The sequence below is a fragment of the Parasteatoda tepidariorum genome, chromosome 7 (assembly GCF_982258835.1).
Source record: "Parasteatoda tepidariorum strain Cologne lab strain chromosome 7, Ptep-v5.0, whole genome shotgun sequence".
Lineage (NCBI taxonomy): Eukaryota > Metazoa > Arthropoda > Arachnida > Araneae > Theridiidae > Parasteatoda > Parasteatoda tepidariorum.
Genome location: NC_141761.1, coordinates 88,737,595 through 89,025,952, shown reverse-complemented (window position 1 = coordinate 89,025,952; position 288,358 = coordinate 88,737,595). Strand labels below are relative to the sequence as shown.

Here is a 288,358-nt window from a genome sequence, read left to right as displayed (position 1 = left end):
ATCAATTTTTGGACATAAAATCTACATTCCAAATTCATATTGAAAATATGTAATTTCATTATTTTTAATCTTGCGAAAAACAAAGCATATAGGATTTTAAACATTGTAGAAATATAATTAATATTGGAAATTAAATTTCCTATTAGGAATCAACATCAGAAATATTCGGCCTGTATTAAAAATTTCAAAAATTCAAAAAAATGGTCGAAAAACGATTTTAAACATTGTGGAGACGTAATAAATACTGGGAAAAATTTAATATAAAAAATGAACATTAAAAATATTCGGCACGTTTAAAAAGATTACGATTTTAAACATTGGTGAACAAAAAACGATTTTAAACATTGGTGAAATATATTAAATACTGGAAGTCAAATTTTGTATAAGGAATAAGCACCAGAAATATAATACGGCAATTTTAAAAATTTTAAAAAATTTCAAAAATTGTCTGAAAATAATTTTAAACATTGTTGAAAAATAATAAACAGTGGAATTAAATTTTTGATAAGGAATAAAACATCAGAAATATTCGGAATGCCTCAAAAATTGCTAGAATGGTCAAAATAGGATTTTAAACATCGTTGAAATAAAATAAATATTCGGAATTAAATTTCCTATTATGAATAAATAACAAAAATATTTAGAATGTTTAAAAAAAAAATTTTTTTTTAAATGGTAGCTGATAAAAAATATTATAATTTCTTTAGGCATAAAACGTACCTTTAAAATTCATACTAAAATAACTAATGTAATATCATTAATATTCCTAGGTAACAAAATCATATACTGTTTTAAACAGAGCTGTCAAGTCGTTAGTCAAAATGTTTAGAAACGATTGGACACCAGACTTTTCTGTGAGCTCGATTCTGGGAGCTTTGACCGATGTTCAATTTTCCACAATTTCCCAATGCTTGTTGTTGTTGTCGTCAGCCATTAAGGCGGAGGAGGTGCGATTATTCTTGTTTTCCAGTGGCGCCATCTATGGCCAAGATTTCAACTTTTGACACACCCATGCATCACACCCGTTTATAATGTGAGCCCATTTAATATTCAAAATTTCATCTTGTATTATAACATATCCGTTGACGAAACCTAAAATTTAAAGAGAAAATGTATTTGTATAAAATATTGAAATTGAGAAAAATTGTGGTAAGAAAAGAGCATATGCCACACACGCATACTCACACACATATAAAAAATACAAAAAATATTGTTGGATGATATTAATGGACAAGGAAACTATTACAAATGATACAGTAAACACACTCGAACGTTTTCTAATTTAGTAAATTTAGCTAAATAGATTTGATTTTAAAATTTATAAATTAAACGATAACTTATTTTGGAATTTTATGTATTAATCTCGATCTTTCGACAGTTTCAATCAATTTGTGTGCGGTTTTTCAATAGTTCGTATAAACATATATAAGTCTTCGTATAATCATATGTAAGGCTCTCTGTGAGCGCCAGGTTGGTAGGACGTTGGACTTGTGTTCGTGAGAACGGGTTTTCGAATCTCGCCGACCGAAGAAAACCCGTGTATTAAATGGTGACTGATGCACGTGAAATCTGTCGAGGTCACAAAATCCTCTAAATTCCCATAAAAAATCAATACCTCTGTGGGTATTGAATTGGAGATTGATCGTTCTCTAGTTTAGGTCAAAATTGTGATCTGTGGATGAGTGAATGGATATATGGATGGGTCTGCCCTGTAAAATGGGCTCGTGTAACGTGTGTGTGGCTGAAATCGTATTCTTGCCCATAGATGGAGCCACTGAGAAACAAGAAACGCTCTCCCTTAAATTCGCTTGGATTTCTAAGCAGGCTTGCGTGCATTTTTAAGTAACAATAGAAACAACAACAACTTTCAATTATTAGTAATTAAGTTTGTGATAAAGAATAATTTAAATAATAGTCATAATATCTATCTGAGTAATATTTTTCATTACATAATTATAAATATTTGTCTAAATAATTAGTTCCAGTTTCCGAATCTGTTCTGACACAGTTCCAGTTTCCGATTCTGTTCTGACACAGTTTCAGTTTTCGAATCTGTTCTGACACAGTTCCAGTTTCTTAGTCTCTCCTGAGACATTTCGAGTTTCTTAGACTCGTCTGAGATGTTACTACTTTTCGAGTCTCTTCTTAGACATTTCCAGTTTCCGAATCTCTAAAACATTTCCAGTTTCTGAGTTTTTCCTGAAACAATACCAGTTTATGAGTCTCTTGTGTGACACTTCCAGTTTCTGAGTCTCTTCGGTGACATTTCCAGTTTCTAAATCTCTGAGCCATTTCCAGTTTCGCAGTTTCTTCTGAGACAATACCAGTTTATAATGCATTTCCAGTTTCTGAGACATTTCCAGTTTCTGAACCACTACTGAGAGACGTTTCCAGTTTCCGAGACTCTATTGAGACATTTCCAGTTTCTGAGTCTCTTCTGGTACATTTCCAGTTGAAATTACATTTAAGATAATGATAATAATAATTTTTTTAAAAAATCTTTGCAAATCTGCTGCCATAACACAAACTATAGACTTCTTATATTTTTTATTTTTATTTGTTAAGAAACTGATCCGGTTATTCATTGATTTACTGATTCACCAATACTTTGATTCACTCATTCACCAATACTTTGATTTACTGATTAAATTAGCGTTAAATTAAATTCCAATTCTCATTAAATACAAATTCTCATAAATTAAATACTAATTCTCATATTCAACGGTAACCGATTAAATGGTTTGCCCAATTATTATTTTGTTTGTTCGATTATTAACTTATTTTCCTTTCTTCATTTTATTCACTCGCTATATCAAGAATTATTCAAGGAAATAACTCATTTCGGCAGAAACGTGTTGATAATAATAATAATACGTACTTATAAAATAAAATAAAAACTGAATAACAATTGCTCAAGATCATATTCTTTTCCCCTAGACTAATATAAGTTTATAAACATTTAATAATAATAAACATAGTCGTTTTTTTTTTCCTTCATAAAAAATCCAGACTAGTTTCTGCATTAACAGGGTCAGTCGATGTCTCCTACCTCCTACTATAATAACGTAATTTATAGACGCTCCAAAATTGAATTTTCCTATGAAACGGAAAATTCAAGAGTTAAATTTTTAAACTATTTTCTTGGCGATTGCTTAAAAAGATAAAATATCATTATTTAAAACAAACTGTTTGATACATTTGCAATGGCACCTTTGTTGCGTCATTTTGTAACAAGAAATCCCTCTTTGTTTTTGTTTTTTTCATTGTTACGCTAAACATATTAAATCATTTTGACAGGAAAACACTTAACATCAGTATTTCGATTGCAAGAACCGGATTGTCTGTTATTCCTGAATGATTTCAAAATGGCTACCGTGTCACACTTCATTGTGCTGTCTGAATTATATTTCACTTAGCGTTCATTTGTGACTTTAAAGAGTGGTTGCTTAGCAGAATTTTATCAACAAAAAAAAACATATAAAAGCAATATACTATAAAAAAATTTATCTAATACAGAATTTTAGAATGAAAATGAAATGTTTAAAATATAAGATCCCTGCTATAAATAGAAATAGATTTAACAAGAAAACACTAAAAAATATGTCAACTTCAGAACAGAAAGCTTTACTTGAATCTTTTTTTAATCTTCCAAAAAACATTTAGGTTCAATTTTTGAAATTTAGATTAGTTAATTTTCTTGCTGTTGTGGTAATTTATTTACATCGCACTAGAGCTGCTCAATGGGCAATTGACGATGGTCTGGAAACTATCCCTTTGGATGATCCGAAGACATGCCATCACAATTTTGATCCTCTGTAAAAGGGATGGCATCCTTAGTTTAACGAGGACCAATACTGCTCACCCTGTCTCATCGTAGGCTGATCGAAGTGGTCATCACACACCCACGCACTTACCGCAACCGGTGATGCTTGACTTCGGTGATCTGTGGTTAACCGTATCTTAACGATCAGTCCACTGAGGGACGATTTTTCTTGTTAATTCAGTGAACTTTAGTATTTTAACTTAGAATTAATTTTAGTCTTTAGTTAACTTAAGAGGACCAATTTACTGACGTAAAGTGCTAATCTAACAAAGATGTGTAACTAAACATTGTATATACGTCATAAAGTGGCAAAAGTCACAAAATGAATTCGATCAACTAATCACGAAATTGGTAAATTTCCTTATAACGCTCCTGTCCTTCTTACAAATGCCACAATTTCTTAAAACGCGCATGTCCACACATGTCTGAGACCCAAGTTTTAAATAATGAGAAAAAAAATGCAATTTTTACTTAGAAAAATGTGACTTAAAGATTTAGATAATTAAACATAAATAACTTTTTCAGTTATAATTAATCATGACGCAAAAATGAGATAATTATTTTTTTTTTCACCGTTGAGGTAATGTTACTTTGAAATATATTCTCGCAATACATCTTAATAACCACCTCTTGCGATAAACATCGACTATGTGAAAAATTTTGACAACGATATTATCACGATTAATATCGACAACTATAATTATCGAAAACAGTAATATTATGAATATTACCGATAACAATAGTGATCAAATACGATATTATCGCGACTGCTTATAAATATTTTTCATTTCATTCGGATATTGAAAATGTAGATCTAAGTTAAAAACAATGTGAATTAGTTAAAATAGAAAATATCGCGATGCATCGTGAAATACTTAAATTTTCAGAAAATGTGTCATAATATTAAAAATTCGATATTCCAGCTACAACAAAAAAACTGAATTTTGAAATTAATTTCGCCAAAGAATTTTTGATATTCAACTGAGGAATGTAAAGGTAAAACGAGCAAATATCCACTTTCCTGAATCATAATTTTTCCTTTTCCCTTTCTCTAAGGAATGGAATGTAGATTTCTTAGTGTATTATGTTATTTTTCTTTCCACTCAATTGTTCCATAGGTTATTTATTTCTGTTATCGATGATAAAATGCAAGAGAGTCTAATAATACCGAACTTTCAGTTCCTTCAAGTTGATAACAAAAAAGAAAGCTAAAATAGTGGCTAAAGCAAATTTTAGATTAGATACAATTTCTAGTTATGAGTACGTTTTCGTACTTGTTTAATTGTTCGATTCAAAACGAAGGGGGAAAAAAGAGATACATGTTTATTTTATCTCTCTCTTTCTTTTACCACTTTTCTTAAGTGTTTGATTTGAAATTGGAGAATAAAAATAATTAGTCCAAAAAAAAAAAAAAAAAAAACTGTTGAAACACATATAGGCCTATTTATTTTTCTTATGTGGCACCATAAACTCAGGTATTCCTCCATCTATTGGCAACACCTAAACGTTTTATTAAGTGGTCTTAAGTAATAATTTAAATAGCGTTGAGTACTTAGTTATACGTTAATTATTTATTAAAAATAATTTTTTGTATTTTTGTAGAAATGAAAAACTTAGTAATCATTATGATTTATTTCTTATCCTTTCTAAAATGGCTGTAGAAATTTTAAGCATAGACGATGTTATGGTACCGCATACTGTCATACCTATTATTGGTGACGGTGCTTTTTCGAGCAAACTAGAATGCATATATATATATATATATATATATATATATATATATATATATATTTGCAATATTTAGTTTACCATATATAAAGATGCCAAATTTTTTGCCGCTTACGTTGATTTTTCAATTGCACGGCTATATAGGCATACATTATATCGATATATCCTCTGAAATCAGAGGTACTCTTTTTAGATTGTACTTTAACTTCGTGCAAAAGGAAAATGTGCCAATATTTTTTGGTAAATTTTGAATTTTGTAATTAACAATTACTATTATACTATATTGTATGTGCAAGCCCCAGGATAACCCGGATTTTAGGACGTTGGGCTCGCGTTCGTGAGATCATGAGTTCGAATCTCACCGCCGAAGACTCTCCAAGTAGTATATGGTGACTGATGCACGTTAAAACCTGTCGGATCACAAAGTCCTCCAAGTTCCCATAACAAATTAATATCTCTGGGGGCCTCGGCCATAGATGGCACCGCTGAAAAACAAGAAACGCACCTTCTGCCTTAAAAATTCACTTGGTTTCCCATAGCAGGCTAACTGAAAGTACTGTAAAGCATTCTCGCGATAGCCCTTTTCGGATGAGGAAATCAAGGCTTTGTAATTTCCATGGAGCTAGGAGTAAGTGGAGAAGACACTACCATTAGCCCACTCCTTTCAAGGTGAAGCAACCGCGAGAGTTTTCCGCCATCTTAGTTACTGCGTCGTTGTGCGCTCATACATCTTTCTATTTCTAGTTAATCCATGCTTTTTAACGAAGCTTGGAGGGCGGTTTTGAAGGGTTCTTAATTTGATTTAAAGTGTCGAGTTTAGTTTTTTAAGTTAAATAAGAGATCCATCCATCCAAGCTTTCTCCACTTTTTATTTAGCCGTTAGAATTTTCGTATTTCTAACTTTTAGAAAAAACATTTCAACTTGACAGAATTTTTGAAACAAATGGAATTCTTGGTAAAGTTAATATTAGGTCAAGTTCATTTAACAATCACTATGCACTTTTCAAAACAATTTCAAGAAGATAAAAAAGTTTATTATCTAGAAATTTAAAATTTATATTACTCTGATAGTTTTAATTCATAGGTCCATAAAGTCAGGTAACTAATTATTTTAAGAAAAGACAGGAAAAAAAAATATTAGGTAGTCATGAATGTGTTGCATCCATGGAGCTAACTCCAAGCTGAATATAGAAATAAATTGAATACCACAATATTTTTTTATTTTATTTAAACGACTTAAAACTCCTCATGCACAACAAAGTATAGCATGAGGCTTACAGTTGTAAGTAGAAAACACCACAATACCACAATATTGAAAGATGTTTATTGTTAAAGAATGATTTCAGAAAGTGAAATACATAAATTTATACAAATTTCTCTTGTTAAAAATAAATCCATACATTTGAAGATTTATACTTAGATAGTTTTATGAATACTTAAATAGGACATTTTTAATTGCATACAAAGTAAATCAATTTAAAGAAAAATATGTCAAAATGTTTATTAAAAAAAAGGAAAAATATGTTACAGATTAATAAAATATTATCACAGTATTCTAGTGATTATTTAAAAAAAAATTTCTTAAACCAGAGCAAAGGCACATTGAAAAATCTAGAAACAGATCCTTAAATATATACATATATTTTGTTTATAAATTGAATATAGCTGTTTTCAAAATTATTAAATTTGAAAGAAAAAAAAATAGCTTAGGGATTAGAAAATTCTATGCATTAAAAAAAACAATAATAATATATATATTACATCATATTATAATATATACATTGAGAGAGAAACATGTTCAATGCTTTCAATGAAGCTATGTACATTTAATGTATACAACAAAAAGCAACTAACAATTTTCTTAGAGGGGTGCATTGAACTTTATAAATCCAGAAAAAGTTTCTTAAATGTAGAGAAAAACACATTTAATGTTTTCAATGAAGGTATACAACAAAAACATTTAGAAAAAAAAATACTTTAACTTGGAGAGTTTTTAAAACAAAAGTAGATCTATTTCATTTTACAATCGCTATGTATTTATCAATACAACTTAAAAAATATAATTAAATTTATTAAGAATTGTAAAATTTCAACCACCCTGAGAGTTTTATAAGTTCAAACTTACTAATTATTATACTAGTAAAGGTAGATAAACTTATTACGTTAAGAAAAATTAGAATTTAAAGAACAAGCTCTGAGCGGTTTTTTTTATCTATTTCATATTTGGAATGCAATGGGATACTTTCTGGTTTTAAAAAATATCAATTTTCAGATGAATAACTTCGACAGAAATAAATAAAACTACAGCTGAAATTTTTATAAAGTAACATAAAACTTTAAGATGCAAGAAGTCGTAATTAAAATAATAAGAAGTCCAAGAAAAAATAATAAGACAAAGTAAGACTACTCGAATAACGAATAAAATAAAAATGATAATAACTGTCCGAACATACGACAATTCAAGCATAAACGAGCTACAACTGCCAATGTTTTGAAGTAAGTAAGATGGCCGACGGTTAATTTCGCGGTTAACATTGCCGAGTTTTCGGCTTCACGAATTTCTGCTAGTGTCTCCTCCATCTACTCCTAGCTCCATGGTAATTTCATAAGCAGCGTGATGGTAGCAACAAAGTTTGCGTTACGTGTCGATCAACGTCCCGCAGTGGACTGATCGTTAAGACACGGTTCCCAGAAGATCACCGAAGTCAAGCATCACTGGCTGCGGTCAGTGTGCGGGTGGGTGACCACTTGGATTAGTCTGCGAAGGGACCGAGGGTGTGCGGTATTGGTCCTCGTTAAACTGTTCTACCGTAAAGTGCTCGACTTCGCGTGCAGGTCGTCGGGCTACCGAAGCAGGGGTGTCATCCCCTCTGCAGAGGATCAAAATTGTGATGGCATGTCTTCGGATCATCCTCAGGGCTGTTTCCCAGACCGTCGCCAATAGCCCATTGTGCAGCTCTAGTGTGAAGTAAATGAACTACAACAACAGCGTCGATCAACATTTCTTACCAGACAAGCTGGTATCAAATCATTCTGAAGCTGGGTGAGCTTCAAACCATCACGGGGGATCGAACCCAGTACTCAATGCTTTAGTATGATAGCTCAGTGCTCTACCTACTGAACATTCTTGGCTCTGGATAATTGAAGTAGTAAAATCCTAAATGTCACTTTTCATCCCTTTTCCTTTTTTTCCTTTTTTTAAATTTCTTATTAATTCCTATTGAGCCGTGGTGGCTCAGGGAATAGAGCGTTCGGTTTCCAATAAGGTGAATTGGGTTCGAATCCCAGCTGTGGCAGTTCAATACGAATCCAGCACCCAGCTCGCACCAACCACAGTGCTTACGTAAAAATATCTTCAGTGGTAGACGGATCATGGGTTAGAGTTCCCTTGCCGTCAGACTTACCATGGGAGATTTTCGTGGTTTTCCTATACATGTAACGCAAATGTGGGTTAGTTCCATCAAAAATTCCTCCACGAAGGCAACATTTCTCCCAAATACTTGATCCAGGAGTTCTCTTGTCTTCTGAATTCGGTTCAAAATTACAAGGCTTCGGAGTTGAGCATCAGTAATCGCAAACCCAAAATTGGGTCGGCTGTTCAACGCCAGCTATAAAATAAAATAAAATCATTCCTATTGAGTCGTGGTGGCTCAGGAGATAGAACGATCACCTCCTTATCTAATCCTATTGATGGCTAGTCAATACGTATTTTGCTCTCGGCTCGCACCGACCACAGTGCTGACGTAAAATACCTTCTGTGGTAGGATGTATCATGGGTTATAGTCCCCTTGCTGTCAGGCTAACCGTGGGTGGTTTTCCTCTCCATGCAACACAAATGCGGGGACAGTTCCATCAAAAAGTCCTTCAAGAAGGCACATTTCTCCCGATACTTGATCCAGGAGTTCTCTTGTCTTCTGGATTGGGTTTAAATTACAAGGCTATGGAGTTGAACATCGGTAGTCGTAAACTCAAAATTGGGTCGGTTGTTCCACGGCGGTTATAAAATAAAATAAAATTTATTAATATATTTTTTATTAATTATTTTACTCTTGAACCGAAAAATGAAGGATCATATCAAGATTAAATCTGTAAACTCATGTGTTTTTATAACATTCCTCACTTTTAATTTTAATAATTAAATTTTCCGGTATTTCACCTTGCCTCGCTCGAGTAACTATTATAAATATGTGGTGTGTATTTTGAGATTTCGCCCACAAATTCTCTAAACATCTACGCTATTTCAGTTCCATGACCTTTGAACATAGGCTGCCAAAAACAAAATGGTGCCTATAAATCTCGAGAAGTTTCATTGAAAGTTTAAAGAAATCACTTCAAGCTTAAAAAAGCTTTATTTTTCGAAGGTCGACTATTTGTTCGAAAGAAAACGACATCAGTCTCTGGGAAAAACGAGACAGCGATCCACGCAAAGAAGTAATTCAATTGAGAACATAATTTTTTGGCGTGTCCGTCTGTTCTTGATCTTTCTCACGTAATGGCTTTTAGGAAAGTTTGTCGATCTTTCAGAGGTTATCACATATCAGTCAAATCGAAAAAGGTAGAAACAAAAAAAAATTATTAATCAGAAAAATCAAGTTAAAACATATTTTATATTAAACTTATAGACTTAAATAAACCTGAAACAGTTCATGAAAAAAGAAATTTTTATATTTACCGCATTTAAAAAAAAAACATTCGAAACAAGTTTCATTCTTCAAAATCAAAAGAAAGTCATGTACTGTTTTAAAAACGATTCACATTTTATGTTTTTGATGTTGGTGTTGCGGGGATTGTATTTTATTTTCATTATTTATCGGGATTTTACTTGTTTAATCTAATTCTTAAAAGTTCTGACGAAGTTTCTTGACAGTAAAAAGTAACTTTGTCAGCAAAGGTAACTAAAGTCGTTGAAAAGTTAACAATCGCTATTATAATGAAGCTTTTTAAAATTTAAGCACATACCACTTTGATTTCTGTTTTACGTATTTAACAACGCAATTTACTTTTTACAACTTCCTTGTTTCAAACAAGTAATTCGATTCAAAATAACGTCAATAGTTGCCAGTTATTTCTTCCTCTCTCTTTTTTATCTTTTAATGTTGTCTGTAGCTATTTTCATTCGTGGTTGATTTTTATTTATATCAATCGTATTGACTTTAGTGTCAAAATGCGGATTCGATTTAGTTATGTTTGATTGATTTAATTTTAAAAAAATACTATAATATATTTTTGGTTGTAATTAGGGCGTCAGAAAAAAGAATATATATAAGGGGTTTTTGTGTCCCATTTACGTCAAAGGGTTAAGCAGTTCCGTTCTTAATTGAGTTTTTATTTATTTATTTTTATTTTTTTGCATAAAAAATGTTTACATTTTTGTGTTAACTTTACGTGTATGTTTAGGTTGGAATAGAAAGATAAAAAAATATTTATATCAAATTACACGTTTGAAAAAAAAACACGAAAAAGGTATAACATATTTGAGAAAAAAGCTATCTAAATTTGATCTATGAGCAGGCTTGACATGAACAGGGACCGATCAAGATAAATTCAGGCCCAAGGCCCACCAAATTTTCCAGCCCCCTTACGAAATATTTTGAAATTAAGTTACTGAAGAGTAGTCCAATAAAAAAGAATCTATTGAACTGCATAGTTCAAGTAAAACATTCTAAGAATTTTTTAAAGCAGACAATTGAAGATAATTTTTCTAAAATATACGTGTCTATAAATTAAAGCAAAACAATGTTATGTCAAAATAAAAAATAGTTTGGGGACCAAAAACATTTGAAATCAGTGATTTTTGCTAAAAGTCATTGATTAGCTGAATTGTTTTTTATTGTAAGCTGTAATTTTTTTTATTTAGAACGTGAACCAACACAAAGCTAGTACGGGTCGCATTCATTTCATCGACAATCACTTCATCGACACACCATTTCATCGACACCACTTCATCGACAGGCCGTTTCATCGACTAGGTCATTTCGTCGACAGGCCGTTTCCTCGACAGGGTTGTTTCGTCGACAGGCCATTTCGTCGACAGGGTCATTTCGTCGACAGGGTCATTTCGTCGACAGGGCCATTTCGTCGACAGGGTCATTTCGTCGACAGGGTCATTTCGTCGACAAGTCATTTCGTCGACAGGGTCATTTCGACGACAGGGTCATTTCGTCGACAAGTCGTTTCGTCGACAAGGTCATTTCGTCGACAGGGTCACTTCGTCGACAAGTCATTTCGTCGACAAGTGATTTCGTCGACAGGGTCATCTCATCGACAAGTGATTTCGTCGACAGGGTCATTTCGTCGACAAGTCAATTCATCGACAAGGTCATTTCATCTACAGGGTGATTTCGTCGACAAGTCGTTTCGTCGACAGGGTCATTTTGTCGACAGGGTCATTTCATCGATATGATCGTTTCATCGACAGGGTCATTTCATCGTCATATCATTTCGTCTACAGTGTCTTTTCATTGACAGGGTCATTTCGTCGACAGGGTCATTTCGTCGACAAGTCATTTCGTCGACAGGTAAATTTCATCGACAGGGTCATTTCGTCGACAGAGTCATTTCATCGACAGGGTCGTATCTTCACCTAGGTTATTATATCGACAGGGTAGTTTTGTCAGCAGGGTCATTTCGTCGACTGGGTCATTTTGTCGACAAGGTCATTTCATCAACATGATCGTTTCATCGACAGGGTCATTTCATCGACTAATCATTTCGTCGACAGGCCGTTTCGTCAACAGGTCATTTCGTCGTCAAGTCATTTCGTCGACAAGTCATTTCGTCGACATGATCGTTTCCTCGACAGGGTCATTTCATCGACAAATCATTTCGTCGACAGGGTTATTTTGTCGACAGGGCCATTTCGTTGACAAGTCATTTCGTCGACAGGGTAGTTTTGTCGACAGGGTCATTTTGTCGACAGGTTCATTTTGTCGACAGGGTCATTTTGTCAACAGGGGTCATTTCGTCGACAATATTAAGAGAAGATTATTTTGAAGGCAAAGTCATGCGTAATTTTGAAACTAGTCTTATGATTCTTTTACAATAGACGTTATGCCCCTTGCACTTTTTTGTATATTTCTGATGAAATTTTTAAGCCTAGCCTGATGCAAAATCTTAATAGTATGTTGAAGTTGCCGGAAAAAAGCATTTCATTTGAAAATTGCCTACTCCTCTATTCATATCACGTTGCAAAAACGAAACATTAATTGTGTTTTACACATTTAAGTTATATATTACACAATTTTTTTCTAATCATATTTAACACATTTGTTTCTAAGATTAATTTTTAATGTACATTATTGTAGATTATCATCGCAAAAGCAATTGCAACAACTATTGTGAATGATTCTTGATGTAGGGAGTGAATAACGGGTGAAATTAGGAAGGAAAAAAAGACGGTATAAAATGAATCTGTGAGATAATGAAACCATGTGGTCGATAGATAATTTCAATGACAAGGTTTTTTCGTTAACAGGCCATTTCAGCTGCAAAAATTTTCTGTCGATAAAAAAGAAAATTATACTTATAAAGCGTTCCCCCGCAATGAGTAAAACGCATTAATGCAGTTTAAAATCTTGTCCAAAAAAGAAAGAGAAGGAAAAGGAACTAACTTTTGCAATGATAACAATGGTGATGTTTACAAAGAATTTAATCCGAAAAACACAAACCTTTTAGATAGTTAGCTAGTAAGATTACTTCTTGTTTTATCAAAAATTTATATATTCCCTGTGTTTAGATATTTATTTTTTTCAAGCTCAGTTGATTTTTTTTTATATGCAAGTAATCGTTAATTTTGTTACTATTGGCATATTAATAAAATTTTCTTACATGAAATTTCAATATTTATATATTTTCTCTTTAAAAGAAAGATCGATATAGGAAAAAAACAAACTAAGTTGTATGAGTGGCTATTACGAAGGTTGGCGAGCGAAGTGAGCAACGGGCTGAACTTCCTAGTATTATAAAAATCTTGGGAAAAAATGCATGAGGGGAAAAATAAAATGAAAATCCAACTTGGAAAACATATTGGGAAATAATGTTGATAAATTTTTTGTTCTAATCCTCTTCCTCATGTCTTTGTAAGCTATTCTGCTGAAGAGGGAAGTTTCTGACAATTCTTGTGAAATTTAAATGAAATATTATTTGAAACAAAAATATTGTTCTCGCATTTCCAGCTTATTTTATTTCTTATTTAATTAGATATTTATAACGTTGTGGCGTTTAATATGTATTTTATCCTATATGTTCCCTAAACATTTATAAGTTCTTTTACCTTATAAAATAAACTTCGTTAAAGTAAAAAAAAAAAAAAAAAAAAAACTCACAATGACTCCACATCCTCGGTATGCGATGCAATCGAAATGATATAAAAAATGGTTCTAAATCAGAGGAGGGGAGGAAACCTGTCTAATTGGTTTTTATGATCTAAAACATTTGGGGAAAAAACGCAATTTACTACGATATAACAAATAAATTGACTTTTGAGTTTATAATTGAGGAGAGTTATCTATATGCGTCTGATTTTATTCCCATTAATGTTTTATTAAAATAAGTTTAGCAAACTTGTTTTTTTACTCAAATATTAAAATGTTTTTCTTTTCGATTTGCAAGAGAATAAAAATTTATTTAAATTAATAAAATTTGCAGGGAGAGTATATATTTTAAAGGCGAGCAATAAGTCCTTTAAAAAGTGTAAATGGAAATGTTTTTAAATATCATGTTTAATATGTGTCCTGATAAAGAAATGTGAATTTTTGTTACCAAAACGAAAAAAGTGGAATTTTGAACGTTGATAGAATATTTTGTGAAATTTTGCCCTTGTGGTTTTTGCTATGCGTGAAAATTTTTATAAATTGTTTTTCTCATTTGTAGTCTATTGAAAAAACTTGATATTTTAAATACATATGCATTTTTTATTTTCATTTTTTCTACATTTTAGTTTTGAGTCTCCTGGCTTGTTCAGGCAGAAAATAATCAAAATTTTGATTGGCGATAAGTCGTGCTAATAGTGGTCAGTAAGTGTTTGAAAATTGTGTTTTCATCCTGTGTAGAAAATCAGTTAAAAATTTCAGCAATTATACTAGTAAAAAATTGGTCAAATTTTAATTGCAAGATTTTTTTTTCTTTTTTGTAGAGTATGAGTTATTTATTCTTACATTTAAATTACAAGCTTGACTTTTTGTTAGTTTTCTTTTAAGCAAAATGTGTCTAATTTAAATCCTGCAAATAAAAAATGAATTAATTCATCATTTACTTACTACTATTATTATTCTTATTAAATTATACTATCATTATTTAATTATAATAATAGTATAATTTGATAGTATTAGATTAGAATTGAATAATTAATACTATTATTAAATTCACTATTCATAGAAAAAACATATTTTGTGAAGACCAAACACTAACAGGCTTGCAACGTTACGCCTGTGTTTCTAAACAATTTTGGTAAGGTGAGTAGCACTTTAAATATTGTGGGAATCTACAACCGCCTCGGTAAATACCTAAACATCAAGTTTGTGTTCCTATTGTTCTTCGAAATCTCTAATAGTAGTAACGAAACTAAGACTCAGTTTGATCGTTCGAATAAGCATATTCCTGTCCTAATGTTAAAGATGCTGAGCAAAAAGTTTAAAATTGCAATTAAAGTGAACATTAAGAAATTACTTTTCCATCATAAAAAACCTAGAATTTTTTTTTCTACTTATGCAGATATAATAATTAGGTCTATGATTATTTTCATTTCTGTGAGAATTCGACTGATGTCAATGTTTTTGTTAAAATTTATGTAAAAATGTTGAACATTTTTACAGCAATAGATTTAGCTTTTCTCTCCTTGAAATAGTGTCTAAATTTTCATTGTAATATATTTTTATTACTTTTAATTCTAAAAATATATTTTATTAATTTGATTTGCTATTAAAAACAATTTGATTGTTAACGTCACACTATATTAACTGTAACCACGGTCCGGATATCATGCTTGGTAATGTTCTGAAGACAATCCTTACCTATCCTAAAAATAAGTGTCGAGCTATTACGATTTAGATATAGAAATGTAGATTTCGATACATCAACCGTTTAAACGCTTCTCAACTACCTATTAATTAATTTAAAAAGCGAACTTCTTTTAGTGCAATTGAACAATAAACCGCCATAAAGAATTTTACTTTAGTATAAAATTAAATAGGTGCATTTTTCTAATTAATAATAGAAATATTTAGAATAAATCTCAAAAATAGTTTCAGAATTACGCATGACACTATCAACGAAATGACCCTGTCGACGAAATGACCCTGTCGACGAAATGACTTGTCGACGAAATGACCCTGTCGACGAAATCACTTGTCGCCGAAATGACCCTGTCGACGAAATGACTTGTCGACGAAATGACTTGTCGACGAAATGACCCTGTAAATGAAAAGACTCTGTCGACGAAATGACCCTGTCGGCGAAATCACTTGTCGACGAAATGACCCTGTCGACGAAATGACCCTGTCGACAAAATGACTTGTCGACGAAATCACTTGGCGACGTAATGACCCTGTCGACGAAATGACCTGTCGACGAAATGACCCTGTCGACGAAATGACCCTGTCGACGAAATGACCCTGTTGACGAAATGACTTGTCGACGAAATAACTTGTCGACGAAATGACCCTGTCGACGAAATGACTTGTCGACGAAATGACCCTGTCGACGAAATGACTTGTCGACGAAATGACCTTGTCGACGAAATGGCCTGTCGAAGAAACAACCCTGTCGAGGAAACGGCCTGTCGACGAAATGACCTAGTCGATGAAATGGCCTGTCGATAAAGTGGTGTCGATGAAATGGCCTGTCGACGAAATGACCCTGTCGACGAAATGGCCTGTCGACGAAACAGCTCTGTCGAGGAAACGGCCTGTCGACGAAATGACCTAGTCGATGAAATGACCCTGTCGACGAAATGACCCTCTAAATGAAAAGACCCTGTCGACGAAATGACCCTGTAAATGAAAAGACCCTGTCAACGAAATGACTTGTCGAACGAAATGACCCTGTCGACGAAATGACCTTGTCGACGAAACGACCCTGTAAATGAAAAGACCCTGTCGACGAAATGACTTGTCGACGAAATGACGCTGTCGACGAAATGACTTGTCGACGAAATGACCCTGTCGACGAAATGACTTGTCGACGAAATGACCCTGTCGACGAAATGACCCTGTCGACGAAATGACCCTGTCGACGAAATGACTTGTCGACGAAATGACCCTGTCGACGAAATGACCCTGTCGACGAAATGACTTGTCGACGAAATGACCCTGTCGACGAAATGGCCTGTCGACGAAATGACCTAGTCGATGAAATGGCCTGTCGATGAAGTGGTGTCGATGAAATGGCCTGTCGATGAAGTGATTGTCGATGAAATGAACCAGACCCAGCTAGTACACCTTTCATTAGACTTTTTATTAATTTTTGAAGCCCCTCAGAAATTGTGGGTCCTAGGCCCATGCCTATTGGGCCTAGGCGATAATCAGTCCCTGGATACGAACATTTCTCGAAAAATTTTACTTTATCGACAAAAAAATTTCATCTCCTCCCTCTATGGACTAGGAACTAAACAGGGTTAAGTCGTTAGAAATTTTAAAAAATGGTGATAAAAACAGAAACAGACGTCGATATTTTAATGTATTTTTGCCAGCAACTGCATATTATTTTTTAAAGGAAATTCTTATAATTGTATTTTTGGCTGTATTATTAATAATGTATAATTAATAATGTATAATTAATAATGTATAATTAATAATGTATAATTAATAATGTATAATTAATAATGTATAATTAATAATGTGTGATTAATAATTGCATTCTTAGCTTTTACATTCCAAAATGCTTATGTGGTATCTTTCAAAAGAAAATTTCAACAAGAACTAACTAAAATTTACTTCCACTATTTTATTTTATAACCGTCGTTGAACAGATAACGACCGAATTTTGAGTTTACGATTACTAATGTTCAACTCCGTAGCTTTGTGATTTTGAACCCAATCCAGACGACAAGGAAACTCCTAGATCAAGTACTGGGAAAATTTTTCCTTCGTGGAGGACTCTTTGATGGAACTTACCTGTATTTGCTTAACATGAAGAGGAAGCCACGAAAACCTCCTAAGGTTAACCTGACAGCAAAGGGACTCCAACCCATGATCCGTCTACCATTATTTTACGTCAGCACTGTAGTCAGTGCGAGCCGGGTGTGGAATTCGAATCGACCAGCCGTCGTTGAGATTCGAACTTAGGTCACCTCATTGAAAGACGAACGCTCTATCTTCTTAGCCATTACGACCCTACTACCCTTATTTGTAAGACGGGTGAGAACCCCTATCCTGTTTAGTACACAAAGTGGTTACATTTCTTAAAAAAACTTGGGCCGAAGCCCCCTGTTTGCTGCCGCTAACCAACCCCGATGATTTTGCAATGATTGTTGTTTTTGAGTATAACTCAGTTTTTTCTGCGGAAGACTGAGAAACTAACTCGGAAACTAAGTTAACTCAGTTTCTGAGTATAACTCAGTTTCCTACGAAAGTTTAAATTATTAACTAAAAATATATGTACTACAATAAATTGTTATAATAAATTCGGAAAGTTCACAAGCGTAATTTAATATTTTCGTTTGTCAAACTGGCAGCTATATGAAATATAATATGTGCATGCATCACATTGTGCATGAAGCTGATTTAGTTAACTCTTTTGTGCTGATGGGACACCGGTGTATATATAATATATATATATATATATATATATATATTATATATAATATATAATATATATATATATATATATAAACTAAAAAACTGCTAGCACCCGCCATGGCATTGATTCCAAATAGGTAGTCTGAGGTATCTGGTACCAAGCGCTCACCAACTGGCTGCAATTCCCTCACATTGCGAGGGGGTAGCGTGGCAGCACGTATTTGACTTTCCAAGTAGGACCACAAATGCTCTATTGGATTAAGGTCAGGTGAATTTGGGGGCCAAGACATGACTTGAAAGTCACGGGAATGTTCCTCGAACCAATCCATGATGATTCGACCCTTATGACATGGTGCATTATCCTGTTGGTAAACACCATCCCCCGCAGGTAAAACTGTTGCCATGAATGGGTGAACCTGGTCTGCAACTATGTTCAAGTAGCTTACAGACGTCAAGGATTGTTCTATGAGGATTATGGGTCCTAATGTGCCCCCATGAAAACATTGTTCCTGGGCGAGAAACCATGAAAACCTGGGCGAGCCCATTGTTATAGATGGAGGATGATCATAATGCAATGGCGCTCTTCGGTGTAGTATATATATATATATATTATATATATATATATATTAGATTATCGGAATTACATTCGTTCTAAAACATAAAACCTTAAGCAAGTAGTTTGAAAAATATTTTTCCCAATATATTCCCAAATTTACTAATAATTGATTTTGTAAATTAAAAATATTTTAATGCTTCTTTGAGGTCTAAATAAGTGCAAATGTGAAAAAATTATTTGCTTGGGATATTGTACCTTTAGTTTTGAGCTGTATTTGGAGGATTGCACATTTAACGCAGACACCGGTGTCCCTTCCTATTTTTCATAACTGTAACATTTTAAACTAAACTGATACAAATTAATAATAAAACTATGAAAATATGGTTAGTGAAAATTCTCCGTCAAAGGGCTAGGTTCTAAATCATTTAACTAATCTCATTTAACAGTAATTTATAATAACAATATTAATATAGTTTCCTCCAAAAAAAAATAACTATAGCAAAACGGTTCGTAAGTGTTGACACCGATTCAAATAAGCTTGTCTTAAAATTAAAATATGGAAATTAATATGGTAAAACAGAGCCGTTCATGTGATCCTGACCCCCCCCCCCCCGAAAAAAAAAGCTTCGACCAAAACCGAGACACCATCATTAGGTTTCATATTTAGTTAAAAACTCTCAAAATTCTCTTAAAAACCTTTCTTTTTTTGTATTTAATAAGAAAGATATTTTATTATAGTCATTTCATGTGCATAAATTTAAATATATACATAAATTTATATCCATAAATTCAAATATATGCATAAATTTATGTGCTTAAATTTAAAGACCATTTGTATAAGTATAAACTGCATACGTTTTTAATGTTTTTTTTTCTACTTATTTATGTTTACCTCTTAATATGAAGGACTCGGGCCACTATAATAATGAGCTATATTTTCAAATTGTCCAGAAAATATTTTCTTAAAAAAATTGTGGTGAAAAAAAGCAATACGATTTCAAGGTAGGCAAGTATATGTTTCTTCATGTCATGCTGCTATTTTGTAGAAATACCAAAAATTTTAAAATTACCTTCCTGGGAAGAATATTAAGGTACGGTTTGACGTAAAAATGCTACCTTTAGAAAGAAATGTAGCCTACCACTATATATTGTCCCAAGTGCTTCATATACATTGGGTAATGTAATTACTGACCTAGACCAATTAGTAGTCCTGCTATTTCTACTGCATTTGTTTTCGTTTGCATTTAAATATTTTTAAATTAGAAAGAAAAAAAAAAGATATCAGAATTTAAACAACAAGATGACGATTGGAATAAAAGCGAAACCTGGGGAAAGGAACAAGGAAACCAAAGTATCTTTTTTAATAAGGAAATTGTACTTATTTCATTATTATTCATGAAAAACTCTCCCTAAATTTATTCTTTTGTCTTCTAAACTGACGATGTTTAAAAATGACCTTCGCTTTAAAGGGGAAAGTCTGGATTAGTTTTTCTAGCGAGATGTTGCAGCGTTAATTTTTTTTTTTTCCTTACATATTTTTTTTCCTTACGACTTATAAAACTGTAAAAGATATTGATGTAGGAAATAAGAACACGTTGTGGTGACTTCAGATTAAATTATGAATGGACATTGGACATCATCAGAATATTAATCGAGAACTATTTTAAGATTAACAAGGACTGGTTTCCTTTTCACTGTATTTTCCATTTTAAGTTCTTCAGCAATTATTTGATAATACGGGAATAAGTTAGAAAAGCATCATTAGGAAAACAATATTGTGGGATTCAAAATAATTTGCTTAGTAATGAAGATTTTTTTTAAATCATTAGTAGTGAAGTAATATTTTCATGTGAAAAGAAAGATAGAAGTTGCCCAAATAATGTTCCATGATGACTTAGGTACCAGAGGTACAGAGGAAAGATCCGCAGTTTTACGATATATCCCCAAGGGATTGGGTACAGAACTGTCAGGGACCCGCTGGTAGTTATTTCGAACAAAGTTTAACTATTGTTTAATTATAAAGTGTTTTTAAATTATTTTTAATATAAGTAAATTACGATATATTAATAAATTTGAGCTTATATTAATTGCAATTTTTGTTAACTCTTAATTCTAATAGAAAATTCTTAAGGAAAACACGAAAAGAAATTATTTGTAATATTTAGGGGGCCGTAAGCCTGCGCCTCTCGGGTCTTGTGATAAATCAGGCACTGATACCCCCCCTCCCTGGTCTTTCGAAAAAAAATCCATTTTTGCATTTGTTTACGATCTGTGAATTCTATTGCTTATGATAAAATTTATTTGTTTTTGAATTTTTTTTTCATTAATTATATATATTTTTTTATTATTAATTTTTTGTTTATTTCCGTAAAAACCCTTTTTTTCCCTTTTAAAGTTGGTTAAAAAGTATTAGTTCTGGTAACAGTAATATTTCCCTGTTTCTTTTCATTTCTTTTCTTTTATTTTACATTAAATTATGTAATGCATTTAAAACAAATGTGAAAAACCCATAATATTGCCACAGGCCGATCATCGTTTGATTATTTTATATCGGCTCTCTGAGGAGGGGAACGTTGATCGTAATATTTTAGATTGTTTTGGTTTAACAATTTTTAATTTAATTATATTTAAACATGACTTTCGAATAAAATGCAGTTGAATGCACGCTATTGGTGCGGCTTTATGTGACGTCATTCAGCTCCCGGTTAACCTCCCGCCTAAGGTAAACCGTACGGACTTGAGAAAATACATCACAATAAATAAAATGGAAGTAATTGAATGCTTCTCGGCGACCCAGTACATTTGATCTATGGACCGGAGGTTGGAAATCACTGTCTTAAAGTGATAGTTTAGAGAATTCGAGTAGTGGTGGCTCAGGGGATAGAGCGTTCGCCTTCAAATGAGGTGAACCATGTTCGAATCCCAGCGATGGCTGGTCGATATGAATTCCGTACCCGGCTAGCACAAGCCGCAGGGCTGGCGTAATATATTCTCGGTGGTAGACGGATCACGGATTAGTCCCCTTGCTGTCAGACTAACCATGGGAGCTTTTCCTGAAGGCTAATTTCTCCCAATAATTGATCCAGGAGTTCTCTGGTCTTCTGGATTGGGTTCAAAATTACAAGGCTCCGAAGTTGAACAGTAGTAATCGTAAACCCAAAATTGGGTCGGCAAAATTTAGAGAATTTTAAACCAAATGCAGTTAGAAATTATAAAAAAATTTCGACATTTCATTTTGAAAAAAAAAAATGATTTTCCAATCCAACACTGAAGATTATAAAGTGAAAATTGTAAAAGGGGATTTTCTGATTTGAAATTTTTATAAAATTAGTTAATCAATAATGACATGAGAATATTTGACGCCTATACTCCAAAAAGACTTTTCTTTTTATGTCTGTAATTTGTTTGACTCATAAAATTGAAAATTTCGAACAACGATAAAATCGAAATTAAATTTGCTTCTACTCTGCTCTCCTCTGGTATTATGGTATTTCTGTTATACCTCTGGTATTTTTGACCTTTTGATAATAAGAAAATCATTACACACGTTTTTTCTAGATTGGCACCTGACGCATAGTTTTAGTTTAAATTTTAACACTTAAGACAGTCGGAAAACAGTCGAAATTTTGAAATACGATAATGTATCCTTAAACTCTGCTTGTACGCGCATGAAACGTTTGAACCATGTAGTGTCATTAAATATGGAGTTGAGATTTTAGACTATTTGCCCGGGAATGGTCAGAGTTTATTGACAATAAAATTTTTTTGGTGATAAAATTAAAATAAATTTGACAATAAAATTTTGAAATAAACTTGTAGCAGTCAAAAAACAATTAATGTTTTCCGGTATGGAACTCCAGTAGAAATTTGAGCACCCTAGCTAATCGTAAAGTTGTCAACAGTTAGATTGTAGTATTCCACTCTCACAGACGAAAAAGCGAGTTAATAGAAATATTTTGTGGCGTTTCGTGAAATTTAATGTGGCGTTTTGTGACATTCGCAAAAAGTCTATTTAAATTTTGCATGAGTTAGAAATTATTATTATAAATTCAAACCGACGATCCGAGCGAATCTCCACGAGATGAGTCCTGTTCTCAAAGTGATAAGATTTCTAACCGAGCATTTTATGCAGAAATGTTTAGGTTTTTAATGTTAATTTTTTCCTAACGATTCTTTAAATAATATCATTTTAAGAAATTTTAATGCCTACCCTTTCAGATAGAAAAAGCCGAAGAAACATCTGGCTTAACAAAACATTTAAATTAACATTACTCCGCATTTATTATTAAAATATTTAATTTATTATTCTCATTACACATACATATGAAATCTTTTGTGCTCATTGCTTAGATGCTTAATAATGTCTTTATCAAGTTGAAGTGCAACACAAATAAGAGAGTGAAATTACAAAGATATATTCAGAGACACGGCAGGATACGAACCCGTTCCCTTCCCGTTACAAAGCATTTTGTGGAAGGGCCAGATTGTACAGTAGAGAATTCGTGTCCTCAAAATGACGATGTCACCAACTGTGCGAGGGAAAATTTCCGAATTTTAACTTCGGGCCGTGATGGCTCAGGGGATAGAGCGTTCGTCTTCCAATGATGCGAACAAGGTTCGAATCCCAGCGGTGGCTGTCGATGCGAATACCACATCCGTTAATCCGTTGCTGACGTTAAATATCCCCAATGATCGATGGATCATGTGTTAGAGTCCCCTTGCCGTCATTCTAATCGGGGGAGGTTTTCATGATTTTTCTTACCATGTAACGCAAATGCAGGTTAGTTCCAATAAAAAGTCAACCATGAAGACAAATTTCTCCCAATACCTGATCCAGGAGTTCCCTTGTCTTCTGGATTGGGTTCAAAACTATAAGGCTACAAAATTGAACATTAGTAGTCGTAGTACAAAATATCGGGTCGGCTGTTCGACGATCGTTGAACAGATCGACGGTTATAAAATAAAGTAACATTTTTAATTTTAATTAAATTGGTCTAGAATGTTTAACTTCACTTTATCTGAAAAATAATAATTTTCAGAAAAATCTGGCAAAGCAAAGCAATTTAAAAAAAATATAAATAAATTTTTTGTAAAAACGTTATGTTCTGAATTGATAAGATCTCTGACTGACCAATTATCAAAGATTATCTTACATATATTTAGTTTTTTAGGAATATAAAGGCGCAAAATAGATGAGAAAAAAATGTCTTTTTTCACAAAATAATAACGATGTTTGCTTAATGCCCACATCAACTATGGATAGTTTAAGTCTGGTGATGCAAATAAATTAAAGTAATCAACAGTTACATTTTTTTTGATAAAGCCCGGATAGCAAAATAAGGTTTATTTTCATTCAGCAAAAACCTTGTAATGTAAACCTAAAAAGGTTTGCTATGCGGTTTATGTGTAAACCTTCTAACCTTAAAACGAGATCTGTGACAATCTGCTCTATTCAACGCACATTACCCTAATCAAAAACCTTGGAAAACAGCCTTCTATATAAAACCCATAAATCGAGGTTGACTTCTGGATTTCAAGCGTGAAAATATCCTTTAATAAAGATAGTATCAAGGTTAAAATAATCTTAAATCTAGGTAATTATAAGATTTCCTTTCGCAAAGTCTTGAAAGCTCAGCTAAATTCCACCTTGTGGTGAAATTTTAATGAACAATGCAATTTGATCATATCGCTAGTGAGCCGTCAGATAAACCATAATGATGAACCTAAGTGACCATTTTACCTAAGTGGCAGAACTTTAAAAATAATTTTTAATCTTTTTAGGATGAAAGGTTTGAAACTGCAATATTTTTGCTTTATTGAAAAAAAGTTTTTAGTACAAAGGTTTTTTGACAATAAAAAAAAATTCCGATACAAGGTTATTAAAATATTATCACTTCATAAAACATAGTATTATGTATTTTGCAGGTCATAATTTATATTTAATTATTCTAAGTGAAATTTGAACAAGATAAAATTTTGAAAGTCACTTTTTAAAAGGAAGCTGTTATACTGTATTTTATATTTAAATAGCATTATAATAACTGATAGTAAAGACAGTTATAAGATAATAAAAATTAAATTAGCCGAAAACTAATTTTGCAATATAAATTTATTTCTATATCAATTTCGATTTCTATATCAATAAAACTTTAATCTTTATTAGGGAAATCAATAGAAATTATTTTTAAAACACATAAAAAAGGCTATTAAAAAGTCTACGATACTTTCTGACCGCAACAGAGTTAGAATTTTTTTTTATACGGGAAACCACATTGGGTCACAATTTGAATTGAAGAAGCTTACATTTTCAAAACGCCAACGTGTATAGCTCCGAGTTGCCAAGTAGCGTTTGCAGCGCACTCTATATTCCGGATTTTCATACGCAGAAGCGCAAATAGTTTCAGTAAAAATATAACCAAAGCAGTGACTCATCAATGAAGCAATGAAGATAAAGCCGACTGTTGACAACCGTCACAAATTCTACACCTCCCAGCCCAATCAATATTTACATTCTTGGATAATAGAAGTCTAAATTAAAATTTCAGAATAGTGATGGTGTTTCTTGACGGAAAACAAGCTGCCGATGCTAAATCGGCAGAAAGTTCTAACGAGGAAGAAGAAAATTTATGGATAGACATACTAAACCAAGTCCAAGAAAGCTCACCAAACAAATTGCCATCATGTAAATCGTTGCTTGTCTTGGGCGATAATGAATCAGGTAAAACGTCACTTATTGCAAAATTAGAAGGTAATGAAGATGCTCGGAAATCTGGCTCTGGACTTGAATACCATTACCTTTTTGTTCGCGATGAATATCGTGACGATCACACCAGGTTAGGCGTATGGGTATTGGACGGTGATCCCTGGCACAGAAATCTATTGAAATATGTTTTAAATCAAGATACCTTTCCCCATACCACTGTAATTATTACAGCTTCCATGTCTAAGCCATGGGATATTTTGGAATCCCTTCAAAACTGGGCACAAATAATCGAAGAGCATGTGCAGAGGTTGAGACTACCACAAGAGTTTCTGGCAGAGCAAAGGAAGCGTGTTTTGAAGCGATTTTGTGAATATACGGAACCCGGGAATGAGATCCTTGATGGCGTGTCAACACCTGTGCGTCCAGTTCAGCCTCAAGGCGAAGATATAATTTTTGATGAAGAAATTAAAACGAATCTTGGCCTTGAGATAATAGTAGTTATTACAAAGTCCGATTACATGTCGACTCTTCAAAAAGAGTTTGATTTCAGAGAAGAACATTTTGACTATATCCAGCTAGCTATTAGGAATTTTTGCAAGGAATATGGTGCTGCTCTTTTCTATGTTTCAGTAAAGGAAGATAAGAATATCGATTTATTCTTAAAGTACTTGGTCCATAGAATATATTCATTTCCTTTTAGAACCCCAGCTTTGGTTGTCGAAAAAGATGCCGTATTCATACCTTCCGGATGGGACAATGAAGGTAAAATTAACATACTGGTGGACAACCTTTCATCGATTAAAGCGGATGATCCTTACCACGAAGTAATTGTGAAACCGGTAAATAGGAAGCCTCTGCAAAAAGAAGTTGAGGTAGCGGCTGAAGAAGATGAAGCTTTTCTTTGCAGGCTGCAAAATCTTCTAAATCAGCAAGTTCCATCAAACATCGGAAGACCCGCTGTAGGAAATCAAGAAACGCCGATTAGAGCACCAGCTGGAATACAGAAAACAGCAGACCGTAGACTTTCTGGTTCCCCTGGCGTTCAAGCGTCTCCAAAAAAGATTGAGGGCAAGCCTGGAACTGTTGGAGGAGAGGGTGTTTTACAAAACTTTTTCAACAGTTTACTCAATAGAAGAACGGGTACGCCAATTGGCGGGCCCTTGGCATCTGTCCGGACTCCTGGTGATAAAGTTACTGTGAGACACGATGCCGCTGCTGAACTTGATCGTATGTCTGGTAAATCGAGAAAAGATTCTAGTTTGAGTCAAGGCTCTGAATCTTCTTTTGGAGAAGATAGCTTGAATGATTCATCAAACTCTCCTCAATCTTAGTTATTGTATGGAGTTGTAAAACTTGAATTAAATTTTGAATTGTTAGTTTATAATTCAGTTGCTGAGTAACCAACCTAGTGTGATTATCAAAATTATAAATTTATTTTACAAATATAATTAACTAATCAGATTCTTTAAAAAAGCTTATTTGTTCGCAAATCTATAATTGACAATACGTTTATCGATATTATTTATGCAGATGAATTGAAATTTATATCACCAAGCATTTTCTAATTGTCTCTATAGTTGACTGTGAACAAACTAGTATAATTATCTTTACTAATAATGATATTTCCTGTAAATATATTGCAATTTTTATGAAGAACGTTTATAAGTATTCTTATATTTTTGCATAATGCTTCTGGGAGCGAAGATTTTTACTAAAATGTTTTGACTTTCAATAAAAGCTTGCTTATTCAGAGCTTTGCTTAAGAGACAGTTAATACTCACATCAATTTTATTTATATTGGTTCATTGTGTTTACCTCTTTAATCCTTATTGTTTGTACATAAATTTTCGTAGTTTCTAAGATCGCTTAGAGGTTGGTGAAATTTAAATGTATTTAGCTAATGTTTTATGTGTGCAACAAAATGTCCATTTTATAAAATTGTTTAAAAATTTCCCATAAAATTATAAATTCATAAATTACATATTTATTTCATTTTAAATTCTAATATTCGGATCAGAGTTAAGATTATAACTTTTTTTTAAAAGATAAAAAAAATGTTTTGAGATTGCTGTAATGTTATTTTAACATATTGAGTTGAAATTTTATATATGTATAAAATAAATGTACAAATTAAAAATTATTACAAACCTGTTCATTTATATTTTTAAGTATATTTTATAAATTTATTTTTTTGGTACTATATTTGAAAACTTTATTCATATAAACTAAATTTTAGCAATAATAAAATCTATTCTTGTTTTAAAATTGTTTCTTTTTTTTTGGTTTGTAGTGTTTAAATAGAACAGATTTTTACTAAATGTCTCCAGTTTATTTTAGTCTTGCATCTTTTAGCTTTAATTAAAAAAATAGAATTTTTGAAAATAATTGAAAAAGATGCAGGTCATGGTCATACGATTTTGGTTTAAAGATAAGTCTAATATTAAAAATCGTGTGTTTCTCAATGTCAACGAATTTGCTTTAATTAACTAACACACAAAATGTTCCTTTACTCAAAAGAAAAAAAAGGAGTTTCTGCATTCTTTTAGAAAAATTGGCTGAAATAAGAAAATTCAATACTTTTTTTTTGAAAAACGAAATTAGTGTAATATGTTCAACTATGAAAAGGCTAAAGATAATTTTTTAAAAATTAAATCCTCTTTCATTTAAATTATATGTTAAAATACTGAAATTGAAATAAAATATTTAATCTGCTGAAAAAGGAAGTTACAAATCAGGGGTCTGTCCAGGCCGAATTTACTACCGCTTAGCGGTACCTTCACAAATTCACTTTTAGGAAGGACGGTAGTTTCACAAATTGAACTTTAGGAAAAACGGTAGTTTCACAAAATACTTTATCTTAAAATTTTACTTTTGTATCCTTAAGAAACGATAAATCTATGTTTTTACTATGTTTTTATGTTGATTTTTTAACATAATTTTTAATTTTTCACAAATTACTCCTAAATTTTCACAAAATAGGTACCTCTCAGAAAAACCAAGACAGACCCCTGCAAATGTATGAAACATTTATTTATGAAAATTATGTAATAAACTTTATTTATAACGTAACATTTTGTATTGAGTGTACTTATGAAAATACTCAACCGAGAGTGCTTTGCGTAAAGTTAAATCCTTAATTTATATCTTGTGTATGAATTTTTTCAAGACTGTAGGTATATTCAGAGAAATAATTGGTGTAATATTTTTTTAAGCATTTGTATTCAATTTCACAGTAGGCTGAATCTAATTAGACCTAAGTCTTCCTGCATTATTTATACACTTTTATTTTTATCGTACCACTGTTGGCAAAAGTTATAAAAATTTCAGAATACTTTTTATTTTTAACGGCCTACCCGGGAAAATAAAGATTCAAGACAAAGACCATTTTTAGGAAGTTTGTTGCTGAAATAAATACGTATTATGTAATGTGATTTTCCTTGATTAGATCTGATCTTGTAATTATATCTCTTAGGAAAATATGGTGAGATTATATCTATCTATCTTTATTTGTATAAATTAAACAAAAGGGTATTTTTTTGTATAACTTAAAACAATATTAAAATGTAAAACCTGTTATTTTTTTCAATACAATAAAAAAAAATTTTTACTTTTTCATTTAAAATGTAAAGAGTATAGTTTTTAAAAATATATTAATTGTTGAAAATTTTATTTCTTAATCCACTGGTAGTTTTGACATTTTCATTTTTACTGTTTCCAAATATTCACACTGTTTTTATACATGGGTGGTTCAGACTAATTTCGTCTCCCCCCCCTAGAATTAAAAAAAACAATGGTATGATGAATCATTTTTTTCCTATCTAATTTTAGGTGTGTGTTTCAGCACGAAAAAAAATAATCGAAGGCTTTTTTCTATGGGCAGGACAGTTAGTAAGTTGAAGTTAGAGTGAGATTTTTTTTTATCCTCCATTTGGGAGGCTAAAAAAAATAAATGGACTTTCTTTGACAGAACTGTCTTTCTACGTAAAGACTAAACTGTCCTTAGTATTAATTCTGAAAAATAAAATGAAATTTAAAAATTACTACCAGCAACCTTTTTTTTCTTCTTCAAAATATTAAAATTCCTAATAATAATTAAAACATTCGTGAAAATTATGATCAAAGTATCTCTAAATTTCTTCACACTTTCATCTAATTATCTAAGATTGACAGGAACAATTATTAATAATGTTAATTTTTGTTTTTGTAAGTTAGCTTTGTAACTTTTGTAAGTAAGCTTTTAACTATGTAAGTTAAAGCTAACTTTTGTAAGTTAGCTTTGAAATGAAGAAATAAATTTTGCTGCGTTTTGTCTCTACCATGTATTCTGTATATGTGCAGAAAAAATTTATAAATTTTCTTGTTTTTTTATACAATGAATCATAATTAAAAGTTTGTTTTATGCATTGTGGTATTTTCACATGTCTTACCATTATTTAAGCTAATTAACTATAATTAATGTTAATATTAAATGATATGGTATTTGATGAAGTTGATGCTGCTAAACTTAAAACCAAAATATAGCAAAAACGCTTTCACCTAATTCTTTTGTAAGTTTTAGGCTGACATTTTTCTTTTGTGTAAATCTAAAATTAAATTTATGTTTATGATATATTAATTAATCTTTTTTTGAACAGGATATTCATGATTTTAAACAGGGTTTTCTTCATTAAGCAGTAAAATTAAAGAACCCGTGAGTTGATATCAATTATGTTATAAAAGATCTTATATGTAAGTATATCCTAACTTTTATCTTTAAATTTGTCCAAAAGCAAATCAAAATTAAATCGTATCTAAACCTGTTGTTTAGTCCAAAACATTATTTTAAATTAAAATTAAATATTTTTTTGATTGTAACTCATTTCAAATTAGCCATGAATCTTGATTCTTTTCACGAAAATTACTAATCAAAATTCAGATACTTTTTTTTAGTTAATTATTATTATTTTTTATTTGTATAAATTTTCTAAATATTGATCAACTGGTTGGAGGATTTTGCAAGAGTTGTTTTAAACAAGTATTTTTCAAAACAAGTGGTTTTCTTTTAACTGAGTTGTATGTTTTTAAAGTCTGCAAATGTAATATTTGTAAATGGTAGAATTGCCTTTTAATATATTCTCTAATGCAGAAATGGTATTTTTTTCTGAATGCTCTTCAATTGTTTTATGAAATCGTAAGTTAAGAATGTATGAGAAACCGATTTGTGAAGCAAAATATCAGTATCTTAAAACTGTATTTGGTACCAAAAGTACTGTGAGTTAATGGGAATTTGATTAACCAAAGATTTACTGAATTATTAATTTTCTTTTTAATATGAGGACAGGCATAATGTCGTTAAAAGTAAATAATTATAAATATTTTTGTAGGGGCCGTTTTAATAATGTTTAAAAAGTAATGCTCCATCTTTTAATTTCATCATTAGTATTAAAAAAATTATAAATTGCAGTTTAAGTCTTTTGAAATAAGTTCGTAAACTTTTTTCTTTTCATTTTATATTTTGTAATTTTTTCTAAATCCATCTGAAAAACAAGAGGGAAGTATGAACTTATTTTTTCTATTCCTTGAGTGAAATCTGTATTTTGAATATATTGAAAAGTTATTTAAGTTTTAATTTTAAAGGAAATGAACGTATAACTAAGCTTTTGAGCAAAAACATTTCTCAGAAGTATTGAAAAATCGACTTATTAAATATAAATTATTGAAAAAATATATGTTGAAATTTTCTGGCTTGATGTAAAGTTATATAAAATTATCAAAGCAATGATTTATATGATACATTGGTAGCAAAAAATTTTAATCTTAATTCTCATTAGATATTTTTTTTTAATATTTACATTGTATTACTACCGGATGGTACCTCCTGCATAAGTCCTTTGTTTTCTGTTTGCACAGAAAATGTTGAGACTTGCTAACAATGGAATACTTATTAGAACTCTATGCTTTGCTATGCTATAGCATTGTCTTTTGAGTTCTATTACTTTTTGCTATCATTTTTTAATGTTTACTGCACATTTTCAGAAGAAAAAAGAAATGTTTCTTAATCAATTTTACTTCAATTTTACTTTACTTCAAGTTAGTTTTGATTTTGTGTATCAGTTATATTAATGACTTCATCAGTGTTTGCATCAAAACTTATTTATAAAGGATTCATAGCTGATATTAATGGAATTATACAATATTCCTTAAATAAATTTTTAAAAGATTTGCTACATATTTCTCAGTTAAATTTCTTTATTAGAAATACATTTTTATAACAACTTTAATTTTTATGTGCTAGATGTATTAAATTGTCCAGCAAGATGTATATTTAAAACTATATTAGGCATTTTGGTTATTTTTTAAAAAAGAACTTTTTATTGATGATTCGCTTAACAATTTTAAAAAATTGTATGAATAGTACCTTAAAAATTTATTTTTGCTTATTAAAAAATATTTTGGATTTTCTATGCTTTTCATTTAATTAATTGCTCGTGAATTAACATGCTAGCCATGTTTCATTCGACAATTGTGATTTTTTTTTTATTTTAAGGATATTTCAAAATTTTGTAATGCAGCTAAAGATGCTTTTTTTAAGCACGTTTTTGTATTATCTGTTTGAAATGTGTGAATAGATATGAAATTGATAATTTATGATTGAATATATTGAGTTTGAAATGTATTGATCATTCTGCTTTATTACTAAAATAAATTTTTCTTAAACATTTAAAAAATTATTAATGAAATAGTATTAGCTTGTTATATTTTTATATGGTTATATAAATAATAGTATATTTTAATAGAATTAAATTTTGTGTAAATTATTGCGGTAAATTCTTAACTTGTAAGATTAACTTAATCAAAATCTATTGCGTTTTTACTTCAATATTATTTGTTTGTGTGAATACCTAGTTTTGTTTAATTTATTATGTTTTAAATGTGGATACCCACAAACATGACATTTCTTGAAACTTTACCTGTGATTTTCTATATTTTTGGAATGTGACAAGTTATTGCAGGTATAATCAATTAATATATTTATACCTGTTTAAACTGTTATAAAAATGTAATTGTTATAAAAAAATACTTGTATATTGCTAATCGCAAAATGGATGATAATAATTTACTTTTAAACTTAGATGATTATTTATTCTTTCTGTGATATGCTACTGTAAAAAGCATATGAAATGTTTTTATGTTATACTCATGTATACGAGGTAATAAACATGATTGCACTACAGAGACTAATGTATAAAATATCCAGTGTTGATTACTGACTAACACTTTAACAGTGTATATCTGAAAATATTTGAATATGGTTTGGTTTAAAAGTTTTACTACTTTAACTGTTATCAGACCTTTTAATACAGTTCCTCAATTAATTTAAATTGTTATGCGATATTGAGTTTGTATTTGTATTTTGTTTGCTTGAATAAAATAATTTTAAAAATTAAGAATTGTTTTTCATTTTCAACAAAATTAGTTGAAAAATGTTAATCATTATATTTTGAGAAAATACAAATATGTCAGTGTTTTTTTTTTTTTTTTTTTTTTTTTTTTTTTTTGAGAAAAACATAAGGGACTGAAAAACATATGATGTATCCCCGATTTTTTTATTTTTTTTTTACTATGATTCTTGTTGAAATTATACCTGCATGTGGGTAGTATAAATCAGTTGAGTTAAAATTATGCTTGAATTAAAATTATGAAGAAAATGTTTCCACAAAATTTCCACATCCCATTTAAAAACATGCAAATTTCAATGAAAACTTTCGTTTTATCTTAGTCTGTTATATGGGTGGAGACAAGGTAGCTTCCACCAGACTCAATTGTTTAAATGCTATTAAATATTTTTGTTTTCTTCTTCGTTAACGTGTTGCACCACTAGTACTACAACTTCTTTTAAATCATCACATGGCTCTGTTAAAGTGTGATATTTTATTTCAACAAGTTGTATTTTGTTGTTTCTAATGCCGCTTGGTGAAACCAAACATATTTAAGGCAGAGGGTGTGTTCCTTATTTTTCAGTCGGGCTATCTATGGCCAAGAATAAGATTTCAGTTACACACACGTCACAACCCGTTTATTACGCGGACCCATTCATTCATCCTTGGATCATAATTTTGACCTGAATAAGGGAATGATCAATCTCCAATTCAGTACTTCCAGATGTATGATTTGTTATGGGAACATACAGGACTTTGTGACCCGACAAATTTAACACTCACCAGTCACCATTTACTACACTTAGTCTTCGGCTTGTGGAGATTGAACTCACTATTTTTTTAATATAGGCCCAACTCCATACCAATTAGGCTAGCTTGGCCAGTTGTATTTTAGCACTACTAAATAAATTTTTTTTAACATTCTTACTTTTTTTTTCTAAAATTTGTTTCTATAAGAATAGAGCAATAAATTGCAATTGTTTTTCAAAGTTGGATTTTTAATTTAATAATTATTTGCAGCTATTTAAATTTATATTATTGTGATCCTTCGTGAAACCCAGAACATAAGATATGTTGGTCCACTACCGGGATAGACAGCGCAATGCGGACATATATTTTTGGGAGGGGGAGAATTCCCATTTTGCTGAATTAAATTCCCAAGTTGACCGAAACATAAATAAAAGCGGGAAAGTATACTTACTTATGATAAACAGACAACTGGAGGGATTTAAAGTTATTTTTCTAGATGAAACTAAATAAATTAGTATTACTTCAATGAAAGAAAAGTATGATTTCTGTGATATCAAAAATTTTTTTGGATGAGTTATATTACACGCTTATAAATAACTACAAAACATATTTATTAATAACAAAATCAGCATAACAAGTGATAGAAGAAGAATAAAAGCAATAAAAACATCAAAATAAAAAACTTGAAGTACATTGTAAGCTGATTAAATTAAGTTAAAAATTAAACTAACTTCAACTTTTATCCATCTAGCTTTTTAAAGTGCCCAATTTTTTACTAATTCATGAGTGTCTACCTTTCCTGTACTATCTTTTTTACAAGAAATAAACATTAAACTGTTTAATCTATCATCACTTATTGTTAAACGGATAACGTTCTTTACAAATCTGAGTTTGCTAAAAGATCTTTCATCTTTAACAGTAGTTGCAGGAGCAGTTAATACCAAAGGCCACAGTTTATTTTCTGAAGAAAGTAATTTTTTTGTAGTTTTCATATTTTCTGAAGACATCACGCAAACACGTGTCCTTCTCTTTACATAAATCGTATAAAATTTCCAATTCGGCCTGCAAGGAGTGTGTGTCCATTTTTAATTCAGAAAAAAAGTCGTTTCACTATCTCAATAGTCTCTTAATTCATTTATTTTTTATTGAGGGGCAATTTAAAAAGATCGAATAGTGGCCTCACAACACTTATGCTCGATTTTAGATTTTCCTTCATAAAACTTATAATAGAGTAAAAGTGAGTGGAACTGATGTCTAAAAAGTTGTCAAATCTAACGTTGCTTGATAATCTCAATTTTCATCCAGGTACAATGGAATGGATTTTTCTTTGATGACTAGCTTGAAAATTTCCCACTGGACTCTCGCCAGGATTTAAAAATGAATAAATAAAAAAACTTTTTTTTTATTGAACATTTTTAAATATTTATTAATTTGACGGATAGTCGAATTCGAAAAAATTAGGTAGAAAACCGTGATCATTGAAGAATAAATTATACATGAGGGTGTATTTCATTAACTAAAGTTCTTTATTGATAATATTTTGACAGTGTTTCTTTTTTTATACCAACTTATTGCTGATTAAGTGATTTTGCGCTTAATTATTCTGGTCAATAAATAAAATAATTAATCAACCACCTGATAAGTAAATAATAATGAGGAATAAATAAATTCGTAAAGTCAATAATAATTTATCAATTATAATTAATTAATTATAATTAATTAATGTAATATAATTTATCACTTTTCTATCGACAGATTCCGTTTCCTATGATTTGATAATAGGAAATGTAGCGTAATATCGAATAGAAATAAAATATTTTGATATTAATGCTTCAGGAAAATTATAAGTTTCAATAAAGGAAATCAGAAAAAAAATTGGTTATATAATTAAAAATTTGAGGGATTTATTAACATTACAGTTATTTGCTAAATTCAGAAAACAGGATAATGAATCTTCACATTTGATTTTCTTCTTCTTCTCTTTTCTATATTTTAAATAAAATGACAGCATAAAATAAAAGAGCGGAATTTCAGATTTTTCTCTATTTCAAAAAAAAAAAAAAAAAAGCAGGTTGTTAAAAACTGCTGGATATATATATATATATATATATATATATATATATATATATATATATATATATATATATATATATATATATATATATATATATATATATATATATATATATATATATATATATATATATATATATTTATATATATATATATATATATTAAAAGTTGTCTCAATTTCGAAATCTGTATTTATTACAATATATTAAAGTAGTTATTAATATAGTAATTTATTAAGTAAAAGAGTATTAACCCATTTTACTATGGAAACAAAAGACACTCTTACTTTTTCTGACATTCCAGACAAAGCGATTTTAAAATTAGAAACTCTGAGGTGAAATTGTTTTTTTTTTTTTTTTTTTTTTTTTTCGTTTTTAAAAATGTTAACGTATTTTTAACAAATCACTAAATTTTTTTGTGGTCTTTTGAATTTTTTAAATTTTGTGCTTTAACAGTAAAAAATTTTTTTTACTAACAAGCTTCGACTTCGATAAAAATTATTATTGTACAATTTGCTTCGAAATAAATAGGATCAGCTAGAATATTCTGTAGCATCCATTTTAGGTAGAAAAGACTTGTAACATTTTTAATAATTTGAAACTGTGTTCACTACTCCTCAATTTATCAGTCTAATTTTCTTGAAACAGCAAGTAAATTCTTTGACTGAATTAACTGCGTATTTTTTATTTTTATCAAAGAAAAAAATCTGGATTTTTTTCTTTTTTTTGGAGAAATTTTAGATGATTAAACTTTTTTCGTATATTGGATATTTTATAGTTATCTTCTAGTATTTAAATCGCTTAAATAAATTTGAAATGTACTTACCTCAGTACTTGATTTATTTGTGATAGCACACCGATAAATTTCAGATTAATTCATTGCAGTCTGAAATCACAAAATTTTTAATATATTACATCTCACTTTTTCAAACAATTATATAAAATATGAAAATTTAATAATATTAATTGGTTACTTTGAAGTCATGATGTTATATTGAATTTGAATCGATCCAAACAACTTTTTTAATAGCAACATATCGGTTAATAGAAACCTTTAGTAAATTAGCAACATGAGTCGCAAAAAAAAAAAAAAAAAAAACTAAAAAGGGATAATAGAAAAAGAAAAAAAAAAAAAAAGGAATGAGACAAATATTTATTCTATCGGGAAAAGAAAAAATTTTTGTCTTTCAAATTGGGTGATGATCCAATAAGGTTAGTAAAATTGCTCTAGCATGATGTTTGTAATTCTTTTATTTGGTAGGGCGTTGAACTCGTGTTCGTGAGAGCGGGAGTTCGAGCCCAGCAGCCGAAGAATCCCCGTGTATTGAATCGTGATTGGTGCACGTTAAATCTGACGTGGTTACAAAGCTCCCCCCCCCCCCCCGATTTCCCATAACAAATCAAAACCTCTGGGGGTACTGATCCAGAAGTTCCCTTGTCTTCTGTATTGGGTTCAAGATTACAAGGCTACGAAGTTGAACATTGGTAGTCGTAAACTCAAATTTGGGTCGGCTGTTAATGACGGTTATTAAATAAAATACTTATTTTCGTAAAAGCAGTGATGGCTCAGGGGATAGAGCTTTGGTCTCCCAATGAGGTGTCCTAAGTTGGAATCCCAGCTGTGACTGGTTAATATGAATTCTGCTCCCGACTGTAACCGATAACCGTAGTAACGCAATGCAAATGCAGGTCTCCATGTAATGCAAAGGCAGGTTAGTCTCCCTAAAAAGTACTCCACGAAGGCTAGTTTGTCTGTCCCCATGTTGTATTTAATTAACTTCACGTTAATTAGAATTGTAAGTTTTTTTTGGCGAAACTTAGCCTGACTTAGACACGCTATCTTGATTATAAACATTCAGCTGGCGCTGATGTCATAGGTCACGTGCCTGTGTATCCATGATCGTTTTCTTCTCGAATAGCAACTACCCAAATGGCAGAAATAGGTCTGCTGGCGTTAAAGATGAAATTTTTCTTTAACAAATCTCTTTTTATTATACTGTATTGCAGTACTACTGAGTTATAAGTTAGAAAAAATGCTACGCGTCATACTATTCACTTTAATTTAAGATCAACATAGCAATTTTTTTTTTAAAAAATGTTTAATATTTTGTGTTTTATAACACGTAGACGAGTTAAATTTTTTAAATTGTGATCGTAGAATCTTAAACGTTGTGAAAGAAGTAAAAATGGAAATACGCACAAATATCAAGATCAGTAATAATATTTCAGAAGTGTCAAATATTGCGGAAAAACCCAATCATGTTGAGAAACATAAAAAATGCATGGAAGAAGTTAAGGTTTTAGAAAGAGAATGCAAACTTATTAAGCTATATGAAGAAGATGATAAAATATTTCCCGTTTCTTCAGACGAAAGCCTGTTTTGGGGAATGCATTTAAAGAGAAAAGCTGTAATCGAGGTAACGGTTCATTCTGAAATCTTTTTGAACTGAAATGATAGAAATAAAAAAAATTAATTATCAAGGTGAATCCAATAAGTTTTCATGTATGGTAATTTAATCGTAACTTGAGGTTTTATTACATTTCATTTATTTCAATTTGGAATTTTTTTTTATTATTTACTATATATTAATATTTTGTTTTGAATAACGTTTATTTTGAATAATGACTTATACTGGTGTCAGTGTTTTATTTTCGAAACTTATTTCTCGTTTAGGGTAAAAATATACTTGAGGGTGCTCCTTGGCGAAATTAGCGACTTATGTTTGGCGCCATTACTGTTTGAGCGGAACACCTTGGTAACAGGAATGTCTGCCGAAACATGATATTTCAATAAAACATTGGAAAATTTCTACAAGGGCGCTGGGCCCATATCCAAGAGGTCGTGGGTTTGATCCTCGCCGGCCGAAGACTCCCCGTGTAGTAAATGGTGACTGATGCACGTTAAATCTGTCGAGTCTCAAAGTCCTCCATGTTCCCACAACAAATCAATACCTCTGGGGGTACTGATCCAGGAGTTTCCTTGTCTTCTGGATTGGTTCAAAATTACAAGGCTACGGAGTTGAACATTAATAGTCGTAAACCCATGAAATTGGGTCGGCTGTTCAACGATGGTTATAAAACAAAATAAAAACATCGGCCAAAACTTTATAAAATTGAAATGAAACCAATATAAGCAAAATTAATAAACCCAATAAAATGCATTTTGAATCGAAACAAAAATTGATGGAGTAAGCTCAGAAAGAAAAGGAAAAAAAAAAAAAACAACTCACTTCTTCATTAAGCTTGAATATCCTCAGATTTAGGTGCACAGAATTCTCTAATGGCAATTAGATACTGTCTAAATTTATCATGAATAGAATCTAAGTACCACATAAATTCGGCGAAATACGAATCGAAAAAGGCGTCTGTGGTACTGGACTGGCGGTGACATTTTTTTCCAAAGTCCCTTGTTATGATTACCCGCATACCTTCGATCATATTGACCAGAAGCAAAAGTAACCTTACCAGCCGGTATCCAAAGTAGAACTAACGGACCTCTGATGTTACATATACCATTAAACATTTAAAGCTAACGCTAAAATCTAAACCAATCCGAATCACGATTGGGTTTCAACATCGCCCAGCTTGATGATCAATCACAACTTGGCGAGAATCAAGGGGCACCCTCAAATAAAGTCTACCCTCGTTTTGTTTGAAAGTGTATTTTAAATGAGTTTTAGAAAGAAGAAAAAAACTCGCCAAGCTATTTGCTTTTGTGAGGCATAATTAAAGAGCACCTCTTAGAAAAAAAAGAGAGCCTCAGCACGGGTTACCAGAAACAAGAAATTTGATCCCATCGTAGTCGAAACGTAGTGCATCTTTCGTATTTTACACCACTACGCAGCTTAGTAGCCCGAACGTAGTGACATCTATCTTATTTTCCTCCACTGCACAGTTTATATTCGTAACGTCGGACTACAAAATTGATTTGTGCTGAGACCTTCTCTCTGGATGTATTGAATTAAATCGCTTAATTTTAAGTGCAAGCGTTACCATAGCCGTACTGATAAGGCTATTTGATTTATAGTTGTGATTTTTTTTAGAAATGGTATTTGCAGAGCTGTGTAGTCTCAGGGGATAGAGCACTTGCCTCCGAAAGAAGTGACCCGGGTTTGAATCCCAACGATAGCCGGTCAGTACGAATCACGTCCCTGGCTCGCACCGATCACTGTGCTGACGCAAAACATCCTAAATGGTAGACGAATCATGGGTTAGATTCCCCTTGACGTCAGATTAACCATGGGATGTTTTTGTGGTTTTCCTCTCCGGAAAATGCGGGTTAGTTCCACCAAAGAGTCCTCCGCGAAGGCAAATTTCTCCCATTACTTGATTCAGAAGTTTCCTTGTCTTCTGGATTGGGTTCAAAATTACAAGGCTACGGAGTCGAAGGTTGGTAATCGTAAACTCAAAATTGGGTCGGCTGATCAACAACGGAGATAAATGGTACTTGCAACTCGAGAAGAAGTGAAGTGATTATGCCGAACTTTGTGATTTAAATCAGATTTAATTGGATACCTGTGATACCTGTACGCGACGTCACGTATGTGTGTCGAACCCGATTGGCTACAGAATTGGCAAGTGCAAGGATTTATCTACGATGGCGTCACTTGCAGGTGTCCAACTGAGACGTTCTGGTTTAGAAACCAGTTTAATTCATTAAATTTTTTTATTTTTGTCTAGTTTGTTTTGTTTAGTTTTTGTTTAGTATTTATTTATTCTTTTGTTTAGTGTTTTAACATTTTTGTAGCTACACATCGTATTTTTTAGGATCAAAATTATCTTGTTTCATTTTCAACATTTTATTAAATCCAGTTTTTTTAATTAATTCAAAAACAATTTTTTTTTCTTTCTAAACGAGTCTTTAAAAATTTTCAGCATTTTATACGCAAAACATGTTACCCTTCAAATGCATTTGGACAAATAAAGTCCATTTTATTTCAATACAATTATCGAAAACCACCTAATTGTATTGTGGCTCAATCGAAAACACAGGGTGATAAAAATTAAACTGACAGTACTCAGAAGCTCGTTGCTCCAGCTCTACTGAATGGGTCTGAATGAAACTTCAAATACATGTTACTTGAATCATTGAGTCATGGTTTCCGTCGAAAAAAAAATATTGTAGTTAGAAATCTTACCAACAGGGGCGCTGCACTGATAAAATCTTGTGCAAAAAATAAATAGCGCATATAAATTCTTTATAAAAGTGGTGCGTATTGTTTGAACAAATCAAATATCCTCATATTTTTGCAAAAAAGATAATGTTATTCTTTTATAATCAAACTGTTATATTTTTAGTTTCTTTGTTACAGTGCCATCTGTTGGCGACTCTTCGAACTATTTTTTTCTACGAAAACTTCGATTCAATGATCGACATAACATGTATTTGAAGTTTCCTCCAGATTCGTTCAACAGAACGGGATTTAAGGGCTTCAGTACAATTAGTTTAATATTAACCACTCTGTATTTTTCATTAAAATAATTTTTACATTTTTGTCAAAGCAAAACAATTTTAAAACAATATTGAACATAGATTTTTTTTTAAGAAATGCCACAAGCGTTTTATGAAAAGTTATTCACGCTCAACAACTTAGACAAATATCATTTTTCATTTCTCACGTAAAAATTCTTATAATTGCCGTTCGACCAATTTTTAATAAAGAATATGAAAAGTTTTTTTTTCCATAAAAAATTCCTAGCTACAAAAAGTTGAACATGAGTGGGTCCTAGTCGAGAATTTTCAGTGAGAATTGCCGCAAACAGCGGGGATAATTTCATATAATTTTTTTTTCTTCAACCAAAAATTATTGATGATTTCAAAAATCAATTAAAGATAAAAAAAAAAAGAAGAGTGAGTTGGAAATAGATCGATTTGTTGCATTCTGCTTATTAAAACACCTACTTCATTTTTGAATAAATTTAAGTTCAGTAACAAAATTCATCAACACACAACGTTGCTAAATGAGGAAACTATGAAACGATGAAAGTACATAAATGGACGTAGTATAGTTTGAATTCTATAAACTAGAACCTTCCTTAGTGTCTAGACACCAAATGATAGTGAATAATGATTTGGCGTTAAGACAATCGTGTGGTGTTTAGACACTGAGGAAGGTTCTTGTTTATAGAACAGAAACTATGTCCTTTTATTTGTGTTTTACTTTTTGTATTTTGCTTTAGTCTACATAGCAAAAAATATGCCCTACCCTTTGTTGGATATGAAACAGTGTTTGCAAAATAAACACCATCAGTAGACCAATGTGGTGCAATTCGAGGAATTAATTAATAGAGGCAATTATTTTAGCTGGAAGAGCCAGTCGCATATAGCTGAAGGTATTGTTTTACAGTTTCTTGTGTAAAAAACGCCATCTGTTGACAAACTATGTAACTAACTCTGAAATTTGGAAATCTGAAAATCTCATTTTTATCACTTACAATTTCTTTTTAACCACTTTTTTTTCTCCAAATAATTTGGTGTAAGATGTGTAGTAATCAAATGCTGGATATTTCTCAGAATATGAATGAAAACATGGAAAATCTCGTGAAAGAATGTATGTATTGGAAGCAGCAACTAAATGCATTGGAAGATAGTAACAGAATCCTTAAGAATGAAAAACAATCTTTGCTACGTGAATATGAGGAGCTGCTAGAGAAAACTAGATACGATGATAATATTGTTCTGAAATTAAAGGTAAAAATATTTTTCTTTCCCTTCATTTTATTTTATGAACATCTATGAACAGGAAAAATAAGGTTGCCGACTTCACCTTTGTATCATTGTAACTTTGAACTCCTCAGAAGACAGGGGATCGCCAATTTCAAATCAAAATCGTTTTTTCGTTTGGGATAAAGAAAATCACAAGTTTTGTTTACAGTTTGTCCGACGATTGTGAAATTTAAGTCGCTGTGATCTTTATCTGTTATGATACATCTACCGGAGCGTTTATTGCTATAAAAATGATTTTATTTTACCAAAAATGTCATCATATAGATACGACTTGTAGAAACAAATACAATGCCCACAAGTTTGACTGGTTAACTGGCTAATTATATATAATATGGTCAGTGATTACATGGTCAGCCTCAACAATTTAGCATTCCTATCAAATTGGCATAGTTTTTAAAGTTTGAAAGTTTTGGTCAAAAATAAAAAAAATAAAATAAGTTTTTATTAATCTTTTTAGATAAGTTTATTACTACATTCTTAATTCTAAATAGAGCTTTGAAGCAGAAATTAGGCGTTAAAATTTTTTTTAGATCATTCAGCTTCCAAGCATTTTTAAGTAATTCTCAAATTTTGTAAACTTTTAGGAGCCCAAAGAATACAGTAATAATGTAACTTCTCAAATATTAAAAAATTAAATAACTAACACTTTTTGTTTCATCAGAAATGCTCTGGGTTCGAATCCCGAGTGAAGCACGAATGTTCTTTCATTCTCTGTACTATCTAAACTTACAGTGGGAGCAACTGGCCCATCTAATATGGTGCACCTGAAAGAATGGTCAACAAATCTGCCCTTCAGATGCCTGTATGACGAAAGGTCATTCTCCAGGTGGGCATTGAAAAAAAAAACGCTTTCTGCTTATTTAAAAATCTAAGGGTTTTCTTCTAGCTGAAATTTGGCACCAACAAAAGAGCTTTCGGAAAATAGCCTTCTTAATTAAGTATAAATTTAATTGAGAAAAAGTTGTTTTATTTATCTTTTAAAAAACTTTCTCCTCTTTGTATTGATAGAAAATTTAAAATATATTCACTTTTTAGAACTCGGAAAAGGAATTACAGAAAGAGGAAGTGGAAGGTTTGCAACTTAACAGAAAAATTCGGACGGCGGATTCAGTTAAAAACCTTCTCTCGAATGACAAAAGCGCTTTGGAAGCGAAAAGAAACGTTCTCATAAGAACTCTGGAGACTCATAACAAAAAATTGGAACAAATCAATGTGAGGCTATTTTAAAATATAAAAATGCAGCGTTTTACAATACACAAGACCCGTGCTAAGAATTCGCCACCTCGCCAAATGCGATAAAATCGTAAATTCGGCGAATAAAATTATGTTTTGGCGAAAGTATTGGAGAATGATTTTTTTTCATTGGAAAGGAAAATATATATTTAACTCGATCCTCAAAATTATGCCAAAATGAATTTTTCTAAACAAATCAGTATTTTTTAGTCGATTACAGTAATTTTTCGGTAGATGCGTCGCATAATCATTTAGAATTTGGTCCAAATAATATAAGCCCTGAAACAAACTACCGTAAAATAGCTTTCTATGGGGAAAAAAAAATTATGATAAAAAATTGTTAAGATTTGCATTTGGCGAAGACTTTCGAAAATTGGCGAAGACTTTCGAAAATTGGCGAATACTTTTGATATTTGGCTAATTTACTGGCTAGTGATTTGAAATTCTTAGCGCGGGCCCTGAATACAGTGAGATTTTCAAATAGTTAAAAATAATTATTAGTTTTTCCGATAGTTGATCATGTTAAGATTATTTTACTGGAATGGTGAATTGATTTTCGCAAAAATGTAAAAGTTATAGCATAATGTGCCGAGCGTGGGATGCTCTGGGACATGTATGATCACATGAACTCGTGTACTCAGTTGAATAACGGATTTGCTCACACATATCAAAATGCAAGTATATACATCTATTTTATCGTTTTAGAAAAATACTATCATTTTAACTATCCAATTGAAAGAATTTACTTAAATTACGTAAGAAACAGAACTAATGGTACTTCCAACTTAAAGAGTTGAAATTGCAACTCATTTAGTTACAAATGAACGTTGCAAAGGGTTACTGACAGTATTGGAACAATTAGAAATAAATTTAGGCCCACAGCAGTCAAAGCAATATGCTCAAAATGAAGATCACTGCAGAATTTCCGCTGCTACTTTAAAAACATATGAGGCGTCACATAGGGGTAGATCGACAAGAAAAAGGGCTAGACTAGCACTTGAGACAACTGAAAATGATAAAGAAGACGTATTTTATGGACCTGGTATTGATGTAGTTTGTAACAAAATTTTATATATTCATTTGGATTATTGAAAACAAAACTTAAAAACATCATTTACTCGGAACTTAGTTTCTCTTTCTTATAATTAATTCGTAAATTCTTGTAATTCTTATAATTAATTCGTAAATTCTTATAATTCTTATAATTAATTCGTAAATTCTTATAATTCTTATAATTAATTCGTAAATTCTTATAATTCTTATAATTAATTCGTAAATTCTTATAATTCTTATAATTAATTCGTAAATTCTTATAATTCTTATAATTAATTCGTAAATTCTTATAATTAATTCTTATAATTAATTCTCGAATTATAATTAATTCGTAAGTTTAAGCTTAAATATTATCATTTTACTTTCTGATGACCTTTCTTAATTTGCAAATCCAATTTTTCTTCTTCCTTGTAGCATGACCATGAATTACTTCAAAAGAAAATTGAGAAACAATATGAAATAGCGGAAAATAATGGAAAAAATCGCGAAAAAAATTTACAACATGTGGAGCATGCAATAACAAGGCTTGAAAATTTTTTAAAGATCTTTAATGATAATTATTCTTATCGAGATGAAATCGTCGAAAGTATTCAAACAATTAAATCCAATGGTTTAAAGGTATAACCTTTTTTCGTTCTATTTTAATAATTAAGAATAAATTATTTTGTGAGTTTTAATTGGAAACTACAAATAAACTACAGGAATCATTATTAAATGCATAATATCGTTTACTCGAATGAATACCGTTTATATAAATGAATGGTAAAACCGAATATCGTATAAATTAACGAATACTAAATCTTAATACCATTAAAATGATGAATAAGAAATCTTTATACAGTTTAAATGAATGAACTAAATTTGGAATGAATGAATGCTAAATTATAATAAAAATGAATTATTCATATTAAAATTATAAAACGTATTAAAATTTTTCTCATAATTAGTATTATTATAATTTCTCAATTATTTACTCAGTCAGTAAAAATCGAAAGATATACACCGAAGAGCCATTACATTATGACCATCCTGCTAATAACATGTAGGACCACCTTTAGCCCTCAAAACTGCTAGCACCCGTCGTGGCATTGATTCCACAAGGTGCTGATAGGTAGTCTGAGGTATCTGGTACCAAGCGCTCATCAACAGGTCCTGCAATTCCCTCACATTGCGAGGTGGTAGCGTGGCAGCACGAATTTGGTTTTCCAAGTAGGACCACAAATGCTCTATTAGATTAAGGTCAGGTGAATTTGGGGGTCAAGACATGACTTGAAAGTCACTGGAATGTTCCTCGAACAAATCCATGACGATTCGACCCTTATGACATGGTGCATTATCCTGTTGGTAAACACCATCCCCCGCAGGAAAAACTGTTGCCATTAATGGGTGAACCTGGTCTGCAACTATGTTCAAGTAGCTTACAGACGTCAGGGATTGTTCTATGAGGATTATGAGTCCTAATGTGCCCCTTGAAAACATTGTTCCTGGGCGAGAAACCATGATAACCTGGGCGAGCCCATTGTTATAGATGGAGGGTGGTCATAATGTAATGGCTCTTCGGTGTATCTATATATATTTCTATTAATATTTTTTTTAGTCCACATTAATGGAGTCTTCAGATGTTTCAGAAAACTCGAAAATCTCAGTATCAGAATCAGAAACATACGTGTAAAGTATATTCTTAAATTTTATTATGTTTGTCAGAAGCATTTTAGGGCTATATACAGGGGAATTAATTTGAAAATATTTGGTATATAATAAGATTTTTGATTTTTTTTTCTCATTCTTTAAAATATTGAATGATATAAGTTGTTGAAATATAATTATGATAAAAAACATAGATTAGCTAGTTATTTAAAACTAGCGTCTAATTTCAGAAAATTTCGAGTGTAGCGATTAACTTAAAACAAAAATTATAAACGCATTTAAAAGCGTCCTATGTGCAACGAAAATTAAAGCGATAATGCACATGCTATAACATTTTTATCCTATTGCAGAGAAATCAGCTTTAACACATATTAGGCCGCTAGCCGAAAACTCATCATTTCATTGTCAATCACCAGTAGCCTAGAAAAGTCCAAAGAATATGTGTCATTTGTATATTTCAGTAGATAACACTAGGGAACAAATTTTTGATGCATTTTCACAAATACTTGGTCTTCAAATGATCTTGGGATTTAAAATCTGAAATAAGTTTTACTGCTAAATTTATAGGTTTTTCTTATGGCATTTTTAGACAATTTTTTGACAAAATGTACAAGTTCAAAAACGCTATGCGTAACAGGGGTCACATAAATGCTGCGACAAACTTCTAGGGAAGTTAGGACACATCATTAAAATTAAACTTTTAAAAGGAAACCAAACCCGGAAATGTCACCATATGTAGCTGGGAATTGGCTTCTCTATTATTACCTGTTCAAAAGCAAACGAAAAGATAGTTTATAATAGTGATGAAGGGACTTTTCTAGGCATAGGTCCCTGTGCAATTTGAATCCTGATGATGTGCCATAGCTCGTCTAGAAGTTTGTCGTAACATTCACTTATACGACACTCTGTTATACACTATCTGGCCATTAATGACCGGACACCCCCCATTTCGGATACATGAGGTGATAGTATCAAGTCAGTAGGGCGTAGGGCCGCCACGCGTCCGAATCACAGCTTTAACCATTCTAGGAAGGCTATCCACTAGGTGTTGGTATACTGCTGCAGGTATTGCCCGCCGTTCCTCCTGTAACATGGCGAAGAGTTGAGTGGTGGTTTTGGGGCATTATGGACTGGCCCTCAACCGGCGCACCAACTCATCCCAAAGATGCTCAATTGGATTGATGTCGGGACTTTGGGATGGCCAGTCAAGCTCTTGCACCCCCATTTCATCAAGCCAGTTCGTGATGGCATGTGCTTTATGAATGGCAGCGTTATCGTGTTGAAACACAAACGGGCCATTACCGAACTGTTGCCACAGGGTGGGAAGCGCCGAATTGTCCAGGATGTCTCTATACCCCTCTGCGTTCAGGGTTCCACGCACTAACACCAAGGCTCCAAGGCCAAACCATGAGAAACAGGACCACACCATAATTCCTCCACCGCCGAACTTCACAGTGGGGACAATGCACTCCGGTAGGTACCGTTTTCTGGGCATTCGCCAGGTCCACACTCATCCATCAGAGTGCCACAACATGTAGCGTGACTCATCACTCCACATAACGCTTTTCCATTGCTCTACTGTTCACTGGCGACGTGCTCTGCACCACTGAAATTGGTGGCGGGCGTTTGATGGAGAGATGTTTGGCTTATGTGCTGCTGCTCGTCCATGGAATCCTCGTGCAATCAGCTCCCGACGAATGGTACGTGCACTGGCAACACTGCCAGATGCAGCCCGGAAGTTGGTAGCGACAGTGTCCAACGACATTTGTCGGTTTGCCTTCACTACACGTCGAAGAGATCGTAGATCCCTGTCGGACATTATTTTAGGCTTGCCGGGTCGGGACTGCGGTTTTATCACTCCCTCTCGTTCCCATTTCAACACAACGTCACCAACTGTTGGCCGTGGTATCTGAAACTTGTCGGAGATAGCACGTATGGAATGACCAAATCGGTGGGCGCCCATGATCATACCCCTTTCCGCCTCATTCAGCTCTCGCCGTCCACTCATTTTCACTGTTAACACTCATATGGCCGTCGCCTGCTTGCGAATGGTCTTTCCCCCACCACAGGTTCCGTATTTATTCCGCCAGGACGAGTCCACTTGCCGTTCAAGGGGTGTCCGGTCATTAATGGCTAGATAGAGTATATAGTGTTTTTAAACTTGAACATTACGACAAAAGATTAGTCTAAAAATTTCCTTTAAGAATATCTGTAGTTTTTGAGAGAGAAACCGATTGCAGATTTGAAATCAGCGATATGAAAGAATTCGAAATCTGTTTTAAAAAAATCTCACGCTGCAGAAGAAAAAAAAAATGTCGGTACTTCGTCAATAACGATGCAAATATTATCCCATAATGTTAATATAAATACTTTAACTTTGAGTGATATTTTAGATTCTGTTTTAAATGTGAATTATTATGATTATATTTTATCTATATATATATATTTCTCTTACACGGCGACAAAAAAAAGCCTCATTACAACTCTCCGAATGGCAACGCTATAAAATCGACCAATGATTGCCGCTAAAAATGTCACATGCCAAATCTAGCTGAGATGGCTCAACATATTGCGCTTTTAAAAACGGAAACTGAAATAACCAGAGAGAGCATAAGCTAGGCAGAAGCGAGTAGTCTTTGTCGATAGATCTCTATTTTAGTATTTTGTCGAAAGCGCTTTTTTTCACGAATTTATATATTACGAATTTATTTGACGATTTTTGATTTATATCAAGAATTTATTTGTTTTGCTAGAATTTATTTGTTTATGCAGGTTTTTCCATTGCAATTCACTTATTTCAATTTTTAATAAACTTAATTATAGCTAAAATTTTAACCTTTTTAAAGAGATATCAGTTTTAGAAATTTTATCTTAAGATTTTATACTATAGCACATTTCTAATAGGTTTAACGAATTACATGTCATTTATTTGAATTCAAATTTATTTTAATGACTTGGTATTTACTAAAAAGAAGTAATTTTTTTTTGAGAAAAAGTTGTTATATGGATTTGAATGATTGTTTTGAATTCCTAGAATTTTGTGGATTTGCAATGTACCTATGTTAGAAGCGAGCTTGGTTTGCGAAGCAAATCATGTAAGATTGCGTAGCAATTTTCGGGGGTTGGCGAGCGTTAGCGAGCAGGGGGTGCAGCCCACTAGTTACTTAAATTATTTTAAAAAATTTCCACGTTAGAAACAGGCAGCTTTACATATTTTATTTAATTTAGATACTAAGTTATGTATGAAGATTTTGATCAACTTCATGTGTTTTTAATACTTTCTCATCAAAGTTTGAGTTATTAATACAACTGTTTTCTCTGTAGCACAGTCAGAAAAAAATTATTTAACTGCAATAAAAAATTTCTCTGATTTTAGCAAAAATCCTCTTTATTTGTACAAATGGAATTTTTATTGTAGCTCACAGTCAGAGAAATTATTTGATAAGATTATTTTCATTATATCTTGTTCAGAGTAATTATTTGATAAAATTATTTTCATTGTATCTCGTTCAGAGTAATTATTTGATAAAATTATTTTCGTTGTTTCTCGTTCAGAGTAATTATTTGATGAAACTATTTTCATTGTACCTCGTTTAGAGTAATTATTTGATAAAACTATTTTCATTGTATCTCGTTCAGAGTAATTATTTGATAAAATTATTTTCGCTGTTTCTCGTTCAGAGTAATTATTTGATAAAACTATTTTCATTGTATCTCATTTAGAGTAATTATTTAACAAAATTATTTTCATTGTATCTCGTTCAGAGTACGTAATATTCACTCCAAATTCAATCAAAGTGCTAAATGGTAATTATTTTCAAAACAGCTCAGTCAAAGAAACAAGTGAAGATCACTTTAGTTCAGCTGGTGAAGATTTTAGTGAAACAGATAATCCAACCACTTCTGTCATGTCTGATGCTTTGACGGACAAAAGAATTGAAGACATTGATCAATATCAGAAAGGGCAGAGTAATTCTGAAATAAACGAGCGTGCATTGCAAATTGCAAAAGAGGAAAATAGATTTCTATTAGAGACTTATTCGTGGCTAAATGGCAAGTAAGTTAACATTCACCACGAAATCTTGGTTTGCACGGATAAATAAATTTTTACCGTATGGATTTTTATTATTCACAATATATATATTTTAATACAAAACAAATAAACCTTGTAAATTTTCTTAAAAATTAATAATTTAACGTTCTAATTAGTTTTAGTAAATGAAAATGACGCTTATAAACTAATAAATATGTTATTTAACAATTTATTTGATTAAATTGAATATTAAGTTATATTAGTTAATGAGTGAGTTAATGAACACGACTAAATAGAACGAGGAAAGAAAGGGAGCAAACCAGTGTATCAATGAACGAGTGAATAAGCAATCAGACAAATCACTGAATCATTTAATATTTTGCGATTAGGTTAATTATGACCCCATAATAGTTAATGCGTGAATTATTTTATGAGCGTCAATTCAATATTTTTTGATTGAATTTTATATTAACTGTGCGTGTTATATTAGTTAATGAGTGAGCTAATAAACACGTTTAAATAGAACTAGGAAGAAAAGGAAGCGAATCAGAGAATCAATGAACGTGCGCACCAGCAAATAGACAAACAACTGAATCATTTAATATTTTTCGATTAGGTAAATTATTAAGCGATAAAAGTTAATAAGTTACTTTAAAAACGAGTATCAATAAATTTTTTTTTCGATTACATCAAACATTAAGCTATATTAGTTAATGAGCGAATTAATAGAACGAATAAATAGAGCAATGCAAGACATTAAGAGAATTGGTGAATCAATGAACGTAAGAATCAGAAACTAGACTAACCACTGAATAGATGAATTAGTATATATGAAAAAAAGAAAAAAAAATTATGAATTTCAATTTGCATCGTAGTTATCACATCATCGAATTTTGTATCAGTGAAGTTGTAAAATAACGTGTAATGAGCATAAATACAGAAGTCCGAGAGTCTTGTTTTTTTATTTGCTTATTATACATTGCTTTAATGATATTTCATAATTACGTTAATTTACTTCTACAATTACTTCTATAATAAGGCAGTTGTAAAATAAAAAAAATCCAACACTTAACAAGCAAGTTCGAGAAACTTGTTTATTTGTGTTTATGGCGGGTTGTTTCTGTACTATTTTACAATTATTTTGTTCCACTTCTACAAACACTGTAACAATGTAGTATTATACGTTGCATCTATTTATGTTATTTTACAACTACGTTGGTCTATTTATACAAATACAGCAATAAAGTTGCTGTGAGCAGCCTATAATACTCTCAAACAAGTTACCCGATACTTGTATACTGGTGCTAAAGTTGTTTTACAATATTTCATATCACTTTAAAGAGAAATTTTTTGAATGCTCTTCCTTAACTATTATGTAGACCAGTGGTTTCCAACTGGCAGCCCGGAGGGCGGCCAGCGAAGCCTGTTTTTGTGGCCCGCGAAATAAAATACATTAATTGTAATTTTTTTGCGGACAATTTTCGTAAAAAATCTATATGGGTTTAAAATATTTTTCTCGTTAATAAAAACCTAATTTCTTCGTTTCTGTGAAATTTATCATACCAACGGTGCAAAAAAAAATTATTTCTCAGGTTTTGCATCCAAGAAAATATTTATTCAAATACAAAAATAATCGTGTATGTTGCTCTTTTTTATTTCATTTTTTTTGTATTTTGTGAATATAATTTAGCATGTGTGTATCAGAAATTTTCTCGTGGAAATCCTCCGATTTAACTTTTTGAAACCACTCATTTTGGATGGAAATATTTACACATACATTTGTAAATTTTAAATGTAAATACGTATTTATTCTCTGGCGGTTGCAGCAGACAAATCCAATTTTGTCATTGAACATTTTGTGTGCTACTATGTAAGTTTTAATGCCAACATTTTTAACGTTTTATGTCTTAACAATCAGATATCTGCTGCACATTAATTGTTTAATACATGGATGCACATTAGAGTTATTGTAGCCCGAATTTTTTAATATGCAATAAAATATTTTTAAAAATCTACTTCTTATTTTAATTTGTAATTCAATACTTTTGTTTTGTACAACTTGGAAAAAATCTGACAGTAATATTTAACGTTCCTTCAAACATAAAAGAGTCCTACATAAAATATTGATAAAGTTGCGGCCCACCATTTGATTTGTGTTTTTAATTGTGGCCCCCGGCTTCATGTAAGTTGGAAACCCCTGATGTAGACGCTATATTTTTTTCTTGTCTAGGTTAGGAGAATGGAGTAACAAACAACTTCAGTTAAGAAATCAATGCAGTGCCGTGCAGAGCACTAATAAAAAATTGGTTACTAAATCTTTGGAATTGGAAAAGTTAGTTCACGCTACCAAGAGGAATTTCAAACTACCCCAACGAAATCCAGAGCTGGAATTGGGAACGAGGTAAAGTTCATCACGATCTTAAAAGTTCCGATTAGTTGATGAAATAATTAGAGGAAGTTAAAACCTCTGTATGTCAATTCTTTGTTTTGAATTAACTTTGCAGAATTCTAAATATTTCCTGACGGAGAATCAATAGAGAATAACAAATGCCAGCTCCACTTGCTAATTGGCACAGTCTCCATAGCAACCAAAATTATTGAATATTTTTTCTTTTTGTAACATACAAAGCTTAAACAAATATTTTTTATCTAAATTTTCTAAATCTAGGGTGTTAACTTCAGTTATTTATGTTGGGCATAAATTAAATTTTTTAGAACAGTTTACAGATTTCCCATAACCTGTGTTCGATTACTCGGACACCAGCCTCAAAGTTTAGACACTTATTATGTAAAAGCAGAATCAGTAATCATCGGTTTGAGAACAGATTTTGTTTTTGCTTTACTTAAGTCTTCTTTTTCAGCAAATTCCATACTTGTTCAATTTTTGTAAAGGTGTTAATGATCTTGAAGGCTGTTTAACATTTCAGTTTCTTGCTACTTTATGGTCAATTCTAAGGTTATGCATATGTTGATTTTGCTAGGTACTACTCATTAGTACAGAAATATATACTTTTGTTATTGTTACTATTAAATTACAGAAATATAAACCTGGCACAAGTAGATTTTGGAGGTCAGAGTCTAAGAAAATATCGTTATTTTTAAGATTTTTGAAATACTTTTGACCTTCGAGGCAAAGGTTCACTGAAAGTATAGTTCGTTCACCAGGAGTTGGCACTTGGCCCCACCTTCTCAGACGAAGAGTTCATTTCAGCGCGGGAGTAAGAAGATAAAAATCTTCGCACTTGAAATTGAGACAACTCTTATTGTGCGCCAAACACAAACAGTGACTTCTTTTTCAGTCACTTACTTCGCTTTATCATCTGCTATTGTACCTTTCATTTCTCTTAAATATATTTAAAATTGAAAAAAAAAAACTACTGGTTTCCCTGCGAAATGTCTCAACGAGGACAAACTATTCACTCAAAAGAGAGAAATATCATAAAAAATGGCGCAGAATATCATCAAAGTTATGAAATATTTAATGTTAAAAAAAGCAGATAAATTTGCGAAATAAATATTTTTGCCATACGATCGCCAAATAGCAACCTTGTTCAGATTGCTCACAGCCTTCTCCCAAAAATAGCGAAATAGTATCGTCGCATACCACGTGATGAAGGCGCCCCCAAGTACCAACTCCTGGTGAACGAACTATATTTGTCTTCATAGTTAGTGAAGTAGTAAAACATGAAATAATGATCAGTATTCTTTTCACGGAAAGTATTGCCTCATATAAATAGACGCGATTTTCTTAAAATTCCAGAGGATTCTTTAGCTTTGATCCCGAAAACTTTGAGGAAAAAAAATTTCTTTTCATAAAAATAAAACGTGTCTAATAGTTTAACATGAAGAACATAACCTGAAAATGTCAAGTATCAGACTCTGCCCTTAACTGACTATCTCTTTGTTTTCCTCTATTCGACTGAAACTCAACTTCAGTTAATTATTAAACATTTGGTTAACCTTTGAATCTTTTACAGGATTCAAGAAGAGAGAAATAAAAATGAAGCACTAAGTGATTTATTGACTGAATGTTTTTCATTCAAAGATGAGAATAATAAAATGAATGCTTTATTCAGAGAAAATATTTTGCAAATATATAAATCACATTTGAGTAAACCAAACACGACAACTGAACCTAAAAGAGCAGAAGAGACGAAAATAATACAGCCTGAATAAACTTTTTGTTTTCTGAATAAATCTGAGTAAACTAAAGTACGAATAAATTTGATCCCACGCTTTTAATTTCTAATATAAACTTTGTCTTTAATTTTATGTTTTGGATCACAATAAAGGGTATCTATTATATCAACATTATGAAAATAAAACTTATTCCATTGTATTAACGTTGAAAAAATTGTAAAAATAAACTACTCTCTTTAAAAGAAATTAGATATGAACTTTAAAATCATCAAGGCATACAATTAACATGTCTTTTTATTTCTATAAAATAGGTGTTTCATCGTTTTCGCGTTTAGATGCAACTTTTGTCCATTTTTTAGTAAATATTCTCTTACGGGCCAGAATTGAAAACAAATGCATAAATGCACATTTTAGTGAATTTGTGTAAGTTAGCCTTTTTATTCATTGCTCGTTTTGGGGCATCATAAAATACAGATTGTGCCTGGCATTCACTTTTTGTTCCCACGTTTTCAATTGCTGAAACCCATAAATCGCTAGTCGACCGGCACTTTATACAAAAGAGAAGCACTCTATCGTAGTCCTCCACTGACTGCTACAAAATGCACATGGAACTTTCTTCCACTCAAATACTGATAAACTGAGCCGTGATGGCTCAGGGGATAGAGCGTTCCCCTTCCAATGAGGTGAACCGGGGTTCGATCCTGTTCGATACGAATTCTGCATCCGGCTTGCACCGACCTCAGTGCTGACGTGAAATATCCTCAGCGGTAGACGGATCATGGGTTAGAGTCCCTTTGCCATCAGGCTAACCGTGGGAGGTTCTCAGGGTCTTCCTCTACATGTAACGCAAATGCAGTTTAGTTCCATCACAAAGTCCTCCACAAAGGCAAATTTCTCCCAATACTTGATCCCTGAGTTCCCTTGTCTTCTGGATTGAGTTCAACATTAGTAGTCGTAAACCCGAACATCGGGTCGGGTGTTCAACGACGGTTATAAAAAAACTACTCATAGACTGAGCAGTGGTGTTTCAGGGGACAGAGCGTTCGACTTCCAATGAGGTAAATCGGGTTCTAATCCCAGCGATTGCTGGTCGATGCGGATTCCACACTCGATTCGCATCGACCACAGCGCAGATGTAAAATATCCTCAGTGGTAGACCCAAACTAAGATTTTGCCCAGAAGTACCTCCATTCTTTATATCAAAAATATTTTTTTGGAATATTCCATGAAGTTCTTCCATTTAAAAACACTCTCAAAAATTTAAAATATTAAAAATTTCTTCACAAAAATTCCACGGTTTAGAAATTAGTTTTTGAATAGAATTATTATCTTTATTAAAAACAAAATTATACTTTAACCGAAGTTGAAATCATTAAATAACGCAACATTGTATTTGCTTAAATGTCTATGCCGAAGATGGTAAACCTAAAGGCACATGACTTGTATTTTGGTGTCACGCAACAAGTACATATTAAACAACTTTTCAATTACATCCACTCAAACATTGAAGAAAAAAATAATATCAGTCGAAGTACTGAATAAAAAAAAACTTCCTGGTAAGGACGCGAAAACGGGACTAGTGTCTCTTCTTTTACGGCAATTCATGTTGAAGAGTGGGCTGTTGTAGAGTTTTGGGTCCATGTTGTAGAGTTCCCCCCCCCCCTTTGAATCAAGTGAGTTTGATGAGTTGTAAAGAGTGAACCTAAACTAAAATACTACACAAATCATGGATTACAATCCACTTGACGCCAGGCAAGCCGTGGGTAATTTTCGTGTTTTTCCTCATGCTATAACGTAAATGCAGTTTAGTTCCATAATAAAGACCTCAACGAAGGTTAGTTTGTCTCAATGCTTAAACCAAGATTTCCATGTCTTCTGGGCTAGATTCACAATTACAAGGATATGGAGTTGAACCGGCTGTTCAACGCCAGTTATAAAGTAAAATATAAAATTATGAAAAAATTTGCATATTGTTCATCAAGGCATTCTATATAACCAAGGTAATTATTCTATGTAAGAAACTACCATGCTTCAGATTTAGTGCTAATTAACTAAACATCAAATATAGTTACCCAATGTAATTGTATGACTCGAAATCAAAACAATGGTTCACAATTGTATTTTGAAGTGAAATATAACAAGAGACAATAGTTATAAACCTGAAAGTAATAAGCCGTTTTGTACTGATCGAAAAAGGTACATCATCTAATCTAAAAATCTGTATAGACTAAAATCAATTTGTATGTAAAAATTTCAGGTTTCATTAGTATAAAAAATAAATTATAATTTCAGAAAAAGTTATTTTAGTATATAAAACACCAGTAATTTTTTTTAAAGATACAATATTTGGTAAATAATAAGCATGATAAGAAATTTACCTTTATTTATGATTGAGAAGTTTCCGTATGGCTTTTAATTTCAGAAAATATGTTCAACAACGAAAAATAAATTCTAGTTAAAAAGTAAAAAGGGGATTTTCAAAGGCTTCTCCTTCAGCTTTGGCGATACAGTTTTCTAATAACAAGATAAAAATTTCTATTGTGAAGCCAAGGTTGCCAAATTTTTTTTTTAAATCTTGAAATAATTAAAGTAAGAAATAAATAAAATTTATAATATAAATTATCTTTTACTTTTTTTCCCTTTACACTAGAATGTATTTATATTTACAGTTGGCAGACAATTTTATTAATTCAAGATTGGCAGACGAATTTTTATTTTCTGATTTGCAAACGATTTTTATACTTTTTTTAATCAAAAACTTCATTTTTATGGGATGGCGGATTACGTTCTTGGATTTAAAAAATAACAATCTTTTTAATCCGTAAGAAGGTTTTATAGATTTTGTAAGTGTTACGTCAATCTCTTAGAAATACTTAAAAACTGAAATATAGCAAAATATAAGGCCCAAAAGGGCCTATATTTAGCTAAATATAGCAAAGAAGGATATATGATATATATTTATATGCTCTTTTGTAAATATTTTACTAATAGTTCTTTTTGTCACAATTTCTGAAACTATTGAAGCAGAAATTTTACAAAATTATAAAACTAGTTTCCTCAAAAATAATTGCAAACAAAAGAGAATGTTTATATTACTTTTAGTATTAAATGCAACAATGATAAAGAATTTGAATAATAAGGTATTCACGTTTTTTTTATCATAAATTATGTAACGTTAAAGATAAAATATGAAGTTTTTAACGTAATCGGTCGGAAAGTTTTCAAGAAATGAAAATTCGTATTTAAGAAGATACAGAAAATATTGAAGCGATTTCATTCAATTATTAGATTAGTAATAGTAGTAGTTTATCTACGTCATACTAGAGCTTCATAATGGGCTATTGAAGACGGTCTAGGAAACAAGCTAGGTCTAGAAATCCCTAAAGATGATCCGAAGACATGCCATCACAATTTTGATACTCTGAGGAGAGGATTGCTCCCCCGCTTTGGTAGAACGACCTGCGTGTGAAGTCGAGCACTTAACAGTGAAACAGTTTCACGAGGCGATTCTGCACATCCTCGGTCCCTTTGCAGGCTGATCAAAGTGATGCCACCCACTAAATGCAGCAATGATGCTTGACTTCGAATTGATACTGAGAATCGTGTCTTAATCAACTGTCCACTGTTTAATAGGTTTTCTAATTTATTAAATAATACCTAATAATTGTATTCAATCGTATTTTAATTAAATAATAAACAAATATTCATAAAAAAAAATTTTTTACAAATTTTTTCCAGTTACAGAAATTTTATACTTACGAGCAAAAAGATTTCTTTATTAACTTAATGAGTTTTATAAATGCAAGGAAACAACCAAAAAGTAGAACAGATACAATGAAGATACAATGCTTCAGAGATTAGGGTAACCCTTACCACATTTTGATTGTTGAAAAACTGCATTTTTAGTAAGTGAAAATTAGATTTTTAAATCAAACTTTTTCAGGGTGTATTTTTTTTTTTGCAAAAGTATTTAAGCATTAACCTTTTGACGTAAAAGTTTTTTTAAGCATATTTTTCATAGTTTTTTTAATTATTATTTTGTATTAATTTAGGTTAAAATAAGTGAAAAATATAATCTTCATCCTTTTAATTATTTTTGGTAATGAAATACAGGGTGAAACACCGGTATCTTTTTCTGCGATAAAGGTAAAATCTTTCAAATTTTTTTTCCAAATTTGCAGCTATTTAGATTTAATAGAGAAACATGATTGAAATTTCTTTATTTTACAAAATCAATGAATTGAATGAACTTGTTTTCAAACTATTTTTTTTTATTTGGATTTTATATTTTTGTGCAAATGTAATTCCGATAGCCTACCAAATTTTTTAGGATCTATTAGACTTTTTTATAATTAAAAAATATTAAAATACATTTTTGCTTGCAATTAGAGAGTTAGAAGAAAATATATTTAAAAAAATTGACACCGGTGTCCATGCCACATTAAGAGGTTAATTCGTATCATTTTGAATAACTTTGCCGTGTTTCATTTATATTTTGTCGGTGGATTAAAATGTATAAAAAACATGTAACAATTTTCTCACATTCTTAAATTGCAGAAATATGTAAATAATTCTTCAAAATTAAAATGTTTGAAAATATGCAAATATTAGGGGGACCGGAAAGTAATGTAGTTTCGGTGCATTTGATAATTATTATTAAAATTTTATTTTTTATAAATAGTGTCTTCATTCTCGTTAGCAACAATCTTTCAATGTCAGATCAAAAATGAATAGAAATGGATAAAAAAAAATGAATTGGTTTTTAAGACTAACGAATATTTAATGCACTGAAACGACATTACTTTCCGGTCCCCTAATAGCATCAAACATTAAAATATTTGCAAGTATGTGATAAACAAAATTGAAAAACTACTGTAAAAATAAGAATACATACGCGCATAATAGTTAGCAGATTTTATTCAATTTTAAATGCTCCAAGTAAAGTCGCCAAACATCATGTGTTCAGAAAATTTCGCTAATAAAAATCACAGACTAGATACGACATGAGTCGTGACATCTTCAATTCGAAATTTTTTTTTAAGACATGGTTCTTTCACATGTCTCAATTCAACATCATTGAAATAATAATAAATGTACAAATGCGACAACTGAAAAAAAATAATAACATCTACATGCCAAAGATACTTCATAAATCACCTTTGACAGGACGGGAATTGAAACATGTGAATGACCATTTTATAAATTTACAATCCCACAACCTACAATGTCGTTATGTAGAAATATTAACAAAAGCATAACTGAAGTGATAATTAATTTAAACAAGATTAAACTAAATTATTTGCTAGTTTAAGTTGTTTTTTTTCTCATTCATGTGGTTAGATTGCACATTCTATTAAACTTAGTTATACAAAATTCCTCACAGAGGGAATAGAAACAACAATTTCAATGAGATATCTACAAATGATAAATGACATAATGAATTGTTTTAAATGGCAAAACATTTTTAAATAATAATTATTAAGTATTTTTTAGGGAACAAGCAATTAATTATGGAATAACTCAGCAATTAATATTTATTAAATATACCAGATACTTTTTTTTATTTGTTTAAAATAAAGATTATAAATAAATAATATTAAGCTTGGATTTAAAGTTATATGAAATAGCAAAAGTCATAAATGTCAGAATATTTATATGTTGAGCCCACAACGAATTCTTAACATGTATTTTTAGAATATTTATCAAAAATGCAGTAATAAAAATCATACAAATTAAGAATTACAAATTAATATCGAAGAAGAGGAAAATGCCATCGAAATTTTCCAAATTAATAGCGAGAAAGATGGCATGAAAAGCAAAGAAAATAGTTTGATATCCTGTTGAAACTTGGAGTTGATATCTTTCTAAAGAGGGTCTTTCGAAAATATACCATTTTCGAAAGACTCTCTTTTTGTTTGCAATCAAACAAGTCTGAATGTTTTCAGTCTTACTTTCCTCAGTAATGCTTTGTAAGATTTCGATAGCGTTTTTGTTTGTTCGAAGAGGAAGGTAAGGAATTCTTAAGAGGAAGGTAAGACTGAAAACATGAAACCTGTTTGATTGCCGTAAAAAAACGATTTGAAAGAACTTCAAGTTTCAACAAGCAATCAAACTGATTTTGATTTTTCATACCACCTTCCTCACTAGTGATTAGGCAAATTTTGATAGCATTTTCCTCTGCTTAGATATTAAATTGAATACCTTTTTAACCTCATTTTTGACCAACATTCTAAATACATGTTAAAGGCAGCATGCAAAATTAAATAATCACACTAAAAGTAATATATATATATATATATATATATATATATATATATATATATATATATATATATATATATATATATATATATATATATATATATATATATATATATATATATATATAAATATATAAATATATATATATATATATATATATATATATATATATAAATATATAAATATATATATATATATATATATATATATATATATATATATATATATATATATATATATATATATATATATATATATATATATATATATATATATATATATATATATATATATATATATATATATATATATATATATATATATATATATATATATATATATATATATATATATATATATATATATATATATATATATATATATAAGTAAGGTTTAATTGTTTTGCCATTTAAGAACAACACTAAGGCTTGGAATGAATAAATGAGAGAGTTGTTATTGCTGTCGTATCATGCCATTAATCATAATGTTGGCTAATGCATTTCGTCGTCTCTTCCAGGCTCCAAGGTCTTTCGCGTGGTACCTTAATTGTTTCAGCCACTCAATTGTGTCAGTCTTGCATTCAGCCTGTAATAAATAATCAGCATATAATCAGCATCAAACGCAATAACAATTTTTTTATAAACCTTTCAAATTTTTATGTTTGGTATATTAATATACTACTTTCGATATCTTTATATCAATTTAGTTGTTATATTATATAGTCACATAAGACATTTTTTTCATTAACAAAATTCAGAAGGAAAAAACTGTTATTTATAAATCTAAAGAGAAACATGTTTTTGATACAATGCAGGATGCGCACATGTATTATGTATATATGTAAACATTTATAAATAAATATTGTTTTTTCTCTTAAAATATATTTTTTTAGGAATGAAAATGAAACTAAACCTGAACGGATATACTAAGGAAATTAGATTTTGGGACTTATAATTGGATTATTTTCCAAAAATATTTAAAAATAAAATTCACTCTTTAAATATCAGCTTCAATTTTTTTCGTGCAAATACTTGAAATACAATACAATAAATTGCTTGTTAAGTTAATTTTAGTGATATTATCCAGCGCATTTGGGATATAAATATGTACAGTGCATAGAAAAAAAAGAACATCTTAGCAATTTTTGATCTAAAATGATCGGATTTTCACGTACTAGGACACAATCTTAATAATTCGAGGGCTTAACATTAAATAGGCCAAATAATTAATGCAGACTATATTTTAAGTTACAAAGTCATAGACAAGAATGCATTTTGCCTGAATAAACAGACATTCCTCCCCCCCCCCGACGGATTAAAAAAAGCAAAAAGCTAAATAAACATTAAAAGATCCAAACTTTCGATGACACTCTTGCCTAAATTATTAAGACCATATTTTCCAGTTTACGGCTACACCCAGAGTTTGAAGGTAAAGAATCTAATTCTGTCGAAAAAATTTATACTTATTCAGAGAAAGTACGTTTTTGTATTTGATTTCTTAAAACATCATTTGCAAATTGAATCCTAGCACGTGAAAATCCGATCATTAGATCTAAAGTTATTAAGGTATAATCTTTTATTTGAGAACTACATTTATGGAACACTCATTTCTACCGTAATTTGTCTTTTGATATTTAAAACAGCATCCACTTTTAACCAAATCAACTTAGAAATTTCAACACCGTTGCGTACAATGTAAATTATAATCCCATGTGAGAATCCTGATTCAAATTGCAACTTAAATTATAGAAATTGCATCGATTGCTTTCTTTTGCATACCTTTGCAGTGAAAAGTTTTAAGAGTGCTGAATAAAGCAATACGCTTCATTATATCAATAAATATATTGCTTAAGTAGTCTACATGGAACTGACACTATGATATCCTGACAGTTTAGTAATATATTAGTAAAAGTGAATAGTATTTTTTATAATTAAAACGCAAAAAACGTATAAAATTTAGCGTTATTCGTAGTTAAGTTTTAGTAATTATTAGTGGGCCGGAATTGGTTGGTAGGACGTTAGGCTCTTGTTTGTGAGAACAGGATTTTGAATCCAACCGGCTGAAGAATTCCCGTGTCACTGGTACGCGTTAAATTTGTCGGGGTTACAAAGTTTTCCAAGTTCCCATAACATCTATATTTCTAGGGGAGGTGAATTAGAGATTTATCGTTCTCTGATTCAGGTCAAAATTACGATCTGTGGATGAATTAGAGTATGATTGGGTTCTCCCTGTAAAACGGGCTGTGAAGTGCGTTTGGCTAAAGTCATTCTTGGTCATTTATGGCGTTTCTGAAAAAGCAAGAAACGCACCCTCTGCTTTAAAAATACGAGCAGGCTTACTGGTATTGGCAAGTGGCATAAGTAACAAGAGTGATTGTTAGTAATGAATGCGCAAAGATCAATTTACAATAAAGAATTCTAATTAAATCAATCCATTAAACAGTGCAGTTACGTTTCAACAAACTTAATAAGTACTTTCTCTTAATAATTTGTTGTACAAAAACTGTTTATTTTTATTCAAGAATCTTTTTAAAACATATTTTTTAAACGAGAATTGCTCAAATAGTATTTTAACTAATAAATATCAGAAGTGGAATTTGAACTAGATATAATGCAAAAGTTTAAAAGCATGAAAATTACTTGAAAAATAAATAAATTAATTAATAAAAGCCGAGTACGATATTTTAAAAGGGCAACTTTACAAAATTTCAAGATACATTTGATATCTTTTACATGCTTTAACTAAATTATAAGAAAACTATATATCTAATATTTCATCACTTTATATCAATAATTTCTGATGCTTTGTTAGTGGTTTTGTGTCAGAAAACTATGTATCCTAAACAATTATGGATAATTTGGATACATTGAAATTAAAAAAATGTATTAAGTATCTTATTTTAACGATTTATACATTATTTTACTGCAGTTGTACTCTAAAAAGTAACTGGACAATTTAGAAAGATTAAAATTAAAAGAATTTATTATTAATATTTAAAATGCATTATTTTACTACTCTGCGTTCTTAAACGTAGATGAATATTTTAGAAAGATTAAAAATAAATGAAAGTATAATTAAAGTTTAAAATGCATTGCTTTATTAATCTTTGCATTAGTTGACTATTTAGAAAATTATATCTTTCAAAAAGTAACACGATGGTTTAAAATTATTAAAGTTAAAAGTATATATCATAACAGTTTCAAATGCATTATTTTACTCACAAGTATTAATTCCTTAAAAATAAAACTGAATTGTAAATTAAAATAGCACTGGTTTAAAATCTTTAAACCTTGCAAAAATGTTCAGGAACTTTTCAACCAATTAGAAGAAAATACATGATTAGTTTCAAGTAAAGAAGGCATTTTTACTTTGAGGAAAATGGACTCTTTTGTTGTGTATTCTTGTATTTCAATGATATCTTCATCTTCAAGCTCAGCACTTATCACACAAACACCCAGATGAAGAGGATCCTGTTTAAAATTAAAAGAAAATTAATTTTATTTAATAAAGCGTATGCATGTCATATAAAAAATTTTATGTTACACATACAAAAACATTGTTAAAAAAGCCAATGAAATTTTTTTTCGCGTTGGCAACAAGGAATTGAAAACTGATATATCAAGTGAGTGAGCTGTCATAAACGTTAAAATCAGCTCCCTACAAATCTCTGACCGAAAAGCAATGCAAATTGAGCAATAAGTTAGGCAGAAATGAAAGGTTAAAAGAAAACAAAGCATCAACAAACAGTTCTATATATATACTTTTTAATTATGCTCATTAATTTACACAAATAACATAAAATCGAAAATATTTCGTAATATAAATTTAAATATGTAATGACAGATAAATTAATAACTAACGCAAGAGAGAGAGAGATGAGTTTTATCAACAATGATCAGTCTGATATGAAATTGGAGGACATAGATTGTAATCATGCAAATTTAACTCATGATTATGGTATCATGAGGAAGTGGAATGGGCTCATAAATTTTCTACCAACACCTGTTAAGGTATTTTGTAGAAATCTATATATTTGTTATCAAGATAAAGTCTCTCTCTTTTATAGCTGCACACTCGAAATGCAGAGTTTATATTTTTCAGGACTCCAAAAAATTGTATGTAACTAGTAACCTGATAAAGTTTTATTGGAATCTAAAAATAGGTGATCTTTAACAATTAATAGTAACTGCTTAATATATTAACGACAGAACTCGTTTCTGTTTCTACACCATTACGGGCAGGTGGCTAAACAGTGTTGTACTGTACGCAAGAAGAAAAAAAAGATCACATTGAGTAACTTTTTACCTAATGATCTGATCTTCAAGTTCTCGGATTCAATCCTAATGCTTCAAGAGGTGACCTCAAATATGCCAATTAATTAGTGCAGACAATATTTTAAGATACGAAATCAGTGGATTGAATAAACATTCTTATGCCTTTCAACGGATTCGGATTTTTGACCCCCAAAATATTTATAGCCGCAACCAGAGAAATATCGTCCTCATAGTTTGGTCTGAAGACTAATCCAAAGTTTGGACCCCTTAATTATTCATTTTACTTTTTACGTATTTAGCCATATCTCGAGAACTTTTAAAGCGAATAGAAAATTTCTGCACACAATTACAAATTCGTTTATCCAAAAATAATTTCAAGCAAAAAATAACTTTTAGTAAATATTTATTATTTTTCATTCTTTTATTTAATAATAGTCCAAAAATTATGCTGTTTAAGGTATTCAATTTTTCACAACATTTTAGAGGATGTAATTTTGCAAGCCGGAATATAAAACTTGAAGAATTAAATCTGTCGAATAGTTCTTGAGAAATTGAATTTTAATAAAGTCGTATATTTAAAACTCGATTCATCAGGAACTATGCACTCAAATTCTGTATTTTGCCATAAAAAATTACATTATTTAAAATGATATAAAACATTATATACCTTAGAATTAAGAATATTTTCAATTGTTATTAAAAAACAATAAATATTTACAAAAAGCTATTTTTTTCATGGAATTATCTTTGAGGAAACGTTTTATAATTGTGTGCAAAATTTTTCAATTCGCTTTAATATGTTCTCCAAATAAGGTGAAATTAAGGGATCCAAATTTTGGCCTGTCTTTTTACCACATTATGAGGATCATATTTTCCATATTCCGACTACCCTCCATATTTTGTGGGACAAAAATCCGAATCCATCAAGAAAAAGGTATATTTATTTAGAAAAGTACGTTTTTGTAGCTGATTTCGTAACTTAAAATATCGTCTGCACAAACTATTAGTCAATTGAAGGTTACCCCCTCGAATCATTAAGATTGAGTACTAGAACGTAAAGAGCCAATGATTAGATCAAAAGTTATTCAGGGTGATCGGTTTTTTTTTTACTGTACATTATGACGTGGCTATCAAGAAATGACAAATAATTTGAAAAATCAAATAAAAATGTGCTTTTAGCTTCACGGTAATTTTTTTTAATCACAAAGCATCGAAATTAGCTGTAAAGTTCGTCCGTAGATGACGCTTTTGGCTCAGAAAAACCATTAAATGAAGCTTTCAAACTAACCATAGTTAACAGCAACAAAGTAAGAATAAAATGAACAGAGGATGCAATAATATAGATGAAACTGACAGAAATATAGCAGAAAATATTGTGTATCATTTTACCAGGCCGAAAGCCATCTGTTGGCGAACTTTGTAGCTACTATTGAAATTTGGAATAAACGAAGTTTTGATTTCCTCAGCAAAATGGAGCAGTTCATACATTTCTATCTATTTACCGTACTTGTTTTGAAGAAACAAATACTTTTACATACGTTAGAGCAATTTTTAGCAATCATGGTGGTACAAACGAGGACATTAATAGGATAAAAAATGCACTGACCACTTTCGGAATACTTTTCAAGTCAGGGAAATCCAAATGTTTAAACATGAAATTAAAAATGCAAACATTTAAGGTATCTGTGAAATCGGTTCTACTACACTGCAGTGAAACTAGGAATCCATTGAAGCAGCAGGGAAGCAAAATAGATGCCTTTCAAACAAAGAAAAATAACAAAAATTTACTGACTGAACAAAATAAACAACGTGGAATTGTTCTGTAAACCCAGTATCAAGCCATTAACAATAGATATAACACTGGATTGGCCACATATTAAGAAAACACGCCAAAGAGACCGAGAGAATCGATTGTTCTGGTCACCAGATGAAAAAAGGAAGAGAGGTAAGCCGAAAACAGCATGACTAACTAGAGTGACATATGAGAGAAGCCAATTCAACTGGTTGAGTTGGAATTTTACTAGAGGGATCGCACTAGTCAGAACAGGACGATGGGCCTTTCAGGTTTAAAGTAGGTCCTTTAAATAAAGTACGTCGCACTAGAGCTGCACAATTGGCGATGGTCTGGGAAACATCCCTGTGGATGATCCAAAGACATGCCATCGCAATTTTGATCCTCTGCAGAGGGGATGGTTCCCCTACTTCAGTAGCCGAACGACCGAAGTCGAGGACTTTACGGTAAAACAATTTAACAATGACCGATACCTCGCTCTCTACACAGGCTGATCAAAGTGGTCACCCACCCGCTTACTGACAGCAGCCAGTGATGATTGACTTCGGTATTCTACTGGGAACCATGTCTTTACGATATCAGTACACTGCGGGACTACCTTTCAGGCCTTAAGAGCTTTAAGACAAGGTAGGAGATTGCTTTTAAATGATTTATCTAATTCCCGGTTACTTATGGGAAGCAACAATACTTCCGGTATTAGTAACTATAAAAGTAACTGTAAGATTGATACGAACCCTTGCGAGACTGTATTTGCCATTTTTCTCCTTCATGAGCAGTAGAGTTGCATCTTCAATGCCTGTATTGCGAGGAAACAGTATACCCGTCTCCTGTATTTGGTCTGGCCTGTAATTGCTGTTAGGTTTTCCTTTCGTGGCCAATAAAGCATGGCTTGGTGAAAATTTAATGGCTCTACCTCGACGTGATTTTGTGAAGTCTATTGTCCCACTGAAGGCAAGCTTGCCGGCCATCACGAACCGAATGTCCTCTTTGCTCCATTCGAGAACCTCCATGGCCATCTGAAAGGTATATATCTATTATAGTCTAACATGCATTTTTTGTACAGTTAAAAAAATTATGGTTCGTAATACAGAATGCAGAATAACTGCCATCATGGTACCGTTCTAAATTGAAAGTCATTCTCGTCAATTCTTTTTCACGATTAAAAAGTGTTTCCGAACAGCTAATTTGATTTAATAGCATAGAAATAAACTCATGAAATTAGAAAATAAGCTAAATTTTCACATGATTGAGCTAAGCAAGATTCTTAAACCTCAAATTACTCATTTCTAAAGACTCTAAGCCTAATAAAAACTTAAAAATTATTTAAAATTTGAAGAAAAAAAATTGAAAAATAATAACTATGACAAAAGAAAAGATATTTTAAACAGTCAGTTCTTATAAATAAAATTTTTAAAAAAAACTATACACTCGATTGTTTTAAATTAGGGATAAATCTAACGGAATTTTAAGAGATCATTTATCTTAAGGACCCGGAAAAAGAAAATAGAGAGATTTTGCACAAATTTTGTCGTACGTTAACCATAACAGTGACCTTTTCCAGCCTTTAACAACACTGCGATTTGTTGAAAATTTTGGCTCATGCGCTGTGAAGGACAAATTGGGTTAACGCTAGAGGTTGAGAAAACCGTAACACTATGAAAAATTTCTCTAATACTTAAAGGGCCTCACAAAATCTCGATTTTTAAAAAAATACAATAGGCGTCTAAAGGATACTCAATTTTCTCACTCACCACATTTTCCCCCTCTACGCTATCATTCACGCCAGAACATTTCAGTTGGAATATGCTGGTATGAGGAAAATGTAAGATTTGGCAACAGGGGAAAAGTGGGGAAATCGAGTAACCTTGAGTGAGGTGTTATTCAATTTGAATTTAGACATCTTAATTAAATGAATAAAACAAATTCTCGCAGAAAGATTATTAGCAAATGACACCATAATTTATAGTGAATGAATATTCATCCTGTTTACGAAGGCACTTTTGACAGGCCCTAATTTGTACAATTAAGTCACTGATAGATTCATGTTTTATATGATTTACATGCGAGATATGTATCAATATATTCGGCAGACATACGTTGATCAAATGTAGCTGAATCACTTTTTCGCAAAGCACTTCCCTTTCTCATAAAAAATGGAAAATTGAAAGGAAAAAAAAACATGATTGCGATTAAATGATAGATCTGAGTGGGTAGATAGCGATTAAATGATAGATCTTAATTTGCACAAAATTGTTTGTTTATTAATATGTATAGACGAGGATAATTTTAACGGCCATGAAGGTGTAAATATCATGAAAATGCAGAAAGATTTGTATTAATAGCAAATTAATTATAAAGATCATAGGAATTCTAAGAGATTCAAAGATAAGTAATAAAAAATTGTAAAGAAAAAAAACAGGAATTTGTGTAGAGGACCAAGAAATTTGTAAACGTGATAAAAATACAGGAAAAATGATCGCAGAAAAAAATAATAACTGAATAATTTCATACATTTGGATTTACTTCAAATGACAACAAAAATATAATTTTTGTAAAGGTAAAATTTGTTTAGTTCGATTTTAGTAAAACCGAATGTATATTTTTAATTCTTTTAACAAAACACTTTTTATAGTTCGCCATTTTTACAATGAAATGCTAAATATTGCATTCAATCTGTAAGTAGTTATTTTCAACGCTGTAATCAGTAATTTTTATTTTATGAAATGGATAATACAAAAGTTATTCAACAATTATTTATTAACGAGGAATAATAGAATAGAATGCTCAAATAAAACTTGCATTAAAAAATTTACATTAAAAAATTTACATTAATTTTTAAATACATTGCCAGCTCGGCGAAACAGGTGATGCAATTTGGAAACACCTTCTAACATTTTACTGAGAAGTTCGTTACAGAGTTCTAAAGCTGAGCAATATATAATCGATATTTTTTAAACATCGCGATAATGATATTTTCAAAATCATTTTCACGTTATTACACCTTTAGTGTTTTTCTCATCTTATGATAAATATGGAGTATAACCGACAATGATAAATAGAGCTGTCGTCAGAGCAAAGCAAAGGGCCTCGTATTCCTAGGACTCTATAGGACCCCGAATCCTATGATTCAAAGAGACCTCAAGTACTAATACTCTAGAAAATCCTGAATCCTAAGATTCTAAGCAATCTCAAGTATTAAGACTATAGGAGACTCTGAATCCTAAACTAAGAGATCCCAAATACTAAGACTCCGAGTCTTAGGAATGAATGAATAAATAAATAAATAAGTAAATAAACAAACAAACAGCATTTTTCTCATTTAAAATGGCGTATAAATTAAAATTCTGTAATTAAAACTTATGATTTATTTAAATATTTTTAGATGATTATTTCAGTGAGAGCCCTTGAACACATAATTCCCCTTTTTTCAGGCTACTAATGTAAATTTATATGTAAAATAAAATTAAAATTAAATAAAAAATTTGGAAAAAGAAAAGTTGTTCAATTTTAGGAATGAAATTTGAATAAGGAAAAAAAATCCTAATTCAGTAATGTGGTTAAAAATCTGGAGCTCTAAGTGATATATCCTTGGGGCAACCCGAAAAAATGAATATTCAAAGGGTCTCGCCAAATGTTTTGCCTAAGCCCAGCAAACCCTTGTGACGGTTTCGACAATAATTATCGAATGACGATAATTATCGAGACATAAATAATCTCGAGTACAATCAACACCTCCAAAGAGAGAGAAGGTCTCGGCACGGATCACTTTACAAGTCTGACGTAACGAACATAAAAAAAAGCTGTCAAAGCTGTAAAAAAAAGCTGTCACTTCGCTCTGGCTACGACACTGCGTAGTGAGGGATTAGATGAAAGATGTCATTGAGTTTGGACTACTAAAGGATCAAAATTCTTGTTTATACTAATCCGTGCTGAGGTCTTCTCTCTTTTATGAGGTATTGGTACAATCAGCAAGTATTTTTGATAACGATAATTATCGGATACGATTTTATCATGAGTGCAAATAAACCTGATTTGGGTTTCGAAAATATTTTTGAATATTTTGTAAAATGTTCATTAGTTAAGTGGGATGAATATGGTAAAATATTGGTATTTCCTGAGCGATATCAGAATTATATCACGGTATTATGATTCTGATATTGTCCGGCATAATAACTGAATACACAATGAAAGAAGTATACTGATTATATAATATTGCTTCCTTCATTCTTTCGTTTTGGAATTCATCGGTGAAACAAAAATTATATCTTAAAAACCTAGCGAAATTTCGTAAATTTCAGGTACAAAAAATAATTTTTAATACAATTTTTATTAAACCTCACCTTTCTCAGTTGTATACTTCCAATATCCGAGATATTAACTGACCTTCTGTGAGCTGCTGAAATATTCGATATTCTCCTCCAAATTTTTGTTCCAGTTATACCTTTAGTTTGCTATAATAAAAGAAAAACAGCTGAAGCCGCAAGTAAATACAAATAAATTCATACAGTTTTGATTTTTCTATTAAAGTTGCACTTTTTTGTTTTAAATTACAAATTGCTTCTCAAATTTGAAAGGTTAGAGTCACGGTGGCTCAGGGCATAGAGCGCTCGCCTCCCAATGAGGTGACTCGGTTTCGATTTCCAGCGAAGACTGGTCGAAATGAACTCCGCACTGACCGTAGTGCTGACGTAAAGTATCCTCAGTGGGACGGATCATGGGTTAGAATCCCTTTTCCGTCAGGCTAGCTGGGGAAGGTTTCCGTGGTTTTCCTCTCCGTGTATCGCAAATGTTCCATCAAAAAGTCCTCCACGAAGGCAAATTTTTCACAATGCTTAATCCATGAGTTCTTTTGTCTTCTGAATTGGGTTCAAAATAGCCAGACTACGGAGTTGAACATTAGTAGTCGTAAACCCAAAAATTGCGTCGGCTGTTCAACGACGGTTATAAAATAAAATAAGAAAGGTATTTGCTTATCTCATTTGCTTACTGAAATTACTTGAGACTAGAAAATAAAAACGGGAGGATATTTTAGATCTATTTCTCTTTGGTTTGGTATTATATTATCAAGTAAAAGAAAAATAGATCAATAGTTTTCAAAGCCAATAGTTCTTGTTTTTAAATTTTGAAAAATTTGTACTTAAATGGTTTAAAATTTAAAGTTTGGAAAGCCTGCACCTCATTTTCGTTAAATATGCTATAAATAACTATTCAGTTTTTAAAAATATTTAAAGGCATTTAATAGGAGCTGATAAATTATGGAATTAATTAATCTATTTAGGGGGCTAATCAATTAAAAGGGTTTATTAAACCATCAATCTATTTTGATAGAGATAGGAATTATTTATCATAAGCAAGTGATGATAAACTGAATCATGATGGCCTAGGGGATCGAGCGTTCAACTACCAATGTGGTATCCCAGGTTCGAATCCCAGAGTTGGCGTGTTGATACGAATTCTATTCCCAATTCGCACCAACCACAACGATGACGTAATAGGAGTTCTCTTGTTATCTGGGTTGAAGAATTACAAGGTTGAACTCTTGACAAGAAATTAAATTTCTCTACAACAACGGAAAAATACTCAATAAATAATTATAGCAAAAAAAATATACAGTTTAAAAAAATGTTTCTTTTTTTTTTTTTGAAAAAGTGCAGCCCACTGGAGTTCTTAATCAAAAACCCAGGTTTTATTGAGTTTTTGATGTAAAACCCGGACTTTCTCAGAAGTATTTAAAAATTTTATTCCTAAATCCTAAATGAGATTGTCGGATTTGCGTCTAAAATGAAAGATAAATATTTGGTAACTATTAAAAACTTGTTTCGTTTCAATACAACCATTATTTGGGAGGTTTTAGATTGCTATGCCATAATTTTTTGTTTTGTTTACGAATAACAGTTACATAAAAAATTAAAATTACTCAATTAAAAGGTTCCAATTTTTTTCCTATTGCATTAATGCAGGTTTAGTTCCAGAATCGATTGAAATTAAATTTAAACTTATTCATTTTTTTAACTCTGATATTGCAATTTGATGCACAGTTTTGTTTCTCAAATTCTTATAATGCTATAAAATTATTTAAATACTTTTCGATAGACTGTTTAGCAATATTGCACAAAGTCAATTCCTATTAACAGTTTTGTATTCGTTATTTGAATTGCTAATTTTCGCTGGAAACAGTTTTATTTAATATAAAACTGTTGTAAAGTTATTTTAAAAAAACTTATTTAATAATTGCAAAACGATTAAATTACATCTTTGCTTCCGATGTGTTTTTCATAAAAGTTTTCAGTATATTTTTCATAGATGTTACGTAATTTGGTAATATTTCAGGATTACTTTAGAATGAAAGAACAAAAGTTTTAGTTTTAAGCATTTACTTCAGAATAAAAATCGGATCATAGTAGCAGTAGAGAATAATATTAAGAAAGGAGCATAAGCAAATATTACAAGTAAATACAATTTAAAAATGAATAAATAAATAATTTATGGGTATTTGTGATTAGGGAACCATAGCAATTTTCTGGGCAGTAAGAATGCCTTGAAAACATTGAAGAATTATTTTAAACAATTTTAATTGTATGTTACTCTGAGAAGAAAAAAATCCATCTTAGATAGCACCAATAATAATTGCCTATATTATTCAGAAGACTTCGTTTAAATAACAGTAATATACAAAAATTTGTTTTTTAAGTAAAAATTTATTGATCTGATACGGTAAATTTAAAAAAAAACTACCTTAGCAAGACTTTTTTCAAGAGAACCACCTGAAAAAACTCAAATGAGTGGTAATTCAGTTTAATATATTCAGTTTTTTAATTTATTTTTATTTTTATCTTAATCTTTTTTTAGGCCAAGCATAGGAATTTTAATAAACGTGATATTATTTTCATTGAGATATTCTTAAATTACATCATTCATTAAGAAAAAAAAAGCTTCGTGTGCATGAAAAAGAATATTTTATTTAAGAAAAAAAATGGTGCGGATATTTCCGCATCGGACAAAGCACTTAGTTGAACACTAATTTTTTTTAATGACATTTGCTTTATTTTTATTTTATTTGCAGAACTTACAACTTAATTCATCATAAAAACATAAGATTAATCTCAAATGGCGTAATTATATATTTTCAAAAAGCCGAAGTTGCCAACAAAAATTTCAAGTTAAAAAACTAGAGCAGTTCAAAAGTTTCTCAAACAGAAAGTGTTTAGTCCAATCGAATTATTAATATTTTATAGATATCACCAGAACCCTTGACAGTAGCAAAAAAATTAAAACTAGAGAAAAAAATGTACGTCAGAGTGTTAATCAAAAAATATTTATTGAAATGCTGCGATTACGCACTTTTGGCTGCAATTTTGAATGGAACTTTTCTATTTCATTTTCCACTGGCATTTGATCTTCATTTCATAAAAATAATCGAATAAAAATAATGATTTATCGATCGCATGTTAATATGCGGGTTTCAAAATTTATTCCTGGCATTAAAAAAATCCTAACTATCGAAACCCCTTTTAGGCTTCGCTAATACTATTAGGCTTAGGTTATCATTATAAGGCTTCGAGTGTTAAATAAAATAGCGTTAATCTTTTTCCCAATAGGTCTTCTTTTCAAAAAGTGTTCCACGGAACCTAGGGTTCCGTGGAACACTTTTTGAACGTAACCCAGGGTTCCGTGGTACACCTTTCAACCACATGGTTTTTACCTTTTGGAAATCACTGCTATAGATTAAAAAAAAAAGTACTCGTCCACTAAGATCTTCAATTAACTAAGAATAGAAAAACAAATCGCGCTACAAAAACAATCGTAATTACACAAAATCTGCAAAAAACTAAGAGAAACTTACTTCTGGAAAACTAACAACTCCAATCATGAGTGAAATGTAAGTAAAGATCTTCCAAGATGATATTTTTTTAAAAGAATCCGCTCTTCTCAATTTGTTGGAGAAATAGCCCGTTTCATCCAGAGAGGAGAAGAAAAAAAAAAAAGTTCTAAAATACCTGAGGAGGTTTGTTCGCTTTAGTTCTCAGTGAATGGTGCGGGCGGAAGTATTAGCAGGAGTTTACTTTTTGCAAACGGAATCCTCTTCTTTTTGTTGTCCCTGATGTGGAAGATAGCGTCACACGGAAACGTCATCCCGGACACCGATTTCCGACGTAAGTTTTTTTGGAGCGACGCATTGGCTTATATACTCGCCTAACCTTGTCATTTTTTGGGGGGAAATTATTCATTCTACCACGAGTTATGTTACTCATTACTCAATATTTAAGTGAAGTGTAGGAAAAGGCAAACAATACGGGTGATGAACACGTTCTTTTTTCAGAGCAAGGTTGTTTGTCAAGTATTATTTTACTCTTGTAATCGATTAATTAGCGAAGAAGTTTGTGTTCAGCAAAAAGAAGAAAAAAAATGAGTAGACAAATATAATTCAAATAACGAGAGAATTACACCAGTTTGTATTGCAAATGACAAATCTAAGTAATTAATATTTTAGTAAAAATTGGTATGCATGTATAATATGTCAGTGTACTAAGTATACTCTCTCTCTCTCTCTATATATATATATATATATATATATAGTCTAAATTAGAGGCTCAGCCCGAGCCTGTTCGTTAACTGGAAAACGGCTTTGAGCTAGGGCGAGCTCGGATTTATAATAAAATGTTCATAATTTTTTTAATTCCTTTTAAATAAACATTTGGTTATCTTATTATGAATAAAACATGAAAATTTATGAAGTGTAAGAAATTACAGAGATCTGCTACTTACAGGTACTATAAAATTTTTTTTCTTTTGTCTAATTTCCTTGTTCAGACATCAAAGTAGATGAGCAACGAGTTTTTTTTTTAAAATTAGATTTCTCAGGAACTATTCAACCAATGAAGATAAAACAAGGGGAAAATTACAGAACAATGAAAAAAAGGGGAAAAAAGGAAAATAATAGTAAAAATAAGAAAAAACCGGGGGGGGGGGAAGTAAATCTGAATTTTTGCGGATATAATCGTGTGGACTGATGAAAAGATTATATCTCTTATTTTTAGGATTAAAAAAAAATTTTTTTTTAATTCCTTTTTTTCGGATTCCCCCCCTCCCCCGGGTTTCAGTTATTTTTATTTTCCTTTTTTTCCCTCGTTTTTCATTGTTCTGTAATTTTTCCCTTGTTTTATCTACATTTTGAACTTATGTTATGAGTTCTATTTACTTGTAGTTTATGCGCAATAAATAAAACTTATTGTTTTTCTTAATTTTCTTCGTGTTTTTTGTATTTATATTATATTATATATATATATATATATATATATATATATATATATATATATATATATACATATATATATGTATGTGTGTGTGAAACATCTTAACCCAGTTTTTTAGGCATTCCGCTATAAATTTAATACTTCTTCCTTTACATAAAATGTCCCGATACAGTTTTTTTTCTATTGTTATGACATTCCATGACGAATGCATAATTTTCATTAGCGCATGACGTAGAATGCCCTAATTCAGCTTTTTTTTACGTTATGGTCTTCTAATTACAGTTAACAATATTCACATAGAACTGTAATTAGTCGACATGTTTCATGCGCTCAAAGATAGGCGCCTATTTTTAAACAACAGAACAAGACAATTCTGTGGCTTCTGATTTTCTTCTGTGGCTCTGATATTCTGATTTTCGGCCATTGTGGTTTTTCATAATAAGTTTAATAAGCTTTACATTTTTTCTCTCTCTCTCTTGACTACTGTAGTTTTCCTACTTTTGTTTCTTACCTTTATTTTTTCATTTTTCATTGGTACGCTTTATATTTCAAATCACTTTTACTTCAGCTTATTTACGTTTGGCAAGTCCTGAAAATGGGCGCCTATATTTGAGCGCTTGAAACATGTCGACAATTATTTCCAATTTTTATATTTTTGAAGCGAATGAAATTTTTAATCAAGTTAACAATTAAGTTTAATGCATTATTGTTAGTGCTCACAAATGTATTTTGAGGCGGGGTCTAAAAAGTTGCACTCACAAATGTATTTTGAGGGGTGGTTCCAGAAAGTCGCACTCACAAATGTATTTTGAGGGGCAGTTCTAAAATGTCATACTCACAAATATATTTTGAGGGGCAGTTCTAAAAAGACATACTCACAAATGTATTTTGAGGGGCGGTTCTAAAATGTTCTCACAAATGTATTTTGAGGGGCTGTTCTAAAATGCCGTTAGCGCACCGAAATAATTTTATTCGATTGAATTCATTTGATTGTTTTACAACAAACGCAAAAATAACAGTTATGCAGGTTCAAAAATTAGTTTGTATTCGGCGATTACTTAATAGAATAGTGAAAGCTCTTTGTTTCTTAAAATCTCACATAACATTAGTTTTGAAAAATTATCATTGCAATTCAAGATTTGGCAATTAGTTCGAATTTTAATGAGAGAAAAAATTAGGTAAGATTCGTAACCAAGTTGGTTACACTACATTAAATGTCAATATATATATACAAATAGAACTCGAAAATAATAACTTGGCGATTAATGGGCTCATTCGTAGATAATTCAAATCTCAAAAGAGATATTTTTTTACTACGGTGTTTAGGAGAAGTTTTGTCAAATAATTCATTTCTCAAGTTTGTTTTGCAAACTGCGTTTTTAAAATTGTCTTCAAAGGAGAAAATAGTTTTATTTTTGCAACACCTAATTATTTGTTTTGCCACCAAAACGTGTTTCAAAATCAGTTTCTAAACACGTGAGAGGAATTTTCAAGGATATTAGAAGTTTATAACAAAAGTGATACGTGCTACGTCTTTCATTTTAGGTTTGACAGAAATGAAATAATTTTCTTCTTTAAAGAAACGTGGTTGGAAAAAAAAAAAAAAACAGTTTTCAATTTCATTTTAATGATTTCTTCATCTTACTACTCTGTCACTTCGTTTGTGTCAGAAATTGGTTGTAATTTCGATTGGAAATTAAATAACAATGAATATGTTGCTAGCATTATTTTTTTAAAATAAATTACAATTTGTATTAATATTATGTACAGAGCCCCAGAAGGGACTTTGAGTACATTAGGTAGTCGGAAAGTGGTCAGAAGTTTGTTTGATAATAAATTCCTTTTAGCGGTAATATGTCAATAAGTTCTGCTTAAGTCGTGGTGGCTCAGGGAATAGAACGTCAGCCTATTTATGAGGTGAACCTGATTCGAATCCCAGCGAGGGCTAGTCCATACGAATTCCGCACCTGGCTCACACTAACCACAGTGCTGACATAAAATATAATCATAGACGGATCATGGGTTAGAATCCCTTTGTCGTCAGTCTAGCCGTGAAAGGTTTTCGTGGTTTCCCTCTCCGTGAAACGAAAACGAGGGTTAGTTCCATCAAAAAATCCTCCACGAAGGCATATTTCTCCCAACACTTGATCCAGGAGTTCCCTTGTCCTCTGAATTGGGTTCAAAATTACAAAACTTAAACATCAGTAGTCGTAAACCCAAAATTGGGTCAGCTGTTCAACGGCGGTAATAAAATAAAATAAGTTCTACTTGAACCGCAGTGGCTTAAGGGCTAGACTTCTAATGATGTGACCCATGTTCACTGGCAAATCAATACGAATTCTACTCCCAGCTCGCCCTGACCACAGTGCTGATATAAAATATTCTCAGGAGTAGATGAATCATGGGCTAGAATCCCCCTGCCATTGGCTTAACCGTGGGGGATTTTCGTGGTTTTCCTCTCCATCTAACGCAAATGCAGGTTAGTTTCATAAAAAAAATCTCTACTAAGTCTAATTTTCTCAATGCTTGATCCAGGAGTTCCACTGTCTTCTGGGTTAGGTTCTAAGTTACAAGGTCATGGAGTTGAACAATGATAGTATTTAACTCAGAATATGGTCTTCTGTTTAACGCTGGTTGTAAAGTGAAATAAAAGAAAATAAATTCTATTTGTAGCGATCAGAAAATGACAAAAATTTGCATTGACATCATTCGTAGAGTTCGAGATAAAATGTGAGCACTCAAGTTAGTTGGAAAGTAACAGGAATCTCGAGTGGCGTTAATTTTTGTGAATTTTCAACTGTATCATTCCACTGTTATTCCACTGCTAGTTAAATAAAAATATAGTAAAAAAAAGAGAAATATGTGTTACAGAAAAAGAATTTCTAGTTATGGCAATGTTTAAATTACGTGGAACACAATTAACCACCTTTTCACCTTTGGCGGAAATATAACAATAAATACTGCTTCTAGTGATCAGGAAAGATTCAAGCTTGTATTGCCATCAGGCAACGAAAGTTCTAATAGAGATTTGAGTACGTTAGCTAGTAGGAAAGTTATAAAATTTTCAATTGCAAGATTACTTATTCACAGTCACGAAAGCGAATGCAAAATAAAAATGTTGTAATGAAAAAAAAATGCAGGTAACAGAAAACATTCTAGTCATCATAAGCTTTAAATAACACGTGACACTTTTTTTTCCTACCAATTCTAACAGTTTGAAATTTACTAGCTAAAGCTGGAGCCAGCTTTCTCAAAATGTCGCATACCTCTTACATTCCACCAAGAACACCGGGATGAAAATATATTATTTTTTCTACGAGACTTTTTTCATATTTTTGTGGTTTTTTGATTACAAAAACAAACTCTAAAATAAGTCTACTGTCGTTTGTTTTTTTGGCGCCGTTAATATACTGCTACTGTAGAACTTCCCAAAAATAGAATGCCAAAGAATGAAAAGGAGTAATATTCCGTGTTTTTCTTTTTGGAATTTTCGAATGCTTCTTACATCATATTTTTCAACACCATCCCAATATTTATCTTCTGACGTTGTTGAATGTTGGAACATTCCTTCGGGATTACAAATTATTTTTGTTGAACTATTTTGGAATGATATTAATTAGAGCTGGCAAACTTTTTGTCTAGAGATATCAGTGGGTGAAGCGAGAGAAAAAGTCACTGACTTCTTGAAATAAAATGGTTTTAACTTTGTGACATGCAGTGCTAGTAAAACCTATTTTCAGTGAACATTTACAGTTTGTTAGAAAGTATAAAATTGTTTTTTTTAGCTTGTAACATTTTTGTTTACGTCTTCAGTTTTGTACTTTTTTCGATGGAAAGAAAGTGCTTATTAAAAATAACAGATCGGGAAAGAAAATGGTGCTTAAAAAAGTGCTGCCAGGTAGCAAGATGATGCAAAACAACAAGCTTGTAGTCAATTCCAAGCTGTCTCCCTATAGGGAGTGGATTGTTACCATTTTTTTTTGCAGGTGCAGAAAGATAAGGTTGTATGCCCGTATTTTTTTTGAAACGGATACAGCAGAGAGGGGTTCTATTTTCGATTCCAAAATTCAGAAATCGGAAATGAAATATCAACTTTCTAGCAAAAAAAAATATTGAAAGCATTTTGACACTTTAAGTTTGCCACAATTCGTATTTGTTTTGATTTTATGTTATGATATCCATTCATTTGTCTTCAGTAATTAGGATAGCTTTTTTTATTTTTCTTGCCCAGAGGAGGCTACGAGTTGTACATAATTTAAATCAGACAAAATAGAAAATGGCCCTTTCACTTAAAAAAAAACTTCTGTTGTAGGACTACCAAGCAATGACATTTTATCTTAAAAAATCATCAATATAGGTCATACCAGACAAAGGAATACCGGACAAAAGTCTAACATCAGTGACAGAAATACCGGCCGGGAAATGGCACTTTATTTCAATAAATCATAAGTGTAGGTAATATCTGGCAACTGAATACCGAAATGGTCTTTACACAAAAAAAAAAAAAAAAAAAATTACATCAGTGTCAGAAATACCGAGTAATGGCACTTAATCTTAAAAAAATAATCAGTGTGAGTAATACCAGGTAATGGAATGCCGGACAATTGTCTTTATTCTAAAAAAGAACGTCAGGGTCAGAAATACCGGATAATGGCATTTTACCTTAAAAAATCACCAGTGTAGATAATAATGGGCAATTAAAGCTTCAATGTGAAGAATACCGGGCATGAATATATCGGGTATTGGCACATTTTACCTACTAAAAATATCAGTGGTGGGAATGTGATGTATTTTTTAAAGCTCTAAACTTGTAAAAAAAAAAGACAAAAATTTACTTCTTATAGGAAGGCACCTAGGAATATAAGGATTATAGCTGCATGCTTTTTGTTTTGTAATCTTGTTGCCGGGTGATACCATAGTTTTGTATTAAACATGAAGTGTGAATTTAGTGAATTTATTTCTCAGAAAATGTACTTCAAGCATGCATCAATGCTTAAAATATCCCACTACCAAATGTAAATGCATACAAATAATTGTAATCATATTCATGAAAATAACCAAGTAAAGTTATAATTTTTTATCGTCTATTTGATGTGAAATTGCCTTGCCATTTTTACTACAGTTAAGTTTCCAGTTTACCTATTATTAGCTCTCACTTCCTAATTAAAACCTCAAAACTTGAGATTTTAAGTTAATATTTATGCATTTGGAGTTATTAAAAAACTGAGGAATAAAAATATATTTCTTTCCCTCTTAGATTATTCCTCTTAAAACTGGTGTGTATTATCTCTGCATATAAGTACATTTTTAATGAATACATTTATTACATGATGCGTTGTATACCTATGAAATTGGGCCATTCAATTTGTTTGACCTTGCATATCTGCATAAAAACTGTGGTCTACTATATCTCTAAAGTCTAAACGTTAAAGTGGTATCTTGAAAATTGAAACTTCTGATAGTATTAACGTAAATTTACTACTACTGTAAGATTCGTGGAAACCCTCTTAATATTAACATATCCACAGTATACAGTGACATATGCAGTGATATCTTAAAAAGGGAAATTTCTGATAGTATAAGCGTAAATTAACTTTAATATTCGTGGAGACACTGTTAATATTGACATATTCGCAGTATACAGTGACATATACAGTGGTATCTTAAAAATGGAAATTTCTTGTAGTATTAACGTTAATTTACTACCATTGTAAGATTCGCAAAAATCCTGTTAATATTGACATATCCATAGTATACAGTGACATATACAGTGATATCTTAAAAAGGGAAAATTTCTAATAGAATTAACGTCAATTTACTACCACTCTAAGATTCGTGGAAACCCTGTTCTTATTGACGCAATATCCAATGATATACACAGGTATATGGTATCTTAAAAATGGAAATTTCTGGTAGTATTAGCGTTAATTTACTACCATTGTAAGATTCGTAAAAATCCTGTTGATATTGACATATCCATAGTATACAGTGACATATATAGTGGTATCTTAAAAATGGAAATTTATGATATTATAAACGTAAATTAACTTTAATATTCGTGGAGACACTGTTAATATTGACATATTCGCAGTATACAGTGACATATACCGTGGTATTTTAAAAATGGAAATTTCTTGTAGTAACAACGTTAATTTACTACCATTGTAAGATTCGCAAAAATCCTGTTAATATTGACATATCCATAGTATACAGTGACATATACAGTGGTATCTTAAAAGTGAAAATTTCTACTAGAATTAACGTTAATTTACTACCACTGTAAAATTCGTTAACCCTGTTAATATTAACATATCCATAGTATACAGTGACATATAGAGAGATAACTTAAAAATGAAAATTTACTACCACTTAAAGATTCGTGGAAACCCTGTTTATATTGATATATCCACAGTAGCTTCAAATTTATGAGTTCATCGAGTCATTTGTTCGATTAAGTGCATTATTGATTTATTAAAAGCATATCAAAAGAATTCTCTGTTATCTATTGTCAAAAATGATGAATAAAAGTAACCTAAATAGGCAATCGAAAACAGAGTAAGAATTTACTTTTCTAATATGAAATTCTTGTTTTGAAATTGAATAGATAACAATAAAGTGTGTTGTCATGCAACTGCATTGAGTGTAACACATTTTTAACAATCAGCCAAAATTTACAGAAAAATTTCGAGTAATAAATACTCTCTTTCACTTTTGAAGCCGAAATTACTTGAATAGAATGACTGAGAAAAAAATAGAAAGTATTATAATTGAATATAAAAACATTTTTACATGTTTTATTACTCTAAAGTTTTGAGAATCAACAGTTTAATTCAGTCTTTATTTTTCATAGGATATACGCTGTATTGTCAATCAAAAAATGTTTATTAAAAAAGAAAATGAAAGAAAACTATGAAACTTCAGTTTTAAACTTGCAACAGGTAATTAAGTTAGCTGATTAAAAACTTCAATCGCTTCAACAATATGTAAATAGGAAATAACAACCAACATGTTTCCAGCGCTCAAAAACAGTTGCCTATTTTCAAGACTTACGAGACGTTTTTGTGAAAGAAAAGGGATTTGAAATGTAAAACAAAAAGTTGCCAGTGAAAATGGAAAAATAAAGGTGAGAAAATTAACTAGAAAAACCATAGTAGCAGAGAAAGAAATAAAAGGTTGCAGGTACTTAATTTACGTTGCTCTAGAGCTGCACAATGGGCTATTGGCAAAGGGCTGGGAAACATCCCTGAGGATGATCCGAAGACATGCCATCGCAATTTTGATCCTCTGCAGAAGGGATGGTAAATAAGAAGATGAAAAACAGAACAAGAAAAACCACAGTGGTAGAGAGGGGCAAATCAGAGCAAAATGCATTTCCACGCGCCATGGAGAAGTGTAAATAATTAAGATTTAAGTAAGTAAATCGAAGCATCAAAATTCTTTCTGATTATTTTATATATTTCTCTAAATATCTAAAGCAAAACTACATATGCTGAAAAGGACAAAGGAAAAATATTATGCTTTCAAAAACCATATACTTATTATGATTTTTTGAAAAGACAAATCTATAACTATAGTTACAAATAATTCATATTTCACATCATTATATCTATTTCGCAGCACTATACATAAAAAAAACATAGTTTAAAAACGCTCTTTTTCAATGTTTAAAACCATTTTAGTAAACTTCCTGATATTATTTACAGGAACCGTTCTCTTGTTTTCAGTCAATTCATTCTTGTTTACGAACGATCCGTCAAACGGAGACGAAGAAACGGAAAAAGAGACGAATGATGTTTATCTTCTTCCGTACAGACCCAATTTACTCTTACTACTCGACTACGCTTCCAATGATTTTGAGGGAGAGAAGGATTAGAAGAAACGGACAAGGACGTAGACTGACATTTAAAAGTGTTAAATTAAAAGCAATATTTTCTCTGTTTATAGTCTGCAGCACTTAGCCTGTCTGTTTATTATTTTAAGTTTTGAGGAGCCTTTGCTTTGCTTTATTGATTATGCTGCTATTAAAAAAAGATATTGTTATAAAATTTTCTTTTATTATTTATTTAGAAAATAAGCTCAAAGATACATTGATTATTTGACAAAGATTATTTAACATTTATTATTTGACGTTGATTATTTGATAAAGCCTAAATAAATACAATTCATTGAGCAATTCACTTGACAAATCAATTAACCCTTTCTTTCTTGCAACCGGCTAAAATAACGGGATGAAATTTTGTATTTTATTTCTCGTGCCCGTGATATTTTCGGGATGGAGTGTTCAAAAGAAACTCGCAAAAAAGGTAAATACAATCTATTTCTTATGCCCGGAATTATGTTTTATTTCTCAATATATACACCAGATGGCACTATCAGACTGTTCGTAAAGTGATAGTTAGTTTATTTTAAACTAGTTGTCAGTATTCATCAAACATATATAATTGCGAGTAACTAAAAAAATAAAAATGAATTCAAACATTGCACTTAAGTTTATATAATTTTCTTGAAAAATCATTGATCATATCTTTGAATCATATGATCATTTTCTTCAAATTATATGACCATTAAGGGATTAACTTCATTTATTAAAATATCTTTAGTTAGAGTGTAAAGGTTCTTTGATTAGTCGTAGTATTTTATAAAATAAAAAAAATTACGTTATATCAATTACAATCAAACTAGTATATTAAAAGGATGAGCGTAAATAAAGTAATGAAATAAAATATTTTTTTTAACATTTGCTTATGTTTTCCTTTAGCCCTAACAATATTCACAAAAAAATTCCGAAACTTCTGCAAAATCTCTAAACCATATATATTCTAATTGCAATTAACATAATTTGTTGTTCGAGTTTCCGAGTTTCATATAAATTGTATAAATTTGTCTACTTATAATTAAATATTAAGTCCACGTCTTAAAATATGTACTGTAGCAAAATAAACAGGGGACAACAAAAACAATTATTTAGTTTTTTTTTCGAAGAGCTATTTCAAAGTTAGCCAAGAAGAAAAGATCATATAAAATATCCAACTTCCCGTTAAAATTGGAAAAATCTCAGAAAAAAATGTATATAATTTCGAACAGTTGGGTACATGCAACTCGAAAAGAAGAATACTGTTGAAATTACACGGTTGGGCATAATCACGTGATTTTATTTTATTTTATAACAGGCATTGAACAGCAGACCCAATTCTGAGTTTACAACTATCAATGTTCAACTCCGTTGCCTTTCAATTTTGAACCCAATCCAGAAGATAAGGGAAGTCCTGGATCAAGTATTAGGAGAAACTTGCCTTCGTGGAGGACTTTTTGATGAAACTAACCCGAATTTTCGTTATAAGGACAGGAAAACCACGAAAACCTCCCATTGTTAGCCTGATGACAAGGGGTCTCTAACTCATCCGTCTGCCACTGAGGATATTTTAAGTCAGCACAGTGGTTGGTGCTAGCGGAGTGCGAAATTCGTATCGACAGTCATCGCTGGGATTCGAACCTGGCGAGCCACATTGGGAGGCAAGTGTTCTATCCCCTGAGACACTAATCACGTGTACTTGGTGTATTGACTTGGCGTATTATGGCTCTGAATTAAATTTCCGATCGGATTTAATTGGATGCCTGCAAACGTTGTCACGTATGTATCGAATCTGATTGGCTGCTGAATAGTGGCCTAAGCAAATAACACGAATAATCCACGCGTGACGTTGTTTGCAACTATCCAATTATAAGAGTATAGCAACATTATTTCAAACCGGGTAGGAAAAGATGAATGTTATTTTGAGATGAAATACCTGATTAATCTGTTCTAGATGAAGTTCAATTTTCAGTTGAGCTTCTCTTAATGCTTCTCTATCTTTGTGGTGGTATGGGGTCACTTTGTAGAGTCTGCTTAATAGCAGAGGATACCTATAAAATATTCCAAAAATTACAACCATTACAAAAAGTAGGTAAGAAGAAAATTGCTTACAATTATAGTAATAAATGATTAAAATTATTGAAAACGCAAATCTGTTATCAAAAAGGTGTTTACAAAGCGTATAAATCCAAGAAAATAGAGAGACTTGAGATTTTGAAAATCACTTCTTCGGTTTCATATTAGTACCGTTAGGACGATGTTATTGATCAAGGAGCTGACCTCACATCAGAAAGGTCCAAGGATAGAATCCCGGACTAGGCATGAATGTTCCTTCATTCTCTGTTCTATCTTCTCTTTACTGTGGGAGCAATGTTAGCCCATCTTGTATAGTGTTAATGAAAAAGTGGCCAACAAATCTGCCCATCTGATATCCGAATGAGGAGTGTTAATCGGGTCGGCATTGGAAAAAAAGACTTCATATTTGAAACAGATGTATTGTCAGCATGTTTTGAATGCCCGAACACGATCTTGAAGTACTCCACATGGTAGATACATGATAGATATCTCCATCATTAAGAGATCGACAAATTATCTTAATGGCGCACTTTGTGGCACTTAATGGCGCACTAATTTCAGAAAAGTTAGAACATTGAAAATAAGGGCAGTATTTTGTTATTATAGTCTCGTTCTGAGATGCCCGGTGGCTGAATGGTAGCACTTCGCGCTCCCGTGCCACAGGTCCGAGCAAGGTTGACTCAGCCTTTCATCCCCTTGTGGGTCGATAAGTTGGCATGCTTGGGAACTAAACACTGGGTGTTCCGCGTTCGGCTGACTACCTGACCGGAACATCTGTTCGTGCACCCCAGAGCTCAAGGTCAAGAAAACTGAGATGGGAACAGTAGGACTTGATGAGTGTCGTGCCACTGAGTTTAGTTTAGTAGACTCGTTCTGAATTGCTGATAATCTACAACTGTTACTAACTTTTCCCTCAATTTTTACTATTTTCGAGACAGTAACATTAATTTTGCACCAGGTAGAGTTTTCAATGATCCCATTTCTGACAGCACTGTTAAACCGATTTTATAACTTTAATTGAAACTTTTCGAAAGTCGAGGGTTTAAACAGCATATGGGATGTACAATATTCCAGAAACAGACAGGTGCTACCTGTTTGAAAGGACCTTCATAAAAAGTGTCCTGGTAGCAGATTTTGTTGAAGTTTGTGTACTCGTAATATCTTGCATACTTGTGTACTCTAGTGCTCTTGATATCACCTTGCTGCGTATCTACGCTAGTACGACAATCCGTATTATACGCAGCAAGTCTGGTGGTGACAAAAACTTCTAAATGACATATATCTGTCATTTTATAATTTGTTGTTGTTGTCACTTGTGCACTTGCGAATCAAGCGAACTCTTAAGTCAGAGAATGCGTTTCTTGTTAAGTGGCGCCATTTATGACCAAGAATGTGACTGCAACCATACACACGTCACAACCCATTTTACACTGAGGACCCATTCATTCATCCACAGATCGTAATTTTGACCTGAACTAGAGAAAGATCAATCTCCAATTCAGTATTCCAGAGATATAGATTCTTTGTGGGAACTTGGAGGACTCTGTGATCTCGATCGATTTAATGTGCCCCAGTCACCATTTAATACACGGGGATTCTTCGGCTTTCGAACTCCCGAACACGAACCCAACGTCTTACCAACCAAGCTATCACGGCCCCATTTTGTATTTTAAATTATTGAATCAGCCATGGCATTAACTTCGACCGAATTTGGATGTCCAAGGTCAGGGGTGAACTACGTAGTCTGATTGAAATGATTCCTACCACGGCAGTGAAATGGTTCTATACATGGGGCTGAGACACTTTGCTATGGTCAGGTGTGTTGCAGTCGTTGCAATTCCATAGTCGTATACAATAAAAGGTGTACTTTTATTATTTGAATGAATCATACCAAATATAAGACAACATTCTCAACCATAGACTTACTTAGTGACCCTTTGCACCGGGACCATGAGAAAGGCGGAGAGGTTCATTCTCCTGAGGAGAGTGTTCTCCATCTGTGACACTTTCAAGAATATCCTCAGGAGTTCTTTCTCCTTCTCCAAGTTGGTTAGCAGGACGGACGCCGAACCCTAAAACAAAATAGAATCCGTTTTAAAACTAAAAGAATAGTTAACTAAGTATATTGTGATTATAACTAAAATCGTTCCAGCATTTATTGTAATGGAAAACGATGAAATTGGTGAAAGAAAGATCATACCAACACAATGAACCTAATTTTTAATTTTATTAAAATATTCATCATCAAAGACTTCATCGTAGCAATGCTGAAATATAATAATTGATGTCCGTGAAATATAATAATTATAACTGTTGAGTTTTAATGGCGGATGCAAAATAATATTGAGTGCCATATGACAATTCCATTTGAAACTGTTGCTGGAAAAAGTAAAAATTTAAACAAGGCATTTTTTTCTTCTAAGGAAGTTGAATTTAGTTTAATATGGTTCTCATAAGTTTGAAGTCAAATATTTCGTAGTGAGATTTTATAGCAACAATTTTTACCTTATCATCTGTTGTTTTATTATAACGTGAATATTTTAATTGATCTCTAAACGTATTGCATTGGACATTTGTTAAATCAGAAGAGCTCAATTTCGTTATATATAATAGAGAGTTTTTGCATAGCATTTGTCTCACGTTAACCGTAACGCTAGCTTTATTTTATACTCCTTAGAGACGTGATGATTTGTAGGGAATTTTTCGCTCATGCGCTGTAAAGGAATAAAAGGTTAGGAGAAACTACAACTCTATGCAAAATCTCTCTAACTAAAGTTTAGTTTTAACACGGAAACAATACAAAGTTATTTTTTATTTATTCATGTGTTTTTCTCAAATATTAAAGGCAATAATTCTGAGACTGAGAGAATGAAAGCTCGTGAGCACAAAATCTAAACTCTTTTAAGAAAATAACATGCAAGACACTTTTTTTTTGCTGCAAAAAATTTTTTCAAAAACTTTTTTTAATCCTCAAAAACTTTACTTATATTTAAGAAATATGAAGCAGAATTTAACAACATTATTTACTTTACGATTTTTACGGGCATCAAATTTGAAAATATAATTTTCCGACAGTCTATATTAATTCATTACTTTATTTTACTATAATTGAAAGTTGCACTTAAGTTGACAGATTTATTTGTTTCAATAATAAATTTTAACGGTATAAACTGCTGTACTTAATTTGGTTAAAATACTTAACTTGAAATAAAATTAGATGGAATTAGAGAATGGGTCCCACAAAAGAGAATTTACCTGTCTAATGCAATAAACCTCAAATGCTCTCAGCATTGTTGTCGTCTCTAAGAATATTTTTCCTATATTTACAGTGGTGTAATCCTGAAATGAGAGAAACATATAAATAATTAAAATAGTGTAAATAATAATAATAATACTCTGAGTAAAAATGTATGATGAAAACTTCGAGAATATGGTACGTTTTACTGTGCTTCTGGTTCTATGGGAACGTTAAAAAAATCAGTAATTTTTATCAAAGAACTTTGGTAAAAATATTGGTAAAATTAACAAAACATATGGTTTCATAATATGTGATAAAATGTTTAAAATGTGTTAAAATTCGGTAATTTTATCATGATACCTCTGAGCATGGCATAAAAATCCTTTATTCGGTAAAATTTACTTTCCGTTTTTGTATTCCTTACAAAATGTGTTGTAATAATAACTATAACTTTAAAAATCAGAATTTCCGATAAACCATTACGATATGAAAGGTAAAATTACCAAAGGAATGGTTTAATTAGCTTATTTTTGGATTTTATTAAGAAGAATTATGGTTTTTAATTTATTTACCAGAAATATCATTACTGTTCATTACTGTAATTTCACCAAAATTAGAACTACTCAAAGTTGTGATTTATAATTTTACTATTTGTGTATGTTGCCATATCTCTGATACCATTTGATGATATATTAAAAAAATATATTTGCATACAATTATAAAACCAAATTATTAAGATAAAAAAATAACACAAAATAATTTTTTTAAATTTTATTCAAATATAGTAATGATTGGAAATGAAATTTAATTCTGAAATTACCCCTTCACAAAAATTAACAAATTTATTGGGGTTGAAGCCTAGAAGATGGATGTGGCTTTATTATAGCAAACGTAAAAGGAGAACTTGTTTGATGTACTCGATGCAACTGAATTAAAAGATACTATAAACTATGTCTGACGTAAAAAGTGCAGAAAAAGATGGAGTTTTGGAAACAAAAAAAGTAGAATTTCTTAGGCAGAATTCTAATGAAGAAAAAAAAATTTCAAAACATACATAATTGCGAAATAGTCATTATTTGTATAATGAGGAAAGTCAAAAATTTTCATGAATCAAACATACACAGAAAGAGTCAAATGTAAAAATGGGTTAACATAGCATTACTTCGATAATTTAACTTTTTTTAAAATAGTACACTCTGTGGACACATTTCTTTAAAAAAGAAACGTCAATTCTAGATCATATTCCATAGGATTTAACTACAGCATCCCACACATATTAAAATCACTGCTTTAAATTGTAAACTTTAGAACATAATTTCCCGAAAAACACCTGTTTCACCCACTCCTGTCTTAAATATGACCTGAAGCCTATTGCGTGGGAGGGAATTATGATACCATCTGGACAGTTGATAGAATTCAGATACTCAGTCTGATCTTCCTTGTTATATGTTTTTTGATACTTAAATAATCGTGTAATCATCCTCTTTTGCGTCGTCATCCTTCTTGTTTTTATCTTGTTAATCATTCTATAAATAAAATATACCATTCTTTATCTGCCTAAAAATATTTATAGGTTAGAAGGTTTGAATTTCGTAGAAATCATTTCCTTTTCACTTTAATACAACTTTTGGATGTACAGTGCACGGAAAAAAAGAAGGAAAAAAAAAACAGAACATCCTGAATAACTTTTGAAATTTCTTAGACTAAATAACTTTTCGAATTTGAGAAATACTATTTTTTTTATAATTCAATTTCCCAGGATTTCGATCAAATTTTCCGATTTCGATCAAATTTTGTATAATGCCATTTAAAATTACATTCTTTAAAACGATGAAAAAATTGTATACCTAACAATTAAAAAATTGACTATTATTAAATAAAATAATAAAAAATAAGAAATGTTGAAAAAAGTTTTTTTCCCGTGGAATTATCTTCGGATAAGCGAATTTTATTATTGTGTGCAAAAATATTTCTGTTTGTTTAGAAAGTTCTTGAGATCTGGAGCAATACGCCAAAAGAAAATAACATTAAGGGGTCCAAATTTTAGACTGCTTTCCTGACAAAACTATTATGACTCTATTTCTCTGCCTGCGGCTACCCCCAATTACTTGGGGGTCAGAAATCCGAATCCCTCGACAATAAGGTGTGTTTATCCAGAGAAAGCATAATCAAATTACGGTATAAAAATTCGGCACTTTGGCTGCATCATCAGTAAAATACATTTTTACCGTAAAATATTATACCTCAATTTTTACTGTTATATTTATTAAATTAGAGTGATTCAGTAATTTTACGGTAATTATTACTGAAGATCAAATTCTTTGTTCCGCTAAAAATGGACTTTACAATAAAAAGTATCGCCATCCTGTGTGCCGGTACTTTTTACTGTAATTTGATCAGTAATTACTTACAGTGCACAAAAACATAAGCAGCAAATAAAAAAATTTTACGTTTTCAAAATTAAATGAATGAAAATGCATACATTGAAAGAATATGCTTTGTTTTTATGATGCTCTGATTTAACACACCGCCTTATCTAACAACTGAAATTTCAGCGGCATCTTGATCTAGAGTCTCTTTAAATTTGTTTACATTAACAACATGCATATGCAACCTAAACAAGAAGTTGTAGCACTTCCGCAATTATTTTGGGAAATTTGTACTTCTTAGGGTTTTCTTTCATTGTGAGTGAAAAACAAGCACATGAGTAATTTTATGTCACTCGGAAATCGATGGTACAGTTGAGGCGGCAGTCTTCTGAGTTGTCAACTAAAACATATAAATAGACGCACATTATGTGTATACTTTGTTACCCCTGCAACAAGTGATCAATCAAACGGATGATTTTTCTAGAAATAGTCTTTCAAATTAATAACATGTCTTTATGTATATATCACGTTTTCTAGAAAATTTTCTTTTTCTTTTACTAACTTATTTAGTATATTAGCAGCTCTTCTTACATATGTTTCTTCACCGAGAAAAATCGTATGGTCAAAAACTATCAGAATGTGGTAAAATTTACCGTGTTTCTGGGACTATAGGAACACCAGAAAGTTAGGAAATTTCTACCGAATCATTTTGGTAATGATTTTAGTAAAATTAACTACAAAATAGAGTTTTATAATATGTGATTGCGTTTAGCAAATGCGGTAAAATTAGGTAATTTTATCATGATACCGTAGAGCATTGCATAAAAACCATTTATTTGGTTAAATTCACTTTTCAGCTTCTAAATGTGTGGTAATAAGAACTATAATTTTAGAAACCAGAATTTCCGGTAAACCGTTACCATATGAACCAAAATATTTCCTAGGGAATGGTTTAGGAGCCAGATACTTTACAAACCAGAATTATGGTTCTTTTTTTATAATCAAAAATTTCATTACCTTACAGTACTGTAATTTTACCAGAATTTATTTTCTCCGAGTAATTTTATAATTGAAGAAATCAAATTTTTTCACGCTTAATAATTTAATGCTTTGTCAAGTCTGTTACTATTTCAAATGTAAATTATTTCACAACTTCACAATAAGTATTTTTATTCTTTACGAAATTTGTTGCCATTATTATTTTTAAATTATTTTAGTTTAATTAAGTTAATTACTTTAGTTTTTTTATTCTTTTAATTAAATTACTTTAATTTTATTCATTTTTCCTTGTTGAGTCCATAATTTTAAATTAAATTGAGTTATTGAATCACATTGAGTTATTATCTTTATTTCTTACCGAGTCTGTTATATTATTTTCAATAACAAATTACTTCAAGTTAAGTATTTTTATTCCTTGTCAAGTCCGTTACTATTATTTATTAAATATAGCAACTTCAAGCTCAATATTATTCTTTAGTTAAGTCGTTACTATTATCTTATTTCAAAATATTTCTCGCTAAGTCTTTTTATTCTTTGTGAAGTTTGTTATCATTATTTCAATATCAAATTACTTCATAAAATTTTTTTTCTTTGTGACGTTCAATATCATGTTTTTGATATTAAATTATTTTACGCTTGATATTTTTATTGTCAAATCCCTTACTATTATTTTTAATAATAATTCCTTTACATTGCATATTTTTATCATTTGCCAAATCCGCTACCATTGTTTTTAATATAAATTACGCTAAGTTTTTTATGGCGAAGTTTGTTATCATCATTTCAATATCAAATTACTCCATAATATTTTTATTCTTCGTCATGTCAGTTTAATTCTTCAGACTTTGCATTTTAATTCTTTGTCAAGTCCGATACCATTATTTTTAATATTACTTCACGTTAAATATTATTATTTTAATTCGTTATCATAATTTTAATATTAGAACACTTCGCGCTGAAGAAATTTTTTTCTTTGTCAAGTCCACAAAAATCGTTTTTAAGATTATAATGAATCTTTTGCACTTTTAAATAAAAGTTCTGTTTATTTTATAGTTTAAGAAGAGGTTAATAATATTATCTAATCTGAAAATAAAAGGATACTGATTTTTACGAGATTTGATTTGGTTGTCAAATCCGCTATCATGTTGACCGTAGGGCGATTCTATCGTAAGGTCGACCAGGTGACCAAATTTTTAAATTTAATATTTTTAAGCAAACCAGGTATTATTTTCAAGGTAAAAAACTGAAGATATAGAAATAATGACTTTTAACTTATAAATATCAGTTTTCAATAAGTTACAGACTGTTAAAAGATTCATTTGAAATTTCATACTACATTATTTGAAATCTCATACTACATTATTTGAAATTTCATGCTACATCGTTTGAAATTTCATACTATATCATTTGAAATTTCATACTACATCGTTTGAAATTTCATACTACATCATTTGAAATTTCATACCACATCATTTGAAATTTCATACTACATCGTTTAAAATTTCATACTACATTATTTGAAATTTCATACTACATCATTTGAAATTTCATACTACAGCATTTGAAATTTTAAACCACGATAAGTAAATCTCTAACAAGTACAGTTTTTTTAAAAAAAAAAAAAATAACACTAATAATAAATAGAAAATGGAATAAATAATAATTAAAATAAACTATAATTAAAATATACTATAACAAAACAGGCTATCCTGCATAAATGTGTAGAAACATTTCCCATTTTGATTTACTGAAGAAATTCTCAAGATGCACTTTTGATATTTTACGTCCGTCACCATGCAATCGATCCGTAGCCTAATGGTAAACCACAATATTAGTACTCTGAACATTAACATTGCACAGGGCAGCATCCATGATAAAGTTTTAAATTGCACCATATTTTCTTCAAGTTGAATAATATTAAACAATATTATTAAACAATATTTTGCTTGAACCCTTTTCAAAACTTCCGACAGAGTTGCTAAAAACTTGAAATTAATCTCGAATTTAAGTTTTTTTAATTTAACTTCTTCAACGCCAAGCATTACATTCAAGCGTATGCGGTGAAATTGGGCTGTAAATTACTAGTTTGAGTTCAGATAAATAAAAAAAGTGTCCATATTTCTTACTTCGTCTCCTTGCTCCATGGCTATGTCTGTGGCATCTTTCAGCTTTTCAGAAAAGTAAGCATTAACTAAGATAAGCTCATCTAAATTAAGGAAGATTCCATTCAGTTGCTCTTTCGTGAGTAAGCCGGCCACCTCCATTGGACTCTTGAACTCCTATAATTGGCAACAAAACAACAGTTTTTGAAATCAAGAAAATTAAAATTGTTTCATAAGTATGAAATCACAAATCTGAAACAATACTGATCTAAGTGGAAAACAATAATTTCATTTTTTTGTTGTTATTTAATGCACGTTTTGTTGAAAAGCCAATTTTGGTCTTTCTTTGTCGAAGTTTTAAGAAACTGCGGAAACTGTGAAATTTACAAGATAAATTAATAAATAAAATTATTATTTAAATTTTTAAATGGTTCATTAACATGCATAATTTAAGAACATTTTTCCAAGGGTATACAGGGACTCGTATAAAATATCAGACTTATTATCCAAGTTTTTTTTTTTCAATGCCCACCTGGAGAATGATCTAGGTCACACAGGCAGCCGAAGGACAGATTTGCTGACCACTCTTTCAGAGGCACCATATTAGGTGGGCCAACGTTGATCCCACAGTAAGGACAGATAGTACAGAGAAAGAAAGAACATCCATGCCTTGCCCGGGATTCGAACCCAGTACCTTTCTGATGCAAGGGCAGTTCCCTAACCCCTACACAGGCCGGTCGGCTTATTATCCAAGTAAAAGGAAAGAAAAGGAACACCAAACAATTATATTGACGCTAGGGATACTTAATTAATTGATTCTATAAATACCTAAATTATTTAAGTAGGTACGTATTATTGGTTCTTTGTTATTGGGTTTTATAAGGCCCCACAAAATGGAATAATACGACAGGTTTAGCAGGCTGCATATTTTTAGATATTTGTTTAAAAACAGTGCGACCATTCTTTGAAAGCTAGACTGACTTGCATCAGCATCTAATAAAAAGCGAGCAAAGTTATCTCTGGTTATAAAGTTTTCAGAGAGATAGTTCCGGGGGAGGGCGAATTTGCAATCCAGGAGCCTTTAATGACTGATTTTTTGAAGATTTTTCCTCTTTGCTGTAGTTGATCATAATTATAATGCAAGCTTTTATTATTTTTGAAATTTGTTCATTGAATCAATAAAAAGTCAAGAATTAAGTTTTAAGAGAACGTTATTTAAGAGAATGAAATTTAAGAGAATGAAATTTAATAGAATGAAATTTAAGAGAATGAAATTTAAGAGAATGTTAAACTGGAGAGCGGGTCGTTAAAGGCCACTGGATTGGAAAGTTGCTTCCGGGGGTTAGCAAACGCAATGAAGAGGGGTTGGAGTCTCTGGTCTCTTTTTATCTACAAACAACTGCTGTTCTAAAAAAATTCCTCCGCTCTCATGTATGTGTAATTTCTTTAGTTTGTTAACTATTCTTTCATCTCTTAGGTAACCAGTTTTAAACAAAGACGATTTCTCTGAGTTAGAATGCTTTTACGAATCTTTACAATGTCATAATATGTTTACATAATTGTGTTGCTATTGTATCATAGTAAATAGTTATATCGCTGTTTCCTTTACTATTGCTTGTGGACCTTTTTTTTAATCTATTCTCCCAGTATAATGAAAATGCTATATTTTATTATTCATTCTCACTTATTTATCATACTTTATTTCGATAAAAATTTAATCATTAAATAAATTTTATGATTGCACTGATATCGTATCATTATAGGTACTTTATATTATTATGAAAAAGAGGAAGAAAATAGTTAAACAAAATTAATGAAACAAATGACACTTATAATTTTTAAAAAATACATTTAATTATAAGAAGTAATAATTAATTCAATTTATTTATTTTCCATTAACTTAGCGATGTTATTTACACTTTAAACGCTGTCTCGCGCTACAATCGATGCAAATTATTGGTAATAACAATAAAATTGGAGTGCCTTCAAAGATTTTTTAACTTAATCTTTGAAATAAATGTATAAATACACAATATATATAAAGGCTGAAACTAACGAACCTCTTTAATTATCAACAGATCCTTGCCGTATTTAAATTCGGTTTCCACTATTTCCGTCACAATCTCTTTCCTTTCGGATCGCTTTTTATCACATTTTTCGCACACTAGAGGGCAGCAGTTCAAACTATCGGACTGCTCCGCTTCTAGCTGTTGATCACAGTCAGCACAAACTTCGTCGTTGCGACGATCAACACTTGGCTTCTTTCGTCTCGTGACAGCTGGTTTACTTGTTTCACTACCAACTCCACTGTCAGCCCTTTCAATTTCAACGCTACCAAAGTGACGAGTTTTCTGAAATGAAAAAATTACCTGAATTAAAATTAGAGCTCATAATAAAAAATAAAAAAAAGAAAAACATAGTATTTTCCCCTCTCCCGTAATTTACAGGGGGGGGGGGAGAAAAATAATATATTACATTATTTGAATCAAGTACACCCTAAATTTATAAGAAAGTTTTTGTCTTGATATCAGATTTTCATGTAAATTTTTTTTATTATTTGTTTATGTTAGAGCTTTTGTTTGACATCTAATTATTGACATCAAAACGTAATAAAAAAAATTTTCTACAACAAAAATGGCAGCAGTTTTTTAAAAATCTAAATCAGCAGTTGTTAAAAATCTAATTTTAAACGTGTAATTTTCCTTTCCTTTCTTTTCTTTATCTTTCTAATGAACAAATAAAAATACATATTTGGGTGGAAATAGATAGTAAAGAACAACTAAACATGCAATAAAATATTTGTATGCAAATAATATGTAGATTCTAGAACTCACATGATTCGAGTTTTAGTGAGTGAGGTGGTACGTATCCGAACCAGTTAACAAGAAAAATATTAAAAAATAATTATAATAATAATTAATATGAAAAAGTTACTAATTTAGAAATTTTAAATACAAATTTAGATTTACTAATTATAATTTAAATAATTTAATTAATTACTAAGTTACTAATTTAGAATATTAATTAATGGAATATTTATTCCTTACATTAGCTGATTATATAGAAGCAATAAAATCTATTTTTAAAATGTATAAAAGTCTAGTATTTCTACTAAGTCTACTTCTTAAATGTAAAATAGTAATTTAATTTATACTTAATTTTTGTAAATATTAGACCAAAAAATATTTGTATTTCATTTTATTGCGTGCCAATTTTTTTCTTTTAAATTTATCTCCTTATGTAAAAAGAAAAAATTTGAGACAGATTTTTCAAAAGAGAGGAGTCTATATTATCAAGACAAATTTTAACAACATTCATTTTTTTGTTTTTTGTAATTGAATTACATTGAGTAATATAATATTTCCATTCCATTGTATCATTCTCCTATTTTTACAAATCAATTGCATAAAAAAAGTAGAAAATTACAAACAAACAAAAAAATCAGATTTGCGTTTTGACGTCCAACCAGCCTCTAAATGAAAATTTCTCATGAAGTATTTTTCTCTTTTTAGCATGTCATCATGTAAATGATAACATGCTAAATGTGATTTAAAGGTGTTTAATGGTGATCTAAATGATATAAAGGTGATCTAAATGTGATTAAATCACTATGACAAATGTGATTTAAAGGTAGTATTGCACTGTTATTTTAAATAACTAAAAATAAAATATTCTTCCGAAACAGAATTAATTTTTCTTGGAGGGTTAATTATGATTGCACAGCAGAAAGTAGAATGTTCCATTCCAGCCCTTGTGAAAATGATCAACTTAAATGCATTAACTTACAACTTAAAATAAATAATCTATTTGAATTCAGTACAAAAAAATTCTAAAAAAAAAATTTCGTTTGAAATCTTTTATATTGCCCTTCTTACTTGATATCAAATTTTTCTGTTGCACTTTATTTTTTTTTCTTTTAATTTTTTTAAGTTTAAATGCCATATGCTATACTTTTTACTTTCATTACACCATTTGTTTGTTTGATTAGATATTTGTGCTACATTTCTTATCAGATTTTTCAAAAAAGATGTAATTGATTTCATATTGCATTTATTGCTTGATATCAAATTTTTGAGTTACCCTTTTTGTTTTATTTTTAAACAAAAATTGTAAGTGCTTTTATGTTGAACTTATTGTCTGATATCAACTTATTGTCTGACGCTTTTCATTTGATAGTAAAGATTTTTAAGAAACACTTTTTGTATAACATCTATTTTTGATGCAATATTTTTATTTGAATATTTGTGCCGTTTGTTTGCATGGACATCAAATTTTAATGCTACATTTTTTGTTTATTATTAAATTTTTATGTGGGACCATTTTCTTGTAATGTAAATGACCTAGAAAATTTTAACCTAATAAGTCCAAATAAATTAGTAAATTTCGAGGAGACTTATTTTATTGTAATCGTTCATCATTTGCCATGATTTATGTATATTTCATTTCTTGTTTCGAAAAAAAAGAAGAAAAAAACATAATCACCCTATTAGTTGATACATCGTCCTCTTGACTTGTACTACTACTGCTACTGGCTGTACTAGTGTCGCTTGAGCTGCTAATATTGCTTATACGAATAGGATTGTTTCGGACATTCTAAAGAAAAAAAATGGAAAAATTAAAATTTTAAAAATATATTTAAAAACATTATCAGAAGGAAAATTTGTTTATATTTAAATTTTATTTTCGTCTAATTGCAGTTGAAATCATAATGTAATCAAATAATTTATTTTTATTAATACAATTTTAAAAATATTTAAAGAAAACATAAAAAATAAATTGAAAATTATGTAAAAAATTCATTGAAAATCTTGTTATCCCTTTCATTACCTTGGTCCAGATATGTGGACCTTCGTTTCTTAGCTTCTATAACGCATTTTAAGAAAACTTATAGTTCTATCCTCATCGAAACATTCGTGGACATTTAAACTTTTTGAGGACTCCAATAGATGCAAAACATGTAAGTTATTTCGGTAGAATTCCACATAAACAAAAGTAATTTTCGAAAAATGACGCCAAATCCATGTGCTCGAAGAGGTAAACAATTTTAAATATTACATACTTTAGTTATTCTAAAAACAATTTTTTTTCACATGAAAAATAAATTTTAAAATTATTAATAAAATTCATTAAAAATCGTGTTATCCCTTTTCCGAAGGTCCACATATGTGGACCTTCGCATCTTAGCTTCTAAAACGCATTTTAAGAAAGTTTATTTTATAGTTCTACCCTCATCGAAACATTCGTGGACGTTTAAATTTTCTGAGGATTACAATAGATGCAAAACATGTAAGTTAATTGGGTAGAATTCCACACAAAAGTGATTTTTAAAAAATGACGCCAAATCCATGTGCTCGAAGAGATAAGTAATTTTAAATATTACATACTTTAGTTATTCTGAAAACAATTATTTTCTTTTGACTCAGTAGTTCTGCGTTCTGTATGAAGCTTTTAAATTTATTTTACTTAATATTTAAAAATAATACAGTTCAGAACATGCAGGTTCACATATGTGTCTTTCAGATGAATATCAAAATTTCTTACAGCGTAATTGTCAAGTGAAATCCCATTATATCATGTGTATTTAATTTTATAACTATTTAGTAATGATTTTACGTGTACTTTAATTAATATATATTTTAATTGATTAATAAATAAATTAATATATATTTTTAATTAATATATAACATATACTTAATAATTTTAATTTGTGTTTTTTCCCCTAATTTTGAAATTTTACCCTTGAGAATAAGATATTTTTTTATAATTAATGTTACATTCTATTCAATAATTATATATTTTGTGTGGTTTTCATAAAATAGTTTTTAAATTGCGATATAATGCAGTATTGCATATTGTAATTTGCTAAAACTTCATATTTTCTTTTAAATAATCATTAAATTTATTCAATATTGTATTTAAATAGACCATAATATTACAATATGCATGTTTATTTCTATTTTAGGTACAATTTAACATTTGAAGTATTTAGATTCTTTTACTTAGTTAAAACCGGAGGTACACATATGTGTACCTAAAATTATTCGCCTCCTGCCAATATAAATCATATTTTGTTTATCTTATTATGATTTATAGCAGTAAAATAGAAATTTGGAACAGTAAAATATTTTTTTGCAAAATGCTTTTTTACTTCAGTAGTTAAGACGCTATGGGTCTTGTGAATTACACGAAAATGATTTTTTTTTAATGTTGTCATTAATTTGATTAAATGCAAATGCAAATATATATGTATATAAAGAATCAATTTTTATAGTTGAATCTTTTAAAATTCTTCTAAAATTTATTAAAATGATTAATTTCTAAATCATTTTTCATATTGTTTTTTCTAATGATATTGTTTATATTAGGGGAATAAACTCTTTCTTTAATTATAAAATTGGTTAACAATAGAAGCTCATACGTTGCAGTATTTTTGAAAGTTAATTTTAATTTAAGGATAAGTCAGGGGGAAAAAAGTCTTAAGATTACCTTTGTCCGATGTAGTTCATCCTCATCCTCATCAATAGTGTCATCATCTAACTCATCGACTACTCTGTCTTTGGCTCTTTCTAAGAACTTAAGTATTTCTGCTTTTGATGCACCATTAAAGAAGGATCGTCTGTGTTGGCCGAATGGATTAGTGGAAACTGAAATACAGATACTCCTATTTTAGGCATTGTACGTTCTTGGTCAGAACAATATCCGGCTAGGTCAGAACCATTTATTTCATATTCTTACCATTTATTTTACCATATTTTAAACGTCATTTGTCTAAATTGTGTGTTTAGTCAGAGGGAGAAAGAATTAATACATTTTTGAATTCAACTTTGCAGCTTAATAATTTGTATTAATTAATCAGTATATATTAAAGTGGGTTCACGTTGAAGGTCGTGAGTCTCAGCTTATTGCGATCCCCTGCGCAAGCGTTTTGAACTAGATTTCTGAAAATATACGTTCTGCGCCTGCGCAGAGAATTCATTACACCAAGACACTGGCGTTAGAGCTCACTGTGAAGGCACCCTTAGTTTTCTTTTTCAACTATAAAAATTGTATTGCAAAGTCCATTTCAGTACTGAAGAAAAAAATTATTATCTATTCTTTTTCAATAATTTAAATATAAGAGGCAAAAACAAAAATTCTTAAATTTTTCAAACGTGTGAAATAAATATTTTTATAAGAAGCATAAATTAAGTTTTTAATTTAATAGATTAAGATTTTAACTCAGCATTAACTCTCAGTATGTTTTAACTAATGCAGCCAATACTTTATATATATGCAGAAAATTAATGTAAGAAAAATTTTTCTATAACAAAGATTTGATTTTCTATATTCCTATGCCAGAATACAATTATGCTTCATAGAGTTTATTCAGTGCGTTATGTAAATTGATATTTTGTTCAAATCTCATGCCGTACAAAAATTTCTGATTCGTAAAACTTTATATATTCTCTTAACATGTACGTAAACCCTTTCAAAATAATTCATGATTTCTAAATGCATTAGTTCCCAGCCAATGTCCTTCAAAACTTGAAATTAAAGAAAAAAATTAAATTATAATAATAAATTGGATACTAATGTTCTCAACATTTTTGAAAGTGCATTTTTTTTATATACACTACTCAGATAAAATAAAGAGTTTCATCTAAAAAATTTGGATTTCATTTAAAACCATACAACAGCAATAAAAAATTAGATTTTGATTTGAAAAAAAAAATCTTTTATTAAATACAATATTTTCTTTTGCCTTTAAAGCGATCACACTTAATACAAGAAACGTAGTATTACGTTTTACTTCGGAAAAAAAATTGGTTTATCATTTAAAAGGAAAGAATCAAATAATGAAATAATACAGATATGAAAATTACAATGTTTTGGACAAAGACGCTTCTGAAAAAATAATTTTCTTTTCAAACGAGAAACAAAATAAATGTTTATGTAAATAGTATTGTCACGATAAGCACTATTTTCATTGTCATTTCAAACAATAAAAACGCCCATCTTAAATATTCTAGCCTTGAAAATATTCTAAAATAAATAAACGTTATAAAAATGACAGTAATATCAAAAAGATTTCGGGAAAAAAAGTAATTTGAGTATTAGATAGTAATTTTAAATAGTTGTGGAAATAACTAGAGTTAACTCTAAGAGAGAGTGGAATTTTAATATTCCTATCTCCGATATTTATTAACGATGTATATGAGGCATCGATTTTTTCAGGATCGATATTTTCCTAAGTATTCGAAAATTATCACTCAGATTATTTTCGTATTCAATAATTATCATAATGGTTACAAAATTATTGTATTCGATTATAATTGTTATTGATAATTCTCGCGATATTACTGTATTCAAATTTAAAGTTTGCGAAGATAACCATGATATTATTGTTGTCAATAAATGTCATATAATCGATATTTATCGTTTAATAAATGGTTTCACATTTTGGAGAATTCTTTTTCAATATCGATATTTTGCGATACATTGCTCAGCTCAATTCTGAACGTACAGTGTAAAAAATTCCGGACCAAATTACGGTATAAAGTACCGGCACTTTAGAATGTATCATCCGTAAAATCCATTTTTACCGTTTTTGCAGTAATATTTATTTAATTAGAGTGATTCAGTGTTTTAAGGGTAATTATTACTGTAAAAAATAACCGTTTGGCAGATTTTCTGTTCTGTAACATGTTCCGGTAAAAATAAATTTCACGGTAAAAAGTACCGGCATCCTAAGCTCCGGTACATATTTTATACCGTAATTTGATCCGAAACTTTTTACAGTGTACCGTGACATGTTGGTCGCAAGTTCCCTTAGAAATTCACCTAACTTAGCACACATAACATAATAAATTAATATTTTCTTTTATAGATAGATATTTGTGGTAAAATTTATAATAAATAAGAATAATTTTAGTGGAGATTATTTTTTTCTGAGTATATTTTATGAGGCAAATTTCAATTTTATGTTAGAAAATATCGCTTTTATAATAGAAAGAATTAAGCAAAAATATTTTTCCTATTGGTTGCCATCCTTTTTTTTAAATATTAAAATATTTGTTAAGTTAAATAAGAACACTTTACTTTTGACTAATTTTTTCCTCTTTCTTCGAAAAGTTCATGAAGTAAAATATCTATTTCATTGAGAAAAGTAACGAAAACAAGAGATACTATTTTCCATATTTGTAGTCATTTTTATAGAATATTAAAGAAATTATTTATATGTTAAATAAGAAGAACTACAGTGGAATAATTCCTTTTCCGGATAGTATATGAATTAAAATACCCGTTTTACTAAGAAAAGTCAAGTAATACCATTTTCTTAACTGCTTTTTAAATTTTTTATTATTAAAACATTTATTTTTATATTGATTAAGAAAAAATGTAGTGGAATAATTCCTTTTTGATATAGTTTAAAGTAAAATATCGGTTTTACAGTTGAAAATAAAGTAATATTATTTTTCCTATTGATCACTTTTTTTTAAATATTAAAATGCATATTTTAATATTAATAAGAACAATTATAGTGGAATATTTCTTTTATCGTATAATTCATGATGTAAAATTTTCATTTACAGTTGAAAATAATGTTCATAGTTATCATATTTTTTTAGGATTGAAAATTTTCTTCTTGTTCTGATGAAATGATTATTAATGTAATAATTTTGTGTAACATAATTAATAGGATTAATGCTTGATAAAAACTCCATGTATCCTCAAATTCCCATTTTAAAAAGATCATCAGATTCAATTTGCATTCGTACATAAATTGCAAGCGCTTGTCAGATTTAAATGTCAAGAATTACATAATACGCATCCAGCTTAAAAGTTTAAAATTCACCTTACTGAGTCTAAACCGGTTTATTTTTACTGATTTACGAATTCAAAAGAATCTTTTTGCCTGTTTTTACAATTTTGTCATGAAATAAGCCCTTGTTCCACTTTAACTAACGCTATTTTATTTTTGAATGACGTTTTAATGCCTTACGTCATAACGAAGACTCTCGCAGTGCAATTATTATTAGCCTAAGTTACATGTAAGATTTGGGAAGACTAACTGAGCTAATTTTTGACAGGCGTATAATACAATTAATAATAAAATTGCGAATAGAAATTTGCTTTAATTTTTCGGACTACTTTTTCATCATTATTTAAATGCATAACTGTCATATAAAAGTTTAACAAAGCGAGGAGCAACATTTTAATGTATATATATTCTCCCAAACAGAACTCAAGTCAATAGTATTGTAATTTTTAATTAAAAACTACACCAAGTGATTAAGTCAACTGTCGACTCTTACGTTTATAAATAGGATCCTAACTGCAAGAAAAAATATGTACAATCGGTATAAATGTAGAATCTAGTCGAGCAGGAAAATTGGTGCTAATTCTGCAAAATTGGTACCAAATCTTTTAATATTGCAAACGGTTCATATTGTAAATATTTAATAGGAATTAAAACAAAAAAGTTAATTCTAAAATTTTTTTTTCAAAAAATTAATGTTTTAAAGTTATTTTTCGAAGGCACCATCGTAATATGAAATTATGCTTTCTTGCGAATAATATTTTATTTTAATAACTGCCTTGAGTTTGCAACTGTCACTTATGACTCTTAGACCAAGTTTAGCCTATCTGAGGCCAACGCTATCTAAGCTTATTTTGAAAATGCCGCAAAAGGTTGATATGGAAAAAAGTCATAGTTTTGAGAAAATGAAAAGTATTTGTGGTTTAATTTTTAAATATTTAAAAACTTACTCCAATGCTGCATTACCTAAAATCATAAAAATTTGCAAAAACTGAGAATACAGTAGTGATTTTGATAATTTTCATCTAGGTGGGAAAATGTCTCCAATTTTTAAAATTATTTAAAAACTTTTAAAATATTTGAGTTATTTGTCTGTTCTAAAGCCCAGACACGGCAAGATTATATATATAATCCAAAATCATCACATTGTTTCAAGTGTAAGGCACTTAAATTATAGATTTTTTATTTTCTTTGGCTACAGAGCTTTGAAAAACAGCGTTAAAACAAATGTTTAAAAAGTTTGGGGTGCCGTTTATTTAGAGGAAAAAAATCAACTAAACATAAAAGTACTTTTTAATTCATTATATTTTAACAAAAACAAGAAAAAAAGCTAATTAACTGTAAAAACCACGCATTTGGCATATAGTTTTCCATTATTGGCGAAAAATCGTGTTGTTTGGCACCATTATTTGTTTTTCCCGAAAATGGTTCATGGGATTTTACTGAAGTAACGTATAATCTTTAAAAAGTATTTTTAATCAAAAATTTCATTTTTACCGTATATTGTAGTTGACTCTTTGTCACCAGGTAGTTCCTCATAAATAGAATCCGAACCAACAGAAAAATATATATGTTCCGATACGGAATCACTGGCCCCACTGGATATGGTAACTACTGTGGCACCTGTATCTTTGTACTTCCGGCTCTCATAGATGGACTGGTCAGACATTTTTCGACTTTTCTGCATCGGCAGTGTGTCGTATAAGCCTTCTTCAGGGGGTGGAGGATATGAAGCTATACCCTGATTCCTGGACAAGCATGCATTCCTTTTTGGGGGCAGTGGCGGCAAGCTTCTGGGAAGAGGAGGTGGAGATGGTGACCTTCGTGATACGTACAGTAGTTTGCTGTATACTGGGCCTTCTATGTCTGATGTCAGGGGAGTACTTTTTCCAGACGATAATTCTTCCGAATTCTAAGGGAAAAAAAGGGTTGGTTTTTAGAATAATTTGTTTAAAAAGCTAATTAGTTGATCAAACGATTGATAATTTTCAGCGATAAATAGCGTTAGACTGATCTTACTTATACATTCGTAAAGCATTTGATGTAATCTTGATATTGTCTTTTAACTCAAATAGAAGTATTAAGTATTTAAAAAAAGCTATCCAATGGCAACAAATTCAGGTTATAGAACGAGGATTGAGTTAGGTGTCATTAGATTTTTTTAATTCTCATTTTGTGATTACACTGCCATCTGTGGGACAAAAGCAAAGTGTAAAGTCGTATTGGAGTACTTTTTTCTGGAAAATTAAAATATGCAATAAAGAATAAGGATTTCTATTTCTGATTTTAAAGTTGATCCCAACCACTCTCAAGGGGGGTGAGATTGGAAGACAGAATTAGGAATCATTGAATATGTGTTTTGAAAATATTTCGGTAAATAGTTTACAATCGAAGGTTTTTTTTTTATAATTGGCGAATTGCAAATAAACCACTATATATGAAAATGGACCAAGAACGAATCACATAACGGTAAACAAAAGTTGCGGTAACATGAAGGTGACGTCACTGAACGCAAAGCCAGAAAAGTATATTATGGTAGCCAAAAACGGGGTTTTAGCAAAACTGAACGGAAACTGTCACCAAACCAAGGGGCCCCCGATTCTACACATTAACCAATATTCCATATTAAGATCACTATTTTTAATCAACTTATAACAAATTGAAGTACATGACTCCAATGAAGTATTTAATGATAAATTCTTCACATCAACAAATTACACTTCATATATAATTTGAAAAACATACCTTTTCTTCGTAGTCCTGCAGTGTATTTACAGAATTATTCACGCCATTTTGAATCTTTAGTATACTGTAATTAGAATTTTCTTCTGATCCTATATTAACGATGGTACACGTAACAGGAGTTGCTTTTTCTTGAAAATTCTGTACAGAAGATTCAAAAGCAGTATCACTTCGGCATTTTTCGGTACTTTTTTTCAAATCTGTACTTGGTTGACTACTACAGTCTGCGTAATCGTGAGAGTTCGTACTGGGAACAGACATGTAGGAAGAATCTGAGGAACTATCGTCTGCAGTGGGTTCAATGTCCAGTTCATTTGGAATATGAGGTTGTTCAGAAGGGATGGAATGGTCACCATTGTCGTGAAAGGACTTCCCCCGCGGAGAGGTGGTGGCCTCGGGACTAGCGGCGGGGGAAGACACCCCGTTTTTTGGATGCGCATGCGTAGATGTGGAACTTAATGATGTAGAATCTAAAAAAAGGAAATAAAAATTAAAACTTATATACTTAATAATTATAAGAGAACAATCAAAAAATTTTAAAGGCTTTTTAAATGAACTTTGAAATTTTTAAACAGGTTTTTTTTTCTAAACCAGCCTGCAGCATAATTAATTAAAAAATAAAATGGTTCTCCATCCATTTATTCTTAAATTTTAGCATGTTTCTCTATGATTTTATCTACATGAAATTATTACTTTTTAAACATTTTATTCAACTGTTAGGGTTAATCATGCAATTGAATCAATTGTTAAGATGAATTGAAACTTTCTCTCATATACATAAGGCCAATAAATACTCAAATCAATTGTTATGAGTAATCAAACATTACAATTAATTCTCGAGATTAAAACAAATTGACAGTGCTTCAGAACTTAGTCTATAGCAACAATTCTATTAAGGTAACAATAAAACAATTAAACCAATTATTATGATTATTACTCAAATTTATTGTACGGATTATTCAAATCTTTTTATTTTCAAACAACAATGTCAAGATTTAATTCCGAAATTTGCCTATAACAACAATCAAACAATTTTATCAATTGCTATGACTAATCAAATATTATAATTAAGTGTTGAAATAACGACTATTTGAGTATGCTTGAGAATCTAGCCTACAACACAATAAAGCTAACAATAAAACATTTAAATCAATTGTTATGACTACTTACATTTAACAATCAATTGTAAGGATTATTCAAACTTTTTTATTTTCATACCACAATATCAAGTTTTAATTCCAAAATTTGCACATAACAATAATAAAACAATTTTATCAATCATTAAGATTAATAAAAACTTTCATTCGATTTATGTATGATTAATCAAACACTTAAATCAATTGTTATGACTTATCAAGTATTACAATCAAATATTACGATCAAATCAATCCTTGCAATATTAATCAAATATTGCAAGGATTATTTAATACCAAAATTAGTACACAAATTGACGTGTATACATATTTATAACATGTTTATATATGCATAGTATTATATCACGAGTAAATATTACATATGTATATATTATACACAAATCGGCGTGTATATTTAAAATAGCTGTTTTTTAAGGAATCAGTGAAGAAATTAGAAAGCAAAACCATAACTTTTTTGGTTGTACTAGAAAAAAAAAACTTTTTTATTCATTTCCTCCTTTAATTAAAAAAAAAAAAAAAAAAAAAATAGGAGACATACAAGTTTTAAGCCGCAATTGCAAATAAATTTATGTCATCCTGTTTCACATTTTTACAGTTTCCATTTGATATTTAAAAAACAAACAAATCAAAGATTTTCTCAAAAAATATCTTTAAATCAATAATTTCTCAGGTACATGGATTTTTAAAAAAAAAAATTTCTTTTCTTTTTAAAATTAGTATATGTTTAGGACTTTGTAAGTTAACTAACTTAGGATTTGTTTAGGATTTCGCAAGTTATACTAATTCAGAAAGATTTATTAATTTACATTTCTTTTACTACTTATCAATTACCGTTACAAATTGATTCCCAATAAAAAAAAGGGTCATTTATCATTCTTTGAATGTTTTCAAAGGGCAATTTTTCAAATAAACACTAAACCAGTTTCACACTTTCTTTGCAGGTAAAGAATAGCGTCCGTGACCTAATTAAAGAAATGCTTAATCTTCCCACAGGAATTTCTTTTTGTTGAAATTTCAACATTGCTTCGTTAAACGTTTTCTAAGAATTCTATTTAATCAAGTAGAATCGTATTCTAAATTTGAAACAAATTTTGAACTATCCTAATTAATAAAGTAGATTTTTGATCAAGATTATAGTAATTAAAAAATTCTTAAAGAATGTCAGGACCCGTAAAAGTACGCGTAAATACATGACATTTTAAAGTATTACAACTTCTAAGCAAAATCAAGTAGAATTAAATTGAATCAAGTGGAGTTTTTAGGTTAAGAAAATAAATATTACACGAATGAATTAGATGTCTCGTAAATTTTCACATGATAATTTCTAACTTTTCATTAAAATTTTTACAGTTTAAAAATTATGCATAAATATATGTTTTCAATTTAAAATTTTTACCTAAAGGATTTCTGAAAAACCATTTCATTTATTAGCATAAATACTTGTTTTTAAGTAATTTTTTATAAAAAATTTACCAAAACAAATTCATTTCTTATCAGTTTTATTCGACTTGAAAATTATTAATTTTTAAAAGAAAGTTATAAAATTATGAAAAATTTATAGTTGTGACATTTATGCATAATTTAAAACTGTATTATCCAAATTGTCTTGTCATTGACCGTAAGAATAAATCTAATGCCCGTAAGGCTACCATGGCCATAAAAATACATGTCTGTTCCTAAACTTCTCGTAAAATGTATGGCCATTGACTTTAAATTAACATTATGCTCGTAAAATTCATCTTTTGCTCAGACTTCGAGACTCAGGTGATTTGTTTGTCGAATTAAGGCGAACCGTGAAACGAGGTAAAATAAGGTAGTGCTGCCATCTGTCGAGAAGTGAGACAGCTGTATGTTTCCCAGTGCAACGAGAGCTTGAGAGGGATATTCTTTGGCGACGGCTGGGATCACACCCGCAACCTTTGTGTCCGTAGCCTGGTGTGCAGTACCCACCATGGTGCACATTCCCGAATTGAGTTAGAGAGTTTTATCTTATAACCGTATAAATTAACGCTCAGCTCTACTAATTTTGCTGAAGTTTGTTACAATTAAGGACACTAAGCTTTTTTCTTCTTAAAGAAGGGAAACGGCTTTATAAAATAACGGCCAACTCTTCTAATTTTGTTGAAATTCGTTACTATTACGAGTACTAAGCTTTTTTTTCTCAAAGAAGGGAACTGGTCGCATAAATTAACGGTTAACTCTACTAATTTTGTTGAAATTCGTTACTATTACGAGTACTAAGCTTTTTTTTTTCTCAAAGAAGGGAATTGGTCGCATAAATTAACGGTTAACTCTACTAATTTTGTTGAAATTCGTTACTATTACGAGTACTAAGCTTTCTTCTTCTTAAAGAAAGGGAAATGGCTGTATAAATTAACGGCCAACTCTACTAATTTTGTTGAAGCTCGTTACAATTACGAGTACTGGGCTTTTATTCTCAAAGAAAGGGACTGGTCACATAAATTACTAATTTTCAACGGTCAACTACTAATTTTACGTAATTTTCTTAGAGCTTAAGGCCAATTTAAAGCAAAAAATAAGTTTAAAACACATCTTTTGTTAAAAAAAAAATCAAATTTTAAAATAATTAAATGAACTCACCTGCTATTGTAGCATTCCCTCCGATAGGAACTCTAGATTTTCCACGACTTTGTTGAGCTAGAGGCGTCGTTCTCTGTCCTGGCCTGAGAGACTCTACTGTTTTGGACAATCCAGGTTTATTTTGGTCTTTTTGAGTCTTATTTGAAGTGGCAACTCTGAGATCACTGTGTGAATAGCTCTTAGGGGTGCTGCTCAGGGGTCTAGAAGGGGGTGGTGGCCCCTTCACATTTCCTTTTCTTATATTGGGTGGTGGTGGAGGTGGTTGAGATGGCCGTGGTATTGTTGATATTCTTGAATTTTGCTTTAAAAGTGAAAAAAAAAAAGAAATTATTAATTCCAGCAATTGCAAGAATATTAAAAACTTTTTCATTTTGCAATAAAAATAGCACTTGGAAACATTTTTTCTCTTTTTGTTCTCTGTTGCATGAGATTTTTTTCAACAGATCCGGGATACTTCGTATAGCTGATTTAAAATCTGCAAGCGGTTTCTCTTTCAAATCGACTGTTTTTTTTAATGACAATTTTTGTCTAATTTTTTTATTTTTTAAATGCGCAAATTTAAAAACGTTTTATATAAAAAGGGGATCACACAAATGTTGCGACTAACTTCTATGAGAATAAGGGCACGCCATCAGGATAAAAAATTGCACAGAAATGTTGTCGTACGCTGCTGGGGTCGCTTTATTATTAAGACGTGTTCAAAAGCACAAGAAGAAATAGTTCATAGCAGTTAAGCTATACTAGTGGCTTCTGACGACATTCCTAGACATAGATTTCTATGCGATTTTAATTCTCATGACGTGCCCTAACTCTCCAAGAATTTTGTCGTAACATTTAAGCGACCCCCTGTAATATATAACGATTATAAACTTATACATCTCGAAAAAAGAAGACTAAAATTGTCATTTAAAAAAACTGTAGCTTGGAGAGAAAAACCGATAACAGATTTAAAATCAGTGATACAAAAATATTTAATGTGTGCGGCAGAAATTTTTTTTCCTCGTGTTAATGTCATATCAAAAGTTTGTAACTATTTTAAGTATCATCACTAAAATTTAGAAATAGAATCAAGAATATAGGTATAAGGCAATTGCTTTTCAAACTTTTTTTTCTTCCTAAAGCCAGGCACTGAACTTTTACGTCCTTCGTCTAGGAAGATGCCGGAAGTATTACTCATTTAACGTTACCCAGTGGGCACCTGCGAACCTAAGTTACGGAGGCGAGCAATTTATTGTATATTTATTTATTACACCTTTTTTACTAAAATTAAATTTAAATTACAATTTTGATGAAAATTTTTGAAATACATGTTTGCAAAGCTTGTTACATATATGTTAGATTAAGATTAGATGAAGTTCTGCAATAATAATCTACGTTCGTCAGGTCGCAGACAAATTAGGATTTATAGAGATAATGTTTCAAATTTACTCTGTTAAGTAGGCTATCAGAGTCTAGATGCGAAAGCCATATCATACCATACTATGGATAGATGGCTTCAGACCCCCCCCTCCCCCTGTGTATCTATAGACACATCATTCCTTGATAGTAAGAATCAAATTAAAATATTTTGTGTTTGTTCTGACCACATTTATATAAAAATATGAAACAAATCAAATTTTTAAAAGTGTTATAATTTTAAAAGGAAAGAAATAAAACTCACTTTAGCTTCACTTTTGTCACCGTTGCTTCTTGGCTTAGCGCTTTGGTTTTCTTCTTCCTTGCGAGCTCTAAGATACTGTTCAACTGTTTGAAAGTCTTCGTCGTTCTTTTTTCGAAGGGTATCAGTGGTGGTAGAAGAGGAATCACTCGTAAAACTATCTCTGGCTTCCTCCCATTCTTCATCAGACGACGACAATGCCTCACTTTGTATTCGTTCCACAGCCAGTGATTCGTTGCTAAGAGATTTGAATTGCACACGTTTCTTTTTTCTAGTGTCCTGAGCATCCTGCAGATCGGAAGCATCTCTTGAACTCGACTCATCGCTGCTTCCGTTAACAGCAGAGGCGGTTAACTTCTCCCCAGTTTTCTTCAAGATTGACTTCACCTCGGCGTAAGGATTGTGGGAATTGACTTTCATCGGTTGCTTCGGTTTAATTTCGTTTTTCTTGAGGATGGGTTTGTTGCTCTTCAGCTTTTCGGCCAATTCCGAAGCGATCGAAGAGCTCATAGTGTTAATTGGTATCTTCTTGTCTCTTTTGGGTAAATTCTCTTCCTCTTTGTCTTTAATCGCATTAATTTGCGTCGGTGATTTCCACTGGGAAAAATTTGGAGGGGGTGGTGGAGGTGGGGGTGGAGGTGGTGCAGCAGAAGGAGCGGGAGAAGGAGTAACTGATGATGATGAAATGGTTGGTACTTCAGGAGCACGAGGTACTCTTCCTCTGCCTCTCAAAGTACCAGTATCTCCATATCCAGATGCCAGAGACATCATGGAGGTTGCTTTCCGGATAGTTGGAAATCTAGGAGACTCATAATGCCCATTCTTGATATCAGAATAGTGGGATGCTGGTTCGTTGTTTGTTAGACAGTTGCCACTGGAGTATTTTCTAAGATTTACTCCTCCCGGTGTTGGAGTGGAGTATATCCTGTCCTCAAATCTGAGAGTGGAGTCCGGATCTTTGTCATCATCATAGTCCGGTTCTGGTAAGGAGTAAATACCATCATCCGACAAAGAACTGTTACTCCAACTGCTCGTTCGCGAATCAACGGAATTCGTTTTAGATCCTTCGGAATAGAGGGAAGTTTGAGGGGAACTGTTACCATCCAGTTGAGGTAGAACTTTCATTCCGTGCCCACCTATTCGCAAGCTGGAGTTCTGCGAATAAATACCACTCTCGCTCTCCGAGCTGACGGGACTCGGAGACTTGTTGATCGTCATCTTGTAGTTTTTGTCGTCCTTTTTGAAGCTCTCGGACAAATCCTTGTTTGAGTTCTTTTCTTCTATTACATTATCACTTAAATCATCATCTAAATCGCTGTCACTACCATTTGAAGAGTCCTTCTTTAAGTACGTTTTCACTAAGTCATAAGCCGTGACATCGCATTCCAAAATTGACTTTCGAGAGGCTACAGAACTAAAAGGGTCTTTATTGCACTTTTCTAAAGATTTCATTAGTTTGGAATGATTCGAAGAAGCATTCGGATTGTAATTTACCGACTGAACAGCTGGAGGATTCGGTGCCTTGTATTTATTACTCCTCTTTAGAGTATCGTATAGATTTTCCTGGTTACGGCGGCCACAGGAATACTGGGAATCCGTATGCACCTGATCCTCATGTACTGCATAAAGATCTACTTTTTCAGGCAGAATGGATCTCCGTCTTGGAGGTGGAGGAGGTGCAAAACCTCTGGAAGATCTAACGCTGGAAAAACCACAGTTGCATTTTGAGGATTTTAATGAACCTAAATTTAATGTCCCAAAAGCGCCAGAATTTTTCCTTTGGCATTTGCACAAAGTTGAATTTAAAGGTGAAGAATTGTTAACTGAAATGGGTTTTGGATGGTCATCCCCTGTTGAGTGTAACTTTTTATTCTCTAACCTATTTAACTGATTATTTTTATAATTAATAGTTTCGTTATTGTTGTTAATTTTATTGTTGTAAGTTTCCCACGGATAGGCAACTGGTCCACGAGGCCTACCATTTATGCTTCTGACTGTGGCATGTTTCAAATCAGAAGACGAATAAGAAGGCGTTGTTGACAATGAGTCATTCCAGTCTCTATAAAGTGAACTAGTTGTTAAAGCGGAAACAGAACCAAATTTGAATTTATTGTGGCGCGATAAAGTACCGTTCGACACTGTAAAAGAATCGTCTGCTTTGTTTTTGTTTTTCTTCCACGGGAGGAAATTAAATTTCTTTGTTCTTCCACTAACAGGTGCGGATTCAAAGTCCAGTGCAGGCCGAACCTTGCCATTTGGGTTACCACGGACGGTACCGTACAAGTTCTGATACGCATACGTGTCAGGAGTTTGCTTGTAATACACTGGCCTTCCCTGGTGACGAAAACCATCCATCTTCTTGCGTTTTCCTGAAAAAGAATATTTTATTTAATTTCCAATGTAGCATAAAGCATAAGACAAAAAGTTTAGGTAAAGACTGACTGTAATATTTTTTACTTGGAGTTATTAGTATCGTTTTGAAACTAATATTATGTTGCTAAGTCTGTATACAAATCAGAATAATGATTAACAGAGTTATACATAGCAAATCAGTTGAAGGGTTTAAAAAAATAAAACGATAAGTTTTATAATTGCTCAGGGGAGCGTTTTTATCGGTATTTTTAAAAAGAAACGATTAAAAAGAAGTCTAGAGTACTATTATCTCAAGGTATTCCTGTAAACTTGTTAAGTATTTATTACGAAATAATAATAAAGAAAAGTTTGTTTCAAGTCCACTAATTTTAAAATCATTCCTACTTATATAGTATTTGACAAATCAAACCAGTAATTTGTTTCGATTAAAATCTAACAATGCAGTTTTTAAACGCAATTTTTTAAAATTATCTACTATTTAATTAATCAATTTAAAATTTAATAAAATTAGTAATCAATATAAAAAATATTAAAGGATTTGTACCGTATCAAATGTAATAAACCAATCAGTTTTTTATTTCGAAGAAAAGGTTTAGAAAATTAGAGTTACCTCAATATTTGTTCTAAAATTATTTTATCCTCCTGACACCCCAGCTACGGAAGTAATTGAGACTAAGAAATATGCAGGAAAGTGAATATGTAAATGCGAGGAAATATGTATATTTTTCCAAAAATTCAATTAATTAAATTTAATTAAATAATATTAGTTATTTTTAAGCATAACATTAAAGTGATGCAGTTTGATTTTTAACGTTTATTTGCATTTTGCATATGATATTTTTGCAGGGTATTTAACACGATTCTCTTAAATAGTAGTAAAATTATTCCTAAAATAATCAAACCTGATATTTGTATATAAACATTAGCTTATGGTATCCTCTTTGTTTGAAAAATTTCTTGCGCCGTATTTCGATGAAGGATAAAAATTTATTTCACGCTTTGAAATAAATTTTTTCGCTGAAATAAGGTTTGATATACAATTGAAATAGCATATTGTTTATAACTAAAAATATTTTTTTTCGTAAAATAAACGATATTTACTTTATCATAAAATTGAGATTTTGTGTGATAATCCTACTTAATCAAATTTATTAAAAAATGGTCTACATTGTTTAAATAAACACAATGAACTATAGGATTTTTATTAATCGTGAATTAAGTAGGTTTTAAAACAATCAAACTTAATATACGACAGTACGCATAGTTAGTTTCTTTTTCTTTTTCAAAAATATTTCTGACGTATTCTCACTAACGATCAAGGTATTATTTTACACTATAATTAAGATTTTGTTTACTGTGGGATACTAAAATTCTACTATTTGTATTTTCCAAACATATGAAAGAGCTACACTACTTCAAATAAGAGAAACAACAAAAAGATAACAACACTATCTAAAATGGTGGAAAATAATTTAGTTTTGAAAAACAATCAACACACAATATGTACGATGCGCAAAGCAAAAACGGACCACACTGAATAACTTTTGATCTAATAATCGGATCTTCAATTTCTAGGACTCAAACATAAAGGTTCAAGGCGAAGACCTCAAATATGCTAATTAATTAATACAGATGATATTTTAAGTCACGAAATCAGACCCAAAAATGTAATTTCTCTTGGCGGATCTTGAAAATCTTTTTTGTTTGTTTGACGGATTTAAATTTCTGACTCCCAAAATATAGGGGGTCAATAGTTTGATCAGAACAGTCCTCACCGAAGCCCAAGTCTAATCGAACACCCATAACTGTGCTGTGATCGTTTCTCTTTTTTATTTTTTAAGATTCTCAACTACCGAATCTACATCATCGACGGATCGGTTAATTGAGAATCGGTTAATTGAACCGAGATTGGTTCTATTTCCAATATGATCAGGACAGTGTTCCTTTACTTCTACTAATCTCTTGAGAGGAAGAAAATACTCCAGAAAGTGCATATTCCTGCTTAATTTTTGATGCCTTTAATTATATTTCTATAAATGCATTGTTTGATCAGATGGCGTAGTTTTAATGTATGCTTCAGGGGGGGGGGACTATCTCCTTCTTATACATATTGAAAACTCACACAATAACTCATTAATTAAGTAATTAAGTCATGCATAATTTCAGAAGGGGTTTTGTTCTCCACACCCTACCCCAAAACTACTTTCTTTTTTAGAGTTTAATTAATTCCAACGGGTTGATAATTACACCGAAGATTTATTCTCGCTTTCTTAAATTAAAGAAAACTACTCAAATAACCAGACATATGGGGTAAGTAACGACAAAAAAGGATATATTTTAACACGATGTATACAGAACAATTGTTGCACAACGACTACTTAAAAAGTGTCGATCTCTTGTTTCACAATATCTTTTTACAGTTACGGTTACAATTTAATTGACAATAAACGCTGCCATCTATCGGTGGTTCAACAAGTATTTCCACAACTACTGCACTGTATTTGATCAATAACTCCTAGAAGATAGAAGACCTTAGCACGGGTTACCATAAACAAGAAATTTGATTCTTTAGTAGTCCAAACGTAATGACAACTTTCATATTTTCTCCCCACTGCGCAGCTTGGTAGCCCGAACGTAGTGGCATCTTTCTTATTTTTTCTCCACTGCGTGGTTTATGTTTGTTACGTCGACGTCGGACTCATAAATTGATTTATGCTGAGGCCTTCTCTCTTCTAGAAATAGTTGGTTTGATATAAACAGTTTGTTTAAAAAAGTTTAAATCAGTTAATAATAATAATATTTTATTGTCAAATTGTCATTGTCTTAATTGTTATTGTCTTATGAGCCCACCCTGTTTCAGATCAATGGGTGTCAGCTTGTTTGGGAAGTAAAGGCGGCCTGTGCGCAATACTGACCACATTACCGCAATCATATCGTTGGTCACGAAAGTTTGGAGCTTTAACCTACATAATCCATCCAAAAACAAGCTGATGTGTGAATGCTTTAACTTTTTTAATCGGATCAAAGTTTTTCTCTTTTTTCTCTATAGATTAACATTCAAAACGTAACTGTATTAAGTTCCCTATTTTTAAAACAGGATCTTTAATTTAAAATTTTGAAGAAAAAAAATTTCAATTTTTGCACTCCTATGTGAATATTTAATGGTTTAAAATTATTACCATAATTCATCCTTAAACCGAAAATTTTAAAAACAACCTTCAGAGGAAGAAAAAAAAAATTCGTTCAATAAACCTAAACCGCATTTTCAACCTTTTCACTTTTACTGTTGCAGTTGGTGAGTGGTACTTTTAAAAAGTAATTGGTTCTACGGTGATCTCCTTTGTGAGTATTTTTTATGGCGTTTGCTTAGCGTATTGTGTTTGCTATTTTATAATCTTTTTTTAAGGAGTGTAAAAATTATTGCTAAACAGTTAACCGTTACTTATCAAAGGTCAGAAAAGCTCTGTTAGAGTTTTTTATTTATTTTTTATTCTAAAACAGGTTTTGTATCAACAGCATTTGAAAATGGCGAACGCTTAGAATGCTTTAACTTAAATAATTGTATGAAATAAAAGAAGGAAGGGAAAAAAGGAAACATTTAATGTTTGTTTGTTGTAGACTAGTTTCAATCAGCGCAACGGGAAGTTGTTTAAATTGAACTTTTTGGTGCGAGTATTAAAAAAATTCCAACCGGGATATTCCTTTATAAAAAATATTATTCGCGATAAGTAAATATAATTGCTTTTGGTACCAAAACTATCCCAAATGCGAAAGCTTATAAGAATGCATAAATTGCTTAAGAAATGGTTTAAGATGCATTGTAACGACATGCTCAAAGCTAGTTACACCAGCTAACACTAAGCTAGGAGCTAACTAAACGGAGTCGTGGCGGTGACCCAGGTTCAAATTACAAAGATGGTTGGTCGATACGAATTACGAACGTGGTTGCTATCAGAATAACCGCAGGAGCTTTTCGTTGTTTTCCACTTCGTGTAACGCAAATGCTGGTTAGTTAGCAAAAAATAGCAAAAAATCCTCTGAGAATAAGGCTAATTTTTAACCAATACTTGATCCAGGAGTTCCCTTGTCTTCTGGATTAGATTTAAAATTACAAGGCTACGGAGTTAAACATTGGTAGTCGTGAACCCAAAATTGGGTAGGCAAAATTTAGAGAATTTCAAACCAAATACAGTTAGAAATAAAAGAAAAGTTTTCGACGGTTATGAAATAAAATAAAAACTAGTATGCGACATACATTTTAGCGAATGCATATTAGTAGTAATTTAACCAAAAATTACATGAAGATTATCCCCTACTAAAGTGTGGGGCAATTATACGGCAAATCTTATATATTATTTATATTAGATAGAAAGTATACTATTATATAATAGTAATAGTTAATATAAATAACTTACAGAATTTTCTGAATAAAAATCGATTTAAACTTGTGATATCTTTTATTAAGTTCAGTATTATTAAATGTTGAGATCTTGGATCATTCGTATATGATCTTTATGTTTACTAAAGATTTAGGTACATTATTATTAGTTAAAACGAACTTATATATTTTCAAAGGCAAAGTGTAACGCCTCATTAAGATTGAGGTACGTACGATGCGCAAAATAAAAAACTGAACACCTCGATAAATTTTTGATCTAATGATCGAATTATAACATACCAGACTCGATTTTAATAATCAAGGTCCTGAACTCAAATACATTAACTAATTAGTTCAGATGGTATTTGAAATCACAAAAATCAGGCACAAAAAATATACTTTTTCTAAATAAACATTTTTTTTTGTTTTTGTTTTTACGGGTTTGGATTTTTGACCTTCGAAATATAGGGGTTAGCTACAATCTGGAAAATACGGTCTCAGTAGGTGAACGGTAAATGTTTGGACCCCATTATGTAAAATTAATTTTTTGCGTATTTCATCATAACTCGAGAATATTTTAAGAAAATTGAAAATTTTTTTGCACATAATTATGAAATTCGTTTATCAAACTATAATTCCATGCATAAAAAACAATTTTTAATAATTGTTCATTATTTTTTATTATTATATTCTATAATGGTCTAAACATTTTTGAATCGTAAGGTGTACAACTTTTTTATTTCATTTTAAAGGACGTAATTTTCTCGACAATTTTTTTCTAATATTTGTTAAAGAAGTCGTGCATTTATTATGAAGTATTATATATTAGAAGTTGTAGATCGTTTATTATTTATTTTTTTATTTTGAGAGTTACAAATTTTACTGTTTATTATTAATAAATTTTCCTGAAAACTCTTACAAAATCAGTACAGTACGTCATGATTACCTGCACATATCAACATACATAAGATAATACGTTCAATAGCCTTCAAAATAAATGCGGGCAATTGCATCACAATACTGCTGTTGATGCATTTTGATGACACGCTGATGAGTTTCATATGCAAATAGAATAGTCATTTTAATGGCAATTTCCAAAAAAAAAGAATTTCATATAAAACTGTCTTCTACCCTGATTACGATCCAATGCAAAAGACATATGCGACATAAAAATCAAACCGAGTCTATGATATCTATAATTTTTATGTGGATTGTCATAAGACACGGTAAATCTTGGATAAAATATGTCTCTGATCTTGAGTTTCGCTAAAAGTAAAGAAAGAGTTGCAACCTTGGTGAACAATGGGAGAGAAACAAAACAGAAATGAAGTTTAGACGCATAAATTCGTGGCCATATCAAGGACCGAGTGATAAAAGATGCCTCTTGCTCGTGTGTTGCTGTAAACAATGAGGCACTCTCGAAACAAAAGAAATCGAGGATTGTTAACAATCTGTTTCATGGTGGCCGAAAAAAATTAATTGCAAGACAAAGGGAATCTGTTGTTTATAGATATAAAAATGCTAGATTGAACGAACGATGAAAGTTCATTCCTTTAATCAAATTTAAAGTCATGGAACCTCATTTACATGGTTCTTTCGGATCTTTTTCGCCAAGGAAAATATTAAAAAAAGCCACAATTTAAGTGCTTTACGTGTGAAGCAAGGCTATAATTTTAAACTTATCTTGCCGTGAAGAATTATCTGGGTTTTAGAACGGACAAATAACTTAAATGTTTTAAAAGCTGTTAAACTTTTTTAAAAATCGCCAATTCGGTGCCGTTTTTCTGTTGTTGTTTTTAATGCCACTTGCCAATACCAACATCGATGCCCTGCTTGGTGAAACCAACAGTATTTCAGGCAGAGGGTGCGTTTCTTGTTTTTCAGTGACGCCATCTATGGCGTCATCTGTGGCCATTCAGTGACGCCATCTACTCCATAGCCAGCAAATACTAGCCAGCTATACCAGCAAAGCTATACAAAATTTCGGATTATCAAAAGCAATTCATCCTATTAAGGATAATTAAAATTCTAATACGATCGCACTCTCTAAGAAATTGATTCAATATTGAACCACAATATTGATCAACCATAACAAGGTGCAAATGTCTTGCAATCATAATGAGGTATGAAATGAAAATAAGTCAGTTTTCTCAGTTGATTAGTATGAGTATCGTTAATTATGTTCGCAAAGTATGTTCAATTTAGCACCAAATTAAGATTACAGAAATTTTAAAGAATATTAGTGTTTTACAAATTCCAAATTTTTTTGTAATAACGTTACGTAACTTTTAAAATATCGTATAGTAATTTTCCTTCGCTGAATAATTTGGAAACTTTAGTTCTGAGTATTAATTGTTTTTCCTTTGGTTTTTCAGGTTTATCTCTTGCAGTGCCATCTGCGGAAGCATTTTTGAACAATAAACAAGAAATTTCGGAGTAAAACATTTATGCCTCGTCACATAAATTTGCTGCAAGTGCTGTCTTTTTCTTAAAAAAAAAAAAAAAAAAAATCCTGTCTATTTTTCTGCTATAAATAAATACAAACCTTTCGAGCTAATTTAGAACATTTCGTACACATTAATCATGTTGATTTACTACTGTATTTCAAAATGAAAGAAACAGAAAGAAATAAAGATGTAATTTTTTTTTATGCACAAAGTTTGGAAATCACGATCTTAAGTAATCTTAATTCAAATCTCTCTTCTTTATGGACGGGTATAAAAAAAACGAAACAATTGTACAAGTTCAAAATAAAAACTTCTCATTTAAAATAAGCCGTGCTTAATAACCGTTTCCTTATTTTTCTCACAGTATGCGGTCAGGATCATGATAACGATATCACTCGCGGAGTTTTTATTAAACCCCTCAAGCAAATCGTTATTAAATAAAGCTGTAATTACCGTTCATATTATGTAACAATGGTCATAAAGGTTTTTATAATATGCGTTCGTTAATTGACGATTTGGACAGCTATTCAATTAGCTTTGTATTGGTAACTGATAATTCCATGCAAATAAGATGTTGGTTGAAAAAGTTCAATTTTGGTAAACATTGAAATTAGTAGTGAATGGATGAATGAATTTTTTTTCTCATTGTTGTGGAATTTGACAGCAGTTTTGAAAGCATGTTATTCTAGTTTCTTAATTCTTCTCCAATCAATAAATAGCACTAATCATTCATTTCATCAAAGGAATTGACATACTTTTGACATCAGAAACTAGCTGCATATAATGATTTTCTTTTCTTTATTGTCAATAATATACATATAATAATTCAATTGCGATTGATCAATTTAAATATTGTTGGGGATTAGTTGTCATTTAAAAATTGAGCTGCTTGAATGAATCTATAATTTTTTTAATAAAATTAATAAAAATTCTAATTACAATTCCTAATCATTCATTTCATAAAAGGAATTGACATACTTTTGACATCAAAATCATATTTATTTATATTTTTGGTTGAAATAAACACAGAATCTTTTGATTTCAAATGTTATCGTTTTGTGCTTTTTCCTAAGGGAAGGGGGAGTGCGGACAATACATTTGCCCTATTTTGATACATTATTTTTGAAACAATTTTATTTATGTTTGAGATATCCTTTTTATGATAATATCCTAATTTTTTTTTCATATTGGAGCCATTTTTAAAATAAATCTTAATGTGAGACATTATTTTTGGGACATTTTTTTTTTACATTTGCAATACTTTTTGTGATAATATCATTATGTGACGCATTATTTTTCTTATATTTGAGATATTATAATTGTGATAATATCCTAATGTGAGACATCATTTTTTTATATTCGAGACATTATTTTTTGATAATATCTAAATGTGAGACATCTTTTTGATAATATCCTAATGTGAGACATTATTTTTGAGACATTTTTTTTTTATATTTGAGACTTTATTTTTGTGATAATATTCTAATGTGGAACCTTATTTTTAAAGTAAAAATTTAGAACAAAACAATTAATGTGGTGTTTATTATTATTATATCTAATGTAAATGTGCTCGGTATAAATCATTAGGAATCTTCTAAATTTCCATTACTTAAAAGCACAGAATTTTAAGAAATCGAGTAAACCTAGAAAAGGTGCCCTAATATGAAATAGTACCGAGATAATATGAAACTATATTAAACACGTAAGCTCTAACTGTTATCAATTTTATTCACTCGCATTTGGCTAAAAATTATAATGTATTTGATGACGAAAATAAAAACTACACAAAGACAATTTTTTTAAAAACACATCCATGTTCACAACACAGCCAATAGAAGACTTCGATTTTCAAAGACTTTTATCAGCTGCCTTCACAAAAATCTTTAATGTAAATCTTTAATCTTCACAAAAATCTTAATAACCATCTTCATCAGATACACTAAAGAGTACTGCATATTAGGAAATCTACCATTGCGATGTACCATTCCTTTATACCAAGGATCCAAACATTAGCCTCATGACAGCAATGCCGAGATAGTAGAGCTAAATAAATGCCTTTCAAACAAAATTAAAAATGAACAAAATACCGTCATGGTAAAAAAATGCAAAACTATACTATTTTATGAGCGCAGTTTTTTTTCCAACCAGAAAATTTATTTTGTGCGCAATTTCGCCATCACTGTGCCTTATCCACAGTCCTTTTGTTAAAGTAAACCTTCGATCTCAAATTTAGTTGTTTAAAAAAGCAATTTTCCATCCCGTTAATTTCGACAAACCATAGGGAAATATGCACTAATCACGCGATTGCAAATTAAAACATAGTGACATTCTTAGATCACCTTGTATTTTTTCTTTTGCAAATGATATAACTTCCGCATCAACAACTATTTGAATAGATTGCATTCCCATAAACAAGGAACTTCAACAGGGCAACACGAGCCAAAACAAATGGAAAAGTCACCAGCGACTATATCCTTCTCGCTCCATTGCAAATGCTAAAGACGTTGGTTGCGCCATTTTCTCTTACCTGAAACGAAGTTCTTTTAACATCCTAAAAAAAACCTTCTTTGTTTCTGAAATCACAGAGATCGAGTAGGTGTATAAAATGTCAAACAATGCAATTGAAGCGGGAAGTCGTTTAGAAAAAAAACTTTCGACAAAATATGTCTTGTTTGATGATACAGATAGATGTAGGGAACAAGAAAAAAATGTCAAGAAATGGGAACGTTTGAATATTTACATTTTGAGTTCAAACTGTAATTTGTCTTCTCCATTCATTAGGCGTTGGTACAAGTGTATTTTTTAATTTTCGCTAATTGTCTTTGCTAATCGTAGTGTATATAATTAATTTGTAATTAATTTACGTTAATATGAAATGCTGTAAAAGTTTCGTAAATCGTGTTATTGCAATTTGAGATTTCCGAAGTGTTTAATGATACAGATAGATGTAGAGAACGAGAAAAAAATTTCAAGCAATGGGAATGTTAGAATATTTACATTTTGAGTTCAAACTGTAATTTGTCTTCTTGATTCATTAGGCGTTGGTACAATTGTAATTTTAAACTTTCGTTAATCGTCTTTGCTAATCGTAGTCTATACAATTAATTTATAATTACTCTGAGTTAATACGAGATGTGATGAGTGTTTCGTAAATCGTGTTATCACAAATCGCGTATCCACAAACCACGTTATTGCAATTTGTGATTGATGAATCACGTTAATTCGAATCCCGATGAGTGTGTGTGTGTGAATCGTAAATGTGAAAATCACGTATATACAATTGGTAAAGTGTGATTTGAAAATTGAGTTAATACAAGTCGTGAAATCGATTCATGAATATCTTCTCAACGGATCGCAATATGCGATTTCGAATTTACTAAAAATAAAATCAGAATCCGTAAGTGTGGATTTTCGTGAATGTGACTGATTTAATTCCTGGAATTTGTTTTACGTGTCATTACTCAAATTTGTTATGTGGGTTTCATAAATCTAGTTAATAAGGATTCTGAATTTTTAAATCAAGCTAATTAGAATTACGATGGCTCGTAAATGTGTAAATCACATCAATGTGATTCGTGAATAGTAATTTGTAAACTATGTTAATACAAGTAAGTGATGTTCACGAAACATGTTGCTATGGATCATGAAATTTTTTTATTTCCTATGAGCTGCACGATCAGTCTTCCCGATGAGCAGACCTAGTGTTCTCCAGAAGTGGTATCCACTCTTTCAGGACCACCACAATGGGTGAGATACCGTTGGCCATGGTAATTTGGACGTCTAGTTTCTGCCACACTAGATGGCAGCACCGAGACTCTATTTGGATGCTAAAGTGCACTAGAAATTTAATTTTGCCGGAAATGCCAAGAGCCAATAAGGCACTCCAGGGATCTTTTACATGCCACATAATCATACGACATGGCCGCTGAGGATTTTCTGCATCCCGAAATCCGGTGTCTGGGCCGGGGATCCGGTGTTAGCGCCACCCAGCCACATGGATCATGAAGTGTGATCTATAATATGTTAATATAAATTAAATTGAGATGTGCAATTCAAAAATATCGTCTCAACCAATTCCAATTCACTAAAAATAAAAACAAAATAACCATAAATGTAGATATTTTTGATAGTATAATTGATTTAACACTTGGAGTTTTTCTAATTAACGGAAAAATTAAAAGCTTTGGAGTTTATGTATTATATGTTATATATAATATGCTATACGCCAATTAAATTAACGAAAAGTTTTGGAGAGACCCAAGTTTCTACTGCTAACCATGAGTTAAAAACCTCTGTTCTTAAACGCATGCTTGAAAAACAGCCTTCTTAAAGTGTTACTTTTGCGATCAAAACAGACGGTTTTTCGCACAGAACTTAAAAATGGCTTCAGGGCATACCTTACAAATAACGGACCAAATCTGAGTAAATAAGCACTATATCAAAATGGAAACACCGTGACTTATTATCAGATTATTTTCCACTTTCAAGAAGTCAGATACATTGTCACACATTTATTTTAAACTCAATAATAGCTGAAAGCGAATGTTAATCTGGAGTTTTCGTGATGGGTAAAAGAAGAAAAAAAAACAGATTATGCTAATGAGGAGACAGATCTTCTTTTAAATCGAACATTGATCCGCATCGGCAGTTAACTATTTATCTTTAGAATCACCGTTATCCAACAAGAATTATTTCTTATCCACTCCTTCATATTCGAATGTCAATGAAACAATAGAAGGTACTGGAGCGAAGGTACTGGAGCAGAACTGGGGGGGTTCATGAGTTTTTTTTTTTTCCAAAACGAATTCGCGTGCGCTCTGCTGAAACAGTTAAGAGTAACGCAGAAGAAAGATGGAGATATGAAATTGGATATGCGCGACATCGTTTTCAGAAGAAGAAAGAAAAAAAAATACAACTTTGTAATGGCAGACGTCTGTTACGGTCTGACGGACAAGACGGGTGTGTTTCCTGACCAATCGACCAAGATACTGGTCATTCAATTTACTTATGTGACACAGTGCCGAATTGTGGATGGTATTTTCTGGGGGAACTTGATTTCTTTTCGAAGGAAGTATCGAAATGGCTTATTTTCTGACGGAATAGTTATTCTTTGTTTGGAAAGAAACAAAGAACTAAGCATTTGTATTGGGCAAATGTTAATAGAACAATAACGCCCAAGGAAGTAGTGCAAGAGGTTTGGGTAAATAATAAAAAAAAAATTGTGTTGATTCAGAGTTAATAAAGTTAGAACTGTCAAATACTACAACTGCGAACAATTGCAATTCCTATTTGGATATGATATTAACTTACAAATGCTAGAGATACAGTAATGTAATAGCCAGATAATGTATTAGATATTTTTGAGTGCGATGAACCATCATAGAGTTCGAATTTCCTGCAAACGTAAAATGTCTAATTGAACCATATTATCATGCAATTTAATCGTTTTTGTACATGATTGCACGATAAAAGGGCTCGACTAAAACTAATGAAAAGTTGCAATTGACACTCTTTTAAGTTTACAGCAGATTCGTATAATATAATTTAAGGTACCGATATCAAGGTTCACCATACAGTCTAATAGTTCTGAGCTTTCTAATAGTTTTCATGTTTTGAATGCAAAATCTGTAAATAAAATATGTCAGGCGAAAGAAGCTACAGGCACGAGGTAGAAGGATGATTCCTCAATTTTTAGTTTGTTCTTTTTCTGGTAACATCCAGCAGAATGAAGAGCTTAAAAACAGGGTCCATGCTTTTGTTTTTCCGTGTTACTTTCAGACGATGCAACTTACGTTGAATCATAATATTATAACCTTGAACTTTACTGTGAAAATTTGCTGAAACCTTAATAAGTTGTTAAACTGAGCCTTGTTTGTGTTGAATTTTAGTCATTGCTTCGTAATATGTCAATTTCAAAACAATTATATTGCTGTATAATAAGATTCAAATTAAAATCATAGCAAAGTTTCATACGATTGCAATAGATCCAAGATTTCTCACAGAGTCGAAGAAAAATTGAATACATAACCTTCTGTTACACGAAAAATTGGGAAAAATAGCCTTGATAAGCTACCCCTAATTGAAAAGGTAGTAACTGCTTAATGAGGAAAATATACAAAATTGAAAAAACAAGTATGTATATGTTTTGCCTCATTCATTACATTTTTATTCCTGACTCATTTTTATGACTCATGAATGACTCGGAAAAGATATGTATGGCATACACAGTTAGAAATTACTCGTAAAAAATCGTTAAATAACAATTTACTTAATTGTTAATTTATCATACTAAAAAAAACCAGTCAAATAACCATAAATAAGATGGTATTCAAACTGTTAACTTTGAGAAAAACCTGTTATTTACTACTTTCACCTAATACGGTTAAGCAACCAGAATTTTATCGCACCAACTAGTCCCACCAAATGAAGTCACTTAGTTCCCTCTCATGACCGATAGAGTTGGGGTTCAAGTCCCTGTGTTGACACTACAAAATTTAATCCATCCCCTTCAACACATGAAAAGATTTCAGTGACCTGTACTCCCCAATTCGTGATCCTGGACTATTATAATACGATATTCTCATTTACGCATAGATGGCAGCACCATAAAGCTACTAAACTATCTCCAATTAAAAGTTAAATTTCTTTTTAACGATGTTGAATCCACACTAGCTGTGTCCCGCAGTGGACTGATCGTTAAGACACGGTTCCCAGCAGATCACCGAAGTCAAGCATCACTGGCTGCGGACAGTGTGCGGGTGGGTGACCACTTGGATTAGCCTGCGTAGGGACCGAGGGGGTGCGGTATTGGTCCTCGTTAAACTGTGCTACCGTAAAGTGCGCAGGTCGTCGGGCTACCGAAGCGGAGGTGCTATCCCCTCTGCAGAGGATCAAAATTGTGATGGCATGTCTTCGGATCATCCTCAGGGATGTTTCCCAGACCGTCGCCAATAGCCCATTGTGCAGCTCTAGTGCGACGTACATTAACTACAACAACTCCGACTAGTTGTAAATGGTTAAAGAAACGCTTAGTTTTGTATTCATGATATTTTAACCATTCTAGTTGTAAACGGTTTCAAAACCGTAAAGGTAAAAAAATGCTTTTTACCGTAAACTTTTCGGTTAATTGGATGGAAAGACTGCTGCCGGATATTTAATCATAAATTTGGAACAAAAATTCCAACAGTGTACCAGAAGAAGAAAAAGCAAGCTGAAAATAATCCCGGCCACCATGCATATCCAATGCATAACCTTTAGTTATTCTGAAAATTGGGAAAAGCAACCCTAATAAGGCATCTCTAATTGGAAAGGTAGTAACTTACTTTATGAGGAAACTATACAAAATTGAAGACGAAAAAAAAAGTGTGCATATGTTAATGTACCACACACATAACATTTTTATGCCTGATTCATTTTTATGACTCATAATTTGTCTCCGATCTCGGGAGAAACGATGTGGATGCTTATGGCGTACAAGAAAGAAAAAAAAAAGTAATTGGTAATAGTCTTCTCAAAATCTTCTCATATTCGAGGGCAACAAACTCTACCTCGAAATAAAATATAATATCAATACAATCTTTACAGTTAACTTTAACGAGCTCTATAAAGATCGGGCGTTTAGAAGTCTGTATCTCTTACAAGCGCCGCGTGAAGCCTAGTTATAATGAGTTAGAGAGCGCATAGCCATTCCGATACGAGAATGGGCTTTATTAGAATGTAAATATCACGATGATGTGAAGGTGAGCGATAATGATATTATTCATCGTCACCCTTTCGACTTCTTTGGATTGTCATTATCCGCCTTAAGTATGATTGAGAAGCTGATGTACTTAGTCTTCCGCATTCTTTTACTGCATTTGGAATCAAATAAAAATAAAAAATAAAAAGAACATGATGTCGTAAAATTTTTTTTTCCATGATGTTTATGAAATTGAATTTATTCGTTTTTAACCAGAAAAAAAATGGCAAAATGATACCTTGTCAGATTAGTGACTTCTTCGAATTTCTTTTTTAATTAAAATTATAATCTTGTTTAAATATGGATTGTTATTTCTCCGGCTTTCACTTGCATATTGCGGAGTTTTTTTTTTCATTCATAACATTGAAAAGTTTTTTTTATAGATATATTTAGTGACTCGTTAGTAAAAATAACACCTTTAAATAGATCATGAGTAAGAGTCCAACTGAAGTCGGGTTAACCCTTAGAGGTTTTCATAATTTTGCGTCGTAATTCTAAGAAAGTGAGTTTGTCTCTTAAATCGGTTAATGATATTGGGTTGACCCCAGACAGCGAAGAAATGAAATAAAATAGAAATAATTAAAATCACAATTTAAAAGATAGAGATAGAGCCTTGATGGCCCAGTCCATCTCATTCGCCTTCCAATGAGATGGACCGGGTTCGAATCCCAGAGATGGTCGGTCAATATAAATTCTGCGTCCTGCTTGCCCCGACCTTAGTGCTGACGTAAAATATCCTCAGTGGTAGACGGATACTAGGTTAGAGTCCCCTTACCGGCAGGATAACCATGGAAGGAGTTCGTGGTTTTCCTTTCCATGTAACGTAAATGCGGGTTAGTTTCATCAAAAAGTCCTCCAAGAAGGCAAATTTCTCTCATTACTTGATTCAGGAGTTAACTTGTCTTCTGGAATGGGTTCAAAATTACAAGGCTACGGAGTTGAATACTAGTAGTCGTAAACCCAAAAAAATTGGGTCGGCTGTTCAACAACAATTATAAAATAAAATTTAAAAGTTAGTTACAAATTTTTAAAATTAGAAAAGTAAAATATTCTTTTCGTTAGATCATGAAAAGTTTTGTCACTAGAGTACCCCAAGTAAAAAATCTGATAGATCAGGTAACATTTTACATAGTATTAGAATAATAGTTTCCGATAGAGTAGTGGAAGTTTTGTTTTTAGAATAATTAGTAGATCACAATTAGTAGAAATCTTGGTACTATGTTTCCACTAGTTTAGTTCTTTTGAGCGCATGAATGTTACTAGAATATCACACGTATAGTTTCCCTAAGTGCATGAGTAATACTATAGAATAGCACAAGTAAAGTTTCTCTGAGTGCATGAGTAATACTAGAATATCACAAACGCAACTTCCTTCAGTACATAAAGGTTAGTAGAATAGGGTTAGCGTAACAAATATAGTTTCCCGCCTGAATAATACTAAAATATCAGAAATATATTTTGCTTAAGTATTTAATTAGTTAGTAGAATATCACAAGTATAGATTCCGTTAGTCCATGAAAATTACTAGAATATCACAAGTATAAATTCTCTGAGTGCACGAAAATTACTAGAATATCACACGTAAAGTTGCTTTGATTGCATAAGTAATGTTAGAATATCACAAATTTAATTTGCTTCAGTACATAAGTAAATTAGTAGAATATCACAAGTATAAATTTCCTGAGTGCATAAAAATTGCTAGAATATCGCACGCAAAATTTCCCTGATTTCATGAGCAATGCTATAATATCACAAATATAATTTTGCTTGACTATATAAGTAAGTTAGTATAAAGTACAAATTCCTTCAGTGCATGATAATAACTAGAATACCAAAAGTATAGTTTCCCTGAGAGCGTGAGTAATAGAATATTACTAATATGATTCGCTTGAGTATGCAAGTAAGTTAGTAGAATATCACAAATATAGTTTCGCTGAGTGCATGAGTTATACTAAAATGTCAGAAGTATAATTTCCGCTAGTGCATTAATAATACTAGAATATCATAAATATAATTTGATTGAGTACATCAGTAAATTGGTAAAATATCTCAAATATAGAATCCCTGAGTGCATGAAAATTACTAGAATATAACAAGTATAGTTTCCATGAGTGCATAAGTATTACTAGAATATCACAAATATAATTTGATTGAGTACATAAGTAAGTTATTAAAATATCACAAGTATAGTTTCCCTGAGTTAAAAAGCGTTAGTAGATTATCGGAAGTATAGATTCCCTGAGTGCATGAGTATTACTATAAAATGTCATAAATACTCTTCTCAAAAAATTTAAGCACATTTTACTTATTATTAGAATATTACTGTATTGCTTTAGATGGAACATTAGAAAGTAAAACTTTCAACAGAGCATTCGAAGCATTGTTTTTAAAATACCAAGTACAGTAGAGTTTCCCATAGAACAGGAGAAATAATATAACGAGAATATTTAAATAACAGATTTGGACGTATCATGAAAGCTTTTACTCAATTTTCGAATAGCACAAGCACTTTTCCGACAAAACACGATAATGTGCGTCATTAATAGTGCAAGTGCGAATAGTGCAAGTACAGTATCTGATACAGTGTTGCTCAATATATTGTGAAGCAGTTTCCAGAAAGGTCTGAAAAGTTATGTTTAGTACAAGATAAGTTTTTATGAGAGCATAATGCTTTTCCTCATCACAGGATTGAGGTTACGCGTCTTATTAGAATAGCACATGTTATAAGAATATAAGTTGACGAACTATTTTTGCAAAATCGTGAAGTGTTTTTCGTACTACAGGTTTTACAGGTTTAGAACAGCACATGTTATTTGAAATTTTTTTTTCTAATGGCAGAGACAGAACTTTTACGTTCTTCGCTTAGGAAGATGCCGGAAGTATTACTCATTTAACGTTACCCAGTGGGCACCTACGAACATAAGTCACGAAGGCGAGCAACATTACCCACGCCACACTGCTACAGATACCCATTTATAGGGTGAGCCACATTCACACATCACACAATAGAGAAACATCCCTGCTCTGAGCGGGATTCGAACTCACAACCATTGGCTTCGCAGTCAGGCACGCTTACCGCTGGACCATCTGGCGGACTGTTATGGGAACATAAGTTGTGCTTTTAGAAAACCACACGAATAATTTTTGTAAGACCATGAGGAGTTTTCTTCACTGTAGGATTCATATTTCGTTATTTCTTTATTTTTACTTTATAACCGGCGTTAAATAGCCGGTTTATTTTTAATTTGGGACTATCAAAGTTCAACTCCGCAGCCTTGAAATTTTGGATTCCACCCATAAGACAAGGGAAGTCCTGAATCAAAACTTGATACAAACTAGTCTTCATGGAGGACTTTTTTTTAAAGAACTAACCCACATTTACGATGCATTAATAACCACAAATTACAAACCATATAAAGAACCTGATGTCATTAAATTTATCAAAATTCAAAGGATTAAATGGGCAGGCCACATTATAAGAATGGAGGATAGCAGGACAACCAAAAAAGTTTTCTGTGCCAGGCCAACAGGTACAAGAAAAAGAGGACGACCAAACCTAAGATTTTTAGACTGCCTTGAAAAGGACCTACAAGCTTTAAAGATAATAAGCTGGAGAACCTTGGCTAAGGGACGAATGTCTTGGCATAGGCTTGTTGAGAAGGCCAAGGCCCATCCTGGGCTGTCGCGCCAATGAGAAGAAGAAGCAGAACCACAAAACCTCGCATAGTTAGACCGAAAGCAAGGGGATTTTTTTTCCATGATCCATCTACCACGAAAAATATTTTATATCAGCACTGTGGTCGGTCCCAAATAAGGCTGTGATTCTTCGAGCTAAAAACTATTGAGATAACTTTCGTTTTTTTTTTTTTTTTTTTTTTTTTTTTTGTAAAGAGTTATCGAAAAACTATTTTTAAGGAAATATTTTAGTGAAAGAGTACAATGGCAGACACGATATTCAATGAAAATGTTTTTTCAAAATAAGAATTTTTTAAAATTGCAATCACCAAAATAAATAAATAAGCATTATGTTTCGCATGAAGCACACATATTTAGAGTTTTTCCTCTACTAAGTCAACCATGATACAAATAAGAATTCTGCGAGAAAAAAAAAGTAATTGTTTTATTCTTAATACCCATGTTGTTTGTTTTATTTTTAATACTATTCTTAATACTCTTAATAAATTAAATTTTAAGTTAATGATCTATTCCATATACATTGTAAAAAATGGATACTCGAATATCACGAAACTTTCTTCGGTTTTTACAAAGTCGTTTCCTAATATGTGCTCCGAGTAAAAATTTCGTCAAAGTGACTATAGTTACTGAAAGAAAAAAAAATACGATGAGGCACGTATAGAACCTCATGGTATCGAACGAGCGCTATTGATTACTTTCTCATGAGTACCATGTAAATAAATCAACGTCATCACCCAAACAACGCAAGAAGAACAGACAGAACAGGTAGATAAATTACATCCATGCCTGAAGCGGAGCTCGAACCCGGGATCTTCACGGTGCGAGGTCAACTCCTTGACCACCATATATCGGGTTGCCTTGTTTCGTCATCCCAGTTCCGATCGTCTAGTCTTATTTTAGTAAGCCATTGCCCATAATGAGGTTCCGAGTTGAGAAAACATTTTCGTTAGATATTTGAGAGTCACAAATCACGTGATTTTGAGATGAATTGATTCTCAAAATTAACGAAATTCAGCCCAAAGATGGCTGAATCGTCAAAAGTGAGCGTTTCCTTTCTGCATATACATTCTAAACTTTTATATAGATTTAAAAAAAAAACTTCCTTCAATTTATCATTAGATTATCAAAGAGATTATTTAAGTTTTTTTTTTTAAAAAAAAAACGCATCATTAGATAGAAGGAATATTTAAAATAATGGCTATTAATTTTGTAATAATTGAAAACAGCTATTTGATTTTGTAGACACAGCCGCCACTGTGAAGGAACTCAACCGTATAAATGTTGAAAACCTCCAATGAGCTAAAAGAGCCATTTCAGCTTTTATACATTCGCCACTTCTGTTTTTGAACAATGAAGTAATTAATGCACCGTCCGTCTATTGTGCGTTCATGTGTAACAAATTCCTAGCAAATAGTTCGGCAGGCAAAAAATATCAGAAATGTAAATACTTATTATTTGGAATTGACCTGCAGCCTAAAGATATAGGATTTAGATTTCAGGTTTTTATGTATTTTTTTTTAATTTTAATGACAACAGGAAACGGTTTAATCTTTCGAAAAAAAACACGGATATCTAAAAATATAATTTAGTTATATTTATTGTATTAAAAAAGAAAATTGTTCCTTTATCTCGGAAATTTAATTTAGGTCTATGTCTTTCCGGTTTGTATTGATAACGGATAATACGGTTTAAGGAATCAGGATTGTTATTGTCTGGAAAAAAATATGAATAAGCATATTTTTTCGATAATATCGGAAAGCCAATATTGAAAATAATATGATGTACGTCTCTTTTTTGATATAATGAAATATTCGCATAATAACATGAGTGTATAATAAAGTATAATATATTACGTGAGTAAATGAGAGTATATAAATAAGTATAATAAGATTGTCTGGAAACAATGGGAATATCTTAACAAAAAACGACCATGAATAACCACATTTTTGTTGATAATATCAAACCTCAAATCCTCAAAATATCATTATGTAAATCACTTATTGATGTAATGAAATATTCGTATAATAATATGGGTGTATAATAAAGTACATATTGGAAGAGTATATAAGGAGTAAGCAAGAGAAATTGCTTCAACATTGAACCCATAATATCAGAATAATTCGAACTATAAAATTGTACAAACACACTTCAACATTTCAATAAGGTGTTAATTTAAACCATGTAACCGTCCAAGTTCAACCATAACTTGGTTGAACTTGGACGGAGGCCAACCACTGTTTGATGATGTACTGAAATATTCGTATAATATTGTAACATGAGTATATAATAAGGTATAATGTAACATGTGAGTATATAGGGAGAGTATATTAGGAGTACGCAAGAAAAATCGCTTCAACATTGAACTCCTAATATCAGAATAACTTGAACTATAAAATGGTACAAACATGCTTCAACTCCTCATTAAGGTGTTAATTTGACCATGCATGCATCCTTCCAAGTTCAACTATAGTGTATTGTAATCAAGTTTATGTTGTTGTTAATTTACGTCGCACTAGAGCTGCACAATGGGCTATTGACGACGGTCTGAGAAACATCCCGGAGGATGATCCGAAGACATGCCATCACAATTTTGATCCTCTGCGGAGGGGTGTAATCAAGTTTAAAAAGTACTGTAATACGATTAAACTTAGCATACTAAGGTTGCATATAAATTTTAAAGACATTAAGGTTCAACACGTTTATTGTTTACTGTGCAATTCAGGTTTTAAAGTAATCAGGTTTAGAAGTAATAGCAATTTTATAAAAGCAATCGCAAATAAATGGCGCAAAAGTAAATTTGGTGCTTGATTTAATCAAGCACCAAAAACAGTTTTAAACTAGTAACAAAACTACAATGAGAAAAAAGTGGGGTCAAAACTACCAGAATATGATACGATTTTACCGTCTTTATGGTTCTTTGAGAACACCAAAATCTCGGTAATTTTACCGAAATGCTTTGGCAATGATAAAATTAGCAATAAGATATGATTTGATAATATGTGACACAATTTGGTAATTGTGGTAAAATTTGGTATTTTAATCATGATACCATAGAGCATGGCATAAAAACCCTTTATTCGGTTAAATTTACCTTTCAATTTCGTAATTTTTACTAAATATTTGGTAATAAGAACTATAATTTTAAAAATCAGCATTCACCATGTAAACGGAAAAGTCATTATATATATATGGTTTAAATACCATTTATTTTGGGTTTTATTACCAGAATTATGGTTCTTATTTACATGAAATGTCATTATCATACAATACGATAATTTTTCCAGAATTTTTTTCTCCGCTTACAGTCAATATAAAAGAAAAATATTGTCTTCTTGAGAAGAGAGTTTTAAATAATACCAGTAAATATAATTTTTGCTTAGAGATTTGTAGCTTAGAAAAAGTAAACTTATATATGCTATAAATTAATAAATAAATAATTATACTTAATTAACTTTTTTTTTTAACTTCGACATAAAAAATTAATAAACTTTAGTTTTTAGCATATTTTTAGGGTACTTCTTATTATTTTGTACGTGAAACAAAATTGACTAGTCTTAAATAATAAGATATTTATAATAAGATAAGATTATAATAAGATACGCCAAACAACTATTTAAAAGATAAATTGATTAGAATTCTTTATATTTTATAATTTCTCAAAGTAATAAAAAAAAAAACTCCGACAAACGAGACAGACAAAAGGCATGGACTGAAACTTTATGTAAGCATACAATCGGACAAAAAAAAAAATCTTAAAATATGTATTATTTTTTAAGTCATAAAATTGTACCCTATTTCATCCTCTATACTGGAGGCTGAGTAGCATTGATAAATCTACTTTTTATTGCAGGAAATATTTCAACAAAAGGCAGGTCATTAAAAATATATAGAAGAGATGTTTTTTTACTAAACTGAAGTATGCGCATAAAAAAATCAGCCTCGTTTGTTGAAGAAAGAAGATAGCAAAACATGACTAAATCAATTCTCATCATCTTTATTTTTTTTTTCTCCATCGTCGCGGTCCAATACATTCGACATCCACCGCTGAGCTTCTACAGCCAAAGTAGCGACTTTTCTCAGAATGTTCGAACAAAAACATCAGAAGAAATAATTCGTTTGTTTTAACAACTCCTTCTCTTTTTTTCCTTCTTTTTTTATAGGCGTCAAACTTAAAATTCCATAGCAAAAAGTCAAAGACCAGACAAAAGATTCCACAAAAATTCTTGATAAAATTCCGAATCAGAAATAGCAAATAGTGCGCTGACTTGTTTTGTTTTTGAAGTGTATATGTTTTTTTTTAACAAGTCCTATTTTTATGAAGAAAAAAAACAGATTCTCTTAAGAAATCAATAAATATTTTTGTTAAATTTATGGTTTATGACAAAGATGGTGAACCTATGGCACGTGACTTTTGCAGGCAAGGAACCAGTACACGTTAAATTACTTTCCAATTACATTCACTGAATGTTAAATAATGGAAATTAAATTAATAAAAATCGGCAGTCCGTTTTGTAGAGGAGGGGGCTGAATTTTTCAAGGGAATTAGAATGAGGGGGTTATGAGTTGTAAACAGGAAACCTGAACTAAATTACAAATTATTTTATTTCATTTATATCCGGCATTGAACAACTATCCCAATTCTGAGTTTACGACTATCAATTCCTTGGACATGTAATTTTGACTCCAACTCAGAATAGAACAGAACTCCTGGATCAAACGTTGGAACAAACTAGCCTTCGTGGAGGACTTTTTCGATGGAACTAACTAGCATTTGAGTTACATGAGAGGAAAACCACAAAAACCGCCCACAGTCAGCCCGATGACAAGAATAATCTAACGTATGATCCTTCTACCACTGAGAATATTTTACGTGATCGGTGAGAGTCGAGAGCAGAATTCCCATCGACCAGCCACCGTTAGGATTCGAACCTTGGTTGCCCCTTTCAGGAGGGAAAAGCCTAAGCCCTAGTGGCCCAAATTGATATTATATTTGATAAATTTATAGCCGTCTTTGAACAGATGACCCAATTTTTTCTGTTTACGACTACTGATGTTCAATTCTGTAGCCATGTAATTTTTAACCCAATCCAGTAGACAAGGGAACTCCAGATTCAGGTATTAAGAGAAATTTGTCTTCTTGGAGGACTTTTTGATAAAACTAACCCGCATTCGCGTCACATGGAGAGGAAAGGAGACAACAAGGAGAAATTGCCATTATAAACGAAATTGCAATGGTAAATTTGCACAATTTTGTGAGCTGGTATTTTCATCAATGAATTCTATGTGACTGATTGTAAGAAACAGCCCAGTTTCTGATTTATTGCAAGTTAATAACTAAAGAGCAAATATAGTTATCCAATGTAATTCTATGATTCGAAATCAAAACAGTGGCTCTCAAATTAAATTTAAAAAAAAAAATAAATAAATAAACGATTCAACAAGTGGCACGCTGGACACCTGAAAATTATAAGCCGTATTTTATCTGGCACATTGTTCGAAAAGATTAGCCATCTCCGGTCTAAGAGAATTATTGTGAATGATAGTAAATAAATGGATTATTTACTATCGATTATAAATAGATTATTTTCTTGAACATTAGACTTACATTTAATGCAAAGGCATATTCTTCATATTTAAGATAAAGATATATTTATACTGCCATGCAAACTCGTGTTGAAAGGGTCATTTTTGTTTCTGAACTTAATCTGTACTTTTTTGGGGGTAATTACGAAAATAATATGTAATATGTGTAGAAATATGTTCAAAGAATACGATGGAATACGAAGAATACGACAAAGAAAAGGTTTAAAAAATTTTTAAATTAAAATGGAAATTTAAACAATTAAAATTTAACTTGCTGAATTGGGGCATTTTGAATTACAAATTTAACGCGAGATGTTTGTTTTAAAAAAAATCCAAATTTATTAAGTTCGAGAAGCATTGTTATCATAAAGTGTTTTAATAGATTTTTCACTTTTTGTTCTCGAAATATATCTATATTAAGAGAACAATTTTTCAAAAATAGTATCGTGACGTTAAAATTATATTCCAGTATTCTTTTAAAAAGAAAAAGATGTTTCGAAACTTGTCAAAAAAGTATTTTTATTTGTTTATTGACATGGTAACCTTTAAATCATAACCAGGCAAGTTCTTTAAAAGCAAATAACTCGAAGAATATTTATGTAAAAATGTCATCAACTTTAAATGAAATCTGAGATAGTAATTTAAAGAATTTTAACTAATTGCTAACAGAAACTTAGTACATTAGTAAAACTTTATTACTAAATAAAACACTTTTTGAAGTACAATGCATGAAAAAACTCATTCTATTATGTACTATTCACTTTTTTTTTTAATTACAAAATCATTTTATTATGCCTTATTTGCCCTCATGCATCAGTACAAGACAGAAGAGTAAACATAAAAATACAAAAGTACATAACAATAATTAACCTCATAACAACAATATCTTTACTGGTAAATGATGACTGCGAGTATATTAAATATGAAAGAAATTTATTCGCTGGATAACAAATACATCAACTATTGAACCGGCAATATCAACTTTTCTAGGTATAGGTTTTCTTTCTTTCAAGGAAAAACATCATAGCACATCAAGGAAGGGGCATGAAATGTCTTTTTCAAATCAAGAAAAAAACTCGAAACTTTCAGAAAAAAACTCGAAAAAAATTTCTTATTCTTTTGAAATTTAGAAGCGTACCAATCAGATCTTACTATTTTTTTAAAAAAAAAATGGCGATGAAAATTGACAATGAAATTAATATTTTTTTCTTTGCTATATATTATTATTTTTTAAAAATAAGCTATGAAAATTGACAATAAACTTAATACCAGGGTTGCTATTTATATTTCTGGCCTTGGCAACAGTAAGTGTTGCTAGGCGACCGCAGACGATTTTAATCGAAAGTTTGATATTTTTAAATATAAATTTAGCAGTCGATTTACCATTATAGCTTCATTTGTGTTGTTGACAGTAAATTGAAAAGTTCTTCTCTTTCAAAAAATGGAATTGAATCGTGAACATTTTTGTGCCATTATTTTTCATAACTTTCGACGTGGATTGTCAAGACAAGAGTGCTTTGATGAACTTAATTCTTTATTCAGCGATAAAGCGCCATCATACAGCACTGTAAAAAAATTGGTATAACGAATTTAATCGGGGTCGATGTTTGATCCAGGACGAATCCCGTGCAGGTCGTCCAAAATCCGTTGTTCTACCAGAAAAGATCGATGCTGTGCGTGAACTGATTAAGCAAGATCGTCATGTGACATACCGTGAGATAGAGGCGTCTTTGGACATTAGTATGACTAGCATCAATAAAATATTGCATGAACATTTGAGCGTAAAAAAAATTTGTTCGCGTTGGATCCCGAATAATCTGACAAACGCTCAAAAAAAGGCTCGTGTCGATTGGTGCAAGGAAATGTTGGAAAAATACGTTCAAGGTACATCAAAGGCTGTGTATAACATCTACACAGGTGACGAATCATGGATCTATGCATATGAGCCGGAAACAAAACAGCAATCAACTGTATGGGTCTTCCAAGACGAGGCAAAACCAACAAAAGTTGTTCGAGGAAGAAGCACATCGAAACAAATGATTGCCTGTTTCTTCGGCATTAACGGTCATGTGGCAGCAGTGGCGTTAGAGCAACGCAGGACGGTCAATTCTGAAAGGTACACGACCATTTTTTGCCAAGAGTCATCGGAGAAATTCGAAAAAAGCAGAACAGGCGAACCATTCTTCATCATGACAATGCGAGCTCTCACACATCGACTCAAACAAAGGCATTTCTGACGGAGCGAAAGATCGAACTGATGGGTCATCCGCCGTACAGCCCTGATTTGGCACCCAATGACTTCTTCTTATTCCCACACATCAAAAATAAATTACGTGGACAACGATTTTCGAACCCCGAAGAAGCGGTTGATGCATTCAAAACGCATGTTTTGGAGTTACCTCAATCGGACTGGAAAAAGTGCTTTGAAAATTGGTCCAAACGCATGCGAAAGTGTATTGATCATCATGGAGAATATTTTAAAAAACAATAAAACCAATTTCGATCCTACATATTTGTTTTTTCATTATTAGGCCAGAAATATAAATAGCAACCCTCGTATTTTCTTTCTTTTGCTTTTTTAATATAGTCTTCACGAGAATTTATTTCTCCATTTTATTCAATTAACTATGAAGAGTCTGGCGGCTGACGGTATATAGCATTCGCTTTCCAGCTAAGTGAACCGGGTTCGAATCCTAGCGATGGCTGGTCGGTACGAATTCTGCACCCGACTCGCACCCATCACAGTTCGGACGTAAAATATCCTCAATGGTAGACGGATCATGGGTTAGAGTCCCCTTGCCGTCAGGCTAACCGTTGGTGGTTTTCGTGGTTTTCCACTTCATGTGACGCAAATACTGGCTAGTTCCATCAAAAAGTTCTCCATGAAGGCAAATTTCTTCCAATATAGTTAATCCAGGAGTTCCCTTGTCTTCTGGATTGGGTTCAAAATTATAAGGCTACGGAGTTGAACATTATTAGTCGTAAATCTAAAAGATTTAATCTGCTGTTCAATGACAGTTATAAAATAAAATAATTTAGACTAGAAAAGTGTCAGAGTAGAAATCACCAGGCAATGACCCTTACACTTAAACGTCCGTATCAGGAATACCGGGCAAGTGTATCTCGGACTATGGAACTATATCTTTTAAAAGAAAAGCATCATTGATGTAACTATGATGCAATTACTTACTTTCTAAACCAGTAGCAAAGTTTGGGGGAGGCAAAAAAAGACATGAGACCTGAAAGGGAGCCAAATTTATGAATAAATAACTAAAAATGAATTCCAGAGTAAAATGCGTTTTTTCTTTTAAATATTCTCAGTTTCATTTCCTAATTGCGGGCTCCATCAAATGTTTATACAAATTACCTAAAAATTGTGCAGGAAGTCTATTAATGTTGTAGTTTGCTTTGCACGCAGGGATTTTTTTAAATATTTATTAATAATTAAATATAATATTATGTAATATTACATAATTTAAATATTATATTATACAAATTGACGCCATATTGACTGAAAAATGACGTAAGAAAAAATATTATTCAATCAAAATCAATAAAAGCAATCAAAGAGATAGATGGGAATTGTAAGGACTAGTGCTGTATATTCGTTGTTTTGTAATCTTGCAGTTGGGGATAGCTCAATCCCTGGCCTATGTTCAAGCGAAGACTAGATTTACCAAACAAAAAATAACCTAACTTGACCTCTATTCAAATATGAATGATGAAGGACATAATAATGGATGGATAGGTATGCATAATAAAAGGTGTATAATAAAATAAGAATGTATAATAAATTATCATTTCGTCGAAAACTAGTAGCATATATGTCAAAACGGCTGTAACTTATTCTGAAACTGTAAGGCGGATAAATGGACTATTTATTAAAGAACTAAATGAATTAATATTTTAAATAAAATACTGCTTTTCAAATTGTGTTTTTTATATAGCGAAGAACTAAGGATAATTTGAAATAAGAAAATCTAAAAATATAACATTTTAAAATTCGAAAGAAAAAAAAACCAGACAGCAAACAGGCACTTTTTGAAAAATGACCCATGTATAATATTTGATATGAAAAAATAATAAAATTAACAAATAATTTATTCTATAAAACTAGTAAATCAATAAAAGGTCTCAAACAGGATATTCCGTCGTTTCTTGCTCTGATTTTGAAAGTCGAATAGAAAACATACTTCAAACTTTTTTGTGTCAACTTATTTATGGACTTCATTCCTGCCAAAAAACTTCAGAAAAATAAATTTTTCCCGTCCATTTGAATAATAAATTTTATGTTTGACAATTTTATTTGACATTTTTCAATTCATTTTTCCTTAGCATACTTGGCAAAGTTTTTGAGCAATAAACATATTTCTCAGTGTACTTAGCTGAGTGGAAATATTGTCTTTCTGTTAAAAAAAAAAGTATGCTGCTTGCTTTTAATGATAAATAAATGTATTAATCAGAATAAAAAATTATTCAATTAAAAGATCACGAGATATTTTATTTTATCAACACAGATTTGGTTCCTGTTGTAGTAAAACTAAAATCTAATTATTTCAATCGATAAGCATAACAACTTCATCCGCAAACTTATTTTTTAAATTCTGAATTTTATTTTCAATTCTTATTTTTTTTATTTACTGACAATAAAAATTCGTTAAAGTTTTTCACCGAAGAAATTAAATTAACAATAGTTTGAAAAGTTTTATTCAGAGTGTTTTTTAATTTTAAATACTTTTTGTTATAATTATTTGAATTGCTTGTTTTGCCGATGCACAGTTTTATACGAAATACGCTATAAAAACAAATATGATTTATCAAAAATGTAACTTTCTGTTACAATTGGCCATAAAAGGTTTGATTCTATATGTATATTATAAGTATTCTATGAAATGGTATCATTAAAAAAATTGAGTTGACTTCAACAATTGCTTGTTTAAAAAGTTTTGTAATAAAAAAATAACAAAATCAAAATACTGGTAAAAAAAAGATGTAAATATTTTACAGGTACTTATTATTAAAACTTTGTATTAATTAATTCTATGTTTATGTCATCTAAAAATTTCAGAATCTTCTTAAATTAAGAATAAATTAAGAATATCATCTTATGATTTCCCCGGCAAGAATGCGGATACACACACATATATACATGTTAAAAATTTGGAGGAAACATGGAAGATTAAGGAAAAGAGAAGAAAATAATTATTAAAATAATATATTTGTAAAAATTATTAAAAAAAATTAATTTAAAAAATATTATAAAGCTTGAAAACAAAATAAAGAAAAGATAAAACCTCTTCATCAGTTCACACGATTATATTCGCGAAAAGGAGTGCTTTCTAACATTGTATCAATATAGCCATAGCAAATTTCAGAACATATTGCTGTCTTATTAAGGGCTTGCTAGGAACATTTTTTTGGAAACCAACTTAATTAAAATCTTAATTTTATATTTGATAAGTAGGGGTCCTAAAATTAATATAAAGTAACTTTAAAAATCTATGAAACAATACCAGTGTTTGGAACTAAGATCTTTAAGAAATTTCAAACATGTAATGAAATAGAAGTACATATATTGTTCAATATTTATTTTTTTAAAACATTATTTCGTAAAGTGTAATAAAAAATATTAAATCCACACTTAGACCTTAATTTTTTAGATCAAAACGTAGCTAACATTATAAAACTCTACACTCGAAGAAATTCTATAACTTCTATCTAACTATTCTTTGTGCATTTTCAAAAATAGAAAATTTAAAAAAAATAGAAATTTTCGTTTCAATCGCTTATTTTTAGACAGTCATTTATATCCGGCACTGGTAATTCAGAAAACTTATTATTTGTCTGAAAATAATAATTAGGTACCGTTTGATATCAAAATGTTATCTATCGATACATCATATTCCCTTAAAACTCTTCTATTGAAATTGAAATTACTTCTAAATGAGTAATTAAGAATGATTTTGCATAACAAGAGAATTTTTGAAAAATAGAAAGAGTCGCATGCTTTAAAATTCGAATAATAAACAGAAAAAGTCAATTTTTTGTTTTCTTTATTCCCTCAATAACGCTTCATTCTATACAAATAGAATTAATGACAAAGAAAATTAGGTCTATTACAAAGAAGAAAACCATATAATATTAAAAAAAATATCTAAGAACGTCATGCAAATTAAAACTTTTAAGCAAATTATAACTGTTATAAGTTAGTAGCAGCAATTCGTAACTAATAGGCATAGTATATATAGTCAAAGGTCATATGGTAATAATAGGTTACATTTTGCCCATATCTACCCAGCCTATATTGAGTAGAATGCTGTTTATAAAAATGGAACAAAAAGTAAACATGAAGAAAATCTAGTGTTTTGGAAATGAAAAGCGTTAGTAATTGAACTTCGTATAATATGTTATAAATTATGACAACCCTGCATTTTTGGATAACTAAATCTGTACTTAAATTGAGAATTATTTAATTATTTCAGTAGTTATATATAATCTTTATACAAAAAACTGCACGCATTAACGAATACTTGTTTTTTTTTTTTTTTTAAAGTTTAATACTTCAAATATTTTAAATATTTGTACCTATAAGGTACAACCTTTATTTTTTATTTTTTGCAAGGTAGTGTAAATAGTTTCATTTTGAGTCTAAGTACTGTTTCGAGTTTAACATACTTTAAAGTGCTGTTTTTTTGACGAATTCTCCATCATTCTTGAAGAAAATGTTTGTTAAATAAAAAAATATGTATATAAACCTAAAAATATATCGTTCAAAAATGTAATCATTTTTCAAAACGACGCAACGCACCACCGACTCAAGATTAGAAAAATAAATACAAGAATTAGACAATTTTTTTTTGTAGGGCATTGTATTGCATCATAAGACTGATCACGTGGTTGATCAGGGAAGCCAACCAATTACAGTCACTTGTTTGGCTTTTCAACGTGAAAACAAAGGGTCAGACCTTAAGATGCTGACCTTTGAACCAGTTTTTTTCCTGGAGCAATTGGAAGAAAAATTTTATTGTCATTGCAACCAGCTGACTGAAATGATAATCAGGAAGAAGAGAGAGCATACACGTACACAATTTTCGTTTAAGATCATCATTTCTGCCTAACGGTTAATCGTGTTTGCTTCTTCTTCTTCGACTCCGTGACATTTCGTTCTCACGGGGGATATATCTTTTTTTTTCACGCATTCCTAGATTCACACAACTCATTTGATTGATTTCATTGTTTCAGGTAATGTTTCCTCGAGAGAAACACGAAACCTTGATATGAAAAAATATACATTAAGAGTTTAAAAATGGTGAGAGCTTCTAAGTTGTGCGAAGAATTATAATATTTAATTTGCAGTTTGTCCATGCATCGCGTGAAACTTGTTTCGTCAAATAAAAATGTGTAATTTACTAAAGATATAATACAGGGTGCGTAGCCAAATTATACAATAAAAAATAAGCACCTTTTAAGCACTTTTCAAGCACACAAAAAATATTTTTAAGCACTTTAAAAAAATATCCCAACAAGGCAGGGCTTTCAAATTTTTGACAATTGACGATTTTATCTTGTTTTAACCATCATGTCAAAAAAAAATCCTTTTAGCATTGTTTTTGACAATTGAAAAAATCATGAAATTTTGACGAACATCCGAAACGAATGTCGTTTTCATAAGTTATGGACTGACAATACGCCGAAATAGATTGGGGTTGAATTAATTGTGAAAACGTTGAATAGAACAATGTGAACCGAGTCTTTTTGCATAATTCGTAGCGAAAATCACCATGGTAAAGGAAAAATTTCATTTTGGAAAAGGGGAAATTAAGCACTTTTTAAAAACACCTTTAAGGGCTTTTAAAAAAGGAAAATCGAAAATAAGCACCTTTAAGAACTTTTTAAAAACGCTACGCACCCTGTAATAATATATAGAATTCAGACATTTTTAATGACGTCGAAATGAAGATATATATATAAATCTATTTAATTCATAACTCATTCGATTGATTTCATTGCTTCAGGTTTTTCCTAGAAAAATGAAAAACAGTAGGTAAAAATAGAAGAAAAAACAGAATTTAAAAATGGCAACAGCTCGATTTTCAGTCATGAATGGAGAAAGTTAATATTTACTTCGCTGTCTGTCCTTACGTCGAGCTTTCCCCATCGAAGAGAAAATGTTATGTTATAAACTCTTTTTGTTGACATGTGGGAGATGGGAGAATTAACGTCTGTTGATTTCCACCTCTTTTAAGTTGTAGATATGAGCTCGAACTTACGTTTTGGAGCTCCAAGTCTTCTTGTGCCCGAAGTCTTTTAATCCGACCCTCGATGAGTTTTAATCTGAACCCGATGATTTTTATTCAAACTCCACCTGAGCCTGAAGAAGACCTTGATGGAAACTGAAAATTTTATTCCGAAAATTCCTGAGCGCACTGCTGGGGAGCGCAAGATATGCAAACATATTTTTGATAAAAGCATACATTTAAACTCAAGAATTGAGACATATTTTTCAAAATAACTTTTCAAATAATTAACTTTTTCAAAAGTATGAAAAAGTACAACAACAACAAGTAAATTTGTTAACTGTTTTAAATAGTACGTTTAAATAGTTCAGTTCCAATTAACGCATTTCATTGTATAAAATGGAACTGAAATGCTCCCAAATAATAATTAGTTACTTAATATTACCTGATTAAAAACTTCATTCGCTTCAAAAATACATAAAAAGGAAATAAAAGTCAAAATTTTTCGAGCGCTTAAAAAATAGGCGCCCATTTTCAAAACTTGACAGACGTTCTCTTTCACGTAAGGCAAGTCTTGAAAATGAGTGTTTATTTTTGAAGCGCTTGAAACATGTCGACTGTCATTTCCTTTTCATGTATTTTTGAAGGGAATGAAGTTCTTTTTATCAGAAAACATCTTAACGCTTCAGTTTCTTTGGATTATTTATTTAGCTACTTAATATATACTTTCGTTTGTAAATTCCTCATTGCATTCAAAAAATGTTCATTAGATTAACATGAAATGAGTTGAATCTCCTTTTCAGTTTGACGAGAACGCATAATTAATCGTATAAATACGCAGAATTGATTTATACCATTATAGTAATATCATGCTGCCAAAATCAACTAAATAATAAGCAAAAAGGTTAAAATCAGTTGCAATTTTTCTTCCAACTAAGAACATTTTCATAACATTATTTAACTGATTGATGCAAAGTGAATGATTTTTCGGCCTTGTGCAAATCATTCCTACATTTATATTCACTATACCACAAAAATGAAAATTAAATTGATAAAAACTGAAAGCATCTGGAATTATTTAGCATTTTAAATTTCGTATAAATTTAAACATTCAAATAAACATGGCACGGAACATATGTTCCTAATAAATAATAAGAATCGCATTAATTTAACTGTTAATGTTTGAGGAAATGTGCAAAAAAGTTACCTTCAATTAAAATCGAATATAATTTTTTATATGATAAATAGTTCCACCTACAATAATTTTTAATAAAAAAGAGAATAATTTGCATTTTATTGTTCTGAATGACTTGTTTACAAAAGTTAATAAATAATCATTTTCTCACCATCAAAGAAAAGTCTGGCAGCAAATTTTTTTCTTCCTTAAAAAAATACGTATTACGTCTAAATAACCTATTCAGTATTCAATTAAAAACCTTTTAAATTCTTGGAAAAGCGTTTAATGCAATAATGGGTTGCATAACCTGTTGGTTAAGGAAATTTTAACAAACGATTTTTTTTTCATGTGGTGAAATTAATTGAAATCGTTTTTGAACAGAAGACCGGAAATTCAAAATTTGACAATGGCATAATTACATAAGAGCGCTTAACCCAACTCAGATTTAGTCGATGATAATAGTAGCACCTTAAACTATTACTGCACTTCACAAAGCGTAAAGCTATGCTTGAAGCTAAGTTAACAAATAACACTGGGGAACTAATTTTCTATGGCATTTATACAAATACTTGATCTTACCTAATTAGGGTGTGGGACTTTACTTTTGCTCCTAAAGCTACAGATTTTTTTAATGACATTTTTAGTCAATTTTTTGTAGAAATGATAAGTTTAAAAACCTCATGAATAATAATAGCATGTCGCGCAAATGTTGAGATAAATTTCTAGGGGAGTTAGAGCACATTATCAGGGTTAAAATTAGATAGGACCCCACAACGGCGCCGGCAGCGGGGTGCAAGAGGGTGCACTTGCACCCCCTGGCTTTTTTTTAAACAATTAAAGAGATACAGAAAAGCAATTTTGTTATAAATTTTTTTTATTAAAAATATGTTCATACAAAAACAAATGATTAAGTAATTATTAATACATAACAATTAAAAAATTTTTAATCAAACAAGAATTGTAATCGTCTTGTTTGCTGTCCAAATCTGTTTATAACTTTTTCAATGAATTCTGAGTCATCTTTGATTATTTTCTTATGCACACTGAGCATGCACAAACTTAGCAGATATCTCAGCTATATTTTTAAATTTCATTTAATAAAGTATAAATAATATTATATTTTTTATTAGTTATTTAGTTTAACAAAGGTGTAAAACACAAACTGACTTCTCACAACTGTAAAACTTCATCAACTGTAAAACTTCATAAATACCAATGTTAAGCGTGCACAAACACGTTAGTAAGCGAAACTACTGTTAGTAGTTATTTGTGCTTCAAAGTCAGTAGCTATGCCAGCGCCATTAGTACAGTTTCTTGTGACAAAATTTGCAAGTACAAGAAATTCGTATTTTTTTTAAAATATCTTATTAACAATGAAGAAATGTATGTTTAAAAAAATTAACAGATGAAAGTATACGTAATAATAAAACAAAATGTAATAACAGAATATTTGAATTTTTTTTTTTGGGGGGGGAGGTATTTTGTCAGAGGGTTGCACCCCCTTTTATATTATTCTGCCAACGCCTTTGGAAACCCATGACCGGAAATAGGGTCGTACGTGGTTAAGGGCGCTTACTTATAACGAACAGTTCAGAAGCAAAAGAAGAACAGTTCATAATAGGGGAAGAGCCCCAAGTGGCGTATGGTAAGGTTTCCTGGCATGGGTTCCTATGCAGTTTTAATTCTGATGATGCATCCTAAATCCTCTAGAAGTTAGTCGCAACATTTACTAGACCTCCTGTTATACATAGTTTTTAAACTTGTACATTTCGACAAAAAATAGACCAAAAGTGACATTTAAAAAAAAAACAGAAGCCTGAAAAGAGAAACTGATTGCAGATTTGAAATTTAGTGAAATGAAACTATCTAAGATCAGTTTAAAAAAATCTCATTCCACAGAAAACACACACAAAAAAACACTGTTCCTCAATGTAATTTAAGAATCCATATAAATTACCTCAATGATATATTACGTATGGAGATTTTGGAAAAAATATTTTATCTATATAAATAAAGCAGAATGTTTATAGGAATGTATGCGTGTATGTACCTTATAGGAATTCACGATTATGAACCCATTCGGACCAAATTTGGTGTAAATACGTTCACAAACACGGAAGACCTAACTATCTAGTTAAAACTACCTCCGACCATCAGTTCTTGCGCTACATCCCAAAGACTGAGTTTTCCATAGGATTTGGTAAATATTTTATAGTTTGGCGATTTGCTATCTGTAATCTATCAAAAATTAATTTTTTCCGCACGCTATGAATTATTTATCTTTAGATTCATATGTTAGGTTATCACAGGAAAAATCAGCTTTAATCATTTCTCGATGTACATAAACTGAAAAGGTATATGACACCACTTGCTCCTTTAATTCAGACTTGCAACTTCGAAGCGTGTCTCTATAAACTCCAATAATAGAAACTCAACAAGAAATAATGAAATGGAATTGAAGTTACAGATTGAACCCATGGAAAAATTGCGGTTAATTCTGAATATAGTATTTCAAATGATACTATATATATATGTAATCTTTCGAGGCCGGGTTAGAATCTGGTAGAAAAGGCGCTGGACTAACGTTCGCGAGAACAAGAGTTCGAATCCAGCCGGTCGAAGACTCCCCGTGTAGTAAATGGTGAATGGCTGGTGCACGTTAAATCTGTCGGGTACCAAAGTCCTCCATATTCTCATAACAAATTATACCTCTGAAGGTACTGAATAGGAGATTGATCGTTTTCTGGTTCAGGTCAAAATTACAATCTGTGGATGAACAAATGGATGTATGAATGGGTCCGCCCTAAAAACAGGTGTGATATATGGGTTGGCAGAAGTCGAATTCTTGGCCATAGATGGCGCCACTGGAAGACAATAACAATCGCACCCCTTTCCTAAATGGCATATGATAACAACGACAGGTACTGTTTCTTTTAGTGAGTTGAACTTCTCCGTTTATCGTAATATGCAACAAATATTTAAAAAAAAAACATAAATAAAGATTGTTTGTTAAAGAATGTGCAAGATGGTTAAATTAGGGCAGAGGTGCATTATTTATGGCTATGGAACTCTAAATGATCAAGCTTCTTTCGCCGAACCCTGTTATACATATATAAAAAAAAGGTTCATAAGCAGTTGCGAATATACTACACGAAAGAAAATGCCTATTAATTATTTTGTAAAGATTTAATGTAAAGAATGAAATATTTTAAATTCTAAACTAGCAATTGGTTTATTCATATGCTGAAAATGAATAAAATAAACAGAATTATGATTTTTCCCGCTATAAATGTTAACAGAGATATTCCTAATTCTTTAATTTAAACATTACATTTTGAATTGAAAAATTCGATGAGCAATACTTTGGGGATTTTATATTATATATATTTATTTTATATATATATATATATATATATATATATATATATATATATATATATATATATATATATATATATATATATATATATATATATATATATATATATATATATATATATATATATATATATATATAGTATATGGCCTATATATATATATAGTACATGGCATAACTAAACATTATGCTGCACTTTAGTTAATCAGGTTCAATTGAAAGTTCTTTATTTTGAAAAAGAAAAAGGTGTTTATTGACCTTGTGTGTTTTTTATACGTGATACCTGTTTTAACAAAAAGGGAAAAAAAAGTAATTATGTCCAAGGTATAGGGTTATGAGTAAGGAGGAAATTTATTTTAGACATCAATCAAGTGATTGATCTCCATCTAGTTTGACTGCATGCATATGTATCAGGTTGCGTAGGAATTCATATAATCTTTTCATGAACCTTTTCCCTGACAATTTCTTTTAACGTCACATGGATGATTCACTACTTGCGTTCTATTTTTTAAAACTTTTCCGCCGTACTTCAACATCAGTTGTAATTGCATTTGCAGTTGTAAATTAAGATTGCTTATATACAATATAAAATGAAATCGTTAATACTATTATTATTCTTTCTAATTATTATTATTATTTTAATTTCCGTTGTCTTCAGTTTCGTCTCTATTCCTACCCTCAATCCATATTTCAGGCTCCTTAGACAAATAAAGGGATATCTAAGAAAAAGCTAAGTAAGAACCTAAGATGGAGTTTTTACCCTAAAAGATATTTTTTACTTAACTATTTACTTTATATTGGTAGAATATTGTACAGTGAGCAAAATAAAAAGCTGCCCACTCTGAATAACTTTTGATCTAATCATCGGACCTTCATTTTCTAAGACTAAATCTTAATGGTTCTAGGGGTGAACTCATATATGCTAATTAATTACTGCAGGCAATATTTAAAGTTACACATCAGACACAAAAACGTACTTTCGCTGAATAAACACATTTTTTTGACGAATTTGGATTTCTGAACCCTCTCTAGAGTATAGGGGTTAGCCGCAATACGGGAAATAGGGTCCAAATAGTTTGATCAGGAGCGATCCAAAATTTGGGCCCCATAATGTTACTTTTATTTTTTGTGTATTTCGCCATATCTCGAGAACTTCTTAAGCGAATTGAAAATTTTTCGCACATAATTCTAAAATTCTATTATTAAAAAAAATTCATGCAAAAATAAATTTAAATAAATATTTATTATTTTTTATTATTATATTTATTTATTATTTTATTATTATGTAATTTATACTTCGTCAAAAAATTTTAATTGTAAGGCATACAATTTTTTGCATCATTTCAAAGAAGTGTAATATTTTACTTGGCAAAGTACAAAATTTGGGCGAAATCGGTCGAATACTTTCTGAGAAATCGAATTTTAAAAACATAATTTTTTCACATTCGATTGCTCAGGAACTATTCAACGGATTTCACTCAAATTTTGAATTTTGCCATGTAAAATTACATACTTTTTATTATGTATAAAAATGTTTACCTTAAAATTCAATATTTATTCGACTATTTTTGAATAAAATAATTAAAAAAATTAGTACAAGTTATATTCTACATGGAATACAAACGAATTTTATAATTGTGTGCAAAATAATTTTAATTCTCTTAGACAATTTTCGAGATATGATGAAATACGTACAAAATGACATTAAAGGGGTCCAAACTTCGGACCACTCTTCTGACCAAAGTAATGAGACCATATTTCCCAGAATGCGGATCCATCTAATCCGAATCCATCTAAAAAAAAGGTACGTTTATACAGAGAAAGTACGTTTTTGTGTTTCATTTCTGAACATCGTCTTCCCTAATTAATTAGCATATATAAAGCCCTTAAGATTAATTCACATATCGTGAAGATCCAATCATTAAATCAAAAACTATTGAGGAATACGAGTTTTTTTTTTTTTTCGTTGAGCACTGTATATGTTTGTTAAAGGAGATTTCACAGGTTATGATAAAATCAACTACATTATAATATAATGCGAGGAAAAGATGTTTACAAAACACTTTTAACTATTAAGTAACCTCATTTTCTTTAAGGCAGAATGAATTAACAACCAATAGTTAAAGCCAACCATGAAATGTAAGAAAATAAAATGTTTTCAGAATGTCACTTCACTAGAAGCATTCACGTAGGATATTAATATGCTTTTCATGAATAATAAATTACCATTCCATCGTCGCCTACTCGTTTGTATTAAGTGTAGACTTTTCGGACGCTGACACTGGCAGAAAGGGCGTGGGGACCCATTTTGCAGACCATCAAGTACCCCACTGGTAGGACGACCAACTCCCATGTATTTTCCAATTCAACTCTTTAATCCCTCTTGGCAAACTGCATATACCAAGGATAATGATGCAAATTCCCAGAGCCACAGGGGGTCGAGGCACTCTAGACTAAAAGTGATTTCCATAAAAGAAAGTGCATTGCCCAGTTACGGTTGAGGCAGATTTATTTTTTGGATAAGAAAAATATATATATATATATAAAATTTGTTTCAGATTGAGATTAAATATGGCGTGTAAAAATTATTATAATCGAGTACTATTGAAAATGCTATAATGGAAATATTACTGTTAGTAACACTAAAAAGATTTCTTTTTCTAAAGCCCACCTGGAGGATGACTTACGTCATACAGGCATTTACAGGGCAGATTTGTTGGCCACTCTTTCAGGGGCACCATATTAGGTGGGCCAACGTTGCTCCCACAATAAGGACAGATAGTACAGAGAAGGAAAGAACATCCATGCTTAGCCCGGGATTCGAACCCAAAACCTTTCTGATACAAGGGCAGTTCCCTAACCCCTACATAGGCCGGTCGGCACACTAAAAAGATGGATGGAGTCAATTTGACCCCCTAAATTTTTATTGCTCATTAATAGGAAAAATAACTTACAGACTTAAAATTACTTAAAATTAACTTAATAACATACTTAATGTTGAGTATTTCTGACTTTTCATAATTTGATCCAATTTAAATTATTTATTCAGTCGTGCAATAGCCCTATAGTAAATTACATATAGAACCTTATAGCTGGAATGACGGGGGGGAACAGAATGGACTCCTATGTATTTTGGAAGATATCCCATAACCCCTTGTAGTTTTCAGCATAAGGTAACCTTTGGTTTATATAAGATACCCATATTTCTATATAAAAAAAAAACAAGATTATAAGAACAAGATCACCATATCTATATTATTTATGGAGTTAAGGAAACTCAATTATCTAAGAAACTAATGTATGCGCATAATTGAAAATATTTTCATTAATAATAATAATAATGTTTAATAAAATATTTACGTTAACCAAATGAATACCATAGAATTTCAATGACATATGATTTAAGATTTTGGCTGTCTAATTGATTTACACGCTAACAATCTGGTAAATACCAAACTACCCCCTTCAGTCTTTCTAGGTATACAGTAATGTCCAGTCTTTCTAGCGTTAAGTAAAGAGAATTACATACATTTCAAACAATTGATTATTTTAGAGAGGGGATATTCACATATATAACAAAGCTTAGAAGAGTGTATGGGAATTCATATGTAATAAAACGATATATAGTAAATGTTTAAAAAAAAAGTTTCGATTCTGCGAGTATTATTTCAGGCATGCAACTATTCAGTTACGTAAAGAAAAACTTAAATTTTATCGGGAGCAACTATGTAAAGCATCATATCTTTACATAATGCATCTACTATGCAATATGTAAAGAGAAATCTGCATTATTACCTATCTGGATGGAATGCATCCTGCATGTATTCCATTTATCCAGTACACTGTAAAAAATTCCGAAATCTAATAACGGTATAAAGTACCGGCACTGTAAAATCCATTTTTACCATAAAATATAACGTTATCTTTTCAGCAATAATTATTTAATTAGTTTAATTCAGTGATTTTACGGTAATTATTACTGCAAGAATTACGGCGTAACAGTTTTTTTTTCGTAACATGTTCCAATACAAAAGAATTTTACAGTAAAAAGCGCCTGTACTCTTAGTGCCGGTACTTTTTACCGTAATGACACGCAGAAAGGGTCATTCCACGCGTCATTACAGTATTCTTCCTTCGGTTATTACGCATTTACAGTTCATGCTCGTATTTTATCTTATAAACATAAATAAGGAATAGATCCGGATTTATAGAAAAATACATATTCAATATTCTCATAATACAAATATACCAAAGAAAAATACAATATCTAGAAGAGAAAAATGGAGAAATACAATAAAAAAGAAAACAATCCTATTACGAAAAAGATCACATGCTTTATTTACGTAAACTATTTCTGTTTACACTCGTTTTCTCATTTTACTCTATAAAACATGAAGTAAGCAATAGCTTGAATTTATAGATATGCTCATATTCAGTTTCTCATAATACATAATACCTAAAAGAAATACCAGATGAATACATAAGAAATAAAAGAAAGATTACTACAAGCTACGAAAACGATTACATACTGTATCTACGTGGGTCATTACTAATATGCAGTTCCCGCTTTGATTTTATGCTATTGAACATGAACTAAGCAATAATTTGGGTTTATAGATTAAGTAGAGAAATATATTCAATTTCTCATACATTCAAGTCGAATAATATGTATAAATACATGCATATATTCGCAAATATATTCGAATAATATATTTTCAATATATTCAATTTCTCATTAATAAAGTACCATGGAGAAATATAAAAAAAGAGGTAACGATTTTATTTTTCAGTAAATAAATTTGAATCTCAAGAAAGAAATATCCTACACTTGCCACGATCCAATGCGCAGAGAAAAATTCCTACGTAAGTTGTTATCCGCGTTTATGTAATAAATTTTTTTTTTTTAGGTGTGCCATTTCGATCTGATATGAGTGAGGAATACACTGTTATGATTTTAAATAAATAATAAATCCACACTTATAGTTCCTGTTCTGATTTCCTCATTTGAACTTTTCCCCGTTTCAACTTTGATTGAATGCTGTATTTGAATTCAATAATTTACCTAAATCATTTAATTCGATATTTTTATAACAAGGTCACATTTCAAAACACAACAAATTTGTTGAACGGTGATGAAAATTATCAGCAATTTCTTCAACCTTTTCCCCAGTAAACGAAATAAAATCTATTCATAACTTAATTTTTTTCAAAAAGCCTTGGCGCCAAAATCCAGCACAAAACCATCTTCACGGATTTGTGATTCTTCCACGCTTTTCGTTTCAAGGTTTCAAATCTTAGCACCTTTTGTTCGCCGCCAAAATAATGTAAAGAGCATATATGATGATTTGGCTGAAAGCTTATCAATGTATCTCATCTATGTCATCGCCAACTTCAAAAGGAATATGTGATGAAACTCGCCATCCCGTATTTAAGTTGTTAATAAAATATATACAAAATAATTATGGAAGAGAAAGACATTGTTCTTTATATTTGTCAGAGCGAAAAAAAGAATAAAATATTTCGAAGATCCTTTTTAAGAAGAAAGAAATGTGAGAATTGTTGTTAGGTGACCTTATTCTGAAAAGTTTTTTAAAGTTTCTTTTAAATAACATCTGATGAAAGTATTGAATGATTAATATTTTTTTAACAATTGAAGTTAATTATTTAAAGGAAAGAGATGTTACTTAATCGAGTTCTAAACTTCCTGAGTTACTTTTGTTAAAAACATTAAATTAATATAGAACAGAGAGAGGATGCATTTTAAAATTTTACTGTGACTTCCCGTATTGAGCGATTTCGTAAAGTGTGATCTCAATTTAAGCAAAACTTATATGTAATTCAAAAGTTTAGTCAAGAGTACGTTATGGAAAAATTTTATTTCGTTTAAATTTTCAGTAAAATTAAGATAATCCAGCTTTGGAATATCTTATTTTAGAGAATTTGAGAAAATCAGCTTCAGCATATTTCATTTAAAAAAATTTTAGATTATATCATTTTGGATGACTTGAAAAAAAATGAGCTTAGATGGCTTGAAAAAATCAGCATCAAATTATATTATTTCAGAGAATTTAAGAAAATCAACTTCAGAATATTTCCTTTCAGTGAATTTAAGAAAATCTGCTTCAGATTAAATCATTTTTGTGAATTTGAGAAAATTACCTTCAAATTATATCATTTCAGAATATTTGAAAAAATTAGATGCAGATTAGATTATGTAAATAATTGAGTGCTTCAGGATATATAACTTTAGAGGACTTGAGATAATCGGTTTCAAGTTAGATCATTTCAGAAAAAAACAGCTTCAGAATACATGATTTTAGAAAATTTGAGAAAAATAGTTGCGGATTAGAGGATATAAGTGATGCACACTGCATTTTAGAAGATTTGAGAAAATTAGTTTCAGAATATAAAATTTTAAATAATTTTAGAAAATCAGCTTCAGAATATTTCATTTCAGTGAATTTTAGCAAGTCAGTTTCAGATTATATAATTTTAGAAACATTGAGAAAATTAGCTTCTGAATATAGAATTTTGGAAAATTTGAGTACATCAGTTTCAAATTACATCATTTTAGAAAAAATCAACTTCAGATAATATCATTTTAAAAAATTTGAGCAAATCAGCTTCAGAATGTATCATTTGTAATAATCAGCTATGAACTGTATTCATGGTCAGAATGTATATTTGCGAAACAGTATTTTTCGTTGAAAACTTTCCGTTTTAAAAATTTGGTAGAATAAATAAATTATATACTAAATTCAGAGTATAACATAAACTTTAAACCTCGAAAAAATTTTAGCTTTTTAAAATATTACTTTACACGCTTTTTCAATTAGAAGACAAAATAAGTAAATAAACAATCCATTTTTAATTTCTGCCATTATAAAATAAATTTTAAAAATTGATGTGTTACTAACTCTCTGGAGGTGAAAAAATGTTTGTTACTTTCAGAGAGTTAATTGATCCACAAAACTGTCGGTTTCAATGATGACGATAAAAGAGGCATTACTTTGTCAATAGTAAATTTTACTCTATGATGAATATGACTTTTTGATTGATGGTGATTTGGAAATAAAAAATTAACATAACAAATGCATGTGAAGTAATTATTCCATCACTTAATTTATTTTTTACATGGTGAGATTTGATAGATGAGGCTTAAATTTTCACCGTAATTTGAGAGAAAGAAAAGTTTAAAAGAATGAACTGCGAATATTCCAGTTGGAATTTAAAAAAAAAAAATAAGAAGACAAAAATAAACCTTTTAAATTTGCTTAGTCTATCATTTATAACAAGCTAGTATTATAGACTCATGACTAAATAATTTATTTTAAAAATAAACATTTGTTTTTATTTTTTATTTTATTGCCGTCGTTAAACAGCCGATGTAATTTCCAATTTTCGGCTACCAATGCTCAACTCCGTAGATTTGAAATTTTGAACCCAATCCGGAAGACAAATTTATTCCTGGATCAAGTATTAAGCAAAATTTGCCTTCGTGAGGGGACTTTTTGAGGAAACTAATCCCCCATTTGCGTTACATCTAGAGGAAAACCATGAAAACCTCTTACGGTATGCCTAATGGCAAGGGGACTCTATCCCATGATCCGTCTACCACTGAGGATATTTTACGTCAGCGCTATGGTCGGTGCGAGCCGGGTGCAGAATTCGAATCGACCAGCCATCGCTGAAATTCGAATCCGGATCACGTGATTAGGAGTTGAGCGCTCTATCACCTGAATCACCACGACTCAATAATTTGTTTTTATCAGAAATAATAATAATCAGTTGAGTGCAGATGCGTGTGAGTGGTTGGGGGCGATTTTCCAATCCGGCGTTGTTTAATAACTCATTTTCCGTTTGGTCGTTAATTTTTAGTTGCGATAACAAATTTTAAAAGAAATACAAGCTTGCGCTATAAATGCAGCCAACAACAGCAAAAGCAAATATTTTTTTAGAAGAAAAAAAAAAACGAGTCGTTAAAGGCTGTTGGATTGTAAATTAGCGCCTGGGGCATGATCCTCAATTAGATGTTCTTGAAATAAGGAGAGCAATCATTCGAAACAGCCAAGAAATATTATTCTTAGCAATTTTAGATACCCCACCCCCTTTTTAGCAAGTCTCAACTCCCCTCCCATGTGTACATAAGAAAATTGCTGCCCCCTCTTTGGTTTTTGGTCTTTAATTTTTATTATAGTAATCTAATTTTAGAATTAATTTCAAATAAACGGATGTAAGTTTGCAAGAAGCAAAGTTCACGTAATGAGTCATTTTCTAAAATTTTCAGTCGAATATTCTTGACATATAAATTTTATAATTAAGGACAAAAAGAATATTGTATAGATAATAAAACTGTTTTAGCTGCTGTTTACAAAATATAATGAAAAGTTACAGTCATGATGATAATATTTTCCTTTATTTATGTTTCAGTAAAAATACTAGACAATTCATGTTATCGTATAAGTCAGGTTAATTGAGTTATTTGCGTACCCTATCGTGCTTTCGCATAAAGAAAATTTATAACTTTTGCTAGATCTGCAAACTATTTCGTGATGTAAGGTTAAACCGGTGCGAGACCGGTTTGGTAGTAAAAGCAGACGTGAAAAAAAAGCTTCGGAGGGAAAGGCGATTTTGTTGCCTTTTCAAATAAGACCCTGTTACGAGTGACCTGACATGCTTTTAAAAGCAACTGCTTTCACGTTTTAAAAAGAAAGATTAGGAAAGATAAACACTTTTCTTTCTGTTCAATTTGCTTTCATAAAAGTGGTCAGCAGAGATGCTTAACCTTTAGTGAAATCGCTAAATTCCCATCTAGACTGCGAGCACGAACAACATAAGACGTGTTGGTGTTTCTTAAACTTTCTTCCTGTGGATATGAAGTATTCTAAATGACGTATTCATTAAATGATTAAATATTACTAAAATGGTTGTTGGCGATGAAGCTCGACTGGCATCTCAAAATGTGTCCCGAGAGTTTTAAAATTCTCAGAATTGGGCATAAATGTGTCAAAATAGCTCGAAACAAATAATTATCGAATTCGAAATATCCCATATATTCGAAATTGAAACAGCATATGCTCATTTTTGAGCAAAATGGAATAGTCTCAAAAGTGATGAGGAGGGAGAAATGAGTGAAAAAGATGCTCTTTGGCCATCGGCTAGATTCGAACCAAGGACTTCCTGGTTCATCGTTGGCTGCTCGACCCAATAGTACAACCCAGGTCAGGGGGAGACAGGAAATCTTATATATTTCATTCACTTAGAGGTTTTTAAGAAATAGCGAAATAAGCAAAAAGGGAAATTAAAATACTGATCCCCTGACTAAGCTATTGGGATCATATTTTTTTTGCATCATTGAAATTAGAAATTAATATGTCATGATGGGCCATTGCTGTGGCAACTATATGAATCTTCCTAACTTTGCCTGGACTGGGTTGTACAACTATGATGCTCAGAGAGTCCTACTGCGATCCCGATGATTCCTGGTTCGAATCCTGCAGGCAGCCGACGAACATCTCGCTCACACAATTTTCTCTTTACACCTCTTTTGTGATTGAATTTTGCTCAAAAATAAGTATATGCTGTTTAAATTTTACATTCAATGAGTTTACAAATTCGGTTATTATTCATTTCACAGCAATTTTGTCACATTTTTGAGAAAACTTTTCTTAAAGTGCTTTATTCAAACTTTGTATAATAAGTAGTTTAGTCAGTACTGACTGGTGTAAGAACTGATTAGACTACTGATTTAGAATAGGTGTCTTTTAGCTGCATTGGAATTAATTACGATCGAATTGGAATTGGTGTCTTTAGTTTTGAGGTTTTATTGATTTTTTTGGTGTCTTTTAGTTTTATTAAATTTCTCGGAAGAGGGGGTGTTTGGTTAATGGTTAGTCAGTCAAAGCTTGAAAGTCAAATTTAATATACTTTTTATATAAAAAACAACAACATAGTTTTCCGCTTAAAATTTAAGATTACATACATTGATCAACAACCGATTCTCAAGCTTTATGTATTTGAATAAAAAAGTTAAATAAAACGCAAAAAATTGGGAGACAAAGTTCTGAAATCTACATCTTATTTCTAAATTTATCCTCAACTTAAATAAAAAAACGTTTCAATTTTTGTAATGATTTCGTAATTTCTTTCCGCCTCTATAAAAACAAAGAAACAACTGTCTTAAATTAATCATATTCTCAAAGGGAGTCGACTAGTTTTTTATAATTAAATTAATCATTTTCTCTACATTGTAAAAATTAAAAGATAACTCCTTATTTTTAAATTTATTGTCTATCTAAATAAAATAAAAATTTTGTTCGTCTTAGTAAGATTTTTTCTAGTTCTATAAAAAATTTTTTTAATTAATCTTTCAATTAATCTTAATTAATAAACACCTATTCCTTAATTTAGTCTTCCAAAATAAAAACATGTCTAATTTTATAGTTTTTTGAAATATTTTACAATCAAAATAAAGATAGTTGGATAATGAAGATAGATTCCAATCTTAAATAAACACCTCATTCATTAACTTGTCTCTTTTAAATAAATAAAAACATTTTTGTTCACATAACTTTATGAATCTTTCCTCGGCCCAATTAAAATAAAGAGTTAAACAGTCTTTAATTACTCGAAGCCTACTTAAAATGAATTTTTGTTTTTTTTTCGGACAAATGTTGTTCAAATTCCGCACATTAAATCATTTTTTTTTAATAATTTTGTACACCGTTTTCACTGCTACAGTAAAACTTATGAGGTAAATCTTAATTCATCATCATATTCATAAATTTCGTCGGCTTAAAAAAACATTTCTGTTTTATAAAACACTTTTTGACAAAATTTGCCGTAAAAAGTACTTTCTCGTGCAATAATCTTTACATGACAAAAAAAAAACTAAATTTCAATTCAAAATAAACCATAAATTTAAGATGAATATGAATAACTTATGAGATAAATCATAAATCAACATCATATTCATAAATTTTATCGGCTTAAAAAAACATTTCTGTTTTATGAAACTTTTTGACAAAATTTTCCATAAAAAATACTTCCTCATGCAATAATCTTTACATATGACAAAATAATAAACTAAATTTCAATTCAATATAAACTGTAAATTTAATATGAAAATAAACAAGTATTTCGTCTGCGGTCGGCGAGACATTCTTCGCTCATTTTATAGCTCTTTGTTTAACAAATCACGTCAGTAAATATGGTCTTCCGATTTGCGAAACCATTGCATGGATTGGCAAATAGAAAAGACATAAATGTAAATGAAACCGTGTAGATAAAACGTGCATAATGCTTTCAACAGTATAATTTTCAAATTATATATTCTTCAAAACATAAATAAGGTCTTTTAAAGTTTTGTAAAAGCAAATATTACTTTTAGTAAATGTATTTTCTAAAAAAGACATAAGAAGAATTATTCAACGATAAATAAATAGATTTAACGTGAAATAGACAGTTCAAAAATAAAAAAACAAATGTGCACAAACGCTATAAAAATTTCGAATCAAATTACTATAAAAAGTACCGGTACTCAGAAGGAAATAACTTTTTACCGTAAAATGCATTTTTACTGTAAAATTTTACGGAACAAAAATTCTGATGAACCATAATTTTTATGGTGAAATTTACAGTAAAATTACTGAATCGGTAATTAAATAAATATTATTGTAAAAATTATGGTATAAAATTTGATGATAAAAATGTATTTTGCGATAAAATCTATTTTACGGATGCTGCACTGAGAGCCTGTATTTTACCGTAATTTGATCCGGATTTTTCACAGTGTAAGGAAAAATAGCATGAATTGCATTCGTTATATTTAATTATAAAATGTAAGAAAAAATTTATCTATATGATTAAATTATATATATTACATGTAATATTATTTAAAAACAATTATCGTTTTTCACAAAAATTCGAACAAATGTATTCATAATAATAAAACAGAATTCAGCCTAAAATAATTATTTCGAACCAAAAAAAAAATACACACAGCTTTAAATATTACTTGTGATCAATTTCATTCATTAAAAATATTAACATGATATTTTTAAGATATTATGAAGGAAAATACTAAAAAAATATAATTTGCGTCAATATTTCAAACATTATGAGATATTTAGCTCGTAACATGTAGCAAAATAAAATTATACGATCGAAAAAATTAAGAAAAAAAATTTGAGTGTCTTGGCACCAACAGAAGCATGTTATATATCTTTGGTATAATGGGAGAAGCTGGCTAAATCAGCATGTTTTTTAGCTTTCTATTTACATTTCTATAATACTTACTATATCAAAAATAGCTAATGATGTGGTTAGTTAAATCCACAAATGCAAACTAAATGATAAAAAAAAACATTTAATTATAAAGACAATAAAGTAATAAATGTCTAATTGTAAAGAAAATTTTTCAAAAGATTTTCCCAAAACTATTTCTCTATGAACATAATGACTCATTCATTTTAGTCAAACAATCTATTTTAATATAAATTCGGCTTAGTAGTTTATTGTTTTCGTTCTTTTTCGTATAATTTATTAAAAAAAACTTCTTTGGACTTGCATAAAACCAACAAGATATTTTTAGCTTAAAAAGACTAGTTCATTACTTGAATACATAACCAACATTAAATTATTCCTTACGTAAACTTATTAGCCCTTATACAGAATTTTTCCTCAATTAATAATAATTATCTTAATTAACAATTGCTTATAATTAATTTTTTATATAAAAGCCCCTTCATCCACGATCATAATAATTCACAAATTGCAATATTGTTAAGCAAATCGCCTCAATCTACAATTCAAAAAACGATAAAGTCTGTTTTGTTTAAATGACTCCAACATCAATTGTTTATATCTAACTAAAAAAAAAAAATAATACTAATCCTGCTTGCAGTTTAAACTAGACAAACTTTGTGTCCCAGATAAAAGTCTTCAATAGATATTAAATCGCTTTAAGAACCTATCATTAAAAATCATTCACGTCAAAATAATTCACATTATTTTCATTCCGAACGCGAGCATTACAAGAAAGCTTGTTACAATAGAATTGCAAACGAATCGCATTGTCCGAACAAACGGGCATTTAAGAATATCTCTCCTCTTGCACTAACTACTTTTTCAATCTAGGAGCTCATTATATATCAGGTCAGTTGGTACAATGGATTCGAGTGCTAATGTATTATTCAGACGATTTGTTTCGCAGCTACGATCGTAAGCGAGATATCAAACGGTGAAAAAGCAGGGACCAGGTTTGAATATCAGCTGATACAGTATCCAGTGACCTAACTTTTGTTTGAAGCTTTATTAAAATAACTTCTTTTTTTTCTTCCTCGTATTAGAGGTCAATGCATGTATGATATTTAGAAGATAATATTTGTATTGTATGTATTTGCATAAAACTTAATACAGTAATGATGATTTTTACAGAGGATATTTTAAAAATATCTTTATTAAAAGAAAAATTCTGTTATCAAGACACTCTTTGTTATTGTAATTAAGAGTTACTAATTTATAACTACTGTTTGAATTAATTTATTTCGCTTTAATTAATATTGTAAATTAGGTCATTCATTAAGGTCTCTAGGGTAGCTTTTGTTCCGAGATAGGAAGGAAAAAAATTTGAAAATTGAAAAATCTTTCTTAATTATTAATAATTTGGATAGTTAATTTATAAGTGTCCATTTGTATTTATAGTATAAGTGTCAGTTAATTTTAACGTTAGTTAATCAATAAGTGTTAGTTAAATTTTAACGATATAAGTTACCAATTATATCTTTAAAATTTAACATAAATATAGATTTTTAAACTTTTTAAGGGAGCATCCAATTAGATAAAATTAAATATACGAAGAGAAGGTGAATAAAAATTTGCTAATGATGAAGAAATTTTTATTAATAACATTTATTACATTAAAAATTTAAAATATTTCTTATAAATTGAGACAGTTTTTATAAAGATGTATAATATTTTGAAGATAATATATTTGTACAGTCTGCATGCGCTTAAAGTTTAAAACAATGATGATGATTTTAGTAAGGAGTTTTACAGAGGATATTTTAAAATTAAACTTAATATTTTAAATTAAAAACTGCTCTTATCAAGACATCTTTTGTTATTGTAATTAAGAATTACTAAATTATAATTACTGTTTTAGTTTATTTATTTTGCTTTAAACATGCCTTAACCACCATGCAAACTTCAGGGGATTTGTTAGAACACGGAGACAGGAAGCACCGGTTCACCTACGAAGACACCTACTCTAATAAAATTAGAGTAACTCGAACAACTTTCGGGGGATATAAAGCTCCTAAAAGGTCAGTCGCTCTGAAGAACATTGGCCACTCATTTCTATGCAGATGAAAGGGAAGTTTGATGTTTACACAATGGGACTGAAGTTCTATCTTCGTGACGTCAGAGACGAGAGTGGTTACTTTTGAAAGTTTTTCAGCTACATTCCATCTACCCCCGTAATTCTGCATCTGAGATAGCGAGATGACTAGATCATGTGTTTTTCGAGGATTTGTTCTTGACATCATAAGACCAATCAAAATGCCGCACCCTCTTTGCTGGAATGATGTCAGAGCTTTAAACCGAACTTTTTGTATTTCTCAGTCCTTAGACGGAAGGAAAAAAAATTATATAAGCTGGTACAAACCTTTGTGGTATATTGTAAAGAAAATTAAATTATAAAAGTTTCGAGTGTGGTAATGATTTTTTTAACCAATATGAACTAAATCCTACGATTTTCCTAATAAAATCAACAGAATCTTAAACACGCTCTTAATTATATAAAAACAGAGAAACTTTCTAACAAAGAAAATTATCTAAAACAATCCCAAAGACAAAAAAAAAAAAAAAAAAAAAAACTCCAAAACACTTACTCAAAATTTTGATATGTTTCCTCAACCTTCATTGTAGGTTAAACTTAAAAAGAGTTTACCTTACATATGGATCAACATTTATATGTTTGGTCTTTTTTATTTCCTTATTCTACATATTTTTATGATTAATTTAAAACAAAGTTAGCCTAATTCTAAGGGGTGATTTGGATGAGGCAATTATAGAAAAGTTTTATATGCATTTAGGTTCAAGGTGTTTACTACTCGTTCAATTCAAAACTAGCAATTTCTGTTTTTTAATTATATATTTAGCTACCAATTTTTTTAAAAATCAATTTCTGTCTAAATTCAACGAGACGTTTGGTCTTTAAAGTGATTTTTGTGCAACAAAATTTTAATCTTTAGACATATCTTCAAAAGGCGTTTTTTCGAGAATAACTGCGATTTTTTTTCTTTAATGTCAACTTGTCTTCGAATCTACTGCTCTGATCTTCAAAAACTTTTTTTTAATTGAACAGATTTCAACGCGAGACTTTTTAATGATCGTTTTTTTAAATTTAATATTGTAATTAATTTTTTAACGAAACATTTCCTTAAATTATAAATTTTAAAGTCAAAATTAACATTACGAAGAGTATAAAACAGTTGTTTTTAAAATAGATTCCGTAGTGTCTCTGAAAAACGCAAATTAAAAGTCATTTTAATACGGATTAGATAAAAGAAATCCTCTATTAGAATAGCACATCAGATATAAATTTACCTTTAAATTAATTAATTAAAAAGTTAAATTTATTAAAATGGCACATCAGATATAAATTTACCTTTAAATTAATAAATTAATTAATTAAAAAATTAAATTTACGTTTATGTTCTCATGCGCACTTAAACATAATTTTTTCATTTTTTATGCTCTAATTTTTCATAAAATATATTAACTAAATGTAAGCTTCTAACAAAATAAAGAATTATCTATAAGGAATATATCTTTAAAAATATCTATTTTATTAGCGAAAGACATTTAATCGATATAATCTATTAGGAATACTGATCTATTACGAATATACACATTAGAAAAAAAAAGAATTGGAATTTACAACGAATCATCATAGAACACATAGTAAAAATTTTTTTTCTCCTTTTACTTTTTAACCCTTCGACGCACAATTCTTATTAAACATATTTTTCATACTTTTTTCAGTGTTCAGTGTTTTGTATTAATTTAGGTCAAAATAAGTGAAAAACAAAATTTTTCAAATTAGCTCTTATTTGCAGTTTTTTTTTTTTTTTTTTTTTGATAAATTCTTGAACGTGAATGAAAAAAAAATTCAAACTGCAAAACTAATTTTTCACGCAGATTTTTTTGGGTAATTATTAGATTAATTTTTATAATTAAAAAAATACCAAAAAATATTTTTGCTTGCAATTAGAGGATCAGAAAAAAATATATAAAAAGAACAATGTCCCATCTGCGTCATATGATCAATACGTTCAAACAGTCCCAGAAATCTTTCATGTATACAAACCATAGCGCGAGAAATATATCATACAGCGATTGCTTTGTTTTGTTTTTAATAATTATAATATCCAAACAAAACAATCGTAACATTTTTTTTCAAACAAAAGGCTCATAAGTACCGAACTCAATAAAATAAGTTAATTACCACTTAAGACTATTAAGACCAACACATATGATAAACTTCACACCCTTACATTCCTTATCTCCAAAGAATCCTTCCTGTAACAACACGGAAGCGTCACAATTACATCCCATTCACGTTAATGTAAGGACAATAAACGGTTGATTAGTTAAATGGTCGCCAAATGTCCTCACAATGCGCCGATGGAGGAAATATCGATGAACTGCCCAACTGTCTATGGAATGTGAAGTTGTCACTGCACATGATTTGGTTTCTTATATTTTTTATTGCGAAGTCAAATGGCCGGGAATGGTCTGTTGGTCAACCAGTGCGAATTTGAAGTGAAACTTGCGTTTTTATGTTCGAAAAAGCTAGAATTAAGACAGTTTTTTTCCCTTTTGCGAATTGAGGTAGAGATGGTTTCTTAGAAGAAAAAAAGGAGAAAAAAAACTGAAGGTCATTGTTTCCTAATGATTTTTAAATAAGAGTCATGGAATATTAGTTCGGAGTAAACTTATCAAAGCTTAAGCCTTTGACGCACATAGAACACCGATGTCCCTTTTAAATATTTTTTTCTGGTGCTCTTAACTGCAAGCAAAAATATATCGTGAGATTTTTTAACTATAAAAACTGTCTGCTACTAAAAAGAATCCGTTAAGTTATTAAATTATATATGCATAAAATATAAAATACGAAGAAAAAAAAATAGTTAGAAATCTTTTTTCTTTTATTCGAAAATTTATCAATAAGTGATTTTGTAAATTAAAGAAATTTCAATGATGAATAACTGTTTCTCTTAAATCTAAATAACTGCAAATAAGCAGAAATTTGAAAAATTATTGTTTGGAAGATTTTTACCTTTAACACAGATAAAGGTGTTTTATGTCATACTTCATAACCATAAATTAGTAAAATGCTAAATATAATATTTTTTTCTTATTTTGACTTAAATTAATACAAAATAATGAAAAAAGTAAGAAAAATACGTTTAGAAAAAACTCTGAGCCAAAAGGCTAAAAATGGCTTTTGATGAAAGTTTCGACTTCAGAATAAAGCTTATTTTGGATTTTTTTTTCAAAAGGAAATTTCTTGGTTTGCTCATAAATAACTGTTATAGTTCAACATGTTGAGAAACATTTCGAACAAGTTATAACCATAACCTCGTAGAAAATTGCTACTACTTCAATACAGTGAAGAAATGAACCACACTATCTCTCAAATTAATCCTTCTTAAATTGGATTAAACTTTTTTTATGGTTCAGTTAGAATGAAAATATGGTTCAATTTAACACCTTATTATATTACTGCAGAAATATATGATATAGTCCAATGTTCCAATATTATGGTTCAATATTTAGCCTATGCTTTCTCTCAGAGTTTCATTTAAATTAATCTCAGAATTTATGAATAAAATTATGAAAAACAAAAAACAAACTTAAAAACAAACACTAGGATCAAAATGTAATTAACATCTGAAATCTTGCAATTGTTAATTTTGTGCCCAAACAACTGAAATAAATTAATGTTGTCCCACATTCCAGTTAATATTTTATTTAGTTTACAAATAAATGCTCAGGTATTTCCTTATTGACCTGCACACATATTTACGAAGAATGTATTTATGAAGCATTATAATAATATTTCTAACTAGAAAGTATGTCATAGGTCGAAAAGAAAGTGATTAGTCTTTACAGATATCTGTTTATGAGAAATGAGGCTAAGGCTGTCATAATGAAAGGAGAAGAGAAATTTTCTTAAATTGCCTTCAAGTAATCCTGTTCGTAAATTTAATCGAAATCTACTTTTTCCCCCTAAAAATGGAAATGATATGCTGCAACAATGTAAAACAATGATTTTTTTTGTTGGTTGTTCTCGATTTTTCTTGAAATAATACTTACAGCATTTTATTATTTGATCTAGGTGCTCATAGCTAAGCATGAATTAACCTAAATTTTGCTTCATGTTTAAGGTATTAGGCTGTTGATTAATTGTCAAAGTTTTTATTATGAATATTTTTTTTCTTTATTATCAAATTAAAATGTCTTGAATAATAATTACTTGTAAAATAATATTAGCATCTCATGGAATACTTTCTTAGAAAAATAGGTTCACCTCAATGCCGATAACTTGCACAGTTGTTGAACTATAATTCCGTAGAAGTTAACCACATTAAGAAAAAAAGTGTGGTCAAAACTACCTGAATAGGGTAAAATTTACCGTGTTTCTAGCTCTATGGAAGCACCAAAAGCTCGGTAATTTTTACCGAAGCGCTTTGACTATGGTGAAATTAACAATTAAATTATTGTGAAATTAACAATTAAATATGGTTTTATGTGATGAAACAATTAAATATGGTTTATGTGATGAAATATGTGATGAAACATGGTAAATGTAGTGAAATTTGGTGATTTTATTATGATACTTTGGATGTAAAAAATATTTATTCGCTTAAATTTGCTTTTCAGTTTTGTATTTTTTATCAAATGCGCGGTAATAAGAACTATAATTTTGAAAACCAGAATTTCCGGTAAACCATTACCATATGAAGGGAAAAATTACTAAATGAATGGTTTAAATACCGCATATTTTGGTTTCAATAAGCAGTTTTTTTTAACCAGAAATAACATTAAAATACAGATCAGAAATTTTAAAAGAATTATTTCTCTGTGCATAGTGTTGTGTAATCAAGAGTTTAATGAATTTCATGAATGAAGAGTTAATGAGTTTCATTAACTTAGTACCATATTAAAATTAAGGTTACAGAAAATTTGTACATTAATACGGTTTAACACGTGCTAAAATTTCAAAAAGTGGAGTGTATTACTGATCACAGAAACATTTAGAGAAAGCGTTTCTAACAAGTGTTCACTTTTGTGCAACTTCTATTATTTAAATCTTTTGTTTACGTTTCTGAAGTGTTACAAAAAGAAATGGAAAATCTTTGCAAAAACATATGAAATTCTTTCATATTTTGTAGAAATTTATTTGCTGAAAACCACTTTACAGAGAGCAAATCAATCAAATAGAGACTAAAGAAAAATCAAAAAATATATTTAAAAATTCGTGATAAAAATTTTAAAATTTTGCTTTTCTTAAGGAATTTTGTTTCCTATTAACTAATGAGAGAATATCTGTGCAATACATTCTTAAGACTACATCACTTTTCCCCACAACAAGAAAATCAAGTTTTAAATTAAAATTTCATTCTAAAATGAAATTTTAATTTAAAGATATATTTTTCGCTTTAAATATTTAACTTATGAAACCTATAATTATTTAGTTAATGAAACCTATTATTATTTAAATTATAACCACAATTATTAGAGATTACACTTATTGCTAATCACGGAGTTCTATTTCATAGAATTGTCGCATTCGCTTATCTACAGAGTTATAATTTTTGTTTTCAAACGCACACATTTTTATTTTGTTTTCAGAAATAATGAATATTTAATAAACAGTGCTGATTTTAAAATTTATCCTTGGATAGCAAAAACGGTATGCCTACTGATTTTTGACCTAAAATATTTAGGATCCTAATAATCAATATTCATAGAAAAGATTTCTTTCCCGATAAATGTTCTTGACCTACTTAAGGCGACAAGGGGCTTTCAAATTTTTTTTTTGTAATTATGAAGTGATTTGCTTGAAATTTTCAGAATACATTTATATTGTTAAAAACAACTTTTATACAAAATTTCAAAGAAATATTTCAAAATTTAAGAAATTAAAAAACTAAAATTTTTGAATTTTTTATGTTTTTTTATATTACTCCTCGCGTCTGAAATTTTGTCAAAATGACAAAATTCTTTTAAAATATTACATATTAGGTAATATTGAAAAAATTGTTGGGAGTACTTTTTTTATTTTTTATTATAGAAACAAATAACATTAAAAAAACTGTAAAAAACCTACATTTTTAGGAAAAAATCATCATACCTCTATAAAATATCATGTATAAAAAAAATTCTATTCACTTAATTCAAAAAACTTTTCCAACAAAATGTTAATAATATTCATCAATATATAGCATTAAATTCTCAGGTCAATAGAACGAAAATTCATTACGCTGGAACAGTTTGAAATTTGTCAAAAAAGACATTTTGAGAAAAATGACATTTACTACTTTTTCATTGCAAATTTTACTTCAGAACAAATATTTCTTGTTTTTAATATAAATACCTATAAATATTGTCTAATGAAACAGTTTAATAATTATAGACTTTAAATTTCTTTAAAAAAATTAACAAAATATTTAACTAATTTAAAATTAATTTTAAACTAAACTAATTTTAACAGTTACCTGCATTCAAAAAAAGGTAAACAAAGGGGTGTGGTCAAAACTGAAATGGTCATACTAAAAAAAAAAAGTATGACCATTAGTAACTTCATCAGTTTTGCTCTTATTCCAGAAATTTTTTTTTTTAAATGTTCAGTTAAATGCCAAGATTTCAGAAATATAAAATGTAAAATATCGATTTTTTGACAAATTTTTGCTTCTTTGAAAGTCCCTTGTCACCTTAAGAATTATAGTTCGTAGATTACAGTAGCAAAAGAAATAAGAAATCATATCAAATTAAAAAATATTAGAATGTGTGGAATAGATTAAAAATACTTGTAGTGGTTTCCTCCCCCCTTCTGTATTAGATATGATGAAGGTAAAAACACATTATCGTAAAAAACGACAAGATAAAAGATATAATGTATCAAAGACATTTGTATGGCAAAAGGTTAACAATATATAAATAGTAGCATAACCTTCTGAACAAAATTATACGTTCCAAACTCACTGTTCGTAAAGCCTCATATTCCAGGATTTAAGATGACTCAAGAAATGTTACTATACGGAAATAGCTCTTTTCCTAGAATAAAGAGCCATGAATTGATGATAAGCAGAAGATGGTCTGTCACCCAACCAATGCATAATCAAACGATCAGCTGAAGAAAAATGAGTGGCACTGGGCCTTTACAATCATATATGCATCTTGCTTTCGAGACTATTAGCATTCGAAGCACTTTTGTTGCCAACCAAGCATGATGGAATGCTGACATATATTTAGAAAACACGTCGAAATCGTCTGTTTTCTGACTTTTAATCTTATAAGAAAGGTTATGAAGACAAAAAGATTGGATCGTTTGCAAACAAAATGACGATTTCATTAATATATGATCGTTTTCTCTGTATGTGACATAAGTGAAGGATAACATCGGTCTAAGCAAATAAATTCATTAAAAATGTTTTAATGTAATTATATTACTGCTTGAAAAAATTTATAAATCCATGATACGAAAAACTATTACTTAAAACTTGGCACATATTAAAAAAACACGATTAAAATCGTTTAATTCTTAACCGATAATATATCAAGAAAAAAAGATCGTTTGCAAATGTAACTGCAAATTTATAATTATATGATCATTTTTTTTAATTTGTGGCATAGATAAAGAAAATTAATGTACCGTACATAAATGTAATGTAAATGTAATATTGAGAATGTTCGTAATTTAACAGCCATTGCTTCAAAATTAGCAAAAAAATTAATTAATTAAAAAAATTCATTATTCTTGTCAACAAGCATTAAAAAATATTTTCTTTTTATTTGAGTGCATGAGACATTGAATTAGTTAATTGCTCTTCGCGAGCGGCGAAAATTTAAATTATAACTGGACACATTTTATATTAATTATTTTAAATTGAGACTGGAAAGTGTTTATACAAAGAAAAACAAAAAAAATCTCTCTATTCGAAATACAATTTAGCATTGGAAATACACAATTATATAATGTAAATATGCACTATTTTTTAAAAGAATAATTTATTAATGCAAATATATATATGAATATCAAATCAAAACTTGTATTCAAAGAAACATTCCTGCAAGTTTTGTTTTTGATTATATTACTTTTCATTGTATTAGCCAAAAAATTTCAAAACAAACAGACAATTCAAACTTGATTCCAATACAAACTTCAAAAACTATATAGATATATGTTATTATTTTCATAAAATTACTTTCATGAAAATATAAGAAACAGTAAATATTTCCTCTCATACACCGAAAAAAGATAAAACGAAACATTGCTTACCAAAATGGCACTAAACCAAAACATACAAATTACAAAGCATTTTGGTTATTCTTTATTTGTACTTTTTTTACCTATTGAATTGCTTTAAATTAGGTCGGGTCGTTTTATGTATTTCCTTACACTTACTTTCTACCATAATGTTTTTCGGATATTACATTAACATTAAGAACTAAAAAAACATTACGAAAACTCCCGTCCTTGGATCAAAGTAAATTTGCCATAACAAATGACGAGTAACACTTGCAAGAAAAGTACCATAAGTAACTCTCCTAAATCGCAATGCATTTCTGTTCGAAGCGGGAAAAAAATTAGTTATAATCGAATGATCAGATTTCCGTGCGACAATAAATGATGTAGCACATTTTTTCCTCAATAGTTTTGACTCCCTCCTTCAATTTATAGATTTAGAAAACACGTCGAAATCGTCTGTTTTCTGACTTTCAATCATATAAGAAAGGTTATGAAGACCAAAAGATTGGATCGTTTGTAAACAAAATTACGATTTCATTAATATATGATCGTTTTCTCTACATGTGACATAAGTAATGTGACATATAGTAATGTGACATATAGTAATGTGACATATAGTAATGTGACATATAGTAATGTGACATATAGTAATGTGACATAAGTATATATGACATAGTCTCTATATGTGACTCTAAGCGCCACAGTTCACCAAACTACCTATCCTCTTTGTTACTCTCTTACGCTAAATTACATAAACATATATTAGCAGTTCTGGAACAAAACACATGTTCTAGATCAGATTTCAAATTTTATTCTTAAACTCTAATTAGGCGTTTTAATAGATGTTTAGATGTGTGGGCGGAGAAAATTTGGTCATAGCTATCGGAATATGGTAACATTTATTGCGTTTCTAGCTCTATGGGAACACCAAAAAGCGCGGTAATTTTTACAGAAACGCTTTGGTAATGATTTCGGTAAAATTAACAATAAAATATGCTTTTATAATATGTGATAAAATTTGGAAAATGTAGTCAAATATGGTAATTTTATCTCGAATCTAAGAGCATAGCATAAAAACCCTTTAATCGGTTTTCAATTCTGTTTTTGTTTTTTTGCTTAGTGTAGTTAATAAAAACTCAACAATTTTGAAAACCAGAATTTCTAATAACTAACTGCAAATAACAGAATTCAAAATAATATAGGAAGATTTAATAAGCTGAGATTAAATGTTTTAATTTTTACCCCAAATGCGTTACATGGCACTTCTTGGTATACTACCTTCCTATCCCCATTGTCAACTGGTACAATTTTGACAACCCCCTTCTTTTCCACCAAGCGTGACATCATTAGATGGTCGGATTCTAAGATACCACTTTAATGTCACTTAGCTTTTTTTTTCTTTTCATTTTTTAACTAGTTAGTGCAGACGGAACTTTGAATTACGATATCTAACATAAAAAAGTACCCTCTCCAAAAAAAAAATTTTCTCTCTTTTGTCCCTTAAAGTGATGGAAATCAGGAAAATGTGGTCCAATAATGTCTTTTGGAATATTTTATTCTGTTTCTTAAGCTGATTGCACATTTTTAAAACTCCTTTAAGTAAAGATAATTTAATTCTAATTTATTACATATTTACTTTTTCATTGGTTAGTAATTGAAAACAATTTTTGAATTCTAATTATTTTCTACGTCATCGAATAAACCTGATCGTTTAATACAAATGACAAAATCTCAAAATTTGAAATTAATTGGACTAATAGTAATAAAAAAAATAAACTTGAAAAAAGAACCCAAAAAAATTTTTTTTTCTTGATTTCATTCAAAGTTTTGATTTTTTTTTCATAAAATTTTTTTTCTAATTCAAAGTTATGCAAAAATTTGTTTACACCATGTTTATATAATTTATAACATTATTAAGTTAAGAAAATAACGATATATAATTTCAAAATAAATTATTAAAATGAATGTTCCATATTCTCTTAGTACGCTTTACATTTGTTAAATTCCATCTTAGTTCATAAAAATGTGATCGGGAGTTACAAAGTAATTTAGGGTGTTACAATTATACTTCATTACCTATTTGCCTGCTCACCGTACATAAATAATTTCTAGTATAATAACGAATCTATTAAATATAATGAGTCTTTATTTATTTATTTATTTTTTTAAAGAAGTAAACTGACTTGATTCCCCCCCCCCTTAAAGTTAGACAATTCCTTTGCAAACATAAGCAATTTGTTCGCGGACACCATTTGGCAACCCTTATTCTAGCTTTTGCACTGTAAAATATTCCTGATAAAACTACAGTAAAAAGTACTGACACCCTGTACAGTAAAAGTAGTGCATCCAAGCTTTAAAAAGTTTTGAATCAAATTACGGTAAAATGTACTGGCACTCTCAGTGCAGAACCGTAAAATTGATTTTATCGTAAAAAAAATTTTTATCGTGATATTTTATACCGTAAATTTTACAGTAGTATTTATTAAATCACAGCGATTCAATGATTTCGCAAAAAATGTTACTGTGAAAATTATAGCATATCAGAGTTTTCATTCCGGAAAATTTTAACGTAATTTGACCAGAAATTTTTTTCTGTCCGCAACACATTATGGTAAATAAAAGCGATGTGCAGGGCCACGAATTCATTTAATTCCATGCAAGGAATTTGATTCCATGCAAGAATGATTCCTTGCACGAGTTTCATTTAATTCCATACAAGAAAATCATCTCTAATTCACTAATTAACTTTAACCATACAGAATGACCAAATGAGGTTAGGGGTATATCTTGTGCAAAATCGTCATAATAGCAAAAAATGTCGTGAATAAACCTTAAATAAAGGTAGTGCATAAATGGACATACTATAGTCTCGGTTCTATAAACAGGAACCTTCCTCATCGTCTGAACACATCTTGTTTGTTTATAGACCACAAAACTATAGTACGTCTATTTCTGTATCTCTATTTGTGCTTCATTTACGACGATGTTTTTTTATTTTATTTATTTTTTTTTATTTTTTATCCGTGTAGAATGAGTCGATATTTAAGTTTAAAATTCATCTGTAACTTAGAAAATCATTTACAGTTCCTCTTTAGCATCAATTCATTTTCCTCTCATATTAAATGAGTTTGGTAATCTAGAATTTCCCCTACTATGTCGGAAGATTGCATTGAGATTAAGAGCTGGAAGATATACGTTTTTATGAACTCATCAGATTTGGATGCACGCAAGTAGGGAAAATACATACCTCAAGACAATGCACTGGGGGAAAGTTTTCGTGACACCTGTGTTAAACAGTTAGAAAAAAAAAACAAATATCAAAATTTGTTTTTAAAAGTAGGCAAATGGCCAACAGTCAGAATTCTTTTAATAAAAATCATGTCAATCGTAGAATCATACTGCAATGAGTATATATAACATTTTAAATGAATATTTGAGTTGTACCAAAATATGATATTAAAATATGTAATATGAACTAGGAAAAAAACAATTAAGTTTTATTGTAATAATCACTTTTAAAACCTTTCTTTATTGAATCAAGAATTTTGCTAAAATTTTATTTATCCAACGAAAACTGGAAAAATATGGGTGAGAAACAAATGCAATTAACCACTGTAGCTCTTTGAAGAAAACATTTTGCCGAATGAACAATGTGATCAAGATTTAATAATTTTATATTGGTTTATTCTTTTTCTTATTAAATTATATGCGTTGTTAAAGCCAATAACGAACTTATGACAATAATTATTATAAATTAACAACTTGTTCAAATTGATATCAAATCAATAACATGAACTTGAAAAATCACTATGTGTTAATTTCCATGTCACAGAAACAGATGTTTTTAAAAAAATTTCTACCACCATCTTGAATAAATAATTTTGTATTAGTTTGCTGTTTATCCTATTAAATGGCATACGTTGCTTAAACCACAGCAATTAATTGATGGGAATAATTACTATTAATTTAACAACTTATTCAAATCGATGTCAAATCAGTAACACGAACTCACTATCAGTTTCTTTCTTTCTAACAAGATTAATTCTTTTAAAATCATTTTCTGCCGAAGAACTCCGTGATCAAGAATTAAGAAATTCGTAGCAGTACAATTTTTGTCCCATTTAAAATTATAAGCTCTTAAGACCAGCAATTTATTCATGAAAATAATTAATAGAACTTAAACACCAAGTTCAAATTGGTGTAAAATCAATAATATGAACATAAAAAGCTCAATCAGTTCATTTTCTACTGTAAGAATAGCTCTTTCAAAACGATTTTCTGCTGATTTGACAAAGAATTAATAATTTTGTATTGGTTTATTTTTAATCCCATTAAAAATTACATGCTGATAAAACCAGTAACTAATTTTTGAGATTAATTAATGTAGATTAAACAACAAATTCAAATCGATATCAAATCAGCAACACGAACTAACTATCAGTTTTTTTCTCTCTAAAAAGATTAGTTCTTTTAAAATGATTTTCTACCTATGAACTCCGTGATCAAGAATTAAGAAATTCATATAATTTATTTTTTATTCCATTTAAAATTATAGGCTCTTAAAGCCAGTAACTTATTTATGAAAATAATTAATATAATTTAAACAACAAATTCAAATTAATATCAAATCAGTAACAGGAACATAAAAAGCTCAATTGGGTATAATATGAAAAAAACACAACTACTTCGATTTAGTAGGAGCAACATATGACGCAATGCTAAACGAATGGAATTTAGTTGTTGTTTATTTAGTTATTGTTATTAGTAGTTGTTGTTATTTGTTTTAGTTGTTGTTGTTTATTTAGTTGTATTTAGTTTCAATAACTTTTCTTTATAATGCAATAAAATCTGGCGAGCAGCTATTTAAACGATCGAACACTTCGTTTGTTTATTTGTGGCTTGAAGTTAGGCTCGCAGAAAATGCCGTTCATGGGTTAAATTTAGTAGGAACAACACAACCTGTGACGTAGGCTATATTATACCCAATTAGTTCATTTCTTGTTTTAAGAATAGCTCTTTTAAGAAGATTTTCTGCTGAATGAATTCCGTGACTAAGAATTAATAATTTTGTATCGGTTTATTTTTTATCCCATTCAAAATTACATGAAGATAAAACCAGTAACTAACTTTTGAGAATAATCCATATAAATTAAACAACAAGTTTAAATCAATATCAAATTAGTAATACGAACAATTCAAAAATATTCTCTGTAACAAGAACAGCTATTTTAAAGCGATTTTCTGTCAATGAACTCAGAGATAAAAAAAAAAGAACTTTATATTATTTTATTCTTTATCCCATTAAAAATTATATACTGTTAAACCAGTAACTTATTTAAATAATTAATATAGATTAAACAACAAGTTCAAATCGATATCAAATCAGTAGCACGAACAATTCAAAAATATTCTCAGTAGCAAGAACGATTTAAAACGATTTTCTGCCAATGAACTCCGTGACCAAGAATTAAAAAACTTGTATTTGTTTATTTTTTGTCTTATTACATGATATAGGTTGTTAAAACCAGTAACTGATTTATGAGAAAAATCAATATAAATTTAACTACTTATTAAATCGATATCGAATCAGCAACATGAACTCAAAAAATCACTATCAGTTCATTTCCCTGTAGCAAGAACAGCTCTTTTAAAACGATTTTCCAACTAATGAATTCCGTGATCTGGAATATCTACCAAAGTGAAAAGATTTACCACAAGATTATAAACTAAAAAAGAACACATCTTTTAGAATTTTTCAGATTTGGGTGCACGCTAGGGAAAAAAAACACTAGAAGACAATAGTATGGTGAAAACTATTCGTGATCGCGGTGTTAAAAAGACGAAAAGTGGAGAAAGGATCAAGATATCTAAAGTTAGACGAAATATTCTTTTAATCCAAAAAAAAATCGCGTGTAAAGCTTTAGCGAACCTATTTTTTACACAATGTACCGTTATGTAGATGAGGCAGACGATAAAAAGAGAGTGTCCGAATAATAAGAACAATGGAGTGTTCCAAGAGATTACCTTTTTCTTTGATGACGTTATTTTTATCTTAATAATAGGCATTTTTTTTTCGTCTCAGTGTATCAATTCACTTTACTCTTCATAAACATTAGCCATTTTTTTTTCTTTTCATTTTATCGAAGCTATTTTTGGTGTCTATGCTACACGAGGAATTTTCTGGAATGTAAAGCTTTTTATATACTTGTTTTAATAACAAATCATGCGGTACTATGTAATACCATAAGCAAATTGTCTGTTTACTTTAATTCGTTGTTTGTACTGAGGTAATCTTTAATTAAAAACTATTTGTAGTTGACCTTATAGGAATTTAATTGGTTTTTGAAGCTAAAGAGTAATTAAACGAATGATCTAAAACAAAAACAAAGAGATACGGTGATTCTGGAACTTTTACGTACAAAAGAATAATGATATGTCGTTATTCTTAGAAACGTTTTAAATAAAATTTTGAAAATTCTACTTGTTTGTTTATTTGAATTCTTTGTATGCTTAAGTAGTCTGCAATTATTCAATTGTTTTTTAATTAATCGGAATTCATTTATTATTTCACACAGCACTGTCTATTCAAACTAATTACTTCACAATGCTGAAGAAAAAAAAGTTCTTATTGTATTGAAAACTTTACTAACAAAAAAATATATTATATGGTTTTATGCATCGAAACTATATATATTAACACTTAGATTTTTAAGTAAAATTTTATATTAACCTTATTATTGATAAATTTTCAAATAATGACGTTTCGAAAACTTCCCAGATTAAATACAAAAAAAATATACGGTTATAGTTTAATTTATTTTTCCATACAACAAAAATTACATTATTTTTCACAAAATAAAAAAAAAATTAATATTATTCAAAATTTTATTTTTCAAAATTTAATAAAAAACTCTTTATTAGAACTCGTCATTCGATGTTATTATTATTATTTTTTTTAAATTTCTGAATGATTAAATCCTTTTGAGTGAAATAAAATAATAGTGACTAAAAGCTTATTCATTCTTACGATATCAAGGAAATTTCATTGCATTTTATCTAAAAAATGGTTGTTATTATTATGTTTTTTGTAGCTATTATTAAGTAAAGTGTTATTTTTCTAAATTTTATAAATAAATTCCTATAAATTTTTAAGCGTTGTAGTAAAATGTATGTTTATGAAAAATAAATTAAGGAAAGTTCTGTCTTTTGCTATACTCTTAACCTATGAAAAGTTTACAGTATTTTTGCCATTCTAAAAAATACTTAATTCATTATTTCATTATTCTTACAATGCTAATGATTTAAGATCGTAATGAAATTTATAGTGTTAAGTTTAAAATACATATAATAAATTTCTATAACAAAATATTTTTTAATTACAAGTGACGAAATCTAATAGATTAACTAATAGTAAATTAAAATTAAATATTGAAAAAAATTAAACTTTTAAATAAACTCAAATTTCATTAACTGCATAACTTATTTCTGTTTTACAAATCTTTTCAAAAGAGTAAAAGCAATAAATTTTAAAAAACAACTGATTTTGAATTGTACTTCAATTACATTTTCAAAATCCTATTTTTAATACCTATGCACCAAATTAAAAGAAAAAAAATTGAATCTATTTTTTTTCCAGATAATACAATCAAACATTATTATTTCTCGAACTGGCAGCTCAGTTAAGATATGTTTATCATTTACTCATAAGTAAAATAAATGGAGAAAAAAAACTATTTTAAACAATATCTCGTATCTAAGTATGTAAGAAAATAAAATTAAACTTTTAATTTTCATATATAAATCAAATTAAATTTAGTAATCATTCAATTGCAGAAAAGAAAAAAAAAACTACCTATAAAAATATTTGATGAGCACAGAAACATTATTGAAAAATTTTTTACAGCTCTGAATGTTAAGTATGTAATCCAAATTTTGATAAGATTTAAATATTCATTAAAAATTATTCTAACTTCCAGTTTTCAAACGGATTAAAACATTTATTAATATTCTTTATTAAGGTTTCTCGTATTTTAAAAAGTGTGTTAACGTAATTTTATACAAAAAAGTTATATTTTAATTATAACTTTTTTTCATAATGCAGATGCAGAAACAATCAAATTACTGATTTGAAATAAATTTCTATCTTAGCCCCTCCACTATTTTTATAAATCCAGGTCAGTGATAATGCATTATTAAAATCTTTAATTCGACTTTTTTCTTATTTATTTATTCATTTCCTTTAAGAGAGGAATTCAAAAAATTAAAAGTGGTATGTCATGATGATTTATGCTAATCTCCAAGAAATCAAATCCTTATTTTAAAATTAAACTGAAAAATTCTTATTATACATTTTAAATACAAAATTTTAAACATGAATTAACTAATTTGGAACATATAAGTATTTATTTGAAATGCTTCATGAATCATATCGAAAAAGGTGCATGGATAATTTTTTTTTCGAATACTGTTCACTAAACTTGGAATTTAAATATTTAAAATTCCTAAGAAGCAGAATTAGTGGAAAAATTTTTTGCATCTTTTGTCATAGAGATTATTGAAAAATTTTTTTTTATATTTTAATAATATTTCAATTAGAAGAATCGTTAATTTTCCGAAAAAGAATAAAATAGACATCGCTTTACATAAACTTAATTTAAAATAAATATGCTTCTGAAAATTTCAAAATTATTATTTTAAAATTTATTATTTATATCCTCGATTGTACTAGTTTTTATGTCTATATTATTAGAGCTAAAATAGAATATCACATAATTCTCTGGAGAAAAAAATCATGTTAAAGAAAATTTCTGAGAATTCAAAAATCTAAAAATTATAATTTAAATATTTAAAGTACTTACTTAAAAATTGATTCCAATAAAAATTTTGTTATTCCATCTCCTTTCACAAATAAATCCTAAATAATTAATCCACAATTGAGGAAAATCCACCAAATGTTACTAAAACACACATTCACAGATCTCCAATTAAGAATAATCCACATTTGTTTGCACCGCCATGTTGAAACACCACTATTTAATTCGATACAGCATGCAAATTTAAGTTCATCAAAGAAATAAGTGAAGATAGTTTTCTCAGTTTTTCAAGTAGCGAAAAATATTCTTTTAATGTAATAGGACCAAGTTTTCGAACTGACATAAAATCAGCCATTTTAAGTTTAAATCATAACACATAAGTTCAGGTATAAAATTTAGCGTTCACTAACGCTTTTTTTACTACTTCTAGCGACTGTAGATAAATAAGTAAAATAAATATTACGGAAGTGATTACCACGCTTGCAAAAATTAAATAAAATAATGCCACAACCAGTTTCGATTACCTTTTCCAGTTAGAAACCTGTTGGAACACAATCCGAAACCAATTAATAATCGGATTAATTCTGTTATGACTGTAGATGATAAACGCAACTATCCTTAATCACGGCACTGAAAAAATGCTGCTCTAGCGTCCAGGAAGGTCTTCACGCCAGGTATTAATCACAGTTAATTGGACAATTGAAATATTTTTGATTGGAACATAACTGGATAATATTCTTGGTAAAGATGTCAGGAAAAAAATATCACTTTAAATCCAAGGTTTTCTTTGAATTTAATTTAAATGAATTTGATTAAGAAAAAACAATAAATAACTCTTTATCACCATTCGTAAATACAACTGCTCCGATGTTTCAAAGACTTGAAATTCAAGATGGTTTTCTGTGCATAAATTATTAATTCGATTTAAATTAATTTGATTACGGCGAAAATGTTGGTGCAAATATTAATCACCATTCGTAAGCAGAACTATTCTGTTGTTCCAAAGCTTCGAAACTCTAGAGAATTTTCTTCCTATAAATTGTTATTCGATTTAAATGAATTTGATCAGGAAGGATAAATCCATAAAATTCTTAATCACCATTCCAATATATAAGTCTTCCATTGTTCCGTTAGTTTTTCTTCATCCAAATTATAAATGTTCTGATCATGAAAGAAATCGCTATATAATGTTTAATCTCCACACCAAAAGAACTGTTCTAAAGCTCCAGAAGATCTACTTCGAAGCCACTGCCATCCTACCGCGCAAAGAACAGGTGTTCTCGGCGATTCCACCCTTTCTCGAATAGCTACCAGCAAATATCGCATAAGTCGACTACGGCGAGTGAAATTGTAGTGTTGCAAGAATCGGTATAGCGGCGAGAAGCCGTAAAACTGGTTCAGGCTTCAAAACTGGTGGAGAGAGAATGGAATAAAAATCCAACATCACTCACAGAATTCTTATTTTTCGGTTTTCCTTTCTCGGCAAGGAATTGGCGATGTATTTTAAATGAGGATATAAAAGTGAAACAATTGGAGGAAACTTCGCAGATTAATGGGTTTTAAAATCACACGTAAAAATAAATTCAGTTTTATTTTATTATTATTATTTTTTTGTTACGTCTTGTAGTTGAACTTAGGATTATTTATGCTTATAAGATAAACAAAGATATAAAAACTCCGATAGGATGTTTTTTATTGATAAAATTGTAAGCCGGACGTTATGGTAATTTTGTTATCAATGAGCCAAGGAATAATAACTAGCTACTGTGAGTAATTATGCATTTTATTTGATTAAAAGTTTGAAAAAGTTTGTTATGTTTTACAGATGGAATTAAGAGGGTATGCAGACAAAAAAAAAACCCTTTAAAGCTTGTTTTTTTGTTTAGAAAAAGAGTAAGCAGTTTTTCTTATACTGTGGCTTTTAATAAACCATGAAATAATAACATGTTATTGGAAATTACTTTTAGTTTAATTATATATATATATATATATATATATATATATATATATATATATATATATATATATATATATATATATATATATATATATATATATAATTAAATTAGAACAGCATTTCTTGAGGTTTCAAACCAAATTTTAGAATTTTTCGAAATAACAAAACCAAATTAATTAAAAGAATATAATTAAAGCAAAATTTAAATTAATTAACAATTAGCCTATTTGAAATCAGTTTAATTTATGTTTTTGATATTTCACTGCAGGGAAAATTTAGACAGGAAATTATTAACATTTTTTTTTGTTATTGATAATTAAGTTTTAATTCTATGAGCGATAAACTACGTATTTTTAATTTTTTGTTCATGCTAATCTTGACTCATTCTGAATGTTTTTGGAAGAAGTATCAGAAATAATGAGTTTAAAGTTAAGATGGAATATGAAAAGTACTTAATTTGATGAATAAAATAACGCCAAACGAAAATTTTTACAAAAACACTTTTCTTTTCTTTCCAGAAACAGTCAATTGCCAACATTAAAACTCTTAATTTTATGAGACAGAATCTGCATAATAGAAATTTTTGTCGATAACATTAACTAAGTGTAGTTGTTTTAAAAATTACTTTAAAAGAGTTATAACAATTCAGGAGAAAAATATTGAATTAGAGTTGAAAAGTCCATTATGTAACACGTTTTTTCAACGTTTTAGCGTTACATTTTATGAGAAAGAATCAATGTTTTTTGCACTGCATTTTTTTTAAACCTAAAATTGATTAAAAGCGTCAAATTCAACAAACAAAACAACGAAAAAGCCAACCAAATGTTCTTTCAAAAGTGTTTTAATTCGTTCTTAATTTTATGCTTTTAATTTTAAGAGAAATCAACTAGAATTTTTTTAACATAAATGTCTATAATATAAAATCGATTATTAGCTTTATTTTACATAATATATAAAATCTAACAAGGAAGTGTTTAAAATATAGGAATTCGCCACAATGATATTAAATTAAAGTGCAATATTAATTCGACAAACAAAAGAAAGCCCATTGTAAGATCTCTCAAAAGTGTTTTAAATTGTTTCTCCAACGTAATAGCTCTTAATTTTATGAGAAAGCAACTAGAAACTTTTGAACATAAAACTCATAGTTCAGCACGGAAATGTTTAAACGAAATACAAGAATTCACGAGAATGAAGTCAAATTAAAGGTGGAAGTGCTAAATTTAACAGATAAAAGAAGTCGAAAGTTCTCTCAAAAGTGTTTTTAATTGTTCTTAATTAATTAATTAATTCCTTTAATTTTATGAGAAAGCTACTAGCAATATTTGAACATAAAACTCATAATTCAGCACGGAAATGTTTAAACGAAATACAAGAATTCACGAGAATGAAGTTAAATTAAAGGTGGAAGTGCTAAATTTAACAGATAAAAGAAGTCGAAAGTTCTCTCAAAAGTGTTTTTAATTGTTCTTCTAATATAATAGCTTTTAATTTTATGAGAAAGCTACTAGCAATATTTGAACATAAAACTCATAATTCAGCACGGAAATGCTTAAACGAAATACAAGAATTCACGAGAATGAAGTTAAATTATTAATAAGCCAGAAGTGCTTAATTTGGCTATTAAAAGAAAGCCAAGGGAAAGTGCTCTCCCTCAAAAATGCTTTAGTTGTTTTTCCAAAAGTTATCAATTAACAAAACTAAAGTTTTCAAGTTTGTGACAACAAAATAATATTTCCAGCTCTTTTCTTTTTGCATAAAAATTCGTGACTCAGAGTGAAAGTTATTAGAAGTAAGATAAGAATTCCATTTAAAAAAAGTTCAGAATGAAATTGGAAAGGCAGAAGAGCCTAATTTGGAATGCAGAGCTTGTGTTACGAACTGGATCACACCCACTGTAAGTCAACGAGATAAGCACATTGGCGTCACACAGAGATTGACATTTCAAAACGAGTTTGATATTTTTTTTCTTTGACGTCAAGGAGTTAATCAGCTGTAAAGGAAATTAGAATTAATTATACAATAAAATGTAATGCAGTTCGGTTTCATAACTGTGACTCATATTTGGTAGAAGTGGTCAGTATTTTTTAACAGTTACTTTGTAACTGTTGTAGAATTGAATACCCGCAAGTGACGTCATCGTAGGTAAATCTTAGCATTTGTCGATTCAGAAGCCAATCAGGTTCGACGCACTCGTGTGACATGGCTTACAGGTTCCAATTAAATCTGATTTAAATCACATGGTTAGACATAATTACATCACTACTTCTCTAGTTGCAAGTACCCAATTGTGTCTGGAAAATGACATGCAACTCCCTAAGAGAAATGGATTACTAAAGGGTTTTTTTTTCTTCTTTTTTCTTAAAAAACTCATATTACATTTTTCAGAATGCGAAACTATCATATCTGTCACAAGTAAAAGAGAGAAAGAAACTGACTTCAGACATGAATATCTTGTTTTGGAAAGAACAGTTATTTTAAATTATTTTCTCATTTTAAATTAAGTAGAAAAACATAAGTTACTGTCTCGTTGTTAAGGGACTAGGCCACCCTAGTGCTTCTAATTTAAAAGGTACCTAAATAGAATAAAAGGAGAAATCCAAAAATTTAAGGGCTGATATATACGAAACAACATAAATTTTAAATTATTTGCGAAGCCCCAGATAGCTGAGGTTACTTTAGCTATTCTCATATTTAAAAAAAGAAGAATTTTTTTTTTTATCTTGACTTAAAATGCTGGAGGTTCTGCTGGCTCGGTCATACCCAAATAAATAAACGTCATTAAAAAAAGAAAACGCTGCAAGGCAACCATTTCGTTCTTTATCGATCGCTTTCTAAAAAATAATTTCAATTAAAAATTAAATAGAATTAAAACAATTCTGGAATTGTATACTAAAGGAGATTTTTAGGATTCCTCTTCAAAGTTTCAATATAAATTTAAGTTCATTGAAAAACGAAACTAAATATTTTAAGATTCGATAAATTTCAACTTTCTCTCCTCTCAACAATTAAAAAAAAAAGAAGTAATTGCGTTGTTTTACAAAAGCAAAAAAGATTTTTGCATCCCGAATCCCTTTAAGATTGTCGATTCCTGCTATAATATAAATAAAGACGCTTTTGTACAGGATCGCTAATAACAGGAATTAGTAAAAAAGCTTAAGTGAAAAAAGATTTTAAAGAATTAATTTTAAAAATTTAAGATTTTTCGAGGAAAAAAAAAATTTAGTTTAGTTTTGTTTCGCTTTCCATCATTTATTCATTTTGTCACATAATTAAGTTTTAGAGTTCTCAGTGAATGAAGGCACTAAGTGATAAGAGAGTGGAGCTTTGAGTGTTTTTGCAACGGAAGAAGGTTCCAAGTGCATTTGACAACAAATAGTAGGCGGATAACCTAAGAAAAAATGTTTTTGGCAGCAAACTTTTTTTTTTAATGCTGGGTAGAGGAAACGGAATTAAACAGAACTTAGTACCTAGGACTACCTCTTCAAGTTCAGGTCAATTTTACCTGATCCGCCATTGTGTTCAAATACTCCTCTTTTATCCCCCAGTAAGGCCACCGTCTTCAAAGAAACAGGTACTACCTTCATCTTGAATTGACCTCCTCCTCAAGTCTACTCAACGTCCACATACTTACCTGTTCATTTGCATTTTTTTTTTAAATGCCGCAGTCTCTTATAGAGGGCGAATTCTTAATCCATTCACTTTTTTTAATATAGGCTGCGCATGATTGCGTTTACGCAATTGTGTAACAAATGCGTGAGTTTGATTTCTTTAATAACTTCCCAGTTGTAATCACTTTGATGCTGACGCTAACCTGATTTGTATTGAATGCGATTTATGTATGTTTACAACTTGTTTTCGCAAACACCGAGCTTGTAAGAAAGTATTGTTGTAAAAAAAAACTATAAAATGTATATGCCTGCTTGCGTTCAATGTAATAAAAAAACATTTATGGAGCATAAAAAAATTAGATGCTGCAGTCTTGTAATAAATTGATCAAGAAGTAATGATTTCATAATCTAACACGACTGAACGAACATTCCTTCTGCAAAAAATATGATTTTTATATGTTCTCAAAAATATGCTTGTAGAAATATTGGAACTAATATCGTTCGCATTGTTGAATTAATATTGTCCGCATATATTGAAGAAACAATAGAACTGGCAATTTGCGATTTTTTTTTAAATGGCACTTTTTAATCCTAGTTTGTTAAAATACACGCATGTTATTTTTTGAAAATGCCCATATTTCTCTAAAGAAACTTAAAGAAAAGCATAAAAATAATAATATTTTGCCCGAACAATCAATTTTCAGTGCACTTAATGAATTATCGAAAATACAGATAATTTGCACTTTTTTTTAAAAAGAACTTTTAAAAGCACGATTCTTTTAAAACTGTATTTATGAATAAATATTATATCGTCCTATTTCCTGAAAATTTCCATATTTGTCTAAAAATAGTTAAAATATAGTTTTAAAATACCTGTAATTTGGCCAAAACAAGATATTTCCAGCCTGTATACTTCAGCCCATATTAAAGAAACAATAAAAAAGACAATTTTGCGAAATTCTTAAAACTCTTTGAAAGGCGCGATCTTTTAAAACTTATTTCATGATAGAATATGCGATTTGATTTTATAAAACCTTGATTGACAATAATTTATTAAAAAAAAACTGCACTCATGTTTTTTGAAAGCGCATGTAATAGTTATAGTTTCATTTTATATGAGTTTTTACTTCAGATGTTAGGGCAATCTTCTTGCATGTGATAACAATTAAATTATTTTAAAATACCATAGATATCCGAGAACTTTTAGAAAATTTTTGGAAGCTAAAGTGAGTTGGAATGTAATCAGATCCATTAATTTGGAAAAATTCCAAGTAGGTCATCGCAAACAGAATAGCTCTTCCTTTTCTTGAGCATTAGCAATAATCTGTAAATATCGTGAAACGTACATAACAAAACGCAAAAATACATAAAATAATAGTTAAAAACGGAAAATTAAAAGGTAACAATTTAAGGTAACGGAACTATAATGGCTCAGGGAATAGAGCGTTGGTCTTCCAATGAGGTGAATTGGGTTCGAATCCCAGCGATGATTGGTCGATACGAATTCCGCATCCGGCTTGTACCGACCACAGTGCTGACGTAAAATATCCTCGGTGGATGGATCATGGGTAAGAATTCCCTTTGCCATCAGGCTAACCATGGGAGAGGGGAGGCTTTCGTTGTTTTCCCCTCCATTCAACGCAAATGCGGGTTAGTTCCATCAAATAGTCCTCCACGAAGGCAAATTTCTCCCCAAACCCTTGGTCCCTTGTCTTCAGGTTTGGGTTCAAAATTACAAGGCTACGGAGTTGAACATTAGTGGTCGCAAACCCCCAAAAATTGGGTAGACTGTTCAACGATGGTTAAAAAAAAATTTTTTTAGGTAACAATTAAAGGCAAAGGTAACAACGCATAAAAGGTAAAAAGCACATAAAAAGGACAATTTGAAAGGAATCTTATTATTTTTTCAATCTTCTACTTTACTTATGTTTTTGTAAATGAGAGTATAAAAACAAAAGAAACAGAGCACACTAAAATCCTACCCATAAATTTAGTATCAGAATCAGATTTTCCGTGAAGCTGGACAAATTCCTGGTCAGTCATCCGAAGATCTGTTTATAATACATCATCCTCAATTCAAACGTCTTCATTTTCAGGTGTGTCTTCACAGACTAAATTTTCTTCGCAGACTAAATGTCCTTCATAGACTAAATGTTTTTTGCTCCTATACATATTGTTACTGATGCAACATTTCTTAAAAGATATCGGAAGGTCCATGCTTCCCAATTTACAACCATTATCACAAGAGACGGGTTAAATTTTTATTTCCAAAGGTATGTTGCGGGCCACAACATACTTTATTTATTTTTATTATTATTTTTTTTTTCGTCGGTTAATGTACGAGTTTTGAATTTTTGGTGAATTTCTAAACAAAAAGCGCACACTTCGTCTCAAATTCGAATAAGTTTATTTTTGGAAACATACGGTAATATTGATTTAAAATAATTATAAAATAAAAAAAATTTCTCAAAAATTTCATATTTTTTTACCATTTAGAAAGAAACAAAATTTCGAAAATTTGCACGAGTGGTTCCTAACTATGCGGAGAAAAACAAATTCTAGTAAGCTTATCGTACTTGTGTGGTAAATAACATTTCTGGTAAAGAAAAACAATAATTCTTGTAATGTGACTACAATACTCGTAGGGTAACGGCTTATCGGAAATTCTGGTTTTCAAAATTATAGTTCTTATTACCATACATTAAGTACAAAATGCAAAACTGAACAGTAAATTTAACCAAATAAATAGTTTTTATGCCATGCTCTTAGGTATCATGATTTAACTACTAAACAGCATGGTAATAAAAACCGAATTGTATTGTTATCTTACCTAAAGTCATTATCAAAGCACTTCGGTAAAAATTGCCGTGCTTTTTGGTGTTCCCACAGAGCCAGAAACAAGGAAAATATTACCATGTTCTGGTAGCTTTGACCGTTGTTTCTTCTCAGTGTACCACATGCGGGCCACAACCAACCCAACAGCATTCTCAACTGCGGAGAGCAGGGCCAACATGCTAATTGTTTAGTCCACAGTTAATTTTGATTAGATTTTGAAACCTATGATGTGAGTAATAGTAATGAGTTATAATAATAATAGTCAGAATAGAAGGTCGGGATAGCCTGGTTGGTAGGGCACAGGACCCATGCCCAAGAGTTCGTGGGGTCGATCAGCCGGTCGAAAACTCCCCGTGTAGTAAATGGTGACTAGTGCACAGTAAATCGGTCGAGCCGCAAAGTCCTCCATGTTCCCACAACAAATTAATACCTCTGAGGGTACTGATCTAGGAGTTTCCTTGTCTTCTGGATTCGTTCAAAATTACAAGGCCACTGAGTTGAACATTAGTAGTTGTAAACTCAAAAATTGGGTCGGCTGTTCAACGACGGTAATAAAATAAAATAAAATACCTCTGGACAAATTGATCTAGGAGTTTCCTTGTCTTCTGGATTGGTTCAAAATTACAAGGTTACGGAGTTGAACATTAGTAGTCGTAAACCTAAAATTGGGTCGGCTGTTCAACGATGGATATAAAATAGTCGGAATAGAATAAAAATACTGAATAATAATCAGGAAATCAACAATCGATACGCGCAACGAAATTGAACATTTTGAAATTAATCATAAAAAAGCATTTCCGTGACAAACAACCAAGGGGATCATGGGGATTAAGGATTAGTCTCTAGATCAACAAAATGAGGGAGACAATAAGATCGGCATCGACCGCTTTTGCTCACTTTCCAGACAAAAAGCTGAATTATTCTCCACACTGATAAATTTAAATAAGTATGGTAAAATTTGCCATGCTCCTGGATTTAGGGAAACGCCAAAAAGCTCGGTACATGTTTTCGCAGTCCTTTGGTTATAGTTTTGGTACAATTAGCAATAAAATACGGTTTTGTAATTCGTAATAAAATTTTGTAAATGTGGTAAAATTTGGTACTTTATCATAATTTCCTTGAAGAGGGCATGAAAACCATTTATTCGGTTAAATTTACTTTTCAGTTTTGTATTTTTTACTAAATTTGCGGTAATAAGAACCATAATTCTGAAGAAAAAAAAACATAATTTCCGGTAAACCGCTACCATATGAAAGGAAAAATTACCAAATGAATGGTTTAAATAACGTATATTTTTGCTTTAGTAACCAGAATGATGGTTTTTTTTAAACCAGAAATGTCATTACCATGCAGTACAGTAATTTTACCAAAATTTTTTTCTCCGTCTAGGGATGATATGAAATTTGTCTTAACCTTTTGTTTACGGCTTGAACAGCTGATGAACAGAATAGCAGGTACTATCAGGAGCCGTAGTCGAAAGGTTAAATATAATTTGAAACAAGACTGAGAAAGAGTGGTTTCGTGTCATATACATCTTAGTCATTGGTGGATTTCGAAACGGGAATTTGCGAGTATTTCAAAATTAGCGTTGGGTATTATAATCTATCTAATCTGTCTATCTATGAATGTCTCGAAAAGTGCAATAAATATAAGTGAGAAAAAAAATTTCAAACTACTTTCTTTGAATAGTACATTTTACTACAAATATAATTCCGATAATCTAACAGATTCCTTCGTAACTATTGGACTGTTTTTATAAATAAAAAAAAATACTAAACTATTAACTTGTCTTGCAATTAGAGCTTCAGAAAAAAGTATATAAAAAGGGACATTGGTGTCCCCATCTGCGTCAAAGGATTGAGTTAAGGAATCGCGAAATTAAATCTTTTTAAAATGCCTTTTTAATTTTTTTCATTTTGAATCAAATTAACTCATAATGTTTTACTATGCAATAATTTTAAATTTTTTTAATTTTTTTTCCATCATTATTTGCATGAGTTGGATAATCTAAGACATTCGCTTAACCGGGACATGGGGACGGGTTGCATGGATATATATATATATATATATACCTTGTCAGTGGAGAAGAAAATGCATAAAGACGAAACGTGTCGAAGATATTAGAGGAAGAGAAAATATTATTGAAATAACATGTTCAATCATTCACACTTCGTTTATGTGCCGTAATCATGTTGTTCTCAGAAGACAGTGGAAAAATCTTCAAAACTAATACAGGTTAACGAAATAAAAATCTATTAGGCGTGTCCTTGTCTTTCACTTTTCGTGTTTTTTATTCTCTGCCTAACGAACTGTCGCAACTTCTCAAAAAGGAACATTTCATAGACAAATAAAGAATTCTCTTACCTGTTTCTGTGTCAAGGGGATCATTTTTTTTTTTACTCTATTACGGGCCATATTTTCGTAGAACTAATGGCCTTAAGAAAAAGAAATCAAAAGTTCGATGGGCTTCAAAATGATTAAATAATCCAAGGGGAAAAAAACTAAACCACGGTTATTCATTTCCTCTTTAGTTTGAACCATTTTGAATTACTTTTTATAACTATTTTCTGTTTTTTATTTCATTCAATAATGGGGGGAAAACGTTTTGAATTGTAATTTTTGAATCATTTTAAGTTATGTAAATTTGAACAATGAAATAAAAATTTAGCCGTAATCAGAGGAAGTTTTCTTGAAGTGAATGTTTTGTTTAAAATTACAAATTTTATACCATTAAAAGTTATTATTACATATATATTATCAGTTTTATTAAAGGGTAACAATAACTTGTTTTAAAATCTTCTACTTTGATCTAGTTAAGTTCAATATTATGTAGTGTTAGGTTTTTATTTAAATATCTGCATATAAATTTTATTTAAAATATATAATTTTCTCAGGTATTGATATCAGTGCATACAAAAAAAATGTATTCTTACCTTAGATGCAAACCCATTCAATCATAATAATTCAAAGAAACTCAAATTATATTTACCTGTAAATAGAAAAAAAAAGTTTATAAATATACATTACAAATAAAAATCATTTTCGCAAATTAAATCTTAAACGTTAAGTTCTTAATGACGTACTTTTTTTAAAAAAAATTGTTAATTTTGCAAAATGTATGTAAAAGTGTGTTAATAGAGGACAGATTAGGTTGAAAAGTTTTGTCATGTAACTAAAAAAAATTTAAAACAATTCATTAGGATGCTTTACACAAAATGCTTCATGTATACCAGCATGGTGTACATGAAGCATTTGATCTTAAGGATTCTTAAGGATTATTCTTTTAAATTTTATAATACTCAAAACAAAGAGGCAGCAAGTAAAAAAAAGATGAAATAAATATTTATAAGCAATGTATTTATTTTTAAAAAAATAAATATATTTGTGCATTCAGTTGCAATTTTAGACTTTTTGTGAGAGATCCTACACCCAAAAAAATTCCGGATCAAATTACGGTAAAAAGTATCGGCATTCATGGTGACATTACTTTGCACCGTAAATAAAATTTCACAGAAGAAAAAAACCTAATATATCCTAATTTCTACAGTAATATTTTAAAAATTGTTGTCATTAAATAAATATTACTGTAAGAGTTATGTGAACTTTACGGACACTGTACTCGGGGTACCAGTACTTTTTACAGTAATTTGATCTGGAATTTTTTACAGTGTAATTTACGAGACATCCAGTTTTATGCAAAAAGTATATTTTCACAATTTTTTTAATTCAAATAAAAGTGATAATGTTTTTTCACAACAAAAATCAGAATTTCATACAAAAATTTTAAACTAGAATAAAGTAGCGAGTTTCATATCTTTCGGGGAATAATGAAGAAATTTAAAACTTTGACAAAAAATAATTCAACACATTCCTATGCAGATTTCCCTTTTACTGTGAAATCCAATTTTACCTGAAGATGTTATGGAACAAAAAATCTGGCATACCTTAATTTTTATAGAGATAATTACAGTAATATCATTGAATTACTCTAATTAAATATTGCTGTTAAAATTACGGTATAATAGAATACGATAAAAATGAAATTTTAAGGTAAAATGGATTTCATAAGTAACGCATCCAAAGTGCCCGTACTTTACATCGAAATTTGATCCAGGATGTTTTACAGCGTGTTTCCGTATAATTGTGAAAAATCTATTCATAATTTAGTTAACATAATTTTAACTCATTATTACATAATTTTTCACATAATTCATAATTTTGTTATAATTATGGTCCTGTTTTGCGAATTTTGAAGAAAAATAACATAAACCAGAAGTCAGTTCAGTTTGTTTTTTATAAGTTACTACTTATGTGAATTTATGAAGAATGTACTTGTTATTCTCTGAATACAAAATTACCGTAGAATGGGGTAGTTTTTGCTAGGGTCCCATAATTGACGTGTAAAAATGAAATCCTATTTATGCGAAGAAAAAAGTGCCAAAACCATGCCTTTAAAGCAGTTGTAGTTTTAAAATAATGAATAAAAGACATTATTGGCTCCGTTTTTGAAAAGAAGAATTTTTTGAAACGTATCCATTTTTCAGATGAAAGAAAGCTGAGAAGGATCTGTTTTTTGAAAAAAAAATTATAAAAGGAAAATTAAAATCACTTTTTCGCTAAACATTTTTATGCTGAAATAGCTTGTGAAGGGTTTATTTAAGGACTAAAATCCCTGGTTAAAAAGAAGCTATTATTTAGAAATATTTTTAGGCTCTAATGATATACCTTAAAATGATAAAGAATGCAGTTACTGAAACATACAAGAAAAGATTACTATTGAAAAAAAATTATTATAAGGAAATATAAATAGAAAACTGAAGTGATGTCCATTAAAAAGTGCAAGAAATTAATGGAAAAAATTTTACTATAATTCATAAAAATTTTAACGATCTGTAAATCGGAAGATGAAGCGAAATTCATTAAAAATTCATGCATGTTATCCTTATCTTATCTTAGATCCAAAGTAATTAAGTAGAAGTCCGTTTTTTGTTTTGCGTACTGCACTTTGAGTTTAATTATTTTTTGAATTTCAATTTTATTAATAATAGTTTCAAGCATTTTAATTTTTAAATCAAACTCATAAGTAGTTTCCCACATTGTCAAGTTGAACTAATCTCCCTGGCTGTTGCACTTGCTTCTGTGGAACTTCAGATGTTTTCAAAGAGCAGCTGTTGCGTAACTTTAAAAGTTTTTGTAAAATGATTCCTTTAAATGTTTAGAAAAAGTAAAACTTTTTCGTAAAATTTTTATTTCGGTTTCGCTTTATACATCTAAATTTATCTGTATCGAGCAAATATTTTTGTAAGTGGAATTGTTATTTTGCATTTTTTGTCAGAAGATCAATTCACTAGATTTTTGCAATGCATTTCCTAATTTTTATAGGTTTTCTGTACTGAGAAAAAATTATGGTCAAAACTACCGAAATGTGGTGAAATTTAACGTATATCAGGTTCTATGAGAACACCAAAAAGCTCAGTCAGTAGCTTTTACCAAAGTACTTTGGTAATGATTTTGTTAAAATTAACAATAACATATAGTTTTATAATCTATGATAAAATTTGATATATGTGGTAAAAATTCGGTTTATATGGTAAAAATTTCATAATGATACCTTAGAACATGGTATAAAAACCATTTATTAAGTTAAATTTACTTTGCAGTTTTGCATTTTTTACTAAATTTGTGGTAAGAAGAACTAAAATTTTAAAAACCAGAATTTACAGTGAATCGTAACCATACGAACGGAAAAATTGCCAAATTGAATGGTTTAAATACCGCACATTTTGGTTTTATCAACCACAGTTAGCTTCTTTTTTTTTACCAGAAATGTCTTTATAATACCGGAATTCTTTCGCTTCGTGTATAATACAAATAAAGAAAAAATTCTCCAATAAAAATTTTTTTGTTATTTTTCAGTTAACATCTATTTAGTGTATAATCTGTTTTCAAAAATTATGAATGAATAAAAATTATTACCAGAAATGTCTTATTAATGCCGGAATTCTTTTTCTTTGTGTATAATACAGATAAAGAAAAAATTCTCCAATAAAAATTTTTTAGTTATTTTTCAGTTAGCATCTATAGTGTATAATGTGTTTTGAAAAATTATGAATGAATGAAAATTATGAAAAATTATTACCAGAAATGTCTTTATAGTGCCGGAATTTTTCCTCTTCGTGTATAATACAGAAAAAGAAAAAATTCTCCAATAAAATTGTTTTAGTTATTTTTCAGTTAACATCGATATTAGTGTATAATGTGTTTTGAAAAATTATGAATGAATGAAAATTATGAAAAATTATTACCAGAAATGTCTTTATAGTGCCGGAATTTTTCCTCTTCGTGTATAATACAGAAAAAGAAAAAATTCTCCAATAAAATTGTTTTAGTTATTTTTCAGTTAACATCTATATTAGTGTATAATGTGTTTTGAAAAATTATGAATGAATGAAAATTATGAAAAATTATTACCAGAAATGTCTTTATAGTGCCGGAATTTTTCCTCTTCGTGTATAATACAGAAAAAGAAAAAATTCTCCAATAAAATAGTTTTAGTTATATTTCAGTTAACATCTATATTAGTGTATAATGTGTTTTGAAAAATTATGAATGAATAAAAATTATGAAAAATTATTACCAGAAATGTCTTTATAATGCCGGAATTCTTTCTCTTCGTGTATAATACAAATAAAGAAAACATTCTCCGATAAAATTTTTATAATAATAAAATTAGCTTCTCCAACGCGCAACTTTAGTTTTTAGAATCTATACTCGCGTACCTGCGCGTGTCAACCGAATGAATCCTGCCACCGTTGATAAATAAACAAACAAAAAAATTGTGTACAAAGTAAAGACGAATTAATCGCAATCGAAGTTATTCACATCATTTTACTAACCCTACTTTTATCAACATCTCAAACGTACCAATTTTAAAACGAATTCACTTATTTTAGCCTCGAGTAAAAGTCAATAACCCGAATCAATCGCATCCTAATCACTAAAAGTGATTTAATAGGAGATATTTTGCTTCTTTCAAATTAAATACAAATCCGAACAGTGGGGCAACAATTTATCTAGAGTCATTAAACGTTCATTGGAATATAACACTCGAATTTCAATCTAATTTTTCAGAATTCATTCAATGATCTACCCCCAAAGGGGACTTCAGAATTCGAATAAATGTGGCATTTCTAGGTGTGGTGAAGGCGATTTTCATTGTGGATGGCATCATTTGGAATGAAAACCGAAGAATAAGCATTCGAAAATTAAGATGGCCTATTTTGATCGTCTGCAGTCATTGTCAGATTTTCTTTTGTTGGACGATACATTGTGAATTGATTTCTTTTTTAATGAGGCCGGCGTGGCTGATTATTTTCATACATCGTTTTATCAATTTGACGGAAATCTGATGAAAAAGATTTTGTGAATTTTTATTTCGTAATATAGAAAAGAAAGGAAATTCGTTCGTTAAATTTTATCATGATTTGGGAGATTAATTGAAATTTTTAATTTAATTAATCTTGGTCATATCACATTATTTTCTACTTTGTTATAGTTTTAAAATGTCTATATGTGGGTATTCATATCCTTAAATCAAAATTAAAGGGGATTCTATGTAAGCATTGCTAAAATAACTTATAAATTAAATGCTTTAAATTTTTCCAATCTACTTTATGTCTTGCAGTGGAAACGGTACCCAGTTGAACCTCGAAGTCAAGCATCACCAGCAGCGAACGGTGACCGGGTGGGTGACCACTTTGTTTAGCCTGCGCAGGGGCCAAGGTTGTGCTGTATTGGTCCTCGTTAAACTGTTCTACCGTGAAGTGCTCGACTTCGCGTACAGGTCGTCGGGCTACCGAAGCGGGGGTGCCATCCCCTCTGCGGAGGATCAAAATTGTGATGGCATGCCGTCGGATCATACTCAGGGATGTTTCCCAGACCGTCGCCAATAGTCCATTGTGCAGCTCTATGGCGACGTAAATGAACAAATCAAATCAAATCAGACACCTATACTCACAAGAAATGTCCGATGAGACACACCAATCAAGCTAAGTCTTTTCTTTTTTTTTAATAAAAAAAAATTCTGTATTTTCAGAATATTATATCAACTTTAGATTAAATTCTAAAGTTGATTTATGTTCGTCGCTCAGAATCGATATACGGAAGACCCGAAACCGGAGTTGTTCATGTTGGCTCTTCGTTTGTTCCTTAAACGCTATCATTATGCCTGATGTTATATTGATCGCGAGCTAGTTATGTTGATTTTCTTTAAGATCTTAATTCATAATGAATAAATTTTGCTTAAAGAAACTCTTCCTGAAGTTAAGTTTATACTAACATGATCATATATAAAATTTCATTCGCCCATTTCGAAGTAATTACTAAGTTCTAAAAGGGTAATTTTTAGCTTGAATATGCCGCTACGTTCAATTTACACCAAAGACGAAGAGCGCTGTTGGCTATTAAGGTTTAATTTAAAACTTTCCTTTTTTGTTGGAAACTTTAATGCTTGAATTTTACCAATAAGACTCAACGAAAGACAGTAGGGGGGGGGGGCAATTTGGCCTCTCTCGTTTTCTGTTACCCTTTAATTCGACGAATAACATGCTGAGAGTGTTGAGTAATTTTGACTTTTTATAATTTAATCCAAGTGATTATTTAATCATTCATGTATTATTCTTTTAGAATCTTAAATATAAAACCTTATACCCATGAAGACAGAAGGGAACAAAAAGGCTCTTTTGGTACTTTGCTGGATATCACATAACCACAGGTAGTTTTGGATATGAAGTACCCTTTGATACATATGTAAGGTACCACGTTCTTAATATAAACATGCGAGTATTTCAACATCTCTATAATTATTATTCATAGAAGAAAGGAAACTTAATTATCTAAGAAACCAATGCACACGCTAAATTGAAAAGCCAGTGTTCGGTTTAAGTAAATATTCTCGTTAATCAAATCAAATATCATAGAATTTCGATGATGAAGTCTATGATGCATTTCTTGTTAAATTAATTATGATTATATTTTAATATTTTGGACGTCTACAGGCAAATAACCTCTAAAGTGCCAAAATGGCTTCTTCATTCTTTCTAGGTATACAATGTTTAGTCTTTCGTGTATCAAATAATGAAATTCCAATAATTCTACTGTTTTGAGTAAAAAAAAATTCCAAGGTCCCTGCTTAACTCTTCATTTCTTTACCTTTTTTTTTTAAGAATACCTATTTGTTTTGTGAGAACTCTAACGAGTTTGAAATTAACGTCTTCATCAATATCTTGATAGTTGTTGTTACTTATATTACTTGCCAATATCAGCAAGTCTGCTTGAAACCTTGAAACCAAGCGAATAAAGGCATAGGGGGTATTTCTCGTTATTCAGGGGCGCCATCTATGGCCAAGAATACGACTTCAGTCTCACGCACACATGTCACAGCCCGTTTCACCATTCCAACTTCATTCATTAATCCACAAATCTTAATTTGACCTGAACCAGAGCACGATCAATATCCAATTCAGAATCCCTAGAGGTATTAATTTGTTATGGGGACGTGGAAGACGTGTGACACCGACAGAGAACTTGCACCAGTTATCATTTAACACACGGGGATTCTTCGGCCGGCGGGATTCGAACTCATGATTTCACGAACACGAACCCAATGTCCTACCAACCAGGCTATATATATATATATATATATATATATATATATATATATATACAAAAGGATCAAAAATAAATCTAATAAATCACTTCATATCTCAGTATTTAATTCTAGAAAAATAAAAAATTGCTCTAAATAAATACTTAACGTATAACTAATTTTTTAACTCTAAATTATTACTAAGACAACCACACAAAATGAATAACTATTGTGTTGCTGATAGATAGAGAAATACCTGAGTTTATGGTGCCACAGGAACACAGAGAAATATATATAAAGAGAAATTTTTTCATATAATTTATATTTTATTCTCATATATATTTTTCTATATTTTCTTATATAAGTGAATATTAAAAAATGTAATTTACTATGCATAAAACAAATTAAAAAAAAAATTGCATCGTAACACGTTAGAATGTTAAAAAATTTATCTATTTTAGTTTAAAAAGAAAAACCGGAACGAATCCAAAATAATGCATGTGACTTTAACATTGACAGTTGATACCTATGTATAGACATCTAAATCAATAAAAAAACGGCATAAAAGCAAAATCACTCTAAATAATAGACATTTACAATAAGTAAAGGGTTAAATTCACGCCTTTGAAGCGGAGCGAAATCTTTTCCCATGAACATCGAACGAAACGTGCAGGCTTGATTTGCATCGGAAAAAGAAAAAAAAAAGATATTCGGACCTCCCCAAAGATTTTGTTCGAATTAAATTAAGAAGAATGAACGGTAGCCAGATTTAGCTTCCTACGAAAACATGGACAAAAGAAAAACCCAGTTCAATTGTGAAAGAGAACAAAAAGCTTGGCCAAGATACTCATCAAGATTCGAACAAAAAAAAGGAGTTCTCACACATACTAGAAGTCCACGATTTTGCAATGCCTCACCCTTCACAATTCAAGGGTTTAAAAACTAGTTCACGTTGTGACACGGTTACAGTTTTGTAAGCTAAAGTTGAGAAGAATAACGATCTTTTTAGTGTTTCCCATAGTGACCAATGGTCTTTTTTTTCTTCTTTTTCCTAAGTGCTTGAGTTACAAAAACGTGCTACCGGACTGTTTTGATATGAGTTGAGCAGCGTCTATTTGGAACGAATTAAATTACAATTAGTGCTAAGTTAAGAGAGAATATGCGGGCGGGGCAGTATTTTTTTAAAAGTAAATCCAATTAGGCGTTCATTTGACTCTTGTTAAATTACCTGTTTTTTGGGTTAAAAGTTTAAAGTATTTCTATTTTGATACATTTTTAAAATTCTTTGCGAATTTTATTTCAGGATTTATTTTATTTCAGTATTCATATTAAGAGGTTAAGGAGTTCTAATTAAAGAATATTAAAAAAATCATTTTTTCTTTTTAAAGAAAAGTTAATATACCAGCTTACCATAAGGAGATATCTGGGATTTAGAACGACGAAATAATTTAAATATTTTAAAAAGGGGTCGTTCAAATACAGCGTAAGAAAATTTTGGAATCCCCTTCCCCACTTGTTAGAAAAAATTAGCAAATCGCGAACCGCCTCCCATGCTTGAGCTATAAAGTTGCGTAAAAAGTTATAAGTTGAAAGCTATAAGAAAGTTATTTCTGTTTCAGTAAGGAAGATACGTAAGCGAAACCCTCAACCTGGTTTGTGCTTTAACTTTGACAGTTACTCTAATAATCTAGTTTTGGGATGAAGTTATATTTAGATAAAAACGATATAACTTTGCATTAAACAAAGTTAAAGTTTTAATTAATTTTATTAGTTTTTTTCGGTCGATAATATTTTTTAGAAATCTTTGGTGTTCCCTGGTTTTCGCTTTAACTTTGACAGTTACTGTAGTAATCAGTACCTTCGACAGTTACTGTAGATAAGTAAGGAAGATATGCAAGCAGCACCCCCACCCTGGTTTTGTTTTAACTTTGACAGTTACTCTAATAATCTAGTTTTAGGATGAAGTTATATTTAGATAAAAACGATGTAACTTTGCATTAAACAAAGTTAAAGTTTTAATTAATTTTATTAGTTTTTTTCGGTCGATAATATTTTTTAGAAATCTTTGGTGTTCCCTGGTTTTCGCTTTAACTTTGACAGTTACTATAGTAATCAGTACCTTCGACAGTTACTGTAGATAAGTAAGGAAGATATGCAAGCAGCACCCCCACCCTGGTTTTGTTTTAACTTTGACAGTTACTCTAATAATCTAGTTTTAGGATGAAGTTATATTTAGATAAAAACGATGTAACTTTGCATTAAACAAAGTTAAAGTTTTAATTAATTTTATTAGTTTTTTTCGGTCGATAATATTTTTTAGAAATCTTTGTTCCCTGGTTTTCGCTTTAACTTTGACAGTTACTATAGTAATCAGTACCTTCGACAGTTACTGTAGATAAGTAAGGAAGATATGCAAGCAGCACCTCCACCCTGGTTTTTGTTTTAACTTTGACAGTTACTCTAATAATCTAGTTTTAGGATGAAGTTATATTTAGATAAAAACGATGTAACTTTGCATTAAACAAATTTAAAGTTTTAATTAATTTTATTAGTTTTTTTCGGTCGATAATATTTTTTGGAAATCTTTTGCGTTCCCTGGTTTTTGCTTTGACTTTGACAGTTACTGAAGCAATCCACTTCTGCAATTAAATTAAATTTAGGTAAAAAGATGTACATTTGTATTAAACAAAATTAAAGTTTTAATTTATTTCATTAATTTTTTTTCAGTCGATAATATTTTTTAAAAATCTGAAACTCATCGAAGAAATTTTTCTCCAATTTTTTCTCTCCTCGAATTCAACTTTTTATCCCACATTTAAAATTTTTTAAGGAGTAATTTTTTGTTACGTTTCTTTTATTTCGACCTTTAAGAAAATTTTGAAAATAAGGGAATTTTACTTTCTTACGTAAGAAACCTTGTCAGCAAAAATAATCAAATCACTAATCCCCTCCCCCCGTTATATGCTTACGTTTTGTTTGAACGGTCCCAAATATTAAACTTTTATTAAAAATCGCCAATTTTGCAAGATTTTTGTACCTAAATAAAAATTATCAAAATCAATAAATAATTCTCAAATTTTGCAAATGTTCTTGAGCCCAGTTAATACAGTGTTGATTTGACTATTTAAATATTAAAAAAAAGGCTTTTTATTTTCTAAAAACTATGGTTTTTCTTCATCTTAACGATTTGCGCTATTTTCAAAATTAACGCAAAATTGGCTTAACAATCAGAAGTAACTCTTGCAAACTAACAGCAGTTATGAAAAATAGCGCATTATTTGCAAAAAAGACGTTTATTTTATGTGAACCTTCAAGAAACAGTATCAATACCTTAAAATGATGTATGTGAAGGTTTATGAGTAGGAAAAATAATTAAAAACTCGATTTATGAATTTTTCCGAGCGAATTTAAATTTTTCTTTTTACTGCCTAGTCTGCATATATTCGCATACTTATTCAAAAAAAAAAAATTTTTTTTTTCATTATAACTTAAAAATTACCAAGTACTATTGGGTTCGACCATACACCCATAAAAAATTATTTTCATCGAAGATTCTATTTTGATTTATATTGGCTTTGGAAAACTAATTTTTACAACTCACTTACTAGTACAATGTAAAATAGTCCCGATCAAATTACTGTATAAAGTATCAGCACTTTGGATGCGTCGTTCATAAAATCCATTTTTACATTGAAATATTATCCTGTGATTTTCCAGTAATATTTATTTATTTAGAATGATTTATGGTAAAAATTACGTTATATCAGATTTTTTGTTCCGTAACATGTTCTAATAAAAATGGATTTTATGGTAAAAAGTACCGGCACCCTGAGTGACATTACTTTTAACCGTAATTTGATCTGAAATTTTTTACAATGTGGTTAATAAAAGAAACATTTTCAGAATTTTGATTTATTTTGATTTCTGAAAAACCTTCCACCATATGCATATTTTTCTCACTTCTAGAATAGCTTAACTCTTTAAACAAATTTTCAAACGATACTTTTAGAATATGCAGGATCTAACTTACAAGAAAAAGGGTCTGATGCACTAACTGCAATATTCACTTCGCTATTTAAAACTTCGTAGTCGAAGTTAGCCTTTTTTTTTCATATTGACATTTTGCACCATGTTACTATTCAGCGTAGAGGCGCTTTTAGAGTTAAACAATGCTAACAATTTTGAATAACTGTATGGAACTTGCCGATTTCCTCATGTCGTGTACTACTAACGAGACACGCTATGAATTTCAGGGCTACAGTTATTTATATTGTTATATCGTTTTACTGTCAATCAAGTTTTCAAAAAAAGATTAGAATTGATAAAGATCTAACGCGATGCAACGATATGATACATTATAATCAATAAGGACTATACTTAAATGAAGACCAGATATTTAGTTTTAACATTTTTGGATTTATTTATTTATTTTTTTGCTCTTTCATGGCATATTTTAAAATTTTTTAGAAGTACTAGTGCATAACAACCTTCAACCATTTTAAGTAATTTATACTATTTAATGCATTACTGTTTCCGGGAAAAATATGGACGTTGACAAATCTTACATACATTCTCTTCTAATGCACTCTTACAACCTTCAACCATATTAACTAATTTATACCATTTATTGCATTACTGTTTCCAAGAAAAATATGGCCGTTGACAAATCCTACATACATTCTCTTCTAACGCATTCTTACAACCTTCAACCATATTAACTAATTTATACCATTTATTGCATTACTGTTTCCAAGAAAAATATGGCCGTTGACAAATCCTACATACATTCTCTTCTAACGCATTCTTACAACCTTCAACCATATTAACTAATTTATACCATTTATTGCATTACTGTTTCCAAGAAAACTATGGCCGTTGACAAATCCTACATACATTCTCTTCTAACGCATTCTTACAACCTTCAACTCTTTGATACTATTTAATGCATTACTGTTTTCAAGAAAAATATGGCCGTTTACAAATTTTACATGCATTCTCTTCTAATGTTTTCTTACAACCTTCAACTAATTTATACCATTTATTGCATTACTGTTTCCAAGAAAACTATGGCCGTTGACAAATCCTACATACATTCTCTTCTAACGCATTCTTACAATCTTTAACCATTTGATACTATTTAATGCATTACTGTTTTCAAGAAAAATATGGCCGTTTACAAATCTTACATGCATTCTCTTCTAACGTATTCTTACAACCTTCAACTATTTTATACTATTTAGTGCATTACTGTTTCCAAGAAAAATATGGCCGTTGACAAATCTTACATACATTCTCTTCTAACGCACTCTTACAACCTTCAACCATATTAACTAATTTATACCATTTATTGCATTACTGTTTCCAAGAAAAATATGGCCGTTGACAAATCCTACATACATTCTCTTCTAACGCATTCTTACAACCTTCAACTCTTTGATACTATTTAATGCATTACTGTTTTCAAGAAAAATATGGCCGTTTACAAATTTTACATGCATTCTCTTCTAATGTTTTCTTACAACCTTCAACTAATTTATACCATTTATTGCATTACTGTTTCCAAGAAAACTATGGCCGTTGACAAATCCTACATACATTCTCTTCTAACGCATTCTTACAATCTTTAACCATATTAACTAATTTATACCATTTATTGCATTACTGTTTCCAAGAAAAATATGGCCGTTGGCAAATCCTACATACATTCTCTTCTAACGCATTCTTACAATCTTTAACCATATTAACTAATTTATACTATTTATTGCATTACTGTTTCCAAGAAAAATATGGCCGTTGACAAATCCTACATACATTCTCTTCTAACGCATTCTTACAACCTTCAACCATATTAACTAATTTATACCATTTATTGCATTACTGTTTCCAAGAAAAATATGGCCGTTGACAAATCCTACATACATTCTCTTCTAACGCATTCTTACAACCTTCAACCATATTAACTAATTTATACCATTTATTGCATTACTGTTTCCAAGAAAACTATGGCCGTTGACAAATCCTACATACATTCTCTTCTAACGCATTCTTACAATCTTTAACCATTTGATACTATTTAATGCATTACTGTTTTCAAGAAAAATATGGCCGTTTACAAATCTTACATGCATTCTCTTCTAACGTATTCTTACAACCTTCAACTATTTTATACTATTTAGTGCATTACTGTTTCCAAGAAAAATATGGCCGTTGACAAATCTTACATACATTCTCTTCTAACGCACTCTTACAACCTTCAACCATATTAACTAATTTATACCATTTATTGCATTACTGTTTCCAAGAAAAATATGGCCGTTGACAAATCCTACATACATTCTCTTCTAACGCATTCTTACAACCTTCAACTCTTTGATACTATTTAATGCATTACTGTTTTCAAGAAAAATATGGCCGTTTACAAATTTTACATGCATTCTCTTCTAATGTTTTCTTACAACCTTCAACTAATTTATACCATTTATTGCATTACTGTTTCCAAGAAAACTATGGCCGTTGACAAATCCTACATACATTCTCTTCTAACGCATTCTTACAATCTTTAACCATTTGATACTATTTAATGCATTACTGTTTTCAAGAAAAATATGGCCGTTTACAAATCTTACATGCATTCTCTTCTAACGTATTCTTACAACCTTCAACTATTTTATACTATTTAGTGCATTACTGTTTCCAAGAAAAATATGGCCGTTGACAAATCTTACATACATTCTCTTCTAACGCACTCTTACAACCTTCAACCATATTAACTAATTTATACCATTTATTGCATTACTGTTTCCAAGAAAAATATGGCCGTTGACAAATCCTACATACATTCTCTTCTAACGCATTCTTACAACCTTCAACCATATTAACTAATTTATACCATTTATTGCATTACTGTTTCCAAGAAAAATATGGCCGTTGACAAATCCTACATACATTCTCTTCTAACGCATTCTTACAACCTTCAACCATATTAACTAATTTATACCATTTATTGCATTACTGTTTCCAAGAAAAATATGGCCGTTGACAAATCCTACATACATTCTCTTCTAACGCATTCTTACAACCTTCAACTCTTTGATACTATTTAATGCATTACTGTTTTCAAGAAAAATATGGCCGTTTACAAATTTTACATGCATTCTCTTCTAATGTTTTCTTACAACCTTCAACTAATTTATACCATTTATTGCATTACTGTTTCCAAGAAAACTATGGCCGTTGACAAATCCTACATACATTCTCTTCTAACGCATTCTTACAATCTTTAACCATTTGATACTATTTAATGCATTACTGTTTTCAAGAAAAATATGGCCGTTTACAAATCTTACATGCATTCTCTTCTAACGTATTCTTACAACCTTCAACTATTTTATACTATTTAGTGCATTACTGTTTCCAAGAAAAATATGGCCGTTGACAAATCTTACATACATTCTCTTCTAACGCACTCTTACAAACTTCAACCATATTAACTAATTTATACCATTTATTGCATTACTGTTTCCAAGAAAAATATGGCCGTTGACAAATCCTACATACATTCTCTTCTAACGCATTCTTACAACCTTCAACTCTTTGATACTATTTAATGCATTACTGTTTTCAAGAAAAATATGGCCGTTTACAAATTTTACATGCATTCTCTTCTAATGTTTTCTTACAACCTTCAACTAATTTATACCATTTATTGCATTACGGTTTCCAAGAAAACTATGGCCGTTGACAAATCCTACATACATTCTCTTCTAACGCATTCTTACAATCTTTAACCATATTAACTAATTTATACCATTTATTGCATTACTGTTTCCAAGAAAAATATGGCCGTTGACAAATCCTACATACATTCTCTTCTAACGCATTCTTACAACCTTCAACCATATTAACTAATTTATACCATTTATTGCATTACTGTTTCCAAGAAAAATATGGCCGTTGACAAATCCTACATACTTTCTCTTCTAACGCATTCTTACAACCTTCAACTCTTTGATACTATTTAATGCATTACTGTTTTCAAGAAAAATATGGCCGTTTACAAATTTTACATGCATTCTCTTCTAATGTTTTCTTACAACCTTCAACTAATTTATACCATTTATTGCATTACTGTTTCCAAGAAAACTATGGCCGTTGACAAATCCTACATACATTCTCTTCTAACGCATTCTTACAATCTTTAACCATTTGATACTATTTAATGCATTACTGTTTTCTAGAAAAATATGGCCGTTTACAAATCTTACATGCATTCTCTTCTAACGTATTCTTACAACCTTCAACTATTTTATACTATTTAGTGCATTACTGTTTCCAAGAAAAATATGGCCGTTGACAAATCTTACATACATTCTCTTCTAACGCACTCTTACAACCTTCAACCATATTAACTAATTTATACCATTTATTGCATTACTGTTTCCAAGAAAAATATGGCCGTTGACAAATCCTACATACATTCTCTTCTAACGCATTCTTACAACCTTCAACTCTTTGATAATATTTAATGCATTACTGTTTTCAAGAAAAATATGGCCGTTTACAAATTTTACATGCATTCTCTTCTAATGTTTTCTTACAACCTTCAACTAATTTATACCATTTATTGCATTACTGTTTCCAAGAAAACTATGGCCGTTGACAAATCCTACATACATTCTCTTCTAACGCATTCTTACAATCTTTAACCATATTAACTAATTTATACCATTTATTGCATTACTGTTTCCAAGAAAAATATGGCCGTTGACAAATCCTACATACATTCTCTTCTAACGCATTCTTACAACCTTCAACCATATTAACTAATTTATACCATTTATTGCATTACTGTTTCCAAGAAAAATATGGCCGTTGACAAATCCTACATACATTCTCTTCTAACGCATTCTTACAACCTTCAACTCTTTGATACTATTTAATGCATTACTGTTTTCAAGAAAAATATGGCCGTTTGCAAATTTTACATGCATTCTCTTCTAATGTTTTCTTACAACCTTCAACTAATTTATACCATTTATTGCATTACTGTTTCCAAGAAAACTATGGCCATTGACAAATCCTACATACATTCTCTTCTAACGCATTCTTACAATCTTTAACCATTTGATACTATTTAATGCATTACTGTTTTCAAGAAAAATATGGCCGTTTACAAATCTTACATGCATTCTCTTCTAACGTATTCTTACAACCTTCAACTATTTTATACTATTTAGTGCATTACTGTTTCCAAGAAAAATATGGCAGTTGACAAATCTTACATACATTCTCTTCTAACGCACTCTTACAATCTTCAACCATATTAACTAATTTATACCATTTATTGCATTACTGTTTCCAAGAAAAATATGGCCGTTGACAAATCCTACATACATTCTCTTCTAACGCATTCTTACAACCTTCAACTCTTTGATACTATTTAATGCATTACTGTTTTCAAGAAAAATATGGCCGTTTACAAATTTTACATGCATTCTCTTCTAATGTTTTCTTACAACCTTCAACTATTTTATACCATTTATTGCATTACTGTTTCCAAGAAAACTATGGCCGTTGACAAATCCTACATACATTCTCTTCTAACGCATTCTTACAATCTTTAACCATATTAACTAATTTATACCATTTATTGCATTACTGTTTCCAAGAAAAATATGGCCGTTGACAAATCCTACATACATTCTCTTCTAACGCATTCTTACAACCTTCAACCATATTAACTAATTTATACCATTTATTGCATTACTGTTTCCAAGAAAAATATGGCCGTTGACAAATCCTACATACATTCTCTTCTAACGCATTCTTACAACCTTCAACTCTTTGATACTATTTAATGCATTACTGTTTTCAAGAAAAATATGGCCGTTTACAAATTTTACATGCATTCTCTTCTAATGTTTTCTTACAACCTTCAACTAATTTATACCATTTATTGCATTACTGTTTCCAAGAAAACTATGGCCGTTGACAAATCCTACATACATTCTCTTCTAACGCATTCTTACAATCTTTAACCATTTGATACTATTTAATGCATTACTGTTTTCAAGAAAAATATGGCCGTTTACAAATCTTACATGCATTCTCTTCTAACGTATTCTTACAACCTTCAACTATTTTATACTATTTAGTGCATTACTGTTTCCAAGAAAAATATGGCAGTTGACAAATCTTACATACATTCTCTTCTAACGCATTCTTACAATCTTTAACCATATTAACTAATTTATACCATTTATTGCATTACTGTTTCCAAGAAAAATATGGCCGTTGACAAATCCTACATACATTCTCTTCTAACGCATTCTTACAATCTTTAACCATATTAACTAATTTATACTATTTATTGCATTACTGTTTCCAAGAAAAATATGGCCGTTGACAAATCCTACATACATTCTCTTCTAACGCATTCTTACAACCTTCAACCATATTAACTAATTTATACCATTTATTGCATTACTGTTTCCAAGAAAAATATGGCCGTTGACAAATCCTACATACATTCTCTTCTAACGCATTCTTACAACCTTCAACTCTTTGATACTATTTAATGCATTACTGTTTTCAAGAAAAATATGGTCGTTGATAAATCTTACATACATTCTCTTCTAATGTTTTCTTACAACCTTCAACTAATTTATACCATTTATTGCATTACTGTTTCCAAGAAAACTATGGCCGTTGACAAATCCTACATACATTCTCTTCTAACGCATTCTTACAATCTTTAACCATATTAACTAATTTATACCATTTATTGCATTACTGTTTCCAAGAAAAATATGGCTTTTGACAAATCCTACATACATTCTCTTCTAACGCATTCTTACAATCTTTAACCATATTAACTAATTTATACTATTTATTGCATTACTGTTTCCAAGAAAAATATGGCCGTTGACAAATCCTACATACATTCTCTTCTAACGCATTCTTACAACCTTCAACCATATTAACTAATTTATACCATTTATTGCATTACTGTTTCCAAGAAAAATATGGCCGTTGACAAATCTTACATACATTCTCTTCTAACGCATTCTTACAACCTTCAACCATATTAACTAATTTATACCATTTATTGCATTACTGTTTCCAAGAAAAATATGGCCGTTGACAAATCCTACATACATTCTCTTCTAACGCATTCTTACAACCTTCAACTCTTTGATACTATTTAATGCATTACTGTTTTCAAGAAAAATATGGCCGTTTACAAATTTTACATGCATTCTCTTCTAATGTTTTCTTACAACCTTCAACTAATTTATACCATTTATTGCATTACTGTTTCCAAGAAAACTATGGCCGTTGACAAATCCTACATACATTCTCTTCTAACGCATTCTTACAATCTTTAACCATTTGATACTATTTAATGCATTACTGTTTTCAAGAAAAATATGGCCGTTTACAAATCTTACATGCATTCTCTTCTAACGTATTCTTACAACCTTCAACTATTTTATACTATTTAGTGCATTACTGTTTCCAAGAAAAATATGGCCGTTGACAAATCTTACATACATTCTCTTCTAACGCACTCTTACAACCTTCAACCATATTAACTAATTTATACCATTTATTGCATTACTGTTTCCAAGAAAAATATGGCCGTTGACAAATCCTACATACATTCTCTTCTAACGCATTCTTGCAACCTTCAACCATATTAACTAATTTATACCATTTATTGCATTACTGTTTCCAAGAAAAATATGGCCGTTGACAAATCCTACATACATTCTCTTCTAACGCATTCTTACAACCTTCAACCATATTAACTAATTTATACCATTTATTGCATTACTGTTTCCAAGAAAAATATGGCCGTTGACAAATCCTACATACATTCTCTTCTAACGCATTCTTACAACCTTCAACTCTTTGATACTATTTAATGCATTACTGTTTTCAAGAAAAATATGGCCGTTTACAAATTTTACATGCATTCTCTTCTAATGTTTTCTTACAACCTTCAACTAATTTATACCATTTATTGCATTACTGTTTCCAAGAAAACTATGGCCGTTGACAAATCCTACATACATTCTCTTCTAACGCATTCTTACAATCTTTAACCATTTGATACTATTTAATGCATTACTGTTTTCAAGAAAAATATGGCCGTTTACAAATCTTACATGCATTCTCTTCTAACGTATTCTTACAACCTTCAACTATTTTATACTATTTAGTGCATTACTGTTTCCAAGAAAAATATGGCCGTTGACAAATCTTACATACATTCTCTTCTAACGCACTCTTACAACCTTCAACCATATTAACTAATTTATACCATTTATTGCATTACTGTTTCCAAGAAAAATATGGCCGTTGACAAATCCTACATACATTCTCTTCTAACGCATTCTTACAACCTTCAACTCTTTGATACTATTTAATGCATTACTGTTTTCAAGAAAAATATGGCCGTTTACAAATTTTACATGCATTCTCTTCTAATGTTTTCTTACAACCTTCAACTAATTTATACCATTTATTGCATTACTGTTTCCAAGAAAACTATGGCCGTTGACAAATCCTACATACATTCTCTTCTAACCCATTCTTACAATCTTTAACCATATTAACTAATTTATACCATTTATTGCATTACTGTTTCCAAGAAAAATATGGCCGTTGACAAATCCTACATACATTCTCTTCTAACGCATTCTTACAACCTTCAACCATATTAACTAATTTATACCATTTATTGCATTACTGTTTCCAAGAAAAATATGGCCGTTGACAAATCCTACATACATTCTCTTCTAACGCATTCTTACAACCTTCAACTCTTTGATACTATTTAATGCATTACTGTTTTCAAGAAAAATATGGCCGTTTACAAATTTTACATGCATTCTCTTCTAATGTTTTCTTACAACCTTCAACTAATTTATACCATTTATTGCATTACTGTTTCCAAGAAAACTATGGCCGTTGACAAATCCTACATACATTCTCTTCTAACGCATTCTTACAATCTTTAACCATTTGATACTATTTAATGCATTACTGTTTTCTAGAAAAATATGGCCTTTTACAAATCCTACATACATTCTCTTCTAACGCATTCTTACAATCTTTAACCATATTAACTAATTTATACCATTTATTGCATTACTGTTTCCAAGAAAAATATGGCCGTTGACAAATCCTACATACATTCTCTTCTAACGCATTCTTACAACCTTCAACCATATTAACTAATTTATACCATTTATTGCATTACTGTTTCCAAGAAAAATATGGCCGTTGACAAATCCTACATACATTCTCTTCTAACGCATTCTTACAACCTTCAACTCTTTGATAATATTTAATGCATTACTGTTTTCAAGAAAAATATGGCCGTTTACAAATTTTACATGCATTCTCTTCTAATGTTTTCTTACAACCTTCAACTAATTTATACCATTTATTGCATTACTGTTTCCAAGAAAACTATGGCCGTTGACAAATCCTACATACATTCTCTTCTAACGCATTCTTACAATCTTTAACCATATTAACTAATTTATACCATTTATTGCATTACTGTTTCCAAGAAAAATATGGCCGTTGACAAATCCTACATACATTCTCTTCTAACGCATTCTTACAACCTTCAACCATATTAACTAATTTATACCATTTATTGCATTACTGTTTCCAAGAAAAATATGGCCGTTGACAAATCCTACATACATTCTCTTCTAACGCATTCTTACAACCTTCAACTCTTTGATACTATTTAATGCATTACTGTTTTCAAGAAAAATATGGCCGTTTACAAATTTTACATGCATTCTCTTCTAATGTTTTCTTACAACCTTCAACTAATTTATACCATTTATTGCATTACTGTTTCCAAGAAAACTATGGCCATTGACAAATCCTACATACATTCTCTTCTAATGCATTCTTACAATCTTTAACCATTTGATACTATTTAATGCATTACTGTTTTCAAGAAAAATATGGCCGTTTACAAATCTTACATGCATTCTCTTCTAACGTATTCTTACAACCTTCAACTATTTTATACTATTTAGTGCATTACTGTTTCCAAGAAAAATATGGCAGTTGACAAATCTTACATACATTCTCTTCTAACGCACTCTTACAATCTTCAACCATATTAACTAATTTATACCATTTATTGCATTACTGTTTCCAAGAAAAATATGGCCGTTGACAAATCCTACATACATTCTCTTCTAACGCATTCTTACAACCTTCAACTCTTTGATACTATTTAATGCATTACTGTTTTCAAGAAAAATATGGCCGTTTACAAATTTTACATGCATTCTCTTCTAATGTTTTCTTACAACCTTCAACTATTTTATACCATTTATTGCATTACTGTTTCCAAGAAAACTATGGCCGTTGACAAATCCTACATACATTCTCTTCTAACGCATTCTCACAATCTTTAACCATATTAACTAATTTATACCATTTATTGCATTACTGTTTCCAAGAAAAATATGGCCGTTGACAAATCCTACATACATTCTCTTCTAACGCATTCTTACAACCTTCAACCATATTAACTAATTTATACCATTTATTGCATTACTGTTTCCAAGAAAAATATGGCCGTTGACAAATCCTACATACATTCTCTTCTAACGCATTCTTACAACCTTCAACTCTTTGATACTATTTAATGCATTACTGTTTTCAAGAAAAATATGGCCGTTTACAAATTTTACATGCATTCTCTTCTAATGTTTTCTTACAACCTTCAACTAATTTATACCATTTATTGCATTACTGTTTCCAAGAAAACTATGGCCGTTGACAAATCCTACATACATTCTCTTCTAACGCATTCTTACAATCTTTAACCATTTGATACTATTTAATGCATTACTGTTTTCAAGAAAAATATGGCCGTTTACAAATCTTACATGCATTCTCTTCTAACGTATTCTTACAACCTTCAACTATTTTATACTATTTAGTGCATTACTGTTTCCAAGAAAAATATGGCAGTTGACAAATCTTACATACATTCTCTTCTAACGCATTCTTACAATCTTTAACCATATTAACTAATTTATACCATTTATTGCATTACTGTTTCCAAGAAAAATATGGCTGTTGACAAATCCTACATACATTCTCTTCTAACGCATTCTTACAATCTTTAACCATATTAACTAATTTATACTATTTATTGCATTACTGTTTCCAAGAAAAATATGGCCGTTGACAAATCCTACATACATTCTCTTCTAACGCATTCTTACAACCTTCAACCATATTAACTAATCTATACCATTTATTGCATTACTGTTTCCAAGAAAAATATGGCCGTTGACAAATCCTACATACATTCTCTTCTAACGCATTCTTACAACCTTCAACTCTTTGATACTATTTAATGCATTACTGTTTTCAAGAAAAATATGGTCGTTGATAAATCTTACATACATTCTCTTCTTACTCATTCTTACAACCTTCAATCATTTTAACTAATTTATACTATTTACCGCATTGAAGTTTCCAGAAAATAGATGAGCGTTGATCTCCAGTAAAAGGAACTATTAACAAGTATAGGAAATTGAAGTAATTTCCAATATAACTTGGGAGCGCTTTTAATGTTTCTAAGGGCATTTTTTGCTATTTTTAATGACATTTTAACGCGATGATAGGTAATCAAAATCTAATAATCAGCCTAAATTTCTCTAACATCGAAAAAAATCACAAAATGAGCTCAAACTTTCAAGGAAAAAGTTTTAATAGTTAGAAGTTTTATTTTGGGACAATAAATAAACTTCATCTGGTCACAAAATGTCGCGTGTTTTCCTCGTTCGCTAAGTCAAAAATTCTAATCACATTCAAGCATACATTAAGTGCTTTTAAAATAAACTATCATTCATCTCGAAAAAGCTAATAGTTATGTCAGACTAACTATTGAATTCGCTTAAAATAAATTTGACAAGTCACTTAAAAAACGATTTGATAATGCGAACTGGAATTGTTGATACCTTCACGAAATGTTCTTCGATTTTCGCGTGACTTATCTGAATAAAATATTGACATATTAGTGCTTATTTTTAAATATGTAGATATTTTAAGTGTGAGACTTCTAACGTTTACGCATGTATAAGTTATAAATTTTTTTCGCAACAATCGTAAAATTTTTTCCTTGTATTTTTAATTAATATTGTCTCAATGCAAAGGTAATAACGAAAAGACTTGAGTATAGAATCATTTGCACATATTGTTACAGAAATTTCTGACCCCCAAAATATATAGGTCAGCTGCAAATCAAGCAAGATGGTCCCAATAGTTTAGTCAGGAGAAGGGTCCAAAATTTGGACCCTTTAATGATAATTTTACTTTTTACGTATATCGCTATATCTTGAGTAAATTTTAAGTGAATTGAAAAGTTCTTGCACACATTATTCCAAAGATTAATTCCATCCAAAAAACAACTTTTAGTATATATTTATTATTTTATTTAATAACAGTCAAAAAATTATGAATTATAAGGTATGCAATTTTTCGCATCATTCAAAATAATGCAATTTGAAATGGCAAAATACAAAATATGAGAGAAATTGGTCAAATAGTTTTTGAGAAATCGAATTTTAAAAAAGTCGTTTTATAAACATTTTCATGAACTATTTGACCGATTTTGCTGAAATTTTGTATTTTACCATGTAAAAACTTTAAAAACATACTTTAAAATTATGAAAAAATTTGTATACCTTAAAATTCAAAATTTTGTTTGACTATGATAAAATAAACTAATAAAAAATAGTAAATACTCACTAAAAGTTGTTTTTGCATGGAATTATCTTTGGCTAAATGAATTTTATATTTGCATACAAAAATTTTTAATTCGTTCAAAAAATTTTCGAAACATGGTGAAATACGAAAAAAGTGAAATTAACATTAAGGGGTCCAAGCTTTGGATCGCTCTCCTGCCCAAACTATTGGGACCATATTTCCCAGATTGCGGCAACCCACGCCCCCATATCTTGGGGGTCAGAAATCTGAATACTTCACGAAAAAGGTATATTTATTCAGAGAGTTTTTGTGTCTGATTTTGTAACTTAAAACATCGTCTGCGCGAATGAATTAACATATTTGAGATCTCCCCCTTTGAACCTTTAAGATTAAGTTCTAGAACGTGAACATCCGATCATTAGATCAAAAATTACTCAGGGTGGTCCTTAATAATTTATTCTACCAATGCTAAGTAAATATTTAAGTAAAAATATCTTTGAAGGGAAAAATTCCATTTTAAGTCCTTACTTAGACTCTAAACTACGCCCAATACTAATGTATTCTCGAAAAAAGGAACGAAAAAAACGACGCATCTCCCATAATTTATGCTTTTTTCCGACGTATAAATTATTTGTTTTAACGTTACATTGATTAAGAATGAACTAGGGCTGCAATGAAACGACGTATAATTAAATGAAACGACGTATAAAAAATGCTTGTAAATGACAAATAAGAATAAATTAAAAAGGCGTATAAAAATGCGTATAAGGGAAAAATAAGGATAAATAAAAAAGGCATATAGTATAAATGAGGCTTCATTGCGTTTCAAATTTTTTATTGGAACTTTAGCTATGTGAAGCATGACAACAATAATGCTTAAATAAGCATTTATTTTATGGAAAAATATAAAAAGTTTAAAAATTAAGAATATAAACACATTTAATATGACGGTTTTAAATGTCTTTATTTTATCCAAAAAATTTTTTGTCTCGCTTCTTGTCATTCCTACCTCCTCTTGTCACAAACTATCACAATTTCCCTCCCTCTCCTCAAAGTTCAACATCATTCGTAGACTAATAAACCACGTTAAATTAGTTCATAATTGGTTCATAGGCAGGGATAAAATGTTTTAAAACATAAACTTTTTACTTCCGAATCTATTAGAAACAGAAAAAAATTATACTATTTAATGAGATAAAAAAAATTAGAAAATACAGTTTTCCCAGTGCAATTTATTTCGAATAATTTTTTACTACAATTATTCATTTGCTGACTAGGTATTTAAGTTTTTCTTTGTATCTAACGATGATTAGAATTAAATTAAACGTTTTACAAATTGTATTGAAAAGAAAGTTCTCACAACAATTCCTCTTTTTTACGGCTGGTTGAATATTGTGAGTAAACGCAAATTGATTTTTAATTCAATCTAGGAAATAGGTAAAACAAAATAGATTAAAAATCAAAAAACACTTTTCACTTTTACTTATCGCTTTTTTTTTCTTCTTCCTTTTGCTTGTTCTCGAAGTAAAGGTACAAACCAATTATATTAAAAAACCTGATTATCATAACTCAAAAGAAAATGGCTGCCAGATTAAGTCCTGCATCTCCGTGATCTATTGCTTCGATAATTGTCAAATTCTTATCGATAAATCGATCGATTTTGGATAACTTTTCCTTTTCCCCCCAGTCAGATTTCGATTTATTGTTACACGGTATCCGAAGGTAACGATTTGTCTTGAAATGCCGATGGCGATACTTATACCAAAAGATCGAAGAAATTTTTTCAGAATCGTCACGTTTCACTGCATATTCATCATGTTTATAAGTTATCAAAGGTCAAGGTGATATTTACGATGAGTCTTTGTGCGAGATTATGGGCTGAACATAGTTTGGCGCCTACCCAAGAATGTTTTTGGTTGAGGAAAGTTCATTGTCAAGGATTTCAGAAATCATTAACAGATTTAGAGGATGACACCCTAGCACTTACTTCCGCCAGGGTGGAATATTTGTAACAAGTATTTATTGTTGTGAGAATTACGTTTTTAGTGTTTTCTGTAGACAGAGATTCACAACAAATTGTACGCGTACCTCTGGTGGCAAGAGGTTTTGTTATTTTAACCCTAACCTTAAATAAAAGTGGTTCTGGACTCACTCCCCAATAAATCAGAAAAAGAATCGAACTTCGACAACTAATATACCGATAGGCTATATTAGTTTGCATATATTATACAAACTAATAATTAGTTTGTCAAGGCAAGATACCGATAAGCCATATTGGTTTGTTATACCGAAATTCTGGCAAGTCAAAATTCCGACACTAATACAGTTTGGCGTCTACCTAAGAATGTTTTTGATTGAGGAAAGTTCATTGTCAAGGATTTCAGAAATCATTACCGAATTTAGAGGATGACATCCTAGCACTTACTTCCGCCAGGGTGGAATATTTGTAACAAGTATTTATTGTTGTAGAATATTATTGTTGTGAGAATTACGTTTTTAGTGTTTTCTGTAGACAGAGATTCACAACAAATTGTACGCGTACCTCTGGTTGCAAGAGGCTTCGTAATTTTAACCCTAACCTTAAATAAAAGTGGTTCTGGACTCACTCCCCAATAAATCAGAAAAAGAATCGAACTTCGACAACTAATATACCGATAGGCTATATTAATATGTATATATTATACAAACTAATAATTAGTTTGTCAAGGCAAGATACCGATAAGCCATATTGGTTTGTTATGCTGAAATTCTGGAAAGCCAAAATTCCGACACTAATACAGTTTGGCGCCTACCTAAGAATGTTTTCTGTTGAGGAAAGTTCATTGTCAAGGATTTCAGAAATCATTAACAGATTTAGAGGATGACACCCTAGCACTTACTTCCGCCAGGGTGGAAAATTTCTAACGAGTATTTATCGTTGTAGAATATTATTGCTATGAGAATTACGTTATCAATGATTTTTTTAGCGATTAAACAAACAAAAAGTTAAACTCGTACTGGCAGGAGAAAAAACCTTATGGGTGCAAGATTATGCGATCCGTTCTATTACTGCTGAGAAATAGTTATTCTATATAATGATACGCAATGCTTAAATGCTCTATTTTATAGCTTTGTAATTTTAACCCTAACCTTAAATACAAGGATTCTGGACTCAGTCCCCAGAAAAACCACGATGCCAATGACTGAAATCAGAAAAAGAATCGAAACTCCGATAAAGATATCAATAGACTATAATGGTTTGTCAAGCTAAGATACCGATAAGCCAAATTGATATGTTTGGCCGAAATTCTGGCAAACTAGAATTCCGACACAAACACAGTTTGCCGCTTACCTAAGAATGTTTTTGGTTGAGGAAAGTTAATTATCAAGGCTTTCAGAAATCATTACCGAATTTAGAGGATGACGCCCTAGCACTTGCTTCCGCCATGGTGGAATATTTGTAGCCTATATTTATTGTTGTAGAACATTATTGTTGCGAGAAATACGTTTTTAGTGTTTTCTCCAGCGATTCTCAACTGATTTTACGCAAACCTGCATACCGACATGAGAAAAAATCCTATATGTGTACGATTCTACATTTATTCTATTGACTTCTGTTGGTGAACAGTTGCTCTTATATACATGGTATAAAGCTTTTTGTGTTCCATTTCGTAGATTTTGTAATTTTAAATCCAACCCAAAATAAAAGGCATTCAGATTTACTTTTTTAAAAGCCAGAACCCTGATGGCCGAAATCCTAAAAAAAAAAAATCGAAATTCCGACAAACCAAGATACCGATCAACTAAATTGAGTTGTCTGGTCGGAATTCTGACAAACCGAAATTCCAACACAGCCGTAGTTTAGAGTTTATGCAAAAAACATTTTTTTGGTTGAATAAGTTCATTGTCAAAGTTTTCAAAAATTATTTACAGATTTAGAGGATAACACCGTAAAACTTGCACTTGCTTATACCAGGATGGAATATTTTTAGTGCGTATTATCGGTGCAGAACAGTATTGGTGTGAAATACGTTTGAAATATTTTTCTCGTTTATCTTTATTTTCAACTATTATTAAATAAAATAATAAAAAAACGCCCGGTGGCTGAGCGGTAGCGTTTCGCGCTGTCGTGCCACAGGACCCTGGTTCGATCCTCGAGCCGGGCAAGGTTGACTCAGCCTTTCATCCCTTCAGTGGGTCGATAAATGAGTACCAAGCATCATGGGAACTAAAGACTGGGGGTTCCGCGTGCGGTTGACCACCTGACCGGAACATCTGCTCCTGCACCCCAGAGCCCAAGGTCAAGAAAACTGAGATTGGCGAAGTAGGCCTTGGCCCTTTATGAGCTGTCGCGACGCTGAGTTTTTTTTTAATAAAAAAATATTAAATAATCATAAAAAAATATAATTTGCGTTGAATTATCTTAAGATAAACGAATTTTATAACTGTGTGTAACAATTTTTTTCAATTCACCTGAAAGTTCTCAAAAATAGGGCAAAATACGCAAAATTTAAAAAAAACGAAATTAAGGTGTCCAAACATTCGACCGTTCTCCTGACCAAACTGTTGTACTATATTTCCCAAATATGGCTACGCTCTACATTCTGGGAGTCAGAAATTCAAGTCCGTGGATGAAAGGGTATGTTTATTCAGAGAAAGTATATTTTTGTATCTGTTTTTGTAACTTAAAATATCGTCTCCACTATTTAATTCGTATATTTGAGATCACCCCCTCGAACCTCAAGCGCAAGAACTTGAAGATCCGATCATTAGATCAAAAGTTATTCAATGCGTTACGCTTATTTTTTCATTTTATTTATTCTTTTGCGCATTGTATATGTTATTCAACTATATTTTTAAAAAAAAAAGATGTATATAATCCTCAAAAAAAGTTCACTCAAGAAAGGAAATATTACAGACATATCATTTTATAATTTCATTGCTGAATACTACCATGTTTTTTTTACTTTAAGTCTGACATTTTTAATTTGTGTTATTAAAGAAAATGTTTTCTAAACGAGCTCAGACTAAACAATATAGTTTATATTTTTAATGATGAAGAGAAAGCAGGAAAATGACAACAAAAATAACTACTTGTTTTTTAAAAACTCTTCAAATGGATTTTTCCCCAAACTGTCTTTTTTGTTCTTATTGTGAGATATATTTTAACAAAATGGATTACCAATCATTCATTTAAACACAAATAATTAACGCTAACGTCATTTATGTAGGTTATGGAGAAATGAAAATAAGTGGCCGGGAAAAAAGACATATTTTCGTGTGACATACAAATCATGAACTGAAAAAAATTATTTTTTCAAAATATTTTGGAAATGGTTTCTTCGGGCATATACTCTAGAATTGCTATTTATCAGTTTGATGTAAAAGTGTCGATAGTGAAAATTATATAGGGAGTATAAGTTATTACAAACATTGCTTATGACATGCCAGGAAAATGGCATTTTTAAAAAAAAAACATATAATTTTAGATACATTGGTGTATCAGTCAACTTTTTAAACCTTCAATTTTTTACGAAAATCAGGGGGTCGTTTTAAGCTCCGGTAATAAAGTCAAACATTCGTTCATCGTGAATTCACGTATGTTAGTTAAGAATAACAGTGTTTCAATCTCAATTTTGCATTATCAATTTTTCATTACAGAATTTTGCAATTTTGCATTTCAGAACCAATTTTGCATTAAATATCACATTCTCTTAACACATAAAAGTTTTTTTTCACGAAACAATACTTTAAATCACGTTCAGAAAAAATTATTTTGCTTTATTTGAAGGCTGCTTCAAAGTATCATAGCGTATCATGTCCCCGGAGAGAACAATGTGAAATATTTTTAACTTTATAAAATTCAGTAAACTTTATAGAAAAATTTTTGAAATTTCAGAAATTTTTCATAATCGCTGTTTTTAGCTGTCGCCTTATACACCAGACATACCTGAAAAATAGAGTATAGGCTTATACCGTGGGTCATATGGTATTTGTAATTGTTAAAACCAGTGTAAAAAGATTCTAAAAAATTAGCGTTAAATAAAGTCCAAAAAAATCACAACTTTATAGCATTGCATTTTATTCCTTTGGTAAATAGCGCAATGTCTCAATTGATGACTATGTCCAAGAAGTCGTGGGTTCGATCCTCGCCGACCAAAGACTCCCCTTGTAGTAAATGGTGACTGATGCACGTTAAATCTGTCGAGTCTCAAAGTCCTCCATGTTCCCATAACAAATCAATACCTCTGGGGATACTGATCCAGGAGTTTCCTTGTCTTCTGGATTGGTTCAAAATTACAAGGCTACGGAGTTGAACATTAGTGGTCGTAAACCCATGAAATTGGGTCGGCTGTTCAACGACGGTTATAAAATAAAATAAAATCATCCGTTTTGAAATTTAACAGTGGCGCTTTCATTTAATTTTTTTTTAAACTTCATTTTCAAAGTTTAAAATTTTAGGACTGGTAGCTTACGTTTTTGTAATAAAGCAGCCTGTTACACAGAGGTAATAACCATACATTAAACAGTTTAGTTCCCTGCCATATAATCATATCTTTCCTTTATCGCAACTATAGACGTTTCACCCGTAAATTTCCCCCACGCAATGACCCGCAAGGCCAATATGAGGGCCCACTCATTGTTAAAGTGATGTTTCTGTTAAGTCAACAAGTTCAATACCTGGAATGGAAATAGGATACGATGTTTTCTGGGCATTATTTGGAATATATTTGATTGTAAAGAAAATCTGATCTACATTTTTAAAGGGTTTAAAACGACTGAACCTTCCTACGTCGCATCGAATGAGACAAGTGACGAACAAATCGATTGATAAGCATTAAAAGCATTTGTTAAACAGGAATAGCAGAATTTTGGGACCGTTAAGTCTGTTTTATGAATGCGCCGTAGTCACATGAAATGATACTTTTTTGCGAATAATATACCATTTTCATAACTGATGTGAGTTGGTAACAGTTTACTCATAAACACCGGGTCAAGTGTTGCCTATCTTTAGCCAGCGGTCTCTGTATTAACTCTGAAAATGGTGCAAAACGTCAATATGGTGAAAAACCACTAATTTGAGAAATTGAAAAGGGGTTATGGTCTAATTTTATGAACCTACTCCAATGCTGCAGTATCTGGGCTTATAATAATTGCAAAAAAAGGGAACAAAGCATTGATTTTGATAATTTCAATTTAGGTGCCAAAATGTCACCAAATTAACGTAATAAAGTTAAATAACTTTTAAAATATTTTATTTATTCGCCCCTTCTAAAGCTAAGATAACTCTTTACAGAAAGATGGCATTTACAGTTTAAAATTATTGCTTCGCTTCAAGTGTGAGGCACTTAAACTGTGCCTTTTATATTTTCCTTGCCAAAAACCTTGTTAACGAACCATACACGAAGTTTTTCTTTTCGCCAAATCAAACCTTTAACAAAATAGTTAATCATTAAAAAAGCCCCCTCACGAAGTTTTATTTAATCACCGAATCGGACGATTCACGAGATAATTAATCGTTAAAAAGAATCCCTCAGGAATTTCTTTTTACCACCTAATCGGATCCTTCACAAAGTAGCTAATTGTTAAAAAGGACCTCATATCAATTTATTTTATCACCAAATCGGATCCTTCACAAAATAGTTAATCGTTAAAAAAGACGCTTCTCAAAATATCTCATCAGAGCATTTCCACCTTACTGAGTGGCGATTCGCTACATTTCGATAACGTTTTTGTTTTACGCTAGCTTAACTATTATTATTAGGAGTCTCGAATGCGAATACTTTTTTTACCGCATTTTTGCGAAGGATTATAAAAACAAATATTAATTTCGTTCATAAATAAAAATTTTATATGTCTTAGTTATTAATAAGATTATCAAAAGAAAAAATTACAAACAGCACTTAGAAATATGATGTAAAATTATTTCATAAAGAAAATGTTGTATATTAAAAGCTAATACAGCATTAAACTTTATACCACTTAGGAATTGTATATAAATATCACTTTTTTTAAAAAATAAGTTTGACTCCCCACCTCCTTTTAGTCCCAAAGAGTATATGTCATCTTTCTTCACCATACCTCTTATATCAAAATTTCAGAAAAATATTATAATTATATTTAAAAGACAAACTTCATTGATACTTAGTCACTACGATCATAAAAGTAAATTTTTTTTTGTATTGCTAAGAAATTATTACATAGAAATTAGAACAAGAACGAAAAGTATTCGAGATTTCAATAGAATAAAAGGTACGCATTGCCCTTTTACTGGTGTTGATTGTTTACAAAAGGAATTCATCCGGAAATAAAATCGGCAGGGCATTTTTTTGTTGGGCTTCGTGTAGGAAGACTGTAGGTATACTTCAGCACTCACGTGGGGGAGGATGGCCTGGGGTCACTGAACCAAACACTTGCTGTGATTCACTTTAGAACATTTCTTATATCATTAGTCACATTACCTTCCTTGATGGTTACTTGCCTCCGGATTTCGAAAATAAAAATTACAATAGATTATTTGAGTAAATACAGACCACATCAAGACAACTTTTGTAAATTATAAGCTAAATAAAATGCAAACATTTGCCTTTGGAATTAAAAGAGCATTATTCGCTTATGGAACCATGAAAACAAAATTGGATGAACGATTACAAAGAGGAAAAGTATAATCGTCTGCATTAACTTTTATACATGTTCCATTTTGAGATTAAATGCAGAATTTTTGTTATAATTTAGAGATAATTTGGATGTAATGGATGGGGATGAAAAAGAACATACTCATTTTGTAGGATGAGATTAAATGAAAAGTGTTGTAAGTCGATAAATAACAAATATTATGAATTTTAATGCTAAGAAAGTGAAAAAATATGTAAGATTAAAATATGGTGGAATCTTTTATATGTCTGTCCCGACGGCGAATGTTTGTTTAAGATTCAGTTTCGCGAAAGTAATTTAAATATCATTTAAAAATAAATTTCTTGACTTCCAGTTGAATATGAAAGTAAGTACAGGGAAAAAAATATCGTTACTTTTGAATGTTAAGACTTCCAAGAGGAACTCTTTGTACTTAGACCTGAAAAATGTGCTAAAAAGAAGTTGAAAAATCTTTAGATTAGAACGTGAAAGATTCTTTTATACATTTTGTTCTGATGTCGACTGTGTCGTCGAAGAGAAATTAGACATTTAAAAGAAACACTTTTTATTTGCTTTCAATCATAAAAAAGTAATGAAATATAAGGTCAAATTCAGAAAACATAAATGTAAAATTTCTGAAACAGGCTAAAGAAGTTATTTGACGGTGTGAATTTTTTAAAACTTACAACATAATGTTTTGTTGATTTTGTAAAATATTCAAAGAAATAAAAAGTAAAACGAAATTCTCTTCATTTAAATGATGATTTCTTTCTGAACTTCCATCATTAATCAAATTAAAATTAATTAATGTCGAACAAACTTATCCATAATTAAAAATTGCTGCACCAAACTAATCTAGAAAAGTGAAACTTGCTTACTCAAATACCTCCAAAACAAATAGAAATATTTACTCCAAATTACTGAAATCTACTCTTTACATTTTCTTGAAGAAATTTATCTTTTGCTTTGCGCATTAGTTTATTAACTGCAACTTGCAAACTATTTTATTTTACACAATTGCAATGTTTTTTTTTTTAGCAAAAAACAGTTATTTTCACACTTAAAATTTTAGACGCCGTGACTTCCCATTGAGGAAACCCAGGTTCCAATCCCAGCTGCGTCTGGTTGATACAAATTCTGCATCCAACTAGCACAGACCACAGTGCTCACATAAAATATCCTCAGTGGTATACCGATCATGAGTTAGAGTCTCCTTGCCGTTAGACTGACCGTGGGAGGTTTTTCTCCGCATGTAACGCAAATACGAGTTAGTTCCATCAAAAAATTCTCCATGAAGGCAAAATTTCTCCCAATACTTGATCCAGGAGTTCCCTTGTCTTCTGGATTGGGTTCAAAATTACAAGGCTACGGAGTTGAACAGTGGAACACGTAAACTCAAAAATTGGGTCTGCTGTTTTTAATATCGGTTATATAATAAATAAATAAAAATAAAGATTTCACATTTAACCAAACCTGGAAAAAAACTAATTCACTGAAATATGCTTATTAAAAAATGTCCTCTTCTAAAAAGTAATGACTAACTCTTGAAATCGTTCTGGAATTAACAAAAAAGCTATTTTTATTACAAGGTAATATATGTAACCATTACACTAAGATAATAATATATTGCCACTTTCAATGCCTCTTCATGTTCTTTTACTTAAAAAATTTTGTAACGTATAATTACTCAATTACAAATCTTCTCTGCTTCACAAGTAACACATCTGACTTTCGCAATGGTTGACTTTATTTCTTTTCGAAGCAAAAAGTGTAATTTATTTGTCTGCTCCAACATCGCGTGATTCTTCGAATATTAAAAGAATGGCAGAATCACGTGAAGAAAAAAGAAAAGGCAAAAGATAACATTTAAATTTAAAAAAATAAAATATGACAGCATCCTTCAAAGCCATAATAAACAGAGACAATTTCTCCAACCTTTCGCGAGAGTTGATACGACCTAGTTTCCCGTCCGAAAAAACCTGAACGATCGAGGCCATTTCAGGGAATTCAAAACCTTACCTGACCCCTTCTAGCATCGAGAATTCTTCAGCTAAAATGAAGAAGCTCGGAAGAATGCCTAATCAAGTAGAGGTAATAATAATAATAAATAAAATAAAAAAATTCAACTTTCTGCTTGGTTATTGGAATAATTCAGAACTTGATTAAGATTCAAAATGGCGAAACGTGTTGACCAACGACTGGAGGCTCGAAGAGCGAAAGCTTGGAGAGAAAAAAGAAGCCGTTTTCGGAATATCTAAGCAGAATGAATGGACAAGAAAGTTATTGGAATAATTCACTACTTTCCAGTTGTTGCCAAGGGCTTGGAGATACGGTCTTGGTGTACTATTTGTATAGATGTGAGAGGAGTTTTAAATGTTTGTAGAAATATTTGGAAAAAAAAAATTCTTATCGGACAAATCAGCTAAAAATAATAAAAATAACGTAAATTAAATTAACGTAATGTTGATTACATAGGGTGTTTTGCAAGTTTTTTTCATCAAGGAATATAAAAATTAACATAAAAAAAAATGTTTTAAGTCTATTAATTCCGACTTAGATCAACAAAGACAATTTTTATTTTAGTTACTTTTTTATTAAATAATTGTAATTGATATAAATATGTACATACATATTTATATTAATATGTCTATGCATATTAATATTATATATCTATGTATGCATTTACATATCCCATATAAAACTAAAATTAATAAATGAAATTTAATTAATGAAGTAATATTTGAAAAAACTGTATTTAACATCAAGTGTCATCAGTTACAAGTTTAGAAAAACGTATTTTATGTACTAAAAATGTAAATTAAATACATAAGAGAAATTTTCTTCTTCCGAATAAAACTAAAATTAATTAACTAAATTTAATTAATAAACTAATATTTGAAAAAACTGTATGTGACATCAAGTGGCATCAGCTACAAGTTTTGAAAAACTGCATTTGATGTAATACAAATGTAAATTAAATATATAAGAGAAATTTTCTTCTCCCATATTGAACTAAAATTAATTAATTCCAACCTCATTATTAATTAATAACTAATTAATTAATTAATTAAAATTAATTGAAGGCGAAAGCTCTATCCCCTGAGCCATAGTGGTTTGGGGTCACGTAATTGCTGAGACAAACTTCTAGGGGAGTTAGGGCGCATCATCAGGATAAAAATTGCATGCAAAACCATGTCCAGAAATGTCATCATACGCAGCTAGGGGGCCTATCCCTATTATAAACTATTTTCTCTTGTGCTTCTGAACATATTATAATAAGTAGGAGCCCCTAGCAGCGTGCGTCAACATTTCCCGGCACTTATTGCCATGCAATTTTAATCCTGATGACGTGCCTTATCTCGCCTAGAAGTTTGTTGCAAAAATTACGTGACACCTTGTTATATGTAACGATTTCAAACTTGTGTACATTTTGACAAAAATAGAGTAAAAATATCATTTTACAAAAATCAATAGCTTTAGTAGCAAAACTAATTTCAGACTTGAAAACCTCACATCCGAATTAGGTAAGATTAAGTATGCGTATAAAAACAATAAAGCGTAATTTATTGCACTTCATGATACCCTTTTTCAACAGATAAAACTTTTTTCCTCAATACTTTTGCCTGAACAAAGTAATATTAGTAAATCGATGACTGATGATACATAGCAATGGCAACTAAAGCATCGAAATTGGCGATTAATACTGATTTTATCATTTTTTGTTACGTTTTTTTGTGTTATGACACCAGTAGCCGTTACATAAACGACAAACCCAGTTACAAATGCAGTTAAAGTATACGTGTCGATTTTCTTAATGACCACTCATAACTCACCCAACAATTCATCGGAATTAAATGAACAATAGTAATTTCACTTTCGTCACACACAACATCCGCCTCAGTGTTCTATTGTCACATTTCAGATGAATAATATTCCGATCAGATAATCAAAATTATGGGCGGATTTGATACAATGCGCCCCGTGCGTATAATTTTGATTATATCATATGACAAATAACAGATTCTGCTGAATAGGAATGTGCTGAATTATTTTTTGTCGGAATTTTTAATGTCTTTATTAACTTACGAATGAAATGAAATTATCCACTATATTCTTGTTTAATGCATTTTTTTTAAATTAAAAATAAATATCGCTTAGATTTGAAATTGCGAAGACAAACATTTTGCATAAAACTGGCTTTCTCGTAAAATCGTTAAATCGTAATCGTATGGTCACAGTAAAAAATTTCCAGATCGAATTACAGTAAAAAGTACTGGTACCCTGATTTCTGTATCCGTGGTGGCTGAGGGGATAGAGCCCTCGCCTTCAAATCAAGTGCCCCGGGTTCGAATCCCAGCGTTGGAATTCTGCACCCGGATCGTGCTGACGTGAAATATCCTCAGTGGTAGACAGATCATGGATCAGAATCCCCTTGCCGTCTTGCTAACCGTGAGGGTCTTCGCAGTTTTCCTCTCCTTGCAACATAAATGAGGGCTAGTTCCTTTTAAAAGTTATCCACGAAGGCGAATTCCCCCCAATACTTGGTAGTGGATGGAGTTCCCTTATCTTCTGTATTGGAATCAAAACTACCAGGCTACGGAGTTGAGTAGAGTTCCCCCCCCCTAAAACTTAACGCTAAAATTAATTTTACAGTAAAAAGTAATGGCACCCTGTGTGGGTCTTTTTTAACGTAATTTTCTGTAGAATAAGGAAATTCCGGAAGTCAGGAATTTTTTACTATGCATCTTAAATTTATCTGTAGATATTTGAAATATAGTTATTTAGATAGATTATAATTTAAGTATTACCTAACATTTAGACACAAATAGATCATTCAATTTAAAATCTAATGCAAATTTGTAATTGCAAAGGAATACAAATATAAAATTCTATGAATGTTAGGGGAAAAAATCAACAATTCAACTTTCCCCGATAAACTTTTCGATATGTATATATGTATAGCATGCATAGATTTTTTTCTCTTTTGCCAAACAATACAAAACGAACGTTATTCGCTAAATATATATCATATTGTTGTCTAAAATGATGGCGTTTTACTTTTTTTACGTACCCCAAGCGTGGGACAAAGTACTGTTGAAGCGAAACCAATTTTCAATTGAATAAATTTTATTTGCCGGGATAGCCTGCTGGAAGGACGTTGGGCTCACGTTCGTGAGGGCAGGAGTTCAAATCCCACTAGCCCAAGAAATGGTGACTGGTGCGCAATAAATCTGTCTGGGTCACAAAGTTCTCCAATTGGAGATTGGACGCTCTCTGGTTCAGGTCAGAATTACGATCTGTAGATGAATAAATGAATGTATGAATGGGTCCACCCTGTAAAACGGGCTATGACGTGTGCGCGTGACCTGAAATCGTATTCTAGGCCATGGATCATGCCACTGAAAAACAAAAAACTCCTCTGTCTTAAACTCGCTTGGCTTCCCAAGCAGACTTGTTGGCATGGCTAGTAGGCAATAGAAACAACAACAACATAAATTTTATGCAAACAATTTCTAAAAGCACTGAATCATGAGCTACATATTACAAATGTATTTATTCGAAGAAAAAGAGCTGTTATGGCTCAAGGAATAGAGCGTTCGCATTCCAACGAGGTGAACCGGGTTCGAATCCCAGCATCGGCTGGTCGATACGAATTCTGCATCCGGCTTGCACCGACCACAATGCTGACGCAAAATATCCTCAGTGGTAGACGAATCATGCGTTAAAGTCCCCTTGCCCTCGGGCTAACCGCGGGAGATTTTCGTGGTTTTCCTCTCCCTGTAACGCAAATGCGAGTTAGTTTCATCGAAAAGTCCTCCACGAAGGCGAATATCCAAATATTCGGTAAAGGAGAGCCCTTGTCTTCTGAATTGGGATCAAAATCGTGAGGCTAGATAGATGAATATTGATAGTCGTAAACCGAGAATTGGGTCGGCTATTCAACTACGGTTACCACATGACATTATAATATAATATACGAAGAATCATATATCTAATTTCCCTTATTCCAAAATTGGAATATGCATTTTGAAATAGAGAATAATATTATTGTAAAAATATATTCAGGTAAAATTTAGAAGCATACGACATTTTCAATAATTAAAATAAAGCAATATTTCAGAATACAACCCCTTGTAGGAGAAGATATATAAATCTTTTTAAAAACTTTTGTTGTTGCATCATGTTGTTTACGATATTAGCATAGCATAATGTTGTCCCATGTGAATACGTCCCAAAGTACAATCATCTCGTAGTTTAAATAAAATTAAAATGTTGATCAATTTTAATTATCCTATAATTATTTTCTCACTATTAAAACATTTAAAACTCTTCTATAACCAAATCAACATTGGTTGAAATGTTTAACAATTAAGTAATTCAAAAATGAAAATTACTTCCTAGTGATGAAATTCTCTTTCCAAAACATTAATAAAAAGCACTCTCCCTTAATAACAGTAGCGACGGTTAATTATTTACCGGAGAGAGTGGCAGAGAGGGGATGAAAGGTGCAATGATCTCAGGCATCCAATCAAAAGGGACGTACAATCCATTAAAAAGGAAACTAAATTTTTCATTAACTAAGTACTTGCCTTTAGCGAAATGTTTTCGGACGAATTAAAAGAATCGTTTACGAACATAATTAGCAATGAAGTTCAAAGTTATCTTGCAGAGTAAGAAAATTTAAAAGTTTAAAAAATTAAAAGACATTTCAGAAAGTTTAAAAATATTTTGCTGGAAACGATCAATTTTTGAAAAAGAATGTGTTTTGACATGCAGACGAATTTAAAATATGGATTAAAGCTATTATAAATATATAATACCCCAATGTTTTTCCTCCTTTTGATTTTTTGCCCCTTTCAGATATTATATTATTATACTCTGCTTTTTAAGGACATCGAATAGAGGCGTTTATCTTGGACAGACGTATACATCCCTTCATCGCAACTGCTGCGAGTTTATAAATACCAACAGATTTAAAGATATTGGGTATATAGAAAAGCCCTGTTTGTGCAAAAATACTCTTAATAAACATATGACGAGATTATATATTTTCCTTACTCTGTTTTCCGGCATTTAATCTTTCTTTTTTTCTAATTTTTAAATAATTTATTAATTTATCAATAATTTTTCTTCTACTCTTTAAAATTTTCTATATTTTCTTCCATGTTTTCTTGTGTTTTCATGTTGTCATTATATATATATATATATATATATACAAGAAAACACTAAGAAAGCTAAGAAACACAATAAGTTTCATTTATTGCGCTTAAGCTGCAAGTAAACAGCACTCATTAGATAAGTTCAAAATGAAGAATAAAACAAAGAAAAAGTATAGACATATGAAAAAAAAAGGGGGGGGGGGTGGGTGGGAAATAATAAGTAAAAAAAATAACAAACAACATTTTATTAAAAAAAAAAAATGAAATGAAATGTTAATTAAATTAACACTAATTTAATTAGTTTAATTAACATTTCATTTTTTTTTTTAATAAAATGTTGTTTGTTATTTTTTTTACTTATTATTTCCCACCCCCTTTTTTTCATATGTCTATAATTTTTCTTTGTTTTATTCTTCATTTTGAACTTATATATATATATATATATATATATATATATATATATATATATATATATAGATTTATGAGCAAAGGTGATTAAATTCTTGGAACCATGCATGTCTTTCTTGGAACAGTTACTGTAATGTATGCAACAAAAACTGCTAAAATATAACCGGTTGGTTAAATATTACCAATTTTTATTGACCACAAGCATTTTCACGTGATCAGAACAACATACCAGTGGTTTAATCGCTTCCTTTATTTATAATACTCAAATATGTTTCGATTCTTTTTTTTCCCAAAAAAATTTCCTCCATATGAAATCAGCATCTATTACTGCGACAGTGAATCAGTTTGTTCGAAAAAGAAAAGAAAAGGGGCCACAGGTTCCCCATAGCAATTTACGGGGTCACGACACCCTCACATTTTATTCAAGTAACCTTTCCATAGGTTAGGTTCATTACTTCATTTCTAACCCAACCAGGCATCCATCTATTATTCAAAATATGAAAAAAAATACTTTTTCCGCATTCCTCCGCTAGAAATCCCCCTCCCTCTAACTACTTTCTGAAAAAAGAAAAAGAAGCAACTTTTCATTTTCATCATATTGTATAACGTGTTCTTTCTAAAAGTTTGATTTCAATAAATAAGAGCGAAAAAATACAGAAAACCTTAGTGTAACTTATTGGATTCTTCTATAATATTTATTATTTGCTTTAGTGTAGACAAAATGAATCATTCATGTCTTTTAACGACAAAAACTCGACCTTCTTTAAAGTAATTGTTCCGAATACCTTTAGAAAAAATGCACTATTTTTTCAGTTTTTTTAAAGGTTTTAATTTTATGTGGCGGATCGATTATGATCGCTAATTTGAAATTAAAATAGTTTAAAATGATTTAAAAAGAAAAATTCGATCGATTTATTTAATTAACTATTCGTAAAATGTGGTACGGAACATCAGATCGATATATCGATCGACGGAATAGAGATCGAACATATCGATCCGAATACTATTCGATCTAGAAAGTTTTTAATTTGAATTTTATATGAAATAAATTTAACATGAAATTAATTCTAAATTGAAATTAAAAAAAAAAAAAAAACATAAATCTGCTTGAGATGAAAAAAAGTAGTAATTAAAATAAATAGTTTGTAACAAGATTTCAATTCGAATCATCTGATTCAGATCTTGATGTTAATCACTGATTTGAGCCAGTTCATTACTTTCGCATTATATAATAGGTTTCAGAAAAATAACGGTGTTTATCTTTTCTGAATTATATAATTTGTCTTGAAAACAAATTAATATTGAGTTGTTCTTTTAATTTAAATTATATTCATTTAATAAATTGTTTACGAAAACTCTATTCTAAGTTTTAGATCATTATCTATTTACTGATAAAAATATATTAAAAAAAAAAACTTTTACTTGAAAACTTTTTTATGTCAACTCAAAGTCAACTTCAGTGGAATAATAATATATTATTATTCCGATTATATTATAATTTTTATAAAATCCCTTTTTTTTTAATGGAAGTAGGCGTTGGAACTATTTAGATAACCTAGTTTGAAAAATAAGAGATTTTTCCTCTCTTTTTTTGAAAGGCTAAAAATTAATCGAAAATGAAAATGAAAACGTAGATCAACGCTCGATTAATATGAAGGCAAAAAAAGAAAAAAGTGTTTTTATGCATTCCGACTCAATGAAGCAAAGATATTTCAAGATTTTGAACACATACCTTCTGTTTTACTTTTATTTTCTAATATTATTTAAATTTTTACTCCTTAAATTAAAATGCTATTTATGACTTATTTGAATGAATAATAAATTTCGAATGATAAGAAAAAGAGAATATTAGAAAACTTTTAGTGATAAGCGAAAAGAAAAGAAAAACAAAAGAAATTGAATAGCATTATGCTAGTTATAACTAAATACTAATAGCAATGTTTATAATATTCGTTAAACAACAAAAAAAGAAGAAATTAGTTTTTCATGAAATGAAAGTATCACGTCATATAATTGGAGAAATTGAAATTTGATCAATTTAAAAAAATCTAATCAATTTAATCAATCAATTTAAATTAATTGAAAGGAGCTCGAATCATTTTAAAGTTTTTATGGTGTTCACTTCTGTGTTCACTTATGGTGTTCACTTATTATGGTGTTCATTTATTGTGTTCACTTCAAAATATTTCTCAGTCCTTGATGATGATTCTGATTATCTTTGACTAACATTGTCTTAATCATAGCTGCTTATAATAAATAAATTCTCTACTTGATAAGTATTCTCTGTTTTTTTTAGGGTCAACTGACATACCTAGTTTGGGTTCCTATTATATACACTGGTTATCATAAATTAAGGAAAAATCACAAAAATAGCGATAACTCTTTCAAAAGTAAGCCAAACCGTGCAAAATTTGCATATGTTGTCCACTAAGAGTAGCTGAGTAAAATTGCAATATGCAAATTAGTGGCGCTGCACTCGGCTTACGTCATCTGCCTGGAGCATAAAAGTCCAAGTTTGAGAGAAAGCACACAAATTTTACTGTGATTGCGACATTGAAAATCTGAGATAGCCAATTCGTAATAATGACCTCTAGGCATCATTTGCCTGAAGAACTACGATGGAGAGCCATCGGGAGACTAGAGGCAGGGCAGAGTCAATCAGAAGTGGCCAGATGGCTAAATGTGAGTCCATCTGTGGTTCATAGACTTTGGAGGCAATTTCAAACCACAGATTCGGCATCTAGGAGGTTCAGTCAAGGACGGCCAACTGTTACGACCAGTGCCGATGACCGATATTTGACATTAAGTGCACGCAGGAATAGAACCGCTACTCCGACACATCTTAGATCCTCTCTTGCTGCAGCCACCGGAAGGTTGGTGTCAACGTCAACTGTGCGCAGAAGGCTCCACGAAGGTGGTCTGTATGCGAGACGACCAGCCATTTGCGTGCCGCTCACATCACGCCATAGGAGAGACCGTTTGCAGTGGGCCCGACAACATGTCCACTGGACGTCAGATCAATGGAGGCCTGTTCTCTTTACGGATGAGTCCAGGTTTAGTCTAGAAAGTGACAGTAGACGTTATTTGATATGGAGAGAACCTGGGACCCGTTATCATCCATCAAACATCCGTGAAAGAGATGCATACGGAAGAGGCAGTGTCTGTGTTTGGGGAGGCATATCCTTAGGAGGGCGCACATACCTCCATGTCTTTCCAAGGGGAACCGTGAATGCTCAGGTTTATCGAGACAACATCCTTGATGCTTATGTGCGCCCATATGCCGGGGCAATTGGTGATTGCTTCCTGTTACAGGACGATAATGCAAGACCACACAGAGCTCGCATTGTTTATGATTATCTTCAACAGGAAACAATTACTCGCATGGAGTGGCCAGCTCGATCCCCGGACTTGAATCCTATCGAGCACGTTTGGGATGCTCTAGGGAGGCGTGTATCTGCCATCAATCCGCCCCCTCAGACCCTTGCCACGCTTGCAACTGCTTTACAAGAGCAATGGCTCTCACTTCCTATTGAACTGATAGACCGCATAGTTGAAAGCATCACACATCGCTGTTTGTGCTGTATTGCTTCTAGAGGCAATCATATTCCATATTAAAGGTACTTTTTCTATTGCAAACCGATACTTCCAATTTGTTTATTTTATACATGTGCTAATTTCTATACTACTATTAATGTCTGATAATTTCTTTTTATGTTGTTTAATACCTTACTATGTGTTGTATATTGTGGGTAAGTTTCATAAAATTCCATGTGTAATTTCTTGAGTTATCGCGATTTTTGTGAATTTTCCTTAATTTATGATAACCAGTGTATATTGGTTCTAATTGAAAAGAGGTAATAATGAGCAAAATTCAGTTTTTGTCCCCCTTTTAGCGAAAAAATAAAATATATAAATACACTTAACTTTTATTTCATTTTGAATTTCAATAAAATAAGTTGATTTATGTAATTAAATAAACTGTCTTTAATATTGCATCCCTCAAAATTGACTAGTTGTTCATATGATGCATATGAATAAATATTTCAGTACAAGAAGAATATTTTAGTGCTGCCATCTATGTGTAAGTAATTGATATATTTCCACTTTAACTATTTGTAAGCTTACAGAGAGTAACTTTTTTGTTAGAAAAATAGATTACATAATTACGATTACCAAATAATAAACCAAATTCCAAAATCATTCGCTATTTCTATTTCATTTATAGTAGTTTTGTGTATCAGACACTTTAACAAAATAGCATTTCAAGATTGATTTCACTTGAAATACGTTTTGTAACGTAGGGCTTTAGTTTATATTTAATAAACTAGATGGCAGCACAAAAAGTAACCTAAATAATTTGAACAAAGTTTCTTTTGGAAATTTTGATAGTTTTTTTAAAGCTAAAATTCCTTACGTTGTCGGTGAATTTCCCACAAAGAAATGTTAGGAAACGTGTATCTATGTAAATATTTAAATTATTATATAGAAAAAAATATACGCTTTTCAAAAAACATTGTAGAAAAAAGAGACAATAGGTTCGACTTTTCTGCACTTCATATCATGCATAAATGAAACATATTTCATGCATTGACTTGAATTTTGGTAGAATTTCTACATCAGAAAAACTCTAAATAAAATCCTTAATTTTTTTAGTTCTTTAACTGTATATTTATCTCTTAAGTATGACGCAACTTCTGTCAGATAATTTGTTTCTACCATGCCTGCTATTATTCCTACTAATGAAAGTGTACCGTTGTAATACCGAAACGTTATGGTTTTCTAATAAAAATTTCACCATTTGTGATTTTAAGCTTTCTTTTTAATGATTTTAATACTAAACTATTTCTATTTCCTATGATTTTTAAGGTAATAAATGCTTTTTTTTTCTTTTTCAATTTTTGAACTTTTTTTTTAAAATTCTAATGAAGATTTTATGCACATATTTTCCAAAAAAAAATGGGTTTTAGTAAATGTAATTTTATTAAAATTTAATGTAATTGATGTGAATTATTACATGCAGTGAAAGGTAAATGCAGGTAATTATGTGTGGAAATTGAAACAAGAAATGAATAGTCATAAACTTTTTAAAGAAATCGAGCAAAAAGTTCAGCTAACATTATCTAATTTATATACAATATCTGTTGGAACTATATTCACATGAATTGTTATATAATTAAAAGTATTCAATTACGAGCATTGCAATTATTGACAATGTAGATCATGGACACATATCAACAATCTACTAAAATCTAATGGCCATAAAATCTAAAAATATAGCAAGAGTGACATAGATTTAAAATTTAGTGAATTATAATTTCCATTCAAATTTCTTGACTTTGCAAGTTGAACATTAACAATTAGTTTGTCTCAGAAGCTTTTAATAAAGACGTAGGCATAAAGGTAAAAAAATATTCGCTTTGAAAGTAAAGAAGGTAGAAATCAAACCAACATATAAATAAACTGTGTTGAAAATCCCTGACTGTTTATGACTTTATGTTTATGATAAAGCAAACTATTCCACAATTATCTGCTAAGAAATTTAAAAGAATAGTTTGTATTTTTAAGAAGGAAAAAAATTAGCCTCAAATTTCTCAATTTCAAAAAAGAATTGTTGAATAGTAAGCAAAACTTAAATGTTGTTTTCGCTATAAAATTGGTAAATCTTTTACTCAATATATTGCTAAATTAATACATTACTTTATTGATGCAGTATGTAAAGAGTAAAATTAATTTTTGAAATTTATTTTTTAAATGAAGCGCATAAAATTTTTATTTTTAAAAATTGCACACAATGTATAATTATAAAAAGAAGAAATTCGCAGTGAGATTCTTTGTTATAGCTCCAGAACCAATTGTGCTATGTCCTAAAATATGAAAAATAAGTGCAAGGGACAATTTTACCCCCCGATTCTAAAATCGGACTTGAAAAGTGAATTTTTCTTATTGTTTTGTCATTAGCCATTGTTATAAATTAAATTTTAGATAGTTCTGTTTTTTACAAATATTTAAAATATAATATTAGTGGTGTTTGCTAGCTTATAGCTCCATTTTCCACTTTCTTTATTATTTAATTATTTTTTATTCGTTACGTCTTGTAAGCTCAGTCGGGGACTTACAATTCGCGAAGAAGATCCACATGTGACCTATGACGTCAGCTGATCGCTTATAAGCAAAATTTCTTGTTAAAGTTGAGCTAATTTTGTCCACATTAATTAGAGAATGCTAATTAACGGGAAAATAATTAAATACAGCGCCATATCGCGCATCAAATTTGTTGAAATATAATTTTTTTCGTCTACGTCTTTTGCAGAGCCTGATTATAGTCTTGGCCCAATAGGCACGGGCCTAGGGCCTACACTTTCTGGAGGGCCTCAAAAACTAGTAAAAAGTCCACAATATTACATTAAAAAAAAATACTGAAAGAAGCAGTTAATCTCAAAAAAGGCATTTTTTCATTTCAAATTTTCTTTATATTGTGATATATCAAACTCGTGTATACATTGTACTAATCAATTTCGAAAGTACAGCTGAATTTTAATTGATGCAATTTTTACTCCAACTGCTTAATCAAATACAACAAGAATGCATATTCGCAAAGTTTCTTATAAATGATTAGTGTCAACAAGAACTTAACAAATATGTAAAACTGTAGATGGAAGGCTGCAACATTTAAAATAATTAAGCTAATCAGTAACTTTAACAAAAATCACTGATTTCAATTGTTTATGGTCACAAAACTATTTTTATTTTCATACAACATTGTTGTGTTGTTTAATATTTTGCTTTAATAATTACATGTTTAAACTTTAACTTAGAAAAATAATCTTCACTTGTCTGCTTTCATCATTTTTTAGAATGTTTCCCTTGAATCACGCAGTTCAATAAATTCTTTTTATAGTTAGGACTACTCTTCGGAAACTTAATTTCAAAATATTTTGTTAGGGGCCCCGAAAATTTTGTGGGCCTTGGGCCTGAATTTGTCTTGATCGGTCCCTGGTCTTTTGCTTAACTTTATTATTTGTTGATGTATTTTATTGCAACCGAGATATATTATTGTTTTGCGTACCTGACAACTTCAATGCCTAATTAGTTTGTTTATGTTCTAACTGGTTTCGTGCCTGTCCCTGTGTTAAGTAAGAAATGTATAGTGAAATAATTGAAATTTTTGGGAAAAAAATCTTTGTGTGAGAATATTGAATGTGTCATTTAAGAGAAATGATACTTGATGGGTTGGGCTTTCTCGAAATAGAATGGAAATAATAGTTGCTAACGTTAACAGATGCCACGTTTCAACAACCAATCAGTATCCAGATACCCACACTACGTCACTTGCATCCCATTATCACTGTGGATGGCATGTGAGGGTTTCGTCGTAACCGAATTATCATTCCTAAAGTTATATAAACCACGTGTTTCTTTCGTTTAGAATTACGCAGTTAAAACGTGTTTCTAAAAAAACTAAATAATATCGAATCAACGGTTACCAAAATGAAAAGATATAATACATAGTAATGTACAAAATATGTAGTAATGTACAAAAAAGCGTAAACAATCGAGAAAAGATACTTATTCACTCAGGAAAAGCATGAAAATCACCACACTACTATAGACACAAGAGATGCCTAAATAATTTTAGTTTTAGGTACAACATGCGTTATGGTAATTGATGCTCTGTGAATAGGTACCTTCTGCAGGTACTGTAGTAAAAAATTCTAACAGTCCCCGAAAGGGATTAGTGCTGGAGAAAGTTGCCGGAATTATGGTAAAGTAATCTATCATGATTTCACCGTGAGAAATACCATTATTATTGTTTATTTAGTTTTAACTCCCCTTTCAAGGAACGAGTACATATTTGGATAGTAAATATCTTCTGTAAGTTGTTATCAAGTCTGTAGAAACATCTCCCCCCCCCCCTTGAAGTTTTAAGCGTGTACTTTTTCAAAAAGATAAAAACTGGTAACTAAATCATTTGATTTTTTTAAATTTTATTTAGGTTGAAAAGGCATTTTAGTTCACTGAAAATATAATAAAAATAATAATATAAGTCTTCATATTTTGATCTAAAATTATGAACTAGTAATACTTTTTAAACTAAAGACATAATCAATTTAAAAATTGCTTGTTAGTTAATGGATAGATTCTTTATCAATTAAATTAGATTAATCATTTTAAAAGCTACAGAAATCTTCCTGCATACTGGAATTTCATTTGGCAATGATGCTTAACTTTATCCTATTTATCATATTTAAATATATTTAACATTTATTTTAATACTCGAAAAAGTGAATTAGATTGATTGTTTTCGTACAAAGCCATGTATTTTCGTTTATTTTTGGAAAAAAAATCAGCTATACCTACCCTATTTTGCAGTTAACCCTCAGCTCTTAAACTGAGTAATAAAAAAAAATACATATTTAATAATTCTAAACAATTAAAATTAAAAAAATAATAATAAAGTTACAATTTAAATACTTTTTCTGTTAACAAATTAAATGACAATTACATTTAAGCAGTAATTCTAATAATACAACGGGAAAAAATTCTGAGCAGCAATAACTTAAATAAGTTTTTAAAAAAATTTAAAAAAAAAACATGCATTATAAAAGCAATATAAAAAGATCTGAACAAATTTATTACTTTTAAAAATGTAGAAAAAATTTGTTTGAAAAGAGAATGAACTATTTAGATTTTAACGTTATACGCTCTCACTTAAACAACTTTTAAAAAAAATATTCAGTTTAGCTTTTTTAACGAAAAAAAGTAGAATTATATCTTAAATATAACGTGAGAACTTAATTAATATTTGTGAGCAAAAATGTTTTGCATGCTTCACTTCTTATCTAAATACCCTAGTTAAAATAGAAGTTAAGTATCAAGTTACGTAAAGGGTACATTTTCAAATCCAATATCAAAAAAATAATAGAATAAATTGTTTACCTGTTTCACTCTTCTTCAAATTTCAAACAACTTAAATGGATTGAGCTATTTCCTCATAAGTACTTTTTTAAACTATATTTGTCGTGTCTTTACAAAAGAAACACTGTATTCTTATCGTTGCTCCAGCATAATAATGCAATACAAAAAATCATACGTTAAATAATAATATCTATGTAAAATTAATTCCATTCCCATTTAGAACAAATACATTTTCGATGTTGCATATAATTAAGAAATGTCAGAAAATAGTTGTATATAAAAAATGCTTAGACGTGCGTGAATTATTAAGACCAATTACGTATACATCAGCATAGACATACGTAGAAAATGTATTAAAAACAGCAGTTGGTCATTTTCAAAAATGACAAAAAAAAATATGAATTAAATCGTCTAAAAATGTGTGAATTTAATCGTCTGTTTCACATAAAATAAAATATCCTCTGCATAATGAGAAATGCTTAAAATAGTTTGCTTTAAAAGAAATTATTTTAAAATTGATTTTCTCAAATATCGTTTGGTAAATTTTTACTTGATTATGTCATTTGACTGCAGAGATTTTGCTTATTAATTTTGATTAGCCAAACCACAGAGAAATATATTCCATTATATATTCCATATAATAAATAAGTTTCCATTCTAATGTTACAGTAAATAAAAAGCAACGTTTTTTTTTTTTTTTCAATGCGCGGCAAAATTGCAACTATTTCTCTAGCGAGTTTTGCACCATGTTACTGCTAAAAGCTTAATTGCTAGTAAGATTGATGATTTTATCTTTTCTCTTATGTATTTTCAGTTTGATTAATAAAGTTCTTTATAATCGTTTGGTTATTTGCTTTATTTTAGTTTTATAAAATGCTTAGAGGTTAGTTAAAAACAAAACCAAAATAAATAAATAAAAACAATACCTGTTAGATACAGGTATCATTTTTTGCATTAATAAATAACTCCTATCCTTGTGTTTTAGAACTTTAAATTAACTTTAAAATCTTCTGAACTCATTTTTTCTAGATTTTAAAATGTTTGTATTGACCTAAATATAAGCCTTTTTAAGGTCGGACCAATTATGATTTTTTTATTTGTATATTTCTTTTTAAATAAAAACTGTTAAAAAGAGATAAAAACTAATTTGATTGAAGAAAATGAAATTCTGAAAGAATTCTTATCGTACAAAGAAAGAGAACACGACGCTCATCGTTTTACAGTTAATAGTTGCACGCGTAGACTTTTAAACAATAAAGATGAAGAATAAGTAGAAAAAAAAAAGATTTTTTGAGGATATCGAGAAAGCGATTTTACGCCTTGTAGCTGAAGGTTATGATGATTGTTGAGATTACGATGAAATGTTACCCAATTCTGAGTTTACGAATCTGGCAACGACCATATTTTTGACCGGGATAGCCTGGTTGATAGTGCACTGGGCCCATGTCTTGGAGTTCGTGGGTTCGATCCCCGCTGGCCGAAGACTCCCAGTGTAGTAAATGGTGACTGATGCCAGGGCTAACATAACAGGATGTTAGGGCTGATGCCATAACAAATCGATACCTCTGGGGGTACTGATCCAGGAGTTTTTTTGTGTTCTGGATTAGTTCGAAATTACAAGGCTACGAAGTTGAACATTAGTAGTCGTAAACCTAAAATTGGGTCGGCTGTTCAACGACGGGTAGAATAAAGACCACATTTTGCGGAAGATGTATTTCTAAATATTAATTAAATCTATGAACTTATTATTAATGTAACTAAATATTCCTTAAATCTAGGCGAATATGTAACTAAATATTCATAAATCTAAGAGTGTACATAATTATGTATTAAGTATATCCGAAAAAAGTGTCTGATTAAATATTTATAAATCTAGAACGAGGATATAACGAAATATTCAGTAAACTTACGAATAGTGTAAAATTAAACATTCTGTAAATTTGGGGATGAGGGTATAACTAAATATTTAGGTACGACTTAGCATTTTGGCAAAACATTAGAATCACCCAAGCCGAAGCATTAATATAGAATATATTATATGTGTATATAATAATATATATGTGTGTGGTTGAATAAATTCATAACTGTCTTACGACTCTATTTCCTTCCTAACATACATTTATGTCCAAAATAAAGAAATTTTCCAGGTTTTGCCAATTATCTGCAAAACTACTGGACAGATTTTTATTGAACAAAGGTTGATACGATGCAATACAAAAATAAATAGTAATTCAATGGTTAGAATAAATGCATGCATGACTGTGCGTAACTCTAATTCAAACTAGAAGATACATAATGTTTGTAAGATTACTGAATAAAAAAAATGGATAAATAGCGAGAATTTGCATTAAGTTTGTCTTACTCTAACCTCATTTTCTGTCTCTTAACAATTCAATGATGTGCATGGAAATTTTTGCACATGTTCTGTGAAACTCAAATACCGTTAACATTAAAGTATCGTTTTACCAATTCCCTTTAATAACATAAATTTCTTTTACACAAAACTTCTACGTAAAAACTTCTTTTAAATACATAATATAACATAACATAAAACTTCTTTTATTAAAGATAATTTGAATCAAGAAATATTTTTTTCAATTATTTATTACTTAATTTAATTGGGATGAAAAAATATTTAATTGCATGTTAAAGTGTAAAAATTTTACATAATTTTAATTAAGATGATTTTGTAATACAAAGTAGAAAAGAAATCGGGACTTTTTTTAATCAACTATTGATTGTTTAGTTTATTTAATATTAATTATTACTTTATTTATTTGTGTTTATTATTTAACTTAATAAGGATAAAAAAAATTAATTCCTTAAGCAAAATTTTTGAGTTATAGAAGTGAATAGTTCCGAAAAAATTGTAAAACAGGTAATATGGGTGTAAACTCTAACACATGTAATAAACTGTTCTAATACAGGTATATAAAAAGTTTTAAATAATTTCAATAAATGTAATTTTATAATAAAAATTTAGAAGAAATCGAAAATTCATCTTGTGAAAACTGCCCCTCTTATCAACTGTTGATTGTACAATTTGAACGCCATCACTGCGGTCAGTATAATTATTTTTCAAACATCTCAACTCAACAACTTCTAAAATAAACACAGTTCGACAAGAAGAAAGCGTAATAGCTTTGTAAACGTCTCCAACGAAAGAATGTTCATATATTTTACAGACAGTTAAAAAAACAAGTTAATATTGTCCAAGACAACGAAAGATGGTAATGAACTTTTATTTGCTTCTTCTTTGAGGAAAAGAACAAGAACTTCTGATTGCGGGTCATGTGTTCTTTTTTGATGACGGGATTTCTATTTTCCCGCTCTTTTCCGTGACGGCACAATGAAAAGGTAAACAAAGAATTCTTATTTGTCTTCGGTGTCAAGAGTTTTGATGGTGATGGAGAAGACAACCTATTTATCACTTCCAAATTTATTCATGAAAGAGATGGCCTGCTGGGACTACACCTATTAAAACAGATCGCGATTCAGAATAGCAATCAGATGTCGGTATTGTTGTGCATTTTCTGTCTTAATTGAACTATCATTCTAACGTCATGGTAATTTTAGAATTGATTTAATTAATAAACAGGCATGAAACAACGTGATAATTATGAAAACCGGGTTCCATTTAATGCTTGAAAAATATAACAGTTTTGAATTTGGGTTTTTTGAAAAATCACAACAGAACTGCTTAATTCCATTTTCAAGAAAATGCTACTCACGCTTTCATAAACATTACGATCGAATATTTCAAGCAATAATTAGCAAGTATGACAGGCTTAATAATTACCTAAATTAATTATTATTCTAAGTAAGAATTAATAGGATTAATAACTACATAAATGATTTATTATCGACCTATGGGTTAAGTTAACCTGTGGGTTACGATAGTACTATATCTTTTTAGAAATTATTGTTTATATTTATTACTTTATGCATATTGTGCTCCTACAAAATTGCCAAATCTTTAACTGATTTTAAACTTAATTAATAAAATATAGGTCAAATAAATGAATAAATTTTTTGGTTAAATACTTAATATTAGTTATTAACTCGATGTTTCTTTAATTTTGAAAAGATATATATTCATTTTATAATAAATAGAGCCCGATTTTATTCACTTGTCCCAAACCTCATGACATATAAACCCAGCCCTGAGTTTAAGTCATAAATATAGCAGACGGGGAAAACATTCGTAAAAACGTGATAATTCATCATTAAAAACTATCACATCTTTTCAGGTACATTAGTAATTAATAGTGCAAGCCAAACTACTTTTCAACGATGAACAGTAATATCAATAATTTTAACTAGAATATGTTGCAAATCTGCTGCAACTTAATAAAACACAAAATTAAACACCTCAGCCATTTAACTTGAACGACAACATGGTGTGATCAAGATTCAGAAGTACTGAAATATGATTTAAATATTAATACCATATTAAGATTGCACCAAATTTGAACGAGGTTACACTATAACACACTCCAAAATTTCTAACAGATTCCCAGTTTTGGGTTTACTTAATTTCTGGGTTCTTCCCGATTTTGGGTTTACGACTACTAATGTTCAACTCCGTAACCCTGTAATTTTTAACTCAATCCAGAAGACAAGAGAACTCCTGGATCAAGTATTCCGAGAAATTGGCCTTCGTGGAGGATTTTTTGATAGAACTAACACACATTTGAGTAACACGGAGAGAAAAACCACAAAAAATTCCCATGTTCAGCCCGACGGCAAGCAGAATCAAGCCCATGATCCGTCTACAACTGAAGATATTTTACACCAGCACTCTGGTTGGTGCAAGCCGCGTGCGGGATTCATTTCGACCAGCCTATGCTGGGATTCGAACCTGGTTTACATCATTGGAAGGCGAACACTCTATCCCCATAGCCACCACAACTCTTTTTTTTTCATTTATAAATTTTTTTTTCATCCCTCGGGCCTTATCCCATCAAAATAAAGATTAAATGTATTCTGTATGATATGACATGAGGCTGTTGCTCGAGGCAAACTCATGATAGGAAAATTTTCCACAATCAAGCTATTTTTTGCAGTACTTATCCTTTTTTAAGAGTAATTACATATTTTAGACTATCTATTCTATAATATATATAATAAATTATATATTATAGAAATTCGCTTTCAGAAGTCATAATTTAAATAAATTTTGATACAGTAGTTAGTAACTTTCGATACCAAAAATTATGCTGTTTTCTATTTTTGATTATTTTAATTACTGTTGTTTTGAAATTATTTAGTTTCATCGAAACACGTTTCCAAAGCATAACTATAAACAAAATAAACACATGGTCACAGATAATTTTAGAAATACTTGTTTGGTGACGTTGCCATCACAAGTTAGGCAAATATAGTGCGGCTTTCAGGAGAACTCCTCCAGACATCAGTCTCGCGTCGTGGCAGGTACCATGGTTACGAGGAAAAGTCACTTCGAACTTGTAACCATAGCAACAGATAACCCCTGACTTTAAGTCCGAGGGAGTTCTTTTCAAAGTCGCAGTATATATCCTTAAGCATAATGAATAAAAATACAATCAATTATTGATCGTTTTTCAATTTATATAGCCCTATACTGGTGGTACAGAGAGCGAAAGAAAAAACAGACCACCCTGCATAACTTCCATGCAAAAAATAACTTTTAGCAAAGGTTGTTTTCTTATTAAATATTAGTCGAACAAACTTTGGAATTGTAAGATATACAACTTCTTGTGTCATTTTAAAGAGTGTAATTTTACTTAACAAAATACAAAATTTAAGCGAAATGGGTCGAATAGTTCCTGAGAAATTCTACTTTAAAAACACGATTTTTTTTTAAATTCAATTTTTCAGGGACTATTCGACAGATATTTTGGAGATCAGAAATCCAAATTCGTTGAAAAAACGGTATGTACTGCGAATGTATGTTTTTGTGTCTGATTCTGCAATTTAAAATATCGTCTGAATTAATTAATTAGCATATTAGAAGTCACCCCCTTGAACCATTAAGACTGCTGCCTATAACCTGAAAATCCGATCGTTAGATCAAAAGTTATTCAGAGTGGTGCGTTTTTTCTTTTGTGCGTAGCACAATGATTCAAATTAAAATATCGTAAATTTTAACACTTTACTGAAATTAAAGTCAATTTGAGCAGTACTGTATTGTTCAACGTACCGATTGTTCAATGTTGAGTTGATTCTTCTGAAAGTGTACAAATAAATGAGAATAAACGGGATTAATTGAATAAAAAGAGAAAATTAGAAAAAAAGAGTTAAAACTATAAAGAAAACGAAGTATGATTGATGGCTATGACACCACTAATTATAATTTTATAAATTATAATTATTTTTATGCAAAATAAATCGCACACTGAGAAAAAAAAAGCATGATCAAAACTAACAGAAATTTCTGACTTGATGGTAACACCAAAAAGCTCGGTAATTTTTACCGATGCGCTTTGGTAACGATTTTTGTAAATTTAGCAATAAAGTATGGTTTCATAATATGCTATAAAATTTGATAAATATGATAAAATTTGGTAATTTTTTTATGATACCTTAGCATGGCATAAAAACAATTATTCAACAGTTACACTTACTTTTCAGTTTTGTATTTTCTTACTAAATGTGTGGTAATAAGAATTATAATTTTGAAAACCGCAGAATTTCCCGTAAACCATTATCATGTGAACGGAAATATTACCAAATAAGTAGTTTGAAAATCTATATTTTTGTTTTCATAAACAGAATTATGGTGTTGCTTTTTTTACCATAAATATCATTACCAAAAAGTACGGGGATTTTACCAGAATTTAACGTATTTATTGATTCGCTGACTTAGAGGTTCGTTCATTCATTGATGCACAGATTCATGGAATCGTTCTTTTTTGTAGGTTTGCTTTCTCACTTTGGTTCATCCATCATTTCATCTTTCACTTTTTCTTCCCTTATTCTCTAATTATATCAGGAATTTCTTACAGTAATCATTGCCTTAGCAACTCATAAAAATATTAACCGACCTACGCTATTTAATGAGGATTCAGCTAAAATTCATATAGTCTTTCCTCAAACAAACGTAAGACTCATAAACTTATGAAGAGAAAAAAATTATTTTTTAATTTTCTTCTACAACGCTATTTCATGAGGATTCAGCTGAAATTCATACAGTCTTTCCTCAGACAAACATAAATTCATAAATTTATGAATTTTTTTTTTTAAATTTTTAATTTTCTTCTACAACGCTATTTAATGAGGATTCAGCTAAAATTCATATAGTCTTTCCTCAGACAAACATAAGATTCATGAACTTATGAAACTTCTTTTTCTTTTTTAATTTTCTTCTACAACGCTGATTAATGAGAATACAGATAAAATTCATATAGTCTTTCCTCAGACAAACATAAGATTCATAAACTTATGAAGAAAAAAAAATTATTTTTTAGTTTTTTTCTACTATTATACTATTTTACTATTTAATGAGGATTCAGCTAAAATTTATACTGTCCTTCCTCAGACAAACATAAGATTCATAAACTTATGAAGTTTTTTTTCTTCTTTTTTAATTTTCTTTCACATCGTAAGAACAAATAAAGTAATCATCGAATTAATGACATATTGACTAAAGTAATCATCAAAAATTACTGACAAATGACATAATGATCTTTTTAAATTTTTTATAACACAAGAGCTGATAAAGTAATTAATGACACATTGATTTAAATAATCATTTAATTAATGATGCATAATGACGCAGGCAATTATGATTATTTTTTTCAGAATTTTCTTATATAACGTAAAAACCAATAAAGTAATCATCTAATTCATAACACATCGATTAAAATAATCATCCAATTAATGATAAACTACAAATAATTATTTTTTTTTAGATTTTCCTCTAAAACTTAAAAACTAATAAAGTAATTATTTAACTATTGACACATTTATTAAAATAATTATCTAATTAATGATACATAATGACACATGACATAATGATTATTTTTTTTCTATAATGTAAGAAGTAATAAAGTAATCATCTAACTAATGACACACATCGCACTTCAAGGTGCCATTGTGCCTTTTCTCTATATTTTGGTGTAAATAATCTATATCTCCAGACAAAATAAAGAGAAATAATTTTCTTCTAAAATAATTATCTTATAATAATTATTAATATTTCTTCTACATAATTTCTTCTAAAATAATAATTATATAATTAATATAATTATAATTATTAAGAAATAATTTTCTTCTACTTGAGAACTAATAAAGTAATTATCTAATTATTGACACATTGATTAAAATAATCATCTAATTAATGATACTTAATGACACATGACATAATGATTTTTTTTTCTATAACGTAGGAAGTAATAGAGTAATCATCTAACTAATGACACACATCGCACTTCAAGGTGCCATTGTGCCTTTCCTCTATATTTTGGTGTAAATAATCTATATCTCCAGACAAAATAAGAAGAAATTTTAAAAAAAAAAACAGTTGAACTCTACATCAGTGATTTTTTCGGTCGACACTAAAAAGCTCCGTTTTTCTATTGAGCTGTCAGATTACGAAGGCATTGACATCGGGACAGTCCGAATAATGCCGTCATATGTTTGCGACAAACAATGCAATCGGAATTCTACGTACGGATCCTGGTTCGTTCTATTAAAGTACATTTGTCTGCATCACGAATAGACCCGGTCCTTTATAGCAAAATCTTTGGAGCGAGGTGAGATGATTTACGAAGGACCAAATATCTCTGACTTCAGAATTTAATGGCGGATGCGATACATAAAAAAATAAAAAAATCGAATCGAAAAACCTCTATCAATGCTTCAAGATGCGATATGAATTGAATCTGATACAATTAGTCTTGATGCGTGACAGCAAGCGCTCAGTTGGTATCTGTTTCAAGGGTCGATCTTCAAATTGTTTTTGTACCGATAAAGAAGTGAATCTGATACAGTAAACTTTAAAGCGTGCAATTAAGAACAATCAGGGAATATCAATCCGAAGAGCAGTTACAAAACTCCTAATTGTTCCAATTTAAAAAAATCCAATTATGCTAACTGTTTCAAATTGAAATAGACGATGAATAATTTAATTAGATAATCTTAGCTTCAAAATAAAGGAAACAAAGGAATCTTGATTGCTAATTTGGCATAGCGATTTCGTGCTTGGAACAATGAGTATATATAAATAAAAGAAAAAAAGATGCTTTAAAATTCCTCCAAATATATTACTTACGTAATGAGACAAATTAAATACTTAAGTTCCTTTGAAACAAGTTAAATTAAATCAAATCTAAAAAATAGGATTAAATTAACCCAGTGTTTAAAAATTTATATTTTATAAGCTGTAAAAGCTGATAACTCTTTAACCCTTTGACGCAGAATTTTTTATAACTATATTTTTCATACTTTTTTTTTCTTATTTTGCATTAATTTAGATAGAAATACGAGACAAATATTATAATTAGAATTTTAATAATTCATGGTTATGAAATACAACATGAAACAATACCGCTATTCATAGTAGTATTTGCTAAACACGGCTTACTTCCAAACAACAATTTTTAAAATTTGCAGTTATTTAAATCTAAGAAAAACATTTAGTTATTCGTCATTAAAATTTCTAAAATTTACAAAATCAATTATTGATAAATTTTTGAATATGAATTTAAAACAAAATTGGATTTTATATATTTCATGTCTATATATATATATATATATATATATATATATATATATATATATATATATATATATATATATATATATATATATATATATATATATATATATATATATATATATATATATATATATATATATATATATACAGTCAAACCCCGTTATAGTGAACTCCCGGATATAGTGAACGAAATGTTCGCTCCCGTGCCTTGCTATACACATATAATATTATTTTCTGGGGATATAGTGAACCAAAAGTCGAGAGGAAATTGGATATTATGAACTTTTTTCTGTCTTCGACTGATTTTTTTTCCTTCATTTTTTGGTAATTTTGAAATTTCTACATAAAATGCTTATACCAATTTTTAAAACCTTCTATTGAGTTGAATGTAGCCATAAGCATTTTTTCCTGTTTGCTTCTTCTATCTCAGTTAAAATTGTAATAAAGACGAAGAGTAATAAAAAATAAAAGTTAACCCTTTTTTTAATTATTTTTGTATTTCCTTTTATTGGTCATTTATTTAATTAATGTGTAATAAAAGGGAGCAGCTCGGAAAAAAGTAGTTAAATTTGTTTGCAGTACGGATATAGTGAACTGAAATTTCGGTCCCTTGAAGGTTCACTATAGCGAGGTTTGACTGTATATATATAATATATATATATATATTATATATATATAGCACAAAAATAAAATTTCGATAATCTACAGAATTTTTTTAGTAACTGTTAGACTGTTTTTTAATAATTTAGAAATGCCATAATATATTTTGCTTGCAATTAGAGCGTTAGAAAAAAATAAACATAAGAGGGACACCGGTGTCGCATCTCCGTCAAAGGGTTAAAAATTAGAACTGTGGTATCGGTAATGGAAATGTTTGACTCCTACTCCAAATCTGGAATTACCGGAAAGCTTGATTCCAATTTGTACCCAATTAAAATGTCCAACGAATTCCAGGAAAGTTATTATTGCTAAGTAAATGTGAACTTCAAATGATATATTTTTATTTCTTTTGCGCAATTAGAATAAAAGGAATTTGATTTAAAATAACATTTTATGTATAAAAGAGGGCTATAACTGGTTATTATTAGGGCCGATGCTCGCTGTTTTGGGTGTACAAAAACTATAATACTTAATTTGAAGTTACTAAAGGGTATAGAGCTCTCGCCTCCCAATGTGGTGACCCGGGTTCGATCCCCAGCGATGGCTGGTCGATACACATTCCGCCCACGGCTCGCATGGAGTACAGAGCTGGCGTAAAATATCCTCAGTGGCAGAGGATCATGGGTTAGAGTTCCCTTGTCGTCAGGTTTACCGTGGAAGGTTTTTGTGGTTTTCCTCTCCATGTAACGCTAATGCGGATTAATTCCATCAAAAAAGTCCTCCACTACAGCAAATTTCTTCTGATACTTGCTCCAGGAGTTTCCTTGTCTTCTGGATTGAATTCAAAACTACAAGGCTACGGAGTTGAACATTAATAGCCGTGAACTCAAAATTGGATTAGCTGTTCAACGTCGGTTATATAAAATAAAGTCTTATTTTTGTTTCTTGTTACTGTAACTACAGAGTCGAAATTTGGCTTGCTGAATGGGTTACATTTGCTTATAAATTTAACACAGTTTTTCTTTTTTTTCAAAATTCTGATCTGTTTGAAAGTCATTGAAATTTTCAGTGCTTTTCTTTGCAAATTTTCCTGACTTTTTTTTTTCTTCAGTTTTACGTTACATTTTGCTTTTCTAGCTGTTCAAAATTACGCTGCTTCAAGTTTGAAAATGCAATGGTGTATAAAAAAGTGCACAAGGAATTCAATGGAATAAACAAAAGCTACAACTCGATTGTTACTTCCAGAATTACTAACTGTTAAATTTGTAATGAAAAAAAAATTAAAACAAAACATTGTATATCTACTATCCGTTGAAATGCAACTACCGAGTTGAAATTCAATGTGCTGCTAGAACCTTTTCATATTATAATTTTAGCGAGAGTTTCTTTTTGAAATATTCCCACTTGTTCGAAAGTTCAATTTTTTCAAATTTAAGTGCTTATTTTTGCATTAAATATTGACTAATTTATTCATTGTTGTTGAAAATTTATTTTTCCCACACGAGAACTTTATTTCTTTATTTTATAAACTCAAACTCAATTGCATGTCAATAAAAAAAAGAGATCGCGTTTAATCAGATATAGTGACATTTATAGTAAAATTTTTAAAAATACATGAAAAAAGCTTAACAAAGTTAACTCTGTTCTTGTCTCTCAAAGTTAACTTTTTTAACTCTGTTAGAAGTCTGCTATAAGTTCTATTGAATTGTTATAAGTTTTGCAAACGAGTAAAATTACTTCTCATTTATTTCTTTTTATTGAGCCACACTTTCTATGTTCTTTGGGTTAAACTTCTTTTTTCAAATTCAGATGATTGTCCTTCAGAACCAAATAATTGTCTGTTTCACTATGAAGAACAAAATTAATTAAATAAAAATTCATTAATTAATTAAAATTAACAAAATGTTCTTCTATAAAACTAAAATAAATGTAACTTCGAAACCAAAATGTTCGATGATTTTGTGAAAAATACTGACGTTTAAGAAGAAATTAAAAAAATATGAATGAGAATCAGTTACTGGGGTGGGCGAGCGGAGCGAGCAAGGGACAGGAGATTATTAGTATTTATACAAAATATTGAAATTGTGCTAAACCATCGTTAGAAAAGAGATATCAATATCTCAAGCGCACATTTTTAAACGTCTTATGACAAAGAAATTGCATATTGAACTTTCATGAACTAGGTAAATTGTTATAAATGATACATTACAACTCACTCACACATTTTTTAATTAATTCAGCAACTTAACTAAATAAATTTATAAAATTTGAAAGGCAGCTTATTGATAATTCATTTATTAATCTCGATTTTTTAAATAGTTCCAGGGATTTCAATAAGTTCAATAGGATAGGGGAGGGGGTAATAATTTAAATAACTGTCAGAATATTCATTCGAGTAATATTTTTGCTTACTTAATTATAAATATTTGTCTAAATAATTTTGACAAGATCTTTCAAAATATCTCTTTTTCTCTCTCTTTTAATCAACAGTACCTAACTTTTAACAAGTCGGAGTCGAGCAAATTTTTTCAGCTCTGACTCCTCAAAATTTTCTATAGCTCCGACTTCACTGCTCAACTTAAAAGTCAACTTTTAAAATTGCTTTCATAACATCTGAAATAAATCTAATATATTACGTACTGAAGCGTGTTAAGAACAATCAGGGATTGTCCATCCAATCAGCAATTACGAAAATCCTAGTTACTTTTTTCGATCACGTTAATAGTTTCAAAGTGAAATAAAAGTTGAATAATTTAATTAGATAATCTTGGAGGGACATAAATTAGCCTTGAAAGTGAAGGAAACTAGATTTCTCGAAATTAATTTGACATGACTAATTATTATTTGGGACAATGAGTTAATAAATAAAGACGTTTCTATAAATAGGTTACTTCTCGCATTTAACCAAAAATAACAGCTCTCGATTTCAAACTGTCCACACGGAACTACTTATTTCAGTTTTAACTATTTTCATTTGATTGTTTTCAAAGTTCTCTATTGAAATTCTGCAGTAATTTAAAATCTGTTCGGCAGCCTTTAAATTACACAAATCACAGTAAGTATGTATACATTTGAGCATAATAGGCAGCAGAAATTTTAAAATTACTTCTATGTCTGTCGTGAGATTAGATAGAAAACTCCTCCCAACGCTTGGTTACGTGCTTTACTACTTCCTCGCGCACCTATCGAACCATAACTTGAGTATCGTTTAAAATGCATATGCCATTTTATCTTATATTTTATAACCATTGTTGAACAGCCGACCCTAATGTTTATCTCCGTAGTCTTGTAATTTCGACCCAGTTCAGAAGACAAGGAAACTCGTGGATCAGTACCCCCAGAGGTATGATTTGTTATGGGAACATGGAGGACTTCACCAATAATTGGTACGGCAGTATGCGGTACCATAGCACCGTTTATTTTTAGAATTTCTACAGCAGTTTTAGAAAAGGTCAAAATAAATTTAAATAATTACTTTGTAATTAAGTTTTTATGTCCAAAAAATATAAAATTATTCTAAGTAAATATAGCATAATTCAACTGTATTATAATCATCACTTAAGACTACTTAACTAAATGTTTCTATATAAATGCGTAACGCATAACTAATTATTTAAAGCTACGGAAGCTATCATTTATGACTACCTAACAAAATGAATGATAAATGATTATAGTGTTGCTACTTTTGTCGCGTTTTTGTACCATATTAGAGAAATAAATATGTAGATTATAAAGCTCAGACTTAAATAGAGACAAATTTTAAAAAAAAATTGGAATTTTATTCTTGTTGCATTAGAAGTATTTTTAAGCTTTTTCAGAAAATATTTGTGCCATATTACTTATTGCTACTGCTCCTTTTGACTGCTGTTTCTCAAAAAAAAAACATTTTTTTCTTAAAAAAGAGCATTTTTCTGAAGCCTTAATTTTGGTAATATGTGCCTTTTGCAATTCAGATTATTTAACGATAAATTTTGTTCTAAAATTTATTGAAAACTTTTCTTGTATAAAGTTTTGACGTTTTATAATTTCTTTTTCCAGAAATTTTCGAGCGACACTATGACTAAAAAGGATTTTCGCTGTTAGAAAGAATCTCAAGCTTATGTTCATTCTCAAATTTCAGAAAATGTAACTTTTTAAACATTGTGTGTAAAGAAATTCTGGGGCCGGAAATTAGGGTTGTCCCCGAGGGGACTAGTCACCATGGAAATTTTATAGGGACATGCTTTTTTTAATATTTGTAATATTATTTATTTGTCGTTTATAGATTATAGATAACTGTATAGCTGTATATATGTCGTTTATAGTTAACTATATAGATTTAAAGGATATTTTCGATTATATAAGAATTGATTTTTGAAATATGGGGGGGGTGTGTATTTTTAAAAGATGTCTTGGTGAGAGATATTACTTCCTTCAAATTTATTATATTTTTGACGGGGATCTATATAATCACATAAAATAACAAATAAGAAAAATTTTTGTAACTAAGTTCAGTTGAACGGAGACACAAATTTTTTCAGGAGGTATAAATTATTTTGTAAAATCTTTTCTAGCGATGATGCTTTTCTGAAAATATCAAATCATAGAAAGAATAAAAAAATTTTGCATGCATCAGCTTAAAAAAAGAGTTGAATAGATGAGAATTCGTGCTAGGAAAGTGTTAACTCCTCTCCAGTATTCACACTATTCCAGTATTGTTCCAGTATCGCATTTCCAGTACTCATATGACGACACGTCTAACTTAGTTTTAATTTCAAATTATTTTTTGGGCTATTACTTCGCTTGTCATTTTTTATTTACATTTTTTCAGCTTTTTCGATGAAAAGGAGAAACTAATTCCAGTAAAACACTTTTGCTTGAAGATAAAAAAAAATTTGCTCATTAAAAAAAATTATATATATATATATACCATTTAGTTTTGGAATTATAAACTTTTCAAGTTCATTTTGCTACGTATCTCCATGAAATTTATTTATATGATTCCGACAGTTCAACAGTAAATTCGTATTTCTGTTTTGTTTAAATACTTCACCCATTTAGTTAATATTTATCATAAGATTAACGCTTTGAGAGACTTATTGTTAGTGGTTACATTAAATATTATAATATCATCATAGAAGTCATACTTAAAAAATTCAAAATTTATTACTTTCCCTTATGTAAACTTCAAATTAATTATCGTATATTAATTATTTTTTGTAAATATTTAATTACATTCAAATTATTTACCTTAAATTAGGTTATTTATTTGCATCAAATTAGATTATTTATTTACATTAAATTAGATTATTTATTTACATTAAATTAGAGTAAATCAAATCAGTCGTTAAATTCACATAATTAAAGCAACTACTACTACTTTAGTCAATTCTTATTGCAATTTTAAAGGATACATTTTTTCTGGTTATTTTCTTCGATGCTTTTTTTTTTCGGGCTAGTTTTTTTTACGTGATTCTTTCTTAAAATGCTAATTCTGTCCTCCAAAAATTACACATTACAAAATATTATTAAGAATTAACGGTAAAGTAATTAAGTGATATGCATTGTAATTAGATTCAAAGAAAAATACTGTTGTTGTTTAAACTAGTTTGCTTAGTAAAACTAATTTGTTTAGTGAAATTGAATTTAACTAATTTTACTTTGACTTCAGTTTTACTAAACAACAGCAATTTAGTTTTACTAAGCAACAGCAATTTAAACAAATCTTTAAAAAAAAAAAGATAAGATTCATGTTATGATTAATGTTTAAAATTTATTATTATCTTATAAAAACTTGAATCTCTGAAACTTTTTCATTTCTAAGAGTGCAAATTAGTACACTGAGCCATAAAAAGGTATTACCCATAAGAACTTATATAAATGGTAAATTTTTATGTACTAAGAGCCAATATATTACATCAATAAATGGTTAATAAATTACATTAATAAATAGTTGACCTCCAATATGAAATATGAAATTAATAAATAAATTGGAAAATCAGACACAAAAACGTACTTTCTTTGAGTAAACATGCCTATTTTTGGAGAGATTTTGAATTTTGATCTACAAAATATGGGGAGGGGGGGGGCGCAATTTGTAATAAATGCTCCTATCAGGAGAGGAGATAGAAGAGAGGTCGAAACACAGGCGAAAGGTCTAAAGTTTGAGCGGCTTAATTTTGCTTTCAAATTTTAAGTATTTCACAATATTTTTCAGGAACATTTTAAGCAAATCGAAAAAAAATTACACAGAACTACAAAAATTTTTCAACTAAAAATAATCCCATGCAAAAATAATTTTTGAGAATATTTTATTATTTTTGAACAATTTTATTTAATAATGGTCGAAAAAGCTTCGAATTACGAAGTTTGCACATTCTTACGTGTCATTTTAAAATGGCAAAATATATAATTTAAGCAAAATCAGTCGAATATTACTAAGTTATAAAATTTCATGAAATGTCATATTTTTTCTTAAACCCGTATTTCTTAAAAAAAATATTTTATCATTTAAAATGTTGCGTGATTTAAAAAGCTAAAAAGTTGTTTAGGGAGTTTTATATTCTTTCTGTACAGTCAGTGAACCGTAAAATTATTTTCATATCAATAAGAAAAAAATCTGAAACAATAGGTTTTAAGTTAATAGCAATATGTTGTAGTTAAGAAGTTACTTTAGGGCATAAAAAAAGAAGAAGAAAAAGAGCTTAGATTACTTAAAATATTTTTTAATTGCCATGGCTAACTAATAACTAGGCCAATGAGAAGGCATAAAATAAAGGAAAGTATTTCTAGAATTAGTTTACGTTGTTAATTAGAATTAGTTTACAAATTGTGTTTAGGGCCAAAAAACGCAAATATTTTTGGTGGATCCGTGATGACTCAGAGGTAGAGTATTCGCCTTCCAATGAGATGAACCGGGTTCGAATCCCAGAGATGGCTGGTCGATACGAACTCCACATCCGGCTTGCACTGACCACAGTGTTGACGTAAAATGTCTTCTGTGGTAAACGGATCATGGGTTAGAGTCCCCTTGCAGTCAGACTAACCGTGGGAGGTTTTCGTGGTTCCTCTCCATGTAACGCAAATGTGGGTTAGTTCCATCAAAAAGTCCTCCACGAAGGCAACTTTCTCCCAATACTTGATCTATGAGTTACCTCTCTCTCTTTCTCTCTTCGTATGCCTGTTAAGGAAGAGGGGTGCGATTGTTCTTGTTTTCCAGTGGTGCCATCTATAGCCAAGAATTTAACTTCTACCTCATCCATACGTCACGCCCGTTTATAGTGCGGACCCATTCTTACATCCATTCTTCCACAGATCATAATTTTGACCTGAATCAGAAAACGATCGATCTCCAATTCAGTACCCCTGAGGTATTGATTTGTTATGGGAACATGGAGGACTTTGCGACTCGACAGATTTAACGCGCATCAGTCACAATTTTACTACACGGGGGTCTTCGCCCGGCAGGGTTCGAACCCACGAACTCTCGGACATAGGCCCAGTGCCCTACCGTCCAGGCTATGTCAGACCAGGAGTTCCCTTGTCTTCTGGATTGGGTTCAAAATTACGGCGTTGAACATTAGTAGTCGTAAACCAAAAAAATTGTGTCGGCAGCTCAACGACGGTTATAAAATACAAAATAAAATATTTTTGGTTGCTCCGGGGATAGAGCGTTCAGCTCCGAATGCGGTAACCTGGTTCAAATCCCAGCGTAGGCGGAGAGTTTATACGAATTCTGTTCCCGTCTCACACTGACAAAAAACATCCTCTGTGGTAAACGGATCATGGGCTAGAATCCCCTTGATGTCGGGCTAACCGTGGGAGGTTTTCGTGATTTTATTCTCCATGTAACGTAAATGTGGGTTACTTTCATCAAAAAGTCCTCCACGAAGCTAGTTTCTCCTAATGCTTGATCCAGGAGATCCCTTGTCTTCTAAGTTGAGTTTAAATGTAAAGGTTACGAAATTGCACATCGTTAGTCGTAAACTCGAAATTGGGTCTGCTGCTCAACGTCGGTTATAAAATAGAGTATTTTTCTGAGACACATTAATGTATTTATGTCACTGAAATTATGAAGTTCAATAATTATTTCTGACTTACTAAAATAAATTGAGATCAATTGTAACGAAGAAGTTGGAAAATAGCATCTATTTAGTATCGAATTTTCCTATTAAAATAATCCAATTTTATTTTTATTGTAATAGACCATATGACCATGTTTGTAAAGGGAATTAAAAACGTGGAAACCAGAAAAAAAAAAGTAAAAACGGATAACTAAAAAATAACAACATATCTGTCATAGTTGTTTAAATGTATCAAGGAAATGGGATCACAAATTTATCACACGCATTACAGTAGATAAATTTTTCGTTCGTAAATGTGTAACAATTCATTGGCATCTCAACTTGTTCAAGACTGATATAAATGACATATCAACCAGCATGTAGATAAATATGTAAAAACTTTTTATCAAGAAATGGTTTCTCTCAGCAGCATCCTTTAGAAATGATAAATAGAATAAGATCGAATATTCATTTATTCTAAATCGTTTGCTTTCATCCTTAAGGCTCATAGACCCATTTAAAGAGTGTTGATAAAAAGTAAACATAGTTACCGATCGAATTCGGTTTCGATGTCTAACCTAAAATTCACTTTGTGCCCGGTGCTATGGTCCAAGTGACCCCATTTTTAGATGAAATTGGTTACCTCTTCTTCGGAAACCTGTTCTGCATTCCTAATGAAATTAACTGTTCAAAGAATGTTCTGTCAGCTTTAAGCTCGCTTCCGACCAAGTTCAAGGTCATTTTTTGAAGTCGTCCGTCAATTTTATTTTTCTGATTTTGTTGTTTCGGCGTTTTAATTTAGAAAGAGAAGATGAAAAGGTAAAAGGATATTATTTAAACAAGTATGGTAAGTGTTGTGTTTATGGTGCTAACCCACTAGCCTATTTGAAAGCAGAGAGTGTTCTAGCTATCCATTTCTAAGCTTTATCGTTTATTTTGACTCGTTTATTATCATTTAATATTTACTTTGATGCGAGAAAACGAACAAATTATTTGTTCTGAATTGAACATCGAAGAAGGAAAATGTTTTCACAAATGCATCATAGGATTAGATTAAGTTCTAGACGTCCTGAATTTCATTTAGAAATGGCACGAGGGATTTCCTGTCAAAACCGTTTTAAAACTAAACAAAACTTTTGATTTTTGAAAAAGTTATAAAATAAAACAATTGAAAATAAAACAAAAAGTTACTTTTTCAGAAATAGAGAAAACAACATTATTTGAAACCTAAAATAAAGAACATAACGGAATAGCATCACATTTGAAAGACGTGAGGGTGAATTTTTGATGTTGATTGAAATTTGTTATGAAAGTGATGTGCCCTATGCGTTTCGTTTTAGATTTGACAAAAACAATATTATATTCTCGCATATTAGAAAACTATATTTTACTGCTAATTTTATCAAAATCATTACCAAAGCGCAAATATTACCGTCCATTTTGGTGTTCCCATAAAAGTAGAAACATGGTAAATTTTACCATTTTTGTAGTTTAAGCCATGCTTTTTTCTCAGAGTAAAAATTACAATTTAATAAGTTTCTTTTTATTTATTATTAATTTTGGATGTTATTGTTTTAGTCATTTTTTTAACTGCTTAACGTCGCTCTTATATAATTAAACTTACAGACTAAAACAGACGAAATCAAGCAAACTGTTTATAATTTAATTATATTTTCATTCAATATATATGGAACCATATTTGATTACAATGTAGTTAATAAATTGTTAATTTTGTATCATTGTTTGTTCTTAACTTCACAATTTTTTAATGTTCTTTAAATGAAACTTCATCAAAATCCAGCAATGGACTAAAGAGTTTTTGTCAACCGTATAAACCATGGTTTTTATGTGGATAGTAACATTGTGTCCAAAGTCTTATCAAACCTGGGGCATCGAATGCTATAATTCTAAAATCTATTCACGCCTTTTTCTTAAGTGGCACAAAAATACATTTTTTTAATTATTTTAACAGTATCCGCATTGAAATTTATAAGTAAAATCAAAACAATATTCTCGCAACAAAAATTAATTTCTGAAGTATTGTACTGTTACAAAAATTCGTGGACACTTTGAAATAAATTAAATACAGCGCCTATCAGTTTTGGCAAATTTCTATTTGATTACATATTTGTGCGGCTTAAAGTTCCTTCCTTTAAGGAATTCATAGCTTTTTTTTTAAAGGGAGAGAAACTTGTTCACCTGATCTACACACCTAAATTTTTATCAAAGAGTTAGAAGAGTCCAGAGAGTTAAAATGAGTTTTTCTTAAAGAGAAGTTTGTACTTATCGAAATAGATGCAGATCTGAGGGCACAAGGTGCAGTGAATATTATGGATAGGATACAACAAACACAATCAAGCTCTAACAACTTTTGTCGAAAGGGATACCTGCAAGTGACGTTGTGTGGGTATCTCGATCCTGATTGGTTGTTGAACGTGGCATTTGTTTACGTTAGCAACTGTTCTTTCTATTCTATTTTGAGTAAGCCAAGTCCGTCAATTTTCAATTCCATTAAGTGACACATTCTAAATTCTTTCACAAAGATTCTTTCTCAAAGATTTCAACTCTTTCACTATATATTCACAAAAAAACTTAACAGAAAGACAGGCACGAAGCAATATAGAACATAAACAAACTAATTATGCATCGAAGTATACAAAAATATATATATATCACGGTTACAATAAAATATATAAACGAATAATAAATCTAAGTTAAGTAAAAGAAGTGGATGAGAAAGAATTATATTTCAACAAGTTCGATGTGCGATACGGCTCTATATTTAATTAACTTATCGTTAATTAACATTCTAACTTATGTACAGAAACTTAGGTCAACTTCAATACTCTTTGCTGATAATTATCAGCAGGCAATGACGTCATAGGTCACATGTGTGGGTATGGGAAGTCTCCGTCTTCTTGAAGTGCAAGAACCCAATTGTCAAGGACGCTTCAAGCTGTGCATTTTTTTAGTGAAAGCTGACCCCTTCCAATTCGTTTCCATTTGAAAGCAATAATTTTCTGAAATAGATCTTAGAATAAGTACGTATGCCATTTGATTTTCAATAATTCTAATATATTTAAACCTGTCTTTCTTTCCTAAAATTGAGTACGAATTTTAAGGACAATCGAAAACTTTAAATATCAGTTTTGCATTATAAAACATAAATAAAGTATCATTTTAATATTACTTCTAAGTTTAATTGCGTAATTTAGCAAGTTCATTGCTAATAGGATATATTTCCATCAGAAAGTGTGAAAGTTGGCAACTAATCAAATGATATTTAATCATCTAACTGTAAATCAGATATTTAATCATCCATATGACCCCTTATAACTGTAAGTATAACTGTAACTAACTGCAAGTATCAGATGTTATAGGATATAAAAGTAAAAAGTACTTTTTAAAGATCTGCACAGCATGAATTCCAGTTTTTTATATACCTTAACGAAAATATAAAATTAGATTTTGTACTTTCACATAATAATAAAAAAAAATTTAAATTTTTGTAAAATTTGGACACATTTTATTTAAAATGAAACTAAGTATTATACGCTATTCGGAAAAATTGTACACGTTGCCCCACAATACAGAGTACATTCGCTGCAAACTCAATATTGTGCTTGAACTATATCGTGTAAATTAAGCCATCTTGAACTTGAACTCTCGATACTATGAACCTTAAAACATGGTATTAAATTGAGTCATCTTTAACTTGATTACACATACCTATGATTTAATTTCAATGAAACATGGCTCAATTTAACACCAAATTAAACCATCTTAAACTTAATAACATGATATTAGGATACAACTTTGATGGAAATATGGTTGAACTTAAAAACCAAATTAAAACATATAAAAATTAAGTATACGATATTATATGATTCATCGGTAGTCTGCAAAATACCGTCGATTATATTCGACAAAACCCAAAAAATGGCGTTAGTCAACACGATTTTTCGCCTACAATGGAAACTTAAATACCAAATACATGACTAATCTTTTAAGGTTTCTTAGTGAAGCAACTTTTTTGATGTTGTTAAAATATAATAAACTTAAAGTCTTTTATGTTAAGTTAATTTTCCAAATAAATTACTGTGCCAAAATTTTTTAATCGTATATTCGAAGACAATTTCTACATTTTCAAGTCTTTACATTTCAACATTTCTACATTTTCAAGTCAAGGGATTTTAACAAGTACAACTTTAATGGCAACATAGTTTAATTTAACACCAGCTTAAACCGCATTAAACTTGATAATATGATGCTATAATCAATCTTAAATTGAAAAATGGTTGAATTTAACACTCGATTAAACCATATTAAACTTGATAACATGATGCTATGATCAATCTTAAATTGAAACATGGTTTAATTTAACACTCGATTAAACCATATTAAGCTTAATAGCACGATGCTATGGCCAATCTTAAATTGAGAAATGGTTGAATTTAACACTCGATTAAACCATATTAAACTTGATAACATGATGCTATGATCAATCTTAAATTGAAACGTAGTTGAATTTAACACAAAATTAAATTTGTTTACCCGATACTACAATTCACTTAGAACAGAAATATGATTCCATTTAACACCTTATTAAGGTTATGGCTATTTTTACTGATATAGACCAATGTTAGACCGATTTCCCCGAGAATGTATACAGTAAAAAAAGAAAAGAAAATATAGGTTTTTTTTTTTCCAAATCATCAATTGTAATGATCGTATTAAACTCGAAACAAAATAACTAATACTAGATTCAAATTACATATCAGCCAATTTAGCCTGATTACATAATTAACAATAAACCCATTTAAATCGCGACTAATATCCACTCCCTTATAACTTTTATTAGAGTTTCTTTTCTAAAACCGATCTCACTTAAATCGTGTCAAACCGGTGAATCTTATTAATGATGTTCCATTTTTAGTTGTTGTTCGAAAAGTGATCAATCCATTTCATTAATGATGGTAGTGTGTTTTGAAAAGTGATTGTCCACCTCGGGCAACATGTTAGATACATCATTTTCTTTCTTTTTTTTTTTATTCTCTCATTGTTTAGATCTTCGGAAAGGAGGGGTTCCTGTTTCCGGACCGAATTGCTTTGATCTTGATTTCATCTTTCGCAGTTGAGTGGAACACTAACACACTTAAAAAGTAGTTACTTTATGGTTTGGAGCTAAGTTTCTCCGTAGCGTTTTTACTATTTGATTGCAAGTTAATGTAATAAGCTATAGAAATAATTGAGGTCATTTCACTTTTTTAATATAATGAAATAAAAATATAAATCCCTACTTAAATAGGACTACAGTTTGTAGTGAAATTGTAATAAAGTAAATAATATTTAGTCAAATTTGACAACAGTGAAAATTCATAATTGAATCAGATTACAGTATGTATGGAAAATAATTTATTATTTAACAGGATTACAGTACATGTTAAAAATAATTCATAAATTTTTAAGATTATATGCAGTGCTTATTTATGCTATATACAATGAAAATAGGTAAGGAAAAATCAATGGTGTGTAGTGAAAAAAGATAACAATATGTTCTGAAAATGATATCTTATATTAAATAAGATTCCTAATTAATAGCAAAACTTTAAATTATCTCTATAATTAACAAGTTAAAATACTGGGCATTAGTTATAATTGCGAACAAGCTAATATCGAATTGAAAAGGATTACAATATGCAGTAAAAATATATAGGGAAAAGTCAATGGTGTGGAGTTAAAAGATATTACAATAAGTACTATATGTACTGAAAATAATTCCTAATTAAATAAGATTCCTTATTAATAGCAAAAATGTAAGTTATTTCTAAAATAAATTAGTTAAAATTTTTGATATTAGTTATAATTGTGAAGAAAATAATTTCAAGTTGAATAGGATTACAATATGTAGTGAAAATAGATAAGGAAGTGAAAAAATATTACAATATGTGTGTAATTCCTTATTAAGTATGATTACTAATTACTTGCAAAAATTGAAACCATTTCCAAATTAAATTAGTTAAAATGTTTGACATTAGCTATATAATTTTGAAGAAAATAATTTCGAGTGGAATAGGATTACAATATGTAGTGAAAATAGATAATGAAAAGTCAATGCTATGAAGTTAAAAGATATTACAATATGAACTGAAAATAATTTATAATTACTTGCAAGAACTTAAACTACGTCTTTAATTAATTAGCTAAAATATTTTACATTAGTTATAATTAAGAAGAAAATAATTTCGAATCGAAGAGGACTACAATAGGCAGTGAAAATAGATATGGAAAAGTCAATGGTGTAAAGTGAAAAAATATTACAATATGTGTGTAATTCTTTATTAAGTATGATTCCTAATTACGTGGAAAATTTAAGGAGAAAATTTAAGCTATTTCCAAATTAAGTTAATTAAAGTATTTGACTTCAGTTATAATTGTGAAGAAAATCACTTCGAATTGAATAGAATTACAATAAGCAGTTAAAATAGATAAGATAAAGTCAATGTTGCGAAGTGCAAATATATTATAATATGTTATGAAAATAAATCCTAATTAAATAAGCTTCCTTTACGAATTGAATAGAATAACAATATGCAGTGTAAATTGATAAGATCGATAGTGTGCAAGTCAAAAATATAACAATATGTTGTAAATTTAATTTTCTAAAGTTTATTAAAAAAATAAGATGAGGTACCTGATTTCGGATCAAGTTGTCTTATTACTGATTACAGTTTCGCTGTAGTGAAACATTAGTGCTCTTAAAAATATATACTTCGGCACTAAATTTCTCCGAAGAGTTTATACAATTGAATTACAGTAATAATAGTAAATATATAGTAATAATTTACTATAGAACTAATTGAAATCATTCCACTTGATACTAAAAATAATATCTAATGATTACAGCCTGTATTGAAAAAAGTAATGAAACGAAGGTAAAAAAATAAAATAATTTTAAAATTTGTTGGAATTATCTAGTGAAAATAATTCTCAATTTAATAGGATTGTAGCATGTTGTACGTAGATCATGTAGAAATAGGTCGTGAAATTCCAATCAAAAAATAGAATGCTGTGAAATACTGTTTCAATTTGTTGTAGTGACAATATACAGTACTAATATGTAGTGAAATGATAATATGTAGTGAAATATGAAAATATATTGCGAAATATGAAAATATATTGTGAAATATGATAATATGCAGTGATAATTTAAAATTAAAGATTATTTCCACATATTCGAAAAATAGAATAATTAATTTGGTCTTCATATCATTTCTGCAACTCTAAGGCATAGATACGCATATAGTTTCTCCATAGTTGCTTAGGTATAAAATTCAAACTATAATGCGTAACATTCGAATACACGTTCGAATTATAATAAATTAATAGTTCAAAATGTAATCTTTTAGAATTATCGAAAAGTAACAAAATTTAAATCTTTTGATAGCTAATATGTTCACTTTAAAAATGAAGAAATAAAAGGGATTAGAAGTATGGGAAAAAAGAAAAAAATCTCTAATTCGGCTAATTATATTAATTTTGTGCTATCAATAAAATGTTTTCAACGCAAATTTCGTTTATTAAATTTAAATTGACTCTATTTTCATACTTTTTATCTATTAAAAGTATTTTGAAAGACTTAAAGCTTTTGCACTACATAAAGTTGAAAAAATTGCTAGAGCTATTCGTTAAAATACGCACAAAACTTCATTTAGCATGTTTTCAGCTATAAGTTCCTTCATTATCGCAAAGAAAAAATTTCAATTAAACCGTATTTTTTTAATGTATAGATTATTAGTAAAAGTTCACAGTGAATGTATTAGCAAAACGCATTTATTTAAAACATAATAAGTTTTTTTATTTTATTTTTAAAAATAAATGAAATTCATTATTTTTGTTTTTATATGATATTTAGCAAAATAAAATTCTCTATAAATATGTACAACAGCAACGAAAATGACAAGAGCAAAATTATTCATCATTTATATTAAAAGTAATCTCCAAAACTGGCCCTGAAACTGCAAAATGCGTCTTTTTAAAAATTCAAAAAATGCCTGAAAAATTCTTCATAAATAAACAGGAATTTAAATCTGAAACATTGTATCTTTTTTAAATTTCGTGTAGCATGTCATTGTATAAAAATATGCTAGAAATTGGTACACAATTTTTTCAATTAAGTTCGAGATAAATGTAAAATGCTAAAATAAGACAAAACCAAAGAAAAATGTGGAAACATGTATTGATGCCTAGACTGATTTTTATATATCGACAAAAATAGGGTACAGTATAAAAGGCAAATATATATTGGAAAAAGTTTTATATAAAAAAAATTAACCACTACCAAAATAATTCTAAAAAGTACCTAAATGTAAATAAAAAGTTCTTAAGTTATAATAAATAATATTAGTGATGATAAAGAATTACTTTGAAATCTCAAAGATTGCTTTTTAGATAAAAAATCCTCAAAAAGAAAATAATATTATTATTAAAGTCTAGAGGCATTAATCAAAAAAATATACACAATTGGTCTTTTGTAAAAATAAAGTGTAAAAGATTTTCGAATATTTAACATTTGCTCGTATAAAACTTAAATTAAAAGAGAATTCTTTTTTTATGAATGCATGTTCTTAGTTCGCCTTTTTTAAAAAAATTGTTAAACAAATTCTATTACTTATATATACAATCATGCATAGCATGCTTACATTTATGTAAATCTTACACGCACGCAATGCGCAGTGATGTGAAATATATGTATAAATATTCTAAACCATACATGGAGAAAAAAAAATTCTGGTTAAATTACTGTATTGTAATGATATTTCTTTCAAAAAAGAAATCTAGTAATAAAAACTAAAATATACGGTATTTAAACTATTCATTTAGTTATTCTTCCATTTATATAGTAACGACTTACTGGAGAATCTGGTTTTCAAAATTATTATTATTACTCCATATTTAGTAAAAAATACAGAACTGAAAAGCAAATTTAACTCAATAAAAGGTTTTTACGTCATGCTTTAAGGTATCATGGTTAAGCAAATTTAAGTATTATAAAGCCATATTTTTGTTAATTTTACCAAAATCATTACCAAAACGCTTCAGTTAAAATTTTCGAATTTCGAGCACTCCCATAGAGCGAGACACAAGGCAAACTTTACAATTTTTTGGTAATTTTGCCCATACTTTTTTTTTTAGTGTATTTACACCGAAACATACTAAACAATAAAGAAGATACGCAACATTCGCATAAATGTGTCTGATTAAAATATTAGCTATGTTTAAAAGTTACTCACCATTTTTGCGTTTCTTGAAAAACTTGAAGATACCCTGATATGGCATAATACTCCTTTCGCTAAAATACTGACTTAATAAGATCTTATTTGTCTCCGTAAGCTTCGTTTACAATGATGTGTTCTGTCTGATACATCTTGATTGACTGACAAAAAATAGATTGTTTAGAGTTTAAACTGGCTCTTTCTATTTTTCAATGAAACCGAAACAGTACTACATAGATCAAAAGGATGTGAGAGCCCATATTTCTGGAATGATTTTTAGTTACTCAGTAAAAATATTTAAAAAGTTGAATGTTGCACTCGAATCAAAATGTCCCCTTTTTTTATCAAACATACGTAGATCTCGTTCTTTTTTTTTTCTTCAAAACTTTCCAAAGATTGCAAGCGTTCACTGTTTTAATTTTATAAAATATCTTTTTCCTAAAGTGGCATTGATTGATAATAATTTCATAAATCAATATTCAAATGAAAGTCTTTTCAACTGAGAAACTTAATTCAACTTCTTCAATTGAAATGGTAAAATTTCTTCTAACAAAGCTTTCAGAAGGTGAATTCCGTAAAAATTTTAAACGTCAATGTTTTCATTTATAAACAATTCACAAAATGAACTGGCAATGTTTTCATCGGTAAACAATTCAGGACAGAAACTGTTTCCACTAAAAGCAGTAACTGGCAAAGTTTTCGTCAGTAAACTATTCAGGAAATGAACTGTTTCCACTAAAAGCAGTAACTAGCAAAGTTTTCGTCAGTAAACAAATCAATCAGGAAATGAATTGTTTCCACTAAAAGAAGTAACTGGCAAAGTTTTTGCCAGTAAACAATTCAGAAAATGAATTGTTTCCACTAAAAGTAGTAACTGGCAACGTTCATTAGCAAACAATTCAGGAAATTAACTGCTTTCACTAAAGGTAGTAAATGGCAATGTGCAGTGTTTTCACAGATTACAAACTGTTTCTCCTACTAGTAATAATTGGCAATATTTGCTTCAGGAAATAAAATATTTCCACCAAAAATGGCCAACTTGAAATCACTTTTTCGGTCAAAATTTCAGAAAAATGTCGTTTTACTCTAACAATCATCAGTTGGCAATATATCTACATCAATCAACAAATCAGAAAGAATATCTTTTTCTAATATTTCCAGCAGAAAACTTGAAAAAGAAACGAAAATATTTTCATTCACAAACAATAATTGGCGATGATTCTATTAATAAACATGTAAGAAAACGAAATGTTTTTACTCCTAATTTTCACTATCCAAGGTTACTCTTCCATGCGAGGAATAAAAACTCATCTTTACCTGCTGCGAGGCATGAACCACAACTGAATGAATCTCCATTTCTTGTTCATCAGACTGCCGGCCGACATCAGGGCGAGAGAAAAAATAAAAAAATAAAAAAACCGGCCGGCCTAATTTCATCCTTTCAAGCACGCTTTCAGATTGTTTTCTTTATCTTTATGGTATTCAAAAAGCTATTTTAACCAATTTGACATAATGGGATACTTGCTTATAAGAGGAAGGGTTTTCTTTTTTCTGGACAGAGAAAAACGATCTTTTTGCAGGTACTGTTTAAATGATTTATTCAATATCATGTCAAGCGACCTACCTAAAGTTATGCTGGTACCTACAGAAACAGATTAGATATCGAACGCACTTTCAAAAAACGGATAAATTGTTAGAAATTTTGGAGCGCTTTTGCTTAGCTGGGCTAACTCTTCGATTAGAGAGTTACGTTAGATGCCCCTGAAAAAAAAGAATGTAGTAATCGAGAGCGGAGAAAGTCAATTTAATCAAAATATCCATATTTTACATATCCGTTTAAGAAATTTAAGTGTGATGGGTATTTAAATTACATAAACAGGAGCCATGATTACTAATTACCATGAATGATGCCACGCTTGGAGGGGAGGGAGTGGGTACCAAGAAGTGTAACTACGTCACATATTTTAATTAAAATGAAAAAAATTACGAAAATCAGTATTTTTTATTAATAATTTTTTTTTCTCTATCCCTTTCATCAAACTAAATTTACTCTTAATCATTATTGTTGCTATGCTCGTAAATTTCTTTAAAACGCATAGTTAAAGTTTAAAAATGAAATATGATGTATAACGAGTATTTCGTTTCTGAGTTGCTAGTTTATGTAATGCAGCGTGACATATAAGGAGGGGGGGTAGAGGTTAAAGTAAAATATGACAAAGGGGAGGACGGGGATCAAAAATATTAGCAAAATTTTTTTTACATCATTTATTGACCGTCCCCAAGGTAGAAAAAAATATTATTTTCAAGTTAATAATCTAAATATGAATTTCTCTCTTGCAAAGAATATTTAAATTGCTATCACGTATCCAAAATTTCAATAATAAATTGATCAATCTTAAAATCATATTTTATTCGTTAGAACCAATTTTTTTCGGTTATGGAACTCAAAAAGATCAACAGCCGATTTTATAAAGTATATAAAGACAATTGTGAACAATTTAACTAATGAAAGACTACTTTGTTCTGAAAATATTAAATAAGAGGATTGGGAGCCACAATGACTCAGAGGTTAGAGCTTCCATCTGTCAATGAAGTGACCCGAGTTCGAAGCCCAGTGATGGCAGGTCAATACGAACTCCGCTCCCGGCTCGCACCATCCACAGTGCTGACGTAAAATATCCTTAGTGGTAGACGGATGATGGATTGGAGTCCCCTTGCTGTCAGGCAAGCTATGGGAGGTTTTTGTGGTTTTCCTCTTTATGTAACGCAAATGTGGATTAGTTTCATCAAAAAGTCCTCCTCGAAGGTAAATTTCTCCCAATACTTGATCAAGGAGTTCCCTTGCCTTCTGGATCAGGTTCAAAATTACAACGCTACGGAATTGAACATTGATAGTCGTGAACTCATAATTAAGCCGGTTGTTCAAAGTCTGTTATAAAGTAAAATATAAAAATAAAAGTAAGAGGAGTAACAGTAACTGAATTATAAGCTAAATAATGGATCATATATTGAATTTAAATATAATTCCAGGTTTCAAAAATTTAAGAAAAAAAAATTGTTTCAAGAAAAGTTCGAACTCTCGGAACCCTAGGCTTCCACGGAACAGCAATTGTGAACCGATGCTTTAGAAATTACAATTATTTAATTACCTAAAAACAAATATTTTACCTGCAAACTTTTTTGTTTAAATAATTTCAAATTTTAAAATTTAATCACAAATATCATCTGGAACAACATGAAATTTAGTATTTCATGTAATATTAACGTAATATTATATATGAAAAAATTTCAACCTTTATAATTTGAAAAACAATTTTTAAAAAAAAATCATTATTTTTACAAATTTTCTAAAAATTCAAAACTTAGTTTTGTTTTTATTATAATAAAAATACCTTTTAGGAAAGCAATTTAAATATGTATATATTCGTATTCTAGGACAAATATTACATGGAATACAAAATTCGTTCATCTTTTGTAATTTGAAAGTGAAATTTTTTGTTGTTGAAATAATAGCTTTTATTTACAAAATTTATATAAAAAATAAAAACTTAATTTTTTTCCATAATAAAATTATTTTTTGGAAGCTAGATTGTAATTTATTCTAGATTGTAAAGTATGTACGTTTACAGTTGTAATGTTGTAAACTATAAAAATTACAAATGTTTTTAAACGTATCTAGCTTAAGCATTTTTTTTATTTTATTTGTTGACTGAGGAAGACTGTTTCGGCATTTACGTTTAATAAAGCAGCGTCAACCAGTCCGAAAGTAAACATGGTTCAGAAAACTCTCCTCAGATCTCCAATAAACCACAGGATAGGAACAGTAATACTCCATAGTTTGCAATTAATTATGTAATTATTAAGGGATTTCGCCCTTACTCGCTTCGGCTCGCTAACTCCCATGATTGCTCATCAACTCTATCCTGATTGGTTGTTGAAACGTGACATTTGCTTAAGTTAGCAACTGTTCTTACCATTCTACTTCGAGTAAGCCAAGTCTGTCAAGTAACAATTCTCTTAAGTGACACATTCTAAATTCTTTCACAAAGATTCTTTCTCAAAGATTACAATTCTTTCACTATATATTTACAAAAAAACTTAACAGAAAGACAGGCACGAAGCAATATAGAACATAAACAAACTAATTATGCATCTAAGTTGCCAGTTACACAGAACAAAAATATATCACTGTTACAATAAAATACATAAACAAATAATAAATATAAGTTAAGTAAAAGAAGTAAACGAGAAGGAATTATATTTCAACTTATTCGATTTACGATACGGATTTGTATTTAATTAACTTATCGTTAATTAACATTCTAATTTGCATAGAGAAACTTAGCTCAACTTTAATACGCCATTTTGCTAAAAGAGATTAGCTGGTGCTGACGTCATAGGTCACATGTGTGGGTATGGGAGGTCTTCTTCTTCGGGAACCAATTATTTATTATCGACAATTTTCAACAGAAGTTACACAAAGTTCATCAAAAGATGGCGCTAACCAAAAAAATTCTATAAAATAATATTTTCAAAGTAATTACTATTTGTAGCGCAACTACATGGGTGCTAAGAACAAAATTTACAACCACTACAAATATACCAGCTGGAATAGTCTGACACGCAGCAGAAAACACCTTTTTTATAATAAAAAATCGTACATTTCTGTTTTCCCCCCCGTTTTTGTCCAACTAATTTTTCAAATCATCAGTCATGTTGGTCACTAGGGGAGAGTGGGGACAATTGTAAAATTTTTTACTTAACAATTTTTAATTAACATAAAATCCAATATATTATTAGTATTAATTGACAGACGAGTAAAGTAGACTATCCTCTACTAGAAAAAAATACCTTATTTTAAATGTTATTATATTAGTTATTAACAATTTTTGACAGTCGTGCACTTGTTACAATTGTCCCCACTTACGGGGTCAATTGCAACAGTTCATAAATTCAACTAAAACATAGTTAATTATATATATTATCATAGTTGTGATATATTTTTTTATTGATCAAAATAGTAGTGATATTTTAGGAGTAAAAATAATAATGAGCAGACCCCTAAAGTGTTAAACTTTTAACTTTAAGGGGTTAAAAATTTTAATTTAGGCTGTGAAAGGTGACAAATAAAATAATGCACATGCAACATAATATAAATGATGTAGGAAACTATTAGCGGCTCTTAAAGAGTTAAGTAATGGTTTGTAAACATAAGATTATTTATTTTCAGCTGTTACAATCGCCCCTTTACTTATTGTTACAAACGTCCCCATGACGCCATTTCAGCTTAATTTGTTAAAAACAATGCTAGTTAATTAACAAAACTAATTTTTTTTTATTGAAATGTTAATTAAGGTGTTCATTTACATATTCGGTTAATAATTTTTATTTGTTTATATAAAATTACTTTGTTACAATATAATATTCTAATGCCAAAAAAAGTACTTACGTAGCGTGAAAATACCTTTTGTGATGTAACTCTTTCAAAAGTACATAAAAATGGTTGCCAGCAGGTGTGTACATGTAGATTTATTAAATACACCTTGTGCGCCACCTAGGAATCAAATCTAGAACCCGACACTCGAAATTTTTGCTCTGTTACAATCGTACCCTGTTACAATTGACCCCACTCTCCCCTACTGGTAAAATATAATAGAAATTAATGTTTGAAAATAATTTATGTTAAATAAAAAAATATATATTATTCCCGTGAACATATGGGACATATTTAGAATTATCTCTTAAAAGAAAGCTTGGGCACTACATTAGAGCTATAAAAAAATAGAAAGTGTTGATAAAGAGTTAAAAGAATTCTATTCTTATTAAAAATTCAATGTCATTTGTCGGGTATCACGAATGCTACACAATGAACTTCCCCAGTCCTATTTTAAAAGTCAAAACGCATCTTGGCAGCAAAAGTAAGACTATCACGTTCGCAATGTTAAAAATTTTTTAAACTTCTTCACCTTCTCTTTTTTTAAGATTTATAACTATGTTACCTCACGCACTATGCTTAATTCTAATTGGTTCATTTTATAACAAGAGCATCGTGACAGTTGAAACTTTTATGCTAATTAGGAATCCATTGTTTATTAAATATTGTTAAGATTAGTAGAATATTTATATACCAGAGAAAAACAAACGCTTTTTTTTTTTATCCGCGACCCAATGTCAAAGGTAGATCAAGCAACTATTTTTAAATTAACAATGCTTTTTAGCCATTCATATTTACGTAAAACGATTATTACATTATACTTATATTTAATAATTTTGTAACGAAATTTTTTCTACATAATTGCGTTATGCTTTTAGTTTATGCATAAATCATCGGTTACTATTGTTCATCTTACATTAAAAAGTACGTATTAAGCGTACATATTATGCGTTATGCGTATATTTTTAAATATAAAAGTTTGAATTTTTAGAATTATATCTGTATGTATAAAAAGCAAAATTCTCACTAACTTATCATTAATTCTTCCACTTTACGTGAAGTTAGAAAGCTAAAATTTGGAACATCTAATATATATATTCACCTCTTACGTGGCTCCCAAATTTTGGCTGTATTTCTTTTCCGCCGATGGAAACGTTTGCTTTGTTTTGTTTACGTTACTATTTCTCTTACACGGCGAATCGACCAATGATTGCCGCTAAAAATGCCACATGCGAAATCTAGCTGAGGTGACTCAACATATAACGCTTTTGAAAACGGTAACTGAAATAACCAGAGAGCATCAGCTGCGGCAATCTCATACTATTAAGCTAGGCAGAAGTGAGTAGTCTTTGTCGATAGATCTCTATTTTAGTATTTTGTCGAAAGCGCTTTTTTTCACGAATTTATATATTACGAATTTATTTGACGATTTTTGATTTATATCACGAATTATACTATAGCACATTTCTAATAGGTTTAACGAATTACATGTCATTTATTTGAATTCAAATTTATTTTAATGACTTAGTATTTACTAAAAGGATGTAATTTTTTTTAAAAAAAAAGTTTTTATATGGATTTGAATGATTGTTTTAAATTCTTAAAATTTTGTGCATTTGCAATGTACCTAAGCTAGTAGCGAGCGAAGCGGGCTTGGTTTGCGAAGCAAACCATATAAGATTGAGTAGCAATTTTCGGGGGTTGGCGAGCGTTAGCGAGCAGGGGGCGCAGCCCACTAGTGATACAATATTATTGTAATGTTTTATTTTTATTTGTTATATAGTTCAGTCAGTGCGTACCAAAAATTCTTGAATGGTTACTAAATTAGGGTAGTTAAAAAATTTTTATATCTTGTCTGATTCATGTTTCCCAATTTCCCCGAACATCGCGTGTGCCACCACCTTTGAAATAAATAAAAATTTAAAAAAAAATAAAAATAGAAACTTTAATTTTTGTAAACTCTTTTGAGTTTTTTTCCGATAATCTCTTAAAGTATTAAATTTACAAAAATATGTAAATTGCTTTTTTTTTATTTAATTTTCTACAATATAAATCTTTCCGAGATAAGGCTCTTAGAATTGTAAGATTTGTTCCAAAATTTACTAACTAAATTTACTAACGATACTAACTAAAAAGTAAATTCTACGACAAATTTTGACATAATAATTATGGTAGAGATAAATAACTAAATTTATGTTTTTTCTCACTTTCACACAGTCTTTTAGAAATAAACTTTATTATTATATTTTAAAGTTACGAAGCACACGTGCATACTTAGTCACCTCCCAAGTGTGGCTGATACACCTTAATTATAATAAATAAGTGGAATGAAAAAAATTACTGCAAACAAAGGCAAAAATTTATGATTGATAAATTTACTAAACAAATTGAAAAAACTTAAACAAATGCCAAATATATCTTTATAAACCTAATGAATGCATACAAGGAATAACTTTTCAATTTCCACATGCGATGCAATATATCTTTCTTACATGACCAAAGCTTCAGTAGTTGTAAGATTTCCCCACTTCTATATTCTATATCGTCTATAAAAAGCTACGGGAGGGCATGCACATTCCGACTCTTGTCTTGGGAAAATTAATTTCAGAACCAGCAAATGAAGCTGTGATGATGAGTGAAAACACAACCTTAAGGAACGAGGGCTGACCAATGGGATACCTGCAAGTGACGTAGTGTGAGTATCTTGATTCTGATTGGTTGTTGAAACGTGGCATTTGTCAGCTATTTCAACTGTTCTTTCTATTCTACTTCGAGTAAGCCAAGTAATAATTCTCCTAAGTAATGCAGTCTATATTCTTTCACAAAGATTTCAATTCTACCACTATATATTTACACAAAGACAGGCACAGAGCCACGAAGAACATCAACAAACGTATTATGCATCGAAGTTGCCAGGTACACAAAACAAAAATACATCAGCGTTACAATAAAATACATAAACAGATAATAAATCTAAGTTAAGTAAAAGACATAGACTAAAAATAATTATATTTCAACAAATTCAATGTGCCATACAGCTTTGTATTTAATTAATTTAAAGCTAATTAGCATTTTAAGTAAAGTAGAGAAACTTAGCTCAACTTTAATACTCCATATTGCTGATAAAGATTAGCTGGTGCTGACGTCATAGATCACATGCGTGAGTATTGGTTGCAAGTACCCGATTGTCAATACAGCACTTTACAGTAGTCAGAAGGGCTTTTCTTAAAGGCGGAGAAAAATGGAAACTGTATCTTGCAGCTGTCCAAAGCTATTCTTCAAGCATCTTCACATTCCTTTAATGTTAAATTTGCACATTTGTTCCTGCAAGATATGTGGATGCAAACTTTGCATATGTTAACATAGGAAAGCAGAATAGATGCAGATCTATGGCATCCACAATTTCTGGATTTTTTTCTTTTCTGGACTGATCAGACAATTGAGCCTACTCTGATGCGAATGAGTAGGCTCAATTCTGATCTTGTAAATTGTGATCTTCTAAATTAGCAACTGGAAAGGGATAATTGGTTTAAGGGTTATCCGATGGAACCTTGGAATGACGCATCTTCAAAGCATGTGTAGAATGAGGAGGAAGAGAGAGAGATGAAAAGATCGATGAACAATTGGAGTATGAAGGAGTGGAGGCAATTGAATGTTACTCAGAGTGAGCTGGACAGCATTTTAATAACAAGGAGCTTGTCCTAGGCCTTTCAAAACATATGAAAATTAACGTTGTTTATCTTTTTTTTTAAAAAATATTACGATTCGTATCATTCTTGATGTAATTTTTTTAAATAAATATCATCGTTAAAAATCTTTCAAAATATTGTATCTCAGAGTCTATACGCAACTAAACATTTATACTACGATTATTACTATGACAAACTTTATCGCAGAATTCAGCTTTTAGTTGATATCGAGCAATACTTACCCAATTTCATATATTATGGGGAAAATTCTTTTAAACTTCAAAGAGCTCTGTCTCGGAAACTATTTCAACTATAAGCACCGTATTGGTCTCAAATTTTAGATAATTTGATTTAGTAAAAATCAGTAATTTTCACATTTTTCGTAACCTCATAACTTAAGAAAATATTTGTAAAAGACGGAAAAAAGACCCAAAAAATTTAATGGTTTTTTTCAAGATGGCGGTTGAAGGAATTGGAAAACTTAAATTTTTCATAACTGTACCAACCAATACAATACACTGCTTGACAAAAGGAGCAGTAGCTAAAGGAACAGTTACATTTTTCGGAATGACAAATAATAGACCTTGCTTGATGAAATGAAACTAAGTACATATTTAATTGATACAATGTGCATTTATTATTATGTAAAATAGTTCAAATATCGACGCATCGAAAAAAATAAAATTAAAAATATAAAAGAAGTTCATTGGATGATTTCTAAACAGAAATGAAAACTTCAGTAAGATGTGTGATTACCTCGGACTCTAATGCACATTTTGCTTATGTTACTCATGCTGTCCACTAAACTGTTGAAGAGTCCTTGGAGGATATTGCCCAACTCCTCTCTCAAGGTGTTTTTCAGTTCTTGCATGGTTTGGAAAGGCCGTGTTCCTTGTGAAACCCGTCTGTTAAGAGCATCCTAGGCATACTCTTTAGGTCAGAGTAGTACACAGGCCATGACATATGCTCAATATCTTTACTTTCTAGTGTGTCTGTCATACCTCAGCGCACCTGCATGGCCACGCATTGTCGTCCATAAACCGAAAGTCTGGATTTACCACACTCTTAAAAAGACAAACATGATCCAGAATAACCTCTCTGCAATACCGTTATGATGTAATGCTACGTCGCTCATTGATGTGAAGCGGTGTTCAGCATGATACCTGCCTACAACAGCACACCTGGGCTATACCGATCACGTTCATGAAACTATTGTGCACAACCTATTCAATTCTCTCTCCACACCAACTGGTAGTCAGAATCGCAGTGAATGTCATACTGAATTGGGATTCGTCGAAGAACATCACTCTGGATCACTGCTGGTTACCCCAACTAATACATTCCTTGAACAAACGTAATACACTGCTCAAAAAAATTAGGGGAGCACATGGTTTTAGTGAAATTACGCAAATATTTACACCGATAAGTAACAAAAAAGTAATCATATATAATGTAAGACCGAGCAGGAAAAAGAAGAAGAAAACTTCATATGCAAATAAAAGTTCATGACGCCACAAACCAGAAAAGAAGATAAGAGCAGAAATTGGGATGTAGTAGAGGCGTCTGTTTCACTGCCGTAATTCAGAAAGTTAATTTCTCAGTTATTGTTTTTGAGAAAGGGTGACTTGAAAATGTCTCAACAACGTGATTTACCTGAATCCATTGCATGGCGCATCATCGGCAGACTGGAATCCGGGCAAACACAACGCAGCGTGGCGGACGCTGTTGGAGTCAGCAGAAGTGTCGTTGCAAGGCTATGGAATCGATTCCAGGAGACTAGAAATGTGAGTTGTCGGCCAGGGTAAGGTCGGCCACGTGCAACAACTGCAGCTGATGACCGGTATATACAGTTAACAGCTCGTCGTAACAGAACAGACAATGCTACTCAGCTGCAAAGACAGTTTCTCGTGGCAACAGGACGAAGAGTTTCCACTTAAACAATACGGAATAGGCTCCATCAGGGAGGTCTCTATGCTCGTAAGCCCATGGTCTGCATTCCATTGACCTCGAGCCACCGTGCGGCTAGCAGAAGATGGGCTGCTGAACATCAAGATTAGGAGCAACGCGATTGGAGCCATGTATTGTTTACAGACGAGTCTTGATTCAGTCTGGAGAGTGACACCCGACGTGTTTTGGTGTGGAGGGAAAGGGGAACTCGAAATAACCCCACTTTCATTCGTGAAAGGTCACACTACAGACGAGCTGGTTGGATGGTGTGGGGTGGAATAAGCATAGGTGGACGTACGGACCTGCATATCATTCGGAACGGTACTTTGACGGTCCGCAGATATGCAGACGAGATATTGAGACCTCATGTCATACCCTACGCAGCAGCCATTGGTGATTCCTTTGTTTTACAAGATGATAATGCGAGACCACATACAGCTCGTCTTGTGAAGAGCATGCTGGAAGCTGAAACAATATAACGTATGGAATACCCTACACCCTCTCCTGACCTGAATCCAATCGAGCATGTTTGGGACGTGCTCGGGCGACGCATTGCTGCGAGACCAAGCCCTCCATTAACTCTCCGTGACTTGGAGATTGCCCTTCTTTAGGAGTGGAACTGTATTCCCCGAACTCTCATCGATACCATCATCGCATCCATGGGAAACAGGTGTGCAACAGTCTTACCTGTTCGAGGAGACCACATGCCTTATTAACAGTACTGCATCACTTCCAAACATTACTTTTTTATCGTTTTCAAGTAAACCAATTGTTGCCTTAAATCAGCTTTTTGTTTTTTTCCATAGTTTCCATGAATTAAAGATTAATTCCATATGTTTTTACGTCTTTTTTTCTGTATCGTGCATTGATACGTATGCACTATCCATTTCATGCAGCTCTGTGGATGTCTCGCACGACTTTCTTACTTTCTTTGCTTGCTCCCCTAATTTTTTTGAGCAGTGTATTTCTTGACGATGGCGTGGTTAAGGCGGGATGCATCGAACAGGTTTTCGTGCATGCAAACCAACTTGATTTTACGCCGTGAGATGGTTCTGGCAGAAACATGTGTACCGGTAGTGGTTGAAAAAGTCTGCTTAGGAGTGACATTTTCGTTCCTTTTCGCTGCTGGTTTTATATATATCGTTCCTCTTAAAGTGTTGTGTTCTTGCAACGACAACCAGCATGATATGGCATACCATTTCTACCTTCAGCAGTCTTTTTTAATCGCGAGATGACACTTTTTGACACTCCCATTACTGCAGCTACGGTGGTGATATTTCGACCTGCTTCCAATCGTTTAACTGCTCGTCCACGATCGTCAGAACTAAAATTATACCTTGCTAACATTTTGCACCTAATTATTGCAACACCACACTGAATTTCACAGAAATAAGTTCAACAACATATGATGCTATTTCAGTCAAATAAACATTAAGAAAATTTTTCGAATGAATGAAGAGAATGTGTGCACTGCCTTTTATACAGATAGCGAGCACTGCTCTAACATGCCCTTTACACTTGATTTTACTGTTATTGGTGGGCTGCCAATAACGCTACTTTGCATAAATCAGTTGTTTCTCAGCAATTGTCAAGCAGCGTATATCAAAAAATTGAAACTACCCTACTTTTTGTAAGCATTCTTGATAGTTTGACTGTACTGATAAACAATTTTAAAATTATTAATTTTCGGTCTTTTCAAATTTTTGCATTTTTCTTTAAATTTGCTGTATTAAAAATGTCTACGTTCTAAACATAATCAAATACTTAACAGAAAAAAATTGTATTTTTTTTAAACATCACTTAAAAATAGCAGGTGCTGCTGGTTTGACCACACATCTTTTAAAAATAAAGATTTTCTCTCTCTTTTATTCATATTTTTATAGTTGTTAAATAAATAATTTCTCTCAGATTTCGGTTTATCAGCCTCATTAAAAAGAAAAATTCCCAAAATGTGCTTTTTTTTTTCTTTCTCCCAGATCCCTTTAGATCGAATCTCAGCACATGGAAATTACATGAAATCAAAATAAATGCAAGGTATTTCGTTTTGCGCGAACTTCTCATTAACGACAATGAGTATAATTTCACTTCCATATCCGATCAGTAAAAACCACTCTCAACTGACGACCTCAATTACTTTTCCTGCCTTACTTACCCATTGACCTAACTGAGCTTACCATATAATGACTCTATAGCTTCAAGTCTTACCTCAACACGTTTCCAAAATTTTGTCTAGCCGAGAAAGACGGCGTGAATTATAAGAACAAATTAGTTTCGAGCCTCGGATTTCCACTTAGGGCTAAATTCAAATTATGAAGAAGATACTTCAATTTAAGGACATCATTTTTATTTGAATGAAATTAAATTTGCAGTCCCAGGGTGGGTAGTCAAGTTATTCAACAAAAAATAAGCACTTTTAAAGCACTCAAAAAATATTTTTAAGCACTTTAAAAAATATCATAATTAGGCAGGGTTGGAAAGTTTTTGACAATCGACGGTTTTATCCTGTTTTAGCCGCCATGTCAAAAAAAAAAAAAAAAAAAAAAAAAAAAAACCTTTTGGCATTGTTTTTGACAATTGTCAAAAATTATGAAATTTTGAATCATGTAAAACGAATGGTGTTTTCATACGCTACGGACGGATTATACGCCGAAAAAAATTTTGGGTTGAATTAATTATGAAAACGTTGAATAGAACAATGTGAACTGAGTCTTTTTGTATAATTTGAAGCGAAAACCAACATAGTAAAGGAAAAATTTCATTTTGAAAAAGGAAAAATTAAGAATTTTTTAAAAACACCCAATGAAAAAAGCACTTTTAAGGGCTTTTAAAAAACGAAAATCGAAAATAAACACCTTTAAGCACTGTTTAAAAACGCTACGCATCCTGAGTCCTTATTATCTTAATGCATCAAAGGCGAGCCATGATGGTTCAGGGGATTGAGCGTTCGTCTTCCAATGAGGTGAACCGGGTTCGAATCCCAGCTATGGCAGGTTGATACGAACTCTGGATCCGGCTTGTGCTGACGTAAAATATCCTCAGTGGTTGACAGATCATGAGTTAGAATCCCCTTGCCGTCACCGTTGGAAGTTTTCCTCCCTATGCAACGCAAATGCGGATTAATTCCATCAAAAAGTCCTCCACCAAGACCCATTTCCTCCAATATTTGGTCCAGGAGTTCCCTTGTCTTCTGGATTGGGTTCAAAATTAAAAGGTTATGGAGTTGATCGTTAGTAGTCTTAAACCCAAAAATTGGGTCTAAACACTCTGTTTAAGTTAGATTTAAGCTAAAATAAGTAGATTCATCGTGATGGATGGCCGCATTATATAGTGCGCAAGAGCAAGGGAAAAGAAAGAAAGAAACTGATCACCCTGACTAACTTTTGATTTTGATAACTTTTGAAGGACATAGAACACACGCCTTGACTAACTTTTGATCTAATGATTGGATCTTCGTGTACTAAGATTCAATCTTAATGATTAAAAAGAAGGGGGGGGGACCTGAAATACGCTACTTAGTTAGTACAGGTGATATTTTAAGTTTCGAAATCAGACACAGAAGCGTACTTTTTCTGAATAAAAATACATTTTTTTCCGACGGATCGAAATTTTGACCCTCTAAATATTGGAGGTAGCCGGAATCTGGGACATATGGACCCAATAGTTTAGTCAGGAGAGCGGATCAGAGTTTGGACCCCTTAATGTTAACTTTACTTTTTGCGTATTTCGTCATATCTCAAGAACTTTTAAAGGAATTGAAATCGTTTATCCAGAGATAATTTCGTGCCAAAAATATTTTTTAATAATTATTTAGTATGTTTATTATTTTATTTAATAATAGTCAAAAAATTTAATAGTAAGTTTAAAAATTTTAATATTATGTTTTACATCATTTAAAAGAATGTAATTTTACATGGCAAAATTCAAAATTTGATGGAAACAAGTAGAATAGTTTAGAAGAAATCGAATTTTAAAAAAGTTGCATTTTTAAAATTTCTTAGACTTTTTTTTTTTTTTTTTTTTTATGCTCACTGTACATTCACACTGAATTTCTTAATGAAAATGCAATTATACTTGAAGCTTCAAATACTCTTTTACGTATATGTCTTTTTTCAAATGTAGAAAAAAAAGATGATATTTTAAATTATTTTTAAATATCGATTAACTTTTCAAAGAATATTAATTTTTAATTGATATTATATTTAAAATCGACTATTTAAAAGTTATATTTCTATTTATATGCGAAATATTATCTAGTTAATTATAAATTTCTTTTTATTTCAAATTCATTGATACGAAGTTTTTAAAAATATTGATACAATTTCTTTTTACACATATTATAAAACATTTTTCTTTATACTAATTTGTTTGACAATTTTACTGTTTAAATTTTTCTATTTTAATGAAGTTCACAGAAAAGAAGGAAATAAATGATATTTCGCAAATAAATTAATGAATTATTTAAAACCACACAAATAATAACGATAATTTTAAAATACTACGACTTATACTCAATACAATTTTTTTACCAAATCCAAGGAAAATATTAACAAAGTAATTGTTAATTTTAAATTATATATTTTATAAAGTTATTTCTTTATTTTTTATTATTTAAAAAGTGTTATAAAAAGTTTTTAAGGATTTTTGATGAAACTTGACATTCAAGTAAGTATCTTGGCAAGCGTGTATAGCTAAAACATAATAAAAATTCGTTTTCCATCATTGATGAGCATAATATAATATTTAACTAAAACGTACATTTTTAAAGTTTTATAAGCGCATTACAACCTTTTAAGGCAAAAATTATAAAATGTGCCCACCCCAATATTTCTCTTTCTGTTTTTAGTAACATTAAAGCTGTTTGTTTTTATTTAAAGGGTCTAGGTGGTTCTGACTTCATCAGTGAATTGTTTATGAGTCGTGGTGGGTTAGGGGATAGAGCACTCACTGACAAAGGAGGTGAACCAGGTTCGAATCTCGGCAATGGCTGGTTGATTCGAATTCTGCACCCGGCTTGCACTGTGCTGACGTACAATATCCATAGTGGTAGACGGATCATGGGTTAGAATCCCATTGTCGTCAGGCTAACCGTAAGAGGTTTCCGTGATTTTCCTCTCCATGCAACGCAAATGCGGGTCAGTTCCATCAAAAAGTCATCCACGAGGGCAAATTTCTCCCAATACTTGATCCAGGAGTTCCCTTGTTTTCCGGATTACGTCCAAAATTACAAGACTACGGAGTTGAACATTGGTAGTCGTAAACCTAAAATTAGGTCTGCTGTTCAATGAAGGTAATAAAATGAACTATCTATGAGTGGCTCAGGGGATAGAGCAGTCACCTCCGTATAAGGTGACCTAGGTTCGATCACAGCGTTGGCTGGTCGATTCGAATTCTACTCCCGGCTCTCACCGGCCACAGTGCTGTTGCAAAATATCCTTAATGATAGATGGATCATATGCTAAAATTCCCCTGCCGTTGGGCTAATAGTTGGTTTTCTCCTCAGTGGAACGCTATTGCGAGTTATTTTCTTCAAAAAGTCCCTTACGAAGGCTAATCTGTCCCAATGCTTGATCCATGAGCTCCTTTGTCTTCTAGATTGGGTTCAAAATTAAGAGGCTATAAAGTTGAACATTGATAGTCGTAAACTCAGAATTGGGTCTGCTGTTTAACTCCGGTTATAATATAATATAATGAATCTACAGATCTATGTAACTACAGGTCTATGTACTCTATAATAATCTTAATAGTATAATTTATCTTAAATTTAACTTAAGATTCTGAATTTTGAACAGAAGTTTCACATAAGAGCAGACATTATTTATGCTAAGAATTCAATGTTCAATTATAATTATAACTCAATTTTCTTTTGAGCTAAAAGTTGAAGAACAAAATATTATTTCGTGTTGCACGCTCGATAAAAGTATAAAAATCATGAAAAAAAACTTAGAACAGCTTTTAAAAGGTAGCATTTTCAAATTGTAGCGAAAACATGGAAAAAATTACAGAACAATGAAAAAAAGGGGAGGGGAAGAAAAATAACAATAAAAATAATAAGAAACCGGAAAAAAAATCCGAAAAAAGGGGAAAAAATTAATAAAAATCCGGAAAATAAAAGATATAATCTTTTCATCAGCTCACACGATTATATCCGCAAAAAGGAGTGTTTTCTAATATTGTATCAATGTAGCCAAAGCAAAATATATCAATACAATAGTGTAAGGAAGACTCAAAAAAAATTTTTTACCAAAAATAAATAGAACACATTAAGTAAAAATATCACATAAAAACAGAAAATGAAATACAAAGAAAAAACAGAATAAAACATAAGACGAAATCTATAAAGCGAGTAGCGAATTCAAATGAACTTACATGAACGGGAAAGTTTTCAAAAATGATTTTAAATATTTTTGTAACAAAATTGGCAGATAGCAAAATATGATACCAAAAGCTCAAATTGAGGTAAAAGCGTAAATAGAGGGGTCTTGTATTAAAGTGCGTTCTTACTGCAGTACTGACGTGAGTTTGATTTGTTAGTTACTAAGGATGAGTCCGAAAATAGATGCGCGCAAGGTAATATTATACTGGATAATTTAAAGAGGTTGACAATTAATCAGTT

At 30.4% G+C, this 288,358-nt stretch overlaps 3 protein-coding genes and 1 long non-coding RNA gene across 5 annotated transcripts; 3 read left to right on the top strand and 1 right to left on the bottom strand.

Moving 5' to 3' along the window:
* The first annotated feature begins 25,282 nt into the window (after nt 1-25,282).
* Nucleotides 25,283-32,974, top strand: LOC107447830 (cytoplasmic dynein 1 light intermediate chain 2). The gene has a single exon (XM_016062861.5). The coding sequence runs from the start codon at nt 25,394-25,396 to the stop codon at nt 26,873-26,875; it is 1,482 nt and encodes a 493-aa protein (XP_015918347.1). The 5' UTR covers nt 25,283-25,393; the 3' UTR covers nt 26,876-32,974.
* Nucleotides 32,975-37,874: 4,900 nt separating this feature from the next.
* On the top strand, nt 37,875-54,773 carry LOC122269339 (uncharacterized). The gene is made up of 8 exons (XM_071183183.2): nt 37,875-38,201; nt 42,299-42,475; nt 43,547-43,723; nt 45,212-45,415; nt 46,395-46,465; nt 50,271-50,501; nt 52,708-52,878; nt 54,455-54,773. Exons 1-8 carry the CDS (start codon nt 37,971-37,973, stop codon nt 54,651-54,653), a joined length of 1,461 nt encoding a protein of 486 aa, XP_071039284.2. The 5' UTR covers nt 37,875-37,970; the 3' UTR covers nt 54,654-54,773.
* Nucleotides 54,774-61,229: 6,456 nt separating this feature from the next.
* LOC107447826 (uncharacterized) lies at nt 61,230-184,520 on the bottom strand. The gene is made up of 16 exons (XM_043041886.3): nt 183,194-184,520; nt 112,791-115,156; nt 111,131-111,431; nt 107,379-107,845; nt 106,131-106,545; nt 101,321-101,478; nt 99,317-99,427; nt 96,895-97,185; nt 94,859-95,011; nt 89,382-89,465; nt 88,053-88,198; nt 85,987-86,101; nt 71,285-71,395; nt 67,679-67,960; nt 64,247-64,348; nt 61,230-61,463 (listed from the first exon to the last, which is right to left on the bottom strand). Exons 2-16 carry the CDS (start codon nt 115,140-115,142, stop codon nt 61,332-61,334), a joined length of 5,220 nt encoding a protein of 1,739 aa, XP_042897820.2. The 5' UTR covers nt 115,143-115,156; nt 183,194-184,520; the 3' UTR covers nt 61,230-61,331.
* LOC122269334 (uncharacterized) lies at nt 74,911-84,211 on the top strand. 2 transcript variants are annotated; one of them, XR_015435606.1, is made up of 2 exons: nt 74,911-75,097; nt 83,923-84,211. It is a non-coding gene; the product is annotated as an uncharacterized LOC122269334 (long non-coding RNA). The 2 variants fall into 2 exon arrangements; XR_006225124.3 differs by having other exon boundaries at nt 83,902-84,211.
* Nucleotides 184,521-288,358: the final 103,838 nt, after the last annotated feature.

Bases quoted from the DNA above. Each gene is read 5' to 3' on its own strand.
- LOC107447830 (XM_016062861.5), top strand. From the start codon at position 25,394: ATGGTGTTTCTTGACGGAAAACAAGCTGCCGATGCTAAATCGGCAGAA.
- LOC122269339 (XM_071183183.2), top strand. From the start codon at position 37,971: ATGGAAATACGCACAAATATCAAGATCAGTAATAATATTTCAGAAGTG. The intron at 42,476-43,546 runs GTAAAAATATTT...TTCACTTTTTAG, and splicing joins ATATTGTTCTGAAATTAAAG to AACTCGGAAAAGGAATTACA. The intron at 45,416-46,394 runs GTATAACCTTTT...TATTTTTTTTAG, and splicing joins TTAAATCCAATGGTTTAAAG to TCCACATTAATGGAGTCTTC.
- LOC107447826 (XM_043041886.3), bottom strand. From the start codon at position 115,142: ATGGATGGTTTTCGTCACCAGGGAAGGCCAGTGTATTACAAGCAAACT. The intron at 101,479-106,130 runs GTAAAAATGAAA...TCTGTATTTCAG, and splicing joins AGAGTCAACTACAATATACG to TTTCCACTAATCCATTCGGC. The intron at 61,464-64,246 runs GTAAAAATGCCT...TATTTATTACAG, and splicing joins AAGAGTCCATTTTCCTCAAA to GCTGAATGCAAGACTGACAC.